The sequence below is a fragment of the Euprymna scolopes genome, chromosome 42 (assembly GCF_053919585.1).
Source record: "Euprymna scolopes isolate OS-2025 chromosome 42, ASM5391958v1, whole genome shotgun sequence".
NCBI lineage: Eukaryota > Metazoa > Mollusca > Cephalopoda > Sepiida > Sepiolidae > Euprymna > Euprymna scolopes.
The window spans coordinates 69370406-69654304 of record NC_136523.1 but is presented as its reverse complement, the minus strand read 5'-3'; the positions used below and the strand labels follow the sequence as shown (position 1 = coordinate 69654304).

The 283899-nt window shown below is 32.8% G+C and overlaps 3 protein-coding genes and 1 long non-coding RNA gene across 4 annotated transcripts; 2 read left to right on the top strand and 2 right to left on the bottom strand.

Annotated features, from left to right (window-relative positions):
• Window positions 1-44472: 44472 nt before the first annotated feature.
• LOC145267132 (putative phosphoglycerate mutase) lies at window positions 44473-84139 on the top strand. Its single transcript, XM_080123169.1, has 6 exons — window positions 44473-44745; window positions 62135-62344; window positions 65761-65844; window positions 72338-72436; window positions 74888-74996; window positions 83742-84139. Exons 1-6 carry the CDS (start codon window positions 44617-44619, stop codon window positions 83861-83863), a joined length of 753 nt encoding a protein of 250 aa, XP_079979295.1. The 5' UTR covers window positions 44473-44616; the 3' UTR covers window positions 83864-84139.
• Window positions 84139-113600, top strand: LOC145267135 (uncharacterized). The gene is made up of 2 exons (XR_013864828.1): window positions 84139-84275; window positions 113344-113600. It is a non-coding gene; the product is annotated as an uncharacterized LOC145267135 (long non-coding RNA).
• LOC145267130 (MMS19 nucleotide excision repair protein homolog) lies at window positions 113200-281317 on the bottom strand. The gene is made up of 26 exons (XM_080123167.1): window positions 281200-281317; window positions 225069-225117; window positions 212638-212741; window positions 211381-211466; window positions 208946-209090; window positions 207101-207226; window positions 196976-197037; window positions 196118-196279; window positions 190710-190793; window positions 183496-183582; window positions 182044-182092; window positions 179719-179867; window positions 176177-176255; window positions 175215-175419; window positions 173911-174008; window positions 167497-167640; window positions 164396-164648; window positions 162579-162684; window positions 159143-159214; window positions 154966-155095; window positions 148092-148264; window positions 136838-137024; window positions 132216-132298; window positions 130945-131112; window positions 117260-117420; window positions 113200-113502 (listed from the first exon to the last, which is right to left on the bottom strand). Exons 1-26 carry the CDS (start codon window positions 281282-281284, stop codon window positions 113475-113477), a joined length of 3075 nt encoding a protein of 1024 aa, XP_079979293.1. The 5' UTR covers window positions 281285-281317; the 3' UTR covers window positions 113200-113474.
• Window positions 217548-221762, bottom strand: LOC145267131 (uncharacterized). Its single transcript, XM_080123168.1, has one exon. The coding sequence runs from the start codon at window positions 220434-220436 to the stop codon at window positions 217764-217766; it is 2673 nt and encodes an 890-aa protein (XP_079979294.1). The 5' UTR covers window positions 220437-221762; the 3' UTR covers window positions 217548-217763.
• Window positions 281318-283899: the final 2582 nt, after the last annotated feature.

Sequence of the window (283899 nt, the reverse complement as noted above, 5' to 3'; positions counted from 1 at the left end):
TAAAAAGGCACTAGTGGGGGCGGTTACTGGAAATTAGTGATGGTTTGGTCTCAAAGCCAAGATCAGAAGCTTCTCCGTCAAGTAGGCCCAGTGCCTCACACTAGATAAGACCAAGATGAAGAAGCAGCTAGAGCAGAAACTAGCCTGGGCTACGGGGGAGGGTGATAGGGTTAGTCAGGAACTAGCTAAGCAGGACCTTCTACACGAGACTAGCAAGCATTACGAAGGCCAAGTAATAAGAGCTAGGCTCAGAAAAATAGGCAATAAAGCAGTCAATTCTGATGCGGACATGTGCCGTGAGGTTTCTAGGCATGACTTGGACAAATACATTGCAAAAGTCAGACATCCAGATGGACGCATCCTGGAATTGACTCGGGAGATCTGCGAGGGGTTTTGAGAACATTTCAAGGAGCATTTTACGCAACAACCCAATCTTCCGGTCCTTGAGTTTAGCGACTATTTGGCCAACTCCCCCCGCCTCGAGGCGGCTAGAGCAGCTAGTTGCGAGGCCCGGGTGACGGAGCGGGAGGTCTTTATTGTGCTGAAGCAGGTCACCTATGACGGATCACCGAGACTCGATGGTCTGCCATACGAACTGTATTTGAGGCTGTCGCCCATGTTTCTGCCTCTTCTGACGGATGTGTTCAACCACTGGTTTGCTTAGGGATCCATCCCAGGGCAAGTCACCAGGGGAGTGATTACAGTTCTGAAGAAAGGTGACGAGCATGGAGGGGGAGAGTTAGACGACTACAGGCCCATAACTCTGCTAAACACAGAGTTGAAGATTTTGGCCAAGGTCCTGTCGAATCGGCTGCAGGTAACAACCTGCAGCCGATTCGACAGAACAATGTTATCGGCAAGTTGGTTGCACCGGAACAGAACAACTGAAGGGGAGATTGATTCAGAACAACTTGCACCTGATCCGCACGATCCTAGAGGGGGGAATAGATAATGATACAGAAGCTGTGCTGATCAATTTAGATCAGTCTAAGGCGTCCGATAGGGTCGACCATCATTTCCTGACATCTGTCTTAGAGGCTGCAAGTTTTAAACCGGACTTCTGCAAGTGGATCTCTGTGATGTATCAAAAGTGCTCGATTGAAACCCTTTGTTATCTCTCAGTCGGTTTGTCAGGGTTGTCTGCTGTCACCCCTGTTTTACGTCCTGACCTTGGAGCCTCTGCTCCGCAAGCTGAAACGTGGGGAGGCAAATTCGGCCCTGTGCAGAATGGCTCTGCCTGGCGGCTCAGCTGCCAAGGTATCCGCGTTTGCTGATGATGTCACGGTCTTTGTGTCAAGCTTCGGAGACATCGAGATCATGTCGGAGGCACTTGCACAGTACGAAAGAATCACGGGGGCCAAGATAAACTGCAGTAAGTTGGTCAGACTGCAGTTGGCCACCTGGAGTGGCAGCGCAAACCTCCGGTGCCCTTCAGCTGGACAGATGGCCCAGTTCAGATCATTGGCGTGTGGTTCAGACTGAGTCTCCAGCTTGATAAGAATTGGTCGGAGGTACAGTCAAAGGTGGAGGCTGCAGTCAACTCATGGCTTCCTAGGAAGCTTTCCTTAAAGAGTAGAGCTGAGGTGTGCACCACATACGTCTTCCCTCTCATCCTTTACCGATTGGCCGTACTTCCTCTGCCTGCACAACACCTAAAAGCTCTTGTCGAACTCTTGTCCTTGCTCCTTTGGGACAGAGTAAGACACTGGGTGAGCAGACAGGTCTGCATTCAACGTCCGTGTGAGGGAGGTTTGGGAATGCCGGACTTGAAGATCAAGAAAATCAACCGTGACACTCCGTGATTACTGACGCCTTTCCCAACCTCATTCTCGACCCCTCTATCGAGAGTCGTCACAGGCCGCGGGGAGATCAGCCTTCCTGAAAGATCGCCGAGCAGTGCTAAAACGACTACCAAGGTCCAGTGACCTTGTGACTGCTACCCATAGGGAACTCCACAGGGATCTAGTGGGGGAGGGGGGCTGCAGACGACCCGCTATGCACACGTTTGGGTTGGCAGCAGAGTGAGATCCATTCCGTGTGGAGTTAGGCGCCAGGTTTGAATCATCTGAACAATTCAGAGTTCTCTCTGACCTAACGATTGACCCAAAATGCACTTCTACTTAACAACATACAATGCAGTTCTGGTTTTTTGGAGTCACCTGCTTGCCCCGTTGCAGAACAGCAGCCCTAGAAACGACTGATCACGCTTTCTTTGGTTGCCGCAAACTCTGCCAGTATTAGTCGAAAGAAATCAATCACTAACACCCCATCCCTCATCCAGAAAATTTCTTTTCTCCATTTCATCTCATCTAGAAGGCACATAGAGACTGTCCCACAAGAGCTGAGGTTCCTTTACAAACTAAAGTGAAACAGACAGTCTATCAACTAGACGGGGTTGGGAGGGTCCTACTAACCATTGCTTGTATTTTTTCTTCCCCCACCCTCGCTACAAATGAATTATTGTATTACCTTTATTGTTATCTTTTTTGTTTTTAAATGTTAATAAAAAATGTTAAAAAAATTGGGTGCTAAGTAGGATGTAGCTAAGAGAAACTTTTGTTTAGTTCTAGAGTGAGAAGGATGACCAACGACCCCCATTTTCCCCCCTATTGAGCTGGCCTTGTGCCTAAGTTTTTTGTTCATGTTTATTTTTGCCTGAATAAAAGATTTAATATCTCAAAATGTAGTATCTGTTCTTCAGATGCTGCACTTCAATTTCTTGTTCTCTGTCAGTGGAGGAGAAATCCTTCACAACTGAGACAATTTTTATCTTTGTTCCTTTTCTCCACATTAAAAAACAACCCATGGGGAGACATTATAAATAGGAACTTAAGTGTATCTACATAAAATGAGATTTTATTTTTTTAAGCAATTACATATAAACACTCTGCAAAATTGGCCAAAAGCAAAATAATTAGAATTTAGAATGTGGGATCAGTTTAGTAAATAAATATTACGTAAAATTGTCATTCATTTCTGACCATTCTATCTTTTAGAGCAGTTAACTAAATTTTTGCTCTCTAAGTTTTAGAACATCCATCTGCCCCTAAAATGTTCATAGGATTTCTCTCCCATATAATAATAATAATAATAATAATAATAATAATAATAATAATAATAATAATATGTCAATATAAACTGGCATCCAACCAAATAAGTGAGGAAGGTCAAGGAGGATATAAAGACTGAGGAGAGAAAGCATTAGCCAGACCTTCGCAGGTTGAGTGCAAAGAGGAGTGGGACCTTAAGAAGGCTTATTAGCACCCAAATTCTAGTGAAGACTAATGGTTGCTGCCAACGAGAAATCAATGATAAGCGTCTTTGTGATAACTGTAGGAGAAAAGAAGTTTAAATGACATTAAATTTCTCTGCCCCAAATAAAATAATAAAAAAAAGGAATAAAACAAAACTACACCTCCTTCTCGATTAAAATGCACCGCATTTATTTTTCAACAAAAATAACAAGATGAACAAGCAAAGATCCGATTGGTTAGAGTTATCAAGATTAAAAGATCATGTTAGATGAAAGTCCTTCATTGAATTAATAAAATTAGAAGGTGAAGTCGTGTGTGAAAATAATGTTCTTACTTCAAGGTTTGTGTTTTAACTGGCGAAGTACCCCTTATTCAAAAGTCTTATGAGGAAATTAGTCCGTTGTTATTAATTTTTATAGAAAATGTACGGAATGGGTACGTGTGTGCATAAGTGTAATTTTGGGGTGCTCGCGTGGCATATGTAATCATGGTTTCAACAGATTGGAAAAGAACGATGAGATAAAAACGAGAGGCATGTTCTCATGTCACATCAGAGCAAGAAGAGGAGAAGAAAGAAAGGAAAAAAGGGGAGAAAGAATGTTTGTTGGATTTAAATACTTTTTGAACCAGCTCCACTACACAATTGCTGCTCCTGGTATTTAGTTTTTGGAAAAGCTTTAAAAAGACAATCTTCTCAATTTTCTCATTGGTCGCTTGTGTCACGTGGTACTGTCTTCAACTACGCCCGCCAGAAATATGTCCATTTTACTTTTGTTGTTGTGAGAAAAGCGTGTGGACATATTTGAAATTATGTCATTGCTGGAAGCACTTACTTTTGTGAAAATACGCGGGAACGTTGAAATTAATAAACGTTCGTTTATTTGCGCACAAGTGTGTGTGTGTGTGTGTATGTGTAAGTGAATGAGTGAAAGCACATAACGCAAACTCATTTGCAAAGGTTATCAAAAGAGATGGAGAGTACTGAAAATCTGGGTAGACTTGTTGTCACTCAGACTCCAGAGAACACTACAAGTTATTCTCAAAGAAAAATCTTTGATGATGGTGTCGTGGTGTACTTACGTCATGGTGTGTATTTTACTGCGCCGGCCATTTTTTGTAACCAATCTCATATACAAGCCAAGCAGCTGAAGGGTCTCATGTAAGGACTATCTTCTCAACACTTCTATTTATGTGAAGTACAAACTACTATTCATGTGAACTACAAACTACTGCTTATGTAAACTAAAAACAACAACTTATGTGAAGTACAAACTACGACTTATATGAACTACAAACTACTACTTATGTAAAATAAAAACTATTACTTATGTGAACTACAAACTACTACTTATGTGAACTACAAACTACTACTTATGTAGACTAAAAACTACTACTTATGTAAACTACAAACTACTACTTATGTAAAATAAAAACTATTACTTATGTAAACTACAAACTACTACTTATATAAACTACAAACTATTACTTATGTGAACTACAAACTACTACTCATGTAAACTACAAACTACTACTTATGTGAACTACAAACTACTACTTATGTGAACTACAAACTACAACTTATGTAAACTACAAACTACTACTTATATAAACTACAAACTACTACTTATATAAACTAAAAACTATTACTTATGTGAACTACAAACTACTACTTATATAAACTACAAACAAATACTTATGTGAACTACAAACTACTACATATATAAACTACAAACTACTACTTATGTAAACTACAAACTACTACTTATGTGAACTACAAACTACTACTTATATAAACTACAAACTACTACTTATGTAAACTACAAACTACTACTTATATAAACTACAAACTACTACTTATATGAACTAAAAACCATTACTTATGTAAACTACAAACTACTACTTATGTGAACTACAAACTACTACTTATGTAAACTACAAACTACTACTTATGTAAACTACAAACTACTACTTATATAAACTACAAACTATTACTTATGTGAACTACAAACTACTACTTATGTAAATAACAAACTACTACTTATGTAAACTACAAACTACTACTTATGTGAACTACAAATTACTACTTATACAAACTACAAACTACAACTTATATACACTACAAACTATTATTATGTGAACTGCAGACTACTACTAATGTAAACCACAAACAACTACTCATGTAAACTACAAACTACTACTTATATAAACTACAAACTATTACTTATGTGAACTACAAACTACTACTTATATGAACTACATACTATTACTTATGTAAACTACAAACTACTACTTATGTAAACTACAAACTATTACATATGTGAACTACAAACTACTACTTATATGACCTACATACTATTACTTATGTAAACTACAAACTACTACTTATGTAAACTACAAACTACTACTTATGTGAACTACAAACTACTACTTATATGAACTACATACTATTATTATGTAAACTATAAAATATTACTTATGTGAACTACAAACTATTATTTATGTGCACTACAAACTACTTCTTATGTAAACTACAAACTACTACATATGTAAACAACAAACTACTACTTATGTGAACTACAAACTACTACTTATATGAACTACATACTATTACTTATGTAAACTACAAACTACTACTTATGTAAACTACAAACTACTACTTATGTAAACTACAAACTACTACTTATGTGAACTACAAACTACTACTTATATGAAACACAAACTACTACTTATATGACCTACATACTATTACATATGTAAACTACAACCTGCTAATTATGTGAACTACAAACTACTACTTATATGAACTACAAACTACTACATATATGAACTACATACTATTACTTATGTAAACTACAAACTACTACTTATGTAAACTCCAAACTACTACTTCTGTAAACTACAAACTAATACTTATGTAAACTACAAACTACTACTTATATGAACTACATACTATTACATATGTAAACTACAAACTAAACCTTCTGTAAACTACAAACTACTACTTATATGAACTACATACTATTACTTATGTGAACTACATACTATTACTTATGTAAACTACAAACTACTACTTATATGAACTACATACTATTACATATCTGAACTACAAACTACTACTTATATAAGCTACAAACTACTACTTATGTAAACTACAAACTACTACTTAAGTGAACTACAAACTACTACTTATATAAACTACAAACTACTACTTATGTAAACTACAAACTACTACTTATATAAACTACAAACTACTACTTATATGAACTAAAAACCATTACTTATGTAAACTACAAACTACTACTTATGTGAACTACAAACTACTACTTATGTAAACTACAAACTACTACTTATGTAAACTACAAACTACTACTTATGTAAACTACAAACTATTACTTATGTGAACTACAAACTACTACTTATGTAAACAAAAAACTACTACTCATGTAAACTACAAACTACTACTTATGTGAACTACAAATTACTACTTATATAAACTACACCCTACAACTTATATAAACTACAAACTATTATTATGTGAACTACAGACTACTACTAATGTAAACTACAAACTACTACTCATGTAAACTACAAACTACTACTTATATAAACTACAAACTATTACTTATGTGAACTACAAACTACTACTTATATGCACTACATACTATTACCTATGTAAACTACAAACTACTACTTATGTAAACTACAAACTATTACATATGTGAACTACAAACTACTACTTATATGCACTACATACTATTACTTATGTAAACTACAAACTACTACTTATGTAAACTACAAACTATTACATATGTGAACTACAAACTATTACTTATATGAACTACACACTATTACTTATGTAAACTACAAACTACTACTTATGTAAACTACAAACTACTACTTATGTAAACTACAAACTACTACTAATGTAAACTACAAACTACTACTTATGTAAACTACAAACTACTACTTATGTAAACTACATACTATTACTTATGTAAACTACAAACTACAACTTATGTAAACTACAAACTATTACTTATGTGAACTACCAACTACTACTTATATAAACTACATACTATTACTTATGTAAACTACAAACTACTACTTATGTAAACTACAAACTACTACCTATATGAACTACATACTATTACTCATGTAAACTACAAACTACTACTTATGTGAACTACAAACTACTACTTATATGAACTACATACTATTACTTATGTAAACTACAAACTACTACTTATGTAATCTACAAACTATTACTTATGTGAACTACAAACTACTACTTATATGAACTACATACTATTACTTATGTAAACTACAAACTACTATTTATGTAAACTCCAAACTACTACTTATGTACACTACAAACTACTACTTATGTGAACTACAAACTACTACTGATATGAACAACATACTATTACTTATGTAAACTACAAACTACTACTTATGTAAACTACAAACTACTACTTATGTAAACTACAAACTACTACTTATGTAAACTACAAACTACTACTTATATGAACTACATACTATTACTTATGTAAACTACAAACTACTACTTATATGAACTACATACTATTACTTATGTAAACTACACACTAGTACTTATATGAACTACATACTATTACTTATGTAAACTATAAACTACTACTTATATGAACTACATACTATTACTTATGTAAATTATAAACTACTACTTATATGAACTACATACTATTACTTATGTAAACTACAAACTACTACTTATATGAACTACATACTATTACTTATGTAAACTACAAACTACATGAACAACAAAATACTACTTATATGAACTACATACTATTACATATGTAAACTACAAACTGCTACTTATGTGAACTACAAACTACTACTTATATGAACTACAAACTACTACATATATGAACTACATACTATTACTTATGTAAACTACAAAGTACTACTTATATGAACTACATACTATTACATATGTAAACTACAAACTATAACTTCTGTAAACTACAAACTACTACTTATGTGAACTACAAACTACTACTTATATGAACTACATACTATTACTTATGTAAAGTACAAACTACTACTTATGTAAACTACAAACTACTACTTATGTAAATTACAAACTACTACTTATGTAAACTACATACTACTACTTATGTAAATTACAAACTACTACTTATGTAAACTACATACTACTACTTATGTGAACGACAAACTACTACTTATATGAACTACATACTATTACTTATGTAAACTACAAACTACTACTTATGTAAACTACAAACTACTACTTATGTAAACTACAAACTACTACTTATGTAAATTACAAACTACTACTTATGTAAACTACATACTACTACTTATGTGAACTACAAACTACTACTTATATGAACTACATACGATTACTTATGTGAACTACATACTATTACTTATGTAAACTACAAACTACTACTTATGTAAACTACAAACTACTACTTATGTAAATTACAAACTACTACTTATGTAAACTACATACTACTACTTATGTGAACTACAAACTACTACTTATATGAACTACATACTATTACTTATGTAAACTACAAACTACTACTAATGTAAACTACAAACTACTACTTATGTAAACTACATACTACTACTTATGTAAATTACAAACTACTACTTATGTAAACTACATACTACTACTTATGTGAACTACAAACTACTACTTATATGAACTGCATACTATTACTTATGTGAACTACATACTATTACTTATGTAAACTACAAACTACTACTTATGTAAACTACAAACTACTACTTATGTAAATTACAAACTACTACTTATGTAAACTACATACTACTACTTATGTGAACTACAAACTACAACTTATATGAACTACATACTATTACTCATGTAAACTACAAACTACTACTTATATGAACCACATGCTATTACTTATGTAAACTACAAACTACTACTTATGTAAACTACAAACTACTACTTAAGTAAACTACAAACTACTACTTATCTAAACTACAAACTACTACTTATATGAACTACATACGATTACCTATGTAAACTACAAACTACTACTTATGTAAAGTACAAACTACTACTTATATGAACTACAAACTACCACTTATATGAACTACATAATATTACTAATGTAAAGTACATAATATTACTGTTACTTAAGTTAACTAGAAACTACTACTTAAGTGAACTACAAACTACTACTTATGTGAACTACAAACTACTACTTATGTGAATTACAAACTACTACTTAAGTGAACTACAAACTACTACTTAAGTGAACTACAAACTACAACTTATATGAACTACAAACTACTACTTATGTGAACTACAAACTACTACTTATATAAACTACAAACTACTACTTATGTGAACTACAAACTACTACTTATATAAACTACAAACTTCTACTTACGTAAACTACAAACTACTACTTATGTGAACTACAAACTACTACTTATATGATCTACAAACTACTACTTATGTAAACTACAAACTATTACTTATGTAAACTAGGGGAGGGAGACCTCTTTAGTCCTGGACGACAACCTTCCTAGAGCTGGTGACTCAAACTAAACACTGGTTTGCAAATCTAAACTGCTTAAGGAGGAGATAGGCTCTGTCTATCTCCCGGCTTTCATACTCCTTCTTTGCCTATTGGCCAGCCGTAGAGGTACTATGACAGGGACTCGTCTAAATCACCCAGTGGTTGACCTTGTTTCCTGACTAGCGCAATGAACGCCGCTTTTCCCCGCTCCCGCCACATCCCATCCCCCTAAACTGGACATAGTGGGGTGCTTCAGTGCCATATATGTCGGTCCAGTTGGACTGGGCTGGCTTTGCCTAATGGATTGAGGGTACCGGATTGACAGTTCCTGGCTGCTGTTTCCGACTGATAGTACAGGGGCCCTAACTCTTTGCTAGGGCTTAGAGCGGCTGCTCCATCAACAGTTGTAAAATATCGGGATGTTTGTAGTGCCATGTTGTGCATGGAAAGGGACTCTGCACTCATCCACGGTGGCCTTTCCTGAGGCCACAATCCTGTGGGTGAGGACAGCTGATGGTCTACTTGTATTGCATGTCTGGTATTCTGCACAACTACTTGTCCAGCACCCCCTTACTCCCTCACCCTAACTGAATCTTTTAAATAAAATAAAATGAAATGACAGCTCAAGCAAAAGTTATGTTTAAACCAGGCCCAAACTTAAAGAAAACCAACCTGCCTCCTCCCTTGAGGCTTGCATTTACTAATATCCGCGGGCTTAGAACTAACTTAGATGATGTTGAGTCATTTCTCCTTGTAAACACCCCGGATATCTTAGCATTAAGTGAAACTAACCTTCACTCCTCCATTCCCTCTTACCACTTTAACATGCCTGGTTATCTCCCACTCTACCGTAAGGACTCGAACAGACATATGCATGGACTTGGAGTCTTTATTTGTAACACCCTCCCCCTGACTAGAGAAATAAAACTAGAATCAGAGGACCAGGCGTTTATGTGCTTCAGACTAAATATGCAACACAATATTAGCTACTTGTATTTTCTCTACCGCTCTCCCTCAAACCAAGACTGTACCCTAATAAACAAAGTCTCAGACAGCATAGATATAGCACTCTCCCTCGATACTAGCGCACAAATACATGTATTTGGTGACTTCAATGTCCACCACAGTAACTGACTAGGATTCTCTAATCACACAGATGTAGCTGGTAGTGCAACACATAGCTTCTCTATATCTCATTCCCTATCTCAGTTGGTTACATTTACGACACGTTTCCCAGACCAGCACGATCAACATGCCTCACTTCTAGATCTCTTTCTGACAACAGTTCCCAATGACTGTACAACAAATGCCCACAGCCCACTCGGGAATGCTGATCACACTGTGATAATGGTAGAAATCAGCCTAAATTCTCGCCCTAAAACTGAAGGCCCACTACTCAAAACAACGAGGTATTACAAAAAGGCTGATTGGGAAGCCATCAGGGAGCTCATCAGAGATGCCCCATTACAAAATATCTTTACTCTTCCAGCAGAACAGTGTGCAAATGAGACCACTGAATGGTTCAAAACTGCTATTGAAGCACATGTTCCCACATGGAAATTCTATAGCAAGCCCCACTCTCCCCAATGGTTTACTTCTGCTTGTGCAGCTGCCATTTGTCAAAGGCAGCATGCGTTCCGCAGATTAAACCGGCATAAGTCCAGCTCAAATAAACAGAAGTTTATAGAAGCTAGAAATAATTGTAAGAGAGTGATAGAGACAGCTAAGACAGATTACTCTGAAACCACCAGAAAACGCATCGAAGCACAGAAATTAGGAACCCGGGATTTTTGGAAAATCTACAACAGCGTACTAAATAATGAACAGTCAACTATTGCCCCACTATCAAACAATCATGAGGTTGCTTGCACGGCAACTGACAAGGCTAATCTGCTTGCCAGTCGGTTTGCCTTAAACTCCACACTAAACTCGGTACACCACTCACTCCCTGATTTTCCTCTGCGAACAGACGCCACACTAGACGATTTGAAAATCACCCCTTCTCAGGTACATACTATTATAAAAAACCTAGACACCTCAAAAGCATGTGGACCAGATCTCATCCCGGCTGTGCTATTAAAAAAATGCTCTGCCGAGGTTACTTCAGTTCTGTCCAAACTTTACGATAAATGCCTTAACGAATCTTGTTTTCCCGACTGCTGGAAAACCGCCTCTGTGGTACCAGTCTTCAAGAATTCTGGTGAAAGAACTGACCCACTAAATTATCGCACCATTAGCCTCCTCCCGCTTTTCGCCAAAATATTTGAGTCCTTAGTTAATCAAGCCCTAGTCCAGCACCTAACAGCTGCTAAACTCCTGACTGACAAACAATATGGATTCAGGCAAGTCCGTTCAACAGCAGATATCTTAACTGTAGTTTCTGAACGTATATACCATTCATTGGATAAAACAAGGGAGGGTAGAGCGGTGGCCCTTGATATATCTAAGGGTTTTGACAGGGTATGGCACGATGGTCTTTTAAGGAAAATTAGATCATATGGAATCACTGGAAGAATTCATAATGTAATTAAATCCTTCTTAAGTAATAGAAAAATCAAAGTTGTCCTCGATGGTCGTACATCCAAACAATATGACATAAATGCAGGAGTATCTCAGGGGTCTATCCTTGGACCTCTATTATTCCTGATATTCATAAATGACCTCCCTGATAAAATTGTTTCGGAAATGGGTATATTTGCCGATGACACCACTCTCTATAACAGATATGAGGGGAAAACAAATGAACACATATCCAAGGAAATGACAGAAACTCTAGAGGATGACCTCCAATCCGTAGTTGGTTGGTCACATTCAATGCTGCTAAGACTAAGCTTGTTTCCTTCAATAACTACAAGAAACCTTCTCTACCACCAATAGCAATGGCCAAGAACACATTGCCTGAAAGTACTTCTTTTAAACTCCTCGGCCTAACTTTTACAGGGAATATGAACGAATAGATACATTGAGAGCATTGCCAAGGCTGCTGCAAGGAAGGTTGGCTCCCTCTACCGTGCTAGAAAACTACTTACGCCTGACAGTATCCTATACCTCTATAAGGCAACCATTCGCCCATGTATGGAGTACTGTTGTCACATCTGAGCTGGTGCATCTGCTGCTTGTCTCTCACTCCTGGACAGGGTTCAAAAGAGAGTCGCCAACCTGATAGGTCCTGAACTGTCATCTAAGCTTCAACCTCTGTCCCATCGACGAGATGTTGCATCCCTCTGCCTGTTCTACAAATACTTTAATGGTGAATGCTCTGACGAACTGCAAAAACTTGTACCTCCCCGACGTAACTGCCCCCGACAAACCCGACAAGCTACTAAGTCTACTCCCTTTACAGTAGAGATCCCTAGGTGCAAGAAAGTCTTTTACTCCAATAGTTTCTTCCCCAGAACTGCGGGTCTTTGGAACTTCCTTCCGAGATTCTGCTTTCTCAACTGCAATGATATGCAGAAGTTCAAGTGTAATGTTAACAAACATCTTTCTACTAATCCCCCTTCATAATAACCCGCTAATTAAGTCCCTAATAGTAGCCCCCTGCTTCAAAGTGGCACTGTGCCTTGTTTGGGGTGAAAATTGAATAAAAAAAGAAAAAAACACAAAAAACTACAAACTACTACTTATGTAAACTACAAACTATTACTTATGTGAACTACAAACTACTAATTATGTAAAATAAAAACTATTACTTATGTGAACTACAAACTATTACTTATGTAAACTACAAACTATTAATTATGTGAACTACAAACTATTACGTATGTAAACTAAAACCTATTACTTATGTGGACTACAAACAACTACTTATGTGAACTACAAACTACTACTTATGTGAACTACAAACTACTACTTATGTAAACTACAAACTACTATTATGTGAACTACAAACTACTACTTATATAAACTACAAACTACTACTTATGTAAAACAAAAAACTTATGTGAACTACAAACTACTACTTATGTGAACTACAAACTACTACTTATGTGAACTACAAACTACTACTTATGTGAACTACAAACTATTACTATTGTGAACTACAAACTATTACTTATGTGAACTACAAACTACTACTTATGTGAACTACAAACTACTACTTATGTGAACTACAAACTACTACTTATGTAAACTACAAACTACTACTTATGTAAACAACAAACTACTACTTATATAAACTACAAACTACTACTTATGTAAAATAAAAACCTATTACTTATGTGAACTACAAACTACTACTTATGTGAACTACAAACTACTACTTATGTCGACTACAAACTATTACTTATGTAAAATAAAAACTATTACTTATGTGAACTACAAACTACTACTTATGTGAACTACAAACTACTACTTATGTGAACTACAAACTACTACTTATGTAAACTACAATCTATTACTTATGTAAAATAAAAACTATTACTTATGTGAACTACAAACTACTACTTATGTGAACTACAAACTACTACTTATGTAAACTACAAACTATTACTTATGTAAACTAAAAACTATTACTTATGTGAACTACAAACTACTACTTATGTGAACTATAAACTACTACTTATGTAGACTACAAACTACTACTTATGTAAAATAAAAACTATTACTTATGTGAACTACAAACTACTACTTATATAAACTACAAACTACTACTTATGTAAAATAAAAACTATTACTTATGTGAACTACAAACTATTACTTATGTAAACTACAAACTACTACGTATGGGAACTACAAACTACTACTTATGTGAACTACAAACTACTACTTATGTGAACTACAAACTACTACTTATGTGAACTACAAACTACTACTTATATAAACTACAAACTACTACTTATGTAAACTAACAAAACTTATGTGAACTACACACTATTACTTATGCGAACTACAAACTACTACTTATGTGAACTATAAACTACTACTTATGTGAACTACAAACTATTACTTATGTGAACTACAAACTATTGTTTATGTGAACTACCAACTACTACTTATGTGAACTACAAACTACTACTTATATAAACTACAAACTACTACTTATGTAAAATAAAAAACTTATGTGAACTACAAACTACTACTTATGTGAACTACAAACTACTACTTATGTGAACTACAAACTACTACTTATGTGAACTACAAACTATTACTATTGTGAACTACAAACTATTACTTATGTGAACTACAAACTACTACTTATGTGAACTACAAACTACTACTTATGTGAACTACAAACTACTACTTATGTAAACTACAAACTACTACTTATGTGAACTACAAACTACTACTTATATAAACTACAAACTACTACTTATGTAAAATAAAAAACTATTACTTATGTGAACTACAAACTACTACTTATGTTAACTACAAACTACTACTTATGTAGACTACAAACTATTACTTATGTAAAATAAAAACTATTACTAATGTGAACTACAAACTACTACTTATGTGAACTACAAACTTCTACTTATGTGAACTACAAACTATTACTGATGTGAACTACAAACAATTACTTATGTAAAATAAAAACTATTACTTATGTGAACTACAAACTACTACTTATGTTAACTATAAACTACTACTTATGTAGACTACAAACTACTACTTATGTAAAATAAAAACTATTACTTATGTGAACTACAAACTACTACTTATATAAACTAAAAACTACTACTTATGTAAAATAAAAACTATTACTTATGTGAACTACAAACTACTACTTATGTGAACTACAAACTACTACTTATGTGAACTACAAACTATTACTTATGTGAACTACAAACTACTACTTATAAAAACTACAAACTACTACTTATGTAAAATAAAAACTATTACTTATGTGAACTACAAACTATTACTTATGTGAACTACAAACAACTACTTATGTGAACTACAAACTACTACTTATGTGAACTACAAACTACTACTTATGTAAACTACAAACTACTACTTATGTGAACTAACAACTACTACTTATATAAACTACAAGCAACTACTTATGTAAAATAAAAAACTTATGTGAACTACAAACTATTACTTATGCGAACTACAAACTACTACTTATGTGAACTACAAACTACTACTTATGTGAACTACAAACTATTACTTATGTGAACTACAAACTACTACTTATGTGAACTACAAACTATTACTTATGCGAACTACAAACTACTACTTATGTGAACTACGAACTACTACTTATGTGAACTACAAACTATTACTTATGTGAACTACAAACTATTACTTATGTGAACTACGAACTACTACTTATGTGAACTACAAACTATTACTTATGTGAACTACAAACTATTACTTATGTGAACTACAAACTACTACTTATGTGAACTACAAACTACTACTTATGTGAACTACAAACTATTACTTATGTGAACTACAAACTACTACTTATGTTAACTACAAACTACTATTTATATAAACTACAAACTACTACTTATGTAAAATAAAAAATTTATGTGAACTACAAACTATTACTTATGTGAACTAGAAACTACTACTTATGTGAACTACAAACTACTACTTATGTGAACTACAAACTACTACTTATGTAAACTACAAACTACTACTTATGTGAACTACAAACTACTACTCATATAAACTACAAACTACTACTTATGTAAAATAAAAAACTTATGTGAACTACAAACTACTACTTATGCGAACTACAAACTACTACTTATGTGAACTACAAACTATTACGTATGTGAACTACAAACTATTACTTATGTGAACTACAAACTTCTACTTATGTGAACTACAAACTACTACTTATGTGAACTACAAACTACTACTTATGTAAACTACAAACTACTACTTATGTGAACTATAAACTACTACTTATATAAACTACAAACTACTACTTATGTAAAATAAAAAACTATTACTTATGTGAACTACAAACTACTACTTAAGTGAACTACAAACTACTACTTATGTGAACTACAAACTATTACGTATGTGAACTACAAACTACTACTTATATAAACTACAAACTACTACTTATGTAAAATAAAAACTATTACTTATGTGAACTACAAACTATTACTTATGTGAACTACAAACTACTACTTATGTGAACTACAAACTACTACTTATGTAAACTACAAACTACTACTTATGTAAACTACAAACTACTACTTATGTGAACTACAAACTACTACTTATATAAACTACAAACTACTACTTATGTAAAATGAAAAACTTATGTGAACTACAAACTATTACTTATGCGAACTACAAACTACTACTTATGTGAACTACAAACTACTACTTATGTGAACTACAAACTATTACTTATGTGAACTACAAACTATTACTTATGTTAACTACAAACTACTACTTATGTGCACTACAAACTACTACTTATGTGAACTACAAACTACTACTTATGCGAACTACAAACTACTACTTTTTTGAACTACAAACTACTACTTATATAAACTACAAACTACTACTTATGTAAAATAAAAAAACTTATGTGAACTACAAACTATTACTTATGCGAACTACAAACTACTACTTATGTGAACTATAAACTACTACTTATGTGAACTACAAACTATTACTTATGTGAACTACAAACTATTTCTTATGTGAACTACAAACTACTACTTATGTGAACTACAAACTACTACTTATGTGAACTACAAACTATTACTTATGCGAACTACAAACTACTACTTATGTGAACTACAAACTACTACTTATGTGAACTACAAACTATTACTTATGTGAACTACAAACTATTACTTATGTGAACTACAAACTATTACTTATGTGAACTACAAACTACTACTTATGTGAACTACAAACTACTACTTATGTGAACTACAAACTACTACTTATGTAAACTACAAACTACTACTTATGTGAACTACAAACTACTACTTATATAAACTACAAACTACTACTTATGTGAAATAAAAAACTTATGTGAACTACAAACTACTACTTATGTGAACTACAAACTACTACTTATGTGAACTGCAAACTATTACTTATGCGAACTACAAACTACTACTTATGTGAACTACAAACTACTACTTATGTGAACTACAAACTACTACTCATGTGAACTACAAACTACTACTTATATGAACTACAAACTACTACTTATGTGAACTACAAACTACTACTTATGCGAACCACAAACTACTACTATGCAACTACTACTGCCTAACTAACCTTCTTTAATCAGAGGACTCCAGCTCACACCTGTGGTTTTCAGCAACTGACTATAGCTAGGAATCTACCCCTTCCTGTGCTGGTCGAGATCAGGCTACCCACTCCAGAGCCTGTTAACATCCAGAAACCCATGCCAGTGCCTACTTACATTCAGCAGCCCTGATCCAGTACCCATTGTCATGTGTGCACCTCCTCCAGTTGCCTACTGACATCAGGCGGATCCTGGTTTACTTGGACTAACCACAATCTCCAGACTTTTTGAATTTGCCTTTTGCACTTATTTCTTTTTGGCAAATATAGGGCGATCTGTCATCTTTAAATGTATTTCAGCTTTTTGTCATTCTTCTTTTTGCTATTTCCGTTCTCTTTTTGGCCTTTGTATCTAATATTCTTGTATGTTCGATTGCTACTATCACCTTTCTGCAACAGTGGCATGGGTGACCACTGCTAGTGAGCTAACAATAATAATAACGATGATGATAATAATAATAAACAAACTGGCCCAAAAGGAATACAAAAACAAGTGGGGAGGCCGGTGCACTGGGAATTTTGCAAACGACTGCTTTTTGAGCGTACAGACAAAAGGTACAAGCATAAACCCGCAACAGCACTTGAAAACGAGAACCACAAAATCCTATGAGACATGGACATACAGACGGACAAACCCATCCAAGGAAGAAGACCAGATGTCATAATAATTTACAAGAAAGAAAAATCCTCTCAAATCGTAGACTTTGCTCTCTAAGCTGACCACAGGGTGAGTATGAAAGAAAAGGAGAAACGAAGCAAATACACAGAGCTAGCCAGAGAGTTAAAAGGGATTTGGATGATGAAGAAAAACAAAATAGTACCGATAATAGTAGAAGCACTATGAACAATTCCGAAAAATTTCGAAAAAAGAATGTCAGAAATTGGAATCAGAGGAATAACTGCAAACGTACAACGACTAACGATAATGAAAACAACGGAAATATTGAATGCGGGGAATAATACAAGAAGACAATATAACGAATAAGCGTTACAAGGAATGAAGAACACCGAAACTGCATATCTACAAGTTCTACACTCCCATCATGCCCCCCCATTGTTTCATCACCACTCCCCCTAATAAAAAACTGAAACCAAAGAGCCGAGAAGGGTCAAGAAGGACTGCAAGACCGAGGAGAGAGCGCTAGCCAGACCTTGGCTGGACAAGCGCAAAGAGAACTGGGACCTTGGGAAGGCTGAGTGCCACTCAAATTCCATTATAAACCAATGGCTACTACTAGCGAGAAATCAATGTTAAGCGGCTGTTGAGATGATGCAAATTCATTTGCACATGCTATCGAAGGGGGTGGAGAGAGCTGGACGTCTGGGGAGACTTGTTGTCACTCAGTTTCCAGAGAACACCACAGGTTTCCAATCAGATCATTTGTTGACTTGTGTGAAAGCTCTATGTGAGCCAATAATAATAATAATAATAATAATAATAATAATAATAATAATAATAATAACAATAATAATAATAATAATAATAACAATAATAATAATAATAATAATAATAACAATAATAATAATAATAATAATAACAATAACAATAATAATAATAATAATAACAATAATAATAAGAATAATAATAATAATAATAACAATAACAATAATAATAATAATAATAATAATAATAATAATAATAATAAAGAACTGGACCAAAAAATATAAGCAAAAGAAGCGAGATTGAGACGATATAGATATAAATCTGAACAATGCAAACAAAACAGAACATTTGAAACTAATGAAAGCCAATTCTACCAAAATGTGAACGGAGGAAAAACAAAAACAGAACAACCAAATCCGACAGAAACAAAACTCTACTGGAGTAAAATATGGGAAGAGCGGCGAGATCACAATAGAAATGCCGAGTCGCTGAAAGACATGAAAGAAGAGTTACAGCAAATAGAAGAAGGCACAGTCAATGAAATCAGCAAGGAAACCCTAAAGAAAACCATAGGAAAAATGGCAAATTGGAGAGCACCAGGGCATGATGGGATACATGCATACTGGTTCAAAAAATTCACAACCTTACACGAAAGGCTAACCCAAAACCTAAGAAGATGTATACAGGAAGCAAGCGTATCAGACTGGATGACAAAAGGTAGAACCACACTGCTACAGAAAGACACGGAGAAAGGAACCATCCCTAGCAACTATAGGCCAATCACGTGCTTATGTATGTGTTAGATACTGACAGCACAACTGAGGGAACAAATCTACCACTCCCTGAATAACCGTGGACTCATCCCCGAGGAGCAGAAAGGATGGCAAAAAGGAAAAAGAGGAACACGTGACCTGTTATATATAGATCAAAAGATCCTAAAGGAGGTAAAAAGGAGGAGAAAGAATTTAGCCATGGCATGGATCAACTACAAAAAAGCGTACAACAGGATCCCCCAAGCATGGATAATAGAATGCCTAAAAATGTATAAAATACCAAGCAGGATCACCAACGTAATAGAAAATGCAATGAAAACATGGAGACTGGAATTGACAGCTGATGGACAACACATAACAGAAATTAACATACAAAGAGGCATCTTCCAAGGAGACTCGCTATCACCACTGCTGTTCATCATAGCCATGATGCCCTTGAACAGTATTCTGAGAAAGTGCCAAGCCGGATACAAGTTCTCCAATACAGAGGAAAAAATGAACCACCTGATGTACATGGACGATCTGAAACTTTTTGCAAGGACCGAAAAGGAGCTAGAGACACTAATTAACACTACCAGAATCTTCAGCCAAGATATCCAAATGGAATTTGGAATGGAAAAGTGCACACAACTAGTTATAAGAAAGGGAAAACTGGAAACGACAGAAGGCATGGAACTACCCAACCAAACAGAAATGAGGGCACTAGGGAAACAAGACGACTATAAATACTTGGGAATTCTGGAAGCGGACACCATCAGAGCAACAGAAATGAAAGAGAAAGTTGGAAAGGAATACCTCAGGAGAACAAGAAAACTCCTGGAAACTAAATTATATAGTAGAAACCTAATAAAAGGTATAAATACATGGGCAGTATAACTAGTAAGATACTCTGGGCCGTTTATAGGGTGGACAAAAGAAGAACTGAGACAACTCGACCAGAAAACCAGGAAACTCATGACCATGCATAATGCACTACACCCAAAGGATGATATTGACAGACTCTACGTGAAAAGGAAAGACGGTGGGAGGGGACTGATCTCTATAGAAGACTGTGTGAAGGACACGACAAAAGACCTAGAAAAATACATAATGCAAAACACTGAAAGAATAATTATGGCAGCGAGAGACACTGAAAAAAACAAAACAGAAAACAGAGAGACAAACGAGAAAACGAGAAAAGAGAAGTGGGAAGAGAAACAACTCCACGGAAGATTCATAAGAATGACAAAAGATGAGAATAACGAACACCTGGACATGGATGCGAAAAGGACATATAAACCGAGAAACTGAATCTCTAATAACTGCAGCACAAGATAACTCGATAAGAACCAACCATATCAAAGCAAGGATTGATAAAACACACGAAAACAGCAAATGCAAACTCTGTGGACAAAGAGACAAAACGATAAATCATATAGTAAGTGAATGCAGCAAACTTGCCCAAAAGGAATACAAAAACAGGCATGACCAAGTGGGGAGGGTGGTACACTAGGAATTGTGTAAACAACTGCATTTTGAGTGTACAGACAAATGGTACAAGCATAAACCTGCAACAGCACTCGAAAACGAGAACCACAAAATCCTATGGGACATGGACATACAGACGGACAAACCCATCCAAGCAAGAAGACCAGATGTCATAATAATTAACAAGAAAGAAAAATCCTGTGTAATCGTAGACTTTGCAGTCCCAGCTGATCACAGGGTGAGTATGAAAGAAAAGGAGAAACGAAGCAAATACACAGAGCTAGCCAGAGAGTTAAAAAGGGATTTGGATGATAAAGAAAGTCCAAATAGTACCGATAATAGTAGGAGCACTAGGAACAATCCCGAAAAACTTCGAAAAAAAGAATGTCAGAAATTGGAATCAGAGAAATAACTGCAAAAATACAACGACTAACGATAATGAAAACGACTGAAATATTAAGGAAAACCCTTGAATGCGGAGAATAATACAAGACAATATAACGAATAAGCCTTACAGGGAATGAAGAACACCGAAACTGCATATTTACAAGTTCTACACCCCCCATCATGCACTCCCCCCATTGTTTCATCACCGATCCCCCCCCCCAAAAAAAATTATACCAAAGGGCCGAGAAGGGTCAATAAGGACTGAAAGACCAAGGAGAGAGCGTCAACCAGACATCGGCTGGACAAGCGCAAAGAGAACTGGGACCTTGGGGAGGCTGAGTGCCACTCAAATTCCAGCATAAATCAATGGCCACTACCAGCGAGAAATCAATGGTAAGCGGCTGTTGCGATGATGCAAATTCATTTGCAAATGCTATCGAAGGAGGTGGAGAGGTCTGGACGTCTGGGGAGACTTGTTGTCACTCAGCTTCCAGAGAATACCACAGGTCTCCAATCAGATCGCTTGTTGACTTGTGTGAAACCTCCATGTGAGCCAATAATAATAATAACAACAATAATAATAATAATGATAATAATAATAACAATAATAATAATCATGATCATTATCATAATAATTTCCCTATTTATCATTATAATTTTCCCTATTTATTATTATAATTTTCTCTATTTATCATTATAATTTTCTCTACTGATCATTATAATTTTCTGTATTTATCATTATAAGTGTCTCTATTAATCATTATAATTTTCCCTATTTATCATTATAATTTTCCCTTTTTATTATTATAATTTTCCATATTTATCATTATAATTTTCCCTTTTTATTATTATAATTTTCCCTATTTATCATTATAATTTTCCCTTTTTATTATTATAATTTTCCCTATTTATCATTATAATAATAATAAGGGAGAATTATAATGATAAATAGAGAAAATTATAATGATAAATAGGAAAAATTATAATGATAAATAGGGAAAATTATAATGATAAATAGAGAAAATTATAATGATAAATAGGGAAAATTATAATGATAAATAGGGAAAATTATAATGATAAATAGGAAAAATTATAATGATAAATAGGGAAAATTATAATGATAAATAGAGAAAATTATAATGATAAATAGGGAAAATTATAATGATAAAAAGGGAAAATTATAATGATAAATAGGGAAAATTATAATGATAAATAGGGAAAATTATAATTATAAATAGGGAAAATTATAATGATAAAAAGGGAAAATTATAATGATAAAAAGGGAAAATTATAATGATAAATAGGGAAAATTATAATAATAAATAGGGAAAATTATAATGATAAATAGGGAAAATTATAATTATAAATAGGGAAAATTATAATGATAAATAGAGAAAATTATAATGATAATAGAGAAAATTATAATGATAAATAGGGAAAATTATAATGATAAATAGGGAAAATTATAATTATAAATAGGGAAAATTATAATGATAAATAGGGAAAATTATAATGATAAATAGGGAAAATTATAATGATAAAAAGGGAAAATTATAATGATAAATAGGGAAAATTATAATGATAAATAGGGAAAATTATAATGATAAATAGGGAAAATTATAATTATAAATAGGGAAAATTATAATGATAAATAGAGAAAATTATAATGATAATAGAGAAAATTATAATGATAAATAGGGAAAATTATAATGATAAATAGGGAAAATTATAATTATAAATAGGGAAAATTATAATGATAAATAGGGAAAATTATAATTATAAATAGGGAAAATTATAATTATAAATAGACAAAATTATAATGATAAATAGGGAACATTATAATGATAAATAGGGAAAATAATAATGATAAATAGAGAAAATTATAATTAAAAATAGGGAAAATTATAATGATAAATAAAGAAAATTATAATGATAAATAGGGAAAATTATAATGATAAATAGGGAAAATTATAATGATAAACAGGGAAAATTATAATTATAAATAGACAAAATTATAATGATCAATAGGGAAAATTATAATGATAAATAGGGAAAATTATAATTATAAATAGAGAAAATTATAATGATATATAGGGAAAATTATAATGATAAATGGGGAAAATTATAATGATAAATAGGGAAAATTATAACGATAAATAGAGATAATTATAATTATAAATAGAGAAAATTATAATGATAAATAGGGAAAATTATAATTATAAATAGAGAAAATTATTATGATAAATAAGGAAAATTATAATGATAAATAGGGAAAATTATAATTATAAATAGAGAAAATTATAATGATAAATAGGGAAAATTATAATGATAAATAGAGAAAATTATAATGATAAATAGGGAAAATTATAATGATAAATAGGGAAAATTATAATGATAAATAGGGAAAATTATAATGATAAATAGGGAAAATTATAATAATAAATAGGGAAAATTATAATTATAAATAGGGAAAATTATAATGATAAATAGAGAAAATTATAATGATAATAGAGAAAATTATAATGATAAATAGGGAAAATTATAATGATAAATAGGGAAAATTATAATTATAAATAGGGAAAATTATAATGATAAATAGGGAAAATTATAATTATAAATAGGGAAAATTATAATTATAAATAGACAAAATTATAATGATAAATAGGGAACATTATAATGATAAATAGGGAAAATAATAATGATAAATAGAGAAAATTATAATTATAAATAGGGAAAATTATAATGATAAATAAAGAAAATTATAATGATAAATAGGGAAAATTATAATGATAAATAGGGAAAATTATAATGATAAACAGGGAAAATTATAATTATAAATAGACAAAATTATAATGATCAATAGGGAAAATTATAATGATAAATAGGGAAAATTATAATTATATATAGAGAAAATTATAATGATATATAGGGAAAATTATAATGATAAATAGGGAAAATTATAATGATAAATAGGGAAAATTATAATGATAAATAGAGAAACTTATAATTATAAATAGAGAAAATTATAATGATAAACAGGGAAAATTATAATGATAAATGGGGAAAATTATAATGATAACTCGAGAAAATTATAATGATAAATAGGGAAAATTATAATGATAAAAAGGGAAAATTATAATGATAAATAGAGAAAATCATAATGATAAATAGAGAAAATCATAATGATAAACAGGGAAAATTATAATTATGAATAGAGAAAATTAAAATGATAAATAGAGAAAATTATAATGATAAACAGGGAAAATTATAATGATAAATAGAGAAAATTATAATGATAAATAGGGAAAATTATAATGATAAACAGGGAATATTATAATGATAAATAGAGAAAATTATAATTATAAATAAGGAAAATTATAATGATAAACAGGGAAAATTATAATGATAAATAGAGAAAATTATAATGATGAATAGGGAAAATTATAATGATAAATAGAGAAAATTATAATGTTAAATAGGGAAAATTATAATGATAAACAGGGAAAATTATAATGATGAATAGAGAAAATTATAATGTTAAATTGGGAAAATTATAATGATAAACAGGGAAAATTATAATGATAAATAGAGAATATTATAATGATAAATAGGGAAAATTATAATGATAAACAGGGAAAATTATAATTATAAATAGAGAAAATTATAATGATAAATAGGGAAAATTATAATGATAAATAGGGAAAATTATAATTATAAATAGAGAAAATTATTATGATAAATAGAGAAAATTATAATGATAAATAGAGAATATTATAATGATAAATAGAGAAAATTATAATGATAAATAGAGAATATTATAATGATAAATAGGGAAAATTATAATGATAAACAGGGAAAATTATAATGATAAATAGGGAAAATTATAATTATAAATAGAGAAAATTATAATGATAAATAGAGAAAATTATAATGATAAATAGGGAAAATTATAATGATAAATAGAGAAAATTATAATGATAAATAGAGAAAATTATTATGATTAATAGAGAAAATTATAATGATAGAGAATATTATAATAATAAATAGAGAAAATTATAATGATGAATAGAGACAATTATAATGATAAATAGGGAACATAATAAGGATGAATAGAGAAAATTATAATGATAAATAGAGAAAATTATAATGATAAATAGGGAAAATTATAATGATAAATAGAGAAAATTATAATGATAAATAGAGAAAATTATAATGATAAATAGAGAAATTTATAATGATAAATGGGGAAAATTATAATGATAAATAGGGAAAATTATAATGATAAATAGGGAAAATTATAATGATAAATAGGGAAAATTATAATGATAAATAGAGAAAATTATAATGATAAATAGGGAACATTATAATGATAAATAGGGAAAATTATAATGATAAATAGAGAAAATTATAATGATAAATAGGGAAAATTATAATGATGAATAGAGAAATTCATAATGATAAATATAGAAAATTATAATGATAAATAGGGAACATTATAATGATAAATATTTAAAATTATAATTTTAAATAGAGAAAATTATAATGATAAATAGAGAAATTTATAATGATAAATGGGGAAAATTATAATGATAAATAGAGAAAATTATAATGATAAATAGAGAAAAGTATAATGATAAATAGAGAAATTTATAATGATGAATAGAGAAAATTATAATGATGAATAGAGAAAATTATAATATAAAATTATCAATATGATTTTCTCTATTTATCATTATAATTTTCTCTATTTATCATAATAATTTTCTCTATTTATCATTATAATTTTCCCTATTTATCATTATAATTTTCCCTATTTATCATTATAATTTTCTCTATTTATCATTATAATTTTCCCTGTTTATCATTATAATTTTCCCTATTTATCATTATAATATTCTCTATTTATCATTATAATTTTCTCTATTTATCATAATAATTTTCTCTATTTATAATTATAATTTTCCCTATTTATCATTATAATTTTCCCTATTTATCATTATAATTTTCCCTATTTATCATTATAATTTTCTATATTTATAAATATAATTTTCCCTATTTATCATTATAATTTTCTCTATTTATCATTATAATTTTCCCTATTTATCATTATAATTTTCTCTATTTATCATTATAATTTTCTCTATGAATCATTATAATTTTCCCTATTTATCATTATAATTTTCTCTATTTATCATTATAATTTTCCCTATTTATCATTATAATTTTCCCTATTTATCATTATAATTTTCCCTATTTATCATTATAATTTTCTCTATGAATCATTATAATTTTCCCTATTTATCATTATAATTTTCTCTATTTATCATTATAATTTTCCCTATTTATCATTATAATTTTCTCTATGAATCATTATAATTTTCCCTATTTATCATTATATTTTTCCCTATTTATCATTATAATTTTCCCTATTTATCATTATAATTTTCCCTATTTATCATTATAATTTTCCCTATTTATCATTATAATTTTCTCTATTTATCATTATAATTTTCTCTATTTATCATTATAATTTTCCTTATTTATCATTATAATTTTCCCTATTTATCATTATAATTTTCTCTATTCATCATTATAATTTTCCCTATTTATCATTATATTTTTCCCTATTTATCATTATAATTTTCCCTATTTATCATTATAATTTTCTCTATTTATCATTATAATTTTCTCTATTTATCATTATAATTTTCTCTATGAATCATTATAATTTTCCCTATTTATCATTATATTTTTCCCTATTTATCATTATAATTTTCCCTATTTATCATTATAATTTTCCCTATTTATCATTATAATTTTCCCTATTTATCATTATAATTTTCCCTATTTATCATTATAATTTTCCCTATTTATCATTATAATTTTCCCTATTTATCATTATAATTTTCCCTATTTATCATTATAATTTTCCCTATTTATCATTATAATTTTCCCTATTTATCATTATAATTTTCTCTATTTATCATTATAATTATCTCTATTTATCATTATAATTTTCACTATTTATCATTATAATTTTCCCTATTTATCATTATAATTATCTCTATTCATCATTATAATTTTCTCTATTTATCATTATAATTTTCTCTATTTATCATTATAATTTTATCTATTTATCATTATAATTTTCTCTATTTATCATTATAATTTTCTTTATGAATCATTATAATTTCCCCTATTTATCATTATAATTTTCTCTATTTATCATTATAATTTTCTCTATTTTCATTATAATGTTCTCTATTTATCATTGTAATTTTCTCTATTTATCATTATAATTTTCTATATTTATCATTATAATTTTCTATATTTATCATTATAATCTTCTCTATTTATCATTATAATTTTCCCTATTTATCATTATAATTTTCCCTATTTATCATTATAATTTTCTCTATTTATCATTATAATTTTCTCTATTTATCATTATAATTTTCTCTATTTATCATTATAATTTTCTCTATTTATCATTATAATTTTCCCTATTTATCATTATAATTTTCCCTATTTATCATTATAATTTTCTCTATTTATCCTTATAATTTTCCCTATTCATCCTTATAATTATCTCTATTCATCATTATAATTTTCTCTATTTATCATTATAATTTTCTCTATTCATCATTATAGGTTTTTCTATTTATCATTATAATTTTCTCTATTTATCATTATTATTTTCTCTATGCATCATTATAATTTTCCCTATTTATCATTATAATTTTCTATATTTATCATTATAATTTGCTCTATTTATGATTATAAATTTCTCATAGCAATTTCCTGATCAGACGTTTCCGGTTATTCCTGTCAGCAGTCAAGTACATCCAATGAACTTTGTGGAAACCGTGGGTCAGTAAATGCAGAAGTACCCTGGAGTCTGCTAATTGTTACCAAATCATTCCCAAGATCTCATTCCAATTCATTAAGTTTTAGTCTAAACAGATATAATACAAGATTGATGGAGCCCTTTTCAAAGTTATCAAAATAACAGCAGCAACATGAATACAAATTGGCAGCAGCTGCAGCAGCAAAAATTAGCAGCAGCATCGGGAACAAAATTAACAGGAGCAGCAAGAACAATGTTTGCAAAAATAATCAATTCTGATTGGCTAAATATTTAAAGTTTGATTAGTTATCAAGATCCAACTTCCACCAATCAAAAACAGTTGCCATGAAAGCCCGGCCCCTGCCAAATTTCTAAATATAAGGCAGAGCCCAAATTCATCCAGTGGAGATTATCAGAGAAGCATTAGTGATTATGAAATAAAACCTTGTCAGTCAAAACCACAACAAAGATAAAAGGGAACAAATGAAATTAACTCTGGCAATTTGGCCAAGGGTTTTCAACAACCCACAACCATTTACATTGCCAAGTCAACACATTTCAAGAAATATTTTTATCAAAAACTGAGCCACCAACTTCAAACATTTGGATTTGCACAAAGCAGTATCTTCATCATAATGAATCGATAGCCCAACAAACCAATATTTTATTTTCTCATCAGATGAGAGATGAATTTCGCTATTACAGTCCGTTTAATATTTTGCTAAACAGAAACATTTCTCTGAACATTGTAGTTAAACCGTGCGCAACATTATTATAAAATACCTACCTCTTTTGTCATTAACTTTCTTTCAATTTTAATCTAAATAAAATGATTTAACAGCTAAAATTGTTTGTCTATTCATTTGTAATATGACATAATAAATAATAACTGTATAACTCGGAAATAATTGTTGCAAAGTGATTATTGTTACAACTAAGAGACACAGGCAAAAATACAGCAATGACCAAGGAGAGAGAATAAACGCAGATGAAGATAGTGAAATAAACCTTATATTTACTTCACCAAAGGTACAAAAGGGAATAATGGAGAAAAACTGGAGGCATTAGTTTGGTAATGTCACAGCATGAAATGATGCACAGCATGATATGTTTCACACATTTGATGTGAACATCCTTCAGTTGTAATGAGGTGTCTCAGAAAGTAGGTGTAGATTATGCGGACGTAGTCAAGAGTTGGATTGACAAGCATTTCTAAGTGTTGGAAGTTGATGGAAGTTGGAAAAACAGAGCGTTGATGGGCACTGGAAAAGAGAAGAGCTAGAGCTGAAAAGGTAGAGTGGAGACAAGTAGTCATCTCAGTAAATTACAACAAAGAGAGATAATATAAAATAAATATCTCAGTAAATTACAACAAACAGAGATAATATAAAATAAATATCTCAGTAAATTACAACAAACAGAGATAATATAAAATAAATATCTCAGTAAATTACAACAAACAGAGATAATATAAAATAAATATCTCAGTAAATTACAAGCCACATGGAAAACAAACAACTCAGAGACAGTATAAAATTCAGAACACATTTATTGTTCACAAACCCAACAAGGTTCGTTATAAAGTTGTGTTCATGAGAATGTGTACAAAAAGAATCAGTAAATGGTGTGTGTGCATGTATATAGAGAAAAAAAGCATGTGTTTGCATGAAATGCATGTAAGCTGTTTGCTATGAAATTAAATCCACAAAAATATGTCTAACAAAGTCTGAGTAGAACAGTGTGCGAATAAGAATAAGAAGAGAAGTGTGACGCACTCAATGAGAAGGTGAGAATGAGTAAGTGACCTACTAAAGCTAGTGCCTAAATAAAAAAATTGACTGGATTTGTCTGTGCAACGTTTTTTTATAATTGCTAATAGTAGCAATGGCAAGATTTCAAAGGGAAGATAACTCAGGTTTGAAATGGCCTCCAGTGTGAGCTCTGCAATTGTGTTTAACAGGAGTAGATAATAATACAAACTCAAATCATATTAATAATTTATAATGGATGCATGAATACATTCAGACAAACATTTACTAAGAGACTGAGATTAACGTAGAGATTTAGTGGATACTTCTCATCAAGATGGGCATAACAAAAAACCTTCTAATGGTATATAGAGACACCTTTTCAAACACCATCAAAGCCCACAATATCTACCACCTGGCTAACACTGCATACCTCTTGTTGCAATATTTTGGACTGCTAATGGGGTATGATCCCACACAGTCGGACGATTCTATTTATAAACGATGCTGCTAAGAACTGACGAATCAAATTAATTCACGTTCTGCTACCAACCAATCAGAAACCAGAATTGCTTCATAAATATTAAACCTTTTCTGGAGCAATTTTACATGTTCTTTTCCCGGGTTTCGACACGGTAAGAATATTTTGTTCTGTGGAACTGTCTACTACAAACAAGTCACCTCCCAGGACTTGTGTGTAACAGTGAACCATCTGAAACTGTTCTGAAACTCAAAATGGCTTACACTTCTAGAGGTTATGCGCCCAGCATGCGTCTTTATTTCGATGGATCCGAATCAAAATTCGAATTGTGGCAAGTTAAATTTCTGGGATATCTATGAATCCAAAAGCTACACAAAGTACTACAAACACAACCTGAAAACAGAAACGACCCCGACTTCATTGAAAAGAACACAAATGTCTTTGCGGAATTAATACAGTGCTTAGATGACCGAAGTCTATCACTGGTAATGAGAGAAGCCCTGGACGATGGCTACAAAGCATTAAACATATTGAGAGAGCATTATTTATCGAAAGGAAAACCCAAAATTATTTCTTTATACACTGAACTGACCTCTCTAAAACGAATGGAAGCCGAAACTATTACTGATTATATTATAAGAACTGAGACAACTGCAAATTCTTTAAAAATGTCTGGTGCAGTTATAAGTGACAGTCTGTTAATTTCCATGGTCCTTAAGGGATTACCAAGTGATTTCAAGCCATTTACCACCGTGATAACCCAGAAAGAAAAACCCATAACTTTTAGCCAATTCAAGGTAGCACTCAGAAGTTACGAAGAAACTGAAAAAATGATCACAGAAAAAAACGAATCCACAAATATCATGAAATTTAAAAATACACACATAAAACACCAAAATCGAATTATACCCATGCCAGGGATAAAAAACGCAACTTTGCCAAAAGCAGGTTTTTTCCTAAGAAAAGTACAAAAATTATTTGCTATAATTGTGGACGACCTAATCACAAAAGTTTCCAATGTGGATACAGGACTCAAAATGGCGACTACATTAAAAATGTAGAGAGCTCTGTTAGCGAACATACATTTTTATTTTCGTGTACATTTGATGCTTCAACAAACAATAATAATTTTCTTGTCGATTGTGGGGCCACGGCACATGTGATTACAAAGGAATCTGATTTTATCAATTTTGATCCCAACTTTAAGCCACAAAATGATTTTGTAGAACTAGCTGACGGGAGTCGAGTCAATGATATCATTTTGAAAAGAGGCAATGCGAAAATCTTGCTAAAGAACAATAAAGGTGAACTGTGTTTCTGTATTCTAGAAAACGCTCTTCTAATCCCAAAATTTAAAAAAAATATATTTTCTGTACAAGCTGCCACAAAACAAGGTGCAAATATAAACTTTAGCCCCAATAAATCAAAACTGGTATACCCGAATGGAACTGTATTCGACATTAAAGAAAATGGAAGATTATATTATTTAAATAGCGTAGTCCCATCAAAAATCGCCTGCCATGATCTACAGACATGGCATAAAATTCTTGGACACTGCAATATTCCTGATATCAAAAAGTTGCCGACTGTAGTTGATGGAATGCGAATACAAACATCAAAAACCTTCAACTGCGACGTTTGTACGCAAGGGAAAATGACAAACTATCAAAACAAGATACCAGACAAAAAGGCCAAAAAAATCCTATCAATGGTGCATTGTGACTTGAACGGCCCCGTAGAACCGATGGCCAGAGAACATTATAGATATGTGTTGAATTTCGTAGATGACCATTAAGGTTTAATAATGGTTTACTTTTTAAAGAACAAATCTGATACCCTGCTAGCAACTAAGAAATATCTAGCCGACATGGCCCCCTACGGTGAAATCAAGTGTATTCGCTCTGACAACGGTACGGAATTTACCAATAAAGACTTTGAACTTTTACTAATTAACCATCATATCAGGCATGAAACATCAGCTCCTAGATCACCACACCAAAACGGGACTGCTGAACGTGCGTGGCGGACACTTTTTGAAATGGCAAGATGCCTACTCATTGAATCAAAACTCCCTAAAAACCTCTGGACATATGCACTTATGGTGGTAGCCTATATACGCAACAGGTGCTTTAACAAAACACTATCTAAAACTCCATATGTATCTTTCTGCGGTAAAAAAACAAATTTAAGCAGAATGCATATATTTGGTTCAACTTGCTTCGCATATATAGAGAAAAAGAGTAAATTGAATATTAAAGCCGACAGAGGTATATTTCTTGGATACGATAAAAACAGTCCAGCCAATTTAATATTTTTTCCCGAAAAAAATAAAATAAAAAGAATCCGGTGTGTAAAATTCACAGACACGTTTAATTTTACAGACGAAAACCCGTCATATGAAGAGGATGAAATTATATTACCTCAAATAATTAGAACAAACGAAAACAATAAAAATGACGGAGACGAGAGTGTCCATGATGATGATGATGATGATGATGATAAAGTCAAAAGATATCCCAAAAGAAATAGAAGACGACCCGATTTTTTTGTGGTCGACAATATAAAAGATTATCAAATTGACTATTGCTATTCAATGGAAAATGCGCCAAAAAGCTTCAACGAAGCAATTAATTCAGAACATTGTGATGAATGGAAAATTGCCATGAAAAAAGAAATAGATGCCTTAACCGAAAATGATACCTATACGGTAGTGCCTCTCCCAAGAGATAAACATGTTATTTCTACCAGATGGGTCTTTACAAAAAAGAGTACAGCATCAGGCGTAGAACAGTACAAAGCAAGATTTGTTGCTAAGGGGTGGTCTCAGATTTATGGTAAAGAATACTTTTCTACGTTTTCACCAACCACAAACCTAACGACAATCAGAATTTTACTGCAAGTCGCATCACAATATGACCTAAACATCCATCAAATGGACGTAAAAAATGCTTATTTGAATGCCCCAATAGACTGTGAAATTTATATAACCCCTCCAGAGGGATTTATAATGAAAAATAAAAATAGCGTGTGGCGACTTAACAAGTCATTATATGGTCTAAAGCAGAGTGCTTAGTGTTGGAACACAGTATTCCATGATTATATTATTAAACAACAATTTAGACAATGCGCTGTAGACCTCTGTTTATATACCCAACACAAAGACGATAAACTACTGATTTTGGTTTTGTGGGTCAATGATATTTTAATTGCATCAAATTGTGACATAATGTTAACTGATCTTAAGAACAAATTAAGTAAAAGATTCAAAATGACCGATCTTGGCAAAATATCCTGGTTTCTGGGGATAGAATTTACTCAAAGCAAAGGACTTGTTACGATTACTCAATCGAGATACATCGACAAAATACTATTAAAATTTGGAATGGGAGAGTGCAAGAAACGCTCTATACCGGTCGAAAATTATATTAATAAAAATATACACATAGAATGTGAAATAATAAATGACACACAATATCGCAAAATTATAGGTAGTCTTATATATTTAATGACTGCAACCAGGCCCAACATATGTTATACAGTAACAAAACTGTCACAAAAATTATCACGACCGACAATGAAGGATTTAAGCAGAGTTAAACAAGTCCTACATTATTTAAAAGGAACCAAAGAACAGAAGTTAGTATTTAGAAAATCAAGAAATCCCCTAAAATTAGAAGGTTTTTCAGATTCAGACTGGGCAAACGACGAAGATCGCAAGAGTGGATATTGTTTCAGACTCTCAGAAAATGGGCCTATTATTTCATGGAAATCTAAAAAGCAACAGATTGTATCTCTCTCTACGTGTGAAGCAGAATTTATCGCGCTCACACACACGACCCAGGAAGCACTCTACGTTAAAAATATCCTGAAGACTATTTTAGAGCCAGAATTGATTACAAGCCCCGTAGTAATTAATTATGATAATCAAGCCAGTATAGTCTTAGCACAGAACACGATAATCAACCAAAGATCTAAGCATATAGATATAAAATACCATTTCATAAAAAACGAGATAAAAAAGGAATCCATTATTTTGAATTACATATCATCAGAACAAAAATATCGCTGATGTATTTACGAAACTGGCGACACGGATAAAGCTACAACGTTTTTTGGTGAATTCGACTTAATAATTTTTTTTTTCTTTCACTGCCCTATAGATTTCTATATATTAAAAATACAGACCAGCGAAGTTCCACTTATGAAAAGGCTCTTACTTTTTTGCATGAATATCAGCGGAAACCCCTAGGGGTAATGCTCAGAGTATATAGATTTCTATATATCAAAAAGATAAATAAAAAAAATAAAATAGTCCTGGACAAGACGTTAAACTGTATCCATTTTATTTGTATTAACACTTTAACCTACTAATGCGTAACTAATACTTTTGCTTAAAAAAAAAAAAAAAAATCTTTGTAATTTTCCTTTTTGACATTTGAACACAATTAAAAATGGCGTCTTTTTAAATGCTAAAATTCTAAGATCCAAATGATTTCTAATTTTTGTTATGTCTAAGTAAATATAAAAATATATATTTATTTTTGAGCAGAACAAACACAAGAGACTTCCCCATTATAAAAAATAGGGAGGATGTTGCAATATTTTGGACTGCTAATGGGGTATGATCCCACACAGTCGGACGATTCTATTTATAAACGATGCTGCTAAGAACTGACGAATCAAATTAATTCACGTTTTGCTACCAACCAATCAGAAACCAGAATTGCTTCATAAATATTAAACCTTTTCTGGAGCAATTTCACATGTTCTTTTCCCGGGTTTCGACACGGTAAGAATATTTTGTTCTGTGGAACTGTCTACTACAAACAAGTCACCTCCCAGGACTTGTGTGTAACAGTGAACCATCTGAAACTGTTCTGAAACTCAAAATGGCTTACACTTCTAGACCTCTTATGTGAAAAAAGTCTCATCATAAACGCTTCAGCTTTCCAAGAAAGTGATCCAATAATTCCCCCCACTTTTCTGTTTAGCTGTTAATGATATAGCCTACACCAATATTGAATTATGACCACATATCGGTCAGGGGAGATAACTTAGCATGACACTGTTATTTACAGTTGTCATCTGCCTCTTCCAATTTGTGATTATGTTTTCAGTTTTGTTTGGAGTTTGGTTCTGTATGCTCGAGAATAAAGTTTCTTCATTTCTTCAAACAGTTTCGTGCGATATACAGCCACACAAAACCACCTTCAGGAACTTTCAGTGTACCAGATGCTAGGTTTACTCATGTGCATATCGACTTGGTTGGACCCTTGCCCACTTCAAAAGGACACACCCACATCCTTACTATAGTCGATAAATTTAGCAGATGGCCGACAGCAATACCAGTGAAAGACATATCAGCCGCAACAATAGCCAGAGCGATTTTATAAGATTGGATAGCGATTTTCGAAGTATCCTCCGTAATCACAACGGACAGGGGCTCACAGTTTCAATCAATTCTTTTCGCTGAATTAAACCATTTGTTGGGAGCAAAACACATTAAAACTACTGCCTACCACCCTTGTGCAAAGTGGTATGGTGGAACGGTTTCCTAGACAATTAAAAGCATCTTTGGCTATGAACAAAAACAAATCGGACTGGTCAGATAATTTGCCACTCATTCTCCTAGCAATTCGCAACACTGTGAAGGAAGATTTGCAGAGAACAGCTGCAGAATTAGTTTTCGGATCAGCACTGATTTTACTTGGACAATTCTGCAAAAGCAATACAAACATTTCCCCAATGACAACTTTTGTGACGGATTTAAAACATAAAATGTCACGATTAAAATTCACCCAAACCAAAAAGCCAGACACAAACATTTTTGTTCCAACCGATATTCATACCTGTAAATACGTTTTTATCAGGAACGACACAGTCAAAAAAACACTCTATCCAAATTATTCCAGACCTTATCTAGTTCTCGACAGAAGTGAAAAGTGTTTCACCATATTAAAAAGAGATAAAAAAAAAGACACTATTGCAATAGACAGACTTAAACCTGCATTCATAGACGAACAATTACACATTTCTCCTACTCCAATACAAGAACATACACACTCAGAAACTGACAAAGAAATTACAAAAAACAACACACCACAAACAACAACAAAAACAGGGCGGAAACATTTCAAACAATACATAATTTATTAAAAAAAAATATATATATATACATAAAAAAAACAAAACGAAATACATTTCTCTTATATATATATATATTTTTTCTCCTCAGGAGGGGGAGTCTTGTTCGAACATGTTTTTCCTCACATACACACACCCACATATACGCATGCACATACACACACACATGCACGCATATACACATCCTCATACACACACTCATAAGCATATATACGCATACGCGCACGCACCCGTGCTATGATGTCACAACAAAAAATGCTGACTCACGGTAATAGGATATAAAAATCATCAGCATCCATGCTAATCCTCTTTTTCACTCCTGGCATCTACAGCAACACATGTGTTGTTAAATACGCGAGATGCTACTATTGTTTTTGACCAGTGCGAACATTTGACGACTCACATTCCTTTGTCCTCTCCTTCTCCAGTTTTTTCCTCCCTCGAAACAAGTCGCCATGATTTCTTTCGCGGCCAACGTCAACCACCAGGTTCGACCAACATTTTCTGGGACCTTTCAGTAATTTCATCATGCGGTTTCGTCTTTTATCTCTCATCCCTTTCATACCACAGAACTGAACATTATTCACAAGAGACTTTATTTTTCCATGAAAAATAAATAAGTTATTTATTGGAACCATTGTGTTTCTTCTCGCCAATACATTCGTTTCATTATTTTCTTTTGTAGTGAGTTAGGATTATTATATCCTGGTCCGCAACAATTTCTGTACAAGCAATATATTTTCCTATACAAATGTGAGACAGGCCTTAAAGAAAAATAATACCAATGTTTGCAGCAAACAGTGTCAGATGAAAAATTATTTTATTTTTCTATATATATCGAAAGATAAATGGAAAACAAAAGAGTACCTAATTCAAAGTTAGCAGCAAAAATTTGCGTGTACAGAAATAGTTACCTATGATAACATAAGGAATTACATTGCTTAATATCCGGAAAACTGTAGCAGACACAAATGGACCCCTTTTCTTCTCGCGCATTCGCTTCCTCTGAGTGAGTGATGAGGCGCTAGACTGTCCAATCTGAGGACTTGCGCACGAATACAAATTGACCCCTAGGGACCAGACAGCTTCCGGTCCCAGAAGAAAACTCTCTCTTACGCTACCAGCCTTCGTCGGGGCTAGACGCCTGTTCTCTTCGCTGCTCCTACTAAAGGTATTGACGACAGCCTGCGGGTTGTAACTACCTCGTAAGGCAGTGGAGACCCGACTCTACTTTCTTCCTTCAGTACGCTTTGCAAATAAACCTTTCCCTTGTTAAGTTGAAGAAGTTGTTTGTCATTGTTCATAGAATTGTGTTATTTTATTTTATTAGGGAAATTCCCCAAAAATGGTGACTCCGTCGTGATAACACATTTCCGAACAGACACTTCTTTCGCTTTTTAACAGGGTAAGGCGCGCATTTTAAAAACCAGCACATGGTTTCCAACCACACACATAAACAGACAACGGATTCGGGAGAGCACATTTAAAACTTAAAAAAAAAAAAAGACGTTATTTCCCTCTCTTCCTTATCGTTTTTTTCCCGTTATATATATATATATATATATATATATTATAAACTAAGGAGTATAAAAAAAAAAAACAAAAAAAAAACAAAGAAAAAACACCCTTTTCTTTCACAACGGCGGGCTACACATAAAAAAAAGAACGCCAACCTACAAAAAGAGGTGACACTTTCTTGGTGTACGAAAAAGAAAAAACTCAACAACAAAAAAAAAAAAAAAAAAAAAAAGAACTTTCACGAAGTTTTTCCGCATTAGCACTCTTCGGCCAAAATGTAAGTACTTAAAGAGTTCATTTATCTTCAGGTTCACACACATTTATAAAAAAAAAAAAAAAAAAAAAAAAAAAACCATATTGTCCACATTTTTTTTGCTTCACGGCTCTTCCTGATATAATTTTGTTTTAGCTTTATTTCATGGTAATTTTGTTTCTTTCTTCTCCTCCCCCATTAGCCTGTTAAAATTTTTTTTTTTGTATTGTCTCTGTTTAAAGATTTTCTCCATATTTCTCCTTTCTTCTCCACGTGGTCCATATTCGGCGTCCTTTCAGATTTCGGATACATTATATATATATATTTTTTTTAAAAAATGTTTGGTATCTACTTTCGGTAGTGTCGATGACAACGTTGCCTGCCTTCGCTGGGGACGTCCGGGTCTGGTTTGCTCAACTCTAGTCTTATTTTGCGGCGAACAACGTGTCAGAGCAAACGAAGCTGCACATTTTATTCAGTGCCTTCCCCGCGTCATTGACTCCTGCGGTCAAGGACTTAATAACGGACACCCCGTTAAACTCCACTTACGATAGCATAAAACGGGAGGTGCTACTACGGACGTCCGTGTCGGCGGAAAAGCGTTTTCAAACGCTGGTCCATGACGAGCACTTAGGTGACCGCAGGCCGACGGAACTACTCCGTAGAATGAGGGAACTGGCAGAGGACGTCCCTCCTGACAGTGCCTTAATTAAGCAGCTCTTTTTCTCAAGGCTGCCGGCGCAGGTAAAGGCCATACTTGCGCCAATGTTTGAAAAACACACCGTCGATGTAGTAGCAGCATCGGCGGACAAGGTCATGGACTTTGTGAGGGGGCCTACCACCGCGGCGATTCCACAACAGCCTGCTGAGGTACCCGCAGGCACCGCAAATGTAAGACAGGATGCTACATCGGTGGCTATACTAACGGCCATCGAACGCCTCACTAGAGAGGTGAGCAAGCTCAATATGGGCAGGTCGCACTCACCCAGACGCCGCTACAAAAGCCGCTCATCTTCCCCGCACCACCGTCGCCGTGCAAACATGCCGGGACTATGTTTTTATCATAGTCGCTATGGCGCTGAAGCACGGAATTGTAAAATGCCCTGCACTTTTAACAACCAGGGAAACTAAATTGTGGAAAGACGAGCACGGCAAACTTTCCACAAAATGCAAATAACCGTGCCTATTTCGTCACTGACGTAAAATCTCAAGCACGTTGCTTGGTAGACACTGGCGCTGTTTGTAGTATATGGCCACTTAGGCTACTTAAAGAAAGGCCACCAGTGTCATTGATAACACTGCAAGCGGTGAACCATTCACCTATCCCCACGTACGGTCAAATTTCACGTTCTCTGGACTTGAATTTACGGAGAGACTTTACGTGGGTTTTCACTGTAGCAGATCTACCGTACCCCATACTAGGCGCGGATTTCTTGCATAATTTTAATTTAATGGTCGACATGCGCAGACGCCGGCTGATAGACGCTAGCACGGAACTTTCCGTCCCTGGCTCGTTATCTAATGCCCCATCTATCAGCCCGGTATTTTTCATTGCCGCTGCAAATGACCCATACCATGAGGTGCTACACTCCTACCCGGAGTTAACCAATTTAAATTTTGTGGTGAGCAAACCCACGCACACCACAAAACATCATATTGAGACCACAGGTGCTCCTGTGTTCTCACGCCCTCGTCGCCTTCCTGTGGATAAACTTAAAGCAGCGAAGGCAGAATTTAATCATATGCTACAGTTGGGAATTATACGCCCCTCGTCCAGTCCTTGGGCTTCCCCTCTGCATATGGTTCCAAAACGAGACGGAGATTGGCGTCCAACTGGGGACTATAGACGACTCAATGCCATGACGGTACCTGATCGTTACCCAATCCCGCATATTCAGGACTTTGCTTCCTCTCTGCATGGCTGTAAGACTTTCTCTAAGCTAGATCTGGTTAAGGCTTACCATCAGATCCCGGTGAATCCGGCCGACATACCCAAGACTGCGGTTACAACCCCATTTGGAGCGTTTGAATTTCTTACTATGCCTTTCGGCCTACGTAACGCTGCCAGTACTTTTCAGCGCTTTATGGATGAAGTAGTGCGTGATTTAGATTTCGTCTATAACTATATAGATGACATTCTCGTGGCTAGTGCCTCACCTGAGGAACACGTCACTCACCTCCGCCTACTTTTTGAACGGTTTCAGCAATACCAAGTGAGGATTAACCCTGGTAAATGCGTTTTCGGTGTTACGTCACTAGTTTTCCTGGGCCACATTATCAGCCCAGACGGTATATCTCCGTTGCCGGAAAAGGTGAAGGCTCTACAAGACCTTCAACCGCCCACTTCACTTCGCCAACTTAGGCACTTCCTTGGTCTGTTGAATTACTACAGACGCTTTATCCCACACTGTGCGGATCTCTTAGCTCCTCTTTCCGACCTGTTACGTAACAGGAAGAAGAAAAACGAGCAAATCTCACTTAATGAGATCCAACTTAGAGCATTTGCTGAAGTGAAAAATAAACTAGCGACGACATCTTTGCTGGCACATCCTGTACCCGATGCCCAGTTTTCACTGGTTGTTGATGCATCGGGCACAGCTGTAGGTGCAGTGCTGCAACAGCAGCACCAACAACAGTTACAACCTCTAGCATACTTTTCGCGACAGCTGAAACCGGCCGAACAACGTTACAGCACGTTTGGCCGAGAACTACTGGCAATGTACCTCGCAGTGAAACACTTCCAACATTCACTCGAGGGCCGACAATTTGTGATCTACACCGATCACCGTCCGCTTACATACGCACTGCGTGCTAAGCCGGACAAATATTCTCCCCGCGAAACACGTCATTTGGACTTTGTTTCGCAGTTTACTAGTGATATCCGACATATCGCGGGTGAGCAGAACGCAGCAGCAGACGCATTGTCTCGCCTGCCCATCAATTCTCTGTCCTCACCATCGGATATCGATTTGCAACAGATGGCCTTAGACCAGCCAAGTCTGGACACGTTGGATCCATCGTCACCTGAATTCGGGACTTGCAAATTCGCATATCTGCCCGTGCCTACTTCTGACACGCAGATCATCTGTGACACCTCAACGGATTCACCTCGACCATTCGTTCCAACGACCCACCGTAGAGTTGTTTTCGACACTCTACACAACCTGGCACACCCCGGACGCAAAGCCACAGTAAAGCTGATTACAGCTAGATTTTTCTGGCCTAACATGAGGCGTGACATCATTGCTTGGTCACGTTCCTGTGTATCCTGCCAAAAATCAAAGGTGCACGAGCATATCCGCGCACCCCTTGGAACATTCAGCACCCCAGACGCTCGGTTTAGCCATGTTCACATTGACTTGGTTGGACCATGGCCGGTCAGTCAGGGATTCACTTATCTCCTGACCTGCATAGACCGTTTCACACGGTGGCCAGAAGCCATCCCACTTAGTGACATTTCGGCTGAATCTGTAGCGCGAGCCCTTATATCAGGCTGGATATCGCGCTACGGAGTTCCCACTACAATCACCACTGATCGTGGTGCACAATTCGAATCCCACCTATTCCGGGAACTGTCCAAGATCCTCGGGATCACTCGCATTCGGACAACAAGCTATCACCCTGCTTCAAATGGGATGATAGAACGCTTCCATCGCCAATTGAAAGCTGCATTACGCGCTTACCCTGATCAACAGCGATGGAGCGAGTACATACCGGTCATCCTTCTTGGCTGTCGGGCATCAATCAAGGAGGACCTGGGATATTCCGCAGCCGAACTGGTCTATGGAGCACCTCTATCGTTGCCAGGTCAGATGCTGACCCCGATAGAGGATATATCAACTGACACAGCTCTATATGTCAACAGACTACGAGCTTATCTCAGTAAGCTACCGCCGATGCACCCTAGGGAACAGACCATTAAATCTTTGGTTCCGAAGGACATAGCGACATGGACTCACGTGTTCCTTAGAAAGGACGCAGTAAAAGCCCCCCTAACTCCACCTTACACTGGCCCTTATCGCGTGCTTTCACGCACTGATAAAACTTTTATCCTAGACATTAGTGGTAAAAAAGAGACAGTATCGGTAGATAGGGTAAAAAGAGCCTTTCTGGACACATTAACACCTGAGCCACACATTCCTCCAACATACACACAGCATAATCATACACCTGAGGTAAATGTTCCACGTGAGAACAATTATGTGACCACTACACGTAGTGGTCGACGGGTACATTGGCCGAAGAGACTTTGCAAAACAGTGTATTTCTGTTGAAAAAAAACATTTTTTCTTCTCTCCTTTTTAGAGCAGAACGTTTTCTGCAAATATTCCAACTTTTCACAGAAAAGTAAGAACATTTTTTTTTCTGCAAGAAAATAACCTAAAGAGACGGACATTTCTTATTGTATTTTTCTTTCTGCTTTTTGTTATGCTACCTTTCTCTCTGTCGGCTTTCAGCCTAAGCAGGGGGTTATGTAGCAGACACAAATGGACCCCTTTTCTTCTCGCGCATTCGCTTCCTCTGAGTGAGTGATGAGGCGCTAGACTGTCCAATCTGAGGACTTGCGCACGAATACAAATTGACCCCTAGGGACCAGACAGCTTCCGGTCCCAGAAGAAAACTCTCTCTTACGCTACCAGCCTTCGTCGGGGCTAGACGCCTGTTCTCTTCGCTGCTCCTACTAAAGGTATTGACGACAGCCTGCGGGTTGTAACTACCTCGTAAGGCAGTGGAGACCCGACTCTACTTTCTTCCTTCAGTACGCTTTGCAAATAAACCTTTCCCTTGTTAAGTTGAAGAAGTTGTTTGTCATTGTTCATAGAATTGTGTTATTTTATTTTATTAGGGAAATCCCTAAAAAACTACTTGTTTGAGCAAAAATATGAACGCTTACGCATACAGAAATGGTCACCACTGATAACATAAGGAATTACACGTATCTGTATACAGATTTTTCTTTATTTTTCAATTTCCTTGGGTCTTTACGGAAAGATGAAAGCAGAAAAAACAAAAAAAGACCTTTTTTAACCAATAAACAAAAAGATTCCCCCACCTCACTAGGTGGCCAGAAAATGGGTGCTCATTTTAAATTGAATTTACATGGAAAAGTGATCACCCACTTTTTGCAAAAGTAATTTCTTCATGTCATGAAAACTTTTTCTCTGTGACGAAAACGGTTAGCAGATTCGTTTTTAGTAGACCGAAATCTACAAAATAATATACTTTTCAATACGAACGTGTGACGGGCCTTAAAGTAAAATTCAACCAAACATTGAGTCGTTTATTATTCCGAAAGTGTTATCTAAAGTACTTTCAAGTAATAAAAGTGAAAAATGAAACTGATGTCATAATGAGTATAGTCGAAGTTTGATACAACGGAAATTGCCGGAGATGACGTCACATTTCGTTTGTGACTTTCACCTTGACTTCGGCAATCTCCGTTATTTTTCGGTCAAGGTCGACTGTATAAGGGTTGGCCATTTCATCAAGGTCGTTTTGCACTTGCCGTTCGTCTTCTCTCTCTCTCTCCGTTTAGTCGTTGTTTTTGCTAAGCAAACGATGGCCGCTTACAAGATTGTTATGGTCCGACATGGCGAGAGTGAATGGAATCAGAAGAATCTTTTTTGTGGATGGTTTGATGCCGATCTTTCCGACACTGGCATCAATGAAGCCAAAAATGCTGGAACAGTAAGTTAGACCTTTTCCTTCTTTGGCAATCCAAATGCCACTATCAATATAATGGAGATACATTTTTATGGCATTAATAAAATTATTTATAAATAATTAATGAAATATTTTTCTCGTATATATGTTTTTTACATAGCTGTTAAAAAAGGGAAAAAAAAAATATTAACTGCGCATTAAAAGAAAAATGTGGTTTTGTTTTGAGTTGCAAAAATTTCCAATATAAAAAATCTTTAAAATATAAATATTTTAAGTTTAAAAAACAGAATTGATTGAATTTAGAAATAAGTTTAAAAATCATTTTTTTTTTTTAAGAAATGCATTATTTGTGTTTTGTGTATTTTCTTAAAATGAATGTCATTTTTTTTATATCTGATTCACAAACAGTTTAAATTAGAAAAAGTAAAATTATTGGAAATTTATAATAACACAAATTATAAACCATGATTAAAAAAAAATCCATAAATTCTCAACTTAAATGTAATTTTCTGAAAATAGTTTAAACATAGTTTACAATTTTGAAGCCTAAGATTTCATTTTGTACATTTCGAGTAGTTCAAAGGTTTGTTAATCATTTTCTTACAACAAAGTTACACGGTGTAAAATTATGAAAAAAAAAAGAAAATTGACAAATGAGATTTCATTTATTAATGATTTTAATTATCTCTATATACTCATTTTAATTTTTATTTGAAAAAAAAAAAAGAAAGTGCATTTCCTTTTTTTCCGTAAGAGCAAGGACTTTGGAACCACTTCTCTCCACCTCTACTTCGACTCTCGCTTTCTTGGGGGCTTGATCATTGATATTAATTAACAGATATTAGTTGTCTCGCTATTTTTCTCCTCACGACAAGGTCGCTTTTTTAATGTGGGGAAAGTTAATTTTTTCAAAATGAGACATTTTAGATTGCCTCAGTGTTTCTTTTTCTGAACGAGGACAGAAAAGATGTGTAGTAGAACTGGTACTACTACACCTTGCCCGTTATAATGGGACTTCCTGTATGTTTGGCAATTCTTCTTTCCCCACCCATGAAAAACGGGCGGTGTTCTAAAATGACACAAAGACAAAAAAGGTAGTGAACGAAGATAATATACCCCACCCCCCAATATTAGACAGTCGCAGCTGGCAGTATTTTCACACTTTCACAGGGTTTTTGTTTTTGTTTTTTGTTTTTTTTGTTTGTTTTTTTTTGCTAAATATACGATCTTTTTATTTTCATTTAAAACTTTAGTAAAAAAATTTTTAGCTATCCTCCATGCGAAACTAGTTAAAACTATCGGCTTTTTTGCTTTTGAAAATTAAATTTGATTGTTACGGTATTAAATTATTAATTGAACCAGATTATTATTCGCCTCTACTTTTGTTATGGTTAATCTACAAATTACTGGATAATTTCCTCCAAAAATTTCGATCCTGTAATAATACACATAGGTGACATTGCATGCCTTTCGATCAGTATTTTAATTTTTACTTTTGGGGCGATTATCGAGACTTCAAAGATGACCGCCTCATTTCCGGCATTTTGTTGTGCTAACTTAGCAACTTGTGGCTTGAATTAAATGAACGCTTTAAAATAAGTTAACACAACAACAAAAAACTTATCTGGATTGGTAGAAGAGTAATTTTTCCCCCTTTGGTGACATTTATTTGTTATATATTTGTTTTTTGATCACTTTTTCGGTTGTTTAAAAATGTCTTCACTTCAGTAGTTTATTATTACCAAGAAAATTTAGAAAGCCATTCTTAACATGGGGATTTGGGAAGCTTTGTTAACATTGCGCGGACGGAACTCTTGTAACATGAGAACAATTTGCTTGGTGATGCTAAACTGCACCTAGTGTCAATATTTATTTTTCAACCCTAACAACAAACAAAATGGTTGACTTGTTTACTGAAATGCATTCTGATGAACTTAATTTTGTTTCATTTTACGCTATTGAACTTTTTGATATCAAATGTTTGACATGAATGCTAAAACTCTCAATCTTTCTTGTGTTTGTTGGACCATACACACTGGAGTGGATGACGTAATAAAGTTGCAAGATCCTTTGAGACTCACAAAGGGATTATCTCCTTCATCAAAGTATATTATGATAACATAAAATTAGTTGAAATTAAAGAAACGATGTGAAAAGATTAAGACAAACTTTTGAAAATATGGGAAATCTAGTTTCATTTTCGTACGTGACATTTGAAAACACTAAACAAAACAGCCTTGACCTTCACCTTCACATATTTAGCCTTCACCCTCAATGTCATGACAACATTTGATAATAATAAATGGGTTTGTGTTACTATACACAGATTCGAAAAAATGGTTATATATATATATATATATATATATATATATATATATATATATATATATATATATAGGAATACGAAAAGTATAACTGTTCGTTTTCAATTGGTGACGTGCAGGATTCAGATACAAAATAATATTATGAAAAAAAATTAAAAAACTTTTTTTACAAGTACAATATATATATATATATATATATATATATATATAACAAATGTTATCAAAGGCCTATCTGGAAAAAGTTTTAGTGGTTTTATTCACTTTAAAACGTGTAATCGGTTGGAAAATCATGCATTGTTTATGATAAACACTGTTTATCAATATATTTGAAAAAGACAAATGGCGGCGTGCTCGCTGTTGAACACGGTAAGTTTGGGATACGAGTTCAAACAAAAAAAATTATACAAAATACTGTTAGAAACCCACCGAATATATGTCCGCCTATGCCATGGTAACATGTTTAGAATTCAATTAAAAAGAATTAAATTTTATTTAAAAAATTGTTCTTATTTAGAATTCAACTTAATTTTTAAAATTCTTACTTAGAATTCAACTTAATTCAACTTAATTCTAAACACGAACAATTTAAAAAATGTTCTTGTTTAAAATTACACTTAATTAAAAAAAATGTTCTTGTTTAGAATTACACTTAATTAAAAAAAATGTTCTTGTTTAGATTTCAAATTAATTTGAAATGTTCTTTTTTTTAGAATTCAACTTATTTTTTAAAAAATTGTTCTTAATTTGAATTCAACTAATAAAAAATTGTTCTTATTTATAATCAACTTAATTTTAAAATAAATTGTTTTTTTTTAAGAATTCAAATTAATAAACTTATTTAGAATACAACTTCATTTTTAAAATTCTTATTAAAAATTCAATATAATTTTAAAAATTGTGCTTATTTAAAATTCAGCTTAATTTTTAAAAATTGTTTGTGTTATTTAGAATTTAACTTAATTAAAAAAATTGTTCTTATTTAGAATTCAACTTAATTTTTTTTAATTGTTATTTAGAATTTAACTTAATTTTTTTTTTAATTCTTATTTAGAATAAAAAAAAGTTTCTTATTTAGAATTTAACTCAATTTAAAAAATGTTCTAATTTAGAAATCAGCTTAATTTAACAAATTGTTCTTAATTTAGAATTGAGCCCAATTTTAAAAATTGTTCGTTTTTAGAATCCAGCTTTATTTTAAAAATTGTTCGTTTTTAGAATTCAGTTTAATTATAAAAATTGTTCTTTTTTTTTTTTTTCAGAATTCAGCTTAATTTTTTTTAAATTGTTCTAAATAGAATTCAATTCAATTTTTAAAAAAAATGGCTCCTATTTAGAATTCAGCTTCATTTAAAAAAAAATTGTTAAAATTTCTTGTTTAGAATTCAACTTAATTAAAAAACAATGTTTCTATTTAGAATTCAACTACATTTAAAGAATTCAACTTAATTTTAAAAAATTGTTCTTAAAATTCAACTTAATTTGAATAATTTGTTTAAAATTCACCTTATTTTTAAAAATTATTCTTATTTAGAATTCAGCTAAATTTAAAAACAAATTATCTTTTAGAATTGAGCTTAATTTTTAAAAAAATAGTTCCAATTTAGAATTGAGCTTAATTTTAAAAAAATAGTTCCAATTTAGAATTGAGCTTAATTTTAAAAAAATAGTTCCAATTTAGAATTGAGCTTAATTTTAAAAAAATAGTTCCAATTTAGAATTGAGCTTAATTTTAAAAAATAGTTCCAATTTAGAATTGAGCTTAATTTAAAAAAATAGTTCCAATTTAGAATTGAGCTTAATTAAAAAAAAATAGTTCCAATTTAGAATTGAGCTTAATTAAAAAAAAATAGTTCCAATTTAGAATTGAGCTTAATTAAAAAAAATAGTTCCAATTTAGAATTGAGCTTAATTAAAAAAAAATAGTTCCAATTTAGAATTGAGCTTAATTAAAAAAAAATAGTTCCAATTTAGAATTGAGCTTAATTAAAAAAAAATAGTTCCAATTTAGAATTGAGCTTAATTAAAAAAAATAGTTCCAATTTAGAATTGAGCTTAATTAAAAAAAAAATAGTTCCAATTTAGAATTGAGCTTAATTAAAAAAAAAAATAGTTCCAATTTAGAATTGAGCTTAATTAAAAAAAAAATAGTTCCAATTTAGAATTGAGCTTAATTAAAAAAAATAGTTCCAATTTAGAATTGAGCTTAATTAAAAAAAATAGTTCCAATTTAGAATTGAGCTTAATTAAAAAAAATAGTTCCAATTTAGAATTGAGCTTAATTAAAAAAAATAGTTCCAATTTAGAATTGAGCTTAATTAAAAAAAATAGTTCCAATTGAGAATTGAGCTTAATTAAAAAAAATAGTTCCAATTTAGAATTGAGCTTAATTTAAAAAAATAGTTCCAATTTAGAATTGAGCTTAATTAAAAAAAATAGTTCCAATTTAGAATTGAGCTTAATTTTTTTAAATTAATAGTTCCAATTTAGAATTGAGCTTAATTTTTTTAAATTAATAGTTCCAATTTAGAATTGAGCTTAATTTTTTTAAATTAATAGTTCCAATTTAGAATTGAGCTTAATTTTTTTAAATTAATAGTTCCAATTTAGAATTGAGCTTAATTTTTTTAAATTAATAGTTCCAATTTAGAATTGAGCTTAATTTTTTTAAATTAATAGTTCCAATTTAGAATTGAGCTTAATTTTTTTAAATTAATAGTTCCAATTTAGAATTGAGCTTAATTTTTTTAAATTAATAGTTCCAATTTAGAATTGAGCTTAATTTTTTTAAATTAATAGTTCCAATTTAGAATTGAGCTTAATTTTTTTAAATTAATAGTTCCAATTTAGAATTGAGCTTAATTTAAAAAAATAGTTCCAATTTAGAATTGAGCTTAATTTAAAAAATGTTCTTATTTTGAATTCCGCTTTAATTTAAAAAAAAAAAAATTATAATGTGACTTTAATAAGTTCTTATTTAGAATTTATCTTAATTTCAAAAAATTTTCTTGTTTAGAATTCAACTTAATTTTTAAAAAAAATGTTCTTTTTTAGAATTTAACTTGATTAAAAAAAATTCTTATTTAGAATTCAACTAAATTAAAAATAAATTGTTCGATTCAGTAAATGTGCATATACATATGTATATGAATAACGTTTTTAATGTGTGTATATGTATGCATAGAATAATCCAACCTTTCACACACACGTTTATAGATTTTGTCCAGAATGGGAAGGACTTAAGGATTTTTTCCTTTTTCACTCGCATTTTGGTCTGTAATCGTTTTCTTCAACATTTTTCCTTTGAAATCCTGATTATGTCCCCTGAAATAGGGACGAAACGTTGATCACTATTAATTCTGTTTTCCTTCTCAAATAACATGTCAACCATCGCTTGTATTTTTATTTTCTTATTAGACTTCAACTTACTTTAAAAAATTGTTCTTATTTAGAATTTCAACTAATTAAAAAAATGTTCTTGTTTAGAATTCAACTTAATTTTTAAAAATTGGTCTTTCTAGAATTTAGCTTAATTTAAAAATTCTTATTTAAAATTTAACTTAATTTAAAAAAAATTGTTCTTATTTAGAATTGAACTTAATTTTATAAAAATTGTTCTTGTTTAGAATTAAACTTTATTTTAAACAAAAATTGTTTTTGTTTAGAATTCAACTAAATGAAAATTGTTTTTGTTTAAATTTAAACTTAATTTTAACATTGTTCCTATATAGAATAAACCAAATTAAAAATAATCGTTCTTGTTTAGAATTTAACTCAATTAAAAAAATTGTTCTAATGTAGAAATCAGCTTAATTTAACAAATTTTTCTTATTTAGAATTCAGCTTAATTAAATTGTTCCTTTTTAGAATTCAGCTTAATTTACAAAAAATTGCTTCTGTTTAAAATTTAACTTAATTTTTAAAAAATTATTCTTATATAGCATTCAGCATAATTTAAAAAAAATGTTCTAATTTAGAATTCAACTTAATTTTAAAAATGGTTCTTGTTTAGAATTCAACTTAATTAAAAAATTGTTCTTCTTTAGAATTCAATTTAATTTGAATAAAGTGTTCTAATTTAAAATTCACTTTATTTTAAAAACTTATTTTAAAAAATTGCTCTTATTTAAAATTCACCTTATTTTAAAAAATTGCTCTGATTTAAAATTCACCTTATTTTAAAAAATTGCTCTTATTTAAAATTCACCTTATTTTAAAAAATTGCTCTTATTTAAAATTCACCTTATTTTTAAAAATTGCTCTTATTTAAAATTCACCTTATTTTAAAGAATTGCTCTTATTTAAAATTCACCTTATTTTAAAGAATTGTTCTTATTTAGAATACAGCTAAATTTTTTTTTTTTTAAATTTCTTTTAGAATTCAACTTCATTAAAAATATTCTAAGTTAGAACTCAGCTTAATTAAAAAAATATTCTTGTTTAGAATTCAACTTAATTTAAAAAATTTATTTTCATTTGGAATTCAGCTTAGTTTTTAAAAATATTGTTTTTTATAATTTTACTTAATTAAAAGATTGTTCTTATTTAGAATTTCTTAATTAAAAAATATTGTTCTTTAGAATTCAACTTTATTTTTTAAAAAATTGTTCTTGTTTAGAATTCAGCCTAATTTAAAAAAAAAAGAAAAAAAAAAAATTAAAAAATACAGAAAATTGTTTATGAACCACATACTCGTCATGGAACAAAGACGTAATATTCCAATAATCGTTTAAATTGATCAAGTAGTTTTTAATTTAATATAATATAATAATTTAATATAATATATAGGAAACAAATTTTAGTGATTTTAAGATTAAATTGTGCTTTTTATAAAAGCAAAATTCGAAAATTGAAATATTGAATTTCAAGTAAAACCAATGGTATCTACTTAACTGTCATGTCACAATAATGTCACAATGTCACAAAAAATTTTGCAAACGTAAGGTAGAGAATTAATTATTAATGAAAATAGTTTTTGTAGAAAATCAGATAAAATTGAGTTTTGCTTAAAGAAAAATAAACAGTCCGAATTGTGACAAATTGAAAATCTTAGGTCAATTTAACAAGACTCTTTTTTCGCTAATTGTCTTCAAAAGGTGTTTCCATTACTAATTAATTTTCTACCTCATCGTTGTTCGTAATTTTTGGATATATTCATTACTGCAACATGACAATTAAGTAGATACTATTGGGCTTTACTAGAAATGCAATGTTTGGATTTTCGAATTTTATTCTTAGAAGAAAGGAGCACCTTAAATTTTATGTTACAGGTTTGATTTTGATCTCTGTAATTCGAATTGAATTATCTCCCATTTATTCATAAAATATAACTGATCAAGAAATAGCATCTCATTTTGTTATTTGATTTTCTTAGTTAAAAAAATACTTGATCAATTTATGATTTCCGTGTGGCAGAGATATGTCCAGAGAAGAGCCTAATTTACCTTATACGTGCTTCCGGGTTGCACTTGCTTACACCACCACATTTATATTTGCCCTCTATCGCCCCCACAACAGCGGAGTTACTATCTTTAAGAGTATATCTGAGAAAATTGACCACATCCTGTCTGCTCATCCTTCGGCTAACATTCACATTTGTGGTGACTTCAACGTCCATAATGTGGAATGGATGACTCACTCAAATAAGACAGATGATGAGGGGAGATTTTGTCATGATTTTGCCATTGCTTATGACCTCACTCAGATTGTTCGAGAACCCACCCGTGTGCCCGATACTACCGATCAGTATGCAAGCCTTCTAGACCTTTTTCTCTCAACTTCCCCTGAGCTATGTTCATGTTCCGTTCTATCTCCTCTGGGATCCTCCAACAACTCCGTTGTATCAGTTAAGATAAAAATGAAATGTAATAAGTCTTCAGACGTAAGTCTCCACCGTACTGTATATCGATACTCTATGGCTGACTGGGATAGCTTCCATACATTCATATCTGATCTTCCATGTTTAAAAAGGATGTGTCCTCTATAGTATCAGACCTGACGGAATGGTTAATTGTAGGCATAGACCGTTTCATACCATCCAAAAAATTCCAACAAAAACCTAACAGCCAGCCATGGTTCTCACCAGAATGTGCTGCTGTCATCGCATACAGAAATCACTTTTTCCATAGCTACCAACATAATAGATGCACTGTTTCAGGACTGCCAGCAACCACTGTAAAAAAGTAATAAAAAATGCAAGAGAGCTATATGCTCAGTCCATTAAATCCAAAGTTGCTAAGCAGCGGCTTGGTTCCCACTAGTTTTGGCATATAACAAATAGGATCCTGAAAAGAAGCGTGCGTTCTATCCCAACCATCATGAATGGACCTGAGGTAATCTCGCCAGCATCAAACAAGGCCAAACTATTTGCCAAGAACTTTGCAGCTAATTCTATCCTATGCGAAAATGACCATCAACTCCCCGTATTTCCTCCTATAACAGACAACACGCTACAAATATCTCTTGCATGAGGTTGCCAAGCTAATCAAGAACCTCGATTGCAGTAAAGCAACTGGCCCTGACGGTATTCCAATTATAGTACTCAAAAACCTTCAACCAGAACTTGCCCCCATACTTACAAAACTGTTTAAGCGTTGCTTTAAGGAGAATTGTTTCCCAACACCCTGGAAAATCTCATCAGTATGCTCTGTATTTAAGAATTCAGGTGACAGGTCATCTCCCTCTCAGTTCAGACCAATAAGTCTCCTGTGTGTCATGAGTAAGTTGCTGGAATCCATATTAAATAAAGCAGTCAACCACAACAGAAATAACCTTCTTAATGACATGCAATATTGTTTCCGTTCTGCTAGATTTACAAGCAGATGTGCTAACGGTTATATCTCATAGGATTAGTGAATCTCTCGACAAAGTTTTCCTTTCTAGGGCAATTGACATATCAAAGGCCTTCGATAAGGTATGACATAAAGGCCTACTTCACAAGACTTCCAGCTACGGTATAACTGGAAATGTTTTCTCAATTATGAAATCATTTCTCTCTGATAGGCTCATAAGAGTAGTGGTTGATGGGCAGAAATCAGAGGCCCATAGTATTAATGCTGGTATCCCTCAAGGGTCCATCCTGGACCCAACTCTCTTCCTGATCTACATCAATGATCTCCCAAAATACATACTTAAATCATTCGCTGACAGCTATGGTGATGACACAACCATCTATGGCAACATAAAAGGCCGTAAATGACAGTTTTCTCTGATTCTCTCTCGCCTGATCTTGAGCATGTGGCACAATGGGGAAAGAGGTGGCTGGTTACTTTTAATACATCTAAAACCAAGCTTCTATCTTTACATCATCAACGCTCTGATCCCCATCTGGCATCAATTGAAATGAATGGTCTCGTCTTGGGGAGGTTCCAGATTTTGACAAGCTTCTGGCATTGACCTTTACTCCTGATCTCAAATGGAACGCATACATCAAATCTGTTGTCAAAGCCATTGGAAAATTGGTGGGATCCTTCTACCGCTCCAGTAGATATCTCGCTGCTGATGCAATTCTCTATCTGTATAAAAGACAAGTACGTCCAAGGATGGAGTACTTCTGCCATATCTAGGCAGGAGCTGCTAAAAACAGCCTATCCTGCCTTGACAGAGTACAAAATAGACTTCGTAGCCCGGTGGGGGATGCTCTTTTCTCTTTCCTGCAACCTCTCTCCCGCATAAGGGACCTTGCGAGCCTGTCGTTTTATTGTTATTTCCATGTGAAGTGCTCGTCTGAGCTCCGATCTCTGGTCCCCCCTCACCAATCTTTCACAAAAAATACCTGTCTAGCTGAAACCACTGTCAGTAATTTTCCCCACTCTTTTTCTGTGCCTAAATGAAAACGTAGATTCCATGAACAAAGCTTCTTTCTTAGAAGTGCACGCCTGTGGAACTCTCTTCTGTTTGCCTGTTTCCCACCTGACTGCAACTTGGATGTCTTAAAGTCCAACATAAACAAATTCCTGATGAACCGCCCCCTTAAGTAAGACACTTTATCAGATCTCCATTACTAACGATTACTACAATATTGTCCCATTGATTACTGTACACGCAATAAACCTTATCCCCGAGTGATAAATGGTGACTTCCATAAGGAAAAAAAACAAAAAAAAACCCTCTCTGCCGACAAAACTTAATTGTTGTTTCAATTATAAAAAATCTTTTTTGGTTTAATGTAAACACTAGCAGGCCGCTTAGCATTGCCTGGTCGTAAAATATACTTAAATATATTTTGATTAATGCAGATTTCATATTTATTATATTATATTGGGTCCAATATTTAAGAAGTTTTAAAAAATTAATCTTGCGCCACCACCGAGAATCGAAACTTAAACATTTAGCTTACGATTTACTTTTTCTTTTGACGTTAATGTTTGAGCTATGAAAACATGTTTGCTGCAAGGCTAAAAATTACATGTAGCAATACGTATTACGTTACGCATGCTTATTTGTAATGTTGTTTGAACTTCGCCTGGCAAATTCAATTGTGTAATTTTCACTTTTGCACCAATTTTCCCCAGCTAAAACCCAAAAGTTTTGCATGGGTTTGAATACCCTATATATGAACTTTCATGTATGTAGACTAAAAACTGACAGAAGTTTGGTCGGCAAAATTATTTGGACATTGTTGTGAAGGAACATAACTGGCTATACACCGGTTACAAACTGTATATATATATTGGACTGTTTGGCAGACAGCGGCAGACAAGCAGTCGCAGTAAGACGGATAGTCTTACGTGTTGATTATCAGACTTTCTTCCCCATACTTGTTACTATGTACTTCTATTTACCTTAGGCGAGCAGCCTTACGTTTCTGTATTATAAATAAACCCCATTACACATACCACTCGGTGTAACTCACGTTTGTCTTTATTTCCTAAGTATTTAGGAATATAACAATGGCGACGAAAGGATGTTCTTTCTCTTAACAGAGATAAATTACCGTACCAAGGACTGTGTACAATGCAAGGATTTTTTGTTTTACGAAAAAAACAAACTACACAAGGATTTTTGACCACGTGCGTCAATGAATTTAAAAATTTTTCCTACCTAAAGTAGCGAAAAGTACGGATTTTTCTTCGTAAAGAACTCACAAGAAATTATAGAAACATGTTCAAGGTAAAGTGGAATTTATATTTATTTTGACAAGTAAAAAAAAAAAAAAAAAAAAAAAAAAATGGTCGCAAGTTGAATTCGAAACTACACTAAAGGATTACGAGTTTCGAAAGAAAAAATATAAATACAACGACTATTGTACCATTTTATGCCACGTGGGAACGGCAGCCATATATTTTTTTTTTTTTTGAAAATTAATTGTTTGTTATTGCCTTTATATAAATAATTGGAACTATTTGTCGTGGGAAGTAAGAAATATTTTGTGTATGAACTTACGTTGTTGAAAAAAAAAAAAAAAAAAAAAAAGAATTATTTTACAAAGCCTGTTGAATTACTATGGATGAACTTTGTTGAAACGTGTTGTGTCTGCATATTGCTACTAATTTACGATATACGTAAATTTACGATTTTTCTTTGGAATTATTGTGTAGAATTCGAAAAGACATTTTTGTACTAGAAGCTAACATGGAACAATTAGCAGAGTTAACTAAGGCTCTAGCCCTTAGCATCCAGGAACAGACAAAAATGACTCAACAATTTTTAGCGCAACAACAACAACAACAACAAATTCAACAACAACAGCTACAGCAACAGCTGCAACAACAACAAGAAAGAACACAAAAAACTTTAGAGGCACAACAAGAACAAACAAACATACTACAACGACAAATGTCGACACAGCAAAAGAATTTAGAAAAGCTAATTCTAACGTCGACCGGGAAGAAGACTAATTTTTCTGCCGAGGGTATTTCAAATTCACTAACGGAATTTCGTTACTCCCCGGATACTGGTGTTACTTTCCCTGCATACTACAGAAGATACGAAACAATTTTTACGAAAAGATGTTTAGACTGGACCGATGAGGAAAAAGTTACCCTGCTACTACAAAAACTGGGTACTGATGAAAACACCAAGTATGCAAATCTAATTCTACCAAAAAAACCGGAGGAGGTTTCGTTCGAGGAAACAATTAGTACCTTGTCGAAAATATTTGATAAAAGGGATAGCCTATTTCACTCTAGATACAAATGTTTGAACATTCAGAAGGCAGAAGCTGAAGACTATCTAGAATATGCTTGCACTGTGAACTGTTTATGCGAATCATTTAAATTGAATGAAATTTCCGCAGACCAATTTAAATGTTTAATCTTTGTACAAGGTCTCACAGCACCAAGGGACAAAGATATACGTTCACGGATCCTAACAATTATGGAGGCGGATCCTAACATAACATTGCAAAAAGTCACTGAAGAGTGTCAACGTCTGATTAACATAAAGAAAGACAACACTCGCATTGAAGAGAAAAATATTTTTAAGGTGCAGCAAGTAAAAAGGCAAGGGACCACAAGAAAGTCCAGGTTCCAAGAACACAGGATCCTTAAAGGATACAAAGACCCAAAGCTAAAGTGTAAATGTTGTGGTAGTTTAAGACACAACAATAAGACCTGCTGGTTTAGGAACAAAATATGTTATGAATGTGGTCTCAGAGGTCACAAGGGAACATACTGTGCCCAGAAGAAAAGACAAGGGACCGATAATGTAAATACGCTTCGCATGAATAAAGAAAAAAGCTGCGAAAGACGGAAATATGTTGATGTTCGGATAAATGGACATCTGGTTACATTGCTTCTGGATAGCGGTGCAGATATTAGTATTATAAATGAAGATATATGGAAAAGGATAGGTCGACCTGAATTAACGAAAACCAGAAAGACGGCGAGAAGTGTGTGCGGCAAAAGATTAGAGTTCAAGGGAGAATTAAAATGCAAAGTGACATTCGCTAACCAGACTCATAAATCCAAAGTGTACGTCGTACCAGGAAAGAATACATGCCTGTTTGGGGTAGATTGGATTGTCCTGTTTAATTTATGGGAGAAACCCATAAATTCGTTTTGTAACGTTTTAACTGCAGAAAAAGCAAACCAAAGGGAAGACTTCCTGAAGGATTTGAAAACTGAATTTCCCAATGTTTTTGCCGAAGGACTAGGACTCTGTATTAAGACAGAGGCAAAATTTGAATTAAAGAAAAATGCCACTCCAGTATTCAAACCTAAAAGGAATGTGCCTTTTTCAGCGATGGACGCAATCGAAAAAGAGTTGGATAGACTTCAACAACTGGAAGTCATTGAAAAAGTTAACCACACAGATTGGGCAAGTCCAACCGTGTATGTAAAGAAAAAAAATAACAGAATAAGGGTCTGTGGAGATTTTTCAACGGGTTTAAATGACTGTCTATTGGACCATAATTATCCCCTTCCGTCCGCAGAAGATCTGTTCTCTAAGCTTAACGGAGGAAAAATTTTTTCTAAGATAGACCTCTCAGATGCTTACTTGCAAATTAAGATCAGCGATGAATGCTCCAAATACTTAGGCATAAATACTCATAAGGGCATTTTTAAGCTAAAGAGGCTTCCTTTTGGATTAAAGGTTGCTCCTGCTATTTTCCAGCAAATTATGGACACGATGCTGGCAGGGTTGGAATTTTCAATGGCCTACCTTGACGATATCCTAATTAAAAGTGAAAATTTGCAAGATCATAAGAAGCATGTAAAAGAAGTATTCAAAAGAATACAGGAATTTGGTTTTAAATTGAGCCCAGAAAAATGCGATTTTTTTATGAAAAAAATTAAATATCTAGGTCAAATAATCGACAAAGAGGGTCGAAGACCGGATCCACAAAGGACTGAAGCAATTGAAAAGATGCCTGCTCCAGATTCAGTGACAAAATTAAAATCGTTTTTGGGATTAGTTCAATACTATGCAATTTACATCCCTAACATACATAATTTAAGAGCTCCTCTTAACGAGTTACTGAAAAAGGGTGTTAAATGGAACTGGAATAAGGAATGTGAATCTGCTTTCCAAAATATCAAAAGATGTCTACTGTCAGACTTAGCATTGGCACATTTCAATCCAGAAAAGGAACTAATACTAGCAACGGACGCCAGTGATTACGGTGTTGGCGCTGTATTACTTCACAAGTATGAGGATGGTAGGACAAAAGCTATCGCCCATGCTTCAAGAACGTTGGTTGCAGCGGAGAAAAATTACAGCCAAATTGAAAAAGAGGCGCTGTCGATAATATTTGGAATTACAAAGTACAATCGATTTCTCCATGGACGATCTTTTATTTTGCAAACCGACCATAAACCCCTACTTACCATATTTGGATCAAAGAAAGGCATTCCCACACATACTGCGAATCGATTACAGCGATGGGCTGTAACCCTCTTAAACTATCAGTTTAAGATGGAACATGTATCCTCAAAAAAGTTAGGACACGCAGATGCATTATCACGATTGATCCCTAAAAGAAGCGAAAGTTTCGAAGAAACGGTAATTGCTGCGCTTAAAGACGAAAGTGAATGTACAAGTTCAATGTGTAATATGATACGTGAACTTCCGGTAACTTTCGAAAAAAATAAAAAAAGAAGCAGTAAATGACATTTTCATTAAGAAAATGAAAAATCAATTGGGATGGATAAAAAAAAATAAAAAGGTAGATCAAACAACGCCTTTTTCCATCTGTGAAGATGTGCTCATGTATGGTGAGAGGATCGTAATTCCACTAACGTTACAGAGGAAAATTCTGAAGGAATTTCATACAGGTCATCCGGGCATTTCGAGAATGAAATCCCTTATGAGAGGATATGTGTACTGGCCTGGTATGGACAAGGAAGTTGAAAAATGTGTCAAGACATGCAGAGGATGTCAATTAGCAGCTCGAGATCCTCCAGTAAAAACGACGCCATGGCCAAAGACGGACCTACCCTGGTCACGTCTGCATATTGATTATGCGGGACCTATAAATGGTTATTTTTACTTGATTATTGTAGATTCTTTTTCAAAATGGCCAGAAATATTTAAGTTTAGACATCCAACAGCAAAAAACACTGTGAGTGCGCTTAATGAAATTTTTAGCCGTTTTGGAGTGCCAAAAACCTTAGTGAGCGATAATGGAACAGCATTTACTGCTCATGAATTCAAAGAATTCTGTGACTCACTAAATATTCTACATATGACAACACCTGTGTACCATCCACGATTGAATGGGTTGGCCGAAAAATTTGTAGATACGTTTAAAAGGGCACTTAAGAAAAATCTTACTACGGACACAGACGAACAATGTATTCAAACATTTTTAGCAATTTACAGGGTGACACCAAATCCTAATAATAATGTCAATTCTTCCCCGGCTGAGCTAATGTTTGCAAGAAAGATAAGATCTGTCTTCGATAGGCTGCTACCAGAGAAAAAGAAAGTTTTCAAAAAAGAAAACCTTAATACCAAGTGCTTCTCCCCAGGTGAAAATGTATATTTCAAAAATTTTCAAAATGGACGAAATCAGTGGGTTGAAGGTATTATCAAAAAAAGGATTGGGAGCATGGTCTATACCATCCAAGGATTAAGTTTTGTCTGCAAAAGACACAGAAATCAAATACGTCCCAGACTGTCTCCAAATGTGGAAGAGACACCAATGGAAACATTGTGCGATATTTTTGATATACCAAAACCAGCGTGTGTACCGCAAACAATGAATATTTCGCCTGAACCGACCATACGGGCTGGACAGAAACCTTTACCCCGGGTAACGCTGACCAGAAGGAAAAGCGCAAGAAAGAGAAAAGTTACCAGGAGATTAAGCCCTGACCCTAAAAGGAAGAGGTATTTAAGCTAAAATCAGGAAGATTTCAGCTTCAGGGGGAGGTGTTGTGAAGGAACATAACTGGCTATACACCGGTTACAAACTGTATATATATATTGGACTGTTTGGCAGACAGCGGCAGACAAGCAGTCGCAGTAAGACGGATAGTCTTACGTGTTGATTATCAGACTTTCTTCCCCATACTTGTTACTATGTACTTCTATTTACCTTAGGCGAGCAGCCTTACGTTTCTGTATTATAAATAAACCCCATTACACATACTACTCGGTGTAACTCACGTTTGTCTTTATTTCCTAAGTATTTAGGAATATAACAGACATAAATATAGAAAGAAGCTTGTATTTACTATAACCTTTTTACGCAAATATTACACAAGGTTAAATCATGTAGAACATCTGCATGAATGTAATAGTTAACTAAAGAAAACTGAAAAAACAAATAGGGAATACATTAAAATGAATGTTTAAAAAAAATATGCAAATTAGCAAGATCGTTTGCAGATGAATGCAATTGCATGATTCATATTTAAATATGACTACACAAAAAACTCAAAAGTTTTTAGGAGTATAGATTCTATTAACATTTTTTTTTTTTTTTTTAAAGCACCCCTCCCCCAAAAAGCATGTTGATACTAAAGCATCAGGGGCTACTATGGTAGGGACCAGATTTATAAAAGGGGACTGTGTAGAAAGTTAATGAACAAGATGCATGTTTGTATTGTTGGGGAACATGCAGCTGAAGGGAATTCCAAATGTAAGCAGCTCAAAGAAGAAAATCTTCCAACATTTTAGAACCTCTTGGGTGAAGGGGTGAGATTTTGCTGCTGCTCAAGTGGGTCGACTGTATTTATGTTAAGCAGTACAAATGCAGTAAGTTCATCGAGCACATTCTGTGAAAGTATGTGTAAAAACAAACACGGATGCAACACAATGCGGCAATGTGGTAGGATCTGAAATTTGTCAAACTGTGCAGGTTGGGAATTCTTTTGTACACTTTGTTGAAAAAAGAAATGTTAGTGGTGGCTATGTCGGCCCCAACTATGGCAACACTACGCATTGGCGAATGGTTGTTTTGTAGAGATATAAGATACTGTTAGGTGAGAAGTTTTCTATCTTAATAGAGGGAGCTTACCTTAAACATTTTATGCCACTTCATGTTGCTTAAAAATATTAGTTCAAGGAATTTAAATATTGGGTTCTTAAGAAAAGTGCTATTGGCCATTATAATCTTTTGAACATTTGGCAAATAATTAAATTTTTGTTTTTTACTTATTGTATTTTGTTATTAATGATTTTTTTTTTTTACTTGTTTTGTTTAGATGTTGAAGGAGAAAGGCTTCACGTTCGATTGTGCATTCACTAGTGTCTTGAAGAGGGCAATCAAGACTCTTTACTTGATTCAAGAGGAACTGGATCTTCACTGGATTCCTGTCACTCGTCACTGGAGACTCAATGAGAGACATTACGGTGCTTTACAGGGACTCAACAAAGCTGAAACTGCTCAAAAATATGGTGAAGATCAAGTGAAGGTACAGCTCATTTTGATCTTCTGTTTCTGATAGCAGACATTTTTTTGGTATGCTTATTTTTTTAATGCTCAAGTAAAATATGGCAGTTCACTATAAAAATAACAGTGAAAAATATTAGCATGTACAAAAAATTACGGAAAATCATTGAGTATAATTTTAATAAAAAAATAAAATTAATTTATTAATCAGAGTCCATGAACCCCAAACGACATTCACATCATGCCAGTTTGTTGTAGATTAAAACTAAAGATTACATGCTGACTTGTTTGGAATTTGCGGACTCCAAATAATAAATTAATTTTATTTTTTATTAAAATTCTACTCATTATTTCTAATTTTTAGTATCCAATAATATTTTTTACTGATAAGTTTTATTTGTTATTTTGTAACATATTATGCTTGAGCATCAATAAAAGTAAGCACTATATTTTTTTTTTTTTTTTTTTTTTAAATAGGTATTTTTTTATCAACCTGGAAGTCATGGCAGACTCAAAACATATTTGTATAATTGGATCTATAATAATTTTTCTATGTTTGGAACCTGTGGAAATTCCATGTTTGTATCCCTCATCTGTTGTTGGATATCCAGCGCAAAAGCAGACTCCACAATATTATTGTAATATCTTTGCACAGAACAGATACTTTCATACTAGCCAAGAAAATATAGTTTTATGGTTAACACAACAGCAATATCAGATGAAACAATGTTTTGCTTTGTATCTTCGATAATCAGGTCAATTTAAAAATGGTGAGGGGGGATGATAACACTAATACAAATATGAAATTACCTCAGTGTATTGCCATATAAATGTGTTATATATATATAAATGTAAATGTATTATATAGACTTAACTTTAATGCACATATTTTAATATATAAAAAAATTTAAAAAAACAAATGTAAAAGTATTTATGGGATTTAAATTTCAACAGTTCAACCTATTTTATTCCAAAACCAATTTTTTAAATATTTTTTTAAAATATATATTTTTACATAATATATTTAAAAATTTCTGTTTGTATAAAAAAAAAGGTACTTTGTGTGTATGTGCATGCGTTTCTTATAGACTCTGAAATAGCTAGGTTGATTTTTTTTTTTTTTTTTTAATTTCATGCTAATGTACTTTGTGTCTAAGAGTTTTCTTAGATAAGTTTTGTATTGGAATTCCCCCAATAAGTATTAGTTCGATTTTGACCAAAATTAACGCCTTAGAGAGCCTTTTTTGAAGTTTTATCACTGTACAAGCAGAAGGGACCAGCATATAAAACAGCAAGTTCTTTGATAACAGAGAGGCACATTCGAAATGTTTCTGTAGAGCACAATTGAACCATGATACTTGACTTCTGTATTTTAAACTTTAATTCAAGCTATTATATAAAATAATTTTATAAAATCAACATTAGGTTCTCTACAGTGCAATGTAGATTACGATGTATTGTGGACCAAGTCACTGCAGGGAGGCCTGTGGAGCTTCCTCCTGTTGTACAGTTTGTCCCGAAACAATCAATTAATTTGATTGAAAAATGGGCAAGTTCACCGATTTTTATGACAATAAAAGTATTGGAAGTGCAGAATATTCATTGATCCTTTTTCAATCCCAGACAACGTCAGGTCTCCCTGCAAATATATATATTTGATGTAGTTGCTTGTCTCGCCGCACTGATGAGCAGTGACATATATAAAACTCAAATGACCTTGTAACTAGTGTTGTAACCCAACATCCAGTTTACGACTTCCGGTTGCACATGCGTACATAAACATAAACCCATAATAGCATAAACAAATAAACACAAATTGCTGGACAAGTTTTGTTCGAACAAACGGACATCCTTAGAAAAGCGAATATCTTAAATTTATTAAATAAAAAAACTTAAAATGTGGGAAGCAAACGTAAAACGTGATTACAAATAATACGTATAATCATCGACCTGTTTCATATATACAATATATATTATACTAAATAATGAACACGACAATAAAATGTATTGTTTTACTGTGTACGTTTTCAGTGTCCTAATTGTTTTTTTTTGTGTTTAAATTATCCAAATAAACAATTGTTAATACTTTCTGTTTTTTGTTTTTTTTACATCGTTCATTTTTGTATTACGTTTAAGTTATTTTAACACAATTTTCTTACAAATAAATCTACTTTAACCCGTTGATAACCACAAGAGCATTTTACAACGGCGATTTACCCACTGCCTTCCTCTTTTTTAATTTATTCTCCATTTTTTAATACACCTTTTTTAAAAACATTCATCCATTTTCTTCTACACTACCAACATAAATGTTTTTTTTAATTGCATTATAAATAATCAACGTAACAATAAAACATTGTTTTACTGTGTCTGTTTTCAGCATCCCAATTGTTTTTTTGTTTGTTTTTTTTTTTTTTTTGCGTTTAAATTAAAAGATATATCAAAATTTGAATTTAACTTTAAGTATTATGGTATCTGTTCAGTGCACATTTACCTATAAGTATGGCAAACCACTTAATGTTCAATGGCTGTAAGGTTTTTTTGTTTATTTTTTTCAAAAATAAACAATTATAAACAGAATGACTCGTAGAAATCTATCTATATTCTTTTTTCATTTTAATATACTTTCATAGAAATGTTTCTGTTATGTCATAAACTATTCTCTTTGCATCACAAGTGTCACGCTCATACATTAATTCCATAGCTAATATGACATACTGACCCAACGGGTCACCGGTAGTCTAGTGTATATATATATATATATATATATATATATATATAATTTTTTAATGAAGAAATATATTTTTTGAAGTGTAACTATTTCCTTTTAAGAGAAGTAGTTTGGGGAGCAATAAGCAAAACATAAAATGCAAAAAACTACTAACACTGGATATGTGCAACTATTTTTTTTAATCTCATTAAGACAAAGTGGCCAGTTGTTAAAAAATTCTTTTATTCTGATGTCAGAATGTGAATCACTTGGATTGCAAAATTTAAGAGTTGTTTCAAAAGTAAAGCCTCCTTTTTTTTTCTTTTTTTTTTTTTTCAAAAAGTTGAGCTATGAAAACTGGAATAGTACTATTAAAATATGCGACCTTTTGGGCTCCAGAATTTATTTTTCTACAGTCACCATTATTCTCGATGCACTTTTGCCAGGAATTCAATGACGCATCTCTGCTTCTGATGCATGTCCATGACAAGGGTTGCTTTTTTAGTCTCATGTTATCAATATCTGTAACAGAGAGATGAAACTTTCAGGTCATCATAACAATGTAATTTGTGATCCTCCTGATCTAATCGGTTGGAATAAAAAAAAAAAGTAGGAGACATCACTTTTGGAATGACCCTAAAAATGTTTCAGTCATTTGTGTCTTTAACAATTTTGTCCATTTTTCTCTGCAATTTTCCCATCGGTATGTAATTGTTTTTCTTTCATAGATTTGGAGACGATCCTATGATGTTCCGCCTCCAGCTCTTGAAGAAGGTGATTCTCGCTGTGCCAGTGGACAGAAGGCGTATGCTGTAAGTTAATAAAACATTTCAAGTTTTGCTCTGTATTTGTTTCTATTTTTATTCCATTAATTAAAAAAAAAAAAAAAATTTTGATCAGGAAAAGTTTTGTTTTTAGAACACGTGTTTTTAAGAATACAAGATCACATTAAAAATTATGTTGTCAAAAAAATAAACAGTACTTTTAAAAGATAATGTGTAGCTTTTTAACTAACAAGAATTTCCCATGAGATATGCTTAATATATATTTGTGATTCCAAAATATTCAAGCCAGACAGTATTCGACACGGATCTACATGTGGGTGCTGTATCAGTAACATCGCACAAGATATGTTTTGTGTACCACCAGGTCAAATAAAAACTGAATCTAAACTGTATAACTTAAAACAGCTTTTATTCATCTTGTTACATGACTTCAATAGTAATAATAAAATACGGGGCAGTAAAAGTATAAATAAAAATGCACAGATGAAAATAATCTCTACAACAGTAAAATTAACATATCTACACCCAACAATGGGAACATGCATTTAACTGTATGTGATCAAACAATATAATGTCAGACTTGCAGTCTAGTTAAAAAAAGTATTACTGATCATTTGATCCGATTAGAATCAGAGAGGTATTCATTAAGATACTCTAACTTAACTTCTAAATCTGACAAGATCGCCATGGGCATGGAATATGTGCTTATATTAAAGATGACTTTCCATGTGGTAGGGACATCTCCAGAGAAGATCATAACTCTACATATATGTGCTTCCGGGTTGCATTAGCTCACACTACTGCATTTATATTTATTCTCTATCGCCCCCCCCCCACAACAGCGGAGTTAGTATCTTTAAAAGCATATCTGAGAAAATTGACTAAGTCCTATCTGCTTATCCTTCAGCTAACATTCACATATGTGGAGACTTCAATGTTCACAACGTCGAATGGTTGATCCACTCAAACAAGACCGATGATGAGGGGAGGTTCTGTCATGATTTCTCCATTGCTTATGACCTCACTCAGATTGTTCACGAACCCACCCGTGTGCCCAACAATGACGGCCAGTATGCGAGTCTACTAGACCTTTTTCTCACAACTTCCCCTGAACTATGTTCAGTTTCTGTTCTGTCTCCTCTTGGATCTTCCGACCACTCTGTTGTATCAATTAAGATAAAAATGAAATGTAATAAGTCCTCAGACATACCTCTCCATCGTACAGTATATCGATACACTAAGGCTGACTAGGATAGCTTCCGTACATTTATATCGGATCTACCTCTGTGTTCCATGTTTAAAAAGGATGTGTCCTCTATAGTATCAGACCTGACGGAATGGGTAATTGTAGGTATAGACCGTTTCATACCCTCGAAAAAGTTCCAGCAAAAACCTAACAGCCAGCTATGTTTCTCTCCAGAATGTGCTGCTACCATTGCGCACAGAAATAACTTTTTCCACTGCTTCCAACATAATAGAAACTAAAGCCGCTTTCAGGACTGCCAGCAACCATTGTAAGAAAGTAATAAAGAACGCAAGAGAGTTGTATGCTCAATCTGTCAAGTTCAAAGTAGCTGAGCAGCGGCTTGGTTCCCACCAGTTTTGGCAAATAGCAAACAGAATCCTGAACAGAAGCATGTGCTCTATCCCAACTATCATCAATGGACCTGAGGTAATCTCGTCAGCATCAGACAAAGCCAAACTCTTTGCCAAGAACTTTGCAGCTAATTCTAACCTTTGCGACCAAGGCCGCCAACCCCCAATATTTCCTCCTGTATCAGAAAACACGCTATGTGATATACATGTATCTGTACGTGATGTTGCCAAGCTAATCAAAAACCTTGATTCCAGTAAAGCAACTGGCCCTGATAGTATTCCAATTATAGTACTCAAAAAGCTTCAACCAGAACTAACACCCATACTTACAAAACTATTTAAACGTTGTCTTAAGGAGAATAGCTTCCCATCACCCTGGAAAATCTCATCAGTATGCGCTGTATTTAAGAATTCGGGTGATCGCTCATCCCCCTCTCAGTACAGGCCAATAAGTTTCCTGAGCGTCATGAGTAAGTTGCTGGAATCTGTGTTAAATACAGAAGTAATCAACCATCTCAACAAAAAAACCTTCTTATTGACACTCAATATTGTTTCCGTTCTGCTAGATCTACAGCAGATGTGCTTACAGTTATATCTCATAGGATTAGCAAATCTCTCGACGGAGGCAACCTTTCTAGGGCAATTGCTCTTGACATATCTAAGGCCTTTGATAGAGTATCGCATAAAGGTTTGCTTCACAAGATCTCTAGCTATGGTATAGCTGGAAATGTTTTCTCAGTTATTAAATCATTTCTTTCTGATAGGTTCATAAGAGTAGTAGTTGAGGGGCAAAAATCAGAAGCTCACAGTATTAATGCTGGAATCCCTCAGGGGTCCATCCTGTGCCCAACTCTTTTCCTGATCTACATTAATGGCCTTCCAAATCACATCCTTACATCATTTGTAGACATTTATGCTGATGACACTACCATTTATGGTAGCACATCTAAGACAGTAAACGACCAAGTTCTCTTCGATTTTCTTTCCTCTGATCTTGAGCATATGGTACGAGGAAAGGAGTGGCTGGTTACTTTTAATGCATCTAAAACCAAGCTTCTCTCTTTTTACATCATCAACATTCTGATCCACATCTGGCATCAATTGAAATGAATGGCTCTTGTCTTCAGGAGGCCTCAAGTTTTGACAAGCTTCTGGGCTTGACCGTTACTCCTGATCTTAAATGGAACACGTACATCAAATCTGTTGCCAAGGCCGCTGGAAAAATGGTGGGATCTTTCTATCGATCCAATAGATATCTCACTGCTGATGCAATTCTCTATCTTTATAAGAGCCAGGTACGTCCAAGGATGGAATATTGTTGCCACATCTGGGCAGGAGCTGCTAGAAAGGACTTGTCCTGCCTTGATAGAGTTCAAAATAGACTTCGTAGCCTTGTAGGAGATGTCCTTTTCTCTTCCCTGCAACCTCTATCTCACAAAAGAGATGTTGCGAGTTTGTCTCTGATGTATCGTTATTTTCATGGAAAGTGTTCGACTGAGCTTCAGTCTGTGGTCCCCTCTCGCCAAACTTTCACAAGAAAAACTCGTCTAGCTGAAAACACTATCAATAATTCCCCCCACTCTTTATCTGTGCCTAAACCTAAACATAGATTCCATGAACAAAGCTTCTTTCTTAGATCTGCATGCCTGTGGAATTGTCTTCCGTTTTCCTGCTTTCCGGCTGATTACAATATGGTTGTCTTCAAGTCTAACATAAATAAGTTCTTGATGAGCCGTTCCATATAAGTTAAAAAATTTACCGAATTTCCATTATTTCTAATTTCTACTATACACTCTTTAACCCTTATCCTCGAGTGGCCTCTTGGCCTTGATATTTTTTTTTTTTTTTTTTTTTTAAATTAGGCTGCAATGTTTTTTGATCCGAATAAGGCATATAACACCACCTGAAAGTACGCCATAATGAAAAACCCACGTGACCTCAGATTAAAAAGTTGGAATGCCCCTTTTTATCCAAAATTTCTTGGAAAACAGAAATTTTAAAATGGGAGTGGAATCTACAATCTCTGAAAGAACAGGAAAACAGTACATAAAGAAAATATCTGAAATCCTCTTTAATCTTTATATATATAAAGTAGTACCGTGTGTGCGTCTACAATTCTCCTACAGCCCACACCAGTAGACTGATCATGACCAAACCTGGCATGATGATGGTCCCCCACCTAGGTTAAGGTCAAAGCCCATGTATATATACTCTCCTACAATTCGCACTAGTGGATCGATTATGACCAAACTTGAAATGATGATGGTCCCCCACCTAGAGATGGTGTACACCATTTTCCAAGGTAACGGTCAAGGTCATAGCCTATGTATATCTACTATCTTACAGCCCACATCATTGGACCGATCATGACCAAACCTGACATGATTATGGTCTCCAACCTAGGAATGGTGCACACTATTTTTCAAGGTCAAAGGTTAAGGTTGAGACTTTGCTGTACGCTTGGGTACGCTTTATGGGTATCTTTGCTAGTGTCAAAATAACATTAAAAACCTTGATGCTGCAGCATTCTATGTAGATGACTTAATTTGTTGTTATGCAAAACATGTACATCTGGCAGAACTTAAATTACAACTTTTTAAATAAGATCAGCAAGTGAACTGAAAAAGATTTCTTGATTTTTTGAAATGAAGACAAAATGTCCATTTTTGTAATCGACACAAATGATCCATGTGTGAAACTGAATTGAAAAGAGCTAAAAATGACAAAGTTCTTTCATGTATCTTGATTTATATTTGATAAAAAAAAATTGCCTTTTCTCCCTCATATAAGGTATCTCATACCTGAAGCAATCGGAAACTATTCATTACCAAAGACAGTTGGACGTTGAGAGCTTCTCATGCATTTCCAGTGAAGAACTCGTATATTGAAATGAATGAAAGTCATTTCAATATAAAAATAGAAAAATTGGTACTTCAATATTGTTACAGGAAAAGGGCTGTCCCTTTCCATGTAAAACATTAGATATGTGAAAATGAGATTAGGATAAGCCGAGATTCAAACCTTGTAAGCAAGATTAGGAAATAGAATGTTAGAAATCGGAATGTCAAAAATCTCTATCGTTAAATTCTATTATAAATAGTTAGATATTGTTTATATTGTAAAAAGAATTGATTGTTCATTCTTTTATGAAACTGAATATTAAAAATGTCAGCTAAAAAGAATGAACAATACAAATTAAAAATACATTGTTAAAAAAAAATAGGTTAGGTTAAAAAAAAATAGGTTAGTTGAGAATTCTTTGTTGTCAAAAGTGTGTTTGGAAAAACGTGTGCATAGCCACGTAAATTGGTCACGTTTGGGAAACACACCTGACGTCATAGCAAAAAGGGGGATTCTCAATATAGGAGCTAAAGTTAGTCAGATCAAGGCAGTTGAGTCTGCTAATCAGCAGAGATCAGGAGAGTCAGTCAGTGGTCAGCTGCCCCTTTGGAAGCGAAGGGTAGAAGATTAAACTATGTTGATCTCAAATGTGAATTCCTGACTTCATCGGTATTTGACCGGTCCAATGAATAAAGAATCACCATCGATATTTTGTAACTGTTTGTCTTTGTGTCGTCATTCCACCGACTGAAAGGTAAATGTGTTTTGTCATCTTTCAACACCCAGAAGGTAATGTACTAATCATCTTATTATGAACATTACGTAACCCTTCCAAGAATATGTATCTCTCCTCCTCCTCCTCTTCCTCTCTATATGTGTTATAAGAAATATAAGAACTGCATCTATCACCCTCAGTATATATATATGAAGTCCCCAGCATCTCTGAACAGAACTGTATATGTATAAATGTCTCCCTCATTGTCATTCGTGTACCCCCCCCCACACACACACACACACTACACAACAGTATGTGAAAAAGTTGTCATCCTTTCTATGAAATCTGGCCTATAGCTGCATGGTTAATTCACAACATAAAATTCTGAGATAAAAGTCAGTGTCATTATACCTTTTAGTTACCATATTCCAGCACTTGGAAACAAACTGGAATTGAACCCTAGTCTCATACACTAATGAATAATTCCCAAAGTTTTACCATAAAAATTAAAACTATAATCTTGTATCTTAAATTTGACACCTCCAATGAACAAAACAATCCCAATCATATTTCAGAATAAATTTGAAAACACAAAATCAAACTGTATGAACTATCTAACAAAGTATTACTTTATCGCTGCGGAAGCTGCAGATAATTACTTTGCTCTAAAACTAATAGAAAGTAAAAGATAAATTCATCTTTTCCGACTTCCCATAAATACTTACAACACTGAATCATAAAAATATTAATAAATCTTTTATCACGAATATGGTAATGAAGATAATCTTCGTTTATAACAAGATGATGCTGGATGCCAAGTTGTATCAGCATTCATGAAAGGAAGAAGCCAAATAATTGCTGAACATAGCCAGACTCTATAGAAAACATGTATTACTCATAAACATTTGTTTGAAGGTGAAGCGTTCATAATGTATATGTCATGTCAAGAATATTATACAGTCAAACATTAAAATAGATTGCCAGAATCTGTAACAAAATTTAAGGAAATACTACAACTCAAAAATTACAAAGATTGGTGCAAAAATGTTGTTTTTTGACATGAAGTTGAATGTCAAAAGACATTTTTGCACTAACCTAATAATTATTTAAAGATAAGCCTGACCAAAACTCTTTTTACTTCATTAAAGAAATTGGACTTTTCAAAAATGTAATTATCCTATTTTAGGATTTTTTGACAACTTTATTCAGCATTAATAATCCATAGATGGTTGGTATGCTGTAAAACAAACAAAACTCTGTACCATAAGAATTCAATCTTTCTCTGTGGCTATCAGATCTAAGCCTAAGATTTAAACCATTATTTTTCTATCAATAATTTTTCATATGTTGAATTATTTTCTTTTTCAGGACCTTGATAAAAAAGTAATTCCCAAATGCGAGTGTCTTAAAGATACAGTCGCTCGGGCTTTGCCTTTCTGGCATGATGTTATTGTTCCTGCATTGAGAGTGAGTTTACAATTTTTATCTTTCATTAAATTTATTTTTAATTATATTTTAAATTTTATTTTATGTTTAATTAATTTTTAAAATTAAATTAATATTAAAAAAAATTTGAAAGTTTCAAATTTGAATGTTGTGAATTTTTCATATTGTTACTTTATAAAAAGTAAGAGGTATAATATCAGATTATGGTCCAAAGACCATTCTGGATCTAAAACCAACAGAAACCTAATTGACTCTATCTGGAGTGGACATTAATTTTTATAAATCTCAAGTGGCTAATAATCACAGCATAAAACCTTGTATTCAAATAATATTACAAATTTATAGATTCCAGTCAATTTTTCATGTTTTAGCTAAATATTTGCCTATTGCAGCTCTTATATCTGCATGTATTATAACTATGCGTCCCATTAAACATGCAGTGCTGCACATGTTTACACTAGTATGCCCGCTGAAAGAGGATAACGCCCCACGCATTATTATGAAGGTGTAATATAGTATTGGGTGGAGCTACCAAAGGTTTGGATTGGTTGAACAATATCACATGTTAGGAGAGAGGGTTATTTTGAAATAGTCAACATTTCGCTTGATGTTAGTAACTGATATACTCTCCCACCGACACAATTACTTGTTTTATGTTAATGCTAATCAATGAAGCAACCGAGCACTTTTACAGGAGATGATTGCTTGCAGAATAAAAATAGTTTTTAAAATGTGTTCCATGTTGCATAGTCTGAGGTTTGTATAATCCATTATACACACCACGATTGGCAGCCATTTCTAATCATCATCTCATCAATTTACACAAAAGTCTTTTCAAGGAAGGATTTATTAGTTTTGGGATAGTGACAAAAATGTTTACAAAGATCAGAGAGAAATATACATTAAAAAATGGTTACTGTGTTAAAGATAGATATGAAGACGATTTGAACCACTATACAAAACAACTTCATCGTATTCAGCTACTGGGCTTTTTGGAAGCAAAAAGATTTTTCATGACTGCTTTGCTTGAGTCTGGCAGAAAAAAGGCAAGGAATTATTTTTCCACAAATCAAATCATACTCTTAACTTCTGCTTATTTACTAGGATCATCCTTTTAAACCCCCAATCTGTCAATGATTCCTTCCATCCAAATTAAGTTTTCATAATGTAATAAATGTTCAGTGTTCTGTTCATCTATTTGTCCAAACCAGCTTTCAGATATGAAGATGAGAACCATGATGGCAACATAGTAAGTAAAATACCATATAAAAACTATTGAAACATCAACGTAAGAAGGAAGATCCAACATAATACTTAATATTAAAGAAGAAGAAACTTAAAGTTGATGGATTATTATTTATAGTGATTATTTTAATCGTGAAGAAATTTGATTATTTTAATCGTGAAGAAATTTGATTATTTAAATCGTGAAGAAATTTGATTATTTTAATCGTGAAAAAATTTGATTATTTTAATCGTGAAGAAATTTGATTATTTTAATCGTGAAGAAATTTGATTATTTTAATCGTGAAGAAATTTGATTATTTTAATCGTGAAGAAATTTGATTATTTTAATCGTGAAGAAATTTGATTATTTTAATCGTGAAGAAATTTGATTATTTTAATCGTGAAGAAATTTGATTATTTTAATCGTGAAGAAATTTGATTATTTTAATCGTGAAAAAATTTGATTATTTTAATCGTGAAGAAATTTGATTATTTTAATCGTGATGAAGAAATTTAATCATTTTAATCGTGATGAAGAAATTTAATCATTTTAATCGTGATGAAGAAATTTGATTATTTTAATCGTGATGAAGAAATTTGATTATTTTAATCGTGATGAAGAAATTTAATCATTTTAATCGTGATGAAGAAATTTAATTATTTTAATCGTGATGAAGAAATTTAATCATTTTAATCGTGATGAAGAAATTTGATTATTTTAATCGTGATGAAGAAATTTAATCATTTTAATCGTGATGAAGAAATTTAATCATTTTAATCGTGATGAAGAAATTTGATTATTTTAATCGTGATGAAGAAATTTAATTATTTTAATCGTGATGAAGAAATTTAATTATTTTAATCGTGATGAAGAAATTTAATCATTTTAATCGTGATGAAGAAATTTGATTATTTTACTCGTGATGAAGAAATTTAATCATTTTAATCGTGATGAAGAAATTTAATTATTTTAATCGTGATGAAGAAATTTAATCATTTTAATCGTGATGAAGAAATTTGATTATTTTAATCGTGATGAAGAAATTTGATTATTTTAATCGTGAAGAAGAAATTTGATTATTTTAATCGTGAAGAAGAAATTTGATTATTTTAATCGTGATGAAGAAAAACCTGTAAAATTAATATAAGATTTCTAGAACAGCAAAGAAAAATATTTGAATCCCCCCCACCCCCTCCAAATAACCGGAAGTTTAATTTATTTTTAATTCTTTTTGTCTTTAACAGGCTGGTAAGAAACCGATTATTGCTGCTCACGGCAACAGTTTGCGAGCCATGGTGAAATACCTGGATAAAATGACAGATGATGAAATTCTGAATCTTAACATCCCCACAGGTTTGTCTTAATGAATAATCTGACTTTCTGATGACATTTAATTTTCTGATCACTAGGCATGATCGATCATTATTATAATTTTTGTTATCACTATCAGGATACTGTGCAAATTGTGATTTCTAGCCTTGTAATTCTAACTTTCCTTATTTTGTCCATTAATCTTCACATTCCATGAACAATGTTTTTGACAAAGGGGGAAGAATTGCTGTTTTCTAGGTTGGAATCTATTCATATAACATTTATCGTTGAGTATTTTTCTTTTTCTCCGTGAATTGGCATTTATTTTTACCTCCATCAAGTGGCTTTATGCCTTGCCTAGAGTTTTTTTTCCATAAAAAAATCCATTTGATTAATTTGCTGTTAAAAGTAATATTCCTTTTTTAATAATAGATGCCTTCCTTGGTCGATTGGCCCTGTCGGTGGGGCATTAGAATACACCGACTGCCCCCCTGCAGAGGGTAAAAGTCCCTCAATGGGGGTCCTCGATATGACCTTAAACTATATCCAGTGGTGAGGCCCCAGCTTGCAGACTTTGGGGAGTATGGAGCCACCCTTTAATTAACATTGCTCCCAGGTCCACTCTGACCCGGAGTGGTAGTACCTGTCAGGGTCCCAACCATGGGTTAAATAGAAACCGACTTGAAAACAACAAATATATTCTATTAAAAATTTTTTCTTCAAAATCTTTGGATTCGGCGTTAAATAACCCGAAAAGGGTTGATATGCCGTAAAAGGGTCGATAAATACTATTAAGAAGAAATGACTTTTCTTTTGTAAAAATTGTTGCCAATGTCAACTAACTATTCTTTAAATGTCACTTTTGAAATTTATCTAAAATTGTAGTTTTAGCTGACTGTGACAAAATTTGATTTTGGAACAATTTTATCTCCGTCAAATCAAATTAATCAGCATCTTTGCTAATCAAACGATCTCATTTTTTTAATGTGTGTGAAAGCTGATAACATGCATATGAACATGAAGTGGCTTAACATGAATTATTATATGTGTTTTGAGATTCTTGCTTATTGATCAGTTAATTTTTGAAGAAATCCTATAAACCTATAAACATGTGTTATCTATATGAATATCATATCATATACGATGTAAATATCGTAGATATCATATACGATGTAAATATCGTAGATATCATATACGATGTAAATATCGTAGGTATCATATACGATGTAAATATCGTAGGTATCATATACGATGTAAATATCGTAGGTATCATATACGATGTAAATATCGTAGATATCATATACGATGTAAATATCGTAGGTATCATATACGATGTAAATATCGTAGGTATCATATACGATGTAAATATCGTAGGTATCATATACGATGTAAATATCGTAGGTATCATATACGATGTAAATATCGTAGATATCATATACGATGTAAATATCGTAGGTATCATATACGATGTAAATATCGTAGGTATCATATACGATGTAAATATCGTAGGTATCATATACGATGTAAATATCGTAGATATCATATACGATGTAAATATCGTAGGTATCATATACGATGTAAATATCGTAGGTATCATATACGATGTAAATATCGTCGATATCATATACGATGTAAATATCGTAGATATCATATACGATGTAAATATCGTAGGTATCATATACGATATAAATATCTACAGGATGTTAAAAGAAAATGTAATGATCTGTTTTGTGAGATTTATGTATCCTTTGATGCATGTTATTGGTATTATCGTCTCATCGATTTGAACACTTGTAAATATGAATCTTTAATTACATTCATCTTCTCTATTCAAAGCTATTCCATTTCAATCTATGTTTATAAATAAAGGTTTTATCATCATTCAAAGTGTGATTACATTTTTTGTATTTATATATATATATATATATATATATATATATAAATTACAATTATTTGTGTGTGTGTGTGTATATATATATATATATATATATATATATAAGTACATACAAAAGTACATTACAAAAAACAACCACACATTTTCAAATCGGATCAGCTATTGAACGTGTCACTTTTTCGGTTGAGAAGGCCCATCTTATTTGAGTGAGGCATTTTTTTTATTACTTTGAAAATGCTGTGGATAAAAACGACGTTTTATATTAGCAAAATCCCGACCTTAACCTTGAAAAATAGTGTGCACCACTCCTAGCTCAGAGACCATCATGTCAGGTTTGGTCATGATCTATCCAGCAGTGTAGACTGTATATATACATAGGCCAAAATGATGTTTAGCTTGGAAAATTTTTTCCACCCTCCCTAGGCGAGATACCATCATCATGCCAGGTTTGATCATGATTGGTTCATTGGTGGGGGTTGTAGGAGAATTGTACACACACATACAAATGCTACTATATATATATATATATATATATATATATATATATATATGGGCATGTGAGTATGAGTAATACCCCGGAGATGAACGCCACTGCTTTGCACATTTCCAAGTCACTCTTAGGCAAGGTGTAGCACTTGTTAGCCTTCCTCTGATGTTCTAGAGGGTAACCATACCGCGTGAACTAGAAATACCAGGTTGGAATCTGGCGTGAGATAGTCATTTCTAGATGAGGCTAGGTGGTCCTCCCTTAGTCATGGTTAACAACCCATCTAGTGTTGGTGACATGATATCCTCACCTGCGGCTGATTCAGTTTCTTTCATGTACAAATATCTCTTTAAAAGTCCTCTGGCAACATATACAGACCTAACAAGTTTATGGTATGCAGTCTCAAATCTGCACATGGGTGGCTCAAAGCTTATCTTAACATTGTTACTTAGTTTTATTGAACAAGAACTAGTTTGGATGAAACTTTTTTGCAACTGAGCAGCCGTTTTTGAGGATAACACTGCTCACTCAATGCATGAGAAGGATCTAGAAAAGATGACTGAAACATTGTCTACTCAATCTGAAGCTGATTAGCTACCTGCAGCTGATGCCTCTTCACACTTGCAGGGGAAATCATAGAAAAAATAAAGATATTTTTGTACAGTTAGTTATTTGAGGTGCTGAGAGTGGCACTGATGAAAAACTTGTTCATATGAAGATCAAATCAAGAAGAAAGTCAGGCTCAGTGGCGTTGAAGTGCCGAAATGTCTTTAAGCTGATATGTGTGAAAGTATACGTGAGAATCTAAAGAACTTATTCAATAAACATATTTGATGGAACATGGGACGAATTTAAATCAAAAGTGTACAGCATTGGAGTAGAATGTCTGGATCCTAAGGAAAAGAGACTTTTTTGCTGAAACTTGTTATTTCCAACTTTATTGAAGAGAAGTAGGGAGGCCATGACATTTTAGTTCCTCTGACGCACAGGAAAAGTAGAAAACACTATTAAAGGAAAACTGCAATGCAAGCTTCTTCAGATGAAGAATAAGTGGCCGAGTTGTCAGCTCAAATACAAAAGGATTTTGATCGTAAAGATGCAGAAGCTTTCTATAGCAAAATCAAATATGCTTATGGATCACAAACCTCTTTAGTAGTGACAATAATCCCTGTAGCAGGACATAGTCTCATTCTTGCTATGTAGCACAGTAGTAATTGCCACTCGATTGGCTAGATGAAATAATGCTATGACTTTACAAAGGAAAAGGACAGAAGTCTGAATGTCATGACTATAGAGCGATCACACTGCTTGAAGTTGGCAAAGATGTTGTTGATGCATCTGCTTATGTATATATGACCTGTATCTTGAAAGTCAGTATTAATTCAGTAATGGCTGTAGGACAATTAACATGATTTTTTTTTTTATATTTCCGGTCAGAAATAGTTGGTGCAGAATTAAAACTGTCCGCGATTTAGGTTTTGTCACGCACCATTTCAATGTTTTAGGGGGTAACTGACTACCAGTTAAAAAAAAATCATGTTAATTGTCCTACAGCCATTACTGAACCAATACTGACTTTCAAGATACAGGGCATATATACATAAGCAGATGCTTAATTGAAAAAGCGTGCTTAATTGAAAAAGCAGATATCCTTACTGTAATCTATGAACGTATATACCATAGACTGAACAAAGCAAAGGAGGGTAGGGCAGTAGCCCTAGATATATCTAAGGCTTTTGTCAGGGCATGGCATGATGGTCTTCTCAGGAAAATCAGATTATACAGTATCACTGGAAGAATACTTAACATAATTAAATCCTTCTTAAATAAGAGAAGAATCCAGTTTGTCCTTGATGGTTGTACATCTAAACAATATGATATAAATGCGGGTGTAAACCTAGAACCCCATCCTCCAACGTAGAGTCCTACTACCATATCTCCTTCTCCAACATCAGGGGTCTACGTTCTAACCTTCCAGAGGTTGAAACACAATTATAGGAGACAAAACCGGACGTATTCTTTCTAAGTGAAACTGGCATAGGGCCAACCACTTCCCTAGATGAGTTCATAATTAACAGATGCTCTAACTTAACATCTAAATCTGACCCCCAAGATCGCCATGGGCATGGAATATGTGCCTACATTAAAGATGGCTTTCCATGTAGTAGGGATATCTCCAGAAAAGGCCCTAATTTACCTTATATGTGCTTCTGGGTTGCTTTATTACTCCTGATATTCATAAATGTAGATATTAATATTCATTAAGTAAATATTAATAAGTCCTTCTTACCTTTTTTTAAATGGAGAGTAGATAATGCATGTGGATGTATTATCGGCAGCTCCAGTTACTCTCCCTTTCCATTTTTGTCCTTCAGTCCTCATTTCTAATGAGTAATGTTTCTGACAAAGGGTGAAGAAAAAGCTGCTTTCCAGGTCGGTAGTACTTTTTGAACAGTAGCCTGAGATGTCGGAAATGTTCTATGTCTATCTTTGTGGTCATGTCACTAGTAAGGGTGCTGGAGGTAAACATTTCATCTGGGCTGACGTTATCCGCCTGATAGTCAGGGACCCGAACCTTGGATTAACCACTAAGAAGGCTGTCCTATCAGCAGGTGCAAAGTACCGAGGTTGCTGTATTGCCATTTAGTGAATGGATTCTGGACCATGCAGTAGTTTCTGGTAGGGCCTCTCGATGCCATATTAGTGTGTAATTGTTATGGCTTTACCTTTTCATGTGCTACACAAAAAAAAAATTCCTGTCTTTCTCTCTCTTATTTTCCCTCTTTGTCCTGCTCCAACCAAGTCTATCGACCTGTTCCACAAATCCCAAAACCTTAACATGACAAATCTCCAGAAAAAAAACACGAATAAACCTAGAACCCCATCCTCCAACGTAGACCCCTACTACCATGTCTCCTTCTCCAACATCAGGAGTCTACGTTCTAACCTTCCAGAGGTTGAAACACAATTATAGGAGACGAAACCGGACATATTCTTTCTAAGTGAAACTGGCATAGGGCCAACCACTTCCCTAGATGAGTTCATAATTAAAGGATACTCTAACTTAACAGCTAAATCTGACCCCCAAGATCGCCATGGGCATGGAGTATGTGCCTACATTAAAGATGGCTTTCCATGTAGTAGGGATATCTCCAGAGGAGACCCTAAGTTACCTTATATGTGCTTCTGGATTGCTATAGCTTACACCACTGCATTTATATTTGTCCTCTATTGCCCCCACAACAGTGGGGTTAATATCTTTAAGAGTATATCTGAGAAAATTGACCACATCCTGTCTGCACATCCTTCGGCTAACATTTATATTTGCGGTGACTTCAATGTCCATAATGTGGAATGGATAACTCATTCAAATAAGACAGATGACGCTGGGAGGTTCTGTCATGATTTTGCCATTGCCTATGACCTCACTCAGATTTTTCACGAACTCACCCGTGTGCCCGATACTACCGGTCAGTATGCAAGCCTTCTAGAACTTTTTCCCACAACTTCCCCTGAGCTATGTTCGTGTTCCGTTCTATCTCCTCTGGGATCCTCTGACCACTCTGTTGTAACAGTTAAGATAAAAATGAAATGTAATAAGTCTTCAGACATTACCCTCCACCATACTGTATATCGATACTCTATGGCTGACTGGGATAGCTCCAAACAGGATCCTGAACAGAAGCGTGCGATCGATCCCAACCATCATCAATGGACTTGAGGTTATCTTGTCAGCATCAGACAAGGCCAAACTATTTGCCAAGAACTTTGCAGCTAATTCTATCCTATGCGACGAAGGCCATCAACTCCCAGTATTTCCTCCTATAACAGACAACACGCTATGCAACATAAAAATATCCGTGTGTGAGGTCGCAAAGCTAATAAAAAAAAAAAAAATTCCTGTCTTTCTCTCTCTTACTTTCTCTCTCTTACTTTCTCTCTCTTACTTTACCTTGATTCCAGTAAAGCAACTGGCCCTGACGACATTCCAATTATAGTGCTGAAAAAGCTCCAACCAGAACTTGCCCCGATACTTACAAAACTGTTTAAGCATTACCTTAAGAAGTGCTTTTCAACACCCTGGAAAATCTCATCAGTATGCCCTGTATTTAAGAATTCAGGCGAAAAGTCATTTCCCTCTCAGTACAGACCAATAAGTCTCCTGTGTGTCATGAGTAAGTTGTTGGAATCCATATTAAATAAAGAAGTAGTCAATCACCTCAGCAGAAACAACATACTTAGTGACATGCAATATTGTTTCCGCTCCGCAAGATCTACAGCAGATGTGCTAACGGTTATATCTCATAGGATTAGTGAATCTCTTGACAAAGTCTTCTTTTCCAGGGCAATTGCTCTTGACATATCAAAGGCCTTCGATAAGGTATGGCATAAGGGCCTACTTCACAAGATTTCCAGCTATGGTATCACTGGAAATGTGTTCTCAATTATTAAATCATTTCTCTCCGATAGGTTCACAAGAGTAGTGGTTGATGGGCAGAAATCAGAGGCCCACAGTATTAATGCTGGAGTCCCTCAGGGATCAATCCTGGGCCCAACTCTCTTCCTGATCTACATCAATGATCTCCCAAAACAATACTTAAATCATTCGTTGACATTTATGCTGATGACACGACCATCTATGGCAACACATCAAAGGCCGTAAATGACAAAGTTCTCTCTGATTCTCTCTCCTCTGATCTTGAGCTCATAATACAGTGGGGAAAGAGGTGGCTGGTTACTTTTAATGCATCCAAAACCAAGCTTCTATCTTTACATCATCAACGCTCTGATCCCCATCTGGCATCAATTGAAATAAATGGCTCTCATCTTGGGGAGGTTCCATGTTTTGACAAGCTTCTAGGTTTGACCTTTACTCCTGATCTCAAATGCAACACGTACATCAGGTCTGTTGCCAAGGACGCTGGGAAAATGGTGGGATCCTTCTACCGCTCCAGAAGATATCTCACTACTGATGCAATTCTCTATCTATATAAAAGCCAAGTACGTCCAAGGATGGAGTACTGCTGCCACATCTGGGCAGGAGCTGCTAAAAGCAGCCTATTCTGCTTTGACAGAGTACAAAATAGACTTTGTGGCTTAGTGGGGATACCCTTTTCTCTTCCCTGCAACCTCTCTCCCACAGAAGAGACGTTGCGAGCCTGTCTTTTATCGTTATTTCCATGTGAAGTGCTCGTCTGAGCTCCAATCTCTTGTTCCCCCTCGCCAATCTTTCACAAAAAACACCCATCTTGCTGAAACTACTGTCATTAATTTTCCCTACTCTTTATCTATGCCTAAATCCAAACGTAAATTCCATGAGCAGAGCTTCTTTCTTAGAAGTGTACGACTGTGGAACTCTCTTCCATTTTCCTGTTTCCCACCTGACTACAATTTGGATGTCTTCAAGTCCAACATAAACAAATTTCTGACAAACCGCCCCCTTAAGTAAGACACTCTATCAAATCTCCAATACTAATGATTACTGCGATACTATCCCATTGATTACTGTACACGCAATAACCCTTATCCCCGAGTGGCTTCCGGGCCTTGATAAGTGGTGACCTTCATGTAAAAAAAAAAAAAAAAAAAAAAAAAAAAAAATGAGAGATGGAAGGATACCACAACAACTGCTTTATGGTAAGGTTTTTATAATAAAGAGGCCGCAGCATAAAAGGTACGAGGAACCAAGCAGGATTGAAGCCTTTAAAAAGCAGGATGAATTTGCAGTTCCTGCTTACTTCCAACAAGAACTGTGATAGATTTCTTTTGTCTAAAGCTGGTTTGAAGTCACACAATGTTAGACAAGACCAACAATTTTATGAGGATGTGCTGTCACCCAGACCACCCAAGTACTTGTTGTAATATCTGTGAATTGGGTTGTAAGTTAGCAAGTGGTTTGTCAAGACACTCAAAGGTGCATAATAAGTAGATAAACAACTTTGATGGAGCATTCAAATATTTTTGTGTCGTGTATAGAGTTCAAGTTTTAGCCCCAGGAAGGGGGCTTCCTTTGATTTCTGATAACTCTGACAGAAGTAAAATGAACTACGAGAGAAAAGTCCCTCTACAAGCACCACCAAATACTGGAAAGTTCCCCTGACATGTCTGTGTATGATTATGCAAAAGTGAAGCTGGGTTGAAGAACCACCTGCGTGCACATGGACTCTCAACATCAACCTAAAGAGATGGAAAGCTTCTGTCAAGAAGTGGCAATCATCATCATCGTATATAATATATAAAATTAAATCTATTAATTAATTATATATAAAATTAAATCTTGTTTTCTTTAAGTGACTGTGTAATGTTCATGAACTTTGTTAGTCATTATGCTTTAAATTATTCTTGTGTATTATTTTTTCATCCAAACTTTCTTCATTTTTTTTTTTTTTTTTGTAATCTTTTGCAGGAATTCCTTTGGTGTATGAATTGGATGCTAATCTGAACGCCATCAAGCATTATTACGTTGCTGATGAAGCCCAGGTGAAAGCAGCAATGGATAAAGTGGCCAACCAGGGCAAAGCTAAGTAAAACAAATGCTAAGCTCATCTTCTACCCCCTCCCCCTTCCTTGGCTGTAAAAGTCATAGAATATGACTATGATTGCACAACTTTTTTTTTCAACAAAAACAAAGTCCCCAAATAAAGCAGAAACTGTTTCCACACCAAACTGTCTTTTTTATGAGGGGCATCTACCAGCAACAAAGGTGATCATTTGGATGCAATGGGTTTTGTTTTTTTTGCGTTTTTTTTTTCCAATTCTTCTGTACTTTTAATCCAGAATAAATTATCTCTTATGTTACCAAGATTTGCATTGAGTTTTCTTTTTCTTTTTTTCCTCATTTTTGTTCCATTATCCAGGAGGAAGAAGAGTTCGTCCATCATCTTCCAACTGTATGAAATTTAAGATTTCTTTTGATAAAAATGAAACGCTTAAAATACATGTAAGTAAAAATGGGAGTTTTTTTTGGATCCGCACTTATCAAGACAAGTGAAAGGAATGTGTTTAGTCTGGCAATCCATCCAACATCACGACAAATCTTAACACAAATTTTGTGGAGTTTTCAAAGTAAAATCCAAATGACAATTCATCTGACATTGACACTCGATTCAAACTTCCCTGTTTTTTTGTATGAAGCCATTTGATGTGAAGAGCTAAAAAGAATGTGAGATAATTTTGTTTAATAAAAAAAAAGTAGAATTTCTCCTAAACAAGTTATTCTTTTAACAGATTTCAAAAATGGCAACACAGCAAAACAAAAAGCTTGCTTGTTTTTTTAAATTCTTTCAAAGTTTCTGCCTTACACTGCTATTGGCAGAAATATATTTTACTTACTTGCAGCAAAAAAAAAAAAAAAAAAGAAAAAATTTTTAATTTTTAGTTCCTTGATTTTATTTTTAAAGTTTATTTATATTGCACAAAAGTCTCAATTTATGTTGTATCACTTAGTTGTATTTTATATTGAGAGTTTAAAACTGATATCGGCAGTATTTTGTAAAAAAAAAAAATTCAGTCAATATGGTCATTTGAAGTTACTGAAATTCACTAAAATTTCCGAAGATCTGAAAATCTAATAAAATTCATTTTTACAAAAGCACCTTAAAAATTATTTTTCTTTTTTGTTGTTGAATTATAGTGTGTGTGTTTATTTGTGTGTTTTTTGTTTTTGTTTGTTTTTTGCTTTTAGTCATTATCATTCTATCAACCTCAAAGACAAACTGTTTTTAGGATTTAAAGACAGTTTTGTAACAATCAAAACCCAAATAACTATTTGTGCAAAAATTTTGCTTAAAAAAAATCATATTTAATACTTAGTATCTTAAAAACACTAAAGTTAACATACCAAACTTATTTTCAAAAAAGATAATTTTATATGCTTTTCAAATCACTAGCGATTTGGTATGTGGATTAGCCAGGTTTTCAAGCTATCAACTATACCAGTGGTCATAAATTCAATTATTCTTTATTAGTTCAAATGAATCAACAGATGTGCTGTAAGTATCATTCAGTATTTCACAAAAATGATCTATTTTTACAAAAATAATTTGATGTCAGTAATTAAAAGAAAAAGTTATACTCTAAACATATTACCATTTCTGAGTGTTTAATTCACCAGGGATTTGATTTTCAAGTTATAAACTAAGTGACAGTTAATATGAATTCATTCATAGGTTCCTTATAATCCTCAAAGTGGTTTATGATCAAGATGTGAATTTGAAAGCTTTTCATTAGTTCAAACGAATAAATAGCAATGCTGTAAATATAAAAATAGATATTACATTGCAACAGTACAATTTTTCGTTTAATATTTGACCCGAATGATTTATTTCATGAGAGTAACACTCATAGTTTAATATCAATATGCATCAGATAATTAAAAAAAAAATTATTACTATTTCTGAGTCATTTTTAATTCACCTAAAAACAAGATTTCTTAATTAGTGTTACTGTTCTTGAAAATAATTGGTATTCACTTATTCCTGGCTGTTACAGAAACTATAAGGATTTGGAAGTGCAACCAATTGATGGGATTAAATCTGCAAATTTATCACTTATGGACCTTTCCAACAGTGAATAATGATTAAATATATCAAAATACATGGTAATGTTAACTTCAGAACATAATCTATATAATTATAAAACTCAAATGACCTTGTAACCCAACATCCGGTTTATGACTTCCGGTTGCACATGCATACATAAACAAATAATCAACGCGACAATAAAACGTATTGTTTTACTGTGTATGTTTTCAGCGTCTCAATTGTTTTTTGTTTATTTTCACATTTAAACAATTGTTAATACTTTCTGCATTTTTCTTTTTACATCGTTCATTTCCGTATTACGTTTAATTTATTTTAACGCAATTTTGTTACAAATAAATCTACTTTACCCGTTGACAACCATAAGAGCATTTTACAACGGCGATTTACCCACTGCCTTCATTTTTTAAAAAAATTTATTCTCCATTTTTTAATACACCTTTCTTAAAAAACATTCATCCATTTTCTTCTATACTACCAACATAAATAAATAACCCCGACAATGTTTTTTTTAATTTGCGTTACAAATAAATAATCATCGCAACAATAAAATGTATTGTTTTATTGTGTATGTTTTAAGCAATTGTTTTTTTTTTTTTTTGCGTTTAAATTAAAAGATATATCAAAATTTGAATTTAACTTTAAGTATTATGGTATCTGTTCAGTGCACATTTACCTATAAGTATGGCGAACCACTTATGGCTGTAAGTTTTTTTTGTTTTTTTGTTTTTTTTTCAAGAATAAACAATTCTAAACAGAACGACTCAGAAATCTATCTATATTCTTTTTTCATTTTAATATACTTTCATAGAAATGTTTCTGTTATGTCAAAAAAAAATTATTTTCTTTGTAACAAGTGTCATGCTCATACATTAATTCCATAGCTATTATAACATACTGATCCAACAGGTCACGAATAGTCTAGTATATATATATATATATATATATATATGACGGGTAGTCTATTATATATATGCACATAAAGTTATGAACAGTACATAGGGCCCGAGCAAAGCCGGGCTGAACTGCTAGTTTTCTATAAAAATGATTGGTAAAATGAATGTAGAACACATATTGGCCAAATATGTAAGACTTTGGAGCGCAGCCAATTGATGAGACCTTTCTAACATTTAATCATTCATACATGCTAACATTAACTCCAGAACATAATTTTATGTAAAAATGATTGGTAGAATGAACATAGAACTAGAATTGACAGTTTATAGGCTGAATAGTCCACTTTGATGCACATATATATTTGTGTTAGGTGTATATTCGTCTTATATACAAATAGGGAGTAATACACAGGAGAGTAGTCTCATGGCAACAGAATAGTACTCATCCAAAAAAGGCAGTAATGCCTGGGAGAATGATATTGTGACAACAGATACTATACTATCCCTCCCTATTCTGAATTGATCATTGAAAGATAGCATATTAGTGTGAAATTAATAAACTGATTTGAGTGTTAAAATACAGGAACAGTTTAGGGTTGGCTTCAGGCACAGATACCAACTTCCCAGGTGTAATCAAATTATTTTTACAATAATTCTAGCTGAAACCACTATCAATAATATCAAAGTTTCTTTCTTAGAACTGCACGCCTCTGGAACTCTGTTCCGTTTTCCTGCTTTTCAACTGACTACAATATGGTTGGCTTCAATGTGAACAAATTCTTGATGAGCCGTCCCCTTAAGTAATTCAATTTACCAAATTTCCACTACTAACGATTACTACGACACATTGTCCCTTGACCACTGTACATTTATTAACCCTTATCCTCAAGTCGCCTTCGAGCCTTGATAAGTGGTGACTCCTTTGTAAAGAAAAAATTGGGGGCATCTAAAAATAGCACTCATTATTGAAGAAATATATTTAATATTTGGCAGAGTAAATTTTCAAGTAGCATGAAAATATTACAGCAAGACATTTTGCAAGTGTGATTTTTTTTCATTTTTTTTTTTTTTTTTTCTTTACACAGACGCTTGTAAATGATTAAAAAAAAAACCGTTTGCAAATATGGCATTTGCGAGACAGTATGTTCTGCAAAATAAACACTTTTTACTTATTTAATTTTTTTTAGATATCTACGCTTTTGGGTGTTCAAATTTCTGTAAAGAAAAAGTTTATCCTCAGGAGAAAAATGTGTGATGGTTGAATGAAAAACGTGAATCACAAGTTCAGAGACGAAATGTAGAAGAAATTGAAGCTGTTGGAAGTAACTCGACTATGATATAAACGAAGAACAGAGAGCCAAGTTATGACTTGTCATAAACAGTAGTCAATGAAAAAAAAACTCCTACAAATGTTATAATTTATGTAAAAATATTTTTGCGTTTAAATTATTTTGTCATTGAAAATTGTTTTAGACTTTAAGATAAAATGTTCTTTTTAGACAAATGAAATTTTTAAAAACATTTTTGTCTCAGCCTGGCATATTTGAGTGACATTGGATGTGGTGCTATGCAAAATCTGTTCTTTTCACCTGCCTTGATAAATGGAGTAGCAAATTTACACATGGTCCATTATTTTTTTAATTTGGTTTCAAACTGCAAATATGGTACAAATTTTTAGACTTAAACAATTTTTAAGTAAAAATTTGATATTTTACTGTTCAGCTGTAAAAATATGTAATTATGTTAAAAACTAAATTATTTTTCTTTCTGAGAAAATTCACAAATTCAATACTAAGTTGAGAATGACAAATATCACAAAACAAATTTGTGTCATATGTTGAAAATCCTATGTCCTTTCCTTGTTAGGATGATAGAATGATCAAGGGGAGCTAACTCCTTTTTCATCTCGGTAGAGTTACTTCCGTTATGTGAATTCTCCTGTGAAGACAAGAACGGAACAAGACAAATACTGGCAAGTTCATTAAAAGAATAATTTCCTCGAGTGGCCTCTGGGCCTTGATAAGTGGTGACACCCATGTAAAAAAGAATAACTTTGAATATAGATGGAGACACACAAACTCAATATTGGACTGAGACTGATAGATGTAATTTGTATCTTTGTGTGTTGCCTCCTTGTAAAGTCAACTGTGAGTTTATTTCTTCCACTATTTTATCATTTTTGTTTTATACCAAGAGTTGGCAACATGTGAGCCGGATCCGGCCCCTGAAGGTATTTTGAGCATTACGTAACCAATGACTATTTTTAACATGGGATGAAGCTTTTGAATTCAACAAAAGAAAGGTCTCCTGTTATATTCCTCTGATCCACCCAACCGAATTTGAATACTATGACTGCAAAAACACTATCATTACCCTCCATTTCCATGTTAAAAAACAAAAATTTATAAACATAAAACAAACACTGGAGCCGATTGAATGGACCGGCTGGTGTTAAACATTAAGTGGCAACAGTTGACAATGTTGTCTCAGTCAGCATTCTATTTCATTCTATTTCATTCCTTCAACAGTGATCTTCCTGTCATCGCTTACTCCTGCCACCTACCCAATATAAGTTGCTGGAATTTTTCAATCAGCCATGTTTATCTTTTCAATAATTCATTATAGGTGGCAGTGCTACTAATCAGTTCATTGCAATATGCATATGAATGGTGGTGCTTCAATGATTAGCCAATCACAATCTTTGGGGAAGGACGCAGATATAGAAAAGTAACATTTGGGTGGTTTTTCGTTCAAAATTCAAAAACCTCAATTTCAATTATTTAATCGTCATGATGCAATTCATAATGTATCCAAAAATTATGAAAAACGATAAAAATTAATGAAAATAGATTTCAAAATTATGAGTTACTTCAAAGTTGTCAGATTGACACTTTGAAGTAACTCATAAAACTGCTTCAAAAAAGCCAAATTTCATGAATTTGGCTTTTTTGAAGCAGTTTTGGAAAAAATTTTCTTAAAATTTGGTTTTATATAAAAAAAAAACTAATCCCCCACTCAAAATTCTGAAATATTTTTTTTTCTCTAATGCATAATAGAATAAAAATCTGATATTGATTTTTGTAATAATGCAGTAATATTTAACGAATTATGACATGACAATTAAATATTGATTGAATCAAATAAACATTGCTGCTATTTGAAATTGATATAAAAAATATTTAGTTATCATTGTTTTTGTTTTTTAATGAAAACTCAATTTATTTACTATCAGATTTTACTATTATAACAAAAAAGAACCTGAATATGCCCCTCTTTTCTCGATAATGTGTGAAAGAAATATGTCTGCCAAAATCTTTTGTTTTTTTTTACTTATGTTCACTCCTAACCAGTTATATCGCCACTTGGATGTAAGACCATGGTTAGGAAAGATTAAGAGTTGGTTTACATTACAGTTAAACTTCTGCATATCAGTACAGTCAGGGAAGCAAGTGAATTCCAAAGTCTAGCTGCTCGAGGGAAGAAACTATTAGAGTAAAAACCTTCTGACATTTAGGGTCCTCAACAGTGACAGGGTGAGATTTTGTTGCTAAGCGGGTTTATCAGGGATATGTGTGCTGAAAGGGCACAAGTGCAACAAGTTTATCAGAACCCATTTGGTTAAAATATTTGAAAAACAGGCACAGATGCAACATTGCAGTGATGGGACAGGGGTTGGAGCTTAGTTGACAAGTTTTTCTTTCTTTTTCATGTGTTTATTAATGAATTAGTGAACTAAAATGTGTGCACCATTAAATGAATAAAACTAAAAAATGTGTGCACCATTAAATGAATAAAACTAAAAAATGTGTGCACCATTAAATTAATAAAACTAAAAAATGTGTGCACCATTAAATTAATAAAACTAAAAAATGTGTGTACCATTAAATGAATAAAACTAAAAAATGTGTGCACCATTAAATGAATAAAACTAAAATATGTGTGCACCATTAAATGAATAAAACTAAAATATGTGTGCACCATTAAATTAATAAAACTAAAAAATGTGTGCACCATTAAATTAATAAAACTAAAAAATGTGTGCACCATTAAATGAATAAAACTAAAAAATGTGTGCACCATTAAATTAATAAAACTAAAAAATGTGTGCACCATTAAATGAATAAAACTAAAAAATGTGTGCACCATTAAATTAATAAAACTAAAAAATGTGTGCACCATTAAATGAATAAAACTAAAAAATGTGTGCACCATTAAATGAATAAAACTAAAATACTATTTTATTAATTGTACTGTTTATCAATGCCCAAGTCAGTTGAGGAATTAGTGCAATATCTGTTTTTCTGTCATGATATTATTCTCCTAGGCATTTCCTCCTTCTTGCGGTGATGTGGGATGTCAACAAAAAAGTGTCACAATCAGCAAAAATATGCAGTTTAAGATTTTTCTTTGCAATATGTTTTTCTCAAACACATAAACATATTTGCAGTATTAAATCGTTTTTTAAAGATGAATTTCAAATGAACATTTTGTATAAAAGAAAATTAATGACAAACAGAAGATTAATAGTTTACACATTTGAAGTTTTTGTTGTGCAAAAATGTTTCTGCAACTCAAACATCGTCGTTTGCTGTCGTCAGTTCTACAAAGTCAAAGAAATGTTTCTTTTTTATAATCACATTATTAATTTATTTAATTGAAATAAGAGACTTTTTTCTTTCAAATTTCCTCCATGATTTTGAGGCTAGTGAAATCCAGTGGAAATTTCAAGGTTGCTTTCATCATTTATCCATCTAATGTTTTGGGATAAGCTTTCTTTTAAAAGGTAATATAAAGAAAATTTTTAAATTTACTTAGTTAAAATTGAAAAACCTACTTCGATCTTTGTATTTTAATACTAATGTATTAAAATACAAAGATCGAAGTAGGTTTTTAAAATTGATTAAAATGATTGGGCAATAACATGTGATTTTGGAACAATTCATTTGAAAATGAGTCAGAATTTTTTTTTTTTTTTTACCTTAGCAATTTAATGTTAATTTTCAATTTAATGACCTCAATTTTGTAAAATTGGTTTGAAAGACGAACAAAATAGATGCATTCTTATCATGATGATGATTATACGTGATAATAGATGATTGCAAATATCACTTACGAGATGTAATAATGCAGTCATCGTATTATGGCAGCCTTCCTTTATCACATGAACGTTTGTAGCAACTTTTATAATTTGTGTTCACATTTTTTTTTGCAGAAGGTAATTACGATAAACTCTTTACAAATGACAGCTGAAAACTTATTTATCAATGAAAATAAATTGAAATTCTACAGTGACATATTTTTTATTTGAAATTCATCTTTTTTTAATTTATAATTGAGTTTTGTGAAAAACTAATCAGTTTTAAAATAAAGTTTTATAATTTACTTTATTCTTGTTGCATTTTTTAACATCAAATATTTTTAATTTGAGAATAAAAATGGTTGTTTTAACTTTTTACATTAATTTTTTTACTTTGAGAATAAAACTGTAGTTTTTAGAAGTTTCCATCTGTCTTGTAGTATGGCTGTCATCATAGCATCTGATTGAGATCTGTGATTGGCTGTCATCATAGCATCTGATTGAGATCTGTGATTGCCGTTGTTTGCCAAAATCAATACGAGTTTGATTTCAATATAAGCTGCAACATGAGTCGAACTGGAAAGAAGCGTTATTAAACTTGATTTGTTTCGATAGTCATCGTGTTCATCGTGTTATGTGGCTTTATTTCAAATCATGTCGAGGATCGATGCATGTTTGATTTCAGTTTTCAGCCACAGCTTAAATGTGTGTCTTTTATTATTTGGGTCCACACACTTTGTATAATATTGAAGAATACTAATTTAAAATATGTGTTATATAGTCATCCATGTCGTGTACTTATAATGTATGCATAAACTGTTCGTTGTCATTGTGTGTATTAATAATTGTCATTCTTACAAACTCATCAATGTTCATGTCTTTGCATGCATTAAATTCTTCCATCATCATTAGGTGTATATTATGCTTATCAATGCATGTTTATTCATGGTTGTATAAAGACAACTATTCAACAGTAAACACATTAAGATGACAGATACAGTTCTGTAAACATATGCAATAAACATATGAAGATGACAGTTCTTTCAAACGGACTGCTAACTCCAGACCACAAAACACATGTATTAGATTGGTGCAAAAGTAATGTCGTTTTTTGACATTCAACTTATATAAAAGAAACGAAAAAAAGATTTTTGCACCAATCTAATTAAAAGAACAGTTCAGCCACAAATAACAATAAACAGTCAAACCTTTTTACAAATTTAAATGTTGCTTTATTTCAAATTCATTGACACTGTGGTGATTGCGATTCTCTTCACTTTTCTTTACATTTTAACGTCCCTTGGCTCCCCAGACATAAAAGAATCAATGCTCTTACCAAGTGAATAACTCTGTAACTTAAAACTCTCCTCTCCTCATAGGTTGTTAACCTATATCAGCTGTTTCTTTGTTCTGTGATCTCTTTTCTCTAAACGATTGCCAATTGTATCATCTTTGACGATTTAGACCAGCCGTAGTGTTTGTGATTGTTCTATTGTTATTGTTTCCATAAATTCCTGTCTGTAAAATATTTACGATTTGTTTCCAAACTATTTTATTCTTAAATACCTCAAGCTTGTGTAACTTGCATATTTATTTAATTAATAGATAGCTATATATATTATATCTGTTACATATCGATAAAAAAAAAACTGAACGAAATTAGTCGAGTTAAAATGTAATTTTCACATTGTAGTAATAGTTAACAAACTACTGGCTGAGCAACCCAGAAGATGAGACTATACTATCCTGGTGGCTTGCCAATTCTCCATTCCTTTTTTTAAATCTAGACATTATCATGTAGTTGAGTATGTGTCAGAATTAGCACTTGATCAAGGTCTGTGATTATCGGCTTTGTGTGTCAAAAATAAAAAAGTGTTTGATTTCAGTAATGCTATGGTATGATGAGCTAACTGGAACAAAATGGCTTTTATCGAAATGAACAACACAACACTAACAATTAACAACTTTTATAATTTGTGTTGACGTTTTTTGGATTTTTTATTATGAAAATGTACCAAAATATGGAACATTAGAACTCGCCATCCTTAAAAGTAACTTTCTTCTTCAGCAATAGTTTAACTCTAATCCAGAACTTGTTTGTCTAACTTTAAAACTTTAAAACTGCCTCTAAAGCAATATTTCTTCTCTAAACTTCCGACAATTTTTATTAGGGCGGCAGGTAGCCAATGGCAAATAAAGCTGAAATTGAGACAAATTTATAAGCCAAATGGTCCATCTTTCTTAGTGTTTGGAGAGGGAGAGAAATAGAAATACAGTCCATAAAAAATATAAGGAAGACTTTAATGGAATATGCTCTGAAAAACTCATAGCACTCAACATAAATATCCCCAACTCGACAAGCAGCAAATTCTTCCCTTTCACTGTAGATGTCGAAAAGCTTTCTACTCTGATAGTTTTTTTCCCTTCAAATGCTAGACTTTGGAATTCTTTTCCTGCTACCATAATATACAGAAATTTAAATATAATGCAAACCAACATCTTGCTGTTTTACTGCTGTCGAACATAGTGTCCCTTTAGGTATGGCTGCACAGTTTTTTTGTTTTTTTATTTCACTGACAATTTTATTGCACTTAGTACATCAACATTTCCTAGTTACACGACTTTTAAACGCCATTAACTCCCCAACTCCAACTGAAGGAACAAAAGTCGGAATCTCTGCTCCTTTCACTTGTCAAGTCTGTCGTCATGTTTTTCTCGATTCTTCCTCAATCAGTGATGACAATTCTTCAATTGTTTTTAAACATTTTTCAAATCTGCATAAAATCAACAATCAAATATTTACAGTTTGCATTTTTAATCTCCAACTTGAAATCATCAAAACAGTCAGTAACATTCCAAACTGGACATCTACGCACACATCTGATGAACATCTTGTTATTATGCCTTTTGCAACCACCCCAGGTAATCTTGTTACACGTGCACTGTACACTAATAACAACATGGTCAAAAAATGCAATTCAGGATATCATCTCCTTGAAAAAGGCTGAAACAAAGTGGTTGGATGCTCTAGATAAGCCGAACTTCATCCTGACCAAGCATTTTGACTGGGGGGGGGGCAGTGCGGACCTATTCTGAGGGATAATCACAGAAAAAAAATTATAAATTCTTTAAAACAATGAAGCTAAACTCATTTTAAGAAAATTGCAGAAATAGTTTGAAGGCAGCATTCAAGTCATTGTCCTTAAAACTATGGTGACAGAACTAACTCCTGTCCTTACAAAGTTATTGTTAGAGAAGAAATGCCTTACATTTCCTTATAAAAATTTTATGCTTACTAAATACTTAAATACAGCATTTATTAGACAGATCTGTCTCCTATGTGTCATAAATTGTTTGAATTAGTGATAACTGAAAACATTGTAAATCAAAAGCAAATCTTAATGACAAACAATATGAATTTCATCTTGCAAGATCAACTGATGACACTAATATCACATAGGAACAGTCTTTCATAGGGTCTAGCACAATTGGCCATTTTGTTGACATCCATGAAAATGATAATGGCAACACTTCAAAAAGTATTGATGATCAAAATCTTGATTATTCTCTTTCTTCCACATGCTGCAATATGAAAAAAAGTGGCTTCTTTTTATGCCGTTCTGTTCACTATCAACATTCAGATCCTTGTTTTAGGTCTAAGTACTTTCCAATCTTTCTGGATTCATCATCTGGGACAGATTAATCTGTTTTTAACAATTTACAAAATCTAATATATAAAAGGCTATATGTCTGTCTGTCTGTCTCCATATTTTCAAATTCTATCTCTTCCAAAACTAAAAATCGCATAGCAGCACTAAGGGCCTTAAATGATTGGATTTTTTTTACGGACTGTTCATTTATGGACCTTTAGCTGTTAAAATAGATTTTAAGGGGTCAAAAATGAGTCAAATTGAAAAAATACATTTTGTACATTCATTTTAGTTTATTTTTAATTTTTAATCAGTTCATATGTATGTGTTACAGTGGTAACGTCACCAGCTTTGAATGCTAAGTTTTGCTTTCAGTTTCGATTCTAACTGATGGCACCCAAAAACTTTTCTTTTACTTTTGAAATCACAACTCCATAATAATATATACAAAATCTGAACAAATTTAAATATAATATTTAAGTGTTTTTTACAACTGGACAAAGCCGGGCGCCCCCTCCCACCTTCGCTCGTCTGATTTATAGCTGTATGTCTCTATATTTTAAAACTCTATCTCCTCCGAAACTAAAAGTCGCCAAGCGGCACTAAGGACCTCAAGTGATTGAATTTTTTGCGGACCTTTAAAATAGTAGTTTTTAAGGGATCAAAATTGAAAAAAGTCTTTATTATACCAACATTATTAGCTACATATGTGCATACATATTTCGGTGGTTTAAAGAGACCCACCTCGTCAAACCAAAGAAGGAAACTTATTAAAACGAGAATCAAAGTTCAATTTGTTTTGTATATAAAGAAATATACGTGTGTGGATTATACTTTGAAAGAAAAGGGGGGGGTATAGTTTATGATTATGGACAGTAGAGATTTTTGGAGGGAGGAATGGTAAATAAAGAGCAGGGGTGGAAAAGGAAGGAACAGGAGGAAAGTATGATTCGGCCTGGTCAGTGAGGAAGTTATCGATTTCATTTTAACTAAACGGTTGTCTCTGTGTTTGCTTTGATCTAAAGTAATACCATCGTCAGCAAAACTTCTCTATTTTAAGACTCTATGGCTAGTTTTTCTCTTTGGATGGCACATTCCATATCTATCTATTTTATTGATAGGCTCTTTATTTACTCATTTTTTTTCTTTGCTTTTTTATTTATTCATTTATTTCTCGTTTTCCCTTATTTATTTATCTGCTTATTTATTTCAGTATAATATACATCTACATGATCAAATTAACAGTCTGTGAACAAATATACTAATTTATATTAATTTTGAGTTTAATTTTTTCCAGAATTCTTTTGCTGATTTTCCCATTTCCCGGTTTAGTCGGGTTAATTAATCTGGTTGCTGGTTTTATCAGGAAGTTGAGTTTGTGATCTTTGAATATGCCTCATTTTCCTTTAGTTTACTAACTTTGCTGCTAATTTGTAGATCCTCTGTAATTTCCCTGCACTCATTGATAATTTCAACTATGTTGATGCTGTTAGCCTTTTAGTAGTTTTTTGTAAAGTTTTTTATCGTTAATTCCTTGTATTGTTGTTTTTTGTAAAGTTTTTTATCGTTAATTCCTTGCATTGTTGTTTTTTGTAAAGTTTTTTATCGTTAATTCCTTGTATTGTTGTTTTTTGTAAAGTTTTTTATCGTTAATTCCTTGTATTGTTGTTGGTTGAGGTTATAAAAATTACTAGTTTTATCAGCTTTTATGAGATGTTATTTAACTTCTTGATCTTTTTTACTATATTATCGAGTTTCGTCTAGAAGTAGTTCTTGCTCCTGTGAAATTCAATGTGTCTTACCAGGCAATTAAGATCCTTTTGCTAGTTAGAGTTGGTAGAGGTTTCATGCTTTTAAATCCAAAGTTTCCTTCAGTGTTTCCTCATTATTTTGTAGAAAAAAAGAGGCCTTTCACTTTATATGTCTAATTAGGTCATCCATCTTCCAGATTAGTTCCAGGAGGTAATCTGTAGTGTTTGGTGCAGGAATGATCTTAAGAGATGTTTCAAAGTTGATACTTTCCATGTTTGTGTTTAATAAGACATGTTTAAGAGTGCTCGACAGTTTGAAGCTGAATGTGTATATATATATATATATATATATATATATATATATATATATATTATATGTATAATTGTTTTTTTCTTAGATGTAAATCCAATGAAACCTGCATGATTATTAATAAGTGCTCAATGAAGGGCAGAACAGGTATATAGTCTGTTTATTATACAAAGATTTTTAGTTGCATACGTTTCAATGGAATCCATATTTAAAGAGATCCAGCACGTCAGACCAAAGAAGGAAACTTACTGAAATGAGAATCACAGTTCAATTCGTTTTGTTTATCAAGAAATAATCAAGTTTTGTTTATCAAGAAATAATCAAGTTTTGTATATCAAGAAATAATCAAGTTTTGTTTATCAAGAAATAATCAAGTTTTGTTTATCAAGAAATAATCAAGTTTTGTATATCAAGAAATAATCAAGTTTTGTTTATCAAGAAATAATCCAGTTTTGTTTATCAAGAAATAATCAAGTTTTGTTTATCAAGAAATAATCAAGTTTTGTATATCAAGAAATAATCAAGTTTTGTATATCAAGAAATAATCAAGTTTTGTATATCAAGAAATAATCAAGTTTTGTATATCAAGAAATAATCAAGTTTTGTATATCAAGAAATAATCAAGTTTTGTATATCAAGAAATAATCAAGTTTTGTTTATCAAGAAATAATCAAGTTTTGTTTATCAAGAAATAATCAAGTTTTGTATATCAAGAAATAATCAAGTTTTGTTTATCAAGAAATAATCAAGTTTTGTTTATCAAGAAATAATCAAGTTTTGTATATCAAGAAATAATCAAGTTTTGTTTATCAAGAAATAATCAAGTTTTGTTTATCAAGAAATAATCAAGTTTTGTTTATCAAGAAATAATCAAGTTTTGTATATCAAGAAATAATCAAGTTTTGTATATCAAGAAATAATCAAGTTTTGTATATCAAGAAATAATCAAGTTTTGTATATCAAGAAATAATCAAGTTTTGTATATCAAGAAATAATCAAGTTTTGTTTATCAAGAAATAATCAAGTTTTGTTTATCAAGAAATAATCAAGTTTTGTATATCAAGAAATAATCAAGTTTTGTTTATCAAGAAATAATCAAGTTTTGTTTATCAAGAAATAATCAAGTTTTGTATATCAAGAAATAATCAAGTTTTGTATATCAAGAAATAATCAAGTTTTGTTTATCAAGAAATAATCAAGTTTTGTTTATCAAGAAATAATCAAGTTTTGTTTATCAAGAAATAATCAAGTTTTGTATATCAAGAAATAATCAAGTTTTGTATATCAAGAAATAATCAAGTTTTGTATATCAAGAAATAATCAAGTTTTGTATATCAAGAAATAATCAAGTTTTGTATATCAAGAAATAATCAAGTTTTGTATATCAAGAAATAATCAAGTTTTGTTTATCAAGAAATAATCAAGTTTTGTTTATCAAGAAATAATCAAGTTTTGTATATCAAGAAATAATCAAGTTTTGTATATCAAGAAATAATCAAGTTTTGTTTATCAAGAAATAATCAAGTTTTGTATATCAAGAAATAATCAAGTTTTGTATATCAAGAAATAATCAAGTTTTGTATATCAAGAAATAATCAAGTTTTGTTTATCAAGAAATAATCAAGTTTTGTATATCAAGAAATAATCAAGTGCAAAATCTACTTTGAAAGAAAAGGGAGGAGCATAGTTTATGAATGTGGACAGTAGAGGTTTTGGAAGCCTTGGGTTTATTTCCGTTGATTTTGTAACTTTCACTTATTTTGCCCTTTAGTCCTCATATTCTATGAGCAATGTTTCTGACAAAGGATAAAGAATTGCTGTTTTCCGTGTGAGAATCTAACCAACACCTATTGTAATTCTTGTAACTCCTTTGGATTTGATTTAAAGCAATTGAATGTTTCGTAAGTTTTAAGATGAAAATCGATAACTTGGATTATTCAACTGTTCTCATCTTGCATATCATTCTCAGATTTTCACTAACCTTTAATCTTCATGTGACATTTTCTGAAGATTCAGTCCTCAATGCAAGTGATAAGAATATAAAGAAAACGTATATCCAGTGATGACTGACTGAATGAGACCAATCTACCTCTGTGGATTAAATAAAGGGATTTGTTTGAAATTCCATACATCAATAAAAAAAAAAAAAAAAAATACTTTTTTCTTTTGACTTGAATGATTATCTCCCTTTCTTTATTGCTTTTATTTTGCTCAAACTCATGATTGCTTTTATTTTGCTCAAACTCATGATTGCTTTCAAAGTTTACTTTTCATGTAGTCTTTTTATATAGGATGTTTTCTTGTTTTCGATTGCTAGTTATAATGCAAATATGATATCTAGAGTGTTCACACCAATAACGACAAGTGGTTTCCACTGCAACTTAAACAATTGTAAATCTCTGCAATACTCCACAAACATACCTCACTATCTCTGTAAAGTTATTTATCTTATTCTCATGGCGGAAAGATGTGACACAAGATCAGGAAAGTAAGATTTGAAAAACCAGTGCCTTGGAAGAATAACACTTTAGCTTACAAAAGTGCCTGGGCAATCCTATTGGCATTGTATTGCTAAGAACTAACCCCTTCTGCACAGGAAAATATCTTAGTCCGACAGATAACAAGCCACCTTAATGGCCTACACTCTGTTGGCTTGATTTTTGTATGATAACTCTATAGGGAAGCAGGTAGATTGACTACCAATCCTTCCAGTCTGAGTTCGCTGTCCGTGACCTATACTACACTTGTTTTATGTTCTTTTTTATTTTGACTGCATTTCCTTTTTCTTCTCTTTTTTTCCTTACATTTTTCAGTTTCTACATTTTTTCTATTTTGCTTTTCTATTTAAAGAAAATATTTTTCTATGTTTTAAAATTTTTTATTTTTCTGTTTTGTTTTTCTTTTTACCATCAAATCTATTTCAAATCTATTTCAAATAAGTTTTTTTTTCTTACCTTTTTTTTTTTTTTTTTTGGATAAATACTTAAAAAAAAAAATCCAAACAAAAAATAAACCACCTTTTGTCTGTAAAGGCAAATGATGAAAATGTTTGAAGACGTGTGGTGAAAAATGCTGTTTTATATTCTGCTGTGACTGTGCTGTGCTGTTTCTTAGAGAAAAAAAGTGTGATAAATGTCTTACATATACACACACAAAAAAAAATGACGATGGAGTTGTCTTTCATTATAACAGTTGTCTTTGAAAAGAAAATCATTTTGAAAGAATAACTCGAAACTGTTGTTGATATTAACACTTGATTTAGAGATTTTAGTTCAGGTTAAGAATGTATTCGTAGGATAAAATCCAAAGAATATCCACTGGGTTTATATAACAGTGCTCCACTCTACTCTAAAGTAGAGCTATTTCTATTAATATTTATTTGTACAGAAATGTATATGAATAGGTATGGCACAATCACGTTGACACACCGGTTCTCACCAGGTCACCGAAGTTAAGCAACGTTGAATCTGGCCAATACCAGACGAGTGACCATTTGGGAAGGCTAGGCACTGTATAGTCATAGAAATTTCCGGGTTGGTATCTGGAGGCCCATCAATTCACTTAGTTAAGACATACATCTAGAAGATAATGAATTTTTAACAATATCTCATAATAATTGCACAGGTTTTTATAAAATATCTAAAGAATATAATTATTTAAGTTAAGTGCATATTGTACTCACTCCTTAACTAATCAATCATTATGAAGTTTGAAATACAGCTGCCAGTTGTGAGGAATTGTAACATGGACTATATTTTATATAAAAAAAAAAAAAAAAAAAGAGTATAAAGGCTCTTTGTGAAATTTCAGATACCCCAAATTTTTGTGAAATTTTAACAATAGGTATCAATTAATATTTATCACATTTCAGTCTTTTTGGGGACATTTAGGGGCATAATATGGAGAAGTCTCGTATTTGAAAATGCAAATATTTCCGATTGAATTTAACCCAGTTATTAAATACAAATAAAAACAATTTTCTTGAATTTCATTTTCTTCTCAAGAATCTTTAAATGTTAAAATATTTTTTTAATCAAAATTGATCAAAAGTGGAATAAGGATTCTAACCAATATTTAGTCACATTATATCTTGGTTTTACTCTTGACAAGGCTAAATAAAAGTGATGCAAAACTTGTTTTAACTTTACCCATCTTGGGACGGGTATTCTTCTAACATTTAAATGAATAAATATGAAAGATCTTTACATTTATCACTCCTATGTTAGCATGAAAACTAGTTACTGTGAGTGAAACCAATATAACATATGGGGGGGGGGGATTTGCCTGATCATAAAATATGATTATTTAATTTGTCCAGATTTTGTATATATTATTAGAGTCGTGATTTCAAATGTTAAAAAAAAGTATTTGGGTGCCATCAGCTAGAAACCGAAACTGTAGCATTCAAAGCTGGTGACGTCACCACTGTACCAATGTGTCATGTGTATGAACTGATTAAAAATTAAAAATAAACTAAAATGAATGTACAAAATGTATGACGATTTTTTTTCAATTTTGACCCGTTAAGAACTATTTTAACTGGCTAAACAGCCATAGAAGAACGGGCCACAAAAAATTCATTTTTTGCGATTTCAGAAATATGGAGACAGACGATTTTTTAGTTTGAAAATTGCGAGACAGACAGACATATAATCTTTTATATATTAGATTTCTAAATACTCTTTATCTTGTACAGATTTCTAAATACTCTTTATCTTGTACAGATTTCTAAATACTCTTTTTCTTGTACAGAGGACAAACCTAAAAGACAGTTCTTTCAATGCCTCATTTGCATAAGTGCTTTTTTTCCATGAAAAAATGTTTGGTGTTTCTAATTTTATTACCCGAATTTTTTATGCAATATTTTCATCAATATTAAAAGTGGATGGCTATAGTTTCATGTCGTGTATGGAAAGGGACCTTGCACTCATTAAGCCATATTCCTGTGGATGAGGAGTCTGCTGATAGTTTACTTGTGAGCATGATGGTGGCTATGCACATCCACTTTGCCTAGCACCCCTCGCCCCAAACAAACTATAAAATGACAACTCGATCCAAAATAATGATCAAACCAGATGCACACTCAAACAATTCGCCTCCTACCTTGAGGCTTGCATTTACAAATATGCACAGACTTAGAACTAACTTAGATGATTTAGAATCATTTCTCCCAGCAAACTCCCCTATGTTAGTGCTAATTGAAACTAACTCCTTCATCCCCTCTAACATCTTTAACATGTCTGGTTATCTTCCACTTTGTTGTAAGGACTCTAACAGACATATGCACGGACTTTGAGTCTATACACCCTCTCCATGACTAGGGAATCTAAACTAGAATCAAACGACCAAGCCTTCATGTTTATTTTAGGAATACTGTTCACGCTGTGATAACGATAGACATCACCCTAAATTCTCAACCCGAAGTTGAAGAGCCACGTCTCAAAATAACAAGGTACTACAATAATTGGGATGCCATCAGGTATCACATCAGAGGTTCTCCATGGGGAAATATCTTTCTCTTCCTCTGGAACAGTGCCCAAATGAAACCACTGAATGGTTCAAAGTGGCAATTGAAACACGTTCCTACACGGAAGTTCTATAGCAAACCCCACTTCCCAATGGTTTACTTTTACTTGCGCAGCTGCCATTGCTCAGAGGCAGTATGCATACCAGAGATTTATCCAACATAAATCCAGTACAAATGGACAAAAGTTTATAGAAACAGGAAGTAATTTTAGAGGAAAATAGCCACAGCTAAGAGAGAATATACCAAAACCATCAGAAAACTTCTGGAAAATCTATAACAGTGTAATTTACTACATGTTTTCCAGAAGTCACAAGTTCCTAATTTCTGGGAAATCAACAATTCCTCCACTATCCAACAATCTTGAATGTGTTTGCTCAGCAGCCAAGAAGACTAATCTGCTGGCCTGGCAGTTTGCTTCCATCGCTACTTTAGATCCAGCAAGTCACTCCCTCCCAGATTTTTCTCTGCAGACAGAAACCACACTAGATGATCTGAAAATCACCCTTTCTCAAGCACATCATAAAAAAATTAGACACCTCAAAAGCATGTGAACTTGATCTTATCTCGGCTGTACTATTAGAAACATGCTCCACTTAAGGTTGCTCCAGTTCTCTTCAAACTTTTCAACAAATGCCTTAACAAATCTTGCTTCCCTGACTGCTGGAAAATTGCTTCTGTGGTACCAGTTTACAAGAATTCTGGCAAAAGAACTGATCCATTAAACTATCACCTCATTAGCCTCTTCCCTCTTTTCATCAAAATATTTGAGTTCATAACTAATCAAGCTCTAGTCCACCACCCTACAGCTGCTAAACTTCTGTCTGCTAAACAGTATAGGTTTAAACAAGCCTGTTCTATTGCAGATATCTTAACTAATCTCTAAACGTATATACCTTGTATTAAACAAAACAGGGAAAACTAGGGTAGTAGCCCTAGATATATCTAAGGACTTTGACAAGGTATGGCATGATAGTCTTCTCATGAAAATCAGATCATATGGTATTACTACACAGATACTTAACATGATTAAATCCTTAAATAAGAGAAAAATCCAGGATGTCCTCGATGGTCATACGTCCAAACAATATGAAATAAATGCTGATGTACCTCAGGGGTTGATCCTTGGAACTTTATTATTCCTGATTCATAAATGACCTCCCTGATAAAATTGTCTCTGAGATGGGTATATTTGCTTATGGCACCACGCTCTATAAACAGGCACGAGGGGAAAACGAATGAGTATATATCCAAAGCAATGATGGAAATCCTAAAGGAAAACCTCGAGTCTGTAGTGAAATGGGGACAGAAATAGATGGTAACTTTCAATGCTGCCGAGACGAAGCGTCTTTCCTTTAATAATTTCAAGAAACCTTTTCAACCACTGATAGCCATGGCTACATTACCTGAAAGTACTTTGTTCAAATTCCTTGACTTAATGTTCACAAGGAACATGAGTTGGAATAGATACATGGAGAGTATTGTCAATGCTGCTGCTAAGAAGGTGGGCTCTCTCTACCATGCTAGAAAGTTACTAATGCCCGAGAGTATCCTTTACCTTTACAAGGCCACCATTCGTCCATGTACAGAGTATTGTTGTCACATTTCGGTCTCTCACAAGCGTTCAAAAGAAAGCCGCCAACGTAATAGGTCCCACACTGTCAACTAGGCTTCAACTGCTGTTCCATCGACAAAATGTTGCATCCCTCTGCCTGTTTTACTAGTATTTTAATGGTAGGTGCTCAGACGAATTACAAGTCCTTATAATAAATATCCCGACAAACCCAACAAGTAGCAAAATCCCACCCCTACTCAGTAGAAATCCCCAGATGTAAGAAAGCCTTCTACTCTAATAATGCCAAATTTCAAATTTTCTTATTTTTAAAATAGTCGTTGTTCAGGCGAATCAACTTCTTTTATGGTCAAGCTTATCAAGCATTTGCATGAAAAAAAAAAAAAAAAAAAAAAAAAAAAATGTTAAAAATTTAAATAAATTTTGTTTATCTAAAACAATAAACATAAAATTTTTTGTTTATTTAAAAATAAACAAAATTTTTGTAAATAAACAAAAAATTATGTTTATTTTTTAGATAAACAAATTTTTATGTTTATTGTTTTATGTTTATTTTTTAAATAAACAAAAATGAAAAAATAGTTTTTGTCTCATGTTTACAACTGATGCATGAAAAATTATTTTGGATTAATTAGATTTTAAGGAGCCACAAAATATACGTATTTGGAGAAATATTAAAATGTAAAATAATTATTCCTCTTTGAAAGAAATTTATTATATTTATTCTATTATTAGAATTATAATAATTTAGATCTAAATCAATTGTAGAGAATGAATTCATTTTAAAATGAAAATGTGGAATAGCTTTTATCAAAAAAAAAAGGAAAAAAAAAAAAAGAAATGCAACCTACACTAAAAATATTTTCTTAACATAAATTTTTCCCTCATTAAAAATCGACCTCGTGATGAATAACCCAAACCATTTGACTTTCTTATCTGTTTGTTTACATGTGGCAAAGTTATGTTTGTTTACATGTGACAAAGTTATCTGTTTATTTACATGTGACAAAGTTATCTGTTTGTTTACATGTGGCAAAGTTATCTGTTTGTTTACATGTGGCAAAGTTATCTGTTTGTTTACATGTGGCAAAGTTATGTTTGTTTACATGTGACAAAGTTATGTTTGTTTACATGTGACAAAGTTATGTTTGTTTACATGTGACAAAGTTATGTTTGTTTACATGTGACAAAGTTATGTTTGTTTACATGTGGCAAAGTTATGTTTGTTTACATGTGGCAAAGTTATGTTTGTTTACATGTGGCAAAGTTATGTTTGTTTACATGTGGCAAAGTTATATGTTTGTTTACATGTGGCAAAGTTATATGTTTGTTTACATGTGGCAAAGTTATGTTTGTTTACATGTGGCAAAGTTATCTGTTTGTTTACATGTGGCAAAGTTATGTTTGTTTACATGTGGCAAAGTTATGTTTGTTTACATGTGACAAAGTTATGTTTGTTTACATGTGACAAAGTTATCTGTTTGTTTACATGTGGCAAAGTTATCTGTTTGTTTACATGTGGCAAAGTTATCTGTTTGTTTACATGTGACAAAGTTATGTTTGTTTACATGTGGCAAAGTTATGTTTGTTTACATGTGGCAAAGTTATCTGTTTGTTTACATGTGACAAAGTTATGTTTGTTTACATGTGACAAAGTTATGTTTGTTTACATGTGGCAAAGTTATGTTTGTTTACATGTGGCAAAGTTATCTGTTTGTTTACATGTGGCAAAGTTATGTTTGTTTACATGTGGCAAAGTTAACCAATGTCAACTCATGTGCTTTATGTTGTTGTCTTTGAAACCTAGATGATCCATTATTTAAAATTTTTGCTCTCAAGTAACAAATTGTGAAGTGATAGCAAACTAGCAAATCCAGTTTAATATCTATAAAAGTGAAATTGTCTGTGTACATTTCCCTAACAAACTACTGTCATAAGGGATTTGGGAAAATCTTTTTAATCAGTTTTCGGCCAAAGTTCAACAATTTGACCTTTAAAAACTCTACCAAACTCCACTGCCAATTTTGGGTCTAAACACTTGAAATTTTAAATGTAGGTTACTTGGACATGGATCAAACTTTTTAATTTAATTTGAACAATAAAGAGGTCAAAATTGGGGTCAGAGTTAAAAAAAATTGACTTCTGCGGTCTCTACCGGCCAATTTTGGGTCTAAACATTTGAAATTTTACATAAAGGGTATTCAGACATACAGCAAGCTTTTTAATCAGTTTTTGGGTGAAAATTGGGCTGCTAAGAGGTCAAAGTTTAAAGAGTTGGCCTTTTCAGACTGTGACACTTACGTCACCCGCGTGTCGTCTAGTGGTGGAACGCTCCCCGATTGTTGGTCTCCGTGTCTCCTTGATGAGAATGTCAGCGGCCAGTACCTGAAAGAGACTCGTCGAGTGCTTCTGCAATCATGCAAAACAAATTAAAAAGACAAGTGGATATTTGTTTTTTTTTCTTATGCAAAATTCCTTGTTATTCATAAAGGTTACAATCGTCGTTTCGTAATTCGCTATTAAGTTAGGGACTGGCCGTTTGTTAACTGCAAAGTTCTTTCGTTTTCGATAAAAACTAAATAGCTACGTGACAGGGTCATTCGATGAGGCAGTCGGCTTCTTTGCTCGTTTGAGCCCAGGGGAGCAGATCTCTCTCTCTGTCTCTGTGTTCTTCCGATCAAAACTCGCTGCTTATATTGTGGGTGCGGGAACTATATCTTCTTCCTGATCGTCTTCTTTTTTTTCTCTCATTCGGCCCTTTAGCCAATCAGGATGCCGGAACCGCTGTCACTCAAATCTTCACCAGGCGGCCTATGCCCAAAAAAGGGGCTGTTTTTCTTCTTCTGTTGGCAATCGAGTAGAATAGGTGGACCCCCAATCTCAGCCGGCGTGTGCCTAATGGAATTTGACGGGCCATTAAAACCAGAATGGTCTCGTTCAATTAACTTTGAGGGATCATAAAAATGAACCAAATCCAATTCCACAAAGGACACGTGTCTTTTCAATAGAGGCCACTTACCCACCAGGGAGCAGCCAACAATGGTCGCTTTGTAAATTGGAATCTCATTGGTACCCTTCCGCCACTCACGTATTTGGCGATCGGCGCCAGGCTGTCATGGTCAATTAGCGCCTACCGCTCTCTTGGCAAAAAGAAGTATCCTTTATAAATACCATTCTGGCCCTATCTACCTTTTTTCCTTTTTATTTTTTTTTCTTTTACAACTGGGTTTTATTTTTCTACACCTGTTGTCCGCCCCACCACCATCTCTTTTCTCGGTCGCATGTTACCTCTGTCAGTGTCTATCTCGTTGGGTGCATTTAGCTTGCAGTTTACTGCACCTTCGAGTCTGTCTCAACTCTACTAAATTCCTCCGCCAATTTAAACATCAATATATAAATACACATAATGCACAAAGTTATGAACAGTACATAGGGCCCGAGCAAAGCCAGGCTGAACTGCTAGTAATATATATATATATATGTTAGTGTTGGGACTAATCGGAATCAGAAAAATCAAACTAATCAATAAATACTGTGTCGATTTTCCGATACCAAAAACGATTGTCTTTTTTTTTTTTTTTAATTTGGTTGAAAGCGAAATCTTCTGCTGCTAAATAAAAATATTTATTAATTTTAAACAACCAGTAAAACTAAAATCCATGAATCATGTATTGTTTCGTTTCAGCTGCACATTTAACATGTGTTCTTTTATGGTAAACAGAGAAATAGCAACTCTATAGGTAAATATTTTGAGATTTATGAAGAATCGGAATTGGGAAAAATATTGGAGTCATCCAATCACTAATATATATATATATATATATATATATATATATAAAATGTGTGAGAATAAAAAGGTGTTTATTTCCATCTTCATGGTGTTAAGATTTCAATTGTCTTTTGAAAGTGTCCCACTTTGACAATTTTTATAAAAAGTGCTTTGTATACAGAGTAAGGTGTATCTACTTCATTCTGCTGCTGATGGGGAGAAAAAAAGAAGAGTCATTTAATTTTTATTCATATTCCTGATTTTATTAAAATCTGTTTGATCTTTTTTTGTTCTTTTGAGAAAACAAAACCGTGAAAAGTAAAAAAACAAAATAAAAATGATTGAACAAATTTTCAATTCAAATATTTGTACATTTGTGGCTTGAAAGAGAGATTTAAAAAAAGATAAAGGAAAGGAAAATACCAACAAAACAAAAATTCCATTTTATACAAAAACATCTTTGGGGAAATCTGCACAAATCCTATTTGAAGTGATTATAAACTTTACTTGTACCTGCTTTAATATTCAGCAAAGAAAACTTATTGATCTATGTAAAAATACAAAAAATAAAAAAGTGTAATATCTGTTCTACACTTTATCTTTTCTATCCTTGGACAGTGAAGTAAAAATACTTCTAGTCTGAGGGAATTCATCCTCTTTCCCCCATCCAGAGTGCCCCTTTTTAAAGAAGCTAGAGTTTCTCCATATTACTGATCTTATATCTAACTCAGCCCTCATATAAATAAATAAAATTATTAATGTTTCCAAAAGATAAAAATCAAACGATTATAGTTAAACGGCTCAGATAATGTATAATAATAAACTAACAGTGACAATAGGGATAAAAACATAAAATATAGATTGTTATAAAGATAAATTTTAAAGTGAAAACATAAGTGTTGAAGAAACCAGCAAAAGATTATCCAAAGTACAGACAATATTTGTTTGCAAATTTTACTGAATTTTATGAACAATTTTTTTTACTTTCGTTGCCATTCTTGTCTTCATGAAAACAGTGAATATATTTCCATTCATTTCTTTTGCAGAATAATTGATTGTGAACAATCTTGAACCTACATATTTTTCAAAACAGAGTTTTTATTGGAACTTGTATCAAAAGCAAAAATAAAGAGAGTTCAGACTTGCTCAACATCAACAAGAGGATGATGAGAAAGGTCAGAAGGAAATTTGACATCAAAGAGAAACATGCATAATTGACAATCTGACATTATCAGAATGCCAGAGTATGCGGTTAAAGTTTAGAAGATTATTGACAATGAACTCAGCAAGTCAATGCGTACAAGGGAGAAAGGAGTAGATGAAGAGCTCATTAGTCAGGTGCATATAAGAAAATCCATCATGTTTCATACAGGATGAAGAAAGAACTTCTGCAAAAAGTCATGCAAGAAAAGCAATTGAAGTATGTGACACATCAAAATAGACACACCAACAAGATATTCTGTCGTTCTTGTACAATGAGTAAAGCTTCTGCCAAGACCAAAAGATCAATTCCAAGAACAACAGGCGGCTCATTGCCTCAGCCAAAGATGTACTCGGTTTTCAACAATAACAACTATGGTTTTTGGGGTGTCATCATTAGCAGCGAAAGTGATCTCATACTACTCCCCTCTTTCTCTGAGAGCTTCACATTGAAAACAGATGGTTCCATCCATTTTTGCAGTGATGTAGTACAATCCTGGATCGACTAGATAGCCACATGTTGGCAGTACACATGTGGCAAAAAGATTCCGCAGCCTGATATACCAACTGAAAGATAACGTGACACGACACCTCGATGCACCGCACTTCACACGACACCTCGATGCACCGCACTTCACACGACACCTCGCCTCTCCACATCCCTGACCGCAATCTCTAACTTCTTGTGTGGGGTAAGGTAGAATAAGACACGAACATAACATGAAAATATTTTACTAGCCATTCTGCAAACAAATATTGTCTACGACTTGTACATGCATCTTTCTGACGGCTGGTTTTATATTATTGGACAATCTGGAGAAATAGAAACAATTATTGGTTATTGGGGAATGAATCTGTTTATAAAACTTCTAGAATACTAATAACAAAATGACTTTCATAAATAGATTCATGTAGGTTACCTATTTTGTGAATATTTGCTAGGATCAAAGTGTAATATCTGTTATAGTGTTGCACTTCATCTTTTCTATTTTTGAGCAGTGAAGGATAAATCGTTTATATTATTTTTTATGGATGTTCAATGTGAATGCATCCTCCACAATTTTACTAATTTTTTGAATGGTGTACATACAGAAGCAGTGTGTGTGTGGGTGTGTTACCTAGTGTATAGATTATTTATACATTACCGAGTCTGTTAGAAATACCCAAATTTTGTCTGTGTATTAGGAACAATTCCAAATTACAATAATTGAAACAATGTGGTCAATCCCCATGAGTATGTATAGACTGTATCTCTAGTGGACACAGTAATGTATCATATTTAAATAAAAATAAATATTGGCTCTTATATAACTTACAATAGAGCACTCTGATATTTTTTCTGCTAACACGATACACATGCACGCTATACATATATAAAATTATAGATCAGAGTTATATCATCATATAATTTAATGTCAGTTTTGAACAAAAAAATGTTTAAGATTATACCTAATCCAAACTTGACATTAAAATCGCAGTAATTTTATTTGTTATAATCTTTGAAAGTATTTAACCGTTTAAATATCGAATATTAGGTTTCATTTTGCTTGAAATTTAATGCTCATAAATTCTTTCCAACAAATGAATTGTTTTTTTATTATCACACATACACACACATGTTACCACATAAATACTGACAACGCACGTATGAACATAAAAGTTATTTAACATAAAAATCAACTTCTCAAAAATGATCTTCAGATATCAATTCCGAAACTAAACTGAATCAAAACTTTTATATAAAAACTCAATATATTTTTTAAAAATGATTCATAACAATAATAAAAAAATAAGTGTTTGGATTCATCAAATTATATATATATGTGTGTGTGTGTATGCGTAAGGCCACATAAAATTCCATATTAATTTTTTCTCTGCTTTTGCTGATACATCAAATTTTTATCCAATCAGTGAACGAGTTGTTATAAAATGCTAGAAAGTTGCATTTATATGTGAGAGAAAAGAGGAGCCCGCCTTCCTCCAACTTGGCTCGTTAAAAATTTCTTTTTCAATATCACAGCAAACAAAAAAAGAAAAAATGCAATTTAATAAAACATTAAAATACTTCATTAAATTTGTGCCGAATTTTAGCTGTAATGAAAATGATTGAACAATAGATTGTTCAATCATTTTCATTACAGCTAAATACCATTCAAAATCTACTATGCTGTATCCATTTAGAGAATCCCAACAAAGATCACTCATTGGCTAATCGGGTAACAAACCATCAAAAATGAAACTGCCAACATTTTAAAGAACACGTCACAAGGAATGTGAGTTTTGATCAAATGGAGTTGGTTAATCTGATGAAAAGTGGACGATATTGAAAACGCTGAACAATGAAACTAGAAAATATCACTGATGTCACCTATTGTAGCAGTAAAATGCTGTGCATCATTACGATAAACTCATAAAAAATGACTGCAATGTTTTCAGTTCTTAATGCATGATCAAATCACAAGAAAACAAAATAACAACTTGAGCTGAATGCTGAACATGAAAATTCATAAAATCTACCGTCGATTCAAATAAAAAAGCGTTCATTACATGAACTTTGTTTCCAAAGTATCAAAGTCAAATATCTCATGTAATGAACAACTTATCAGGTTTAGGTGAAAAATTTTTTTCAAGTTGTTCAATCAATCAAACTTATAATAGTTATTACAAATCAGTTTAGTGTGCAAAAATATGAAATTCCTTTCGATTTCAACTTGTGATAACTGATTTTCATTTTATCAATTTTGATAAAAATTGGGATATAAACACATTTTTAGAAATTTTTTATGAATCTATAATTATTTCTATTGTGTCATATATAGTTTTTTGGAGGATAACTATTTTAAGTGACAGCAGATTTATTTAATTTTTAATATGGTTGTTTTTCAAATTAATGCACACAATATTGTATATCTCTATGCATAAATTCCATTTTAAAGAAAAATCGACACTCGTCAATTACATGCAGGATTTTAAGTTGTTTTCCCATAAAAAATTAAAGTTAAAATGAATTTTTTGCCCTATTATCAAATTATGTTACCACGTGGTAATAAGTTCTTTTTTTTTCTCGATTTCCTAAGAAAAGAAAAATCAAGTTTGATCTCTTACTGTGCTATACATCATACAACGAATGTGTTAGCTGTTGTGAAATAAATCATATATGAACAAAGTTGTATTTCTGTGTCATTTTTGTATGTCTTTTTTTTAGATAGATTTTCCCAATGTTTAGGCTGACTTGATTTTTCTTGATTTTTATTATTCATTTAATGCAACGTGACAATACGTTTATAAGGATTTTTTACTTGTTCAAAATTTGCATTTTTTTTATTTCCAAACAAACTTTAAATAGTTATAGTTTGGTTGTTAATTGAGCTACCAAAATAAAATGAATATCATTATGTTCTGTAACAATCTATATATAAAAGTTTTAGAAGGAAAATAAAATTTTGGTTTGGGATACAAAGTTATAAAATGGATTAAGACCTACCTCTATGTATTTTTATGAACTATTATTTTGGGAAGATCCATGCCTAAAGCAAGTAAAAACTAAAAAGGTTTGCAGAATAAATATTGACAGTTTTGTAAAATAAAATTCTTTTTTTATTTATTAAAATTGTTTTTGACTTTAAAAAATATTTTAGCAGTTAATTCGCAATCAACGCGCACAGGTGCATTAAAAAATTGCATGCTTTTGATTCCTTTCCGTTTCTTTCTTTGACAGGTGAACATAGAAGATTGCACCACTCCAAAGACAGTCATCATCATCGAAGGCCCTTCCAGTTTTCCAGGAGGGAATCCTAAGATTGTTCGCAAAAAATAGACTTTCCAAGATTGAAGAAAAAAGGCGGCTGATCAGCTGATAGGAGCACCAAGTAAATACCTGGAAAGAAACAAAAAAACTTCAATTGTTGTCATTCAGTTTTTTTTTCTTTATTTTTTATCGTGATGAAGTAAATTATATTTACTATAATAAGTAAACTGATTCTTGTTCAGAATTCTCCATATTAAAAAACAAAAATAAAAAATCTACATGATGTACGTACCTAATGAAATGAAAAGATTATATTCCAAAAATTATGTAAATTGATCAAGTAGATTCATTTTTATAAAGAAAATAATTTTACAATGATTAATAGGAAGTTGTTACAACATACATCTTGTAAAATGAAATTATATCGAGTTATCTCCCTTTGTTTTCTTTGAGATTGCTTTCAAAATGGTGAATAAGACAGTTTTTGGTTAATAATAAGGTTTGATGTTCTTATTTTTAGAATATATTTTTGTTTCGTGATGAGTACAAACATCACATTAATTTTCCTTTATTTTGTTTTTTAATATAGAACGACTTTTTGCAAAAAAGCCAAAACTTGTATCTAGCATGTGACCAAAGGGACAATATTTTTATTAATAAATATTTGCTAAAACCCTTATCCCCGAGTGGCTTCCGGGCCTTGATAAAAAAAAAAAAAAAAAAAAAAAATTTATTCAGTCAAATTTTAATCTGAAAGAATTAGATGATAGAAACAGATGGCACAAATTGTTATAACAAAAGAATAAATGTTACAACTAATGTTATAACAAAAGAATAAATGTTACAACTAATGTTATAACAAATAAATGTTACAACTAATGTTATAACAAAAGAATGTTACAACTAATGTTATAATAAATAAATGTTACAACTAATGTTATAATAAATAAATGTTACAACTAATGTTATAACAAAAGAATGTTACAACTAATGTTATAACAAAAGAATGTTACAACTAATGTTATAACAAATAAATGTTACAACTAATGTTATAACAAATAAATGTTACAACTAATGTTATAACAAATAAATGTTACAACTAATGTTATAACAAATAAATGTTACAACTAATGTTATAACAAATAAATGTTACAACTAATGTTATAACAAATAAATGTTACAACTAATGTTATAACAAATAAATGTTACAACTAATGTTATAACAAATAAATGTTACAACTAATGTTATAACAAATAAATGTTACAACTAATGTTATAACAAATAAATGTTACAACTAATGTTATAACAAATAAATGTTACAACTAATGTTATAACAAATAAATGTTACAACTAATGTTATAACAAAAGAATGTTACAACTAATGTTATAATAAATAAATGTTACAACTAATGTTATAACAAATAAATGTTACAACTAATGTTATAACAAAAGAATGTTACAACTAATGTTATAACAAATAAATGTTACAACTAATGTTATAACAAATAAATGTTACAACTAATGTTATAACAAATAAATGTTACAACTAATGTTATAACAAATAAATGTTACAACTAATGTTATAACAAATAAATGTTACAACTAATGTTATAACAAATAAATGTTACAACTAATGTTATAACAAATAAATGTTACAACTAATGTTATAACAAATAAATGTTACAACTAATGTTATAACAAATAAATGTTACAACTAATGTTATAACAAATAAATGTTACAACTAATGTTATAACAAATAAATGTTACAACTAATGTTATAACAAATAAATGTTACAACTAATGTTATAACAAATAAATGTTACAACTAATGTTATAACAAATAAATGTTACAACTAATGTTATAACAAATAAATGTTACAACTAATGTTATAACAAATAAATGTTACAACTAATGTTATAACAAATAAATGTTACAACTAATGTTATAACAAATAAATGTTACAACTAATGTTATAACAAATAAATGTTACAACTAATGTTATAACAAATAAATGTTACAACTAATGTTATAACAAATAAATGTTACAACTAATGTTATAACAAATAAATGTTACAACTAATGTTATAACAAATAAATGTTACAACTAATGTTATAACAAATAAATGTTACAACTAATGTTATAACAAATAAATGTTACAACTAATGTTATAACAAATAAATGTTACAACTAATGTTATAACAAATAAATGTTACAACTAATGTTATAACAAATAAATGTTACAACTAATGTTATAACAAAAGAATGTTACAACTAATGTTATAACAAATAAATGTTACAACTAATGTTATAACAAATAAATGTTACAACTAATGTTATAACAAATAAATGTTACAACTAATGTTATAACAAATGAATGTTACAACTAATGTTATAACAAATGAATGTTACAACTAATGTTATAACAAATGAATGTTACAACTAATGTTATAACAAAAGAATGTTACAACTAATGTTATAACAAATAAATGTTACAACTAATGTTATAACAAATAAATGTTACAACTAATGTTATAACAAATAAATGTTACAACTAATGTTATAACAAATAAATGTTACAACTAATGTTATAACAAATAATGTTACAACTAATGTTATAACAAAAGAATGTTACAACTAATGTTATAACAAATAAATGTTACAACTAATGTTATAACAAATAAATGTTACAACTAATGTTATAACAAATAAATGTTACAACTAATGTTATAACAAATAAATGTTACAACTAATGTTATAACAAATAAATGTTACAACTAATGTTATAACAAAAGAATGTTACAACTAATGTTATAACAAAAGAATGTTACAACTAATGTTATAACAAATAAATGTTACAACTAATGTTATAACAAATAAATGTTACAACTAATGTTATAACAAATAAATGTTACAACTAATGTTATAACAAATAAATGTTACAACTAATGTTATAACAAATAATGTTACAACTAATGTTATAACAAAAGAATGTTACAACTAATGTTATAACAAATAAATGTTACAACTAATGTTATAACAAATAAATGTTACAACTAATGTTATAACAAATAAATGTTACAACTAATGTTATAACAAATAAATGTTACAACTAATGTTATAACAAATAAATGTTACAACTAATGTTATAACAAATAAATGTTACAACTAATGTTATAACAAATAAATGTTACAACTAATGTTATAACAAATAAATGTTACAACTAATGTTATTTATTAAGTCAAATTTTAATCTGAAAGAATTAGATGATAGAAACAGATGGCACAAATTGTTATAACAAAAGAATAAATGTTACAACTAATGTTATAACAAAAGAATAAATGTTACAACTAATGTTATAACAAAAGAATGTTACAACTAATGTTATAACAAATAAATGTTACAACTAATGTTATAACAAATAAATGTTACAACTAATGTTATAACAAATAAATGTTACAACTAATGTTATAACAAATAAATGCTACAACTAATGTTATAACAAATAAATGCTACAACTAATGTTATAACAAATGAATGTTACAACTAATGTTATAACAAATAAATGTTACAACTAATGTTATAACAAATAAATGTTACAACTAATGTTATAACAAATAAATGTTACAACTAATGTTATAACAAATAAATGTTATAACTAATGTTACAAAAGAATAAATGTTACAACTAATGTTATAACAAAAAAATGTTACAACTAATGTTGTTACAACTAATGTTACAACAGCTTATGTGCAATGTTTATGATTCACAAGCTTGCTAATTCCAAAAATAAAGTTTATGTTAAAAATAAAGTTCATGTTAAAAATAAAGTTTATGTTAAAAATAAAGTTTATGTTAAAAAAGGATTTAAAAAAAAGGCTCACCATTCACCACGTGCTCTAACAGCTTGTTTACGAACAAGTCGTTTTTTGTCATCTAAAACTGGTTCTAGAAATCGGATCACCTCACGTCGATAAGGAAGAAGCGTTGTGGCCGGAAGTTGGGTCAAATATTCAAGACACTCCAGAGAGGCAATACGCACTTTCTGCAACAAACAAAAATGAGAGAAAACAGTTTTCTTATTAAGGGAAGGAAACAGAATTTCTTATTAAGGACACAGCTTGGAAAGAAACAGAATTTAGATCTGGAAAAGATAATTCACATCTACGTCTCTAATAACCAGAATAATTTTTAATGACACAAAAAAAAAATCCGGAAACAAGTTTGATACTCTAAAAATAGTTTCAGAAAATATTTTTATTTCCAAGATTTATTATATATTTATTTATAAAACAGTTCATCTTCTATATATATAAAAGGCAAAAATGTGTGTGAGTGTGTGTGTGTTTGTATGTCCGCTAAAAACTTTCGACAGACAGATAAAAAATTAACAAATTTGGTATCATATTGAAGCTTGACCCTCCGGACGACAAATATCGAAATTTTGGCCCAATAGGACCCCTCTAAGTGTGTCAGCTGGGCGATTTTCTGAAGGAGGGGAAAAAAAAAAAAAAAAAAAAAAAAAAAGTGACATTTTTTCGTTTTTCCTGGGTACCCGGGTGTTTGTAGGTGTGTGTATGGGGGGGGGGGGTTAAGTAATAACCCTGAAACGATGTTAAAAAAATCGGGAAAAAAACAAAAAAAAACGCTGTGTGTATGGGGGGGGGGAGCAGAGGTAAACTAACTAAAGAAAAGCGAAGTAAAAAAAATAAAGAAACGTCGCCCGGGTGTTTAAAGATGTAAAAGAAAAAAAATAGTTTTGGTCATGAGGCTGGATTGAACCTGGGACCCTTGACACGGAGGTGAAACAAACTCCAACCACTTAACCGTCTAGGCCAAGAGTAAGAGGAATTGATTATAATGTTAAAATAAGGCTTATAAAGTGAGTGAAAGGTTTGATTGACAGATAGCCACTAAATAAGGTCATCGCAGGAGCGTTACGAGATAACGTAGCAGTATTTTATTTAATGCATGACAGCTTTTTGGGGTTTGTTTACTTTGTTTCAATGCAGTGCAGTTTTCGCTTCCCCAAGATGATGGTGAAGGGGGGTGGACCGGCTCCCCAAATGAAAGGGAATTAGCAATTGTTTGATATAAGGAGTTTAGTCCCACATTGATCAAAGCTGATTGCTTCTGGACGTTCTTCCGGTACGATGCCGAGAACATACTGTTAGCTTTGAATTAGTTTTGCTTTTTATACGAAAAAGCAAAATCAACACGTGAGAAGCCAAAGTAGCAATAATTAGCGGGGCTACCCGGCGTTGCTCGGGACCATATAAACAATGAAAAAATTGAATTTGGTTTTGTAATATATTTATTATTCTTATGAGAGAAATTTTGTATGTTTATGTATCATTTGTTATTTCGAGCAAAAGAAATGAAAGTGTAGTATCTGTTATTAGAATTCCAGCGGTCTCAGTTTGTATATGTATAAAGCGTATATAATAAAAATAACTAAATTATTCAAAATAAAACATACTTATTACCTGTTTACTTGGTCTTTTGGCTAAGATGAAAGTGTAGTATCTGTCTTAGAATTCTCTGTCTCTCTATCTCTCTCTTTTCGTCTTACAAAAATAAATTCTTGAAACTAAAACATTTATTACCTGTTTACATGGTCTTTTGGCTAAGATCAAAGTGTTATATATGCAGAGAGTGATCCGTGTTGAAATAATAACATTATTTAAAAAGCCATTCTTAACATGGGGAGGGGAGGGTGTTATTTAAGCAAGTTACCAATTCACAAAAAAAAAAAAAAAACTGTACTTTTACCAACCAATCTAATATCGAAAAACAAAAAAAAATAAATTCTTGCGTTTTTTATTTACTACTGAAAACCATAACTTTAGTAAAGGTATTTTTTGTTTAAACAAAATAAAACATTTTCACTTAGAGTTAAGTAAAAATAATTAGTACATTATATTCTGCGATCATTATTTGAAAAATACTGCAATTTTCATTAAAATTCGTTAATTTCCTGATTTTTGGTGAATTTTTAAGTAAAGGGAGGAGTCAAAATGTGTATACACTTTGAGCGTCGGCATTCATTTTGTGTGTACCTACCAAGCAACCACGTGTGGTTAATTTAAATTAAAGTTCAATCACATGGTTACATTATCAATAATCATGTAATTAAACCCATTAAAAATTTACCAATATTGTAAACACATTCTGTTTACATTAAGCCTGTAGTGTTTTTTTAGTGATGCAATATTGTCAACTGAGATTAAAAAAAACCCCGCGAGATCAGGAGAAAGAAATGTCCAGAAAATCGCTAGATTTTTAACTTATCGTCTGAAATTTTTAAAAATCGCTAATCCCCCCCCCCCAAATACCTCCATAATGTTCCGTGTTTTCTCACTATATGTTTCTGGAATTATATTGAAGCAGTTAGCTCCCCAGAAGGCTTACATATTTTATCAGCTAGTTTTGCCTGTTTTTTTCAGAGAGGGTATTTTTTTTTTTTGCAGGAAACAAATCATAAACTCAAACTTTTTATAATAAAAGTTAAATTGAAATATATTGCAAATTAAACATCACAATAATGATGCAACATATTTTGAAATTAGAAAAATAAAAAACAAAAAAACTTTGTTTTAGCATGTTAAAAGTATTTAGGTTGGTAGATAATTAAATTCTACTGTATTGGTATAAGTTTTTTTTTTTTTTTTTGCTGTTGTTTCTTGCTTTTTACACTTTTAGATCGTATTTTAAACTAAACTACACCTAAAATGTACTTGGAGAAATCGATTTTATAGTGAGATTTAAGAATGGTTAGTCGAAAAAAAGGTGAAAAACAAAACAAATAATCAATAAATAATTGTTACCAAAGGCAATAAATGCTACTTTTTTTTTACTTACATGAATGAGTTTATTTTATGTTTTAAAGTATTTTCAAGCGCTTTTCTTTATTTTTTAATAACCTAATGCAGGTGTGTGGGTGCCAAATATCTCCAGATTTTCTAGAATTCCCCGCTAGATTGCAAACAAAATCTCCAGATCTAGCAGGAAAACCGCTAAATTGTAACACTCATCACGTGACAGGAAGCGGTAATAAATAATTGTCCCTAAATAAAAACAATGGCCTCTCGGTACAAAGAAAAACACCTATTTATCATAGAAAAATTAAGTATAATGTTATAATTGTGCCTCACACGTTTGGATATTTTTCCCTCCATAAGACCATATGCGTTTCGTCACATTTTTTACACTACTTTTTCAGTAAAAATGTCATATCATAGTTAAAACACAAGACTAAGAAATGAAATTTACCATATAAGTGTATTTTTGTACAACGAATCAGAATATGCAACTGAAAATCTCCCAAAGTTTATGGTTTCCAAATAATCTCCAGTAAATGTGCATAAATATGCAGCAATTCCTTAAAAATGCCATGTATCCATAAACAGAAAAGAAGTTGGAGAACTCAAAGTTGAATTGTAATGTGCTTTATGTACAAAAAACTTAAATCTAAACATAAGACCATTTAAAAATGAATATATTGCAATATTTCTTTGGTATTATTGTAGATTAACACCTTCTGTTTAACCCCACTCAACTCCTCCTGACCACCCCTCCAAAATGTGATTCTACCTTTTTAGGAAATTATGTATAAAATGCCATGAAAAACTTTAATGAAAGATAAACAAATTATTTTAGAATTGAATGTAAAATAATTTCCTATTACAGGTCATTCTAGCATTTTAGGGCAGTTAACTTTTTTTTTCTATGGGAAAATATGCATGCTTTTTTTTTTTTTTTTTTTTTAAAAGATGATTATGTGTAGTTTTAAGACGGTTTCTATGCAATGAGAATATGGGGAGGGTTGCCATTCGGACTTTGAATTAATTGTAGGGCTAAGGAAAATTATGTGTGAACATACTGAAAACTTGACAGAGACAAAGCTAACAAAAACAATATTAGAGGGGGGAGCGGTTGGTTTCACAAATATTTAATGTAAAATAATTCACCATTTCCTGGCCATTCTAGCATTTTAGGACAGTTAACCAATTTACTTTTATGTGAATTTTTCTTTAAGGAAGGATCTATTTTTTGTTTGTTTGTTTTAGATGCTTGTATGTGGCTTACAGAGGTATTTTGTTGGGGGAGGGGGCTTGCCACTCGAACTTAGTGTTATTGTTAGGGTTAAAGATATATATATATATATATATATATATATATATATATATATTCTATGCATTTCTATATATATATATATTCTATGCATTTCTATATATATATATATATATTCTATGCATTTCTATATATATATATATATATATATATTTTCTATGCAGTTTATATATATATATTCTATGCATTTTATATATATATACATTCTATGCATTATACATATATATATATTCTATGCATTATATATATATATATATATATATATATATTCTATGCATTATATATATATATTCTATGCATTATATATATATATTCTATGCATTATATATATATATTCTATGCATTATATATATATATTCTATGCATTATATATATATATATATATATATTCTATGCATTATATATATATATATATATATATTCTATGCATTATATATATATATATATATATATATATATATTCTATGCATTATATATATATATATATATATATATATTCTATGCATTATATATATATATATATATATATTCTATGCATTATATATATATATATATATTCTATGCATTATATATATATATATATATTCTATGCATTATATATATATATATATATTCTATGCATTATATATATATATATATATATTCTATGCATTATATATATATATATATATATATATTCTATGCATTATATATATATATATATATATATATATATTCTATGCATTATATATATATATATATATATATATTCTATGCATTATATATATATATATATTCTATGCATTATATATATATATATATATATATATTCTATGCATTATATATATATATATATTCTTTGCATTATATATATATATTCTATGCATTATATATATATATATATATATATATTCTATGCATTATATATATATATATATTCTTTGCATTATATATATATATTCTATGCATTATATATATATATATATATATATTCTATGCATTATATATATATATATATATATATATTCTATGCATTATATATATATATATATATATTCTATGCATTATATATATATATATATATATATATATTCTATGCATTATATATATATATATATTCTATGCATTATATATATATATATATATATATATATTCTATGCATTATATATATATATATATATATATATTCTATGCATTATATATATATATATATATATATATTCTATGCATTATATATATATATATATATATATATTCTATGCATTATATATATATATATATATTCTATGCATTATATATATATATATATATATTCTATGCATTATATATATATATATATATATATTCTATGCATTATATATATATATATATATATATATATTCTATGCATTATATATATATATATATATATATTCTATGCATTATATATATATATATATATATTCTATGCATTATATATATATATATATATATTCTATGCATTATATATATATATATATATATTCTATGCATTATATATATATATATATATATATATTCTATGCATTATATATATATATATATATATTCTATGCATTATATATATATATATATATATATTCTATGCATTATATATATATATATATATATATATATTCTATGCATTATATATATATATATATATATTCTATGCATTATATATATATATATATATATATATTCTATGCATTATATATATATATATATATATATATATTCTATGCATTATATATATATATATATATATATATATATTCTATGCATTATATATATATATATATATATTCTATGCATTATATATATATATATATATATTCTATGCATTATATATATATATATATATATATATTCTATGCATTATATATATATATATATATATTCTATGCATTATATATATATATATATATTCTATGCATTATATATATATATATATATATTCTATGCATTATATATATATATATATATTCTATGCATTATATATATATATATATATTCTATGCATTATATATATATATATATTCTATGCATTATATATATATATATATTCTATGCATTATATATATATATATATATTCTATGCATTATATATATATATATATTCTATGCATTATATATATATATATATATTCTATGCATTATATATATATATATATATATATTCTATGCATTATATATATATATATATATTCTATGCATTATATATATATATATATATTCTATGCATTATATATATATATATATATTCTATGCATTATATATATATATATATATTCTATGCATTATATATATATATATATATATATATATATATATTCTATGCATTATATATATATATATATTCTATGCATTATATATATATATATTCTATGCATTATATATATATATATTCTATGCATTATATATATATATTCTATGCATTATATATATATATTCTATGCATTATATATATATATATATATATTCTATGCATTATATATATATATATATATATTCTATGCATTATATATATATATATATATTCTATGCATTATATATATATATATATTCTATGCATTATATATATATATATATTCTATGCATTATATATATATATATATATATTCTATGCATTATATATATATATATATTCTATGCATTATATATATATATATATTCTATGCATTATATATATATATATATATATATTCTATGCATTATATATATATATATATATATTCTATGCATTATATATATATATATTCTATGCATTATATATATATATATTCTATGCATTATATATATATATATTCAATGCATTATATATATATATATATATATATATATATATATTCTATGCATTATATATATATATATATACATTCTATGCATTATATATACATTCTATGCATTATATATATATTCTATGCATTATATATATATTCTATGCATTATATATATATTCTATGCATTATATATATATTCTATGCATTATATATATATTCTATGCATTATATATATATATATATATATATATATATTCTATGAATTTATATATATATATATTCTATGCATTATATATATATATATATTCTATGCATTTTTATATATATATATTCTATGCATTTTTATATATATATATTCTATGCATTTTTATATATATATATTCTATGCATTTTTATATATATATATTCTATGCATTTTTATATATATATATTCTATGCATTTTTATATATATATACATATATTCTATGCATTTTATATTTATATTCTATACATTTTATATATATATATTCTATGAATTTTTTTATATTTATATTCTATGCATTTTTTAGATTTATATTCTATGCATTTTTTATATTTATATTCTATGCATTTTTTATATTTATATTCTATACATTCTTTATATTTTTATTCTATGCATTCTTTATATTTATATTCTATGCATTTTTTATATTTATATTCTATGCATTTTTTATATTTATATACTATGCATTTTTTATATTTATATTCCATGCATTTTTTATATTTATATTCCATGCATTTTTTATATTTATATTCCATGCATTTTTTATATTTATATTCCATGCATTTTTTATATTTATATTCCATGCATTTTTTATATTTATATTCTATGCATTTTTTATATTTATATTTTATACATTTTTTATATTTATATTCTATACATTTTTTATATTTATATTCTATACATTTTTTATATTTATATTCTATGCATTTTTTATATTTTTATTCTATGCATTTTTTATATTTATATTCTATGCATTTTTTTATATTTATATTCTATGCATTTTTTTATATTTATATTCTATACATTTTTTATATTTATATTCTATGCATTTTTTATATTTATATTCTATACATTTTTTATATTTTTATTCTATGCATTCTTTATATATTTATTCTATGCATTTTTTATATTTATATTCTATACATTTTTTATATTTATATTCTATGCATTCTTTATATTTTTATTCTATGCATTCTTTATATATTTATTCTATGCATTTTTTATATTTATATTCTATGCATTTTTTATATTTATATTCTATACATTTTTTATATTTATATTCCATGCATTTTTTATATTTATATTCCATGCATTTTTTATATTTTTATTCTATGCATTTTTTATATTTATATTCTATGCATTTTTTTATATTTATATTCTATACATTTTTTATATTTATATTCTATGCATTTTTTATATTTATATTCTATACATTTTTTATATTTTTATTCTATGCATTCTTTATATTTTTATTCTATGCATTTTTTATATTTATATTCTATACATTTTTTATATTTATATTCTATACATTTTTTATATTTATATTCTATGCATTCTTTATATTTTTATTCTATGCATTCTTTATATATTTATTCTATGCATTTTTTATATTTATATTCTATGCATTTTATATATTTATATTCTATACATTTTTTATATTTATATTCTATGCATTTTTTATATTTATATTCTATGCATTTTTTATATTTATATTCTATACATTTTTTATATTTATATTCTATACATTTTTTATATTTATATTCTATACATTTTTTATATTTATATTCCATGCATTTTTTATATTTATATTCTATGCATTTTTTATATTTATATTCTATACATTTTTTATATTTATATTCTATGCATTTTTTATATTTATATTCTATGCATTTTTTATATTTATATTCTATACATTTTTTATATTTATATTCTATACATTTTTTATATTTATATTCCATGCATTTTTTATATTTATATTCTATGCATTTTTTATATTTATATTCTATGCATTTTTTATATTTATATTCTATGCATTTTTTATATTTATATTCTATACATTTTTTATATTTATATTCTATACATTTTTTATATTTATATTCTATACATTTTTTATATTTATATTCTATGCATTCTTTATATTTTTATTCTATGCATTTTTTATATTTATATTCCATGCATTTTTTATATTTATATTCTATGCATTTTTTATATTTATATTCTATACATATTTTATATTTATATTCTATACATTTTTTATATTTATATTTTATACATTTTTTATATTTATATTCCATGCATTTTTTATATTTATATTCTATGCATTTTTTATATTTATATTCTATGCATTTTTTATATTTATATTCTATGCATTTTTTATATTTATATTCTATGCATACTTTATATTTTTATTCTATGCATTTTTTATCTTTATATTCTATACATTTTTTATATTTATATTCTATGCATTTTTTATATTTATATTCTATGCATTCTTTATATTTTTATTCTATGCATTTTTTATATTTATATTCCATGCATTTTTTATATTTATATTCTATGCATTTTTTATATTTATATTCTATGCATTTTTTATATTTATATTCTATACATTTTTTATATTTATATTCTATGCATTTTTTATATTTATATTCTATGCATTCTTTATATTTTTATTCTATGCATTTTTTATATTTATATTCTATACATTTTTTATATTTATATTCTATGCATTTTTTATATTTATATTCTATGCATTCTTTATATTTTTATTCTATGCATTTTTTATATTTATATTCCATGCATTTTTTATATTTATATTCTATGCATTTTTTATATTTTTATTCTATGCAGTTTTTATATTTATATTCTATACATATTTTATATTTATATTCTATACATTTTTTATATTTATATTTTATACATTTTTTATATTTATATTCCATGCATTTTTTATATTTATATTCCATGCATTTTTTATATTTATATTCTATGCATTTTTTATATTTATATTCTATGCATTTTTTATATTTATATTCTATGCATTTTTTATATTTATATTCTATACATTTTTTATATTTATATTCCATACATTTTTTATATTTATATTCTATGCATTTTTTATATTTATATTCTATGCATTTTTTATATTCGTATTCTATACATTTTTTCTATTTATACTCTATGCATTTTTTATATTCTATACATTTTTTATATTTATATTCTATGCATTTTTTATATTTATATTCTATACATTTTTTATATTTATATTCCATGCATTTTTTATATTTATATTCCATGCATTTTTTATATTTATATTCTATACATTTTTTATATTTATATTCTATACATTTTTTATATTTATATTCTATGCATTTTTTATATTTATATTCTATACATTTTTTATATTTATATTCTATGCATTTTTTATATTTATATTCTATACATTTTTTATATTTATATTCTATGCATTTTTTATATTTATATTCTATACATTTTTTATATTTATATTCTATACATTTTTTATATTTATATTCTATACATTTTTTATATTTATATTCTATGCATTTTTTATATTTATATTCTATACATTTTTTATATTTATATTCTATACATTTTTTATATTTATATCTTATACATGTTTTTATATTTATATTCTATGCATTTTTTATATTTATATTCCATGCATTTTTTATATTTATATTCTATACATTTTTTATATTTATATTCTATGCATTTTTTATATTTATATTCTATACATTTTTTATATTTATATTTTATACATGTTTTATATTTATATTCTATGCATTTTTTATATTTATATTCTATGCATTTTTTATATTTATATTTTATACATTTTTTATATTTATATTCTATGCATTTTTTATATTTATATTTTATACATTTTTTATATTTATATTTTATACATTTTTTATATTTATATTCTATACATTTTTTATATTTATATTCCATGCATTTTTTATATTTATATTCTATACATTTTTTATATTTATATTCTATACATTTTTTATATTTATATTCCATGCATTTTTTATATTTATATTCTATGCATTTTTTATATTTATATTCTATGCATTTTTTATATTTATATTCTATACATTTTTTATATTTATATTCTATACATTTTTTATATTTATATTCCATGCATTTTTTATATTTATATTCTATGCATTTTTTATATTTATATTCTATACATTTTTTATATTTATATTCTATGCATTTTTTATATTTATATTCTATGCATTTTTTATATTTATATTCTATACATTTTTTATATTTATATTCTATACATTTTTTATATTTATATTCCATGCATTTTTTATATTTATATTCTATGCATTTTTTATATTTATATTCTACACATTTTTTATATTTATATTCTATGCATTTTTTATATTTATATTCTATACATTTTTTATATTTATATTCTATACATTTTTTATATTTATATTCCATGCATTTTTTATATTTATATTCTATGCATTTTTTATATTTATATTCTATACATTTTTTATATTTATATTCTATGCATTTTTTATATTTATATTCTATGCATTTTTTATATTTATATTCCATGCATTTTTTATATTTATATTCTATACATTTTTTATATTTATATTCTATACATTTTTTATATTTATATTCCATGCATTTTTTATATTTATATTCTATGCATTTTTTATATTTATATTCTATACATTTTTTATATTTATATTCTATGCATTTTTTATATTTATATTCTATGCATTTTTTATATTTATATTCTATACATTTTTTATATTTATATTCTATACATTTTTTATATTTATATTCCATGCATTTTTTATATTTATATTCTATGCATTTTTTATATTTATATTCTACACATTTTTTATATTTATATTCTATGCATTTTTTATATTTATATTCTATACATTTTTTATATTTATATTCTATACATTTTTTATATTTATATTCCATGCATTTTTTATATTTATATTCTATGCATTTTTTATATTTATATTCTATGCATTTTTTATATTTTTATTCTATGCATTTTTTATATTTATATTCTATGCATTTTTTATATTTATATTCTATGCATTTTTTATATTTATATTCTATGCATTCTTTATATTTTTATTCTATGCATTTTTTATATTTATATTCTATACATATTTTATATTTATATTCTATACATTTTTTATATTTATATTTTATACATTTTTTATATTTATATTCTATGCATTTTTTATATTTATATTCCATGCATTTTTTATATTTATATTCTATGCATTTTTTATATTTATATTCTATGCATTTTTTATATTTATATTCTATGCATTTTTCATATTTATAGTCTATGCATTTTTTATATTTATATTCTATGCATTTTTTAGATTTATATTCTATGCATTTTTTATATTTATATTCTATGCATTTTTTATATTTATATTCTATGCATTTTTTATATTTATATTCTATGCATTTTTTATATTTATATTCTATGCATTTTTTATATTTATATTCTATGCATTTTTCATATTTATATTCTATGCATTTTTTATATTTATATTCTATACATTTTTTATATTTATATTCTATGCATTTTTTATATTCTATGCATTTTTTATATTTATATTCTATGCATTTTTTATATTTATATTCTATGCATTTTTTATATTTATATTCTATGCATTTTTTATATTTATATTCTGTGCATTTTTTATATTTATATTCTATGCATTTTTTATATTTATATTCTATACATTTACGTGTTCATTTCATTTGTTTACACCATATATTAGTGTGTGTGTATACATACATATACACTATCCACAGTAGTTGGTATAAGTCAAATTATACATCATCTCAAGAAAGATTCGAAAACATAAAATAAATCCTTCTTAAAAAAAATTGCACTATCACACAACAGTACAAATAAATGTTTACATTTTGTTTTTACTCTTTTCACCAATTAAATATTTTTTCATGTGAAAGATCTCAATAAATTTCTGATTATATGGAGAAAAATATCAAATTTCTGATTATATATATATATGTATGTAAAAAAAATATTTTACTCATAAGTATTAAATTAATCATGTAATAAAATTAAAATTTTGCATTTTTTTTTTTAATTTAAAAATGAGAAAAACAACTGTATGAAAAAGTTTGAAAACGGTAATCTTATTTTATGATTCCATCAAATAATGTTAGTAAATATAAAAGAAAATGTCACAATTCATAAAATTAACACGGCTAATCAACTTTGCCTGGAGACATGGACAACAATTTCTGTTAACATTAGATATGTTTTTTTAATTTTGGATTTTAATTTGGGCACACTACTTTCCTTTATATAATAGATGGCTGTGTAAGCTATTTTCCTTTTCTGAAGAAATTCCAATAGCATGAAAAACACACAGAAAATAAGTTTTGGAAAAATTTTGTGACACCATTTCTGCACAAAGTTTTTTTATTGAAATAATTTTGTAAATAAAAAAATTGTTTTACTTTTTAAATTTAAGTTGTGACTTATTTGTAAAAAAAACTTTTGGATTTTTATTTTTTCTTTTAACTTGCATTTGTAAGTTTATTATTTTTATTAATGTAAACATTGTAAGTAAAATGAAAAAAACTAAAAAAAAACTAACCATTGAAGTTTCTGTTTTGGAAAGTTTGAGCAATCTGGGCACAATAAGGTTGACGTGTTGAGCAAGAAGGAGAGGACTTTCATCCATTACAGTTTTTAAGGTTGTCATTGTCGACAGCTGCAACTTGCACTCATCAGACATCAGAGCCAGCACTAACATTGGAATTAACTGAAATATATAACAGACATTTTTGCACAAGAAATTTCTATTTTCAAAGCAAATACGAATAAGGATATTAAAATATGCAAACAATTAACTTTTGAAGTATGTTACTGGTACTGTAACCAGTCAGGATAGTAGGGGTGATGCATGGTGGGTGACCGGTGGACCAGCTGATCTCACTTGGTGCAGTTGTGGTCAAGTTTTTTTGTTTGTTTTATTTACAATACCATTATTTATATCTTTGAAACGAAAAAAAAAAAAAAAAAAATAGCTTTGCTGTTTTTTTTTTTTACAATACCATTATTTCTTCGAAAAAAAAGAAAAAAAAAGAAACAACAAAAAAATAACTTTGCTGTTTTTGATGGAACATGTACTTCTAATCTACTTACTACAAAACACAAATAGAAACGTGTGTTTAGTTGACAAAACAGGCAGAGTACACATTATAAGGCAGTAAATTTTGTCAACAGAGTTAGATACTCTTAAATTTTGTCAACAGAGTTAGATACTCTTAAATTTTGTCAACAAAGTTAGATACTCTTAAATTTTGTCAACAAAGTTAGATACTCTTAAATTTTGTCAACAGAGTTAGATACTCACAGCTGAAGTATTTTTTAACTGGATGCACATTAAATCTAAAGAAATTTACATAAGAAAAATATTTTTTAAACTAAGCCTTTGTTAATCTACACAAAAAAAAGATAAAAGTTTATTTGATTTTAGTTCAAGACTATTTTTGCTTAAAAACATAATTTCTAATATTTTTACCAATAAAAACAATTTGTAAATACATTCATTATAGTTACTCTCTAATGCAAATATTAAGTAGCATATTTTCTTTCTCTGAAATATCGCAAATATTTTTCTTGCACTTGGCTATATCGTGTAAAAGCGGTAGACACTATGTAAAAATGAAAATTGACATGCACAATACCGCTTATGGAGCAGATATAAACTAGTTGATATATTTCGAAAGAAACTAATTAAAAATTTCTAATTAATTTTTCTTTTGAATTTGGCGTTAGGAGAAAGTGAAAAATAAAATAGTGCAATTTATTTTTCAATCTTTTTTTTCTGAATGAGAAAAAAATATTTTAATTGATACTTACAGGTGGTAATTCTGACACAAGAACTTGTCGTGGTAAGAAGGTAAGTAAATGTGATACAGCAATCAAGTAATTCTTCTTCAATTCTGAAATTTTAAAGAATCATATTTTATGGCAGAATACTTAAAATTGAATTTGTGCTCTACTTTAACAGTAGTCCAGTCAGTCAATCTAGCTGTTTTTTTAGCTGAACGACAAATGTCTAACAAAGTTTTTTAACTTGGATATTAGGCATGAACAACCTCTCTTTCAGATAAAAAAAATTTACCATACTTGACCTTGCCTAAAGAGGTCAACAGCAGTCATTTTGTAAAGATTGGCAATAATTCTAGCCCCACTCTCTCTCAACTTTGTAAATTCATCTACAAAATAGAAAATGTAGCAATGTGAAATTGGATAAAACCAACAGTTTTCATGAAGTTCAATATAATTATAACTTCTTTTTTTGTCTCTTTTGATGTTTTACTGCAGGAGGTTAATATGACTAATTTGGATCAAGGTTCTTAATTGACATTCTGAATAAGCATGACTCCTCTTTATCCTACTCGGAAGTCCAGAATTTTGAAAGAAGTGCTGCTCTTATTCATGGTGCTGAAACTCTCTCCTATGTTGAAACTGAATTTGTGCAGTTCGTAGCTGATAATGTGGACCATCATGCAAGGAGTATTGATGGATTCAACACATTCTACGGTATGGGCATCATAACATCTTATGCCTGGGAAAGAAAGTTAAAGCAAAACCAGTTCCAAGGATTCAGGTCCTTTCAGAAGATATAATAAGGGTTGGAAGGATCAACATCAAGTCGATAGATTCACAGCACACCAACAAACCACCAGTGACATTTAAAGAGGTCCAGGCTAAGAAAGTTGTTGATTCCACTGCTAATGTTGACATCCTTTGGGAGGTTTCACTAATTTTACATCTATCCAAACCCACATGATCAGGCCTTATGCAGTCAGTACACAAAATCCGAGAAAATCAGCCATAGTTTTTTTTGCTAATGATTGACATGGACCCTGAAATCATTTGTCTTGTGACTTGGTGGACACAGATGAGCTTGCTGGGGTCAATTGGTTATTTGATTATAGGTTCTGCATAGCAAAAACTTTTTGAACTTGTATATGCTGAAAACACAGTCAAGCACATGTTAAGTGGAAAAGCAATTGCAAGAACCATTCGTGCTCACTTCTTAGTTGATGCTGCTCTGAATGATATTTTTTTAGCGAAAGCCTATGATTTGCCAGTTTCACATGTCACTGAGGATTATCAAACTAACACTGATGCAGAAAAATCATTTCCTCAAAATGAAGTCCTGAAGTAAGCTCAAGGGCTATTGAAAGGTCTCCTTGATGGATAATGTTCTGTCATCAGAATTGCTCATGTGAAGGATGCAATGGTTGACCAGCAAACAGCAAAATTGTGGATTCAATACCTTGATATGATGAAGATCCTGCAATTGTTTATCAAGGCAGAGGTGCACAGGGAACTGAGAATTGCACCTTGATGCTGGAAGGAAAATGCTGCTAATATTCGCTGCAGCAGAATACGTCCTATATGCAGAATATGCAACCTACTTGCACTTGCAAAGCCATCCTGAAGTGTACCAGAAATTTTCTGAATGATTCCATGTGATTAGATAGACTGATCGCTACAGGGCTGGCTTGTTGAGCAGGTGCTAATGAGAAGCATGAAGACATTTGGAGGTCTTTCTCATGGCAGATGATTGATTTGGATGCTATCACTGCCAGCGTGTGCTGAAATCAAGTTTACAATGCAAGAACTAGCAGGCATTCGTTATGGCACTAGTGACCAGTACCAGGAGGCTACTTTAGCAAGAAAAGAGCGAGATGTGAGGGATACATGGATGCTCCTTGCGTTTCTCCAGACATATGGCCATTTCATAGAAAATCCGTCCATTCATAGCATTTCAAGTGGAGTAACTGGAGACAAAAAAGCGAATGTGGACAGAGCAAACTCTATAGAAGAGGCAATCGTAGCTTCAATGGTTGAAGAACATGTCCACAAGTACACTTTAAAAAAAAAAAGGATTAGGCAATTACACTTGGGTCAAAAGTTTCGCTCAGCAAAAATAAAGCAGTTAAGACTGATCCATAACTCCTATTCCAAAAGCTGTGTGTGCTATTTACAAATGAATCCTCAACTCAGCAGCAGCAAGAACATTTCCAGTATTTTAGACTTTTTAATTATTTCAGACTACTACAAGAGACAAAAAAAAAAAAAAAAAAATGGCTTTGGCAGATGCAATATGGGAACTGACTTCCCCTGTACAATCAGGTCCAGTCTTCAGATCCACAGTATCTCTTAGATGGTGGAGCACTACTTCAACACCTCCCATGGCAAAAAGGTCACACATTTGATGAGATCTGTGCCCAATACCGCGAATATATCAAAACGAGATATGGAAAAACATTTAAAAAAAAATTTTTTTTTTACAAGGAAGTCACCACTTATCAAGGCCAGGAGACCACTCGGGGATAAGGGTTATTGCGTGTACAGTAATCAATGGAATAATATCGTAGTAATCGCTAGTAATGGAGATTTGATAAAGTGTCTTAAGGGGGACGTTTCATCAGGAACTTGTTTATGTTGGACTTGAAGAAATCCAAGTTGTAGTCAGGTGGGAAACAGGCAAACGGAAAAGAGTTCCACAGGCGTGCACTTCTAAGAAAGAAGCTTTGTTCATGGAATCTACGATTTTCATTAAGCACAGATAAAGAGTGGGGAAAATTACTGACAATGGTTTCAGCTAGATGGGTATTTTTCGTGAAAGATTTGCAGGGGGGGGGACCAGAGATTGGAGCTCAGACAAGCACTTGCCATGGAAATAACGATATGGCAGCAGTACTCCATTCTTGGACATTAAAATATCTCCCTCATTCCTTTTGATTTTCACATTGTCTTCTCAAATTTAATTTTAATATACATTTTATTGATGAAAATTTAATTTTAATATACATTTTATTGATGAAAATTTAATTTTAATATACATTTTATTGATGAAAATTTAATTTTAATATACATTTTATTGATGAAAATTTAATTTTAATATACATTTTATTGATGAAAATTTAATTTTAAAATACATTTTATTGATGAAAATTTAATTTTAATATACATTTTATTGATGAAAATTTAATTTTAAAATCAAGATTTTAATCATTGGCAGTCGTTTATTTTTCTCACGCAAAAAAAATAATACTTCTAAAATTTCATTACATTAAAAAAAAAACCCTAAAAAATATTAAACAGTTTACAACAGAATTTAATAAATTCAAAATGTAAAATAAAGTTCAGACAGGACAGACAATTTAAAAATAACAAATTATTAAAAAAAAAGATGTTTGTGACTAGCAAAAAAAAATGGAATAAAGTTCAATTTTGAATGGTATTTGAGACAAATTTAACACTTTTTGGAAAGGAAAAGAAAATGTCATTTTGACCAATGATTGATGGATTTTCAAAAAGTGCATCTCTTTAAATGATCTTTTGCTGAATATAGCTCACTCAAAGAATATGCCCTCAACCATTACTAAAATCTCCAGGCAGGATCTTGCAGCATTGATTGTGTCTTTTGAGAGATTTTGGAATATCAGTTTGATCCTGGCACTCAGTTTGTCCTTGGTAAGGTGAGTTGGGGTAGAGAGACTATTGTGACTGGTGAAGTTATGGAAGTTTTCTCAAATACTTCTGAATTTTCCTGGAGGTGTGACACAGAGCACAGTCACACACGTATGACTTTATCCTCTCCATCCAGCACTTAATAGTGCACAGCAACTCAATATAGACATCTGAATTGGGTCAGAGTCTTTTTACAGAGGTATGGAGTGGCATCGTGTGATTTTCGCTAGAAATAGATTTATGGACCATCACAGTTGAGAGAACTTGGACTTCATGATGCTAAGAACTTTCTGTGATCTGTTGTTCTGTTGTACAACTGCTCTAGCTCGGCTAGGTGTTTAACCTTGTTGAGGAGTTGATTTTTGTAGGGCAGTTCTCCTGTTCCTTAGCAGTAAGTAATTAGTACTCACTACTCTTATATGAAGAGTTGTAAGAATTCTCATTCAGTATTTTCTTCATAGTCGCCACTTCCTCTCTCTCTCACCAAAGTCGAGATGCATTGATCATGCCATACCTTTGATTTTGCAGCTCCAATGATTTTTTTTGTGCAGACATAGAACACCTGCTTTGATCCCTTTCTATTAGTCATTGCTTCCCTATTTCTATCAAAATTTTCTAGCTCAAGAAACAGTAAGCTGCACTTAAAATTCATGGCACAAATCATCATGATGTAAGTCACTCTCTCAAATTATTCTGGCGTTTTCCAGACGTCCATGGTGTGAAAGTTATGTTGACACAAGAAACATTTACACTTGAAGTTGTCTCATAATTTTATTAATATCGAGATTTTTTTGCTGATACTGAGATGAGCGTGAAAGTATCACACATTCAGCATCTACGAACTACGAAAGAATCAGAGAGTACATCATCAGACAGAAATTGATTCTTAGATAATGTCCTCTCTGATTAATTGATTAAAAGTGATGCAATCGTCAAGAATCTGCAATTTCAAGTGAGAAATCTTTGAAAAGGATGCTGATACTCACCAGGTTTTGCATGATGGAATGATTCAGATAGATGTTGGACATGTTCAACAAAAAACCTCTGTCGATACATAAGACGTATTTTGGCATGTTGCGGTCGACTCAAAACATCTTTGTATTCATTTAAGATGAGATAAATTCCGTTGGCCGCACTTTCGCCAAACTCACATTCTTCAAACAAATCAAGAATCTAAAAAAAAAAAAAGTTAGAAATAAAAACAAAGTGCAAACAGTTTTCTATGAAAATAAGAATATTAAATAACATTTAAATATTTTGTTTCTCTGGAGTTACAATGATTACTCCACCCCATTAATAAACATGCATAGAGGTAACATTACATCTGTTTCTGACTGAGGAATAAAACAAAGTATCATCAGTTCTGAACAATTGCCATGTTGTTAGCATGACTACAACACAACTAAATAATAATCACATGTTTAACGATTTGCATAAAAGTAGAAATTTGTGATGAGAGTTCAAATTCAGATTTGTTTCACCACCAATTTATTTCACAACCCAAATTCCCAGTTTTCTTCAATAATAATTTCTCCTCAGCAAAATGTAGCATTCTTGTTTTAAATGGAGAGAAAAGTACAGTTTCCTTGCGTTATGAATAAATTTATTTTTTGTGACCAACATTATACATATTTACATGTAAAACATTTGATCATTAAACCAAGTTTTTAGTTTAATTTACTTATTCCACTGCAGACTTTTGAAATCAAATTAGCAATAGTTTGTGGAAAGGGAGAAAAGGATAGAAGCCATTTTTATGGTACTTGTAATGTGTCTGCAAGAAATGCAGTGAAATTGCCGATGATAATGACAATGGAGATGGATGAGAACTCAGATATGAAGTGTATTTAGATGGCAAAGCTATTGAGGTTGCTTACAAGTTTTATTACCTGAGTAATAGCATTTGAGCACAGGAGGAGTTGATGCCAAGGTTATTGCAGAAGGTGGGAGTGGATGTCATGACTAACCAGCAGAGTGTTAACACTATCAACAATATGTATGCAGTTTTCCAGACGTCCATGGATTCAAAGTTATATACAAAACATGTACACTCGAAGTTGTCTCACAATTTTATTAATATTGAGATTCTTGTGCTGATGCAGAGAGGAGTGTGAAGGCATCACAAATTTAGCGTCTACAAACTATGAAAGATGTATAGAACTGAAACTTGGCCAGCGAGGGTTGACGTGTGACTTTCGTAGGCCTCCACTAAAAATTATGTGATCTAATTGTTACATGTGAAGTCCTACGATCATAGACCTAAAAACTATTATGAAAGATGGTTATTTTCTTTATTTTCTCACACTGTCAATATCTATAACAGAGAAATGAAATGAATGCATGAGTTCAATCATCATACCACTGCAATTTTTAATTCCCTCGGATTCATTCAGCCGGAATAAAAAAGAAATAGGAGACATTACTTTTGAAACATCCCTCTGTATATCACATACATTATTATTTAGAAACCATTTTTAACTAAATTATCCAACAGATTTTTCTATAAATCTGATTTAAAAAGATATTTCTGTACTAGTAACTTTGCTTTTAAATTATTTCTTTGAATTTAAATCCTTTCATTTTAAAAATTTATTCGATTTTAATTTATTCATTTATTCCCTGAATTCATAATATGATGAGATCCCTGGCGACACCAGATGATCTTGCTTTTCAAATAGAGGAAGAGAAGATGGGAGAGGATAAAGTATGGTTAGGGGGGTGGCATGCTGACACTTGGTCAAGGAAAAACAGATGTTTATGAGATTCCTGTCCACCAGAGAAGAAATAGTAAATATTTCAATGAGAAAAAAAAATATAAATAAATATGATAATAGATAATAGTTGTTCTTAAGCGGTTTTAATTTCCATTTTGTACTTATGTAGCGATAGGAAGAGGCAAAAATGTCTAGAAGAAATAAAATATTTCAATGGGAAATAAATAGTTATCGCTTATCACATCAGTGCCGGGGTGGGGTTTTTAAGAGAAAGACAAACGAGAATTGTTCCTATATCACGGCTGTTATACATCTATCAACAACGGAAAGGTTTGTTTTTTAAAATCTCTGTTGAGCGAGATGAAGAATGGGGGTCAAGAGTAGGGGTCACGGTCAGGCATTGTTCGACCTGGGGTGATTAATCATGCCTAATTGGTAATAAGTAAAAACCTCAGTGCAGGTGGGGGTTGAGCTCTGGTAGAGATAAGCTCTAAGAGAAAAGAAAGAATAACTCCAGAAAGGTGGAAGGGGAATTTCTGATTTGATAAAAACGATTGGCTTTTTAGAGTTAGAGTCGTTTTTGACTGGCTGGCATCGAGGCATCCACATCGCTCTCACCCCGCCTGGGGGGTGCGAAACCTTCATAGGAGCTAAGTTGAAAGGCTCTTGTTCTTAGCTGGGAAATTAATTAGATGAACTTAAGTTATACAACCTGCTTGGATCAGGGAGCTCGACTTTAAACAAGTGTAGAACGATTTATGAATAATTATTTTGTTGGTTTTTACGAAAATGAACCAGAGTTTTTCTTTCTTTCTCGATTGCCGGCCTGAATGAAGATGCAGTTTATTTCAGGTATGCCCTGACGCCAGGTGATGAAAGAGATAGCCTGGATCCAGCACGAAGCCAGAGTGACAACCGAAATTGACAATGTTGCCACACGGACTTAGGGTCATCCACATTTCACGTGCCCTGAGCAGCAGAAAGATATTTTCCAGTGACCAGTGAGAGTCTGGTCACCCTTGAGAGGTCCATCACTAGACAAGTAAGAATGTAGCCCTGCTGGGTTGCATCTATGGTCCTGTGAGCTGGGAGCGACGAACACGGCCAAGAGTACATCACAAGTATGCTCCCGTGAACCAGGATAGCGACGGATGCGGCCCAGCCCTCAGACAAGGGAGGGTGTTAGGTATAATAATTCAGTTTGTACTGAATTTGATTGTTTCTTGCTTCAAAATACATAACTTAAAAAGCAAAAACAAGAATTATCTTGTTTTTGCTTTTTAAGTTATCTATATATCTATAAAAGTGAAAGTGTTTGTACATTTTCCTACACAATAACTTTGTCAATTTTAAGTCTACAGACTCAAAATTTGATATACAGAGTATTGAGATTTGGGAAAATCTTTGTAACTCATTTTCAGCCAGAAATTTGGCTGGTAAGGCGTCAAAGTTCAACGATTTGACCTTTGAGAACTCTACCAAACTCTTCCGCCAATTTTAGGTATAAACAATTGAAATTTTAGATACCGGTTCCTGGACATGGATCTAACTTAACATTGTTTTGGGCTCAAATCAAATTATTAAGGGGTCATAATAAGGGTCAAAGTTAAAAAAAAATGTGACCTCTGGTCTCTACCAAATTACTCAGACAAGTTCTGGTCTAATGATTGATTGATTGGTTTTATGGCATGTGGTCATTTAATGCCAGAGTCTTTTATATACATTAATAGTTATAGGTTTTATGTATGTATCTGGTGTTCAGTGTCTATGTTTATATAGTTAGATAAGGTATTGTTTTTTTAATTTTGTTGAGTAACCCTGTTATCTTCAGATATTTGAGAAGAGTAGTTGGGTCTACATGAGTGAATATGTCTTTTAAAGTTTTTTCATTATATAGATTCAGTCGGTTTGTTTTCAAGTCTTCGCATCTTGTTAATATGTGATTTACTGTGTATGGTTCCTGGCAGGGTATGCAAAGTGGGGCTTCTTTTTTTTTTGAGTAGGTAGGAGTGTGTTATAGAGGTATGACCTATTCGGAGTCTTGTTATTATAACTTCCTCCTTTCTGGTCATTCTTTTGCTTGGTTTCTGTTTTCCTATGGTTTCCTGGATTTGGTATAGCTTGTTTTTAGTGCAGGAATTCCACGACTCTTGCCATGTGTTTCTAATATATTTGTTAATGATTTGTTTTAGATCGGTATGAGGCATCTTATCATTGGTTATGGTCAAATTTAGTGCTTTTGCTGCTTTGTCACCTCTGTCGTGACCCTTTATGTTGATATGACTGTGTATCCAACAAAAGAGAATGTTTTTATCATTAGGAATATCATCGAATCTATTTAGGGTTTTGGTGATTATTGGGTTCGTTGGTTTCCTGTTTTCCAGTGTTTCGAGTACTAATTTGGCATCTGAGCAGATAATGAATTGTTTATCTTTAGAAGATTCTATAAGATCGAATGCCATACCAATGGCTGATACTTCAGCACTGTAGATTGATGCTTTGTCTGGTAATCTTTTGATTAGGATTGTTTTATTGTGTATGGCTGCACATCCAACATTATCTCCATCTTTTGAACTGTCTGTATAAATTGTTGAGTGTTTGGAATACTTATCTTTAATTATTTGGAATTTTTCTTGATAGATGATTGGATTGGTTTTTGTTTTAGGGTATTTAATTAGGTCTGATATTATTTTTTGGTTGTTTTGTCAGCCAGGGGGGATATTTAGGTTTTACAGATTTGTGTATTGTTGCAATATCTATCTGGGCTTTATTTATGGATTCTTCCATACGTAGGCTAAATGGTTTTATAAAATTTTCTTTTCTATCAAAGAGGCTTTTGTATTGGGGGTGGAAGACACATTTGTAGGCAGGATTAGTTGGACATGAAGCCAATTTTGTATAATATTGTAGTCCTAGTTTTTCTCTTCTAAGTGATAATGAGGGTTCATCTGTTTCTACATATAAACTTTCCACTGGGGAGGTGGGGAAGGCTCCTAGAGCCAATCTTAGTCCTTGGTGATGTATTGTGTCTAATTCCTTTATGTAGGACTTTCTTGCGGATCCATAGATATAGCACCCATAATCCAACTTGGATCTGACAAGGGATCTGTATAATTTAATTATTGAGTCTTTGTCTGCACCCCAGTATGTATGAGTTACTACTTTTAAGAGTTGGATGGCTTTGTTGCATTTTTGTTTGAGGTATTTAATACGAGTAATGAATGTTAGCTTTTTATTGAAGATGATGCCCAGATATTTATACTGATCAACTATAGGTATAATTTCATTATCCAGTTTCAGTATTGGGTCATGGTGCATTTTCCGGGTTTGGCAGAAATGAATGGCTTTTGTTTTTTCTTTTGAAAATTTAAAACCATTTTTTGTTGTCCATTCATTTATTTTGTTTAAACACAGTTGTAAATGGCGTTCATCCACATAGAGGGCACATTCTGTTCCTACATTTATATTTTTGACGATGTTATTTATTTTTATGCTAAAAAGTGTGACAGACAGGATATTTCCTTGTGCCCCCCCCCCCCCGTTTCTTGTTTTTTACTGATGGATAGGGTATCACCTAATTGTACATTAAATTGTCTCTTATTTATAAAATTTGTAATGAAAATGGGCATTCTGCCTTTTAATCCAAGCTCTTGTAGATCTTTTATAATGACATGCCTCCATGCAGAGGAGTATGCTTTTTCAATATCGAAAAAGACTGCCGTAAGATGTTCTTTCTTGATAAAGGCTTCTCTGATGAAGGTTTCTAGCCGGATCAAGTGGTCCATGGGGCTTCTTTCATTCCTAAATCCTGACTGATAATCTGTAATCAAATTATTTGTCTCAAGGTACCATATTAATCTGCTGTTAATCATTCTTTCCATTATTTTGGAAATACAGCTAGTGAGTGCTAGAGGTCGGTAATTCATGGGATTTGTAGAGTCCTTTGATGATTTAGGTATAGGGATTACTATGGCCTGCCTCCATATTTCAGGGAGGTTGCCACTTTCTCAAATATCATTGAATATTTGTAGTAGGTAATCTGTAGACATATCAGGAAGTTTTATAAATTGATAATGGATTTGATCAGGGCCAACAGCTGAGTCATGAGCTTTGCCTAGGGATACTTTTAATTCATTTTTAGAGAATGGCTGGTTGTATTTTTCTGTATTATTTGTCTAAAACTGGAGTTTTTCCTTTTCTGCTTTTCCTTAATAATTTAGAATTTTTGGTTAGAGTTTTTGGAGGAGGAGTTTTTTGCAAAAGTTTCAGCAAGACAATTTACCATTTCTTTCTTGCTAGTAATTTTTTGGTCATTATAGATCAGGTGTTTAGTAGGGTTGCTGTTACTTTTCCCTGAGATTTTACGGATCATGTCCTAGACTTTTTTCCTTTTTGTATTTGTATTTATTTTTGATACATAGTTTTTCCATGACGTTCGCTTTGATTCCTTAATGGTTTTACGAGCTTTAACTCTACTGTTTTTATATTTATCGAAATTTTCTTTAGTTGGTTCTTTTTTGAATTTCCTTAGCATAGCTCGACAAGTTCTGATGGGTACTTTGCATTTTTCGTCAAACCAGGGTTTATTATGTTTTGGGGAGGTAGAGCTTTTTGGAATGCATTCCTCCACAATATTATACAGTGTATTGGTAAAATGTGTGATATTATTTTGGTTTGGGTTATTATCCAATGTTAATTTAGTCCGGCATAAATTTTGGAATTTTTCCAATCAGCCTTCTGTAAGTTCCATTGGGGTATTTTGTTTTCTGGCATTGAATCATTGTTTTCAAGTGTAATGGGAAAGTGGTCACTTCCATATGGCTCTTCTAGTACATTCCATTTGTAATCCAAGGCAAGTGTTGGATCACACAATGTTAAATCAATTGATGTGAATGTACCAGTTCCTGGCTGTAAAGAAGTGTGTTTTATCACTAAAGAGGTATAGATTTTTGTTATTATATTTTCTATAATTTTTCCCCTTTTGCTTGTTTTTTCACTTAAGTCTCCCATAATGAGGTATGGCTTTTGGAAGTTGCTGTATTAGTTTGCTCAGATCTGTTTCTGAGATGCTTTCATTGGGGGGTATGTATAGTGAGCAAATGTTGATGGTTTTGTGGAGTGTTACTTTTATTGCAGTCTGTAGCCTGTTTTTATATTTATCGAGATTTTAGACCATGACAATTCCACTGGATTATATTATTGGTTTCATTTCTATCCGGTATGATTGTGTGTGTCATGTTTTGTCTTTTAGTTTGTCATTTGGGTGTTTTGGGTTTAGCTATCTTTATGTTTGCCATAGGTCCTTGGCAGTCCCATTGAATGATAGTTTGAGTTTTTTTTTTTATTGTGGTCTGTCATTTTATTTGTCTGGGGGTGTTTTGTCTTCTACCTCCATCTCCTCCAGTGTTCCTATTTTGTTTCCTCCTCTTGAAGTTGATTGGGATCTAGATCTCGGTTTGTTAATTGTTTTTTCTTTAGTTTTCGTTTTATTGGGTGATCGTGTTGTTTCATTTGGTTTGTTTATAAGGGTTGTTTTCATTTGGTGAGTTTTTTCTTTTTCTTTATTTGATTTGAGTTTTTTGGTTTGTTGGTTCTGTTTTTTTTTTTTGTTGTACTCTCTTTTGTAGACTGATTATTTCCAGAGTTCAGGATTAGTGTTTTAATTTCTTTCATTAGGTCTTTCATCTCTTTTATCAATTGAGATAGTTCTTCAGTTTTTATTTCTGGAGGATTTTTTGTATAGCTTTGACAACTTTGATTTGTGTTTATTTTACCATTCTTGGTTACTTCTGAGTATCTTGCGTTCATAATTTTCCTGGCTTCCGAGAAGGTTATATTTTTTGTGTACTTTATTGTTGTTATTTCTTTTAGCCATGTTTTGCATCCTTTGAAGTCAGCTGAATGGTTTTCCTTACAGTTTGAGCATTTGGCATCTTTTTTGCAGTCACTATGTTTTGAGTTTTCACCACATCTTATACATATTGGTGATTTGGTGCATTTGGATAGGTGATGTCCAAATTGTTGACAATTGTAGCACCTTAGAGGGTTTGGAATGTATTTTTCAACGTTCACTTTTAGGTATCCAATTTTAATCTCATTGGGGGGATTTGTGGAGTAAAAGGAGAGTATATATGTATTTGTCAATATAGTTTCTCCATTTTGTTTTATTCTTATTCTTTTTACTTCTGTAACACTTTGGGATGATAGATTAGATACAATTTCCTCAGTTGAGCAATTTGATAGTTCACTGCATCTAATGACTCCTTTTGAGGAGTTTAGGTATGGGTGGGGATAAGTTTTAATTTTGATATTGTTAAAAGGTTTGCCATTTGAGAATTTCTTTAGCTTGTGTTTTTTGTTTCAATTCAATAAAGTATGGTGTTATTTTAGTCGTTTTATCATTTTGGGTTTATTTTTTGAGAGAAAATTTTTTCCATTGTAAAAGGTGAAATTTTATTTATTTCATTTTTTTCAAGTGTTTCCATTACTAAAAATATTGAGTTTTATTTGAACATTTCTGTTCATCCTCTGAACTTGAAATGTCGGAAACATCTGAAAAGCTTCTTTTTTGGGGGGGTTTTGGGGGTAATAAAAGCCATAATCAAAATAAGATTGTTTTTTCATCATCTTTGCCCCCCCCCAGGCTCAACAAGGATACAAAGATGATATACTCGATTTACGTAATATCATTCATGAGCACCTGTTTTCCTTTGATGTTACTCTGGGATATGTAGTAATTTAAAGGGTTTTCAGCCATGTCATAGATATTTCACTTCGTTGATTGATCCTCAGAAACCGCTTTCCACCATATATTAGGAAATAGTTATTTGTGGGGAAGGGATAGGCATATTGTGTTAATGATATGTTTATGGGGTGGGCAATATATGGTGGGGCTTGGCATGACCAGCTGACTGATCGGATCGGGCCCCTCCGACCGCCCGTCTAGCCCAGTAAGGGCCAAAGTGGTGTGTTGGGAAGTGAGGGTACTAAAACCTGACCTCCAAGTCTCAACCACCAGGATCCTGCCCTAAAAGTGTTACGGGTCGCTACCTACGGCCAACAGGTAGCCCCATTAAGGAACTCCTACTCTCTGCAGGGGGTAGTCGGCATATTCTAATGCCCTGCCGACAGGGTAAAGTGGAATCTGATCAGATTTTGAAGACTAAATTTTTTATAGAATGTATTTTTTTTTTTTTCTATTTAACTCATAGTTGGGACCCTAACAGGTACTACCACTCCGGGTCAGAGTGGACCTGGGAGCAATGGCAATTAAAGGGTGGCTCTACGCTCCCCAAAGCCCGCAAACTGGGGCCTCACCATCAGATATAGTTTAAGGTCATATCCAGGACCGGGAAGTAGGGAAGGAAAAAGAAAGGGGGGGGGGCTGTTGATTTTGTTTTATTTTTGTAGAACATAATTAAGTTTTACAAAAGAGAATAGAAAACAAAAACAGAAATCGATGTAGGTGCATTTTGTCTCGGAAAGCCAATAGACAGCCTGATCTGGTAGCACCAGAGTTCTGGTCTAAACATTTGAAATTTTACATGATGTGTATTCAGAGATAGGGCAAGCTTTTTAATCGGTTTAGGTCGAAAATTTGAGTACCAATATATAAATGTATGTATGTATGTTTGCATGTCTGCCTAAAACTTTTGACAGAGGTGACGGATTTTCACAAGATCAGTATCATTTTGAAGGTCGACCTTTCAGACGACAAATACCGAAAAATTGGCTAAAATCATTAATTTCTTCACCCTCAACTAGGCACATTTCTACAGGGAGGGGGGGTCGCCTTTTTTTGCCGATATTTTCGATTGTCTAGCCTTAATTTAAACTTACGTCACTTTCGGTTTGGTGGTGGTCATAACAGCAAAGACGTCACATTTTTTTCCCCGTTCTTGTCCTCTTTTGCGGTACGGATTCGAGCTTGCCTCCTACTACCACTTTTTTTTTCTCAACACATACTTCCAAACACCCGGTCAATGCCAGGCACCCATGCTAGTATTAAATAAAGTTCAGTTTCAGTATAAATCGGATAGTGTTCCTTTATTTTTTTAATGCAATTTTTAAGTAAAAAATAAACAAATTATAGTCTTAAATCCACGAAACAACAAAATGTTTACAGGATGTTGTTTCGCAGAAGAAACTTTTCTCTTTTAAATTCAAATTTATTTTTAATATTGAATAAATTCAGTTACAGTATGAATCGTTTTATTTTTCTCTTTTTCAACACAAGTTTTAGTTTTCTAATGTTTTTTTAAGAAGCTCTCATGACTGTTCGGTAGATCTTGTTTGCTAGGACCTCAGGCGTGACATAATTTTTTTTCAGTGATAAGGCCTATTATTACGAAGGTCACGGTTGAGAAATAAATGTTGCATAGAAAAATGAAACTGAAATGAAAATGATATAAAAATGAAAATGATATAAAAATGAAAATGATATAAAAATGAAAATGATATAAAAATGAAAATGATATTTGTGAGTCTTAAATATGTCCTCAGGCATCTCCAAAATCATCAAGCAGGATCTTGCAACCTCCATTGTATCTTTCGAGGGATGACTGAATATCAGTTTGATCCAGCACTCAGTTCATCCTTGGTGTTGCAGGCAGTACAGTTGGGTTTTTTATGGGGTTGACATGAGGTGAGTTGAGGAAAATGTGGTAGTGTGAGTGGGGAAGCCACGAAAGTTTTCTCAGACAAACACTTCAGAATTTTCCTGGAGGTGTGATACAGAGTTGTGTTGCACACGTATGGCCTTCTCACTTACCCTCTCCATCCAGCACTTAACCGTGCACAGCAAATCAATATAGACATCTGAATTGGGTCAGTCTCTTTACAAAGATATGGGGCAGCATAGTGTGGGCTTTGTTGGAAACAGATTCTTGGACAATCACAATTTGAGAGAACTTGGACTTTATGATTCTCGGAATTTTGTGCAGACTGTAGCCTAGTGACCTGTTGTTTTGTGATACAACTGCTCCAAAAAGAACTAGAGTATCTCTGGTTTGACTAGGCGTTTAACCTTATTGAGGATTTCTTGATTTTTGTGGGGCAATTCTCCTGTTCCTTAGCAACGAGCACCAATTACTCGCTGCTCTTGTATGAAGAGCTGCAAGGATTCTCATTCAGCATTTTCTTCATAGTCACCACCTCGATACCCATCTCTCTCTCGCTCACCGAAGTCGGGATGCATTGATCATGCCATATCTTATGTCAGCTTAGGTCAGAGGAATATTAAATCTGGACAGAATAGGAAGATGTGTATTTGGTCATATTAATAAAAAAAAAAAAAAACCGAATGAGAGTTCTTGAATTAGTAGATGAACAACAGTTCAGGTATTAGGGTGAGTTGTTAGAGGAATATATGGGAGAAAGTGATAAGAATGAAGATCTGGCCAAATATTGATTAGTTTTAAGTCAATATTTAAAAGTTGTACAACGCGATGTAAAATAAACATAAACCATATATGATAATGAAACAATAAAAACAAAAACTGTCAACAATAAATTTGCATAAACTTACAAGATCTACAAATTGATTTGCTTGTTGATGAGCGTTCATCACCAACGCTTTTGTTAACCAAAGCCACAAATTTAGAGCCTGAAACTGAAGATTCTCTGTTGGTTTTTCTAAATTGGTTAGTTTAGATTTCAGTTTCTCTCGAAGATTTTCCAGACATTCTTTGGCAGGGGAGGCTGTAAATAAAAAAAACAAAAATAATTTGATGCTTAGAAAAACACAATAGCAAAAAAAAAAAATGTAGTTTTCTAAAAGAAATACTTAGTGGGGGAGTTTGATTAAAGAAAAACATTTGTCAACCTTTAAATATTGCTGATCACATAATTATCCCTATCCATGCTGTAGAGAATAGGAACGACCATTAAGACGGGACACACAAAAGAGTGACACCGTCGTCTGATTAGTAGTATATATATAGAGCACGCACGCACGGGTAGAAGAACGACGACTACTACGACGATAGTCGACTCGGAAACTTTACATGGCGCTACGAACAGGATTTATTTTTCAACATAATTTCTTTTGCACGATTTTTGGAGTATAATGGCGTCAGGACAACACGAGGACGGCCAATACATGCAGTTGATTCAACAACTAATAAATCTGCAAAGAGAAAACAATGAGCTTCGCGGAGGGAGTGCCTCGAGTCGGTCTAACACCAAGAAACCAGACCGGCCACGTATCGAACATGGATTCACCGACGCGGACTGGGCGCTTTTCATCGACTCGTGGGCCCGATACAAACAAATGTGCCGCCTTACCGACCCCATGGAAATCCGCAATGAACTAAGGACAGCCTGCTCAAATAAGGTAAATAAACTTTTATTTGACTTAGTTGGGCCTGAAACCCTCAATTCTGTCACAGAGGAACAACTCTTAAGGCATATACAGTTCATTGCGGTGAAAGGTCTACACCCGGAGGTGCATAGACATAAATTTCATAACATCAGACAACAGACGGGGGAGGGACCCGCACAGTTCTTGGCAAAGCTTCGGTCCCAGGCACAGTTTTGCAATTTCACGGTTCTGTGCCCCAACGAGAACTGCCGGCAAGCTGTAAACTATTCGGAGGACATGGTAGCTGGCCAACTCGTAGCCGGTCTAGCAAATGCGGAGTACCAGTGTAAATTGCTGGCCGAAGCAAATATTCTAACCACTGTGGAGCAGAAGCTTCACAGGCTGGTTTGTTTAGAAACTACAGAGACGTCTGCTCCTTAGTTGCAACGAGGCTCAGAGGGACACTCGACTTTTGGCCTACTAACAACCGAAAAAAAACCATCTCGGAAGGAGCAGCCGCCCAAAACCCCTCAGAATAGTCCTTGTGAAGAGTGTAGGAGGACCTCACACCCGAGTGAGTTAAAAGGGCGGAAGAACTGCCCGGCGAGGGGGCTGAAATGTTTTAATTGTGGCGTCACAGGCCACTTACAAAGAGTGTGCCGGAAACAGGAGAGGTCGACGGCGGAGTCAACAAACGATACCACACGTCAATCGAATATTTTCGGCAGCAGAATGGAGGGGGCACCGGCATGTTACAATCAAAAAGGTAGAATAGCAGCAGTGCCACACCTTGCATGGAGCAGTGGTGGGTTCAGGAGAAGTCCCCCTGAGCCACCACCCTCATTAATGGTCGATGTGTCCCTGATACCAGAGTCCCAGGCTAAATTCGGGTGCGCTTTGGATAAGGGAGTAAGCCATCGAAAACACCGCATCCAGGCCATCGCAGATACCGGTGCCCAGACGTGTTCGAGTGGCCCAGAAATATTGAAAATATTAGGGTGCACCAGAAGGATCCTGATACCTACCACCCACAGGATATGGGGAATCACAGACGAGCCCCTAGATATCAAGGGGGTGGTCCTGATTCAGATTAAGCTCGGTCAGAAGGAAACGCGACAAGTGGTCTACGTTTCAGAAAACACGTCAGGATTCTACTTGTCAGAATCGGCCCTCAAAGACCTAGGAGTAATCAATCGCGACTTCCCGCATCGAGTATCAAAGGCCGATTTATCGGCTTCAGAAAGTGGGACAGCACCGTGTGGATGTCCGAAAAGAGAATCCGTCCCGGACAAGCCAGCGAGGATCCCGTTTACCCCCACTGAAGATAATAGGGAACGGTTAGAGAAGTGGTTACGTGAACACTTTAAGTCCAGCGCATTCAACACCTGCCCCCATCAACCGTTACAAGTCATGTTAGGGAGGCCACTGGATATAACTTTTACCCCGGGGGCGAAACCATCGACCGTACACACACCCATTCCAGTCCCTCATCACTGGAAGAAAAGGGTAAAGGATGATTTGGATCGAGATGTTGCGTTGGGTATTATCGAACCGGTACCAGCAGGCACACCTACGATCTGGTGTTCGAGGATGGTAGTCGCTCCAAAGAAAGACGGGTCACCAAGAAGGACGGTAGACCTACAAAAATTGAATGCAGCAACGATGAGAGAGACTCATCACACACCGTCCCCTTTTAATCAAGTGTCCGTGGTGCCTGCCCAAACCAAAAAGACTGCCTTGGACGTATGGAATGGGTACCATAGTCTGCCACTCTCCCCAAAAGCCTGGGACGCGACCACGTTCATAACGGAATGGGGTCGTTATCGGTATCTCAGGGCTCCCCAGGGTTTTCACGCATCCGGGGACGGGTACACGCGCCGGTTCGATGACATCACAGTTGACATGCCTCGAAAGACCCGATGTATAGACGACACACTCCTATGGGACAGGTCCTTAGAATTGGCTTTCTGGCATACTGTGGACTATATTACCCATTGTGGTAAAAGTGGGATAGTCTTTAACCCTGACAAATTTCAATTTGCTGACGATGAAGTTGAATTTGCCGGCTTTGTGATAACCTCGGACGGCGTGAAGCCAACTAAAAAAATGATGGAGGCTATTCTCAATTTCCCGACCCCAACGAGCATTACTGGTATCAGGTCCTGGTTTGGTTTAGTTAACCAGGTGTCGTATACATTTGCACAGGCCGATATAATGGCCCCTTTTTGAGAGTTGCTGCGGACAAAGAACCGTAAATTTTACTGGGATGACACATTGAATAGACTTTTCGAAGAGTCGAAGAGGAATATCGTTCAGAAAATCGAAGAAGGGGTGAAAACCTTCGATATGAACAGAGCGACCTGCCTTTCAAGCGACTTCAGTAAGGTTGGCATTGGGTATTTTCTGTTCCAGAAGAATTGCCAATGCCTAACGGAATTAGGTCCCAACTGTGGTAAGGACCACTGGAAGATGATTTTGGCCGGGTCTCGCTTCACGAAAGATGCAGAATCTCGTTATTCCCCTATAGAGGGGGAGGCTCTAGCGCTGATTTATGGCTTGGAGTCTTGTAGGATGTTCATCCTGGGATCCCCAGACCTATTGGTCACCGTGGACCACCAGCCCCTAGTGAAAATTTTCTCGGATCAGATCCTTGAGAATATAAAAAATCCCCGCCTGTTCTCATTCAAGGAGCGGTCGTTGATGTACAGGTTCCAGATTAGGCATGTTCCTGGGAAACTCAACGCAGCACCGGATTGCACATCCCGATACCCGGCGCCGTCAAGACACAGCAGACTAAAGGGCACTGACACATCCCAGCAAATCGAGGGGAGTATACAAGCATCCATCATAGCTGCATACGCACATGACCCCAAGTTCAGAGCGATCACCTGGAATAGGATAGCCGCAGCTGCAGCCACCGATGAGGAGTGCCGAACGTTGGCGTCATACATTCAAGACGGGTTCCCAAGGTCACGCCACGAACTACCACCAGAAATCCGGCAATTCTGGCCGATGGCAGACCAACTATATTATCTGGAAGGGGTACCCATAAAAGGGGACAAAATTTTGATACCAAAACGGCTTAGAGCCGAGGTGTTAGAGGCATTACACTCCGCCCATCAAGGGGCGAATGGTATGTTGGCTAACGCCAGACAACGGTTATTTTGGCCTGGTTTAGACGCCAGCATCCGACAAACAAGGGCGCAATGTCGGAATTGCAATTCGATCGTCCCATCCCAGCCTAGGGAACCACTAATGCCACCCATAAACCCGGAATTCCCATTTCAAAAGACAGTCACTGACTTGCTAGATATGCACGGGAAAAGTTACATGGTATACGTGGACCGATATACCGGTTGGATTGAGGTCGCACCACTACCATCAGGAAGGGCTGCAGCGGTGTGTAACGCCCTGAGGGTTTGGTTTTGCACGTATGGTGCGCCGGAGGAAATATCATCCGATGGAGGGCCACCATTCGATTCACTAGAATACAAATCGTTCCTAGAAGACTGGGGCGTAAAAAGGTGCATATCATCTGCATATTACCCCCAGAGTAATGGCCGAGCTGAACTGGCCGTAAAAACGGCCAAAAGAATGCTGATGGACTGCGTTGATGGCTACGGACACCTACATCATGATCGGGCAGCACGGGCGATGATGACTCATAGGAATACGCCCAGTCAGGACCTGTATCCTGTACTGCCTGTTACCCATTGTCTCGACGACTCTCCGCAGCACGGGCGATGATGACTCATAGGAATACGCCCAGTCAGGACCTTGGATTGTCGCCGGCGGAAATGCTATATGGTCGAACAGTAAGAGACCATCTCCCCGCACTTCGCAAAAAATACTGCATCCACAAGCGTTGGACGGAGACCAGAGATTTGAGAGAGAGGGCGATGGCGAAAAGGCACGTACTTAACAAAGAACAGTACGACATACACAGCCGCTCCCTCCAACAGCTCCGAGTCGGCGAGTCTGTGCAGGTGCAGAATCAGGAGGGACCAAATCCACGACGATGGGCGAAAACTGGGAGAGTCGTCGAGACAATGGGTAACAGGCAGTACAGGATACGGTTGGATGGTAGCGGCAGGATCACATTACGCAATCGCCGTTTCCTCAGGAAAATCAAACCGGTCATGGATACGCCGGAGTATCCACCCACTCAACAACCCCATCAACCACCTCCCCAAACACCAAGAAGGGAGGACAGCAAACCACCGTGCAACATGCATGAGATGATGGAGGTGGAAGAAGCTGATTGTGACACATCAGAAACAGATATGGAGGTGGACCAAGATCCGATCAACCACAAGCCAATGCAGACGAGTCCGGTCCCACGACGCAGCATGAGGGTAACACGAGCACCAAGGCCACTTTCCCCTCAAATGCAAGGACCAACTCACTACTACACGGAATTCTCCAGTCACATGACCACAAAACGACGGTAGTGTGGTCACATGGTGGGGGGAGGGCATGTAGAGAATAGGAACGACCATTAAGACGGGACACACAAAAGAGTGACACCGTCGTCTGATTAGTAGTATATATAGAGCACGCACGCACGCACGCACCGGTAGAAGAACGACGACTACGACAATAGTCGACTCGGAAACTTTACACATGCCAGATTTAACTAGAAAATGTTTTCCCTTTTTGACTATTCTCATAGCAAACATCAACAAAAAAAAAAAAAAAAATTGTGCTGTTATTCAGATAACTTCTATCCATGTTAAGATTTAAGTGGAAAACATTTTTTTCCCCTTACTACATTTATACAAGAAATGAAACTGACAAGCACAGCAACATATAACCTTGATAAGTGGCCCTGGTGGCCTGATTAAAAAATACTAATATCAATTTTAACAACTCTGATCACACATCATTGATAGTTTAAAGAGAATGGATCCTAAAACTTTCCTACAGATTATCTGAAGACAAAGGAAAAAAAAAAAAAAAAAAAAAAAGAAATTTAGTTTACTTCTAAAACCATAACACAAAATAAAAACTCAGCATAAGTCACGTGCTTGTTTTAATTTTTTTTTTTTTTTCACCCACATGTGCTTATGATTTTCCATTGATTACACCTAGTCTATTTATATATATATTAGGGATTATTTGAGTCATTAACCAAAATCCTTCCTGATTCTGTATGAGAGAAAGAACTACTGTCATATTTTCTCCATGAGTTTATAACACAGTTAATTTATTGATTATCAATAGATTTTTGAAAATGAATGGCATAACTTTTTGCTGTGCATGTTTCTGAGACATGACTTTATTTTGGTTTAAATTTAGATTTTTATAAAGATTCCTCATCTGCTTATTTTGGGTTTCAAGAAAGAAAAAAAAAAGTCCTAACAAGGATATACTTAAAAAAAAGTCCTAAGTAAAATTTTGCATTTACAAAATTTTTAAGTATATCCTTCAGAATACAATAAAAAAAAAAAAAATCACCTCATTTCTCCCATCTCAAAAACGGATTGGCTTTAAATCCAATATATTATTCAATCAATGTTTTCTTAGCATAGTTTTGAAAACATCTTGACAAAATTTGTTATTTCAACAAAGAAATAAATGAGATTTAAACGATTATTGTTGTTGTTACACAGTTCTAAACATCAAAATAATTTTTTTGTCTTATGAAGTGATTATTTGTGAAGTAAAAATCATGACAATCAAGAATTCTTATCTTGATAGATTTATGTAAAAGTACTTTAGGGACTATTTGTTTTTACTGGTTGAATGGTTCACAACAGCGCAGGATCCTGTAAAGAATATTTTAAAATGTATTTTTGTGTGATAAAAATATAGGAAAAGGCCGGGGGGGGGGGATAAATATTGACAAATTTACATGGATTACAATATGTATAATGACCAAAACGCTCTTATATGAATTAGGTTTTATTTCATTTATTTAATACTTAGGATGTTCTGCTATGATTAATATCTTGTTTAGATATTTAAAATGCCATCCCCCCACCAAAAGAGATTATTTATAAATAAAGAAATATAAAAAGTATTTATATGACTATTATGCAACACAAATATTTTCAATTATCATTCTTCATTTTAAAAATAAAAAAAAATGTAGAATTACTGTGTGAATATTTGTTGAAGAGTCCAGCACAGCATTTGGCTGCATGTGTCTGTGTTATCTCGTCTTCTTTACTAAGGATGGCCAGATTTGAAAGTTGCTCTAACAATTTCTCAAGTTCAAAAATTGAAACCTGAAAAAATAAAAAAATAATTAAACATAAATGATTTATAAGCTGTCAAGTTCAAAGATTGAAACATGAAAAAAAAACAAAAAACACTAAAAATAGTTTGTATCGATATTAACTTGGTGATTCTATGAAAGTCTTGGAAAGTTGCATGGAATAATTGACATAAGATTGTGGTTAGTTTTCGTGAGATCCAAGCTTTGAATTTTACATAAATTTCAATTGGAAAAACACATTATTTTAGTAAAAAAAACTATATTTTTGTAAAAATACATAGAACAACTAAAAACGAAGCTCATTTGTAATATGATGGTCTATGTTAAAACTATAAAATAACTTCAAAAAGACTGAAAATAAATATTAAAAAAATTGTTTATTAAATTACATTCTCATACTTCTAATAGTTTTCATTTTTACTACTTCATTTTATTTTTCAGCTTTTGTACAGGGTGTCCAAAAACGCACAGAAGGGCCCAAAATCTTATTTTATCATTAATGATTTTTTTTTTTTTTTCTCTATTTCAGATATTTTTCAGATAATATTTTGGAATTAATTATAAGTATATCATTGAACAATGTACACAAGTTGTGAAATTGTTTTAGCAAAATCAAACAATTGTTTTGACTCAAAGAGCTTACTGACGGCATTTTCATGTAAGAGATGGCACAATGTTAACAAACCCCAAACCCGCAAGAATTGAAGGAAAACATCGGGAACGAAATAATGGGAGTTAAATCGCAATCTAGAGATTCTGCAATCTGTCATGAATAATGTTTTGGAAAGAGCACAAATATGCAAAGCTGAAAATGGGCAACATTTAAAAGCCATTATTTTTCATAAATAAAGATTGTTTGAATTTTGCATTATTTTTTTTTCCGAATGTAATGTGACCGTCCCAGCGGGCAATTGGGCTCCCCACAGAGGGAGATCAAGACTCCCGAAATGCTGGAGAAGCCAGACATATATGATTTTCTTATTTTTTAATTATCATTTGTGTGCCCAGGAGACACTAACCAATTTAGAAAAACCAACAGAGAATCTTCAGTTTCAGGCTCTAAATTTGTGGCTTTGGTTAACAAAAGCGTTGGTGATGAACGCTCATCAACAAGCAAATCAATTTGTAGATCTTGTAAGTTTATGCAAATTTATTGTTGACAGTTTTTGTTTTTATTGTTTCATTATCATATATGGTTCATGTTTATTTTACATCGCGTTGTACAATTTTTAAATATTGACTTAAAACTAATCAATATTTGGCCAGATCTTATCACTTTCTCCCATATATTCCTCTAACAACTCACCCTAATACCTGAACTGTTGTTCATCTACTAATTCAAGAACTCTCATTCGTTCTTTTTGTTTTTTTTATTAATATGACCAAACACACATCTTCCTATTCTGTCCAGATTTAATATTCCTCTGACCTAAGCTGACAATGATCAATGCATCCCGACTTTGGTAAGCGAGAGAGAGATGGGTATCAAGGTGGTGACTATGAAGAAAATGCTGAATGAGAATCCTTGCAGCTCTTCATACAAGAGCAGCGAGTAATTGGTGCTCGTTGCTAAGGAATAGGAGAATTGCCCCACAAAAATCAAGAAATCCTCAATAAGGTTAAACGCCTAGTCAAACCAGAGATACTCTAGTTCTTTTTGGAGCAGTTGTATCACAAAACAACAGGTCACTAGGCTACAGTCTGCACAAAGTTCCGAGAATCATAAAGTCCAAGTTCTCTCAAATTGTGATTGTTCAAATTGATTCCAACAAAGCCCACACTATGCTGCCCCATATCTTTGTAAAGAGACTGACCCAATTCAGATGTCTATATTGATTTGCTGTGCACGGTTAAGTGCTGGATGGAGAGGGTAAGTGAGAAGGCCATACGTGTGCAACACAACTCTGTATCACACCTCCAGGAAAATTCTGAAGTGTTTGTCTGAGAAAAACTTTCATGGCTTCCCCAGTCACACTACCACATTTTCCTCAGCTCACCTCATGTCAACTCCATAAAAACTCACTATATGAACAGGTCCCAGCATTGAAACCACAGATTGAGTTAGAGAATCAAGCCGAGTTTGGAGAGAATCAAGCACAATCGAAGAGTCGCCACACCCCCTCTTCTCGCATCATTCCACCGCAATACGGAGAGTAATTAATCTATTTTGTTTTTCTGATTCAGTCAAAATCAACATTGAACTACAAACAATTGTATATAACAATATATATTTGTATATCATATCTGAAATTTAATCAGTAGAGAAGAGAGTTGAGTTCGTTCTTTTCTGTGCATGAGATTGCTTCCCTTCCAGCACAACAGATCGACGAAGAAGTGACATATCAACCGATCGCGGAGTTGCAACCAACCAAATCGATTGACGAGTCCTGCCACAGTGATATACCTTGCAGAGGACAAAGCACAGGTCACATTTGGTCAGTGATCGAAGATTGACTCTTATGTGACAAAGGGATTCTCTGTGAAGGGATTGCTTCACGGCTTAGTCAGATTGTGTTAAAATTACAGAAAGATATCACCAAAAATAAAGAAGCTATTTAAGTTCAAAACACTTCAGTGACCTTTTAGACACTCTGTACTTGTTGGTGAATTTTTATATTAGTTGACTTATAGAGGTTTCTTTGTCAATTATTTAATGATGACTTTGGATTCTTAAATATAGTTGTGTCGCATAAGTTGATACTTCAACCTATATTATTTGTGATATTCATAAACAACATCCCAATGAGTGTATTTGCTGATGAAACCACTCTGTCTGGCATCAACTGTCACACATACGAGGCAATGTCTGAATCCTTAGAAAATGATCTCCAGTCGTGTGTTAAATGGCTAGCACATAAAAACAACCTTTTCCCTAAACAAATCCAATCAGTTTCAATTAAAAAAATTTAAATTAGAGAAAAACACTAAGTGCACATGTGGAGGGAATGAGACAGGAAGGCATTCTTTGATAAAATAAAAGTGTCTAACTTCCTTTTATGAATCACTAGCTGAACACCCGGCATTGCCCGGTCATACAATACGCTTAAATATATTTTAATTCATGCAGCTTGCGTATGTATTATTATAGAATCAATCCTCTATTGAATATTATATATTATGAGGAATAATTTGCCCGGTGGATTAATTTGCAATAAAAATAATAAATTAATAATGATAATGTCGTTCATCAAATTCCATGTTTGTTTACAATGTCATGTCAGCAGATATTTGGGCTTCATGACGAATGCCCTGGATAAATAACTTCTGATTAATGTTTAGTTTCAGATATGCAAAAGATGAAATGATTTACAGCGATTTTAAATGGTACCTTTTCTTTTATCATAAATGGAACTCGTTAATGTAAAAAAAATTTAAATAAAATAACAAGATACACCCGGGCTTGAACAGGGGATCATTCGATCTGTAGTTAAATACTCTATCACTTATATTTCCAAATGGCAATAATTCTGTATTTTTTAAGAAGAAATGATTTGCTGAGATTTTATTTATCTATAAGAAAGAAAAGACTATTTTTAGGGTCAGATTTTTTTGATTTTCGATACTTTCAGATGAATTTCTGTACAAAATATATCTAAGAACACTGCCAGACATAAATTAGCTTTGTGCGAAATTCGCAAAAGATAGGCTAGCCGTTTCTGAACCTATAAGGAAAGGACTCATACACACACAAAGTGATTTTTATATAAAAGTAGATTTGAAGTTTTAGCTTTCATGGCAAAAAATAACATTTTCAGTTTTCAGAGAAAATCTTCATAAAAGGGAAAAGGAAAGCAAGGAGAGAGAAAAAGAGAGAGAGAGAGAGAGAGTGGTGAGAGGAATAGAAAATCTGGGTAAATAGCGATGAAAAATAAGGCTCTAGCAATTTGGTTATTTTTTTTTCCTCAAAAATTCGATAATTTGCATTCATAGCGATTTAACTGGAATTCTGTTTTCCTATAAGGAAAAAAAAACAACAACCCCAGAATTGTGGTGAAAAGTGGATAACTCATGTCCATGCGATGTAAAGAAAATAAAACATTAGACAATTCTGTCTTACCGATGGCAAAGTGCTGCATACAACCGCTGTCAGGAAAGCTACGAGTCGAGTCTGTTGAACAGGTGAATCAGACTGAAAAATGGAAAACAATTTCAAGATATATTAAAAAAAAAAAAAAAAAAAAAAAAAAAAAAAATGGGTGTTGGATTTTACAGCATTTCAAACCTTTTTATATGCTGAAACGGCACAATAAGTCTGTAAATGCAAAATTCTATTTGACTCATTGATAAAACCATTAATGTTAGCAACTGAGAATTGCTGCTGATCTATTTAATCTATATAACATTTTCAAGCCATTACATTTGCTGTTAATTGTTACATCTGATTCACTTTAAAACTTTTTAAAAAAAAATTAAAAATAAAATTTAAAAAAATTCTAAACTTTTGTCATTACTAACCAGCAGTGTAAAAAATTTCAACCAAGAGAAAAAGCTATCAGGCATGTGTATGCAGGTATGAAAGTGAAACTTGGTCCATGAAAATGATGTAATGCAAGTTTCATCCAAGTATTTTTTTTTTTTTTTTTTTGAACTTTAAAAATCCTCTGGTTTTATGCTTTTTTTTTTTGTTTTTTGCAACATTTTGAAAAAATTTTTTTGTTTGCAACATTTTGAAAAAAATTTTTTGTTTGCAACATTTTGAAAAAATTTTTTTTGTTTGCAACATTTTGAAAAAAATTTTTTGTTTGCAACATTTTGAAAAAAATTTTTTGTTTGCAACATTTTGAAAAAAATTTTTTGTTTGCAACATTTTGAAAAAATTTTTTTGTTTGCAACATTTTGAAAATTTAAAAAAAAAAAAAAAACTGAATTTCACTTTTTGCTGCTCAATTTTTGTATTTAATTATTTTTTTTTTTTTTTACTTATGTTAACCCCAACAAGGCACCACTTAAAGATAAGATGTGACAGATGTGCAAACAATATTCCATGCATGGCCAAATGGTGGTCTTTTTGAACTACAGGATTCTCTCCAGTATAAGTAATCTTCTAGCATGATAGCGGGAATCTACGTTCCTTGCAGCAGCCTTCATAATGTCCAAAATGTATTTGTTCCAGTTCATATTGCCTATAAATATTAAGCCGAAAAGTTTGAAGGAAGAATTCTCAGGCAGGATGTCATGGATATTTGGATACTCAGCTTAGTTTTACTAGCATTAAATGCTAGTAAAATTAAATTTATGGCTCCACTCCGCTACGGTTTAGAGGTCATTTCCTAACTATTCTGCCATTGTCTTAGATTAGTGTACATCCATTCTTCACTAGTGCATGCTATAGAGCATTGTATCATCAGCCATACCCATCTTGGACACAATATTATCAGGGAGGTCATTAATGAATATTAAGAATAATAGTGGTCCAAGGATCGACCCCTGAGGCACTCCTGCATTTATGTTATGCTGCTTGGATGTTTGTCCATCAGTGACAACCTGGATGGTTCTATTGTCTAAGAAGGGTTTGATTATATTGAGTCTACGTCCAGTTCTACTGTATGATTTAATTTTCATTAGCAGCCCTTCGTGACAGACTTGGTCAAAGGCCTTGGATATATCGCCCGCCTTATCAAGTGTATGGCATATGTGTTCAGAGATGACTGTTAAATATCAACAGTTGTACAACATTTGCCTAAATCCATACAGTTTATCAGAGAAAAATTAACTTTTGTGAGGTGGTGGACTAGTGCTTGATTAATGATTTGGACTGATCATTCACTAAATATTTTTCTCCTGGGTTGCTTTTACAGGGTTTGTACAGATTTTCAATATCATTTCCAAAATTTTTCAAGGTCTTCTCCAGACAAAATCTAAGTTTTAAAAACAAAATTTAATATGTAAACATTGATATAATAAACAAAAACACTTAATTGACAACAAGAAAAGCCTTTTTCATTTATCTCTTTATTTCATGAAATAATTTTAAAGGTCACACAGTCATTTGCATAAAGTTCTTGTTAGTCAACTATTTACAGCTTTCATTTTTGTGTTTAATGGCAGCCATGCGCGATTTCAAAGCACTTTCACTCATTTTGCTCAAAACAACTGCCTTTTTACATACACAACAATATGCCTGTCGACAATCATATTTAAATTCCCTAACTCACTTTGGCCAACCAAGCACGATTAAATGTTATTTTCCCCACCGTAGACTGGTCTATGCTGTGTTCATTTTACTTTTAAATTTTGAATTTCCAGTATTGTGGATACAAGAGTTACGTCCCTTTATCATGAAACTACCCTACTTATGTTATTATATGGAAAACATCAGATAGACGTAACTTTTGTATCCACAAAACATCAGATGGACATAACTTTTGTATCCACAATAATATGATGCAATTTCAAAACAATGTATTTCGATTTTATTTTCAACTAGTTGGGGGCGTCCAGCATTGCCTGGTCATAAAATATGGTTAAATAATTGAGGGGGGGGGGACCCCACGAAAACAGGACTTGGGTGCCATTGGGTGTTGTTAAAAGAAAAAAATGCCACATGATAGACATGCACAAGTTAAGAATTTTAAAAGATAGGAAAGAGAAAAAAGAAAATTCTACATGGTGGGCACGAACTTGCATAACTTAAGTTTGTAAGCAAACGTTATCAATAATGCTACGATAACACAGATGTAATGATATCACAAATTTAGCTTTTTAAAATAAAATCACGAATCGACTGTTTGTGCATGTGTGATTAAGAAACAGCGTCGAAACCAAGGTTTTACCTGACTCCCTCCCCTTACTTCAAACAAAACAACATTTCTACATGAAATAATTGACAAATTTTTTCTAATTTTTCGATATTATGTGTCTGAGAGATCACTCTAATGACACCATGTTCATGCTGCTTCGATGCAGATGACAAAAGTTTTTAGCAGACATACAAACGGCTGAGATTTATGTAATAGATATTTAAAAAATACTTTAATATTTTTATTAATACTCAAATAATTCAATAGTATTTATTTCGATTTTATTTTTAATATTTCGTCACAGATTTTTACTGGACATAAAGAATACGATTTTCAAGAATTTTTCAAGGTAATAATAGAAATAAGGCCTTTTTAAGGCAAAAGTAAAAATTTAAGGACTTTTTCTTGCAAACTGTTTTAAATTTGTCATGTCTATATCTTATACTGATGAAGTAGGAGTTGGTTATAACAAATGGATTACTTTTGATTGCCTCTGACTCTTCACAACAGAATTCTACCTCTCACTGTAAAGGTTTCCAGATTTCAAAAGGCTTTTTAATCTAATAGCTTTTTTCCTCAACTACTAGCTTTTCAACACTTTAACATCATGCAGAAATTTAAATGTAATGTAAACAAACATCTTACTGCACAACTCCCCACTTTAGATGCCTGCCCCATAAATCTGACCCATAATTCACATTTGCCTTGTTGGGGGTGAATCAAAGTCAAAAAAATAGAAAGAAACGCATTTACCTTCAACGGCTGGAATTTACAATCTGACGGCAATGTAATACCAAATGCATTTTTATCCTCATGAAGAAAAAGGCAAACAATCTGCTGACACAATACTTCGGTTTTCCTGAAAAAAGTTTTTCATTAAGATTATCAAATGAAGGATTAGTTTCAATTGAAAGGATTTTTTTAGAATCACATATAAAAAAGAAAAAGAAACCTTGTTTTATTAAAGATCAAATTTTTTTTTGTGGCAAAATAAAGTCTTTTACTAATGTATCACGTGTTAAATTGAAAAAAATTTTTGCAAATACATTTGATGCTCTTCATTGAATACAAGTTCAAGACAATCACAAGTGGCATCATCATATAGTAGAATGGTATCTGCTTGACACCTGCATCACACCATCTCACTATTCTCTATCACAGCATGTATGTCTTCATAAAAAGTGCATTGTGAGTCTTATGTTAGTCATTTGGTGTAGGTTCTGTGCAATCTCCCTACTGAACTACATCACTATAGTGGCATCCACAAAAGAACAATGATAATTTCAGCCTTCAGTGACCAGCAGTGGAGTTGGCCGATAGAGATCCAAAATTTAGCTTCACCTTATAACAAAGATAAAAAACTGGCAATCAAAATGGCTACTGTAAACAAAATTTCAAAAATCTTCAAATTTAATTGGATTATTTGGACTTGGATGTTATTTTTGCAATGTAATTTGCTGTAATTGTCAACCTTCAATAAATTTGTGAATTATTGTTGAGCTCTAGAATTTATACAGAATTTTGAACAAAACACTTTATTTAATCCACGGAGGTAAATTTTTCTTCTCCCATTAGTCACATAAATTTGTAGTGCAATCGATAAATGTGTTGAGTTCAATCAGTTTTAAATGATTATCTTCTGAAGGTTGATTCAATATCTACAAAATAAAATTGAAAATTAATTCATTCTATTAAGATATGGTTGCCAGAACAAGAACAATCTACTTCCATGGATTAAATAAAGCATTCAGTTTGAAATTCCATATAAATTACATAGTTAGACAAAGATAAGCAATTCTGAAAAGAAGCACTTGAAGGTCAGAAGTTATATTGACTAAAATGTTGTGAAAATAACATTGAAAAATAATAGTAGCCCGAATAATACAAATTAATAAAAAAAATGTTGAAACAAATTATTGGTTTATTTTTCACTCAAATTGAAAATCGTTAATTGAAGGTGACTTCACTGTATTTGTGGAAAAGTGGGAAAATCAAAATTAAAAAATGGTGATCAAAATCTAAAAAAATTTTAAATAAAAAATAAATTTAAAAATTTTAATTGGAACTTTTAAGAAGTCAATACAATACTTTCTTTTTAAATAAATATTTATTTAAAATCAACTTAGTTTTTATGATATAATTCTTCATCAGGCATGAAAACAGTTTGCGCTTCTTTTTCTTTCCTTGTGACCTGGTGTTACTGCTTGATGAAGATGTATATTGTCAACATAAAGTTGGTTTAAAATTTTCTAATACAAATTTTATTTTAAAAAAAAATTCTGCATTTTATTGGTTTCTTAACTTACAAATCAATTACATAATATTGAGAAAAAAATCTGATTTAAAAACCTTGTTTAATTTAAAAAATTCAATAAAATAGATAAAAACACTAAAAAATATTTAAAAAATATACTAAAAAGAAGAAATTTAAAAAAGTAAATTTTAAAATAAATAAAAGTTTTTAAATTCACTTGTACTGAGGAAAAGTATTTTTTTTTTATAATGTTCTCTGCTAAACAAATATAAGATGAAGACACTGAAAATGACAACGAAGAATAAAACAAACTCACTTTTGATCCAGTTTAGTTGTAATCTCTCTCAGAATGGTGGCTGCACATTCTATAATGGCAGTTGTTGTCGTCGAACAATTGCTATCCAACAGATGTGGAATGATCAGTTGCAACAAACGAGGCACAAGCCACGTATTGAGATAATCGATGTACGAGACATATTCTTTCTCACAGATAGACGATACAATTTTAACGATTGATTTTAGGACCTCATGGCATAATTCAGTTACCTCTGATCTTTGGTTGATATCATCTGAAAATGAAGAGAAAAGAAATGAATCATTCCTATTATACGAACTAGCAGGTCTACCTGGTATTATTCAGGATATGAACAGCACAAGAGTTCATAAAAAGGGTGTCAAATAAAACATTGATATATTTAACAGATAATACGAAAAAATTCTCACTAATGTTGAATAGATTTTTGTATTTTTTTTGTTATGACTCTAGCAAATGACGCAAGCAAAAGGGGTAGAAAAAATATTTTGTACAAGAAAGTGAATACAAAAAAAGCTGTCAGTATTTACCGACTGTTAAGTTAGTCTTGTATTAAGTCGCAATATTTTTCCACAAGAGTATTAACTCTTGAGGATTTTATAATGATCAGAAGAGTCCATTAAGAGTGAATAGGTAAGTCTCCATAATACCCTGCTCTCAAGCATTTACTCCACAAGGGGAGCTAGTTACTTTTCCTTTTTTGTAATGTTTTTGGTATGACGACCCTATCATTGTATAGTGGGACATCATCATACATAGAAAACTGTTCTGTATTTGTTCGTCTTTATGGTTTTCTCTTTTGTAGCACTAACAAATTTGTCTTTTTTAATATAGTGAGATTGTTAAGCATTAACGCATTTGTTTTTTAATGTTGTGAGTTGAATAAGACAAGATAATAATTTGCTTTTTTTATGTTGTTATTTGATTCTTTTTTGTAATGTCCTTTTTTATTTTCTCTGGAGAATAAAGTTTGGACATTTTATGTATCTTTCTTGCGTATGCGACGCCGGATTTTTCAATCTCCTTTGAACCTCTTTTTAACACTAATCACTTGTTTGTGATCTTTTGCCAACTTTTGTATTGTCAGGTTTTATTTGCTTTTTAATTTAGTTAAAACTCTGCAAGGAATTTCAGAGACTTTTGCAGATACTAATCCTTGTATGAATATCAAGCGTTTGAAATTGTCAGAACTTAGTTCAGCTATTCATATTATTTGGATTCTTTGGACTACTGTTCTTATCTTGAGTGCCATTTTCACAACGTTTCTATCGATGCAACCTTCGACCTTCTTCAGGTGTATCTTGTCAAACTCAGGAAAGTTTTTGTTGAACTTAGAAATGGACAAATTTCAAATGGAACGCTTTATTTACGTCAGCGTTCCATAGCTTTAAGGCTCCCAAAATTTGTACTATAACTGTCCGCAAGGATCTGTGGAGGAGTGGTTAGAATACTTGGAAAAATCAATTGTAAAAGTGATATTCTCTTGAAGGTTTAATTCTCAGTGTGGTCGACTAAAAAATACAATTGAGAATTACTTAGGACTTCTATCCAGTCATGGCTGATGAAACAAGAGCATGCTACCCTTATGAAGTAAATAAAGGGTAATATTCGAAATTCCATCCAAATTCCTGAGTTCAACAAGATACACCTGAAAAAAGAAGGTTACATCAACTGAAACGTTGGGAAAATGACACTCATGATGAGAACGGTAGTCCAATGAATCCAAATAATACGAATAACCAATCCTTATCTAAAAAATTCAGAAATGTTAGTTCAGCTAGTTTAAAATTGCCGCAATGTTTGTTGACTATTTTTGTTAAAATATTTTTTCTCATGTTCTCATCATCTTGGTTAAATTCAGGCATTACCACATTTTATGCAATAACATTTTCGAGCTGGACAATCCTTTTAAGAGTTTTATGGTTCCAGAAAAAGTTAAGTCAAATATATTTTGTGGTAAAATGTAACCCACAAATTTATTGTGTTCTATGGATCCTAGTTTTCAAAGCAATATATGGCCTTTTTTGGAGTTCACTTAATTGGGACAATCAATGTTATAGGCCTTATAAAGAGTAAAGTCTTGTCTTCTGTCCAGAGTGTAAATAAAATAGTCAATGACGTTCCAGACGGCATTTTCTGAGAAAACTGTTACTTTTTTCATTTGTTAAAGTTTTTAGTAATCATTCAATTTTCTCTTGTTGCTCCAGTGACAGACTTTTTTTTTGTTGTTGTTCCAATAGCAGGTTTTGAAATCTTTCTCCCATTTCCTATTGTTATTCCTGAAATCTTTCATTTTTTTTGCTATAAATTCATTTGATATTTCCATGGCTGATTTGAAGTCTTCCATGGTTTCTTATTTTTATTTTTTAAAATGAGGAGGAGAAATAAATATGGCTTTGAACATGTAAAAAATAATTTAAATAAAGTTCTTTTTGTCACAACAAATCTTCTCTTTGGAAGAAAAAAAAAGTAAAACAAACAAAAAAAACTAAGTTTAGTTCAACATCAAACAAAATTAACTTACAGATTTTTCATTTATAAAGTTTTACTCATTGAACCCCTTTTTTTATTTTTATTAAATTGGGGAGATGAATTGAAAGTTCAGTGCAACTTTCAGAGTTGCTTCTTGGTCCTTAAAATGTTTAGTTGTCTGGTTCTATGGTACCAATTCTCTGAATGATCCATTGTTAGTGTTTTTGGAACACTGTCCTGCGTGTTCGAATACTTTGTTGCAAATCGATCTTGTTTGAAGTAGATCGTTTTGAATACCATGTTGTAGCAGTTGCGGAACACTGAGGTATTTCAAATTCGACTTTTCAATGTTTGTTCTCAAATCCTTGTTGCAAGTTGTTGTGGCCCTAGGAAAGGGTCATAAAAGAAGGCGCAAACAACAGAGTTAAGTATAAAAGAATATATTGTACAACAAAGTGAATACAAAGAAATCTTGTCTGTATTTACGGAGTCTCATGTTAAGTCGCAATATGTCCCCAAATGAGCATTAACTGGGTTTTTATAATGGCTAGAAAAGTTCATTATGAGTGAATGGGTAAGTCCTCATAAAAATGCTCGATAATTTTATTACAAATAAAAGCTACATGACTCACCTCTTAATAAATTTTCCAGCCATGTCAAGATTTCAGGTAAAACTAGTTTTGTCATGGAAGGATTTTTACAAACTGATGATAATGTCTCCAACGTTGTAACAACGGATCGCCAACAGCTTTCATTAGTTTTATTTATTATTTCATCTGGGGGGAAAAAAAAAGGAATTTAAATGTTAAAACTGATATTGAATTTGTTTTTTTATCATAAACTTTTACTGAAAAATGAATAACACAAATGAATATTTCACACAAAATGAATAACACAAATGAATATTTCACACAAAATGAATAACACAAATGAATATTTCACACAAAATGAATAACACAAATGAATATTTCACGCAAAATGAATAACACAAATGAATATTTCACACAAAATGAATAACACAAGTGATATTTCACACAAAATGAATAACACAAGTGATATTTCACACAAAATGAATAACACAAATGAATATTTCACACAAAATGAATAACACAAGTGATATTTCACACAAAATGAATAACACAAATGAATATTTCACACAAAATGAATAACACAAATGAATATTTCACACAAAATGAATAACACAAATGAATATTTCACACAAAATGAATAACACAAGTGATATTTCACACAAAATGAATAACACAAGTGATATTTAACACAAAATAAATAACACAAATGAATATTTCACACAAAATGAATAACACAAGTGATATTTCACACAAAATGAATAACACAAGTGATATTTCACACAAAATGAATAACACAAATGAATATTTCACACAAAATGAATAACAAGTGATATTTCACACAAAATGAATAACACAAATGAATATTTCACACAAAATGAATAACACAAATGAATATTTCACACAAAATGAATAACACAAATGAATATTTCACACAAAATGAATAAAACAAGTGATATTTCACACAAAATGAATAACACAAGTGATATTTCACACAAAATGAATAACACAAATGAATATTTCACACAAAATGAATAACACAAGTGATATTTCACACAAAATGAATAACACAAATGAATATTTCACACAAAATGAATAACACAAATGAATATTTCACACAAAATGAATAACACAAATGAATATTTCACACAAAATGAATAACACAAGTGATATTTCACACAAAATGAATAACACAAGTGATATTTAACACAAAATGAATAACACAAATGAATATTTCACACAAAATGAATAACACAAATGAATATTTCACACAAAATGAATAACACAAATGATATTTCACACAAAATGAATAACACAAGTGATATTTAACACAAAATAAATAACACAAATGAATATTTCACACAAAATGAATAACACAAGTGATATTTCACACAAAATGAATAACACAAGTGATATTTCACACAAAATGAATAACACAAATGAATATTTCACACAAAATGAATAACACAAGTGATATTTCACATAAAATGAATAACACAAATGAATATTTCACACAAAATGAATAACACAAATGAATATTTCACACAAAATGAATAACACAAATGAATATTTCACACAAAATGAATAACACAAGTGATATTTCACACAAAATGAATAACACAAGTGATATTTAACACAAAATGAATAACACAAATGAATATTTCACACAAAATGAATAACACAAATGAATATTTCACACAAAATGAATAACACAAATGATATTTCACACAAAATGAATAACACAAGTGATATTTAACACAAAATAAATAACACAAATGAATATTTCACACAAAATGAATAACACAAGTGATATTTCACACAAAATGAATAACACAAGTGATATTTCACACAAAATGAATAACACAAATGAATATTTCACACAAAATGAATAACAAGTGATATTTCACACAAAATGAATAACACAAATGAATATTTCACACAAAATGAATAACACAAATGAATATTTCACACAAAATGAATAACACAAATGAATATTTCACACAAAATGAATAACACAAATGAATATTTCACACAAAATGAATAACACAAATGAATATTTCACACAAAATGAATAAAACAAGTGATATTTCACACAAAATGAATAACACAAGTGATATTTCACACAAAATGAATAACACAAATGAATATTTCACACAAAATGAATAACACAAATGAATATTTCACACAAAATGAATAACACAAATGAATATTTCACACAAAATGAATAACAAGTGATATTTCACACAAAATGAATAACACAAATGAATATTTCACACAAAATGAATAACACAAATGAATATTTCACACAAAATCAATAACACAAATGAATATTTCACCCAAAATGAATAACACAAGTGATATTTCACACAAAATGAATAACACAAATGAATATTTCATACAAAATGAATAAGACAAATGAATATTTCACACAAAATGAATAACACAAATGAATATTTCACACAAAATGAATAACACAAATGAATATTTCACACAAAATGAATAACAAGTGATATTTCACACAAAATGAATAACACAAATGAATATTTCACACAAAATGAATAACACAAGTGATATTTCACACAAAATGAATAACACAAGTGATATTTCACACAAAATGAATAACACAAGTGATATTTCACACAAAATGAATAACAAGTGATATTTCACACAAAATGAATAACAAGTGATATTTCACACAAAATGAATAACAAGTGATATTTCACACAAAATGAATAACAAGTGATATTTCACACAAAATGAATAACAAGTGATATTTCACACAAAATGAATAACAAGTGATATTTCACACAAAATGAATAACAAGTGATATTTCACACAAAATGAATAACAAGTGATATTTCACACAAAATGAATAACACAAATGAATATTTCACACAAAATGAGATTCAACGTATGTGTTTTGTTGTTGTTACAATAGAGTTGACCCATGCATGATGGTCCTGAGCAAAATTACATGAAATGGCAAACCAATTGTAATTCCATTGTCAAAGGTCGACCATGTGTAGTTTTGAGAGGTTAATTAAGTTCTCCTTGATAGTTGTTGTCCATGTCCTTAGCGGTTTACTGACATTTGTGACATTAAGGTAGAGAGGATTAGCTCTCTCTTGGATCAGAGATTTGACGTGTTGGTAGAGATCAGCAATTGCAACATAGATGACATGCAATACAAAATATGCAAGAGAGTCATTATCAATAATTTCCAACGATCAACCTCATAGGTCAGCATTCGTTCAGGATTGAACAAACAACAGACTGGTAGATTCACCTGGTAGATATTGAGATTTCTTGATGTCGCAATAAGGACTGCTGAAAATGCATAAAGCCAGATCTAGCAGTTTCAACTCGATGATTGACTTCAACTGTGTCGTGCTATCTTGATGGAAGCATGGCAACTCAGTAAAAACAGAATATTGAGAAAAACTAAATGGAAAATAGAAAACCACAAGAGAAAATAAAAAACATTTTTGTTTGATTTCCTTTTTTCTTCATTGCAACATTATCAAAATAATTAGAATTTATATTTTTGATACACACAATAGCATTTATACATAAAAGAGATGGAGAAGGAGAGGTGATATTAAGAAAGAAGGGAGGATGACAAGAGTTAGAGTTAAGTGGATGTGGGGAAGGTAAAGTTATGGGAAGGAGAACAGTCATTTTGCAGGTTGTTCTTGACGACTTGCCCAGATATGGGAAAATAGGAGGACAATGAAAGGATATAGAGAATTTGAAATTGTGGCAAGAGTGGGAAAAATAGGACAAATCTCGTTTATTTAAATTGTGGAAAAGAGGAAAGGAAAATCTAAGAAAATTCTCACATTTGGTTTAAAAATGTGCATATGGGCCAAAAGTAACGTCGGATTTAGTTGATATTATAGAAGAAAAATTCTAATGGGCTTCTTTAATTTTCTAATAATCAAAAATGAAATAAACAATGTTGATACAGTGGTTTTGGCACTATCACCAAAATTAAGCTGGTCAGTACCAGACAAGAATACCAATTGTTGTTTGTGGGAGGAAGGCAACACCTCCTTGCAAAAAATAATGTTATTATTTCCATTAGTCAGTATATTGATAAGACTTGGGACTTGTGAATTTAATATTCAAGAAACTCACACTGTAAAGTCAGCTAAACATGCCTATGACGAATGCCATTCCAGGTATCAAGCATTATTATATTAATCTATATATATAAAAGCGAAAATGTGTGTATGTATGTTCGCTTTTTGTGTATGTCTACAAAAGGCTTCTTTTAGAGAAGCGATCGCTCGGTTCACAACTTCTTAAAACTTTTTTTTTTATATCATCTATAAATTGTAATATCTCAGAGTTAACTACGGAGCTTGCCTGTCTATTTAATTTTATTGATTTTCAAACATTAATTATTCGACATGTTCCGATCGGCACGCGTTACATTCGGTTTTCGGTATAAAAAAAACGAAACTCAACTAATTACTGGCCGAAAGCCAGTGGTCTCTAGAGAGCTAAGTAACGTTTGGTCAATGTCGACTTCGTCATGTCAGACGGTAGCTTTCATTTTGAGACGAGACACTCCCCCTAATAAACAGGGAGCGGGTTTTTAAAAACAAACAAACCAATTTATTGACCTCATTAAAAACTGTCCCGCAGAAAATGCTAACTGCTGAATAGCTATCGCCGTCACATCAATAACTCGTCAAAAACGCGCACCTGTTTTTTTTTCACATTTTACTATGCGCGTCAAGGCTTCGTTTTTTTTTCACACACACACCTACAAACACCCGGGCAACACCGGGTACTCCTCGCTAGTCTGTGTCTAAAATGCTGTTGTTTTCTTTAGCAATCTTTTTTGTTAGAATTGGCATAATTTTAAAAACATTATACAAGCATTTATTTTTTTTTAAAAATGTACAATCTCATTTGAACAGTTAAATTTTTTTTTTTTAATTTAGATAAAAAATTTGTTTCATTACATTTGATTTCTTTGATTGGCATTACTTTGGACATCAAATATAAGTATCAGTTGGTGACCAGTGAGAAAAGTGTTTCACTACGCTAACTTAGCCACACTTTATTAGGTCTGTGCCATAGTGACATGAGATTAGGATTCTTGAGTGTTGGTGAGGCTTGTCAGAAAATATTTCATTTATATTATCAAGAAATCAGAATTTCCCTCCTAAATAAATAAATAATAATAAATTTGCAAAATCAATGAGAAATAAAATCCAATAACATCATAGGAGATCAAAGTAATTATGGATGAGTAAAATCTGGAAATTTCATGATAGACGTTAAATTTATCAATTCATCATGTATATTGTTTTCTTGTTATTTTTAATTCTTTAAAACACTATTAATTTAATCTTAACCGATTCAGTAATAGATGCCACGTTTTAAACTAAATAAAATGAATGAGAAGTAAAAGGTGGCTTTCAAGCACAAATTGATGTTTATTGTTGCACTCTTCAAGAGAAATGAATGACCACCTAAATTCAAAGATTGACTAAACTGTTGTGAGACCTGTTACTTTGTTCAGCTCTAAGTGCTTAACGGACACAAAAAAGATTGAATAAAGCATTCCCTTTATGAGAACCAAAATGCTCTCCTAGATGTCTGAAATTACACTGCTGGACCACATCTACAATGATATCTGCATTACACTGATGGCAAGCTGAGAGAATGGCAGCCCAGATGGTTTGCACATGTGCCGAGGGTCAACTTCAACACAATCATTAAACTTTAAATTAGAAGCCACATGGAAACAATTGAGAGGAAAGGTGCACAAAATCACTATAAACCCAGCTTTCATCCGGATCAAGCTGTCCATCATTGCGGACTCCATTAATACAATAGAACTAAAACTCTTTTTCACCCTTGAATACTCGTGAATTACTTTTCTCCATATGTATAACTATCATGTGTATTTCAACTCTCTATGCTATGTCTGCTGCTGAATTACAATGATTGTATAAAGTGTGAATATATATATACATATATAATAGATAATATTGTGTTCGGAATTTTTGAGATGAGGATTGATAATTTGAATTATTTAGATTACTAATCTGTTCTTGATTGCTATATTAAATTTATTCATGGATATCTTTTTGATCTTGTTAATCTTCACTTGATATTGTTTAGAAGTGTTGGATCACTACTAATATATATTGCTGGTGTGCTATTATATATTTTAATAATTGTATTTAATTTTATACTAATTTATGTGGCTAAAAAGATTCAGAGTTGAAGAAGGTAGTTATATCAAAACATAATTTTAACAATGAAGATGAGAATAGTAATCCGATTCGAAATATTTTAGATTTCCAATTTTAAAGTATTCTTTTATATCCATTGCTTTGTTGCAAAATGGTGAGATTCCTGCTTTTGAAAAGTGTACCTTCTCATATAATCCAATATCCTGACTTTAAAATTTGTCTTTTTAAAAAAAATCTAACTTACCTTTTTTCAATGATTTGTATAATTGAGGTAAAACATTTTCTTTCACAATCTCAGGCGAAGTAGAAGACATATTCGAGAGGACAGTTATACATTGGTATCTGAAAAGTGACAAGAATTAGAAAACATTACTTTTGTAATTTTGAGGATTTTTATTTGTATTTGTTCCTCTCATCTAGGATATTATTAACATTAATATTATGAATCCGATACATTTTGGATGCAGATGTGAATCCGATGGTGCAATGGATAAACTGCAAAGAAATAATTACTTTTAAGTGGTGATGTGAGGGATAAGTGGTAACAACTAGCATTTACAACTTATGATTTAAAATTTTCGTTTCAAGTACAAACTTCGTAAAGTGATAGTGAGCTGATAAAATCAAAGTGTGTGGGTGTATGTATGTATTTGTATGTATGTGTATACATATGTGTGTGTGTGTGTGTGTAAATATAGTAAGTTATGAAAATATGGCAATTGCCATATATTTTCATAACTAGCTCTACCTATGTATTGAGCAGTGTTGAAGTAAATACTTAAAATTAATGCATAAAATTATAGCTTTGTATATTAATTTGTGATTAAATGTAGTAATTTATATGACATTATATATATGCCATACACATATAGTACTGTTTCGCTGTTTCACAGCTCATCAGTGCGGCTAGACAAGCAACTACCTCAAGCCAGGATCGAAACCTGATCGCCCTAACGACAGTCGGAGTTTCTAACCGTTGCATTATATGACTGCTGCTTAGCAGGCAGTGAATTAACAATGTTTTGACATTGTCCAAATATCTAAGCTCAATTTGTTTACACAAACAGCGTTGCTTCATACGCTAATGCTAAGTTGTATATCACTTATGTGTATGTGTAAGATAAAAACTCTACTTCTCAGCATCCAGAGCCAATATAAGACACAAATCTTGCACACACAAAGGGCTCAATATCTTTTCAAACAGAACTTCATAACAATAATAAATAATTACAAGACATGTTATTGCAGTTTCATGGTAAATCTGATGGTCAGAAGTTTATCCTTATCCAATGTCTGTATATATTTTAATGCAAAATATAGAACATTTAACATTTTAACAATTGGATCTACCATGAAACTGCAGTAAAATGTTAGTGTAAGCCTCATGTAGCTATCTATTATTGTTATAGATAAACCATCATGTTAATTCATATATTATATTCATATGTTTGAGCAAAGTTTTATTTAAGAAAATCTATAATTTTGAATAGTAGCTTTACGGACAAAAAAGGGGTAGAGAAGTTCCAAAAAATTGAGTTTTGTGTTTACCTGAGTGTTTCATCTTTGCTTTCAAGGAGAACAAGGATATGTTCAGTTATTAGAAGTATGTTGGCATTGCTAAGGACGTTGTGATAGTCAAGGAGAGAATCAAGACATCTGACGACAGTTTGGCAAAGAGGGACACTGGTGTTACTCAATGAAGAGATGAGCATCGTTAAGATTTCCTCATGATGTTTAAATAATGGAGAGTACACTGAGGAAGAAAATGAATTTCAATAATCATTTGAGAAAAGGAGAAATAGAGACACACATGTTCATGCAAATTTTCAATATCCATTATTAACGTTCATTTTTAAGGACTTCTGCAGACAAAATTCAAGTTTTAAAAACAAAATTTGACATATAAAGAATGATATAATAAACCAAAAAACTAATATTTTAATTAAAGAATATTTTAATAATATTTATTTCGATTTTGAATTTCAGTTCAGCTACAAGTATATAGACAACATTGGGTAGTTTTATGATAAATCAGAAATAATATGATGCAATTTCAGAAGAATGTATTTATTTCTATTTTATTTTTAATAGTTAAAAATATTTTACTAGGATTTTAATTTTAAAAATGTTTAATAATATTTTGATTTTATTTAATACTCCAACACAAATTTTTACTGAATAAATACCATTTTTAAGCCCTTTTCAAGACATTTTCCATATTTTCAAGGCTTTTTTAAGGTAATAATAGAAATAAGGTCTGTTCAAACTTTGACAATGTTATCATTAATAAATAAAAAGCATTAAAAGCTTTTCATGGAAATTGGAACATTATTTTTTTAAATAGATAATGTAGATCATTGTGAGTTAGGTATAATTTGAACTATGTAGTGAGATCATAAAATTAAAGAAAGTGACTGATGTATTTGCGTACTTTAACATAAAAAACCAACTATGGACAATTTACAGGAGAGAGAAAGAGAGAAAAGATATATAGAGAGAATAATACTTACTGGGTTTTGCAATTGAGGCAGATTTTGTGGCAAGAATGAAACCATGGAAACAACTGAGAATAAGTCCTTTTTGATTTGTCTGAAATTAAAATTTTTTTTTATTTTGTGTTAAAAAAAAAATTTTTTTTTAAATACATTAAAAATGTTCCCAGCACTTAATTAAATGACATTGTAAAATGCTGATTGGCAATATTAAATTGGGATCCTTTGTAGTGTCATCCCTTCTTCAAGTCATAGTATTGACCTTTTTGATTTATAACTCCAGTTGCTGCTTGGAGCCACCTGCATACTGGCAGATGTCCAATCAGTTTCCTACACAGGGAAAAAATAGTATGACATGTCACAACCTTTGAGACTATGTTTCCATTGCAAAGTGCCACGCTCCCCCTAGACTTCCAATCCCAGCATGCCATCTACAGTCTGGATCCTTTCTTTCTAGTATAAACCAAAGAAAATGCTGCTTTACTCGCTCCGCTGATGCCACATTGTTGTTGATGTATACATCATCTATGTAATCTGTCCCGACCTACATCACCCCAAATCCCATCCTAGTCAGCATCTCTGTCCTTTCACCACCATGGATTGGAACAGCCATAAATAGTGCACATGCACCTGAAGATAGGTTTTTCTCAAGTCCAACACAGACACATTGGCCCCCTTCCTACATCAATCTCAGTTTTTTATGAGCACACATTAGCATGTGTTGTTTAATTCATGGTAATATCCATAACAAAGTGACACTTTTTTTGTTATGCTGAACAATTGCCATTAGCAGAATAAATCTCATAGGAGACTGAGCTCTTTTTCTGTGTATGGTTATCAGCCATCAGTTGCAAATCCAAGTTTGCAATTCACAATTATAGTCGATTTGAATGTGTTCAGGCACAGTGTATGCAGGTATCTGATTGATCAGCTGCTTTGGCGGCCACTCATCTGACTACTTCCATGTCGAAATACAATGTTTCTTAGTCAAATACGACACCAAAGTTGGATTGTTCTATTTTCATTTTGACAGCAATACCGACACTATAAATTTTGTTCATGAAATTGTCTCACCATGCTCATCTATATGAACCCCGCTCAACAGGTGGAAGAGATCAAACCCCAATAGATCTCCATCCATGGTCAGCGTCTTTGTCACCACAATGATCCTCTTCTCCACCTGCAGATTAAACTTGGTTGCTCCCCTGCTCATTATGCTCTTTCTGTGAATGATCAGCACCTCTGTCTTGCATCCATTCAGTGGACCATAAACCAAACTTCTTACAACAGACTATGTGCGCTGAGTCACTCAATGCGTCACACATCACTTTGTTGATACATGTTGACGTATCACTAACAGGTTGGTTTTCATTTTATTTAGAGTGAGAGTAGCATTTACATCTCATCAGTCTCCATTTTCCGGACATTTTGAAGTGATGTGGCTCTCCATCTGGCATCTGTAACATCAGATGGTTGGCTTATGGCGCTATTTCCGTCATTTAGACCGGCAGTGTTTAGTCAGATGACTAGGCCCTGAGAAATTAAAACAATGCAACAAGTTCTCTGAATAGAAGATTTGGTGGAGACATTGTTTCTGAGACTTATAAATCGATGGTGGATTGCCTGCATATACTCTGGCTGGGGACTCCTCCAAACAGACTGGAGAGTTTTGTCAATGCAACATAGAACTCATCTACCGACTTATTCGAGTGAAAGTGTGTCTCAAAAACTGCTTGTATGCCTCGCACGGGTCAATTAGCAATACACATGAAAAAATTTAAAATGGTTTAAAATATCTTAATAATGGCATACATAGAAAGAGTTTGATGATCTAAGAAAGAATATTTTCAAATTTTTTAAATCTGACCAAAAATAAGATATGACTATTTTGTGCCTTGCACATTTGGATATTTATCTTTAAGACGATATGCGTTTTGTTAGATTTTTTTACGCTGCTTTTACAGAAAAAATGCTATATCTTTGTTAAAGCAAGATTAAGCAATGAAATTTGTCATATAGGTGTACTTTTGTGCAAGGAATCCAAATATGACACTGAAAATCTCCAGAAATTAATGGTTTCCAAGTAAATGTTGTAATACCATAAAAATTCAATATATGCATAAAAAAAAGTTAGAACTCGACATTGAATTGTAATGCATTCTATGTACAAGAAATTGAAACCAAATACTAGGACTGTCAGAAATGAATATATTGCAAGATTTCTTTGGCATTATTGTAGACTATGTATGCCTGCTAAATCGCCCCCATTTGCCTCTCCAAAATGTGATTCGCTTCTTTATTAGACTTGTGTCTATAACTCCACCTAATACTTCTATAGTTTTCTTCCTAAATGTCAGCGATTTGGTTTCAGACAAAGAAAAAAAAACAGACAAATTTATTTAAAACCTCGATAAGTGAGATTGATGTTTTTTCTAATTGTTTCCAAATTTCATGACAAAATTCCTCATAGGGGAGTGGTACAAAGCTTATAAAAACTGCAGAGGTCGAAAGAAAAATCTGACGCAAAATAGCTGTCTCATAGAGATAACATTTTTATATTACTTTCCTAAAATCTCTTTGAATATACATAGATTATTATTTATTAAAACATGTGAAAGGATAGTTATTTCCAAATAAAATAGTGGTATTTTGAAGATGTAAAGTGCTTTAGTGTCTGAAATATGATCATTTTAGTAAAACTACCTTAAAATCTTGAAATATCCCAACCATTTTGATGGTCAGTGGGCATTACTAGGTCAAGCGCAAAGGCCCTGCATAGTGTACCTTTTATCCAAATCACATTGGTCTTATCTGCATCCGATAGTTGCTGGTAGATATTGAAGGCCCCTCCGAGTAGTTGCAAAGGGATTACTTGTTCGACCCCTGTCAACTCCTGAGAGTTTGCAAATAAAATCCACTCTCTCCAACCAGTGTACAATAGATGTTGCTCTGTCATATTCCACTACGAGTTTTAGATTGAACCTTCCTTCAGTCATAATGCCAAAATAACTTATGTTTGAATTTTTATCTTCCACTTCTTCACCCTCTCCTTTTGAAATGAATGATGCGCAAAAATCAGTCTGATTCTGAAACAAATAATGGCCACACAAGAAAATTCGTTTTTTTAATGCCGCTGAGGCCCACACTTATGCAAATGAGTACAGGTTTCGCTTTCAGTCTAGTCGTGTACATGCAGTGCCATTTCTGCATAGTCATAGTCTCAAATGCAGAACAGAGGATTTCCATGTTATGGCCATTTGAAAGAATTGGAGGGCTTAAAGTTAGATATAGAACATTTGAGATAACAAGTAGGTGGGGAAATGTCAAGGAAAACATGGGAAAAAATGGTAAAGAAGAATTTGTGAGAAATAAATGAAAAAAAGAACAAAGGTGAGTTTAGAAATCAATTTTCTAAAATTGTAAAAAAAAATGTACTTAAAAAAAATATTTTTCATGACAAATTCATTGCAAAAAAGCATAAAAAATTTGAGAATGACAATATAAAAATAAGAATATAAAGATGAGAATATAAAAATGAATAAAAAGAGTTTAAGTTTCACCTGTGTAGTTTCTTTGTACATTTGAAGAAGTTTAGGAAGAGTCGATTCAAGTACATAAGATCCAGCTGGTGTGGAGGCAGATGCCGTACAATGCAAAAGTTGACAGTGGCCTGTAAATTGGTTTTCATATTCGTAATTAAGTGGGCAAGCTGCAAGAAAAAATGATTTTTATTTTGACAAAAAGTTTTGGCTAAAAAAAAAAAATAAATAAAGTAAAAAAGTTTGTAGTCTCATATTTTGCATGGTCTCCTAAGCATTGCATTGCATTGCTGATTATTTATTTTACAAGTACATTCCACAGAATTGCTGCTGATGAACTTATTGCACTTGTACCCCTCAATAAAAATCCACAACAGCAAAATCTCATTGTCTCTTATTTCCGCAAATCTTTGGTATTCTTGTGATCATACAAGATTTAAATGTAATGCGAACAAACATCATGCTCTCCATCCAGCTTGCCTCTTTCTATATAAATCTGGCTCCTATCACAGCAGTAACATTTATGCTTCAGTAGCAATATGCCTTGTTTGGAACAAACAAGAGACAGGGAAGTAGATGTTTTTTTTTGTTTTGAGTGGCCAAAAGTTTTTAATTTTATGATATTTTAAAAAACAACAGCAAGTTGAAATTTTACTCCTTTTTGAGGACAAGGAAGTATATATATTTCGGCTTTGAGCAGCTGAAAAATCATTGATTTTGTGAAACAAAAATAAAAATGTGATTGAAATTTTATTCCCCTTTAAAAACAAGGAAGTAAATATCTAATATATGCGGTTCTGGGTAGGATCTTTGGTCATTGGCAGCTGCATTCATTCATGGGTGGCCAAACGCATCTGATAAGTTATGCCTTTAATCTTTTATGTGTAACACCAAGCATCATATTCCAGTATACTGCCACAGTTAGCAGACCAAACTTTGTGAGAGGATAATGTTTATACAGTATCACTAAGGACACAAGTCTAATGATGAAAACAGTGACTGAAACCTACGTTCCAGATCTTAATCTGTGGTGATTTGTCACTCCACCCAATACTTCTACAGTTTTCTTCCTAAATGTCAGTGATTTGGTTTTAGACTAACGAGGTGTTGTTTAAAACATTTTATAATATAATAACAGTCAAATTCAAGCAATGAGCAACTGCGGATCTGGCAATGGATTACTTTGATTCATGCTTTGCAGGATTTCTTCGATGCCAACGACAACACAAGAAAACAGTTTTTTTCTTGTTAATTTTCCCTACTATGTTTCACTATTTAAATGAATATATTTTGATTCATTTCTTTCCTGACATTATTTACTCTGGCAAAAAAAGGTGGTAGAGTAAAGACAGGCCTTTGAATCGCGAGTGAACATAAACACAACCGAAACCATAATATTTTAAATAATATTTGAAAATTGATAGTTTACTAAATAAAAAACTTAAAATACTTTACAAATTATCCTTTTTGAAAAGTACTATAGCTTTCCAATCAAATGAGTAAAATCCATTTTTCTGTAGATCTGCTTCCACTTATTTCAGTCTGCTCCATTAAAGTTATTCAAATAATAAGCTCCATTATAACTGATACACCATTCCACACTAAGATGTACAAAAACATTCTCATCCATTATTTTGTCACCAAAAATGACAAGAAAAGGTAATTTTTTTAAGTGAAAAAAAAAAAAAAAAAAAAAAAAGAAACCTGTTTTGTAATCTTACTGTTTTTAGTTCATCAAAGGAGTGGTATTGTTAGTAAAGATAAGATAAATTATTTTATAAATGAGTGAGTGTGTTTGCTTAATGGCATTTCAACCTCTAGGGGTCATTTAATGCCAAGAAAAGGTTTATTGGCATAGAAAATGCTTTAAATTTTCCAAAATATTTGTTTTCAAATGTAAAGAGTTTTTTATTTTTTTTTTATTTTTAGAGTAAAATGTTACTAGATTAGTTTACAGGAGTTTAAATAAATTTGTTTCTTTTAAATATTGTAAAATTTGTTGAGGCTCCACTTCTTGGAATACTTTTTCAATACTTGCTGTTTCGAAATATTTCTTCCGGATGTGTTTGTGTCTTTTACACTGTCAGTAAATGTTTGATGATTATTCATTGGTTATTATTGTTTGATGGTTATTCATTGGTTATTATTGTTTGATGGTTATTCATTAGTTATTATTGCTATTTATTGTTTATTATTGTTTGGTTGTTATTTGTTGTTCATTATTGTTTGTTATTTGTTGTTCATTATTGGGTGTTTATTTTATAAATGAGAGATTTTTTTTCTGTATTAGTTGTGTTAGAAAAACGATTAAAAATTATTTTTAAAGATAAGTATATAAGTAAATACCTTTTAAAATGCAGTCTATGAATGGTATCAAAGATGGGTAAGAACCGTCCTGAAAATAGAAAAATAAATTATGGTTTAAATTTTAAAAAAAGACAGATTAAATAAAAATGTAAAAACATAATACAAGTGCATGTTTTCCCAATTTTAATAAATGAAAAATAATAAAAATTATGTTATGTAGCAGTATGTCAAAAATTTAGACATTACTCATTTGAAAATGAATTGTTCACAAATTGAATATTAAATCAAACAGATCTCAGAAGATTATATTTGGGCAGCATAATGAGAGGTGTGCAGAATGGGAGTGTTAGTATGGTCACATTATAAAGATGGATGAAATTTCCGTCAGGTTACTAGATGTAGACTAATTGAAACTGGAGGATCAGTTGTAAGGAGAAGGCCAGGAAAAACCTGTGATAATGGACTTGAGAGATTAGCTTGAAAATAATTGTAAAAACAATTGAAATTGCTTTCACAATAATTTCAGAAAGAGCTTGATGATCTATGAAAATATCTTTTTAAATCTTTTAAATCTAAAAATAAAGATGTTATGACTATTTTTATGCCTCACAAAAGGTTGGACATATTTTCCCTCTTAAATGTTACACCTTTTTTAAATCACAAGATGAAGCAATAAAATTTGCATACGAGTGTATTTTTATGCAAGAAATCAGAATATGCCACAGAAAATCTCCAGAAAGTAATGGTTTTGAAATAATCTGCAGTAAATGCACATAAATATGTTGCAATTCCTTAAAAATTCCATGTATCCATTAAAATGATTTCTCCACGTAACAAAACCAATGATTATTAAATTATTCTCTTGAAGATACCGAGAACATTTACTAAAATATCTGTATTAATAAAATTGTCACCACTTCTTGTATAGCTGTGTTTCTTGCAATTATGTGACTTGCATTTTTTAATATGGATTTATTAGTTATGAAAATATAAAATCCCAATAGCATAATGTACTCTTTTAGTACAACTTTAAAAGTCATATTTAAAAAAAAATTATCGTAATGCAATGAAGTTTGCTATTATATAAAATAAAGAGAGTTTAGTATTCAGTGTCTTCTCACTTTTACTCCAAAAATAATTATGTGCTCGGTTTACACCTCTCTGCATTTGTCATGTAATTAGCACTCACACTATATTAATTCAATACCTGTGACTCTTAGCTTCATTATTTATAAATTTAAGAGTTTCAAACAAAAAAATTATTTATGTGATTTAAATGTCAACATCTCATAACACTTATGATCAATTATAATACAAAAATTTTTTCTTTTAAAATGAAATATCTCTTCATCGATAATTATCTTTCGTAAATCTTTTCTTACAAAAATTTAAGAGAAAAGACAAAGGAAGAGAGAGGAGCAAAAAATAAAAAATAAAGAATAAAAAACTGAGCAAGTAATAAACAGATGAAATGCAATAATTTTTTCTTACTTCTTCCACTTGCAAAGAAAATGCAGAGACTATTCCAGTTAAAGCTTCTAAAGATGACTCTTGCAGCTCTGACACACCAGACATGTACTAGAAATAACAATGAAAATAGATTTTTCAGGGTTTGGAATCAAAAAAGAACATGAAATTTCTCGGATCAAAAGAATATGAAATTTGATTTTATATAACATAGAAATATTACAAAAGAAAAAAATCATACAAAATTAACCTTTCTGCTGGCAACATTCTTGCATAGAGGACATTTGGATCAAGTACCAACTCAAGATCGTTCCTGTCTTTCCTTCAAACCACCTAAGAAGGTTCAAGCATGCAGCTCATTGTTTAGAGGGAGAGCTTATTTATGAGATTCTTCTTTCCCTATTTTATTTAATTAGTGCAAACATGCTGGTAGGTAGCTGAATATCAATCAGGACTGCAAGTAGTTTGTATTTGACCATAAAATCAGGATTGGCTGGCCAAATCATGTAATCTAACTCAGGATCAGTGAAAGTGAGCTGCGATGGTCAGAGACCCTGTACTTCTTTAGAGAAAGCTGGTTCAACCCAACTAGAGTGATAGCTATTACAAATACAACCAAATGAAAATAATTCAAGTTTTTTTGAAATCTTAGATTAAAAAAATATATTTATGAACAAAAAATTCAGTCATCATGCTATATGTTACAATTTGCTTTGAAACATTTTAAAAGACATTTCTAAGAATTCAATTAATTAAAAACGAGTTTATAATTGTGAAAATAAACTCACAAAGACATGCAGGCAGAAACAAAAATACAAAGAACAAAAATATTGATATTATGTTCTTAATTTTTTCAACAATGTTCCCATATGAGAACATACATTTCCAGAATGTGAGTATGGTAGAAGTATTAAAATTATTTTTATTTGAGCATATACATATTACATAGAAAAATGCAAGCATGAAAAGTAATATTGTTAAAAGTAAACTTAGAAAAGTAAAAGGACTAGTTGTTAAAACTGGAAAAAGACAAGAAATTCTAGTAAAAAAATATAATAAATTTATAACTTAAAATATTGCAGCATTAAGAATGTTTTAAAAAATTCAATTTAGCATTATATATAAATTCTTAATGCTGCAATATTGTAAGTTATAAATTTATTATATTTTTTTTACTAGAATATCTTGTCTCTTTCTTTTCCAGTTTTACCAACTAGTTTTTTTTTTTTTTACACAGGCATCACCACATTATCAAGGCCAAGAGGCCATGCAAGGATAAGGGTTAAAGAGTGTACAGTAGAAATTGGAAAATATAGTAATCATTAGTAATGAAAATTCTGTAAATTTGTTAACTCATATGGAACGGCTCATCAAGAACTTATTTACGTTAGACTTGAAGACAACCATATTGTACTCAGCCAGAAAGCAGGAAAACGGAAGACAATTCCACAGGCGTGCAGTTCTAAGAAAGAAGCTTTGTTCATGGAATCTACGTTTAGGTTTAGGCACTGATAAAGAGTGGGGGGAATTATTGATAGTGCTTTCAGCTAGACGAGTGTTTCTTGTGAAAGTTTGGCGAGGGGGGACCATAGATTGGAGCTCAGCCGAGCACTTGCCATGAAAATAACAATAAAACAGAGACAAACTTGCAACATTTCTTCTGTGAGATAGAGGTTGCAGAGAAGAGAAAAAGACATCCCCTACGAGGCTACAAAGTCTATTTTGAACTCTATCAAGGCAGGATAAGTCCTTTCTAGCAGCTCCTGTCCAGATGTGGCAACAGTACTCCATCCTTGGATGTACCTGGCTCTTATATAGATAGAGAATTGCATCGTGCTCAAGATCAGAGGAGAGAGAATCAGAGAGAACTTGGTCGTTTACTGTCTTAGATGTGCTATCATAAATGGTAGTGTCATCAGCATAAATGTCTACAAATGATGTAAGGATGTGATTTGGAAGATCATTAATGTAGATCAGGAAAAGAGTTGGGCCCAGGATGGACCCCTGAGGGACACCAGCATTAATACTGTGAGCTTCTGATTTTTGCCCCTCTTATGAACCTACCAGAAAGAAATGATTTAATAATTGAGAAGACATTTCCAGCTATACCATAGCTAGAGATCTTGTGAAGTAAACCTTTATGCCGTACCCTATCAAAGGCCTTAGATATGTCAAGAGCAATTGTCCTAGAAAGGTTGCCTCCACCGAGAGATTTGCTAATCCTATGAGATATAACTGTAAGCACATCTGCTGTAGATCTAGCATAACGGAAACCATATTGAGTGTCACTAAGAAGGTTATTTTTGTTGAGATGGTTGATTACTTCTGTATTTAACACAGATTCCAGCAACTTACTCATGACGCACAGGAGTCTTATTGGCCTGTACTGAGAGGGGATGACCTGAATTTTTAATTACAGGGCATATTGATGAGATTTTCCAGGGTGATGGGAAGATATTCTCCTAAGACAATGTTTAAACAGTTTTGTAAGTATGTGCACTAGTTCTGGTTGAAGTTTTTTGAGTAATTGGAATACTGTCAGGGCCAGTTGCTTTACTGGAATCAAGGTTTTTGATTAGCTTGGCAACATCATGTACAGATATATGTATATCACATAGCATGTTTTCTGATACAGGAGGAAATATTGGGGGTTGGCGGCCTTGGTCGCAAAGGGTAGAATTAGCTGCAAAGTTCTTGACAAAGAGTTTGGCTTTGTCTGATGCTGACGAGACTACCTTGGGTCCATTGATGATAGTTGGGACACGCCTCTGTTCAGGATTCTGTTTGCTATCTGCCAAAACTGGTGAGAACCAAGCCACTGCTCAGCTACTTTAGACTTGACGGATTGAGCATACAACTCTCTCGCGTTCTTTATTACTTTCTTAGAATGGTTGCTGGCAGTCCTGAAAGCGGCTTTAGTTTCCATACATCTATTAAGTTGGAAGCAGTGGAAAAAGTGATTTCTGTGCGCAATGGTAGCAGCACATTCTGGAGAGAAACATGGCTGGCTGTTAGGTTTTTGCTGGAACTTTTTCGAGGGTATGAAACGGTCTATACCTACAATTATCCATTCCGTCAGGTCTGATACCATAGAGGACACATCCTTTTTAAACATGGAACGCAGAGGTAGATCCAATATAAATGAAGCTATCCCAGTCAGCCTTAGTGTATCGATATACTGTACGATGGAGAGGTACGTCTGGGGACTTATTATATTTCATTTTTATCTTAATTGATACAACAGAGTGGTCAGAAGATCCAAGAGGAGACAGAACAGAAATTGAACATAGTTCAGGGCAAGTTGTGAGAAAAAGGTCTAGTAGGCTCGCATACTGGCCGTCATTGTCAGGCACACGGGTGGGTTCCTGAACAATCTGAGTGAGGTCATAGGCAATGGAGAAATCATGACAGAACCTCCCCTCATCATCGGTCTTGTTTGAGTGGGTCAACCATTCGACGTTGTGAACATTGAAGTCTCCACATACGTGAATGTTAGCTGAAGGATAAGCAGATAGGACTTGGTCAATTTTCTCAGATATGCTTTTAAAGATAGTAACTCCGCTGTTGTGTGTGGGGGGGCGATAGAGAGTAAATATAAATGCAGTAGTGTGAGCTAATGCAACCCGGAAGGACATATAGGGTAAGTTAGGATCTTCTCTGGAGATGTCCCAACCACATGGAAAGCCACCTTTAATATAGGCACATATTCCATGCCCATGGCGATCTTGGGGTCAAATGATTTAGAAGTTAGAGTAACCTTTAATTGCAAACTCTTCTAGGGAAATAGCCTGTCCAATGCCAGTTTCGCTTAAAAATAAAAGGTCTAGTTTAGTCTTCTGTAATTGAGTTTCAACCTCTGGAAGGTTAGAACGTAGACCCCTGATGTTGGAGAAGGAGACATGGTAGTAGGGGTCTACGTTGGAAGTTGGAGAACCGGGTTTAATCGTGTATTTTTTTCTTGAAACTTATGATGGAATTTTGGAATTTTGGAATTTGTGGACTAGGTCGTCAGATTTACTTAGAGCAGGACAGAGAGGGGAAACTAAGAGAGAAAAAGAAACGTAGAATTTTTTTTTTTTTTGTAGAATATAATAAGGTAAAGCCGTAACAATTACCCACTAATATGGCATCGAGAGGCCCCACCAGAAGCTACTGCATGGTCCAGAATCCATTCATCAAATGGCAATACAGCAGCCCCAGTACTTTGCACCTGCTGATAGGACAGCCTCCTTAGTGGTTAATCCAAGGTTGCGGATAACGTCAGCCCAGATAAAATGTTTACCTCCAGCACCTTACTAGTGACATGGCTACAAGGATAGACATAGAAACAGAAAATTTCCGCCATCTCTGCCAACTGTTCGCGCAAAATACTGCCAATCTAGAAAACAGCTTTTTCTTCTCCCTAAGGGACAAATAAGAGTAACGGGAGCTGCCGATAACGCATCCACAATGCGTTTTCTACTCTCCATTAAAAAATAAAATAAAAAAAAACTATTAAGTATTATACTTAATAAAAGTCCAACGGACATGTTTAAGGGAAAGTATGGTGATAGATTCCCTTCTCACGAACTAAAAATGAATAGAATTACGTAATCTATTTTTGCAATAAACTTGGTAGATAAATAAACATTTATGGACGAGAAAAAAGCTAGCATTTAATAAAACAGAAATACATAAATCAAATACTGAAATAAAATGTAGTTATTAATATTTGAATCTAAAAATAAAAAGTATGATTAATATAGAAGTCACTTATCTTGAAAAAACACTTCCATCTCCAAAATGCAAACTTTAGAAAAGAATTTAAGTTTTAATAACAACAGCGTTCAAAAGACTTTTTTTTGTTTTAAATTAACCGTTAAAAGAAAAGCGTGATCTTATTCTGGACTTTTGCTAGTTACGTTTTAAGAAACTTGCAATATAAAAGAAAAGCGGGGGAGGGGGGGGGGTCCTTCCGAATCGGTTGGAAGCTCTTCTGGCTGAATGTCTATCGGAAGACGAGTCGGGGCTTAAAATAAGAAACTCCTACGGTTGAATGTTCATCGGAAAACAAATCGAGGCTTAAAACACAAGCTCCTCAGACTGAATGTTCACAGGAAGACTAGTTGGAACTTGAAACACAAGAGGTTCCTCTGGTTGAATGTTGGAGAAGTTGCTATGATAACTAACAGCCAATCAAAAGAAACCGTCTCTCCATTCCTTAGATTCTGAGAACTTTTAAACACCAGTAATTTTATTATTATTTAAAAAATTTTTTTCCAAAATATAGCTGAGAATGTGACCTATGTAACTGTAAAAATTGTTTGAAATTTGGTTGCAAAATGAGCGAGCGGTGAAGCTTTAAAGCAGTTCTAAATGAGTAAAACTAACACTTAACCATATATTCAAACAGTGTATTGTTTGAATGATAAACAGTTTAAAATATTAACTTTTAAATAAAATAAAATTTAATGATAGTTCAAATCATTGAAATATTAAATGCATTGACGTGTTACTACATGTCTAATGAAGTACATATCTACACTATTAAAAAGTTATGGTGCTTGGGGAGTTTGTCTCTTTATGCAAATCAAAATATAATCAGTTCACAAAAAAAAAAGTACACATTACTAAGGTGAAAGTTTTTACAATGTCAATATTTGCGTTTGAATCTCACAAGTTTTAAGGATTGTTTTTAACTCAATGTTTTTTATAAATTTATAGAAATTAACAAAAAACAATACATAAATATATTTTTAATAAAATGACCTTTCCACAAAAAAAAAAAAAAAAAAAAAAAAAATCAGACAAAAGATACACACAATTTGTTCAAAGGAAATTATTTTTTGTTTAAAACAATTTCTAATGTATTTTGTCAATGGAAAGAATACATTCATCATAGTTACTTACTCTCTCATGAAAACTATTATCTGATTGCCAAAATACCTGATGTCACAACATATCAAAAAATGACATTACTTAAAATGAATTGTTACAAAATTTAATGACTATAATTATTTTTATGGAGAAAGAAAGAGTAAATTTTAATAAAAATCTAACAAACATTTATTTTAAGAGAAATACAGGATGAAACAATAAAAATGTCGCCCTAAAGAAAACAACACTAAAAGTTTTATTTTAAAATTTTCATTGAAAAAATCAATTCCAGTAATTTGATTATGTAGTAGAGCTGACGTCTATTCACTGTAGCCACCTTCAGCCTCAATCACTGCTTTGATGTTGAGCTGAAACTGGGAGCATGCCTTTTCCACAAACGTCAGTGGGAGCTTGGCTAATACTTGATGGATGGCACTGATCACGCTGGCTTTGTTGTTGTGGGAGGTCATGTTCATGAGGTTCTCAGCGTATGACCTAACGAAGTAGTCCAGCAGGTTCAGTTCGGGAGATGAGGTCGAGCCAATGAGAAAAGGATACAAAGTCGTAGCACCCCTTCTAAAGCCAAGCCTGGGTCTCTTTTGACTTGTGGGCCAGTACTGAGTCCTGCTGTCACACCCAGGGTCTGCCAGCAGCAACCTAATTGCACCAGGGGATCACCACACTCTTCAGCACATCCAGGTACACTTTGGTGTTGACTTTGAAGCCGGCTTCAAAGAAGTGAGGTAGCATGATGTGGCCCTCACTTGAAAGCACATTACAATAACTGTGGCTGGAAACTTTGTTTTCATCATTCTGGGAACATCTGTTATTTGTGGCAACCCGTCGATGCATTTTGACAGTGCTGGCAATGGTCATTGTCATAACTTGGATCGGTAGAGAACATGAGTTGTATAGCAGTGCATCTCCAATCTTGCTCTTTCAACATTGTGTCACTTTTAGACATGATAGAAAGCTTCTATTGCTCTTAGGATTTGTACACAATTGGCCAACTAATAGATGGTCTGCAACAAAAAAGAAAACTGATTTTCATCAAATGAAAATGGAATAATGTTGTCTTTTCTAGGGCGGCAATTTTATCGTTCCACCCTGTATCATTAAGAGTAAAGTATACAAATGAAGAAAGCAACCAGAAAATTATACAAATGAAGAAAGCAACCAGAAAATTATACAAATGAAGAAAGCAACCGGAAAATTTCTACGGGTCACACTAAAATAATATTAGATTAAATACAGATAAAGTTAAATATTAAAATATACATATTATATATAGAATGCAATCTTTACATACAAATTTCATGAAATTATAAGAAGATAATGCAACAGAAGTGATAATTTTTAACTTAAATAAAAACAAATCTCACCTCCTTTTTTAACATGGAAAAAATAATTTCTGTTGATAAATGTTTAGTGAGTGCTTCTGCTCCATAAACCTTGGACACACTGGCCTGAATTTCATAAAAATAGAAAAATAATTTCCATTATAAACGAAATAAACCATAAACATTACTATGCGGAAATATAGTGAAATTCCATTGATAAAATTTTAAAGTAAACAATATCTAAATTTTTTTTTCCTTATAAATAAATGTAGTTCTTTTTCTTGGCTTATTAATAGTTTTTTCTTTTCAAGTTATGTTAATATTTTTTGTGACAGTGATTTATTTTTTTACATGTAAAATATTGGTGCTCTTTAAATTTGGTGTGTGTAATATTGTGTATCACTATGCATATATAGTCCTATAGTAAAGAAAAAAGGCCTATATACCAATATGGTGAACTAAATAAAGTTTCAAGTTGTCTATAAAAGTTCTCTGATTCTCTCTCCTCTGATCAAGTGGTACAATGGGGAAAGGAGTGGCTGGTTACTTTTAATGCATCTAAAACCAAGCTTTTATCTTTACATCATCAACATTCTGATCCACATTTGGCATCAATTGAAATGAATGGCTCTCGTCTTGGGGAGGCCTCATGTTTTGACAAGCTTCTGGGCTTGACCTTTACTCCTGATCTTAAATGGAACACATACATTAAATTTGTTGCCAAGGCCGCTGGAAAAATGGTGGTATCCTTCTATCGAGCTAGTAGATATCTCACTGCTGATGCAATTCTCTATCTATATAAGAGCCAGGTACATCCAAGGATGGAGTACTGTTGCCACATCTGGGCAGGAGCTGCTAGAAAGGATTTATCCTGCCTTAATAGAGTTCAAAATAGACTTTGTAGCCTTGTAGGGGATGTCCTTCTCTCTTCCCTGCAATCTCTTTCTCACAAAAGAGATGTTGCGAGTTTGTCTCTGCTTTATCCTTATTTTCATAGCAAGTGCTCGGCTGAGCTCCATTCTATGGTCCCCCCATCGCCAAACGTTCACAAGAAACACTCGTCTAGCAGAAAACACTATCACTAATTTCCCCCACTCTTTATCTGTGTCTAAACCTAAACATAGATTCCATGAGGAAAGCTTCTTTCTTAGAACTGCACGCCTATGGAATTGACTTCCGTTTTTCTGCTTTCCAGCTGACTACAATTCTAACGTAAACAAATTTTTGATGAGCCGTTCTATATATAAGTTTACAAATTTACCGAATTTCCATTACTAACAGTTACTATATTGTCCAATTTCTACTGTACACTATTTAACCCTTATCCTTGAGTGGCCTCTGTGGGCCTTGATAAGTGGTGATGCTTATGTAAAAAAAAAATCCAAGTGAAAAATGGCCAAATGGAAAGAAAGTAAGTTTATTACTTCGAAAGCTTAGTACCAGTGAACATTGCAAATTTGTTGATTTCATATTGCCAAGAAGAATGAATCAGTTAGATTTCGCTGAGACCGTAACGCTTCTTAAGGAGTTATTCAGACCGAACATGTCTCTTTTCCACAAGAGATGGTCATGTATGAATCTTAAGAAAACTGATGAGCAGGACTACCTGACATACGCGTCAGTAGTAAATAAAAACTGTGACAACTTCAAATTATCGGAACTCACGGTGGACGATTTCAAATGCTTAATCTTTGCACAGGGTCTAGTATCCACAAAAAATTCAGAGATCCAAAGACGCGTTCTCTCAAAATTAGAGACAGAACAAGGCCTGACATTGCAGAAATTAGAAGAACATTGCCAAAGGGCAGTATCACTAAAAAAAAGATTCCAGGGATATAGAAAAAGCAGGAGTGGTGTACATTAGGAAGATTAAAAAACCTGTCAGAAACTCAGGACAAAGAAATTTTAAGACTAGTCAAAATTAAAAAAAATACCCAAATTATAAATACTCAAACTATAATAACTACAGAAAACGAAATTACGATAATAGTCAATATAATAAGTACAGAAAACGAAATTATGATAATAATCAAAGGAATTATAAAAAGACAGTATCAGGTAATAATTGTAGAAGATGTGATGAAAAACATTTGGAAAAGGATTGTCCTTACAAAAATATCAGGTGCTACAATTGCAATAAAGTTGGACATAAGAGTGTTTGCTGCAGAACAAAAAATAGAGTACACCAAATGAGAACAAACGACAAAGGGAAAAAGAATTTACGAAAATATGTATCAGTAAATATTTTCGACAAACAAGTGAAATTTCAGCTTGACTCTGGATCGGATTTGTCGTTAATAAACGCCAACACTTGGAAAAAGTTGGGTAAACCGACTCTTCAAAAGTCAAGTAAAGGTGCACGAACAGTGACAGGAGACGGAATAAAATTCGAAGGAGGGGTCATCCTGCCCATTAATTTAAATGGCACGACGAAGGAATTGAAAATCTTTGTAATTAAAGAAAGAGAGAACTTACTGGGAATTGACTGGATTGAAAAATTCAATCTTTGGAATAAACCAAGGAACGCTTTTTGTAGAAAAATAACCAGTTGCACCCCAACATCAGGAAATATTAAAAACGATCAAAAAAAGAAATTCCCAGAAATATTTACTACTGGACTGCGAAGATGCAATAAATTTAAGGCTTCATTAGAGCTAAAAAAGGATGCAACACCGGTGTTTAAGAAAAAAAACGGAACCTACCGTTCGCCGGTTTAGACAAAATAAATAGCGAGCTAGATAGATTCGAAAAAACAGGTAGCTTATCAAAAATCGAAACTAGCATCTGGGCAGCCCCTACGGTGTACGTAAAAAAAAAGTCGGAACAAATTCAGGACACTACTTCCGGCAGAAAAGGCTCACTCTCAAATAGAAAAAGAGGGGTTAAGCATCATTTTCGCGGTAACGAAATTCCATCGTTACCTGTACGGGAGACACTTTATACTGGAAACAGATCACAAGCCCCTAGTGACAATCTTCGGCTCACAAAAAAAAAAGGGGCTTGCCAGTATATACGGCAAATCACCTACTCCGTTGGGGTATGATTTTACTAAATTATGACTTTCAAATAAAACATCTGGATTCGAAAAAAATAGGTCATGCGGATGGCCTGTCAAGGCTTATACCGAAAATGGAGGAAACCCTTGAAGAGTCAGTAATTGCAGCTATACGTTCCAATTATGAGGAAAAAAACATGGTGGCGAATATAATACAAGAATGACCAGTCACGTTAACCGATATAAAAAGAGAGGCTGAAAATGACGATGTCATCACAGACATAAAGAAAAAAATAAGGGAAAATGATGAAAAAACGCAAAGCATATTTTCCGTATGCAATGATGTTTTATTATATAGTGAAAGAGTTGTTATCCCGAAAACTTTGCAGAAAAAGATCTTACGTGATTTTCATACAGAACACCCGGGTATAAATAGGATGAAAGCACTTATGCAGAATTACGTTTACTGGCGTAACATGGATGTGGATATTGCACTAGCAGTAAACAAGTGTAAAGGTTGTGCGTTAGCCACTAAGGCACCACCGATAGTCCATAAACCTTGGAAAAAAACTGACCATCCATGGTCACGCATTCATATAGACTTTGCTGGACTGACCAAAGGACAATACTACCTAGTAGATAGTTTTTCCAGATGGCCTGAAGTAAAGTGTTTCAAGAACCTGACAATAAATACCACAATGAGTTTTCTGCATTAAATATTTGCACGGTTTGGTGTGCCAGACATTATAGTCACAGATAACGGAACACAATTTACATCAAGTGATTTCAAGGACTTTTGTGACACATTTCAGGTAAGACATAACTACACCACCGTTCCACCCTAGATCAAATGGATTAGCGGAAAGGTTCGTAGACATGATAAAATGTGCACTTAGAAAATCAATAGGGACCCCGACGGATAAAGCATTACAACAATTCCTGCAAATATACAGGATAACTAAGAACCCAAATACACCGTCGAAATTATCGCCAGCAGAATTAATGTTAGCTAGAAAAATAAAATCACCATTTGATAAATTAATACCAAAGCAAGCAATCGTCCGTCAAACTACGCACACATCACGTAAAAGGTTTAAACCTGGTGATCGTGTATATTTTAAATGTATGAAAACTAATATTTCATATTGGGAGTTTGGTATGGTAGATAAACGTATCGGCGACTTAGTCTACATGATAAAAGGTCCAAAAGGGATACACAAAAGACATCAAAATCAATTGAGAAAACATCATATAAAAGACAACGAACATGACAAACCTGATGAAAAGGAAGATCCAATTGATATACTATACGAAGCGTTTGATATCGAACCACCACAAACCATGCCCGAACCGAGAAGATCGGGAAGGAAAAAAAAGCTTACAGAACCAATTATAATGAACCCCAAGAGGAAAAGATATTGAAATTTACACGACTTCAAATCATGGGAGGGGAGTGTTGTGTAGACGCCTACTAATTAACATAGGTGGGTAAGTGAGATATATAAAAGTATCAATCACCAATACTGGAAAAGTCCGGCAACGACTGTCAAATAGGCAAGATGCTTATGCTGCCTCCAGTAAGACATGCAACACGCCACCTGCCGGAATATCTCCAACTAAAGTATATCTGAAGACATGTAAATATGTATATAACTCTTCTTCCTAATATATTATCGTATACCTTTACTTTCGTGTTCTTGTTAATTATTTGTGCAGACACAACAGAAACCAATGTTCATGGTTTGCAATGATCTATGCATCCACACTAAACATTTTTTTTTAGCTATAATGAAAATAAAATTTTGTTTTAGCATATCTTGTTAAAAACAATTATATCACAATTCAAAAATAGAGGTATCAAACAATTTATATTAGAATAAAAATATATATATATATACATTGTAGTAGTTTCAATTTCAAAAAAATATTTCCAGATAATATTCATTTTAAAATTGGCAGTTGAAAGAGATTTATTTAGACAGCAAAAAGTTAATGTAAATAATTACATTAATTTGTGAATAAAATTTCACTTTTAATGAACAATTGTTGTACACTAATAACTATTTTTTTTTAAATAATAGACCATACTCATAATGAACTGATTTTATTTACTGGTTTAATAATTTTAAAAATTTTGCTTTTTTATAATTTCAATATTTCAATAATCCTGTAAATAATAAAAACTGATGTGCAAGAAAAACAGGTGAAGTTGTTTCAATTTTATTGAAATATAAATAAACAGGTTGTATATAATGTTTTATTTATGGTTGAGTCAAACAGTATTCTATTATTGGTATTAAATTTTTAGATTTCACATCAAACATTTTTGTTTTTATTATATATTATTATTATTATTATATCACATTCTTTTAATATGTGATCCAAATGGGCCAGCAAATATCCTTGTATATAAAAATGTCAACTTCGAAAGTTGATAAAAATATATAACTCTTACCAATGTCTGTAAGGCATCAATTCGTGCATCTTGAATGTCTGAGGACATCTTGTCACTCAACAAGGGAAGGACAAAGGGAGCAAAAAGAGGAGATCCTGACAAACAATTGCGAAGTCCCATCACTAATTCTTCTTTCTGTACACCAAATGGATTATTAGGAGGCTAAGATTTAAAAAGAAAAAAATTTAAGAAAGTAAAAGTAAAAATCAAGGATGTAAATAATTAATGACAAAAAAACTGAAATTAAGATGAGTTTCCAGACCTACTATATGTGGCATGTGTGTGAAAGAGAGAAGATGGCAGTGCAAAAAACAAATTAAGAGAAATACACTAAGTATGTAAGAGGAAGGAGAGGAAGTCATTCTTTAATGACATCAAAGTCATGTAACTCACTTTTGCCTCTTATGACAGGTTTTCTTCTGAAAACTGAAAATGTTGTCAGAGTTTTGGCAAAATTAACATTTTCAGAGAGACTTTTCATAAGAAAGATGAAGAGAAAGAGTGAAAAATAAAAGATAAAATGAGAAAGATGAAGGAAAATAAACACCAAGAATCTCTAATTACAATGCTTGAACAACTATTCAATCTGTATTTATCATTAAAATTGAGTATCTTACATACATATTTAAAAAAAAAAAAAAAAAAAAAAGATTTTTATCATATATTTTGCATACACTTTAGTGAAACACAAAAAAAATGGAGAAAAATGACATTAAAATGTGTTGAATACTAGATTGGAAACTGCAAAAGAAATGCAGAATGCAGTTTTTCCATCTTGCTATAAATTAAGCTTTTTGATAACATTCTAATGGCAAATAGTCCACAATGAAAAAAAAAACATCAGAAATGTGTACTTACAGGTTGAAAGTCTATTGGAAAATAACAGGCTGTAATTTCAAACATTTCTTCAATATAAACACCTTTCAAAAAAAAAAAAAAAACTTTTTAAAATGAGGCAACATGAAAACGTAATAAGTGAAATTGATTGGAAATAATATAAAGGATTTAAAGTGAAATTAAATATTTATAAACTTTTAAGAAAAAATCCAATATTCAGTTGAATCTGAAAATGAAAAACAATTTACTCAAATTTTGGAAAAAAAAACCAAAAAAAAAAAAACCCTTCATTTCTCATTGAGACTCAAATTTTAAACATTATTTAATTTAGTATTACTTTTCTTTTTCTTCATATTTTAACAATCTCTTTCACATGTTGATTTAAAATTTTCTTTTTTAAATTAACAAAATTTTTAAAAAGTTTCATTGGTGCACAAGAATGAAATGACGGGTCAAGAGATGACAATCAGTTTGGGTTCAAGAAATATAAAACAATAGATATGTGATAATATAAAGTGGCCCTGGGGTGGATTTGAGCCACTAAGTGCTTAGAGGGGGGAGGGGTACACAAAGAAATCGGAAATATCCTACAATAGACAAAGAGATAGGAAATAGATTAGAATAAACAAAGATATCGGAAATATCCTACAATAGACAAAGAGATAGGAAATAGCTTAGAATAAACAAAGAAATCGGAAATATCCTACAATCAACCATAACAATAGGTATCCCAAACTGGCCTAGTTTAGGTGCGAAAACTAGTAAATAAAGTAAAATTTCCCTTAACTTCAACTTGCGATATCTCGTTTGTTTTTTGGGTTATTTTGATATGGTTTTGATTTAAATAAAATTTAATCTTTTGTCTTTATAGATATATAATTCTTTTTCTTGTGTCTTTGATAGTTTTTTCTTCAGGATTTTTCAAGTTATGCCTCTAATTTTGGTAAATGTCGATTTATTTTTTACACAAAAAAAATGTTGATGTTTTTCAAATTTGTTGCGCTTCATATTGTGAGTCTCTAAGTATATAAAAATGGTATCGTTTTAAAGAAAAAAGGTTACTTAATAACATGCTGAGGTTATTAAAAGGTTATAAGTGGTTTTTCTAAAAAAAAATCCAACTTGAAAACTTCAGTGAAAGAAACATGAAAGAAATTTTATAGTAAGAATTCCGAAAAAAGCATCGTTTTGTAGAGGAATATCTCCTCTTTAATAATCTGTTGGTGTCATGGTTATGGCCCCATAAATCAAGGAGCGCACACTAATAAAAGTTGGGGTACCTACAGAGATTTTCAACTTAATGCCAGAGAGACCAATTATCAACTGTCAGCTAGCCAGTAGCCACACAGCAGCACAACGTGCTGACTGACTGAACGGAAAAACATAAACAAACAACTCGGTTCACTATGGACTTACCAATTACCTTACTTATTATTTAAAAGTTATAGAAAGATATTTTTTTAATTAATATTTTTAGAACGTCATTAAAAAAAATGAAAATTTACAATTTAAAAAATAATGCCAGTTTATTTTCTATAGCTTTTTTCAAACTTTCATATGTTCTTTCATCACTTTCTCCTTCGGTTACGGTTGGATAAACTTCAGCATTGTTAGATTATTTTAATTAAATTAATTAATAAAACCGTGTACAAAACATTTTTAGTTGTGTGGGACTGACGGAAACTTTTATTTTTTTTCGGTTGGATAAACTTTAGCATTGTTAAATTATTTTAATTAAATTCCATAAACAAAACGTTCGGCTAGTGACTTATGATGATAAAGTATATGTTTTTGTTATTGTTCAGAAACATAAGTTTTTTTAATTATGAAAAAAAAAAAAGAGAATTAAAAAAAAAATTATTTAAAATAAATTACTTAAAATAAGCATTATTTATTTACTAATTTTTTGTTTCTTTGTTTTGGATTCGTAAAACATGTCAACATTTACGCTTTGTAGAAAAAAAATTGACTAAATATAAAAACTCAGTTCCAAGGCTATATATTAGCAAATATATTAAATTATTTTGTCCTAAAATTTGAAAATAATTACATAAAAACTTTTTATGTCAGCATTAACAGAAATTGTGACAACGCATTTTAATTTTTTTTTTTTTTTGTCGTCACCCGTACATACACTCATAAACAATAAAAGTGGTTGCAGGACAGAATGGCTGGCATTCTGCAGCAAAGAAGGGTACCAATCTCAAATCACAAGTTATCGGGCAAATAGGTTTAATTCTCTATTTGAAAATGTCCTGGCACTATATCACCATAAAGAGCACATAAAATTATTTTTATCTGTGTTTGCAATATTTTTATCTGTATCTTGCAATATGAAATTACAGTGTTTTGGCCGACATTTCTGATGAGAGACTACATTCCCTACTTGCTGCAGTTGGTTTGCAGAACATTAATTTGACCAAACCTTTCTGAAAACTTGTTAACAGCACTGTTCAGTATGTTGACTTCCATCACTATATCAAGAAAATGGCTCTAAGTTTAGAATGCTGGATCAACAATCCCCAGTTGTTATTAAAATCTGACTGTAAAGGTGTATTTAATGGGGAATTCTTTGAGGAAGGCAATGTGTCTCTCTGTATTAGTCTCACAGCCCCTGAACTTGTTTTAGAATATTTGCGCAAGATACTCAGTTCCTCATTGTCACTAAGCACCAGTTGCATGACATTTTAGAAGGAGGTGCTTTTGGAAAAGATGTAGATCAGGAGACGAGAGATGCCTTGAAGAGCTGCCCTTTAACAAATCTGTCAGGTGAGCATGCCTTTGGAGATTTAGATTTTAGCATGCAAACAAAACGACATGCATCACTACATAATCGATCATCTTCAAATATGAAGCGCAATCGGACAACAGCTTGGTTGGAAGTAATACCATCAACAAAGAGGCAATCCATTCTGAGCATCTCCAGAAAACATTTGCGACAAAAACATGCACAACAAGAAGCCCTTGTGAAACTTCGTGTCCAAGAAAAAATTGCACAAAATGAAAGATTAAAGAAGGAAAAAGAACGTCAAGCGGCTGCTGAGAAAGAGAGAATTATTAACTCTGTTATTAAGCATGGTGGTCCAGTGAAGTCTGATAAACAGATAAAAAAAAATTTCAGAAAGTGGTTTGGAAGCACTCAAAGACCAATTGAGATACCTCAAGGTTGTTTTAGGTGTCAAAATCAACACCAGTGGAAATAAAGTTCAACTGGAAGCTGCTCTCTCTGACTACTTGAAAAGAAATCCAATTGATTCATCTCCACCTCCACCAAAGCAACAAAAAATGTCTTCCCTAAGTGAATCTGCTGAACATTCAGATAACTCCTGCAGTTGTGATGAAGATCCATCTCAGGATATCTTCAGTTATGAACATCAAGGACAATGGGTAGCTGTCTACTATGACACCAACTTTTACATTGGCCAAGTCATTGGTATTATATCTGCAGTAGAAAAGATTATTTTCGATGGCCTTTATCAAATGACATTGCACAAGTAGAGTCAGCATTTGTCTACAGATGGGATTTTGAGGTAATGCCAGTTTCAAGTGATGGTAGGATTTGGAGGGTTCCTGAGATATCTACCATAGCAGAAGCCTATGAAAGAATTCTGAGAGAAGATCGATAAGAAAGGAATTGTAGTAAGACCTAAAATATCTTTCTTACTTGTTTTTTAAGTTGAAAGTTTTTCAATGTTTAAAAAAAATGATTTGTGCCTTTTTTTTGTATAAAAAATTTCTAAATATTATTGTCGTCGGTGCTTTTTTGGCGAGTTTAAATTTCCCAAAGTAAAAGTATTTCTGTGGCAAAAAGTTTTGTTATTAGAAACAAGGCAACCATTTTTTTGAATTCCTCACTCCAAAATTAGTAAAGTTGCAAAGTTTCAAGCTTCTACCACCAATGGTTACAGTTTTATAGCAATTTCAGTAACGTATACTTTTGACTCATTTTTTTTTTTTTTACCTTTTTTGCCCTTTTTACAAAATTGCCTGTTTGACTGCTTTTACATGGTCCACAATTGAGTGGTTTTATCAATTTATAATTAAAAGAAAGAATTATCTTGATCTCTAATGTGTTTTGAATCATACTAAGAAGATTCAATACATTAGCTATTAAAATGAAATTGATATGAACAGTTAAAGTTGCATTTCCGTGTCGTATTTTCACTGTTTTCGCGTTGATAGAGGGATTTTGCCTAGTGTTTAAGTTGGTTTCATCTAATATTTATTGCCTAAATTTGTATTAATTTTCATCTACTACAAGATGACATTACATTTATAAGGATTTTTCACTTGTTAGTAGCTTACATTTTTAGTTATAGACTATGAAATTTGGCTTCTCGGCCACGATAGCAAATTTCAACTTTCCGACAAACTTTGAATGATCATAACTTGATGGCTAATTGACCTACCAAAATAAATTTGGTATTTTTGTAAATGGTTTACAAAAATCTACATGCCCACATTACTTTTTTTTAGATATGATAAAAATAAAATTTTGGTTTGGGATACCTAATAACAATAGAAACCTACTGATAAAACAGAGAAAGGCAGCTTCCGGTAGCCAGGGTGGGGTGAGCGACCTGTTATACCAATGTAGAGGGGACAGGAACAGTTGACATCTAGATGCGCTAGGCAGTGGATGGAAGTTGGACAGTGACAGTTGAGATCTAGATGCGCTAGGCAGTGGATGGAAGTTGGACAGTGACAGTTGAACAGTTATAGAGTTGACTGTGAAAGAGAGACGTGGACAATTTTGGAGTTGACTGAAACAGAGACAAATGTAACATCGATAGAACGGGAGGGGGGGAAGACACACACACTCACAAGTCCAACAGTCAATTTATATGTGAACATTGGCGTTTGTGTTTTTCCTTTCTTTGTTCATATTTCTAATTTGTGAACCGCGTGTGTTCTCATCGACAGTCGCCAATGGGAAAAGGACGATCTGGCCGTAAGAAGAACAGTCGAACGAAAAATCCATTGTACACGACGTTGGGGGTCTGCGTTTTGTCGAGGGAGACGCACGTGGGGTTACAGATAGAGATGAAGCTGAAATGTTGGAAAAGCATATTTGGATGGCAAAACTATTGAAGTTTTCACAAGTTTTTGCTACTTTGTGATAGCATTGAAATACAGGGAGGAGAAGGAATAATTTTAGAAAACATCTACCATTACTAACTAGCAAAGCATTACTATTGTTGACCAAGAGGAGGCATGTTGTGCGCAGTGTGATGATGTATGGAAGAGTTACACAATCACTAGCAAATCTCATTTAAAATTATAACATTTTAACGAATAGATAAAACCTGATTGAGTGAACAATTACAGCAGAGGCAGAAAAAAAAAAACAAACAAAAAAAAAGATTTCTGTAAAATGCTGAATTTTGTTTAAATTTTCATTGGTTATCAAGATTCTTTCAACCAATCAGAAACAGTTGCTCTGAGAGCAGAGAATCTATTGAATCAAGAATACAAGCACAAAGAGAAGTAGCATAGCTTAACAAATAGACTTTTGTTACCCAGATTGTTAAATGAACCCTTGTCAGTCACATGTCTACTCAAACATTGTGCACACAAAGTAACATTGGGCCATGAGTTCACAATAATCAAAGATAAACCACAATATATAGACAAGCCCACTATGGATAAGACTATACATAATGAAATATTTCTTCTGCACTCACTCATCAAGAATCGGCTATCATCAACAGGATAATTTACAAATACTGTTATCATAATCAACAAAATGAATGGATAACACCAACCTATTAAGAAATATTTCATTTCTCTTAGATGAGAACTGCTTATTTGTGATGAAGGCCCACACAATATTATCAAAGATACAAACAACTGAAGAAAACCAAAAACACCATTATTACTGCAATTGCTTTGGCAAAAAAAGCAACAAGACTAAACAAAATCTTCCCTCTATATGAGTAAAAGACAATCTCTTCAATATTTCTTTCAAAAACATCAAGGTGTCACTACTACTACTATGAGCATGGAGAGCATTGAAGCCTACTATCATGGCTATGAGTTGTTAACCAAAACTGAACTTCATTATCAGACATTTTCTTCTACTATATTTAGAAATGATCGAATATTACAATCAGTTAAAAGTTCATCCTGTGTTTATCTGTATCTGCCTCGTTATCATAAACTTGTTAGTAAAATAACAGAAGTGAAACTTGATCAGTGAGAGTTGAGAACATGCATTGCATGGAGAGAATATAAGAATCATAAGATGAATATGTAATACGAATGTTAAAGACTTATATTTGATAAGTTCAGAGGAAGATTAAATCTAAACAGTATAGAGTAACGAGTGCAGATTTGGGCACATTGAAAGAATGGATGACAGTGATTGGATTAATAACAGATGTACAACAGTTGAGGTAGCAGGGTGAGTTCATAGAAGAAAAACATTGTAAGTGATAAAAATGGGTGTGCAAGAAAGTCGGATAAATAAAGATCTGGCCAAAGATCAGTTAGTTTGGAAGTCAGTTTCTAAAAATAGCAATACACACGAAAAATTGAAATGGCTTAACATATTCAATAATGGCATACATAGAAAGAGCTTGATAAGCTAAGAAAGAATCTTTTTAAATTCTTATTTTTGTGCCTTGCACGTTTGGATATTTTTCCCTTTTTAAGATGTTTTGTCACATTTTTTACACTACTTTTTCAGTAAAAATGTTATTTTTATTCGAACAGAAGATTAAGCAATGAAATTTACCATATAAATATATTTTGTGCTAGAAATTAGAATATGTTGCCGAAAATCTCCAGAAGTTAATGGTTTCCTAATAATCTGCAGTAAATGCATATAAATATGCTGCAATTCCTTAAAAAATACCATGTAGAGAATTAGAGAACTCAAATTGTAATGCAAATAAATATAAATAATTGAAATCTAAATTTAGGACTGATTAAAAATGAATATACTGCAATATTTCTTTGGTATTATTGCAGATTAATACCTTCTGTTACCCCTTCTCATCTGATCACCTCTACAAAATATGTGATTCTACCATTGTAGACAATTACGTGTGAATACCTTGAAAAACTTTAATGAAAGATAAACTAAAATTATTTTAGAATTTAATGTAAAATGATTCTCCATTTTGAGCCATTCCAGCGTTTTAGGGCAGTTAACCCATTTTTTTTTTTTCTATGAGAGATAAATCCTGTGCACCTTTTTTTTTCCTCTAAAAGGCGATTTTGTGTGCTTTTAAAAGGGTCTTTGTGCAATTATAACAAGGTGGAGATGTTGCCACTCTGACTTTGGGTTAATGATAGGACTAAGAGAAATTATGTGTGAACATCTTGATAGAAACAAAATAAAAAACAATTTTAGAATTTAGATTGTAGGTTGGTTTCACATAAATTTAGTGTGAAATAATTCACCATTTTGAGACAATTCTAGCGTTTTAGGACAGTTCATCAATTTATTTTTTATGGGAGATAAATCATGTGCACTTTTCTTTTTTTTTTTTTTGACACTTATATGTAGCTTATCGAGGAATTTTGTTTGGTAGGGAGCTTGCCACTCGGACTTAGCTTAATTGTTGGGGCAAAAGAAGGCTTTAGGAGGTTTGCCACTCATACCTACACTTAGCGGTAGGATTAACGGAGTTTTTTTTTTGTTAAGAGAAAATTTGACATCCATTGTGAAACTTCACAAGAATTATGACAAACAGACAAAAGTAAATGTTATTTAAAATAAGTGACGTCATTCTAACAGAAAATGTGACGTTTGGAAAAGTATCAAGTATTTTTTGCCCACCTAAATGTAAAAAAAACTTTTTGCTAAAGCGGACAAATTGTTCACAAATTTTGAATGAATTTGATTTTTAATTACAATAATATAATTACAATAATAATACAATAATTTTCTACTGTTTTTATTTCTTAACTTCACTAGAAACTGAGCACATCCTACAAATGTTTAAATATCGATTTTGATTTTTTATTTTATTTTGATAATCAGTTGATTAGTTATCATTCGATAATAATCTGCTGAAAACATTGTAAAAAGGACAGAAAGTAAAAAAAAATTGAGAGAGAGTGTACTGCTCGTACACATGAACCAAAATAAATGATATTTCACATTTTCGGTTGTTCAAAGCAAAACACAAATTTCTAAAATTTGATCACTGATCAAATTTTAGAAATATTTATATGAGTGATAAAATAATTCTAACAAAACATGTAAGAAAATTTTTTTATAATCAGATGTTCAATTAAAAATAAAATTTAATCTGAAATAAAAATCAACAACAAAAAAAAAAAATGTCTGTTTACAGCCGTGCTATTGCTGCTGCTATTACTAATATTACAAGATTAGTCTACACTCAAATTGAAAATGATTTTTTTCCAGGTATCATGATTTTAAATTGCTAGCTACCACAAGAGAAAACAACATACAATTACACTTTTAATGGATAAACATAGTAAAAAGATTGTTTTATTCAACGGTGAGTGCTTGAAGAAATTTTTTTCAAAATTTTCTATACTCATCATGTTGAAATATTTTTTTAACCCAACAAAAAAATGAGTGGTCAGAAAGTATTTCAGACACCCAAAATTATTAAAAGTGACATCTCTTCTTGTTAGTTTCCAAATTTCATGACAAAATTCTTAATACAAATGCAGTACAAGCATTTACAAATTCTGTGGGTTGGTTGGTTGTTTTTGTTTTATGGCATATCAACCCTTTTCGGGTTATTTAATGCCGAATCCAAAGATTTTGAAGAAAAAATTTTTAATAGAATATATTTGCTGTTTTCAAGTCGGTTTCTATTTAACCCATAGTTGGAACCCTAACAGGTACTACCACTCCGGGTCAGAGTGGACCTGGGAGCAATGGTAATTAAAGGGTGGCTCCACACTCCCCAAAGCCCACAAGTTGGGACCCCACCACTGGATATAGTTTAAGGTCATATCCAGGACCTCCATTTAGGGACTTTTACCTTCTTCAGGGGTGCAGTCGCTGTATTCTAATTCTGTGGGGGTGGAGGTCATTACAAAACCTTACCAAAAATACTGTTTTATGATGTTCACATTTTTATCACTTTATTTGCTTAAAACTTTGAAAATATATAATGTACTTTATTATTGATTAATTCATTATTAAAACAAAATGGTGGTATTTTGAAGACTTTGGTTTGTAAAATATGACGATTTTAGCAGAAATCCCTTGAAATCTGTGATTATCCAAAGCGTTTTATCGTCCATGTGTATTACTACCAAAAGCTGTAAAACACATGACAGTACATTAAAATGTTAAACTGAATTATGATGTTCCATCAATGGACTTTATTGTCAGGACAATATTTTTGCTTTGTCATTTCTATTTTGGATTTTATTGATCAAAATTACTCAGAACAAAATGTTGCCATTTGATAGGTCCGTCTCTACAATTTAACTGCCATGAAAATAAACAGCTTTTGCTTTTGAATAGGAAAATGCCTTAAACTCCTAGAATCTATGCGTTTCGATATCAAATTTTGTATTATTAATATTTTACTTATTACACTATGTGATTATAGAGGCTGTTATGTTGTCTGCCTTTGTATTAAACTACAGCAGCACAGAACGTTTGTTATTTTCACATTCAGGAAATGCATAGTTACAAACATACATCTTTAGACAACCAACAAGCATAACAAAAATTCATTAAAACTATGTAAACAAAAACATGCCCATATATAACACCCATGTGTATATGCCTACAGGTGTGTAAATTAAAAGTTAATAAATGAGAAAATAAAAGAGGCCAAAAAAGGTTTAACAAAAAAGAATTTTTAAATAAAAGACATTTTTTGATGATGTAAAGAATTAATGTCATTTAAAAATATTCATTTATAAATGAAAGTGGTAAATTTGTTTAAAACTCGTGAAAATATATTTTGCATTATGTGAAACTTTGCTAGAAAAGCTTCATACTATTCTTTTTCATCTTTTCTGCTGACGAACTGTTACTTTAGTTGAATTTGTGGAGATCTTTAAGTGTTCTGTTTTCTTCGGCTTTTCTTTTTCAATTTATGGTCCTCAATTATAATCCTACATGTTAAAATCTAAAGCCCTCGAACACTTTCATTACTGAAAGAGATTTATGCTTTGAACGATAAATTAATAACTTACCAAGGGGAAGAGTTTTAATAATTAAATGGGCGCATTGGAATGCAAATCTTAAATTTTGAGGATCCTTCTCGCCGTCCATTGCTTGAATGAAGCCACAAACAAAATCACTTTCCATTTTACGCAAATCTACAAAAAGAAAAAAAAATAAAGATAATCATTACACAACAGAAAATATAAACATTGTATTTCTGTAGAAAAGATAAAAGTAATCGAAAAGAATGTTAAAAGTTATCAATAATTAAAAATTGGTCATTTAAAACACCATGCACTTATTACTGGATATATAAGTGAGGCGTTTCGTGGCATATCGATTAATGCTGAATATCGACAGTTCAATTTCTTAGTATTTGCAAATATTTATCTTCAAATGACAGAGTATGCAGCCTAGTGTCAAAGTATCAGTCATGATTTAACTTTGCACAGATTTAATTTTAAGATATCTAATGTACACAATATTTTCAGTGACTAAACCAGGCAATAACACTATCCCTAAATATTTTAGCTTGAATTAACATTGGGACTGTAATTTCTTTATTGAACAAAAACACAAATCAGTAACTATTCAACTTGATTAAGAATACAAAGACATGCATTCACAAAAGAAAAAAAAACAGTACTTGTACAGTTTAATCAAGACATTCAAAAATGAAAATATAAAAAAAAAAAAAAAAAAAAAGTTATATTGTACGTATTCGTTATGGAATGAAGCCCCCCCCCCCCCCCGAAAAAAATTCACTTAATTTCATCAAGTAGTTTTTATTTTACAGCAAAAAATCAATTTTTTATGATACCGAGCAAAAGGTTCGATTTTTAGGAAGAAAAGCTAGTAATAAAGCTGGGGAGGGAGTGTTGGCGCTTTGACTGGAGTTATCTCCTCGTGGCGTGTTCAACAAATTTCATAACGCACTCTCATAAAAACGTGTTTTTCTGCTGTAAAATAAAAACTACTCGATCAAATTAAATGAAATTTTTTTTCCCCCGGAGATCTTTGGTCCAAAACGGATACGTACAATATAACCATTTTTTCCGATATTTTCATTTTTGAATGTCTTGATTAAACTGTACAAGTACCAAAAAAACTTGAATATGACATGCAATATTCTAGTTGAACAACAAAAATAGAGAATCATTCCCGTGTGGGGACACACACACATTCTTTTTTACAATTTGCAGTGGGGGTTTTGCACACACCTTTGATATAACATGTTGCAGGTTTTATTTTAAAATATCTTTTTTATTTACAAAGTATTTCATGAAACAAATATATAAATAATAGCTAGAAAACTTGATTTTATAAACACTAGAATGAAGATAGTTGCTTAAGATTGGATGAGGATCAATGTAGATTCTAACATTTTCTTCAATAGAAAACACACACATACATACGTTAAGTGATTATATATGATTAACAATACCCGTAGTTTTATGTTAAGGCATGAAAATTCTTGATTAAATATACTTTCCAGAACGATGGGTTCTGCTAATTCTAAATATTTCTCTTTAATAATTTTATTTAAAAATATTTGTGTTTTTAATTTTTATTTACAAGGTAAAAATATATATTTTTTTTTTACATGGAAAAAATATCAAGAGAAAAATCGAATTTTGAAGTGTTATGCTAAATCTATTTCTTTCAATTGCTAACATCATTGGCGCACTTTGTGCCATAACTGACTTTATTAAATGTTAAAGAATCAGTTTAAGAATTGGAAATTATTAGAAATTTCTTTCAATTACTAAAAGATTTTTAATACCAATCATGATGGCCTCAAAATGAAGTTTCCTCCTGTTCAACAACAAAAGAATAAACAAAAATATCAAATACGAAAAACAAAAAAAGCTAACCTTCAAGTTTCGTTGTAAGAAAATTGTACATAATTGTATAAACAGAAAATCTATCTTTTTGTGCCAAAGATTGGTTCTGGATTTCACGAAATATCCTCCGACATACTTGTTCCGGTACCAAGGAGGGAATGTTACAACAACTACTCTGCAAAAAGAAAAAAAAGAAACATCAGACAATAATGTCACAGGCTTAGACATCTATTTTAAGTGTTTGTTGAGTGTCTGTATGTGTGTGTGTTGGATGTTGGGTTAGTCACAAAACCCTAACAACTGTCATTTTTAAAATAAATGAAAGGAATATTTCAAGAGATAAAAACCAATAAATTCATCTAAAACAAAAAATTTAAATATATTTAGTAACAAATGTACATCCATTAAACTGACATAATTTTTTTTTTTAATTATGCTTTGCCAATGTTTGCATTCATATAAAACATTAACTAAGTCGGTGAAGTAAAAAAAAAAAAAAAAAAGAAAGAAATAAGAAAACAAAGTTAAATAAAGAGAAAAAAGAAAATGTCTCGTTATAGAGTAAAGTATTCTTTCTAAATGCATTTAAGAGGTGAGGGCGGGATGTTGATTTGCTTTTTCTCCTAAACACTTGAAATAGCTGTCAATCTTTCTTAAACCTGTTTAATAACTCTCTTTAATGATGAAAATCACATTAATGGTTTCATGAGGAAGTTTTCTTTTTCAATAACTTTTCTGTGACGAGACGTATGTATTTATTGAAATGCATATATATACATATTTATCTAAAAATAAATACACATTAGTCTTTCTTATTGAGTGAAGGTTATTTAAGCGCAGGAAGCTATGATGCTCATGTGATTGTAATAGTTAGGAGTGGATGGGATAATTATAAGCCAGCAGAGTGCTACCACCATTCATCAAAGGAAGAATCTATTGGGCATGTGTGTGCAGTGTGATGATGGATGAAAGTAAAAACTGACCTGTTAGGATTGAGGACATGCGTTGCATGGCAAGAAATGATATAATAATAATATTAGGGAGGTGTATTGCAACTTTTAAAAACACTGTTTCTTCTCTGTATTAATGATCTTCCAGAGAATATTATTCAGCATTGATGCTGATCATACCATTTTCTACTTTAGTGTAGATTCTCTCGGGTCACATGAACTATGCGGCTGATCTAGAAGTGGGATTGGGTCCAGTTATGGATTGAGGTATGACATGGCTTGTTTAATCCTGTTAACACTCAGCTCATGTTTTTCAATCATATGTGTGTATCTTTTCTTCCTGAGATTCTCATAGATGGCTCTGCTTTTGAGGAAAAATTTGACTCTAAAACTTCTTTACTTTCATTCCTATTAAATCTTTCTTGGAGTTCATATATTGCTTTCTGATTCTTTTAAAGTCAGTTTTCTCTTGTTCTAAACACTTTCTCACACTTGAGACTTTTCTCTTTTTCTACAAATCTAATATCAGACCATACATGCAGTATTGTCACATTTGAGCTGGTGAAACTGTTCCAGTAGAGGGTTCTTGATAAGATGCAGAAATGTATATGCAATTCAGTTAGTTCCACCTTTTCTGCACTCCCTCATAGCAATAGTGTTACTAATCTGTTTTTTCTATAGATACTATTATGACATGCGTTCTTCAAAATTGTTTTCTCTGCTTTCTTTGTTGCTCATTTGACTGTTGGTATAGTGGTCTTCATAAATTCATTGATAACTCATTCTAATAAAGCTTTCTATTCCAGTAGCTTTTTTCAAGAACTGCAATCTTGTAACTTTATTCCTGCTGATTGTTTTCCTCCTACCTATAACTTTGGTCTTTCCAAGATCAAAGTCTTGAGACATCTCCTGTCTTTGCGATAATCATCTTTCAATCTTGTTAACTCCTTACATTAAGTGGCATCAAGCCTTAAGTGAAGTGATTTCCATTAAAAAAGTAATAAAATAATTTTTTGTTTTTTTAAAATTAAAAATCTCAGCCTGATCAGACAGATTTTGAATCGTCAATATTTTGCATTACGTAACTTTCGGAATACAATATAGAAACGAAGGCCCATCATTATATTGGCAATCTCATGACTGCTTTATGTTTTTCTTAACTTTAATATTGATATACCTATCAGTCTAAGTTAGTGAATAAAACAAAACTGTCCAGTGTGCTACAGTTGCATCAATAACAATAAAAGTCAACCTGGACAGAATAAGTGACCCCCATATCTACCGTCTTTGACAGTTAAATTATGAGTGATCAGAGATTGCCAGTATCAGATATTGAAAATTGCATGGTATTTCAAGATATTGTTCGAATCAGAGAAGCAGACTCAACTTTTCCTGGAGAATAGTCAACGCAAGTTCATACAAGTAAAATATAAAACTAAAAAGTGTTATGATTCATAATCTCCAGTTATAAACGTTTGATACAAAAAAAAAAAAAGAAAAAAGAAGATTACTTACCAGAGCAGCAAGTCCACGAAGAGCTGGAGGCTGAAGTGAATTATGGTCACAGAGACGGTCACTTAAAAATGAACTGAGAAGCTCCACTGAAGAAAGGAATCAATAAATAAATATATAATTTGGAGTTGGAATACAAAAAGTCAGGATAAAAAGTCCTCAAATGTTTAACAACAACAAACAATATATTTAACAAGTAACCATAAGCAAACTGAAATTTTTAAATTCTGACATGAGCAAAAGTTATTGAAATATTGAAATCAAAATATTTGTTCTTGCAACAGAGAACATGAGAATTCTTTAACAGACTGATCAACTAACACTTGATTACATTCAGAAAACCAACAGAAAGCGGGGGGAGGGGGGCGTACCAAAAATCCTCCTGGCCTTCAGTCTAAGATCAAAGTGCAGCATCTGTGCTATCCTTGATTGGAGTAGAAATTCTCGACTGGGACAATTTTTAGTTTTGTCCCATTCAGAATGCGCTTTTTTTTAAGGAGCTGGATATCCACTACATAAAAAACATGCATATAAATTTAGCCTTGTAGGAAAGCAAGTGAAGGAATAATGATATACTGAAATATTAGTCACGTTAATATTTTCAACAAAATTATGTAAAGGGAGATAACTCACCTCTTAAAAATATGTAGAACAAATTTTGAATGCATGTCAGTAAACTAAGAAATTATCTCGAGATATATATCATAGCCTTTCTCAGATGGCATACAAACTGATAATTGAGGACCAGTGGCCAAGAGAACAGCCACAATAGTGGTGGCTTGACATGTTTCATCAGGACCAACCGAAAAGAAATGGCATGACAAATAAATATTTGCTTACCCTGCAATATAGATTCGGATCATACAAGGAAGAAGATGAAAAAAAAAAGAAACAAATATGTAGTTCAAATTGTTTCTCAAACAGCTGATAATACTGACATAACATTGGGAGAAGGATCCAGAAAGTTTGTTTTTGAAATTCTATAATAGTGATAGAGTGGCATGCAGATGAAGGTAAAAGTTAGTCATACATTCATGAAAATAAACGTTTGAAAATAATTTAGCAAAACTCAAGATGTCAGAGAAACGTACTTGATGACAGTATTTCAACAATATCAAAGGATCTGAAGAAAACCTTGATAAATGGATCCCTCATGAGGTAATAAATATTTTTTTTTTAAATATGTCATTATTTCTCAAACTAATAAATAAAAAGTAATTACCATAATTTCTATAATGAATTAATTTTTGTTAAACTTACCTTCAGCAAAAGTTAACAAATCCTGTGGTATTTGGTGAAGAGCATCAGCTAACAAGGCCGTTCCTTCGACTCTGCGATTTGTATCGGAAGCAGTAAAAGATGATCTGAATTTTAAAAATAACATATATCCTAATTTCAGTTATAAAAATTTTTCTTATTAAAAAACAAAATGTCTCTTTTCAGTCTGGTGAGACAATGGATACCCTCTGTAAAGAGGTCTGTAAGTGTGTGTGTGTATGTGTGAATCTATTATGAAGCAAAGTTTGCACAATCTCAATCTCTCCTGAATTGGCAATGCTTGAGATTTGAAAGTCTAGTCTATCATACTATTTAATCCATGGCTGAAGGGGGTGGATGGATTCAAATCTTTCTCAAGGGTAGTGGTGAAATGAATACAGTAGCCCTGGCAGAATTAACCAGAAAGTACACACCCAATCTGCATCTGTAACCAATTTATGTAATATGAAGAAAATATTTTACAGAAGGAAACAAAATTCTTCATGAAATTATGTTTGTGTCTAAATAAAATATTAAAATTATAATTACATAACTTCATGATTTAATGACATTTTTAGAAGAAAACTTTTACACATTTTATCCTTCTTGCACAATCATTTTAAATATATTAATTGTATTAGTTTATTAGGAAATCTTTAGTTTCTATGATTTCCAAAATGTAAGTAAAAATCTGATTTTTCAATGTTTATGGTTTTTTTATGTGAATTTTGAATTCCTTTGCTTTCACATGCCTTACATATTTGTGAAATATTCTGACCAACACTATTTTGTTTAAACAGATTTCACTTATTTTGTTACGAATGATCTCTGACACCCACTTATTGGATCATCTCTGGGTTTGTTGCTTATCTTTTTAATGAAGTGGGTTTTTGGTTATGTGATAATATGGACCCCCACCCCTACCTTGTCTAGAGTCAAGAACACCAACAATGGGAGGAAATCGTTTCTTAGCAAAAGTTTAGAAAGTGAGATCAGGAAAAAAAAAGACGATGGGTGACAAGATTTTTTAAACTCTCAAAACAGAAAGACACCTCACAGTCAATGGTCAGTTTCCAAATAATCAGTCACTTCCAGCTAACAGGGCAAGCACGAAAGTAGTCAGTTTCTATTTATCAGGTGTGATGATGACTAAGACAAAAGACTAGATATAGCATTTTCGATTTTCAGTCAATAAATTTAATAGACATACAAACACACATAGCCTTCTATATATTAGATTATTATTTTATTCAATATTCTGATTGTGTCATGTTAGGAGTTCTGCATTCAACTTTCTTAACCAGCACGGTATATTTCTTATGGTAGTAAATTTCAATATTTGACTCAATTTCTTTTAATTTATCTTGATGACAAATTTCTTAGATTCTGTTTTGCCAATCAATGTTATATGAGATGAACCAATTTTCATTGCCTCTTGTAAATTTTGTGTTTTTAACTGCCAATGTAACAAAAACAAGACCATTTTGGGTGGTTAAAAAAAACAACTACAAAATGTTTCAAATGATAAATAAATATTAGTTTTAAATAGATTGAAATCTATTCTTTTGTTTCTCTCACTCGATTGAGGTCCTTCACCTTGTCTTGATCCAAATTATTTAAATATAATTTGATATAAAATTGTACTTTAAATGTAAACAAATTGTTTTCTGTAAATAATTGTATCTTTGAATTTTAAATCAGTTTTTCATTAATTAAATGAGTATTATATATATATATATATATATATATATATATATATATATATATATATATATATATTGCAATTAGAAAGGGAAGACTTTTATGATTCATGATTAAAAGTAAATTTGAATATATATAAATATAGATATATATATATTCCTTTAATCTTCTCTCCAAAAAGGGGAAAAAAGAGGAACAGGAGAGGAAAGAAAGAGAAATGAGGAGCCAGCTGACCAGTTTTGACCCCCGCTTCTCAAAGGTGCATTGAGGGAATTTTTAAAACAAAGAATGAAAAAGCGATTAAAATTGTGTTTTATTCAATTTACGGGGGAGAAAAAAAAAAAAAAATTGGGAAAACGATTAAAATAAAACAGCGTTATGGTCGAATACCCTAGAGATTAATCATGTTCAAACCCAGGAGGCATTCCTTTTGCAAGTAAAGGGAAGGTTTTCTAAGTCGAACGTGAATAGTCTCCAAGATCTTAAGGTGAGATAGTGAATGAGCACGACTCAGAATAGAAAAAGAGTCTGTGCTAAAGTTCGCTGCACAAAACGGGTTTTTAAGTAAATGATCAGTAATTAAAGACCCTGTTTTGGAAACTATAGATATCTGTGCAGATTTTTTATATCGGAGCTGGATATCACCACCTCCTATTCCTGAAAACATCTTTATTGAACTTATGAAATTTGCCACAACATCTGTGGAATTTAGTTTCAACAATATTATATATTGGCAAAAAGATGGTGTGGCCATGGGCTCAGTACTTGGACCAACCATGGCGAATATTTCTGTGGGGTTCTATGAAGAGTGCTTACTATCTGGACCCATAAAACCATTAGTGTACTTCCGATATGTTGACGACACATTCTGTTTATTTAATAACCAAACGAAAGCAAACACCTTTTTCTCCTTACTCAATGGAATGCATCCCGCGTTAATGTACACCTATGAGGGAGAGTGCAATTCATCCATAGCTTTCCTTGATGTATTGGTAACAAAAAACACCATCTAGTTACCATACATCTATATACCGTAAACCAACATTTACAGGATTGTACACTCGTTGGGATTCATTTTGCCCTAAAAAACGTAAGATAAATCTAATTTGGACCCTAACACATTGTGCCCTTATGATTTTTTCCAAGTTAAAATTAGATGAGGAATTGGAAACAATTACGGATACTTTATACAAAAACGAGTACCCACTAGATGTGATTAGGTCAGTTATTCAAAGGAAATTGGCTGAATTCTGTCGAATTAAAAAGAATATAGTAGCCAAATGTCCAATTTATCTTCATTTGCCTTGGTTGGGTACAGTAAGTGAGAAATTTGCCAAACAAATAAGTTCAGCAGTTCATGGATGTTATTTTGCTGCCAATGTACGTGTTGTGCTCTCTACAAGAACTTTATTACCATCTTCTCGAAAAGACGTTCTACCCCCCACCCCCAACCATATTAGTAACGTTATTTACAATTTTGAATGTGGTTGCGGTGCCAACTACTTGGGTCGAACGACATTAAGAGTAGATGGAAGAATCCAACAACATGTACCCAGTAAAATTAGAAATGGAACCTACCGGGCAACGGACGTTGTTACTAACACGTACGGGTCTTCATTTACTGATCATTTACTTAAAAACCCGTTTTGTGCAGCGAACTTTAGCACGGACTCTTTTTCTATTCTGAGTCGTGCTCATTCACTATATCACTTTAAGATCTTGGAGACTATTCACGTTCGACTTAGAAAACCTTCCCTTTACTTGCAAAAGGAATGCCTCCTGGGTTTGAACATGATTAATCTCTAGGGTATTCGACCATAACGCTGTTTTATTTTAATCGTTTTCCCAATTTTTTTTTTTTTTTTCTCCCCCGTAAATTGAATAAAACCTAATTTTAATCGCTTTTTCATTCTTTGTTTTAAAAATTCCCTCAATACAGCTTTGAGAAGCGAGGGTCGAAACCGGTCAGCTGGCTCCCCATTTCTTTCTTTCCTCTCCTGTTCCCCTTTTTTCCCTTTTTTGGAGAGAAGATTAAAGAAATATATATACATCTATATTTATATATATACAAATTTACTTTTAATCATGAATCATAAAAGTCTTCCCTTCCTAATTGTAATATTTAAATTTTGTATCCCTAAAAACATGAAATATATATATATATATATAATATGTGAATTCTGACCAGTTTTACATATTTACTGATTTTAATAATAATACTACATATATAATAATAATACTACATATATAATAATAATAATAATACTACATATATAATAATAATAATAATACTACATATATAATAATAATAATAATACTACATATATAATAATAATAATAATAATACATATATAATAATAATAATAATAATACATATATAATAATAATAATAATACTACATATATAATAATAATAATAATACTACATATATAATAATAATAATAATAATACATATATAATAATAATAATAATAATACATATATAATAATAATAATACATATATAATAATAATAATAATAATACATATATAATAATAATAATAATAATAATACATATATAATAATAATAATAATACATATATAATAATAATAATAATAATGATAATAATAATGGGTTATTCCAGCCCAATTCATCCAGCCCCGACACACCCCCTCTTGGATTTTTTTCATATTTACACCATACAAACTTTGGGTTAAAACTAAGAGAAATCTGCAATTTCAGCCCAGTTGGATTTCAGGAACATATTTTTTTTCACAGTTGGTTTCGGCCTGGAAATCAAAAATTGCTATCTCATGACGTAGAATTTTCGACTCCCGGCGTTTTACAAAATTTGCATTTTTGTTGCAAAAAATAAAGCTCTGGAGCTAAATATTCACACATATAAGGTTTTGAGGGCAAGGAATCCAAAAATCATGGTTAGAAAGATGGCAAATGAGAGGAAGTACCTTATTTTTACCATTTTAGGTGGTGCCGCAGCACTTTTTTAGAGCTTGTTTGGGGCGATATTTTATTGAGAAAAAAACATAACTGTGGTGCTTTGCCAGACTTCTCCTTTGGATTTTTAAAGTGACAATGGGTTGGAAATTACAAAAATCAAATAAAACCTTTCGGCATATTTGACATTTCCAGACACTAAAGCCTCAAAATTGGCATTTTTATAAAAATTTAAGGATTTTTTGGTGAATTTGGCAACAATCTAATCTTAAGTTATGATCAATATCTAGAGCTGAAAAAAGACTTGGATCGGCTCATTATAGCCCATTTTCATAATATAATGTCAAATTACATCATATAAAAGGATATGGACCCCTACTTCACAGTCAAAATGGACAAAAAAATAGTCGAAAATAAAAGACTGATGCATAATCTAGTTTATCATAAGAAAAACTGTCAAACAAATATAAAACAGACATTTGTTATAACTCCAACTATCGACTTAATCTGTCAAAATAGTTCTGAGTCTTATTTTTCTCCTCCTTGGTGATGAAATATGTTCTACCATTCACTGAAATACTTGGGGTCTGCACTCTCATAACGACCTTGCTTAGTGGAATATAGCCTCTATCCCTATTAGTTGGCCAGTGGAATTGATGTGATGGTCCATGTGGATGCAGGAATTTGCAAGTAAGATCTTTCTCTTCCCTGTTGACACTCTCAATCAATGCTAACCACCAATACCCATCAAAAATGCAAGTAATGTAGTCATTGCATTTGAGCAACTCCAGAGTTTCATCTAGCGGCGTAGGCATGTCCAGGAAAGAATGGTCGATAAAGATCGTTGTGTCAGCACTCAGTTGCTTGCCCTGAATAGTAAACTGAGAAGTTGGTTTGAAATAGTGACAGCTCCTTGTACCAGGCACAGTATCTCCCAGTTTATATCTCATTTGAAGTTTCTCTCGAACTGAAACCATGTCTTCTTTGTCGATCTTTAGAAACATGATACCAGTGATCGATGATCTGCAAAAGTCTGCAACAGCATGAAAAGTGAGTATTTGGTCTTTTATTGGCCTTTGCAAGCTGGCACGGAGAACTTTGCGTTTGACAGCCCCACCAATTCCATCACAGGGTGATTTGCCATGGCTAGTTGCAAAAAATGCCCAAGTTGCATCAATTCCAAAATCTGATGAGTGATGGCAAAGGTTAATAAATGCTTTGAAGTTTTTATATTGGGCAGCACAGCCATCGCTGAAGTACTCTACACTCTTGATCCAGGGAAATTTCTCTTTGATGTACAACATCACCATTCTTTGCAGTTCATGCACAAAACAGGTGTCATGCTCAAGGTCATCTGAAATGATGCATAATGAGATCTGTTGAAGTTTACCATTGTTATCTTTGTAATAAATTACCACTGGATGTATGGTACACTGGTCTTTGTTCCAGTGATATCCCTGGATCTCATCTTGCACCACGTAGTGATAATTTTCCGCAAAGTCCAAGAGAAGTATACATTCGGTCTCAGTTATTTCTTCTCTTCTCTTTTTTAGATACTGCGCTTGGCTCTTTGCTGTGAAGGAATGGGTCGTTAGATTATCAACATTGTATACCAATATCTCTATGAAGTAATCTACATCAGTCATCTGTGTCCGTAGCATTGTCCTATCCACACTCTCCCACTGACTATATGACATCTCACTGTCAATTTCCAATTCAGTAAATTTATCTCTGATATACTTCTCTAGAGCAGGGAAACCTGGGCATTTAGGACAACGGTGGACCATACATTCAAGACTATTGGTGTCGCAAACTACCAAGGCCATCAAATCTTTGTAAGTGATATTAAAATTGGGATTTTCAGTTGGTACATTAGCAGCACTCTCATCTCTGGATTCTTCAGCTTTCCTTCTGAGCTGAGTCTTGACAGTTGAAACAAAGCAGTCAACAAGCAATTTGGTATTTTGATGGTGGGTGCAAACACAAACTGAATGAGAACCTGATGTCAAGACGGTGACGCACCATTTTGGACGGAGCTCACAGAACTTTGAAAGACCTATTTTGTGTTCAGGATAGCTTTCTTTGTAAGCTACATAAAGCTCCTTAAGATTGCATAATAGGAGCCGTTTCTGGACATGAACTTTATTACCAATGCTCACAAAATCTTTCCCTCCAGGCATTAACCGTGAAAATTCATTGTCCTCATAGAAAGCCAAGACAGAATTGATAACCTCTTTTGAGAGACCTCTCCCCTTCTTTTTCTGTGGCAATGAAAGAATACCTCGATCCTTTTTCAGTTGCCGTGCTTCACGTACTATATATTCAGAGACATTGAAATATTCAGACACCTCTTTTCGAGACCAACTTTCCGGAGCTAAAGTCATCAACTGGATCCTCTCACTGGTTTTCATTTCTTTATTCTCAAGTTTGTCCTTCATTGCATCCAACAAACAATCATAATCTTTTGCCTTTGCCACTAAATCCGTTTGACTCGTTTGGCTGCTAATAGGGCTTCCTAATTCAGGGCTAGAGATGTTAAGGACTTTGGCAGCTGCCTCTACTTGCATTTCATAGTTTCTTTCTAATTTCTCTCTGACAATATTGATTTTTGTGTGCTTCTGCATTCTACCGGTTTTTATAGGGGATATATCAAACATCATTAGACTGTCATTCAGTTTCTCTCTCTTTTGTTCAATTTGCGACTCATTTTCAAGGTCTTGGTTGTCACTTCCTTCTGTTTCACTTGTATCTTCTAACTTCTTGGCAGCTACTTCACAGTGACGGCAAAGCTTCCAGCCAGGAACAACATGGTAGCCCTTCTGCTTTAGCATCTCAGCCATGTCTAACTTGATAGCACGATCACCCTTTACCTTTCTTTTGTGCTTCAAAAAGATGTTGCAGCACTTTGTATATTTTTTCTCAAAGTAATGCCCCAAATGAAATTCGTGATACCTGCAAATGTTAGCAACGGTTTCATCAGTGAGTGTGACACCAGCTCTTAATTTGAGCACAGTTCTTACATCATGCTCTAATGCAGTTATTGGTGTTGAAGATGGCTTCAGATTGCGGTGACATGCACTCTTCATTAGTAATCCAAAAGAACATTGAGGAGCACTTGTCATCAATGATGTATCTCCTCCCTCTCGTTTCCTTGGTTCAGAAGACATTCTTAATTTATTGCTCTGGAAGAAAGATGTGAAATAATAATTCACAATGAGCAGAATATGCAATACTCAACTGAATCAGAACTTTTTGAGATATTGGAATCAGAAAAATTTTAACCTAATTTCTGATTCCAAAAACAATTCTTTTAATATCATTTTAAACTTAATTTTCCACTGCTGGTACTGATAAATATTTATTGTTTTTAAACTATTAGTAAAAATAAACTTTAGATCATAATAACATCAAAATAAGGTGTAAATTTAATTTACTTGCATAAAATAAACAAAACAGAAATTGAAACTTCATGAAAATTCGTTCTTAACCTTTAGAAAATGCAGTTTATTTACAAGTTTATAAAAAAAATGGTTTTCAAGAAAAATAATATCAACTTTATTGTCAATTAAATCAAACGTAGAATATAAAACGTGCCTTTTTTATAATTTATTTATTTTATGCTTTTGTCCTCTATGACAAGGCAAAAGATGTGAAAAAGAACATCTTACCAAGTTTGTTTAATCTTGGCCATGTTAATGTTACTGATAAAACTTCATAAAATCAGTAAAACCACGTCCCTTTCCTCCTAACCTTAAGTCCTGATGGTAATACGAATAATGAAATTTAATAAAATTAACAAAAGATAAAAAGTATATGCGATGTGGATGTAACAGGGTTTTTAATAGTTAATTTAGTGAATATAATTCTGGCATTTTTATTGTGTTCGCTTATCTTTCGCGGAAAGACAAAACAAACGGCAAAGTTGACAAAATGCGTCCTAGCCGCTAAAAACTGATGGGGTGCAGTTATGACAGCCGGCTTATCATAATTTCTTTTATAAGCCTCCGAGTAGTTTTTGATTGTGTTCGAAAGATTAAAGTCTAAAATAATCTTCAAAAGAAAAAAAAATGTATTTTCACACATGAAAAAAAAGTTATGAAGAAAGATATGAAAAATCAAAAATATAGCTAAATTTCAAAGTTTTAGAATTTTCGTAAACATTTTCATTATAACTTTTTTTTTTGTAAAAATACATGTGTTTTGGAGAATAACTTTAGGCTTTAATCACCATCAAAATCAAAAACTAATGGGAAACTTATAAAAAATTATAATAACCTGACCTTCATAACCAAAACAATAATTATTTTAGCATGCAGATTGAGAGATGAGTTTTGCATTTAAATTTAACATAAAATTGATTTCCCATACCATGACCATTCTTACTTTTAAAGCAATTAACAATTTTTTTTCCAGATATTATTACAAATTAATATGCTCACGGTCACTTATATTTCTATAGTAGCAGATGAATGGATGCAATGTAGCTTGATTTTTATTCCAGTGGAATCTTTAAGCCACATCTTGCAAAATAAATGAATAATTCTCAAAAATGCCCAGAATTTATTTCCGATAACAAATTTATTGGTGCTCATGCAGAATGCGGACCATGATATTTTTTGATAAGATCAAGTTTAATTTACAACATTTTTGTTTATTTAATTGTTAGGTGGAAGAAGAAAAGTTATAAAATGTCATCTCCTCCTCATTTAAAAAAAAAAAATGAATTTCTAAATAACATTATTTCAGCACGGCTTATATTCTGCATACATACCAAATTTATTTTATTAACTATCCGAAAATACTTAAATAACTAAGAAATACAGGGCTTATTTTAAATTAAATTTACATGTGAATAAATTCTAAAAGAATTGATATATTTCTTTGTCAAGTTTTTTCAGTGTGTTCATGTGTAATCTTTTAAAATAAAATGTTAGAATACCACTCTTGTTTATGAGAGAGAATTTTACTGAAAACTTATTTTAAAATAAATTATTAATAATAATAATAATAATAATAATAATAATAATAATATAAATAGTAGTTTTATATAGTAAAAAATATCTACTTAAATTCTACATTTAGATTAAAATATAACTTACATTTTTATGGTGACTGACGAAATTTCAATCTTCTAGTCTGTATTTGTGGGTCTTGTCAGTTCCAAGACAAACTCAACTGGCAAAACGGTTTCAGTAAAATTAATTTTTATTGCTTTTTATCTTCACCCATCCCCCTGTTATATATTGAGAATTTGGTTTTACAAACCAGTAAACAGGGAGCAGCCTCAACCAATAAATAGCCAGCAGCTTAAAAACCAAAGTTAAGACCTTTTAGCACCTTCTTGTTAGATTTGTCAATGCTGAAGGACTGGATAGAAATCAAAAGGTCATGTTTTATGGTTGTTGTTTTTTCCTACACAGCTAAAATAAATCCACATCATATATCTGTTATTAGGTTTTATTTGTACTGGTAGCTTAAAAATAAATATTCCTCATTTTATCTTTTAGTACCAGCTATGGAAAAGTTTAACATTTTTTTTCAGAATCGTTTTTGAAATTGGAAATTAGGCTAATAATTTAGATCATTTCATTTAGATCAGGTCACTTTTATTATTTTGGAATTTCTTAAGAATTTTATAGGGGTTACTCTCAAGGACATCCCTGAAAAAAATTATTTTGTAAATTTATGATTTTTTGACACTATATGATAGGTTAAAAATATTCAGGAAGCTGGAAGATCTGAGCAAAAAATCGCATTTTCAGAAAGATATAGACGAAAGTTTTAAAAGTTGGATCAAAATACTGTGGTATTTTGAGGGTTAAAATGTTTCTGAAGAAGTTTTCTAATAAAAATTGTTGGATTGAGATAGTACTAAAAGTTTAAGATTTTTACCATCCTATTACTAGTTTCTTATTAAAAAAATAGCATACTTTTATCATAACTTGGTGTTTTCAACCCTTATCAATTAATTTTGAAGACTGTAGGCCTGTGAAATTGTTGAAATTGTTATCAGAACTTTTTAGTATCTGGCTTACTTGCAAATTTATTCCAAAATTAAGGTATGATGTCAGTTTAGCAAATGTCTAAATTAATTATCACATCTAATAGGGAAGGGAATATTTTTCATTATCATCGAAAATAGACCTGACTTTCAACAGAAACTGTGAGTGAACGGAACAAGAACTTTTTAACATTTTTGGTCCAGCGGTAATTTATTGTGTCTAGAAAAAATATATGAAAAAAAAAATGCATTACCATATCAGCCACACCCTTTTTTATTGGATTTTGGGGCATGTGGGTAAAAAATCCAAAAACCCTTAATATCTCTATAAGGATTCACTTTTTAGCAAATCTGATGCCATTTTTGGATTCCTTGGGTCAAAATACTTACCTGTGCAAATTTTCAGAGCCATAGGATCTTTCAATCAGAAAATATTCAAAGAAATGACATCACAAAATTTATCCCGGGCGCCACATTATGCAGCAAAAACGAAAACAAAAAATGCTCTAAATCGGAAACCGCTTGGAATTAGATGCTCAAATTTTCAGGATTTCTTAGTTTCTATATTGTCTATCTGCACAGCAAATTACAGCCAAATCTGAGGGTATGGGTATTTTTTGTCCATTTTGACTGTGAAGTAGGGGTCCATATCCTTTTATATGATGTAATTTGACATTATATTATGAAAATGGGCTATAATGGGTCGATCCAAGTCTTTTTTCAGCTCTAGATATTGATCATAACTTAAGATTAGATTGTTGCCAAATTCACCAAAAAATCCTTAAATTTTTATAAAAATGCCAATTTTGAGGCTTTAGTGTCTGGAAATGTCAAATATGCCGAAAGGTTTTATTTGATTTTTGTAATTTCCAACCCATTGTCACTTTAAAAATCCAAAGGAGAAGTCTGGCAAAGCACCACAGTTATGTTTTTTTCTCAATAAAATATCGCCCCAAACAAGCTCTAAAAAAGTGCTGCGGCACCACCTAAAATGGTAAAAATAAGGTACTTCCTCTCATTTGCCATCTTTCTAACCATGATTTTTGGATTCCTTGCCCTCAAAACCTTATATGTGTGAATATTTAGCTCCAGAGCTTTATTTTTTGCAACAAAAATGCAAATTTTGTAAAACGCCGGGGGTCGAAAATTCTACGTCATGAGATAGCAATTTTTGATTTCCAGGCCGAAACCAACTGTGAAAAAAAATATGTTCCTGAAATCCAACTGGGCTGAAATTGCAGATTTCTCTTAGTTTTAACCCAAAGTTTGTATGGTGTAAATATGAAAAAAATCCAAGAGGGGGTGTGTCGGGGCTGGATGAATTGGGCTGGAATAACCCTAATACATATATAATAATAATAATAATACATATATAATAATAATAATCATTGAGGAAACTCTTTTTAAACACCATTCAAAATAATTGTGAAAAGTGACACTTTCACAAACTTTCAGATTTCTACCACAGAATGAAATCAACTTTTCCAAATTTTAATATTACTTGATTTAAGCAAAAATTTTTCTAAAAATTATTCACTCATGAACTAGCAGCCAATCAGCCAATCAAAATTCAAGAATCTACTAAGTATAATGGGACATTTTTATTCTTTTCAGTTTATTTGTTTGTAGCGCGACTGGTTAGATAGTTGAGCACTGGCTACTACATTCAATAGCAACTATTAGCAAATGTACCTGGCAAAACAAGTACACTTGCTGATAGATAAGAAAGGGCAAAATAATAAGTTATTTTTCAACAAAACTGTTTAACATAAAAAAACAAAACAAAAAATAAACTCACCCAAGACATCGTATGATTGCTAAGAGACTGACCTCTTTGTTTGTTAAACCTGAAAAAGAAATAAACATATCATTATTAAAAATTCTAATCTCTCAAAAGACATTTTTTAGTAAATAGTAGGTTGTCTGGAGCATGGGAGTATGATATGGGAGGCTATCCAAAGAGTGAAAACTAACAAGACTACCTGGATGCAATATAGCTCGATTTGGCTGATGCATATGGATCATCAAATGATTCCATTATCCCTTCATCCCAGAAGGAATACGCAAGATGCTTGCAATGTGTTTCATATGCAGTTTACGACAAATGATTACATAGCAAACTGGATGAGGCTCAAGATGGGAATTGCAATGGGATGTAGAGTATCACCTATATGTTCCGTTTTAGCGATGCAGATAATTCTCAAAGCAGCAGGAAACAACGCAAACTCTACTACATTAGGCGAGGAATGTGAAATGTCAACATTGAAGGCTTTCATGAATGATACAACAATCCTCACATCAAAAGAAACCGAGACCCGCAAGTTACTCAGTATAATAGATGAACTGATGGCTATGTCTAGAATTACCTTCAAGCCTAAGAAGTCCAGAAGCCTCTCTCTTAGAGAGGAAAAAGTACATCCCGATATCTGCTTTGCAGTAGGTGGTCAGAAAATCCTCACAGTCACAGAACCGATAAAAAGCTTGGGAAAATTGTATGATAACACCTTGAAAGACTCTAAACAGGTTGGTTGTTGTGGTGTTCACCCTGGATCAGTTGGGCCGGCTCCATCCAATAAATTCACCGCATCCTATATAACAGCCGATCAGGTGCAGCGGTCAGAGGCTGTTTCCACTACAAGCGTAAGCCATTCGTGGTTCCATCGGCGGAGCCCATTGAGACGGGGGTCAAGAATCATTTCAGTATCCTGTTTCACCGTTCTAAGCCAGGTATTAAGTTGGTCACCGTGATGTTTCTTCCAGTCTGGTGATGGTGCTGGGTTGATGGCTTCACGAATGAGGTCACTTGGGTTTTGGAAACAGCGCATGGCTGAACAACAATCCCTCATGCTAGACGCCTTCACTCTAAACACGTTAAAGTGACAATCAAAACAGTCAATGAGAGTTTAAAGATGATCGAGCACTGTCCACTGTAAGGTAAATATCATTCTAATTAAATACAAGAAGGGAAGTATTAGAAGTATTAAAACTACCGGCCGATTATTCAAAGCACACATTTGGCTCTTGAGGCAGACCCTTCCTTTTACTGCTCTCAAATAGATAGTAATCTTTGCACCTTAATTCATTCCACGTGGAGACACTGGTCTTTTAGCTAGACCAACATGGGTTGCTCGAAGGACACCAAGTTAAGTACATCTATCTATCATGTTATATGTAACATCTATATGTAAATCAAATCCCACCATTTCTTTTGTTTCTTTGCTTTGTATTTTCTTAAATATCCTGGTTTTTATTATTAATATCCTATTTATTTTAAAACAAATTAATTACTAAAACACTTAATAGATGCACAATTTCTTCTTAATGTTTGAGGGAAATCTATCTCCAATCTTACACTTATTTATTTAGAACTAGCAGGACCCATCCGATTGCAGTTCTAAATAAATAAGCATAGGATTAAGAAAAAATTGTGTATCTATTAAGTATTGTCAGAGAACAAATTTGTTTTAGTAATTAATTTGTTTTAAAAAAAAGTGAATAAAATATCAATAAGTAACTACCTGGATATTTAAGAAAATATAAAGCAAAGAAACGAAAGAAATTTGCCCAAATGCAACTTTGAATATCGCAAATACTAGGAATCAACAACAAAGAACTAAGAGGAAAAGGAGGTGTAAAAAGAGGAAATGCTTTAGTAAACTGGCCTGCAGCGAACTTTTGACATAATGGGCCTTTGACATTATGCCTTTAAAACATACGTATCGTGAGGAGTGTATGACTTTGCAAAAATTTCAACGCATAAACTGACCCTCCTTGCAAAGAATGGTGTAAGAAAATGATAGCGATTTTGTCAGTTTTTGTTGAGTGTGTCGAAAGCTTTTATGAATCAAACATTTTAGACAGTTTAAAGGCTTCCAAATCACACCAAATTCAGGTATTGACTGTATTAATCGCGTTATCGGTTATTTTAATTTTTTTATTTAGCATATAAAAGGAAGAATTTCAGTCAATCGTATTTTATAAAAAAAAAAAAATGGCTATCAGCATGTGACGATGTGCTGGGAAACAGTATGTACAATGTAGGTAAACACAAAAGATGTAGAACAGTAGCGTAGCTGTATAAGAAAAGTTAACACGTAGGTTATATTTAATGTAAAAATAAAAGCAGTCTTGGCTTATGAACATGTTTTCATAATACACTGAGTACATTGCAAAGAAGGTGGGTTCCCTCTATTGAGCTAGAAAACTACTCACACTTGAGAGTATCCTGGACCTCTACAAAGCCACCATTTGCCCATGCATGGAGTATTGTTGCCACATCTGGGCTGGTGCATCTACCATGAGCCTCTCCCTCTTGGATCGGGTCCAAAAAAGTTTCCAATCTAATAGGTCCCACTTTGTCAACTAAGCTCCAACCCCTGTCTCATCGCCGCAATGTTGCATCTCTGTGCCTGTTTTGCAGATATTTTAATGGAATGTGTTGCAATGAACTTGTTACACTTGTGCCCCCTCAACGTATATATCCCCGATAAACCCGCTTAGCAAGAAAATCTCACCTCTTTATTGTTGAGGTCCCTAAATGCCAGAAAGCTTTTTATTCTAATAGTTTCTTCTCTTGAACAGCTAGACTTTGAAATTCCCTTCCTGCTACCCTAACTGTACTAATATGCAGAAGTTTAAATATAATGTAAACCAACATCTTGTTAAGCTTTCCTCAGCAGGGTCTCAAATAGTAGCCCCTTACACATAAGTGGCGTTATGCCTTGTTAGGGGTGAACGCAAGTTTAAAAAAAAAAAAAGGGCATGCTCATCCGAATTCTGTTATGGCCTCGCCTCTTCTCATATACAAATTAAATGACTATGAGCACAGTTGAGGCAGCAGAAGCAAAAAGGACTGGGTTTGCCTCCAGGATTATTAAATGTAGCATATGTATAGCACACAAGCTAAACTAAAATTATCACTTAAGTCTACTGCAGAGAAGTTCAAAGTTGGGAAAATCAGGTTCCAAATGATGCTGGACAATTCCAAGGATAGAGTGGTAAAGACAATACAACTCTAACCTCTCTTAAAATGGAGGAAATGGGAAGTTTGAGACACAATGAGGCGAAAGAAAACTTAACTTTCAAAAAAGTCATCAGGCTCACTCAAACAGGAACATCTGGGCTGGGAATGACCAGCATTCAAAGATCGCCTGGATCTGGTCATTTAGGGAGCAAGGAGGAAAACAAAAGATTCATAAAAAGGTGTTCAACAGTCACAACAGAGACAATAAACTGGGAAGAAGCTATGCAAAAATGCATTATGTGGAATAACATTTGGCATATGGTGCCACCAAGGTTGAGCTTCATAATACACCCAACTTACAATATGCTTGCATCAATGACAACCTCACCAAATGAAGGAGAAGGACGATTCAGCTTGTTCCTTATGCAAAGAAAAACCACAGACTATGGAACATGTTCTTAGTTCCTGCAGAGTGGCTCCTGTTAATAGCTGATATGCGTGGTGAAGAACAGCATATTAGAGGAACCGACCACAACAATGAGAAATCCCATGATGCTCAAAGCAGCTAACATAAGCCAGAAGATTTTGCTGAGGGAGGAAAAAATGTGGATCAGATGAAAACGTATTACTAGTACCTGGCCAAAGTATTCTTAAAAATGATGACGATTGGATAGTCGCTGCAGATATCCCTGACTGACATAGTAATTACTCAAAAATTATAAGAGAAAGGGAGGAATGGCCAGATATTGTTCTGTCATCAAGAACAAGGAAAACACTCATCTTGATTGAATTGACAGTACCTTGCCGGGTAGAACATCAATACAAGATAGAAAAATATGAAGATCTTAAAAGAGAACTGACCTGTAGTTATATTTGTGAGTAGATTTATTTATTATTTTATTTTATTTTATTTATTTCTACTCATTGTTTTTTGTTTTTTTTTCTTCTTTCTTTTCGATATGAGTATGTCTTAACTCAGCAAATATGTTAGACGCAACCTTTGAACAGTTAAACAACACACGCAAAGCTGTTGCTCGTAACAGGAAATGCTAAATTATTAAATGCCAATTTTTTATTATATTTTGCAGTTCATTTAAATGCAATGCAGATAATGGGGCTTCACATCAGTGAGGGAGGGGAGCCAATACATGAAAAAGCTGCAAAGAGGAAGGCCCCGAAATAATGCGTACTCTCCCCTGAGGATTTGAAATTATCTGCAGGAAGAAATGAAATAACTTACAAGTGAAAAAAAAAAAAGAAACGAAAAACACAAATATATACAATTCTGCAAGTGAATAAATTAAGAGGAAGGCCCTGAAACGGCCCATATTCTCTCCTGATAATCTAACAGTCAAAATGGAATACTTCACAAGTGAAAACAGCTGAAAAACATATATATATATATATATATATAAGCCTACAAGATAAGCTGTTTCTTTCAAAACAATATCTTCTCTTGCTCGTTTGCTACTAGAAGCAATGCTATTCTGTTTTAAGTATTTTGTCAATGCATATCCCAAAAAGGTGGTAAATTGTTGATAACACTTGGAAATAATGTGATAGTTTTATGGTGATACTGTGTCATGCTGAACTGATTCATTTCAACTGGAGTGCTAAAAATAAGGTCAAATATTTTTTATTCAAACTATTAGATTTTTTTTAATTATCAGAAACAAACTATTATCTTTATAACACTCTAAAGCATTTTATGGTTCAAACATGTGTTATCACCTTTCACATTAACAAAATAAAAAATGAGATCGTCCAATCAGCCGGGATGAAATAACACATCTTGACTTGACTTTAAAACGTTTTAAAATCAAATTCTGTTTCCCAGTCAACAAAAACAATTTTAAATACATTTAAAAGTGTCATTCATTTTATTAATTATAAGAATTTTTAGCTAATAATTTTTCATACAGTAAGAAAATGGAGAATATTAAACGTTATATAAAAAAAAAAAAAAAAAAAATGGCAAATTCACTTAAGTTTGAATAATTTCTTTGTAGTTTTAATTTGTTCATGACAGTAGATAAAAAAATATCATCCGTCCTCCATAGGGAGAAAGTCAATTCATATCTTGTCGCTCCATCTCTTCAACCAGCGGCGTGCGGTTTCATTACCAACACTGAGGTCTTCGTCTGTGCAGTTGGGCCCCAGTGGGCAAGATGTTAAAATGTGCTCGATGGTCTGAACTTGGGCACCACAGGGGCATTCACCAGTTGTAGAGTAACCCCACATGAGGAGGTTGTCGCCAGTTTTTGCAACTTTTGCCCTTGCCCTATTCAGAGTGACCCACTCCGAACGGGACAGGTGTGTGTCAGGTGGTAAAGTTTCACTGGGCTCTGGCAGTGCTATATTTGTAGACTGAGGATCTACCTCTCTCCACATCTGCAGCCGGTAAGAGGATGTAGGAGTGTCCGGTAGTTCCTCCACTGTGGCAAAGCTTCGCCGGGACACAAGTCGTCTAGCCACCTCCGAGTAGCCATAGAGAGGGTGTCTGGGGTCTTCGAGTTGTTTTGTAGTTTCCACCTTAACAACCACATAGCCAACAGGAAGCTGAAGATCCAATGGGAAGGTAAGGAGCTAGTAAATGAACCATATCCAGTCTACCTTGGCATCACACTGGACCGAACTCTCTCCTTCAAGACACACATAGACAAGCTCCGAAAGAAGATCGCGCCTCGAATTAACTTAGTCAACATACTGGCTAACTCGAGTTGAGGAGCAGACCCACACATGCTAAGGACAACATCATTAGCCCTATGTTACTCCACAGCTGAATATGGCGCTGCAGTATGGTCTCGCTCAGCCCATGCTCACCACATTGACGCTGATCTCCACAAAGCTTGCCGGATCATAACCGGAAACTTAAAAAGCACACCTCTACCAGCCCTATACCAATTAAGTGGCATACCACCACCTAAAGTCTGCCGGGATATAAGTGCGAGAGTTGAGCGTGCAGATTCAATGAAAAAGTACTTCTTTGCACATTAGTCACGTCAGTAACTGCTGAGACAAGTAAATCTTATTAATAGAAAATTCCACTCCACTTAATTTACCATTCTGACCCTATTTTTACACACCCAAATCTAAACAATGCTACAAGATCAACTTGCATGATTTTCAAGGTCACTACTAAAAGGCAAACTTTAGGGAAACAAAGTGACCCTTCCTCTGATGAACAGAGCCAGTTTTAGAGATGCAACATCTGCATCCAAAAGATGTAAATATTTTTTGTTAATGTGTAAACTCCATATTATCAAAAGCTAAAGATTCAATAGAGTTATGTCCAACTTGGTAAAAGTTTATTATGCCACTGTGAAACCAGGTGTGAAACCAGTACAATTGGCGCTCTTCATTAGTTCAACCATTAACATTGAACGAGCAGCGCTAAGTATTTGAAAACAATTGCTAGCATAGGTAAATGAACCACTTGAATTATCTATTAACTGTTACAATTATAGAGTCACCTTGAAGAGAAAAATAAGAATAAGTTTGTGTTGTCTTACATTTCATGGTTTATGTTGTTTCATTCTGTTTATGAAAAGCATTGAGATAAAACTGTAAAGATAGATGTTACATTCAATCAACTGAAGTGAAATTGACAAACTATTGAAACTGAGTAAAAACACAAAACAATCGAACATTTGTGCATAATCAGGTTACATAAGAAATAAGCTCTTTTCAGTTTTTCAAAACCAGTGATTCAGGTTCGGTAGAAATACTTTGCTTTTAAAGTCGATTATCAAGTTCTTATGAAGTCTGATTTTTACTACAATCCAATAAGAAAAAAATATATTTTCATAAAACATCTAAATAAATTTGTTTTATTTGTTAGATTTTGCTTATATAAATATAGACATTTTTTTTAATAAATCTCCAAAATTTACAAAACAAAATGTGATTGCCAACAAAACGATTTCTTTCGGCTACAAATCAAACATTTTTATAAACTTTTAATAAAAAATCTGTGGAGTTACAAATGTGAATGCATAATGCACCATGTTGTGATCACAATTCAATCCAAATTAAATTTAAAAAATCAAATCAGTATTAAAACAAAAATGTGTAGTTTTGATTGTTGCTTATTTTGAAGTGCTTCAAATCAGTTTGATGCATTTTATTTTTATTAAAATAAAATGTATTGTAGGAAAACGCGTGACTCACCTAACTAGCACGTGTGCATAATTCAACAGTCGTGAAACAAAATGAATGAAGAAGAAAGAGACAAAAATGGCTGTATTATCTCTTTATATGCCTGCAATGTTACCACCTGATATGCAGATGAGATGCTTCTGGTTGGAGATAAATGAGGGTTGATTTTTCAGAGGACGTTCATTTTGAAGTTGGATTTTGAAGAAGTAAGTTTGATCAGGAGAAGTGCATTTGCAGTTGAGAGAAGGTGTGTTATTTATACAGAAGTTTGGACAACAGTGTCAAACTTAACCAAGAAATTGTTGATGTGAAGGACAGAAGAAATAACATGCGGGTTATTTAATTATAAGCTATTTCGGCCCTTGGTGTGCGGTGACTCAAAAAGCAGGGTATATGAAAAAAAAAAAAAAAAAAAAGGACAGATTCGACTTTTGCTTGATATCTGAGTTTGACGGATCTACCACTGGACCGTCTGTTGTCGAAAGGCTGAGAAAATCTATAAACTGTGCAAAATTAAAGAACCAGTCACAGTTATTCCTCTGAGGTTAACTGGAGGGGCCTATGCAGTCTACCAGAAACTTGGGGATGAACCAGACTGGGATGAAATCAAGCAAAGCCTGTATATAGCGTTTGCTGCAGATCCGTTTGTTGCATGGTAACAGTTCACAAGCTGGCGACTTCACCCCAAGGAAACGGTTGACATGTACCTAGCCGACCTACGAAAGTTATCTGTACTGTCTAGTGGGGTCAACGACAAGATATTAAGCCGTGCCTTTTTAGTAGGCTTACCTGAGGAGATAAGTAAACTGTTGCAGGCATCGTCACAAATTGATGAAATGACAACAGATGAGTTATTGGCCCGAGCTCGAAACATCTGTAAGGAACAGGAAGCAATTGCAGCAGCAGCAGCTAGTATTCGACATGCAGCATTCGAACCACATGCAGGCAATGTGGATTCTCTTCTAGGTGCAAGTCCAGTGTGCTATAAATGTGGGGAGGCCAATCACTTTGCTAAGGAGTGCCGGAGTGATAGGAGGGGTGTATATCCACGAGCACAGAGAACAGTACAATGCTACCGCTGCAATAAGTTTGGGCACATATCTCACCACCCTTGCCCCCTTCCAACCAATAAATACAGGATTGCCAGTCATTGGCATTCAGCACTCGTAGACACGGGGTGTTCCCAGTCTATAGTTAGTGCACATCGCTATCAGATGTGACGGAAGCAACCAGTCGGCATTATGACCATCAATGGCGTATCCCGAGCATGTTGTGGTGAAGGGACAGTTACGATCTGTACTGAGAAGGGTGACACAACCAAAGTTGATGTTCTGGTGATGCAAGAAAAACCCCTTGGCTACGACATGTTGATTGGAATTGACGCAATACAAGCACTAGGAGACGTCATAATCACAGTGACTGGAGATGTAATGATTGGAAAAGGGAAAGAAGTCTGTGCAGCCATGAAGAGAAGGACTTCTATGCTACATTTGATGACAACGAAAGGCCGTGGACTGCAAAGTGGAAATGGACCATGAGCCTGGCACCAAATCGGCTGTGCAACACCATTCCAGAGTATGCAGTTTCTACCAAGAATAGGGCCACATATGAAGAACTTCAGACATAGATTGATAAGGATTGGTTAATACCGTACCCACAGGAATGTCTGGGACCACCCAAAGGATTAATTCTGCTCATGGCTGTTGAACAACCTACTAAAGACAAAATTCGTAATGGATTACTGAGAACTGAATCAACATATTGATGCTTTTACAGGAAACACAGATGTGTGCGTTGCTAAACTAAGAGCGTGGCGTCAGAAATGGAGTAATGTAGCACTGCTGAATTTGAAGAGAGCCTACCTGCAGATACGTGTCCAGGAGTCATTATGGCCATTTCAGACAGTGATAATCAAGGGAGAACGATATTGTTTTACACGTTTATGTTTTGGCCTAAACATAGCACCCTTAATAATGACAACTATTATTAAAACTGTTTTGATGCAGGATGAGACCACAGCAAAAGCTGCTTCAGCTTACATTGACAACATCTACGTTAATGAGGATATAATGTCTGCAGATGTGATTTTAATAAAACTGGAATTGTTTGGGTTAATAAGCAAAGACCCTAAGCGCCTAAAGGATGGGGTGCCCGTGTTAGGCCTAGAGGTCTGGGAGGAGGGCAATACTTTGCGATGGAAACGAGGGAGCCCGATTCCAGAGTTACCCAGTGTATTGACAAGGCGCATTGTGTTTTAATTAATTTTAATTTAATTGTAAATTAGTAGGAAATCTACCTGTCTGTGGATGGCTCCGATCAGCAACAGAAGTATTAAAAAGATGAGTAACTGCAGTAACCAAAGGATGGGATGACATGGTGGATGATGATTCTCTCTAGGAAATGACGGCTGACACGTTGTCCAGAGTACATAGGAACGACCCTGCCCGATGTGAGTGGCAAGTATCTGGAAACGAATTGAATGCATAGGTGGATGCAAGTTCATTGGATACAGGTGTTGTGTTGGAACAATTAGGTGCTGTTGGGGAAGATGTGTGCTGGCTTCGTTCGAAAAATGATGCCCAGCTTATAAATTTGGTAGAACTTGATGTCACGTTAAAAGTCCTTAATCTTGCATTGCAAAGACAGGCTAAAGTTGTGCATCTCCACACTGACTCATTGTGTGTTTACCACTGGTTGACTGACACCTTGACTGGAAAGGCTCGAGTTAAGACTAGAGCTGCAAGTGAGATGTTAGTACGAAGGAGACTGGCAATAATAATGCGTCTAGTTGATGAATACAGCTTGCAGGTAGACATTACCTAAGTTTTGTCAATGAGAATTTGGCTGATAGCTTGACTAGAGTACCAAAGAGATGGATTGATGTAATGAGGCAGGGACCTGATCCTCCACAACAGACATGCGCGGCCATAACAGATCAATTAACACCTAACCAGATCCGTATGATACATCAGCAGAGTGGACATCCCGGAATTCGGAGGACCACATTTTGTCCGAAGAGTGTGTCTAGCAACTACAAGGGCATCAATCAAGGCAGCCATACGCTCGTGCGAAGAGTGTCAGCGAATTGATCAAGCACCGTCCCAATGGCAAAAAGGGAAGCTTGAGGTGGAGGACAACTGGTATCGAGCAGGGATAGATATAACACATTATGAGGGCAAGTATTTTTTGACCTTGACAGATCGTCTAAATTTAATCTTCCTCCGAGGTCATCAGATCTAATCCTGTCTGCACGACTCACATTACACCTTCATCATATCATTCTCATATTTCTCACTATGCAATGCATGTTCTCTGACTTCACTTGTCAGATTCCACTTGTGTACATAATCACAACACATGATAGGTTTTTCTCTTAGTTGACAGCGGTAATGCTCTGCTGGTTAGTAATGGCAGACGTTCCCCATGAACTTATTCTATCCGCTCTTCACTCCCACCCCATCTTTTTTTCTAAAGACCCATAATAGTTTTATCTTTGCATGATGGCCATAAACCATGAAAAAATATCAACAATGAACACAAAAACATTTTAACAAGCAACCCTGGTCATGCACCTCCTCGTAGCAGCCATGCCAACCTTGACTATTCAAGTCAGCATGATTTTATAAACTGGTAAATGGTTTTGTTTCTACTGATTATATTTTTGTTATTGTGTACAAAAATAATTAAAACAAAACAATGATGATGAAAAAAAATTTCCATCACCTTCCTCTATGAAATCTCGCTGCTTAATCATAATCCAATATAAGCTGATTAAATTGATCTCCAAGCAGAAATCTGATTTTAAAAAATACAAAATTAGGTGTCAAAAAAAAAAAAAGAAAAAAAAAAAAAAAGGACATTTGTATATAAAAGAGATATTATTTACCTCCTTGCCAGGTTAGACACAAGGTTAGATGTCATTTTGAGAAGCCAGTACATTAGGATATGCGCATTTAAACCTACAAAAAATGCCCAAGTAGTTTTGTTGGCATTCCCCAATAGGGGTGCTTTAGGCAATTATCAATAAATTAGTCCCTTCTCAGAAGATAAAGTTTGGAAGGGTGGGCCTTCAAGGACTGAAGAGAACCATGCCTCAGCAACATGTTGGATTACTATTATAATTCAATGAGAAAAGATATCCATATAACAGAAGAAAGACACGCATTTGGGATTAAGTGAAAGTATATCAGAGTAAATATAAATAGAACAGATAAGAGAGTGGCTGAACATTAATCTTTCAAGTATTAAACTGAGGTGGGCTTAAAACAGAGGCAGGTGCCCCCGGTGTTTATAGTGAAGAGAAAGAATTCATGTACTTTGTAAAGAACCAAAATAAACATGTAGTTCATAGTATCCGATGATGTAATGATAGGAGTTGGGAGAAACTTAGTTCTGGTGAAGTCCTCTGTACAGAATCCGCAATTCTATGACACTAGCAGTATTCTCACAACATATTAATTAAAAAAAAAAAAAATCTCATGCGTTATCTTGGTATGCGCATGAAATAACCAATGAAGCACATGAACAGCAAAAATGACAGAACACAATGACCAAGGGTTTACGTATACTTTTATTATATAACAGGGTTCGCTCTACTGAAAAGAATCTTTATACAATACTCAATGGGTCAAGAGGCGGTGAACACAAGAAATAAGCTAAGAAATATCTTTTTTTTTTTTTCCGTTTATGAGATTTTAAAAGTTTGACTTAAATAGCATTTAAGTTGCCATATTAAGTTTTGATTCTGAATAAGCCAGTGCTTTTGGTACTTTCAATGGTGGACTTTGGTATATTTTATTGATTTTTTTATGTCATCTTGCCCAAACAACTGGTAATAGGGAAACATTTTTCGGTTATGACCAGATAAAAAAATGAAATAAATAAGACAAATAACTCATATATTTTTAATTGAAGAATATAAAAGAGTTGTCTCCCTTCCAACTAAAATTTTATTTCTTTTTTTGTATAAGTTCAAAAAATATGTAATTAAAAATTACAAACTACAGGAACTTCAATGCATACCTATTTATCTCCTCTCCAAAAGGTTAAACACAAAACCAAGTGAGGTCCTACAAAAAAATGTCTGAGCAGACCTGTTGGCATTCTCTGATAACTTCAGAGAAAGTAAAGCTTTGGAAAATAGATCTCCTAGGACTGAACAAAACCATACCTCAGCCCAACAAAAGCAAGTGTTGAACTGATTGTCAGGAAAGTATCTTTGATCGATTATGAACAAACCTACCATGTACTAGGTAGATATGGCTTGGGTAGTACACAAAATAACTTAAATAGCAATACACATGGACGATAAAATGCTTTGGCTAATCAGTTTTCAAGGAGTTTCTGTTAAATCATAATTTTTACAAAGCACTTCAAGTGTTCAAGATACCACCATTTTGTTCGGAAATGAATATCCTTTCAAATTAATTAATAAATAATAACGTACATATCTTTTTTTTTAGAGTTTTAAGCAAATGAAGTGATAAAAATGTGAACATCATAAAACGTCGTTTTTGGTAAGATTTTGTAATTCATTTGTAAATGCTCGTACCGTGCTTGTATTAAGAATTTTTTCATGAAATTTGGAAACTAGTCAAAAGAGATGTCACTTTTAATAGTTTTGGGTGTTCTAAATACATTTGACCACTCGTTTTTTTTGTTGTGTTAAAAGATTTCAACATAACGAGTATTGAAAATTTTGAAAAACATTTTCTTTGAACACCCACTGTTAAATAAAACAATCTTTTACTATTTTTATCCGTTAAAAGAATAATTGTATATTGTTGGTCCCCCGATTTACTGGGAAGGGACCTATGTTTTCAGTGGCCTCCGTTAGTCCAGACGATTGCCAGATAGCGGTCCATTAGATTTTACTGAAATTTTGCCACAAACTGTATTTCATTAAATAGATGAGCACAAAAAAATTTTTTTTTTTACAAAAATTCCTGTTGCGCCCCCAGGGGTTCAAAAGAGGTAAAAAATGCCCCAACATGGCCCAAAATGGTACATTTTGCCCCATAACTTTTGATCCATCCATTAGATGTTTTTGAAACTTAGACAAAATGTGGAGCCCATTGTTCAATAAATCCAGTATAGGTGACCCTGGCAAAATTCCAGTTCACATCCCCAGGGGACTTTTAGTGCTAAAAACGTTTCTTTTTGTGGCTCTTTTTTCATATTTCTTAAAGACTTGATATGCCTGACTATATAGGGGTTTTTCACGGTGGTCAACTCAAATATACATGTGCTAAGGTCTGAAACTGCCCCGTTATCCATTTACACTGGGATTCAGCATCTCCAGAGGCTCAAAAAAGGTTAAAAAAATGCCGCAAAATGGCAAAAAATGACACTTTTTGCCCCATAGTGTTTGATCCATCCATTAGATTTTCCTGAAACTTGGCTAAAATATGGAGGCCATTGTTCTTAATGTAGGGGTGACCCTGCCAAAATTTTGGTTCGCATCCCTCTGGGACTTTTAGGGCTAAAAAAAAAAAAAAAAAAAAAAAAAAACATGCTTTTTGGAGTTTTTTTTTATATTACTCAGGAACTTGATATGTGTTTGTCTATATAGTGGTTTTGCATGGTGCTGAATTCAAATATACGTGTCTTAAGGCGTGTCCATTTTCATTGGGATTCGGCATTCCCAGCTCAAAAGGGGTCACAAATGCCCCAAAATTGCAAAAAATGACACTTTTTACCCCATAACTTTTGCCCCATCCATTAAATTTTTCTGAAACTTGGCGAAAATGTGAAGGCAAAGTTGGCCCTTCACACTTCTCACATTCATCATTTGTTCACTATTTTTTGTGGCGCCATCTCACCTGCAGCACAAGAGGGGGACCACACATGTGTGGCTTGTTTTGTCTTGTAGTAGCTAGCAATTTAAAAACATGATATCTGGAAAAAAATCGTTTTGAGTTTGAGTGTAGACTGTAGTATTAGTAATAGAATTATCAGCAGCAGCCGTTTTTTCTTTGTTGTTGATTTTTTATTTCAGATCAAATTTTTATTTAAATTGAAAATCTGATAAAAAATTTTCTTACATGTTTAGTTAGAGCTATTTTGTTATAAACCATATAAATATTTTTTAAATTTAACCAGCAGTCAAATTTTTTAAATATTGTGTTTTGCTTTGAACAACTGAAAATGTGCACTGAAATATGATTTTTTGGTATAATTTTTTTTAATTTATGTCCTTTTTACAATGTTTTCATTGGGTTATTATTGAATGGAAACTAATCTATTTGATAAAAGAGAAAAAATGCAAAATCGATATTTAAATATTTGTAAGTGGTGCTCAATTAAGAAATAAAAACAGTAGAAAAAGACATGAAATATAATTAAAAATATAAATCAAATTCATTCAAATTTTTTTACCAATTTGTCAGCTTTAGCAAAAAGTTGGGGTTTTTTTCATATTTAAATAGGTGGAACAAAAAATATTTGAGACTTTTTCAAACATCACATTTTCTGTTTGAGTGACATCACTTTTTTTTAAATAACATTTATTTTCGTCTGTTTGTCATAATTCTTGCAAAGTTTCACAATGAGTGTCAAACACTGTCTTAATAAAAAACAAAAAAACTCCCTTAATCCTATGTATAACCCTAGGTACGAATGGCAAGCCTTCTAAGTGTAAAAAAAAAAAGAAGATCTTTTCTTTAAACAAAAGTGCACATGATTTATCTCCTATAAAAAAATAAATTGGTAAACTGTCCTAGAAAACTAGAATGGTCTCAAAATGGTCAATTATTTTACATTATATTCTAAAATTATTTTTGTTTTGTTTCTATCAAGTCTTCAGGATGTTCACACATAATCTCCCTTAGCCTTATCATTAACCCAAAGTCAGAGTGACAACCTTCCCACCTTCTCATAACTCATTAAAACCTTCTTAAAGACCCTCTGAAAACCACACATAATCGCCTTCAAAAAAGAAAAAGAAAAAAAAAGAAAAATGCCCAGGATTTATCTACCATAGAAAATATTGGTTAACTGCCCTAAAATGCTGGACTGGCTCAAAATGGGAAATCATTTTACATTAAATTTTAAAACAATTTCTGTTTATCTTTCATTAGAGTTTTTCAAGGTGCTCATACATTATCTATATATCTCTACAAGTGAAAATGCCTCTGAGTGTGTGTGTGTGTGTGTGTGTACAAAATAACTGTCAATTTTCGGTCTAGAGACTTGATATTTGACATAAGGAGTAATGAGATTTGGGAAAATCTTTTTAATCTATTTTCGGCCAGAAATTTGGCTGTCAAGGGATCAAAGTTCAACGATTTGACCTTTGAAAACTCTACCAAACTCTTCTGCCAATTTTGGGTCTAAACACTTGAAATTTTAAATGTGGGTTACTTGAACATGGATTAAACTTTTTAATTTGATTTGAGCCTCCCAAAAAATCTTATGGGGTAAATATTGGGATCAAAGTTAACAGAATTTGACCCCTGCGGGCTCTACCAAATTACTCAGCCAATTTTTGGTCTAAACATTTGAAATTTTACATAAAGTATATTCAGAGATAGGGCAAGCTTTTTAATCGGTTTGGGTCGAAAATTTGAGCTGCCAAGTTTAAAAGATTTTACCTTTGCGGTGTCTAGCAAACTACTCAGCCAATTTTGGGTCTAAACATTTGAAATTTATACCTAACGGGGATCCAGACATGCGGCAAGCATTTTAATCAGTTTTGGGGCGAAAATTTGACTACCAAAAGTTCAAAGTTGCAGATTCTACCAAATCCCTCAGCTAATTTTGGGTCTAAAGACTTGAAATTTTAGATGTAGGTAATTTGGACATGCGTAAAACTTTGTATTTTGATTTGAGACCAAAATAATAAATGTTAAGGGGTCAAAGTTAAAAAAAAATTGACCTCTGCAGTTTCTACGAAGTTAATCAGACAAATTTTGGTCTAAACATTTGAAATCTTACAAAAAGCGTATTCATACGTAAGGCAAGTTATGAAAAGTACATACGGTCCAAGCAAAGCCGGGCGGAACTAGTAGTATATCTATAAAAGTGAAATTGTCTGTGTATATGTGTGTACATTTTCCTGCGAAACTGTAAATTTTCAGTCTATAGATTTGACATAAGAGCAATTGAGATTTGGGAAAATCTTTTTTCTGCCAGAAATTTGGCTGTAAAGGGGGTCAAAGTTCAAGAATTTGACCTTTGAAAACTCTACCAAACTCCTCCGTCACTTTTGGGTCTAAATACTTGAAATTTTAGATGTAGGTTACTTGGACATGGAGCAAACTTTTTAATAAAATTAAATAAATGTTAAGGGGTCAAAATTGGGGTCAATGTTAAAAAAAACATTGATCTCTGGGGTCTCTTACCAAATTACTCGGCCAATTTTTGGTCTAAACATGTGAAATTTTATATAAAGTGTATTCAGAGATAGAGCAAGCTTTTTAATCCGTTTTTGGCAGAAAATTTGGCTGCCAAAGGGGTCAAAGTTCAAAATTTGCAGTCTCTAGCAAACTGTTCAGCTAATTTTGGGTCTAAACATTTTAAACTTTACATAAAGTGTATTCAGACATGCAGCAAGCATTTTTAATCGGTTTTGAGGTGAAAATTTGGCTGCCAAGAGGTCAAAGTTGAAAGAGTTGATTTTTGCAGACTCTACCAAACTCCTTCACCAATTTTGAGTCTAAACACTTGAAATTTTAGATGTAGATTACCTGGACAGAAGTCAAACTTTTTAATATATATATATATATATATATATATGCACATGAAGTTATGAACAGTACATAGGCCCCAAGCAAAGCGAGGCTGGACTGCTAGTTATATATAAAGATAAAATCACATATTTTGGAAAAGTGGTCAGATAGGGCTGGGTAGCAGAAGGTATTAATCTACAATAATACCAAAGAAATATTGCAATATATTCATTTTTAAACAGTCCTAGATTTCGATTTAAGTTTGTTGTACATAAAATGCATTACAATTCAACTTTGAGTTCTCCAACTTTTCTTTTAATGGATACATGGCATCTTTAAGGAATTACAGCATATTTATATACATTTACTGTGTAGAATAATCAAAAGAACTGTAGTAGTCAATAACACACAACAATAATAATAATAATTGTATTTATGTACAAGCATATCCAATCAGGTGATTCAGCCAATCACAATCCAAAGAATAGACTGGCCCATGTGTGCACAATGGAATCTCCCATTGTGCTATAAATAGTTCTCTTCTTTCATGAGAGGTAACTTTAGTCTTGGTCAAGTTATCCACAACTTGAACGCTGACCAAAAGTCCACTACACAATCCAACATGGCGCTACGAACAGGATTCGAGACAGAAGATTGGGAAGACTATTTCCTCAAAGCAGGCATTGCTGCCGATTCCGCCAAGAGCTACGCTGCAACTTTTTTGAAGGAAAAACTGAGGAAAGAAAATCTTCAAGTAATGGATCGAGCCATGCTAAGAGAATTGGGAATCACAACAATGGGAGAAGCTCTGTCTATCCTTCGACAAGCCAAAGAGCCCGCTACCCAGACCACCTATGCTAAGGCACCAGCTGCCAGGCCTCCCCAACTTCATCTCGAAATGACCCCTCAACAATTCAGAAAATTTCGGATTGATTGGGAAGTATTCACCAGAATAACGGATATGCCAACTTCTCAGGCCAATATCCAGTTATACAGTTGCGCTGATGAATCCGTTCAAAACGCAATCATAAATACGTACCCTAAGTTCTTCACCACCAAACCAGACAAGCTGCTAGAGATGACAGAAGCATTGGTAACTCAAAAATCAAATCCCATGGTCCATCGGATGACATTTGCATCTATATCACAGCATGAAGATGAACCCATCCAACAATACCTTGTTCGTCTTAGGTCCACGGCCATAGACTGTAATTTCTCATGCCCCAACTGCAATCACGACCTGTCCGACATTTACATCAAGGACCAATTTATCAAAGGGATATCGAATGATATGCTTCAGACCGATCTACTGGCAAAAGCCGGGTTGCTAAGAACTCTCAACCAAAATATTTGTCATGCTGAGGCATTTGAGTCTGCACTACGGGACCAAACCGCAATGACTGATGCCTCAGACATAGCTACAGTCCGGATGTCAATATATCGCAGGCAAAAAAAAAAAAACACAGTGCTGTACGGACTAGCAGAGGCAATATTCGCACTAGCTCTACTGCTACTCACAACGATAACATTGCTGATAAAGAACCCCGTCAAACCTGCATAGGTTGCGGTAGTCACCAACACGGTACTCCAAGGACAAGTGCCCGCCATTTAACATGTCCGGCATGGAATCAAATGTGCAACACTTGTGGGAAACTTAACCATTTCTCTGCAGTGTGCCGGACAAAGAAATATCGCCCGGCAGTGATAAAAAGTTTTGAAGACCAAGAAGCTCCCATGAATACACTCATGGCCCATATCTTCGATCAAATGAGGGGCACCATTATGACTACAGAAGGTGATCTGTTAACTGAAATAAATGCATCAGTAATCCCATTCTCACCAAAACCAGATCCCAGACACGCTGTCAATATCCCTAGGAGTCGTCGTACAACGCTAAAGGTTTTTCCCGACAATGGTGCCGCCATTTGTCTTGGGGGACCAAAGCATTTAATCAAAATGGGCCTCACAGAGATTAGTCTTGTTCAATCAAGAAAGATCATACGAACAGTTGGAGGTTTCACACTCATGTGTCAGGATTGGCTACCAGTTGAGTTTGTGGTCAGAGGGAAAACAACTAAACAAGCCCTCTACATATGCAAGGGCATACAACGGCTTTATCTCAGCAGAGCAGCCTACATCGATGTGGGAATATTGCACAAACATTTTCCAAACCCTTTAGCAGACGAACATGAAGAGGTAGACACCAAGTCTAAAAAGTGTGTAGATCAATTGCCAAATCGCCCCAAAAACCTCCCTTTTCCCGCAACAGAAGATAACATAGGCAAACTTAAGAGCTGGCTCCTAGAAAAGTTTGCCAAAACGACATTCAACAAAGATGGGATATTTCCAGCCATGTCCGGCCCAGCTGCCCACATTCACCTCAAAGAGGGAGCAATCCCTAAAGCCAGGCATAACCCAATTCCTGTACCTTTCCACTTCAAGGAACCAGTAAGACAAGCCCTTTGGAAGGATGTAGAAAAAGGTATCATAGCTCCAGTACCCGTGGGTATGCCTACTGATTGGTGCAGTACTATGGTAATAACTGCCAAAAAGAATGGTAATCCACGGAGAACAATAGATTACCAACACCTTAACTCTCAATGCAAGCGAGAAACCCACCATACTGGGTCGCCATTCCAGTTGGCACTGCAAGTGCCACCTAGAACAAAGAAAACAGTCCTAGACGCTGTTAATGGATACCACTCGATTCTCTTAGACAAAGAATCTCAACCATTAACCACCTTCATAACTGAGTGGGGAAGATACATGTATCTTAGGATGCCTCAAGGATATGTCGCATCTGGGGATGCTTACACTCGCAGATACGATGAGATAATAAAAGATATCCCACGCAAGGTGAAGATAGTAGATGATACCCTGCTATATGACTCTAGCATTGAGGGAGCCTTTTATCATACCTTCGATTTCCTGCTCCAATGTGCTAAGAATGGAATTGTGCTCAACACCGACAAATTCCAATTCTGTCAGGATGTCGTACAATTTGGAGGCCTCCAGATAACTTCTTCAGGAGTGACCCCTTCTGAGTCCATGATACAAGCGATACAGGATTTTCCAGTCCCAAGGACAATTACTGACGCCAGATCATGGTTTGGGCTTGTCAACCAAGTAGCCTGGGCATATTCACTGGGTCCAGTTATGGTGCCTTTTCGGGACCTCGTCAAACAAAACTCCAAATTTGCTTGGAATCAAAACCTTGAAGACGCATTCAAAGATTCCAAGCGAGTTATAATTCACCTAATCCAGAAGGGGGTAGCAACCTTTGACAAAGACAGAGCAACTTGCCTTGCTCCAGATTGGAGCAAAGAAGGAATGGGCTTCCTACTCCTACAAAAACATTGCCAATGTACCATGGAAAAAGCCCCAATCTGCTGTTCCGAAGGTTGGCATCTGATATATGCCGGCAGCAGATTTTGCACGGATGCTGAACGCAGATATGCACCAATAGAGGGTGAGGCAGCAGCAATAGCATGGGCATTGGAGAAATGCCGTATGTTCGTCATGGGTTCTCCAAACATCATAGTGGTCACAGACCATGAACCTCTGAAGGGGATATTTGGCGATCGTGATCTGAGCAAGATCCAAAACCCCCGGCTCTTTAGACTAAAGGAAAAGACCCTGAGGTATAGATTTACCATACAGCATTGCCCCGGGAAGTGGCACAGAGGCCCTGATGCAGTCTCCCGCCACCTAGTGGCGATGGTGCAAGCCCTCCTTAATGTATTTCCAACAAAACCCTCTCAAATGGACATACTGGAGTCGAACAACATAAGCAACATAACAGAGTCAACAGCCTTAATAGCAACATTTGCAGACAGCAGTAATATAGCCATGATATCACCAAACCTAATTTGTTCAGCAGGTCGTGGTGATCAACAATATAATAAATTAATAGACACAATACAGCAAGGCTTCCCAAAAACACGTAATCTCACTACGCCCGAAGTCCGTGAGTATTGGGAGGTGAGGCACTGCCTTAGCACTGACAATGGTCTAGTATTGTTGGATCGAAGGATCGTCATCCCCAAAACACAACGAAAAAAGGTCCTACACTGCCTGCACTCTGCACATCAAGGAGTAGTCGGCATGAAAGCACGTGCCAACGAATCGGTGTACTGGCCAGGGATGGATGCATCAATCCGCAGTATTAGGGCGAATTGCATGGTATGCTCAACCATCGCACCTAGTCAACCAAGGGAGCCTATCATTCTAACACGATCCCCAGAGTGGCCATTCCAGCAAATCGTCATGGATATTTTTTATATTGGAGATCACACATACCTTGCCTACGCAGATAGGCTAACTGGTTGGCTAATTTTATACCGCCTAGAATCAGGTCACACTACTACAACCAAATTGATGTCCATATGCCGACAACTGTTCCAAACATATGGTGCCCCAGAAGAACTCAGCACCGATGGCGGCCCACCTTTCACTTCCAGCACGTTTCAAGAATTTCTGAAAACATGGTGTGTTAGGCACAGATTATCTTCTGTTGCGTATCCCCAATCCAATGGCAGGGCAGAGCTCGCAGTAAAAACTGCAAAGAGGATTGTGAAAGGAAACACAGGCCCCCAGGGTTCCTTGGACAATGACAGTGTTGCCCGGGCCATCTTGCAGTATCGGAATACCCCAATTCAAAGCATTGGCCTATCACCGGCTCAATTATTACTTCACCGTCGACTACGTGACTCCATCCCTTCACAGCCAATCCTCTACAAGCCTCATCCTGAATGGGTGTCAGCGGCACAACACCGCGAGGAAATGCTCCACCACTGCAATGCAAAAATAGTAGAAAGATACAATAAATATACCCACAACCTTCCACCGTTATAAGCTGGTGACACCGTAGCCATCCAAAATCCAGTCAATCGCAGATGGAACACAACAGGCAAAATTATCAGTTCTCTACCAGATCGACAATACCGAATCAGGGTTAACGGATCCAGAAGGATCACACTTAGGAACCGCCGTTTCCTCAGAAGATGCGAACTCAAGCCTGCACCAACCCCAATACCAAGTGCAGCACTAGGACCAACAATTCCCTCAAGCAATACTACATTCTTGCATCTCCCACTGTCTCCCTGTAATAGCACATACACAGCAACCAAACCCCAACAACAAACCACACATACATCCCCACGCTTTCAATCAAGGATTCCCCGAGCTCTTTCTAGGTTACTACCACACAACAAACTAGGCCTGAAAGAGAGATACACCTCTCATACAACCCAGCCTACTCGTGGGGGGGGGGAAGAGGGGAGATGTAGAATAATCAAAAGAACTGTAGTAGTCAATAACACACAACAACAATAATAATAATAATAATAGCAGCAACACTTACCAAGGGTCCAGCTTATGCACAAGACAGACACCAGATTGAGCTGGACTGAGGGCTTGTATTTATGTACAAGCATATCCAATCAGGTGATTCAGCCAATCACAATCCAAAGAATAGACTGGCCCATGTGTGCACAATGGAATCTCCCATTGTGCCATAAATAGTTCTCTTTCATGAGAGGTAACTTTAGTCTTGGTCAAATTATCCTTAACTTGAATGCTGACCAAAAGTCCACTACACAATCCAACAGATTATTCGGAAACAATCAATTCTTTTGGAGATTTTCAGTAGCATATTCTGATTCCATTGAACAAAAATACACTTATATAGCAAATTTCATTGCTTAATCTTATGTTTTAACAAAGATATAGCATTTTTACTGAAAAAGTAGTGTAAATATCCATATGTGCAAGGCACAAAAATAGTCATAACTTCCTTAATTTTAAATTGGATTTTAAAAATTTAAAAAGATTCTTTCTTAGCTTATTAAGCTCTTTCTATGCCTTCCATTATTGAAATATGTTAAGCTATTTCTTTTTTATGTGTATTGCTAATTTAAATCACATAGTTGCAAAAACAGTTACAATTTTGTCAAAGAGATTAAAAAAAAAAATTTCTTTCATATTTATGATACTATGCTTCCCTTACACAAAACAATCTACTGGTATAGCCATACTGTCGGAATTAAATTATGACAGCACAAAATGCTTACTATATTTGACATTTAGATGCACAAAACATTTAAAACAAGTTTCACAAAGTAAAATGTCAAAATAGTTGAGCATCTTGTGTTGCCATAGTTTAAAAGACGGATGGAACTTGTGAAAATTGAAAATGTTAACAACCAAAATTGAAATTTTTAAATGCCATAAAAAAAGTATTTTTCAATCAATCAGTAAAAATAGAAAAAAAATAAAAAGACTTAAGTTTAATGCTTCAATTTTAACAGCATAGAACAAAAACATAAAAATTAAATTTTATACATGTTAAAATATTAACGTAAAATTTTTTTTTGCCATCCTATTCTAAATAATCGGTTTCAACTGATAAATTAAAAAGCCTTTTTGAATAGAATGGCAGAGAACAGACTCTAAGCATTAATGGCGATGGGAAAGTGTGTGCAGAGCCAAGACAACTCATGCTGGATATATCAGGTTGTGCACATTAGTAAATTCTATCAATTAAAGAAATCCTATGTGGTAAGACCAATCGCTCCAAGGTGATCAGCAGAAACTTGATGATCCTCCTGCATGATAAGGTATGGGATCCATAAGACAACCGATGATAGCAGAGTTGTTAACTACACACTATTGTGTGATGAAAATATTTTCTAAATTTTCACAATTACAGAATCTGCGTTTCTTTTGCCCAACACTTTTTAAGAAGAATCATTAAAAGATTTCACTTTCATTTTGATACAACCATAAATACAATGTGGATGTTTGTTATTTTCATCAAGATTAGAAATATTTTCAAATTTTCACCAGTTATGGGAAAATAGCTCCATCGTCTTGTAGATGACTTGGGAAAGGCAAAGGCTAAAGGAGTAAACCCCGACAAAAAATCAGGTTTGGATCCTGATAGGCAAATGCTGAAACACTGCAACACCTTTCCTGCAACTGCGCTGGCTCTGACCGTATAGGCTTACCTTTCTGTTAAACTTTGCAACGCTGAGAGGGGGACCTTGATAATTAGGCAAACCTTATCATCTTCCCAGGCCTGCATTCGGAAAGCCAACTCCAGCTTCGAACTGTATAACCACATCAGACGAAAGCAGAATGCCATTTTCATATTAAACAGAACGTTGCCATCGTGTAATGAGCTTGCAGCTTGAAAGCACACCAAACGGCATTATTTGCTTGACATAAGAGATTTCATTCTCATTGTCTCAGTTTTTCAGTTTCGCATTCTGCTTTAGAATGATGAAGCCAGCTCTTCTCTAATTGGTGGACAGTTATGGATCGTGTGATTTAGAGAAAATTCAAACGTTTTATGTAGTGATGGGACGATTCCAAAATTTTTCCCTGATTCCGATCCAATTACTGATTCTGTTCTAAATTTCCGATTCTGATTCTTTTAATATTTATAAATATTTAATTAGAGATTTTTTTTTTTTTTGTTTTCTGTAATTTTTCAATTTATTACATAAATCCCCGGGTAATTTTCGGGTATATTTTTTCTCAAATGTTTTCCTTGTAATTGATTGGAAGTTACGTCACATACAGATTTATATTTCTTTTAAAACAAAGCTGGTTTACAAGGTTTGTTCTCAATGTTATTTGAATTTTTTCATAATTGAAAATAGTTGACAATTTGTATGCACAATTAGAATACGGTGTAAAAAGAGAATAGTTTACAACATCCTTCTTCCCCTATTAAAATAATTTCCTGAAAAAACAATCTTAACATGAGAATTTCGTGGGGGGGGGGGGCGAGGGGGGGAGGCTATTTTGTGATTCCCTCTGTCAAAAAAATGTTTATATTCCTTATCCTAATTATTAAATTTAATCGGTTATTAGATTTTTTTTTTTTACATAGAGGTCACCACTTATCAAGGCCCAGAAGCCACTCGATGATAAGGGTTATTGTGTGTACAGTAATCAATGGGATAGTATCGTAGTAATAGTTAGTATTGTTTTATGGTAAAAAGAAAAACATAATGTAGAACAACTACTACTACTACTGCTAATAATAATAATAATAGCAACAGCAGCAGCAAATGTGTAGATTAAGATCTTTAGTTACCATTAGCTCACCCCCCCCCCCCCAAAAAAAAAAAAATAAGATACTACTTTTTCAGGCGATTACGGTGAAATTATTTTCAGGTGATCACTTTGGAAACTTTAAACAAATTATCGTGACTTGTTTTCTTTTTTCACCAGTTCGCAATTATAACTTTTTGTTGCAAAAGAAATAAAGTTCTCATGTGCATAAAACCATTATAAAAGTATTAAAAAAAAAAAAATTATATTTTGACTGATAGTACAGTTATATATAGCCACACTGGGGAGTCTTTAGCCAAATTTTGAACATATAAAGCCACAAAGATTCAGTTGGCGTTATTTATGACTATCTCACTTGGTAACTTGCATACTAATTAGCATATTCCAGTTTCCTTTTAACAGCTTTAAGTAGAAACATCATAGAAACAGCTAAGAAAAATGGTAAGTAAGGCTTCATCATCATAGGAAGTATTATTTTGAAGGACAGTATCATTTGCTATTATAACATCATTAAAAATCCAAGATGGCGACCAGGAAATCCAAAATGGCCACCATAACGCAATTCAAACAAATTATTAACAAAATATGGCTTGTAGCATATTAAATTAAAGGAAATTTTGTATAGATTAGAATTATGTTTTCAACTAATTAGCATACTAATTAGCATAGTTTTCATTTGAATGGCTTTAAGCAGAAGCATCATAAAAAACAGTTAAAAAAAATAGGAGGTAAGACTTTATCACCATGCGAAATATTATTCATTTGTCATCATTACACCGTGAAAAATCCAAAATGGTAACCAGGAACCCAAGATAGCTACCATGGCACAATTCAAAGAATTAACAAAATACGGCTTGTAGTATATTAAATGAAAGGAAATTTTGTACAGATTACAATTATACCATTATCAAGTATATTAAACTAATTAGTATAATTAACTTTCATTTTAACGGCTTCAAGTTATCGAAAATTATTGGGTGAGTTTCTACCACTATTTTGTATAACTTTATTTTTAAAGTCATTGTCGAGACTTCAAGAAACATCATGGCCATTTTTTCTTGTTCTCATGTAACGCTCAACACTACTTATTTTTTGAACAGAATAAACATTTAGAACACCAAAAATTTATCAAGGTAGGTAGAAGAGTAAGTTGCCTTTGGTAACATTTATTTGTTAACTATTTGTTTTTTGACCACATACCTTTGTGGATTGTAAAACAAATCCAATAAAAGTTATTAACTGGATATGCTGGCATGTTTCATTGTTAATAGTCGGATTTAAATAGTGATTACTTTGAATATACAAATCACAACAAAAATATTAAAATACCATTTCAAAGTAAATTTTATTGTGAATCCAGTTAGATAAGTTTTATTTTGATGGAGGTAGGAGAAATGTACTTATTACTGATTGAAAGATTATGAGTGTCAAATTAAGTAACAGTGTGTGACTTGTCCAGCACTGAACGTTATGGTGTCTGGTATTGCTAGTCCAAGATAGTGATCCATAATTGATTGTACATGCAGCATGATCGTTGATATATTGATTCTCATTATATCACTAAAGTTAGGCAATACTGTACCTGGTCAGTATCAAATGGATGACTATTTGGGAATATCAGATGCTGTATGTGGGAGGGTGATGATACCTTGCTGCAAAAACTGTCAAAATTCTCTCCCTTGATCAGCATATATATTTTTCCCCCAAAACCTCTGGCCTTAATGAAGGGGAGATTATAATTTGCTGATATGGTTTCAAATGATCTAAAATAACAGCAAGGGGAGACTTGATTCCAAATATTTCTCATATTTTATATCTCCCCTCTTTTGGAAATAAGGTACGATTATGAATATCTCTAGTATCAAATAATTCTTATACACTGTGAAATTTACTTTATGTATGAAAACCAAAGAGGGGAGATATAACATATGAGAAATATTTGGAATCAAGTCTCCTCTGGCTGTTATTTCAAATCATTTGAAAGCATAGCAGCAAGTTTTAGTCTCAAGGCCAGAGGTTTTGGGGAAATATCAGATATTTTGTAATTCATATGCAAAAATTAGAAAACAAATTATTATTGAAACATTTTATGGCTGTAAAGAATAGTGGCAAAAATAGGCTCTGGATGATAGATTATCCTCTTAATGTGCAACATTAAGGAAAAATGTCACATAGCCCACTACACAATTCAGGTCATTACCTTTCCAACAAGCCCTCATTTGTTAAATTCTGATCAGTAGTCGCTGAGATTTGGAATTTATAAAATTACCAAAAAAGGTGGTGTGTGTGTGTGTGTGTGTATATATATATATATATATATATATATATATATATATATATATATACTTCTTCGAAACTCGGCGGATTAAGGACTATCCACTTATCAAGTATTTCCTTTTCAGATTAAATATGTTTTTAACTCTTTTTCAAAGTGCTTTTTAACATGTTTTATTAACTGTTTGCTCTTTATATATATATATATATATATATATAAGAGCAAAGCTTTAATAAAACATGTTATATATATACATATATATACTAGCTGTAGCCGGCCACGTGTTGCTGTGGCTCAGTTTGTTAAAATGGAACACATTCCTCAAGAAAAATTGCATTTTATTTACTTTTATTTTTTGCAATTTTTTTTTATCAATAAAAGTTGTTTTTTTTCCCCCAAAAAAATTAATTTTTTACCATAAATTGTTAGGTGAAAGTTTGTTTTTTTTTTTCAGGAAAACTTGCACCTTTTTTTTTTTAAAGAAATTTGGCAGTAAACGTTACTTTTTGAAAACGGAATTTTTATTATAAAAAGAACAGATGAATGCTTTATATGAACATTGTAAATAGTTAGGTGAACGTAGAGAAAAGTTTGTTTGTTTTTTTTCAAAAGACTGTACAAATTATTTTTTTTCAACAGATGTTAAAAACAGAAAACATATTCCATCATTAATTATGCAAAAAAATAAATAAAGTGAGAAACTTTCTATTATTAATGTTTGCTAAAAAATAAATACAGTAAACTTCACTGAAGTGTTAGCATATGCTGCATCTTAAAAAGTTGGTTCATGCTGACAATTAAATAAAATAAACGTGTAAAAATAAGTAAAATCATGAATGACGGCCCTTGGGGGGTGGCAAGTAAGTAGGAACAACACAATCATTTGTGTAAAATAATTAATATTCGAGAAATTGTAAACAATAACAAAAATACCTGATACCAAATGCAGTAAAATTCAAGTATCTTTTATACGTTCTGAAACTGTGTTTAAGTTATTTTTATTTCATTTCTTTTATTAAAAGTTGTCTTTCCAACAATTAACTGGTTGCTTGTCGTTTAACCATTGGGGACTTCACTCTTGGAAAATTGTATAAAAAAATCTATGACTATCACTAACTCTAAATTTGGGAGTGCAACTCGAACTTAGGGTTAGTGGTAGATAAGTCATTTGTTAGGTGTGTCAGAAATTTCGTGAAAAATATTGAATAATTCCACCCCGTTTTCCAAGCTTATAACTACTCGAAAATGTAATTAAAGCCCTAATTTTCTTTTCAATTAAAGGAGCAAGGACCAAGGTTTCATTTTAAAAAAATAAATAAATAAATAAAAAACAAACAACGTGGTTTAAAAAAAAAAAAAAAGGTTTTAAACTTCTGACTTTACAGGTAAATTTCTAAAAAACACTACTTTTTTTTGTTTTAAATTTGAATATATTATTTATTGATCTTTTATCTTCAATTTGTGATATATAAAACTTTGGTGAGTAAAAATGGGGGGGGGGGGGCTTGAATTAAAAAAAAAAAAAACGTTTGTCTAAAATATTATATTCGGTTTATTGGAAAGAGCATAAAACTTCACATTGACCCTGAAAATATCGTAAAAATTAAATAAATAGAAAAATTTTGATAAATTTTTAAAGTTTAAAAATTTTAAATACTGAGCTCGTAAAATTCAATTAATTTTATTACTGTTTTTTAAAAAATAAAAAAATAATATTTCTATTACTTTTTATACAACTTTAATAGTTTATTTTGGAAGTATAATCCATAAAGAAAATAAACAACCCACTTTTAAAGGAGAAATTACGAGTTTTTTTTTGATATTTTATTCAGTTTCGTGTTAGAGGTGTCAAAAATTCTGATACACTTAGTCATTTGTTTACAACTTTTGAGAAATTAAGCCTCCTTACTCCTTAAGCATAAGCGGACATTTGTTTATTATTTTTTTTATTATTCGGTGTGTAAAATCCACTTTGAACAACATATTTGGAAATTAGAAAAAAAAAAAAAAAAAAACTTTGTTTTAGCATGTTAAAAGTATTTAGGTTGGTAGATAATTAAATTCTACTGTGTTTGGTATAAGTTGTTTTTTTTTTCTGTTGTTTCTTGCTTTTTAGAATTTTTGACTAAGGGGGGTTGCTTAGATCGTATTTTAAACAAAACTACGGAGGTTGGAATGCACCCCCCCCCTAAAATGTACTTGGAAAAATCGATTTCATAGCGAGATTTAAGAATGGTTAGCTGAAAAAAAAAAAAGGTGAAAAACAAAACAAATAATCAATAAATAATTGTTACCAAAGTCAATAAATGCTACTTTTTTTACTTACATGAATGAGTTTATTTTATGTTTTAAAGTATTTTCAAGCGCTTTTCTTTATTTTTTAATCTAAAATTGCAGGTATGTGGGTGCGAAATATCTCCAGATTGTCTAGAATTCCCCGCTAGATTGCAAACAAAATCTCCAGATCTAGCGGGAAAGCCGCTAAATTGGAAACACTGGTCACATAACAGCAAGCGGTGATAAATAATTGTCTATAAATAAAAAAAAAAAAAAATGGCCTATCGGTACAAAGAAAACCACCTATTTATTATAGAAAAATTAAGTATAATATTATAATTAAAAAGAGATATATAAAAACACGCATGGGTACAGCAAACATATTATACCAAAATTTCGAAGCAATCATTTATTTAGACTATTAATTACGAATGAACCAAGAGTTACATTTTTAATATTATATATACACACACACACACACACACTCATAGCTAAACTGAATATTGAAATGCTCACATCTTTGGTTCTATGGGACGAAACTACAGGAAAATTTGCAAGCTTTTTGAATATTATAATACTATATTCTGTGGTTAAAATTTTATGACAATTGTAAAAAAGAACCTATACGAACCAATAAAATCTGCCCAAATCTGCCTACATTTGTAGTGTCTTGGCAGGCTAGCTTTTATTTTGCTGCTTTGGGATGAATTTTGTTTAGAGTTTTTTTTTTTTTTTGCTTTGTTGTCTCCCCTGTGGCCTTGCCAGACCACCAATATGAATGACTAAGGATCATTTGTGAATTTAATACTCCCTAGATACTTCCTCCTTAAAAGGAGGAAACTGGTTCGATCTGCTGAGAGTAAATGGTGCACCAGGATGTAAAGTGGAATAATATTAAGAGACAATAGTTTTTTTTATCATCCGTAAAAATAATTTTCATTATAAGCTAAATATTTGTTTAAATGTCATTTTATTTAAATTTTTAATGATTATATGTGAATTAACTGACTACAATATAGTTGCCTTCAAGTCCAATGTTAACAAACTCTTGATGAGCCGTTCCCCTTAAGTAATCCAATTTACCAAATTTCCACTACTAACAATGACTACGACATGTTCCCTCTGACCACTATACACTCATTAACCCCCCCCTTTTTTTTTTACATGGGGGTCACCACTTATCAAGGCCCGGAGGCCACTCATGGATAAGGGTTATTGCATGTGCAGTAATCAATGAGATAGTATTGTAGTAATAATTAGTATTGGAGATTTGATAGAGTGTCTTACTGTAGCAGAATTAGCAGTAACCAAAATGAGAAATAGAGAGCGTTCTGCAGATTGTGTGTATGTGTGTGTATGTGTGTGTGTGTGTGTGTGTGTGTGTGTGTGTGTATATATTTAGAAAAAATACGCTTGGCAGGGTAGTAAACTGTGGACACTTAAGAAAAAAAATTTTTTTTCTTATTTTAAATTTCTAGTTGTTAGTCTCTAATGATGATGATGATGAATTTTGTAATGGATTTGTTGTGAGGTTTAAAAAAAAAAATTTTTTTTTCTTTTCAAGTGTCCGCAGTTTACTACCCTGCCAAGCATATTTTTTCTAAATTAAATATATATATATATATATACACACACACACACACACACACACACATACACACAATCTGCAGAACGCCCCCTCTCCTTTCCAGTGTCCTGCCTTTATAGCGTCCGGGAACGACGTATTTGCATAATCGCGCGAGAGCAGACGTGATTCAACGATAATTACATAGGGTAAACGCTAATAAAAACCCATGGACGCCATCTTGGAACTCTCTCTTCTGCTCAGCCCAAAACAGACGTATCCGATGTAAGCTCTCTATTTCTCATTTTGGTTACTGCTAATTCTGCTAATTTAGATGACATTTTTGTCAACGAGGACGTGGTGCCCGCGACCCATGTAAGAGAACACCTAGCGCAGTTCGGGCTGGAGTGCAAGAACCCGGAGTGGTTGAAGGACGGTGCACGGGTGCTGGGATTGGCGGTCTGGCTGGAACACAGTGAACTACGGTGGAAGTGAGGAAATGCAATTCCAGAGGCTCCCAGCATTGTTACGCGACAAACAATGTTTTCCCTGTGTGGTCGACTTGTCCGGCACTTTCCGGTGTGTGGTTGGCTTCGTGTGGCTTGTGAAATACTTAGAAGGAGAGTAAGTTCGGTAACGAAGGGCTGGGATGATGAAGCAAGTGACGCCATCTTGGAACTCTCTCTTCCGCTCAGCCCAAAACAGACGTATCCGAGGTAAGCTCTCTATTTCTCATTTTGGTTACTGCTAATTCTGCTAAACTTACTTAAGGGGGTGGTTTGTCAGGAATTCGCTTATGTTGGACTTGAAGACATCCAAGTTGCAGTCAGGTGGGAAACAGGCGAACGGAAGAGAGTTCCACAAGCGTGCACTTCTGAGAAAGCTCTGCTCATGGAATCTACGTTTGGATTTAGGCACAAATAAAGAGTGGGGAAAATTATTGACAGTAGTTTCAGCCAGATGGGTGTTTCTCGTGAAAGATTGGTGAGGGGGGGGACCAGAGATTGGAGTTCAGATGAGCACTTCTTGCCATGGAAATAACGATAAAACAACGACAGGCTCGCAACGTCTCTTCTGTGGGAGAGAGGCTGCAGGGAAGAGAAAAGGGCATCCCCCACTAAACCACAAAGTCTATTTTATACTATGTCAAGGCAGGATAGACTGTTTTTAGCAGCTCCTGCTCAGATGTGGCAGCAGTACTCCATCTTTGAATGTACTTGGCTTTTATACAGATAGAGAATTGCATCAGTAGTGAGACATCTTCTGGAGCGGTAGAAGGATCCCACCATTTTCCCAGCATCCTCGGCAATAGACCTGATGTACTTGTTCCATTTCAGATCAGGAGTAAAGGTCAAACCCAGAAGCTTGTCAAAACATGGAGCCTCCCCAAGATGAGAGCCATCCATTTCAATTGATGCCAGATGGGGATCAGAGCGTTGATGATGTAAAGATAGAAGCTTGGTTTTGGATGCATTAAAAGTGACCAGTCACAGTATTCCAATTATAATACTCAAAAAACTTCAACCTGAAATAGCGCCCATACTTACAAAACTGTTTAAACGTTGTCTTAAGGAGAATAGTTTCCCATCTCCCAGGAAAATCTCATCAGTATGACCTGTATTTAAGAATTCAGGTGATCGCTCATCCCCCTCTCAGTACAGGCCAATAAGTCTCCTGTGCGTCATGAGTAAGTTGCTAGAATCTGTGTTAAATACAGAAGTAATCAACCATCTCAACAAAAATAACCTTCTTAGTGACACTCAATATGGTTTCCGTTCTGCTAGATCTACAGCAGATGCGCTTACAGTTATATCGCATAGGATTAGCAAATCTCTCGACGGTGGCAATCTTTCTAGGGCAATTGCTCTTGACATATCTAAAGCCTTTGATAGGGTATGGCATAAAGGTTTACTTCATAAGATCGCTAGCTATGGCATAGCTGGAAAAGTCTTCTCAATTATTAAATCATTTCTTTCTGATAGGTTCATAAGAGTAGTAGTTGAGGGGCAAAAATCAGAAGCTCACAGTATTAATGCCGGTGTCCCTCAGGGGTCCATCCTGGGCCCAACTCTTTTCCTGATCTACATTAATGATCTTCCAAATCACATCCTTACATCATTTGTAGACATTTATGCTGACGACACTACCATTTATGGTACCACATCTAAGACAGTAAACGACCAAGTTCTCTCCAATTCTCTCTCCTCTGATCTTGAGCACGTAGTACAATGGGGAAAGGAGTGGCTGGTTACTTTTAATACATCTAAAACCAAGCTTCTCTCTTTACATCATCAACATTCTAATCCACATTTGGCATCAATTGAAATGAATGGCTCTCGTCTTCAGGAGGCCTCAAGTTTTGACAAGCTTCTGGGCTTGACCATTACTCATGATCTTAAATGGAACACGTACATCAAATCTGTTGCCAAGGCCGCTGGAAAAATGGTGGGATCTTTCTATCGATCCGGTAAATATCTCACTGCTGATGCTATTCTCTATCTATACAAGAGCCAGGTACGTCCAAGGATGGAATACTGTTGCCACATCTGGGCAGGAGCTGCTAGAAAGGACTTGTCCTGCCTTGATAGAGTTCAAAATAGACTTCGTAGCCTCGTAGGAGATGTCCTTTTCTCCTCCTTGCAACCTCTATCTCACAGAAGAGATGTTGCGAGTTTGTCTCTGATGTATCGTTATTTTCATGGAAAGTGTTCGACTGAGCTTCAATCTATGGTCCCCCCTCGCCAAACTTTCACAAGAAACACTCGTCTAGCTGTAAACACTATCAATAATTCCCCTCACTCTTTATCTGTGCCTAAACCTAAACGTAGATTCCATGAACAAAGCTTCTTTCTTAGAACTGCACGCCTGTGGAATTGTCTTCCGTTTTCCTGCTTTCCGGCTGACTACAATATGGTTATGTTCAAGTCTAAAGTAAATAAGTTGTTGATGAGCCATTCCATATAAGTTATCAAATTTACCAAATTTTCATTACTAATGATCACTATATTGTCCAATTTCTACTGTACACTCTTTAACCCTTATCCTTGAGTGGCCTCTGGGCCTTGATAATGTGGTGATGCCTATGTAAAAAAAAAAAAAAAAAAAAAAAAAAACTCTTCCCCCACTGTACCATGCGCTCAATATCAGAGGAGAGAGAATCAAAGAGAACTTTGTCATTTACGGCCTTTGATGTGTTGCCATAGATGGTCGTGTCATCAGCATAGATGTCAAGGAATGATTTAAGTATGTGTTTTGGGAGATCATTGATGTAGATCAGGAAGAGAGTTGGGCCCAGGATGGACCCCTGAGAGACTCCAGCATTAATACAGTGGGCTTCTGATTTCTGCCCATCAACCACTACTCTTATGAACCTATCGGATAGAAATGATTTAATGATTGAGTAAACATTTCTAGTGATACCGTAGCTGAAAATCTTGTGAAGTAGGCCCTTATGCCATACCTTATCGAAGGTCTTCGATATGTCAAGAGTAATTGCCCTGGAAAGGAAGCCTTTGTCAAGAGATTCACTAATCCTATGTGATATAATCGTTAGCACATCTGCTGTATATCTTGCAGAGCGGAAACCATATTGCATGTCACTAAGAAGGTTGTTTCTGTTGAGGTGGTTGACTACTTCTTTATTTAATATGGATTCCAACAACTTACTCATGACACACAGGAGACTTATGGGTCTGTACTGAGAGGGAGATGACTTTTCACCTGAATTCTTAAATACAGGTCATACTGATGAGGTTTTCCAGGGTGTTAGAAAGCACTTCTCCTTAAGGCAATGCTTAAACAGTTTTGTAAGTATGGGGGAAAGTTCTGGTTGAAGCTTTTTCAGCACTATAACTGGAATGTCGTCAGGGCCTGTTGCTTTACTGGAATCAAGGTTCTTGATTAGCTTGGCGACCTCACACAATCTCCCTCATCCTCGAGTGGCCTCGAGGCCTTGATAAATAATGACTCTTTTGTAAGAAAAAAAAAGGGATATTTTGCATTCTTTTTATTCTAATGCAAGTTTTTCAAACATGTCAATAAAATTGTATTTTGAAACCATTTTAAAAATCGGTAAAGAACTTTTTTTTCTTTTTTTTATACCTTAGTGACAAGATCTCATTTTTTAATAGGTGTAGAAGACAATAACATATACACAAATATGAATAAACATATTGATTTGTTGAAAAACTTACTATTAGATTATTAGAGAGGGATATTTTGAAGGCTATAAATCAAATAAGAATAACAGAAAACATAAAAGTTCAAAATTGAAAAAGTAATTTTTTTAAAGAATTTATTATAATTTGAAAATTGTGCTTTATTGCTATTATACAGAAAAATAAGGGACGGATCGTATTGGGAACTGTGATATATTTTGTACTAGCAAATCAGTTGAGGGATGATAATCAGTTTTTTCCCAAGAAGATGTGGAGAAAATATACCTGAATGGCAAAACTATTAAGGTTGTTCAGATTGGTTAGGTTTGGTTTTGTTTTACGGCATATCAACTCTTCAGGTTATTTAATGATGAATTCAGTTATTTTAGAAACAGTTTTTATGCTTCAAGTTCTTTATATCTTTTAAATATTCATTGTAGAGTTTAATTTTTTTTTTTATGGCATATCAACCCTTTTTGGGTTATTTAATCCTGAATCGTTATTTTGGAAATACGAGGGGCGTTCAATAAGTAATGCCCCTGACCCACTTCCAGTTCTCTGATCTAGCTGAAATTTTGCATGTGCAATGGTTTATATCTCTACAGGTTATGTGGCAAATTACAGCTCTGAACTAATTATGGTTTCTGTTTTACAGCTGTTTGAACGGAGTCAGGTGTGAAATGGAGACTGTTGAATGTCGAGCAGTGATCCAGTTTTTGTATTTGAAAGGACGCACACCACAGGAGACTTTTGATGAAATGAAAGAAACTTATGGTGATAATGCCCCATCATATAACCTTGTAAAACGCTGGCATCGTGAATTCAAACATGGCTGGAAGTTTGTGGAAACAGCTCCCAGACCTGGTCGCCTACCCCCCTTCTGCCATTGAGGAGGCATCTGTCCGTCAAGTTGAGGCTGCCATTTTAGAAGATCGGCGCATTACTATTCGCCAAATAGCCCAAGATGTCAAGATTAGTACAGGGTCTGTGGAAACTATCATTCATGACCATTTGCATATGCATAAGGTGTCTGCCAGATGGATTCCCAGATTGCTCACACCATTCCAGAAGCGATAGCGCGTCGAGTGCTCGAGGATGAATTTGGAGATGTGCCAAGAAGATGAGTCAAAGTTTTTCAAAAGATTGATTACATAGGATGAAACCTGGGTCCATCATTATGATCCAGAGACCAAAGCCCAGTCAATGCAGTGGAAGCACTTGGACTCACCACTTCTAAAGAAGGCAAGGATGCAGCCCTCCACTGGCAAGGTCATGCTCACAGTCTTCTAGGACCAGGACGGAGTAGTGATGACAAAGGGTACCACAATTACAGGAGCCTATTATGCTTCACTTTTGAGGAAATTAAGGGAAGCTATCAAAATCAAGAGTTGGGGCAAGATCAGCAGGACAACGCTCCGGACCACAACTCGCATGTTGCCAGATCAGAATGACATGGAAATCCTCCCCCATCCTCCATACTCTCCTGACCTTGCACCCTCTGACTTTCACCTTTTCCCAGCCATGAAGTTGTTTTTGAAAGGAAAGCGTTTCCCAGATGATGCAGCCTTGATTTCTGAAGTCACGTCGTGGTTGGAGGACCAACCTGGTGTGTTCTACAAAAACGGTCTCCAGAGTTGCATCAAACAATGGAAGAAATGCATAACTCTGAGTGGTTCTTATGTAGAGAAAGACTAATAACTGTGCTAAGTTTCGTTCCTCTACTGCTATGGGAAGTGGGTCAGGGGCATTACTTATTGCACGCGCCTCGTAGTATTCATGTTGCATCCATTTATTTTGTAGAAGGTTTTTATTCTTCAAGCTCTTTGTATCTTCAATCACTAGTTTGTTGTGTTTGGCTTGGTTGTTTTATAGTGGATTTTATTGTTTTTATTACCTGCTCTATAGAACATGAATGAATTTTACAATGGGAGAGAGAAATGGGTTATATTATTAATGCTTGGTATATTTTAATTAGTCAAGAAGTAGGGGAGATAGAAAGAGAAAGGAGGAAATGGGAAGAATGAAAAAGAGGAAAAGATGGGTTGTTTTTGGCTTTGCAGAACATAATTAAGTTTTGCAAAAGGAAGTAGAAAAACAAAAAGCATCAATGTTAGGTGCATTTCGTCTCAGGAAGCCAATATCTTCAGACAGCCTGATCTGGTAGCATCAGAGATTGTTCAGAAGTTATATTGGCAATACCAATGAATGGATCAGGGGGTAGTGTGATTGCAAGGGTTGGGAAGTCCAGGGAACTTCTGTGGAGCAATACCACTGTTTACAAAGAGTCTATTAGGCATGTGTATGCAGCATGATAATGTATGGAAGTAAAACCTGGCCAATGAGAGTTGAGGACATATGTTGCATGGAGAGAAATAATAAGAATATGTGTAATGTAAGTCTTACAGACAAGCTTAGATCTAGTGACCTCAGAGAAAGATTAAACCTAGACAGTATAGAAAAATGTATGCAAAACAAAAGATTTTAATGATATAGCCACGTTGAAAGAATTGATGTGAATTCTTGGGTTAGTAGACACAGAACAGTTGATGTAGCAGAGTTAATTCACAGAGGAAAGTTAAGTAACACACAAGAACAGTTGATGTAGCAGAGTTAATTCACAGAGGAAAGTTAAGTAACACACAAGAACAGTTGATGTAGCAGAGTTAATTCACAGAGGAAAGTAACACACAAGAATAAATAATAAGAATGAACTTTAGAGAAATACAAGAAATAAATGCCTGGCCAGAAATAGATTTCTTTGGAAGCCAATTTCTAAAAGTGGTCCAACACATGTCAGCATGTAAAACAGATGATGATGATGATGATGATGATGATAAACTAGCCTTTTTGATATGTTTAGTCCATCTGTAGTAAGTTGCTATGATGTTCAGTTAGTTATAAGTGCAAGCTTTTGATCTAATGTCATGAAAAAGAACATATAAAATTATCTCGGTATTATGGAATTTTTACAAGGTCATATCTTCATTACGTCTAACACAATGACCCAGCATTATTGCTTAGCTGGCAAATATAAAAAAAAAAATTAAATGTAGACAAAAACCCTTAAGACTTTCTTTGCTTGAGAACTAGATATATAATATCAAAATATAGTGTACAATTAAATATTCCAAACCAAAATTTTATATTAAAAAAATTTTAATGTGCGTAAAACATCAAATTATGACCATTTAAAGTTTGTTAGAAATTAGAAAATTTACTCTTAAAAATTTACCATGAGTTTAGACTCATGGTAAATTTTTAAGACAGTAAATTTTCTAATTTCTAATAAACTACTCGGCCAAATTTTACAGTGTATGACTAAAAATTCAGGTTTTGAACAAATGAAAAATCCTTACAAATGTATCATATCATTTTGTGATGAATAAAAATTGGAATGAAAAATGGAAGCAAGAATTATTAGATTAAGCCAACCCAAATTTCAGCAGCAAAATTCTATTACCTCTAGAAAAAATTAAACATGGCACAGAAGTAAAACTGTTTATTATATTAATTTCAACAGCTAACACATAGATTAATTTATATTTTCTTTTACTAATTTCTAAAAGTGGTAAAAAAAAAAGTAAGATAGTAAAAACAGACAAAAACAATTTAATAAATAGGGTTAAAATTTCATTCGCTACAGTTTGACTTTAGTTTTTTTGTGAAAGATAACTTAAAACCCAAACTGTACGTCCATCATATTGATGATTAATCGTCTTTAAGATGCAATTACTTTTATATGCATGGAGAAGCACATTATGTTAAAAACATCAGCATTAAAAATTAAATCATCTGTCACTAAAAATAAAGTAACCTGGAAAAAAAACAAAAAACTTTACACCAAAGAAATAATTGTACATTAATGAAGAGAAAATATGAAATTTTGTTTACATGTCTGAATGTTAACAGGAAAAACAATTTTATTATTTTTAATTAATATTTTAAATGTGACTGTAAAGAAAAGAAATTTGTCTTTTCACTTACAATTTAGAAATATATCACAACTTGTTGAAAATCATGTTAATCCTGAAATTTTACAGTTCAGTTTCGATTTTTTTAGTACTAAATTTTGCAAAGAGCACTACTTGGAAAAATCAAATGGTGAAGGTAGAAAGCAAATTGCTAGTCATTCAAAATGCCTCTAAGTACCCCATATTAACGTCAATGATCCAAAGCTATGTGGTAGGCATCTCAAGACATGGAGGAGATTAGTTGGTGACAATGTGATGAAGGTAAGCGATACAAAATGGCAATAGGTAGGAAACGTTTCTTTATACAAAACGTCCAACCTCAAACATGAGACAAAAAATGAAAATGATAAATATATTTTTTAATTTCACATTTTCAAAGTGCTATTTTTATTTTGTACATTTCTACTAAGTGGTTTTAATACAATATAATGTAATTTTAGTGATAAGTTCTGCTATCAATAATGCACTTGAGTTTTGTAAAAATATTTTTATAATTTATACATATTAATATATAAATATATATTAATATGTACAAATCATAAAATTTTATATCACCAACGCATTTGTTTCATAAAAAAAAAAAAAAAATTAATTTAAACAAATCTTTTCATCATTTTGAAGAATCAACGCTAAAGAAAATTTCTAACTTAGCTACAACAATCAAATAGATTCTACTTCCAATTGAGGAGGCAACCTGAATAAGACCGAGACGCAAGAAAGTGAACTAAGATGGAAGATGATACAAGCACTAGAGAAATCAAACACATCAAAAATCTCTGAAAAGAAAGTCACTACGAAACGAAACATAAGATTATATTAGTGATGGATAGAGATAAGTATGCTAATAAATTGGCAAGTCTAACAGGATTTGTTGGCGATATAAAGAATCAAACGGTGAAGATCGAAAGCAAATTGTTACAGATCTTTAGTAAGAAAGTTTTACACCATCAGTAAAATTACACATGTTACTCAAGGTTACCCACACTCTCAAAGAACAGATCTCCAGACTCAGGGTCAAAATGACTAAATTTGAAAATCACCTAAATGAAAGGTCAGACTATGTGTTGACCTCATCAAACTGAACAAAAGTGTAAACGTGAGTTACACATGTGACTCAAGGTTACCCACGGTTGGCTCAACTGGGCAAAGTAAAATAATGAACAAATTGGAGGCTAACAGTGGGTACTGGCAAATTCTACTTACAAAAGATTCTTGTACACTGACTACCTTCATCAGACTGCTTGGGAGATACCGATTTAATCGCTGCCCCTCTCTCTTCAAGATCTCATCAGTCAGTGAGGTCTATCAAAAACGCATGTAACAGATATGAGCCAACATGGACAGCATCATATGCATGCAGAAGGACATACTTGTGTACGGCAGGAACCAATGTGGGCATGATACTCGACTGAGAGCAAGACTCAAAAGAATGAAAACAGCAGGCATCACACTTAACCCTAAAAAACGTGAGATATCAAAATCATCACTGAAATTCCTGGGACACACATCCAGAAAAAATTAATGGTGTTGCAAACTTCCCAAAATGAACAGACACATCTGAAAAGTGTTGATTTCAACCAAATGGGCAAATTCATTGCAAATTTGGCAGAGATGATAAAACCTCCATGTGATCTAAGTAAGCAAATCAAAAATTAAATAAAACAAAACACCTTCATCTGTGAAGCAACACAAAGCAATGCATTCAGTGCAATCAAGTCAGCACCGTGCACAGCTCCCGTGCTGTCATTATATAGCTCAAAGAGAAGAACCACAGTATCAGTGGATACATCCTTTCATATTCTGGGAGCTATATCATTTCAAATGCAGGATGACGACAAAATGCCTCACACTGCATATGCATCACGGGCCATGGCAGATTTCGAAAAATGCTATGCACAGATTGAAAGAGAAACCATGGCAATAACGTGGGCATGTGATAGATTCACAGACTACCTCATTGGCATAAACTTCCAGGTTGAAACAGACAAGCCACTCATACCTCTACTGGGAGGCGAAGACATTAGTGAACTACCAGTAAGAATACAGTGATTCCGCATACGCCTAATGCATTATTTGCCAGGTCCCAAGCAAAGAACTATACATACGATGCGCTGTTAAGAGGTACTTTAGACAAAGATCAAACCAAACAGGATAGAAATGTAGAAAAAGTCTCCGCAGAATTTGTCCACATCATAATGAGCTTGCTACCCGCCACCAATAAATGCCTAAAGTAACTGAGCATTGCCACCTAAGTATGCAAATATATCTCTAACTGCATCAGGAATGGATGGCCTCCCAAAACCAATATCCCTAATTTAGTAGAACTATACCGAATCAACTGTGGTAGCATTACTGTGGAAAACGAACTGTTCATGTATGGCATCCATATTCTGATCAAACTGCCATGAAGACCAAACATAATAAAAAATTCCATGCTGGTCATAAAAGAGCTCGCCAATCAATATTTTGACCAACTCATCCTCTGAAGAAGGCAAGAGAATGAATTGGCCAAAACGTGGTGAAACAACAGCTATGAAGATGAGGACAAATTCCACAAAAAAATGAATACAAAAATTGTTTATATTTTCTTGATTTGTTTTAATTACTAGGTTAATGGTTGTTGTTTATAAATGTTATTTTTATATAATATTCTTTGTCTTTATTGCAAAAGGCAATTGCCACTGAGAATAATATGAATAGGAGGAGAGACTGTACTTATTCTCAAACTTCTGTTACATGGGTTCATTTGGGTATAATTTCTGCTGATGCTCGAACGTGGAGAGCAAATACATTGCCAGCACATGTACATTCAGAGAATAAATGTTTTCTTATAATTTTTTGGGGGGTGGGGTGAGGGGGAACTGTAAATGGAGGTGGAGGACAACTTCTGTCAAGTTTGAAATTTTTTGTCAAAACTAGAATTTCAGTTAAATTCATGGTGCACTATTCTACATAAGAACCCGGAAAAGTAACATATTTTAGTGAAAAAGAAGTGTTTATTATTATTCAAGATTTTCAAAAATTCACGGACTTTCGGAAAAATATTTGTAAATATTATTTTGAATATTTACTGAGGCAAATCATAAGTAGTTGTAAGAGGAAAGAAAAATGTCACCATTTGTAAGGCAGGAGAACCAATTGTAATAAAAAAGTCATACTAAGTAGATATCCCTTCTCTTTGGTAAGAAACAGACTTATAATTATTTTGATTATAAGGACAAACTATGTTAAATCAATTTTATTCATAGTTTCACCAACAAACAACAAGGAAAGAATTAGGTAGCCATATTAAGTTGGAGGATATTCATACGTCTGTATTATTAGTTAGGTCTTAAATTCATTTGTTTTGCGTATGTTAAACCTTTGTTTTGAAGTGAGAATGGAATGTAGCCATCTCTTAAGCTGGATATTTAAAATTCCAACTCAAGAAAAAATGCTTAAAAACAAGATACAATAGTTCAGTGGAAATACCACTGATGCAAAGTATTCTGATCGAAGAATGATAATCTTTTAATGAGTGATTGATACATTTCTGCAAAAGAAAATGGATGATAATCAAATAACTGCTACATTGTAATTGGTATAAAAGAAGAAAAAAATGAAGGACATCTTCAAAATGGTTCTCAAACTCTTTCAATATGTAAGTTAACATTTGAAATCTAAAATAAACTAAATTACTTATATCTATTTTCACTAAAATTTGAAATACTATATTTCTAAGCAATAAAAGGTTTTGAATAACCAAATTAGAATCATATTACAAATGAGTGTTATTAAACAAACAATACTTTGAATGGTTTCATTTTAAACTAGTTTTATCCAACGTTTTCCAGGAATTTTTTTACTTTTATTTTTTTACTTTTATTTATTTTTTTTTTTTTCTTCATTTTAACTATGTCATTTACTACATTTTATGGGATTTAAAAAGTGAAATTATTACGGTTTGATCATGAAATTAATTGAAGCAAATTGTAATAAAACTAATTTTGTTATGGTATTATAATGATAGTGATAATTTGCTAAAAATTTTAAAGCCAGAAATGACTCAACAACAAATGCTTCCAAATTCATTTAAAATTTCAAAGAGTCACAAAGTAATACAAATTTTTTATCAACTATTAATAATAGACTAAAATAATCGACTTGTATATGAAATATTACATATTCTTGTAAATTTTACTTCTTTATTAAATTACTGTCAGTGAGATACAACGTTGAAATCGTCCATTTTCTTAATCAAGTCGATTGATTATATGCTCTAGTTGGGAACCCATCATGGTGCACCGGAAGGAAGCTTCACATGCCTCCCCGCAGCGACTTAGTTACAATACTGTTGATTTCATAAAATTATTTTTTATATATAATGGCTTGAATTTAAGTTTTCATTTTAAACTTAAATTCAAGCCATTCATTTTGAATGCGCCCCTATCATATAAAAGAACCTACTGTTGATTTTATATGTTGGGCCTTTTGGCTTGTGATAATAAAACTTCTCAAATGCACTTGTGATGTTAGACTGTGTAAGGTGTTAACTTTAGTCAAAATTGCCTGTTCCTGCTTTCATCTGATCGATATTTATCGAAGGCATTCTGATGCAAAACCTATCTAAGAACACTACCAGGCATATGAAGCACCTTTGTGTGAAATTTCATAAAAATCAGCCCAGCTGTTTTCAACAAACACAAAGTTCCTTTTATAGAGTAGATAAACAGATGTTTCTTAAATAGGGGCCATAAAATTTTGGGGCATTTTCCAGAATAGCCAACAAAACAAAAAAAAAAAAAAAGGTGAAAATATAAATAAATATACAATAAATAAATGTTACCAAAGGCAAGTTACTCTTCTACCTATTTGGATCATTTTTTGTGTGTTTTAACTTATTTTAAAACATCTCTCAAAGACAGTGTAAAGCCTGTTGAGTTAGATCTAAAAACAAAATAGTGATTATCGAGGCTCGACTATGGCTCTAACGAGTTAGAGCCATAGTCGAGCCTCGATAATCACTCAAAAATCGAAAACACTGGTAAAACATTAGATTTCCACACAATTGATGACATTTATTTACACTACCTTTATTTTTAAAGTAAAAAACATTTTAAAATAAGTTAAAACAAAAACTTATACAGGTAGTTAGAAGAATAACTTAGCTTGCCTTTATTAACATTTGTTTATCGTATATGTACTTTTTTCACGCATCACACTTTCTTTTTTTTACTTTGTTGGCTATTTTGGAAAATGCCTAAATTTCCTTATTGCATTTTTGATTTCTAATAAAAGGCACATAAGAAACTTCCATTCTTCATTGTTAAGAATTTATCCATATTTATATTTTATATTCCATGTCCTTTTTAAATAAAATACTTTTTTATGCAAGTATTAAAAAATCTCGCGACTTCAGCTCATAACAATTGGAAAACAGGGGAGATAACCGTCTCCCTTTCTTAGTGTTATGAACTATGGTACCTATAAGCGACAGAATTAATGTCTCTTTCTATTGCTGTCTGTAAACAAAAGTTAGTAAATATGGGCCACCTTAGATGAAAAATAGTCCATTTCACTTATCAGTTTTTGCCGATAAAAACAAAAAACAGTCACCAAAATTGTGATTTTTTTTTTATTCTCTTAAAGAAATAAATGAGTTTTTGATTTAATATATTTTATTTCTTCTTTATGGAGTGAATTTTTTTTTTTTTTTTTTTTACATATCTAAAAAAAAAAAAAAAAAAAAAAAAAAAAAAATTTAATGAAGTAGAAATAATTGTCATAATTAAACGAAACTTTCTGTGCAATATAACAAGATTATAAGGTTTCACTTAAAATAAAAATAAAAAATCAACGTGGTTTAAAAAAAAAAAGGGTTTTAAACTTTGGACTTTACAGGTAAATTTGCAAATAACTGTTCTTTTTTTGTTTAAATTAGCTTATTTTATTTATTGATCTTTTATCTTCAATTTGTGATATATAAATTTGAGGTGGGAAAATTAATTATTTTTATTTTAATACACAATTAAAAACCCTTGTCTAGAATATTATATTCGGTTTAGAGCATAAAATTCACATTGAACCTGAAAATATCGTAAAAATTGAACCAATAGAAAAATTTTGATAGATTTTTAAAGTGACAAAATTGAAAAAAATTTAACTCATAAAATTCAATTGATTTCATTACGTAAACAAAATGGCTGCATGAACGCGTGCAGCACTTTGTAAATACTGTTTTTTAAAAAATAAAAAATAATATTTCTATTATTTTTAAAACAACTTTAATAGTTTATTTTGGAAGTATGTTCCATAAAGAAAATAAACAACCCACTTTAAAAAGAGAAATTACGAGTTTTTTTATATTTTATTCGCAGTTTTCTGTTAGGGTTGTCAAAAATTCCCCAAAAATTCTGACACACCTAGACATGCATTAGGTGTATCAGAATTTTTGTGGGATTTTTTTTACACCTGTGTGCGTTCATACAGCCATGTTTTTTTATATAATGAAATCAACTGAATTTTACGAGTTAATTTTTTTTTCAATTTTTAAACTTTAAAAATCTATCAAAATTTTTCTATTCATTAAATTTTTACAATATTTTCAGGACCAATGTGAAATTTTATGCTCTTTCCAATAAACAGAATATAATATTTTAGACAAACGTTTTTTTTGTAAATTCACCCCCCCCATTTTGAAATGCCTATTAAAAAGTAAATAATTCACGTACCAAAGTTTTATATATCACAAATTGAAGATAAAAGTCAATAAATAAAATATTCCAATTTAAAACAAAAAAAAGTTTTTTGGAAATTTACCTGTAAAGTCCAAAGTGTAAAACCTTTTCTTTTTTTTTTTTTTTTTTTTTTTTTAAAGCGAAAACTCACATGATGCTTACATAGTAAAGTAAATATCGGATGCGGATGACAATTTTTTCTATTTCACTCAATGTTTTCTTTTTTTAGATATTAAAAAAAAAAAAAAATAGAAATAAAATATAATATTTAAAAACTCAAGAGAAAAAAAAAAAAAAAAAAAAAAAATCGGTAAGATGGGTTTGTTTTTAAATGGCAAAAACTATTAAGTTAATGTGTTCGGTTTTCATCTACGGTGGCCCAAAAATACTAATTTTGGTTTACAGCACGCAATAGAAAGAGACATTAATTGTGATGCTTAAAGCCATCGGTGATTTCAACTAGAAGAAAAGCAGATATTTGTCTCCCTTTATTTCAACTGTGAAAAACATCGGATCACACATTTTTTTAAATACTTGCTTAAAAAAGTATTTTATTTAAAAAAGACATGGAATATAAAATATAAATATGGATAAATTCTTAACAATGAAGAATGGAAATATTCATAGCATAGTATTTTTTTTATAGGTAAGTGATTTTTTGGAATTTATATATATTTTTATAATCGAAGTAAGTAAAATTTCGTTGGTTTTCTTTAAATCTTTTTTTAAAGAAAACCGATTTTAAAAAAACAAATATTGCATAATTTGCTATTAAACCTGCAATTTTTTTTAATTTTGGTCTTTGCTCTTTTAATTGAAAGAAAAACGGGTTTGAATTACATTTTTCAAGTAGTTATAAGCTTCGAAAGATAGTAATTTGAATTATTAAAGTTCTTATCATGCATTTTTAATGGCCGCTTCTGATACACCTAGACGTACATTACACAAGCACAAGAAAAAATGGCTACGTGGTATCTCATATCTTTGAACTTTCCACAAGGAGTTTTTTTTTTTTTTTTTTTTTTTTTACATAGGCATCACCACATTATCAAGGCCAAGAGGCCACTCAAGGATAAGGGTTAAAGAGTGTACAGTAGAAATTGGACATTATAGTAATCATTAGTAATGAAAATTTGGTAAAGTTGATAACTTATATGGAATGGCTCATCAAGAACTTATTTACGTTAGACTTGAACATAACCATATTGTAGTCAGCCGGAAAGCAGGAAAACGGAAGACAATTCCACAGGCGTGCAGTTCTAAGAAAAAAGCTTTGTTCATGGAATCTACGTTTAGGTTTAGGCACAGATAAAGAGTGGGGGGAATTATTGATAGTGTTTACAGCTAGACGAGTGTTTCTTGTGAAAGTTTGGCGAGGGGGGACCATAGATTGAAGCTCATTCGAACACTTTCCATGAAAATAACGATACATCAGAGACAAACTCGCAACATCTCTTCTGTGAGATAAAGGTTGTAAGGAAGAGAAAAGGACATCTCCTACGAGGCTACGAAGTCTATTTTGAACTCTATCAAGGCAGGACAAGTCCTTTCTAGCAGCTCCTGCCCAGATGTGGCAACAGTATTCCATCCTTGGACGTACCTGGCTCTTATATAGATAGAGAATAGCATCAGCAGTGAGATATCTACCGGATCGATAGAAAGATCCCACCATTTTTCCAGCGGCCTTGGCAACAAGTTTGATGTACGTGTTCCATTTAAGATCAGGAGTAATGGTCAAGCCAAGAAGTTTGTCAAAACTTGAGGCCTCCTGAAGACGAGAGCCATTCATTTCAATTGATGTCAGATGTGGATCAGAATGTTGAATGAGAGAAGCTTGGTTTTAGATGCATTAAAAGTAACCAGCCATTCTTTACCCCATTGTACTACGTGCTCAAGATCAGAGGAGAGAGAATTGGAGAGAACTTGGTCGTTTACTGTCTTAGATGTGCTACCATAAATGGTAGTGTCGTCAGCATAGATGTCTACAAATGATGTAAGGATGTGATTTGGAAGATCATTAATGTAGATCAGGAAAAGAGTTGGGCCCAGGATGGACCCCTGAGGGACACCGGAGTTAAAAATTTGTGAGACTAACCGTAGCCCTCGGCGCAAGAGGGTCCGTGTGTGCCTGGCGTGCGGGGTGGTGGCTGATCCTGTGGTCAGGGCAGCGGAAGAAAGAGTTCCAAGATGCCGCCTGCCTGCTTTTATTAGAGACGGAATCTCGCGAGATCTCGCGGGGATGCAAATTAGCTAGGCCATCTTGAGGAATAAAAATCGGTCCATTGGAGGTGCGAGGCAGTCAGGTTCTGACGTTTGTGGCGATCAGTACAGTGACCGTTGGGTTCCGTTAGTGACCGTTGGGTTCCGTTTCTATTCGTGCAGTCAGCTGAGCTTTGTTAATTACCTCCGCGCCGTGGCTGTCATTGTTTGTTGGTTCGCTGTGTGTTGCCGTGGTTCTTCAGTGAAACGCTTCATCGCCCACGACGAGACTCCCCGTCTCCTACACGTCGGAAACTACACAAGATACTCTTACAAGCTATTTCGGCCACCCCCCACTCCGAACTTGGTTTTCTTTTCTTCAATGGCGGATAGGTTCGATCTAAAGTTGATACCGGAATTCAACGGATCCGACCCGGTACTCAGCTGGGTTGAGAAGGTCGAGTTACATTGTCAGTTGTCCGGCGTGAAAAATATCGAGCGCGTGATTACTCTACGGCTGACCGGCGGGGCCTTCGCTGTATATCAGCAACTCAGCGCTGAGGAGAAGTGTGACTACTCGAGTATCAAGGCGGTCGACGGCTGTTCGCTGCTACCGCTGTAACAAGACTGGGCACTTGGCCCGAGACTGTGCGGGAAACGGGGATGGGGACAAGGTGCCAGTGCCGACCTCTTCCCCGAACAGAAAATAAACAAGGCGCTCCCTGTCATTCAGGTCCGAGTTAATGACACGTTATGTTCAGCCCTCCTTGATTACGGTTGCTCCTGCACCATAGTGTGTGCGGACTTCTGTCGGGCGTGGAAAAAGAAGAACGTCAGGATAACTACCATTACTGGAAAAATACGAATGTGTTACGGCGTGGGTGTGGTACACATTCGCACAAGAACTGGAAACTCGGCCAACGTCGAAGCGCTGGTGACACGCAAAAAGCCGCTGAGTTTCGACCTGTTGCTAGGCTACGACGCCATCAAAGCCCTGGGCGGCGTGCGCATAACGCGCGCTGGCATTGTAGAGTTTCAGGATAGGCCCCCGGTGTGCGCAGCACTAAGAGTCGACCAGCCGGACTTCAGTGCGGAGTTCGACGACCAACAGAAGGCGTGGACCGCCACTTGGAGGTGATCAGAAGACAAGGAACCGACCAAACTACAAAACAAAGTGGCAGAGTACCGTATGCCCGACCAGATAAGGCCTGCATACGAAAGCGAGCTCCGTGAATGGATTAAGAACGGTTGGCTGATTCCATACCCCTACGACAAACTTGGACCCCCCAAGGGCCTGATACCGCTGATGGCAGTTGCCCAACCTAACAAGTCAAAGGTGAGGCTGGTAATGGACTACCGCGAGTTGAATGCGCACGTTGATGCGTTCACAGTGGACGCCGATGTCTGTGCCAGCAAGCTGCGAGAGTGGCGCCGGCAGGGGTCCAATGTGTCCCTACTGGACTTGAGAAAAGCATACTTGCAGGTCCGGATCGGCGAGGCGATGTGGCCTTTCCAGACAGTGATGTTTTCCGGGAAGAGATACTGTCTTACGCGACTCGGATTTGGGCTAAACGTAGCACCCCAGATAATGAAGGCTATCGTCAATGCTGTGTTGTCACAAGAAGAATGGATCAGAAAGGGAACATCGGCGTACATTGACGATATATACGTGAACGAAGATATTGTGTCATCTTCGCGCGTAAGATCCAAACTTGCCGAGTTTGGTCTAAACTGCAAGGACTCTGAGCGGCTTGAGGATGGCGCCCGCATATTGGGCTTGAGCGTTCAAGAGGAGCGAGGGATCCTGAAGTGGAGGCGTGGAACCGCAGTTCCCGACGTTTACACAAGACGTACCGTGTTCTCCCTGTGCGGGAAACTTGTGGGGCACCTTCCAGTATGCGGATGGGTTCGTGCGGCGACAGGCGTCATAAAAAGGAGGGCAAATGCGGTCACCAAAGGCTAGGACGATGAGATAACCGACGAACTATTGGTTCGAATGTTAAAGGAGGCCGTCGCTAGTGTGAAAAAGAATGACCCCGCCACAGGGGACTGGTGCGTGCAGGGAGATGAACTGAGCGTGTGGGTGGACGCAAGTTCTCTAGCGATCAGTGTAGTTTTGGAGAAAGATGGGGCCGTAGTTGAGGATGCCTGCTGGCTGCGACCGGCGAATGATACTGCCCATATCAACCTGGCAGAACTCAACGCTGTAATAAAGGGCATTAACCTGGCACTTCAATGGGAAGTGAAGAAACTGCGTGTGCACACTGACTCACTGGGTGTCGGACACACTCACGAGCAAGGCCAGGGCACGCACCAAGGCAACCAGCGAAATGCTGATAAGACGGAGGCTGGAGACTGTGAAAAAACTGGTGACGGAGTACAACCTGTCCGTAGACGTAGTGCTCGTCACCTCGGACTACAACCTCGCCGACAAGCTCACTCGGGTACCACGGAGATGGTATGAGGCTATGAAGAAAGAAGCTAAGCCATTGCCTCTGTGTGCTGCCTCCGTCGAGGAGGACGAAATCAGGAAGATACATCACGACAGTGGGCACCCCGGAGTACAACGGACCTACTACTTTGTGAAGTTGGCTAGACCATCAATACCAAAAAGCGCAGTAAGAGCAGTGGTCAGGGAGTGCCAAACGTGCCAGTCCATCGACCCCGCCCAAACCAGATGGCGGAAAGGACAGCTGGGAGTGGACGCGACCTGGAGTCGGTTGGGTATGGATATAACCCACTACGGCAGCCAACACTTCCTCACGCTGATAGACTGCGGGCCAACGAGGTTCGCGATTCTGCGCCAATTAGCGAGGCAGGATTCCACCATTGTCATCCACGAATTGGAATCCATATTCTACGAAAGGGGGCCGCCTGAGGAGATCCTCACGGATAACGACACGGCGTTCTGCAGCAGGGAATTTAGGCATTTTATGGACAACTGGGGGATCCGCCTTCGACACCGATACGCGTATGTGCCAAGCGGCAACGGCATAGCAGAGCGGTGCTACCGAACCGTGAAGAGGATCGCGGCCAGGAAGAAGTGTACGATCGCGGAAGCGGTTTACAGATACAACACAACGCCTAAGGACGCCGTGACTGGTGGTAGTGCGCCTGCTGATGCGATTCATCACTACCACGTGCGCGTCAAGGACATTGAAGTGTTTCTACCCGACCAACGAGAACCCCAGGGGACATACCAAGTGGGAGACACCGTTTGGGTGAAGCCACCCGGCGGCCGGTGCACCAGCAGCTTTTGGAGGGAGCGGGTCACCGGCGTCATCAGTGAACAGGCCATACTAGTTGATGATACTCCGCGCCACGTAAGGGATGTCCGGCCCGCTCTAAGCGCTGACCAATCGGCGAGCAGTGGAAGTAGCGAGTCATCCGACGATGAGCGATGGATCCAACCCGTGCCCCACGAACCTGATGACTCAACTGAGAGCTCTGATGCTGATGCTTCCGATGCCACTTCTGAGAGCTCCGATGAGGAAGTCCCGGCAATACCCCTCCGCAGGAGTGCTCGAATCAAACGGCTACGTCCGCAGTGTCACGTATGTGATCTGGAGACCAGGGAGAAGTGTGACACTAACCGTAGCCCTCGGCGCAAGAGGGTACGTGTGTGCCTGGCGTGCGGGGTGGTGGCTGATCCTGTGGTCGGGGCAGCGGAAGAAAGAGTTCCAAGATGGCGCCTGCCTGCTTTTATTAGAGACGGAATCTCGCGAGATCTCGCGGGGATGCAAATTAGCTAGGCCATCTTGAGGAATAAAAATCGGTCCATTGGAGGTGCGAGGCAGTCGGGTTCTGACGTTCGTGACGTTCCGTTAGTGATCGTTGGGTTCCGTTTCTATTCGTGCAGTCAGCTGAGCTTTGTTAATTACCTTCGCGCCGATGCTGTCATTGTTTGTTGGTTCGCTGTGTGTTGCCATGGTTCTTCAGTGAAACGCTTCGTTGCCCACGACGAGACTCCCCGTCTCCTACACGTCAGAAACTACACAAGATACTCTTACAAAATTATACAAAATATTGTTAGAAAACCAGCCAATAAATGTCACAGTAACAGTTATTGGCTGGGTTTCAAACAGTACTTTGTATATTTCTTTAACTCGTCAAGACTTCAAAGATATAAGATACCACGCTGCCATTTTTCCTTGTAATAGTGTAACGGTTGACACTTTGTCATTCAAACTGCATAAACATTTATAAGTAAATAAAAACACTAAAAACGCATTCAGCTAGGTAGAAAACTTATCTTGCCTTTGGTAACATTTGTTTCATATTTGTTTAGGGTTTTTTTTTTTTGGTCACTTTTTTTAATCTCTATGGATTGTAAACCAAACCAGATTTTAGTTCTTACGGAGTAGTTCAAAAGTATGGCACTTCTGCAGGACAGTGAGTGATATGAGACGAATGTGTGTATTTTAGTTTCAAGAACCGCCATCCAATGTCACTTGTCAGCCAAAGAACAGGGGTCGATAATTCTTCCTTTTCTAAAAGTGCGTGCAAGCTAAAATATTTTGCTACATTTTTATACAATCTTTCTGTACAAAAAACAAAAATTATTTTTAAACCTCTATAAATGTTTCATATTTTTAAAATTCTATTTTGCTACATTGACAAATAAATATTATATTTTGATATATGTTTATTGTTTATACAATCTTACTGTGTAAAAAAAAAAAAACTATCGTTGTGTAAAAAACAAACAAATTATTCTTAAACTGCTATAAATGTTTTTAAATTGATATATGTTTATACAATCTTACTGTGAAAAAAAAACAATCTTTCTGTAAAAAAAAAAATTATTAAATCTCTATAAACATTTCATGTTTTTAAAATTTTATTTTGCAACATTGACAAACTAAAATTATATTTTGATACTCATTGAAAAGAAATTATATCAATACATTAAAATTATATTTTGGTACTTTTTTTTTTTTTTTTTTTGGTGCTAATGCACTTACCGATCCGCGCTATTTTTTAAATCGTATTTCCCAGCTTAATTTATATGTTTTATATGTTTTTTTAATTATTCAATTGTAAGGTTAAAGTACAGAATAGGTACAAAACACCCTCCCCTCTCCAAGTTAAGAATGGCTTTTTAAATAATAACGTTATCATTTTAGCACGGATCAATAAGCTTTTTTCAAGGTTTCGATTTTCATATATTTTTGTGTTATTTATTTCGGGATATATTTTTGCGTCATCGTAAGCACTTGTTTATATTTGAGGTTCATATAATCGCCGGTAGATGTCATTTCTCTTTCGAAGACCAGGGGAGATAACTCGTCTCTTTTGCTAATATGTCACTGTCATGCAGAAGTGCCAAAAGTACTTACGGAGAACCCAAAGTCAGTCCTTGAAATGAACAAAGCAGTTTATGATTTGAACGTCACCTTTTCTTTTAAAGTTTTTTTGGGGGGAAATTTTATTTTATTTTTTTTTTGAGGGGTTATATTTTTGAATCCGAACTCTTCGCATGCCTGCCATTTTACATTTTTTGTGGATTTCAAATCAAACTACTTCGGTCATTTCTGGGACTGACTACGTAAATACCGAAATCGTCAACTATTCCCAAAACATAATATTTGACTTTTTCCCCCCTGTACATACAAACTTCAAAATTCCTAGGTGTCACGAGTGAAGTAATTTTTCTATTCATTAAATTTTTACAAAGTAGTACACGCCAGCCATTGTAATCATTAAAAGATTGCAGAAACAGGGGGTATAAGTTATACCCCCTGTTTCTGCAATCTTTTACCGGTATAACTCCAATTTTAGAAAGCATATTTCAGATTACTTTCAAGTTTTACGTATTGTTAGTTATATAATTAAATTACTTTATTTTAAAAAATATTTTAGATATAAATTTACGAAAACAGAACTGGAAATCATCCAAATTTTATTTAGTTTAAATTTAATATAAGTGCTATTTGTTGTTTAACTAAATTGGTACTTACCGCGCTGAAATAACATTTAGGAAGCCATTCTTAACATGGGGAGGATGTTTTATAACTATTCTGTAGTTTCACTGAACAATTTAATAAAAAGTTTCCCTTGTTTCACGATTTATTTCCCTTATTTGATATGTCGCCTTTCTTTGTACAAGCATAGCTTTTAAACTGACTAGAAATTAATTTCTGACTTGAAATTTATATGCAAAAAAAAAAAAAAAATAATAAAAATTAAAATTCATTTAAATGAATTCTAATTTTTTTTTTTTTTTTTTTTTTTTTTTTACACGCGCTATTTAATTATTTCGTCGAGAATAGCGGCGCTATCCTCGTCGAAATAATTTCAATAAATTAAATTTCTCTAAAATTTTATTTTGTTTACAAAAAGTTGTGAAATCAGAGAAAGTACATTTCAAAAGTTGTTTTTGTTCTAAAAAGTTGGTTTTCTTACAATTCTTGTGACTAAGAAAAAGTCGAGTGGAGGTTGGGGGTTTCGAAAACTCCGAAAATCTAGGTTAATTCTAATTAAATTACGCACATTCCTTAGTCTTCAACAACTTCCAGTAGAAATAGATTGGAATTTAAAAAAAAAACTAATAGTTTCAGTACTTACGAAGTCAGTCCAGAAGATTCACGAAAAATCCCGAGTCAGTCACGGAAATGGCTGAAGTAGTTTTCGATTTGAAAACTTTAACAAAATCTATTCCTTAAGTAAGAGGGCTTTCAAATTGTAAACTACTTCGAGCATTTCCGGGACTGGGTCGTGGTCATCCGTCTATACTTAGGACCGACTCCGTAATTACTGTAATTTTCCCAATACTCATTCCTTACAATAGCTTATTAAACGAATAGTATTAATTCACGAATTCTAAATTACGCTTAATGAGTGTATGAGTTAAATGGATTTTTTTTTTCGAAAATTAAATAAGTTTTGGGATCCAACAAATTGTCGTGGGCTTATCGAACATAAATTTCAATGTTTCCATGAAAAGTAATATGACAAAAAAATGTTTAAAATTTTGAAGAGTTACAACTATTAACAAAACATTAAAATAAATGTCTGCTTTGTTTGTATTTTTCGATTTCAATAAATATTCGATTAATATTGTGCAAGTCACGTAAACATGCGTGTGCGCAGTCACAATTAACAAAAACAAATAAAATATCCGGCACGATGTTCGCGTTTTAAATTTAAATATTCAAAATTGATTTTGATGTTTTTAAATTTATTAGAAATACAGTTGAAAAAGGAAATATCAAGTATTATAGTTCAATGATACTTCTAAACTGAAAGCACAGAATTTCACGGAATAGTCACTATTCTAAAAAAGAACCAATTATTTTCTAGAGAACAAAACAAAACAAAAAAAAAACAATTCAAATTGTTTCAATTGTTAAAAAAAAAAAAAAAAAAATGACTCATTTTGACAAATTCGGAGAACAATGAAAGAAAGAATTTTTGGTATACCGAATTTTTTTTTTGAAAACCTAAAGGGTAATTTTGATAGATTGGTTTTGCAGTTAGTAAGTTTTAACTTTTTATGAAAAAAAAAAAAGAAAAGAATTTGAATCAATAAACAAATGATATACTTTAACAGAAAATTATAATCTTTAAGTTGGGGGAAAAAAAACTGAGAAAGTTTTATTTTTATTATATCAAAATAAAGCTAATTGATCGTATCACGAACCAAAATAAAAATTCGGAAAATTATTTAATCACGCACAATCGAATTAATTAAAAACCTTTTCTTTTTCTTTTTACATTTTTTTATATTATATTTAAAAAAAAAAAGTGGGATATTTGTTGAATGTGTGTTTTGAGTAACTTTTTTCAAAACCTAAGAGAAGACGCTATCGTGCAGTAAATAAACTTTTACAAGGAATTACGTCCAGATCCATATTATAGGATGGTACAATAGGATAAAATTCGAGATAAATAACGAACCTGTAGCGATCTTCGAGGCTGCACAATTATTAACTCCGGAAAAATATTCGTCCACAAGGTTAGTCCACGTGCAGGGGGCCGCCATCTTGTCAAGTTAACTCTGCTGACAGTTCCGACGTGAATGAATTAAAAACATATATTAAAATAATATTTTTTTAGATAGTCTTTAAAGTTTAAATATATATAAAAAATTATCCAAAATTTTAATAAATTTTCATTTCTATTATTTTTTCAATAACAATATTTTATTATTAAAGACGAATAAAGTGTGTATGTGGGGGGGGAATAAGATGTTTTTCTTTTTACGGAATTAAAAACCAAAACATAATAGAAATATTTATTTATTAAAAGAATTATATGTTCTTTTATAATTTGTTTATTCATTATTATTTATTTTTCTTTATTAATTCTCTGGATTTTGTTTTGATAGATGAGTTATCTGCCCTTGAATTTGACTTCCGAAAGCGTTGGGTAAATTTTCAGATTAGGTCCACCCACCTCCACAATTTTCTTTTAAATGACGACTTGTAGAGAGGTTTTCGACTATGCTGAATACGAAAATCGCATTAAAATTTTGCAGAAATAAGTAGTTATCGAGATGTAAAAAGTTGTATTATGCATTGTATTCTTTGGCGGTCATCTTTTTTACGCACGTCGCACGCGCCATAAACAAATCTACTCATCTATGACTGACACTGCCCGCGCGTAAAAAAGATGGCGGCTAAAGAATACAATGCATAATACAACTTTTTATATCTCGATAACTAATTATTTCTGCCAAAATTGCAATGCGATTTTCGTATTCAGCATAGTCGAAAACCTAGAAAAGGTGTCATTGAAAAGAAAATTGTGGAGGTGGACCTAATCTAAAAAAAAATACAAAGCGTTGTAATTTTTCTCCGCTTCTATTTTTAGATATTGCTCTATATACGAATACAATCAATAACGTCTTCTACACAATTTTCTTCAGGTGTTTTACGTCGAACTTGGAAACTATTATGAAATTTTTAATCCAACACTTTATTGGAAGCCTGTTTCCATTCCATTGTCCCAGGCTTTTTTGTTGGAAAAGAAAATCATGATGACGAACGAAACTTGATAGAAGTAGTTGTATCTAGCGCATCTGATAGAAATAGAATATTGAACAAGAAAAAGGGTCATAAACAACATCCCTACAACTAGATAGTAAACAAATGCTGAATCCTGGAATCTCTTTTAGCAGGTCTGTTTGTAGTGAAAAGCTGAATAACATCCTATCAAGGCGATCAAGACAAAAATTTGACTCTAAATCATCTTTTTTGGCACGGACATACACCTATGATTTCTGTATAGATGTATTATAACACTCATACAGTTAACAATCCAGGCTTGAGTGTGCAAAGCCAAACCACTCAATTGTGATGCTACACGTACATCGAAACACAATAGGTTCCTCATGTAACTACTACACCTTTCTTTCAGTTTGTTGTGTGTGGGGGGGGGTCGATGTTGGTGATTGGTCTTACAACTAAGAAACAGACTCAGACAAAAATAAGGCGATGGCAAGGAAGGGATAACAAATGCAGGTGGACAATATATAAAAATAAAATAAAAAAAGCAAAGGTTATTTTTATTCTGCCAGTAATGTACAAGAATAACAGGAAAGGCTAGAAAAAGTAGGAAGACGGATATTAATGTCAACACCTTTGAGGTATAGAGAGGTTACTTGAGTAGGTTCTATTTATGCATACGATGCCAAGGGATGGATTGGTAGGAGGATGTCACCAATATAGCAGTGACAGAGAACTATTTTCTCTTGTGAATCAATGCCCTCCTCTGAGTTCTCCGGCCACAGGTTGACTAATCAGCTAACAGGGCACATTGATTCATTTGCTCCCTAAAAGTCTGGAGGAAATGTCAGCCAGTCAGATCCGGACCCGCCAGCCTAGCAACATCTATCCTCTTTCATCCCCTGTCCACCAGACATCTCGCTATAGCATTGACTGTCTCGATTTAAGACAACTGCTATCCAGCCAGAGGCGACGGTACTGACTGACCTTCGATGACCTTAAAAGAGCTTTCTTTGTTTTCTTCCCTTTTAGCAGCCTGACCTGCCAGTTCCTGCTACAAATAAAATACTCTTCATTTTTATTGTTTAAAAGGAATTTTGTGTTTCTTTTGTACCTTGTTCTTTGCTATAATTTATTGGAAGGTAAACCAATTACCTCTCCCTAAACCTCCTTCTGAAATAGCAAAATGATGTTGCCAAGTACAGGCAGTCAGAAGGACATTACTGAGATCATGAATTGTAGGAGGGTGTTTTGGGGACCTGGCATGAGAGTGTCACTGAGTACATGAGGAAGTTGCCAGGTACAGGAGAGGCAGTATCAGGAAGTTGCCAGGTACAGGAGAGGCAGTATGAGGAAGACATCTCTGAACAAAGAAAGCAGCAAGGTTTATCACAGTAGTTAATAGAAAAAGATGCCACGAAAAGTTGTTTGCATATTTGAAGTTGTGACAAGGACAATTTCATTGCTATTTCTTCTACCCTTACTTCTGGGTTCAATGATGAAACAAGAATGCGTCTAAATTGGCCACGCGGGGGGGGGGGGGAGTTGTTTTCAGCTGACTGTTATGTGACAGATGTCATGTGACAACCACAAGTCTCATCAGGCATTAAATGATATTCCTGACTCAAAGAAATATGGTGAAATTTAGTGA

Bases quoted from the DNA above. Each gene is read 5' to 3' on its own strand.
- LOC145267132 (XM_080123169.1), top strand. From the start codon at position 44,617: ATGGCCGCTTACAAGATTGTTATGGTCCGACATGGCGAGAGTGAATGG. The intron at 44,746-62,134 runs GTAAGTTAGACC...TGTTTTGTTTAG, and splicing joins AAGCCAAAAATGCTGGAACA to ATGTTGAAGGAGAAAGGCTT. The intron at 62,345-65,760 runs GTACAGCTCATT...TTTCTTTCATAG, and splicing joins ATGGTGAAGATCAAGTGAAG to ATTTGGAGACGATCCTATGA.
- LOC145267130 (XM_080123167.1), bottom strand. From the start codon at position 281,284: ATGGCGGCCCCCTGCACGTGGACTAACCTTGTGGACGAATATTTTTCC. The intron at 196,280-196,975 runs GTAAGTACACAT...TTTAAATCTTAG, and splicing joins TTCCAATAGACTTTCAACCT to CCTCCTAATAATCCATTTGG. The intron at 182,093-183,495 runs GTAAGAAAAAAT...TTCTATTTTCAG, and splicing joins TTTCTTTGCAAGTGGAAGAA to GACGGTTCTTACCCATCTTT.
- LOC145267131 (XM_080123168.1), bottom strand. From the start codon at position 220,436: ATGTCTTCTGAACCAAGGAAACGAGAGGGAGGAGATACATCATTGATG.